Source organism: Nipponia nippon, unplaced genomic scaffold (genome assembly GCF_047370975.1).
Source record: "Nipponia nippon isolate SJK-2023a ecotype South Korea unplaced genomic scaffold, ASM4737097v1 scaffold_1, whole genome shotgun sequence".
In the NCBI taxonomy this organism is placed as follows: domain Eukaryota; kingdom Metazoa; phylum Chordata; class Aves; order Pelecaniformes; family Threskiornithidae; genus Nipponia; species Nipponia nippon.
The window spans coordinates 115,422,371-115,680,338 of NW_028262290.1; the positions used below are offsets into that span (position 1 = coordinate 115,422,371).

Below are 257,968 nucleotides of genomic sequence, written 5' to 3' on the forward strand. Positions count from 1 at the left end.
TCTGAATTTGACCTCAGTTTTTCTTGTAAGACCATGCTTTGGTAAAGATATAACCTTTTACAGGTAGAATTCTGGGGGCTTGTAAAGAGAATTTAAGCTAAGAGTGTTACATCTATAAGTGGTGAGCAGACAAGATGGGAATCATTCCTACACATATTTTTTTAATAACAATGTATTTTTCATTTTAAAAAAAGGTTTTGTTTGAGTTGTTGAATGAAAGAGAGCATGACTGTAGGAACCAATGCACTTTTCCCTCATTTTTGAAGACATGATGGAAGTTCAAGGGCAGTGTAAGCTCAGGCAGGATGTGCTCAATGTCAGGTTTTGAGATTGCAAATTTTGAAGCGAATTTAAAGCAACAAGGACAAATATAAAGCTTTTACATAAGCATTTCAAAACCACACTTTTTTTCTGCTGATTTTTTTTTAAATAAATAATCCATTCTAGAAACTCTGGTTTTGTTCAGTCAATAATAAATCAAAGAAACAGCAGCTAAAAAATTACTGCATAGCCTGAAGTCAGATGCAACAGAATTACTCTGTACCTTTAGGAAAACTGGAAAGCCAAATGCCAGTGGATTTTTCCCTGTCTCCAAAAGAAAACTGTATCATCTATCAGTGAACAGGAATCCAGCTCCGACCACGACTGTAAACCACACGGCAGAGGAAGAGACAGAGACAAAGATAAATAATTACAATGCCGTTAAAGGCTTCATGAACTAAACCCAATATGGCAAAACTCTACTCAGCATTCAACAGACAAGTGTTTCTGTTCCTGGCACATGGATGTGATGTACTGTGGAAAGATGTAGCCTTCGGTACCAAGCTGCGACTTGAATCCTGTGCTGCCTTCCACTTCAGGAAAAGCATCAGGTGTTAGTGAAGTCCGTCACAGTAATTCAGTCAGAAACTAACAGATGAGAAACAAAACCATTCCTCTACACCAGAAACCTGTGATCACCAACAGCAATGATGACTTTATATGATTGACATGGATGTTAACTAACCTCTCAATCATCGCTTTTCCAGGTGATATCACTGTGGAGATTGCTTACTCAGACTGACTGACATGGAAAACTACTCATCACCTTTTGCAAAGTGAAAAATTTAGCAGATAATCATCCCTCTGAAGAGCTTTGCAGAGTTGTTTAAGCACCTGCCAAATGCCTCCCAAACACCTTACTCTGTATTCCCAAAGCTGGTCTTAGTTTAGGTGTCAATTTGCTGCAATCAGTATGTGCAGAGCAAGCACTACAGACATGGGGATTTATTTGAAAATTTGTTTTTCTTATCTGGACTATCCATTAACACTGTCCAACAGTTGACATTGCAATGAATACTTTGAATTGAAATCTGGAAGACGCATCCACACTTGCTTTCACATAAAAAAATCTGTATTCTGTTCCAGACCTTTTGCTGACTTGCTGTGATTATTGTCATATAGCTTAAACTGATCTTTCTTCCACATTTATTGAATTATTTGTTAATATTATTTGCTACTGTTTATCTTTTAAGAAGGAACCTGTGTGCTGTGTATATAAAATGTTTTTGATGGGAGGTGGTGGCTGATACTTAGATCTGGAGAAAAATGGCTCTCAGAAATTATTTTGTTTTGCTGAATGGCCAGCAGTACCTCCCATTGCAGTACAGAGAAAACCGTTTAGTAAGATGTGCACTAACAACACCACCTCAAGCCCCGCAAAAAAAAAAAAAGCGACAAAGAACTAGGTTTAGGTACAGAACTAAAAGAAATCAGGAGAACTACTGCAAAATATTCTAATTCTGGATAAATGTAGCAAGCACATCAATCAAATGTGCTTCCAAGTATTCCTATTACCATTTGCTCGTCACATTTTTTGGAAAATGGTTCCAGAAGATAGAAGCCTATTTATTAGCCAAAAATTTAAATGTTGTAACAGTTGTCTAGGGAGTGGTAGGCCAAATCAAGATAGAAAGCTGAAGCAGCTCAGAGGCTGAGCAATCTTGGAACCAAACAAGACAAAGACGTACTGTAAGATGTGAAAAATATGGCATGATATATGGAAGGGCTCCCTTATTTTCTACTTAGTCAAATCCCCAAATTACATCATACTTTTTTCACGAGAATTGTTTTCTAAACCTAAGCGTAGAGCACATGAAAATTCAAGGAGAGTAAGGGATCTTCAAGCATGACACGCGAATCCTTCCCATGGCTTGGCTGCTGTTTATGACAGCCGTCCTTTTTTAGGCTATGTTGACCAGTCCAGATCAGATGTTGTTCATCTTCAACATCATGTCACAAAGTCCCGATGGGAACATTTGTTATCTTGGCTACAGAGAGATGATAAACAGTACTGAGGTCCTGGACATAAATGGTAAAGTATAGACTATTACAGCTGTATTGCAGAGATCATGGGATGTAGTAATAGATCCCTGTTCTTAGTGGAGGCTGGTGGTATTTGATAGTGGGTAGGAAAAACTGACACAGGCTATGCTGGAAGCCAGTTTCCAGCCTTGGGTAAAGATCCTACTGTAACAGGCTCAAAACAGGGCAGGCAAAGCCCATCCCAAGGAGCCTCCGCTGACTCATAGGTGTTAGTGGTGTCAAACTTAACTGGGATCAAGGAACAGTTGCAGACATGCGGTGAATCATTCTTCCAGTTTTATTCTAGGCGAAAACTCCCCGCTCCCCCAGCCATATTATTAAAGCATAAAACATTTCAAAAACTGCTTCAAACCAACTTCAAGACAACAAAATGTTTCCTCCCTTGACCCTTCTCTTCCCAGTTAGTGAGAGAAATTTGTATCTTTCTATCGTTCTGTCTCATTCTGTCTCTTTCTATTCATTTCCATCTATTATTACATGTAAGGACTTAACCTTCAGATACCTGTTGAGAAATGTAGCATATCCAAGCAAGGCATTAAAAGTGTTCCTCAGAGTTATATTTATTTCTTTTGAACAGTACATTTGCATTGGTTGAGAGAGGGGAGTTATTTTAACTGAGATTGCAACAACAGATTTGTTGTCTGATAGTGTTACCGCTATCCAAATAATTAGTAGCAGGCTATCTGTAGATGGTTTTACATGTTAATATAAAAGGATGTTTTTGTAATCCTTCCATTATCTAGAATGTGGTTGTTAAAAAGCCTGGAGATTTTGCCAAAAAAATGAAGAACAACTATTTAGGCAACTAATTTCCTATTGAGCTCAGCATGAAGTTAGGAAACTAAATACATTTTAGGACCTCAGACACCTGGCTGACTCAGGCTCCTCTTGGCTTCCCAAATCTACCATGACAGATTAGGTGAGTGATCTCTGGTTTAGCATCCCATTTGTAAAAAAGACAATATTCTTTGCAAAGATTTTTTTTTTTATTTTAAGATAAAATTTTTTAAAAGTATGTCTTTCATACATAGAGAGCTCCCCAGAGGACATGTATTGCAGCAGTTCAAAAAGTTACACGGAATAGAAGTGTGCCAGATGTGCCTGGAAGACTACACACTTCTCTGATCATCACGTTTCCGGTTTTTGCTGGTCTGACACTTGGTCTAATCACTGTCAAACTTCAAGCTGATGAAATAATTTTCATTATGCCTTGATGTTACGAGAATAAAGTTGACAGCAATTGTCATGTAGTATGTGAAAATGTTCTCAAGTTCCAAGCATTGAGTGAGGGCTGTCAAGGTGTTATTACTGTCAGCAGCATTGTAAGCTGGGGCAAATGGACAACCAGAATTATTCACATCACCTCATATTTCTGATCACAGAAACCTGTGAAATAAGGTTTCTTTCCATTAGCAGTTGTAAATTCATTAAATTCAGTCCTGGCACTACAGCGAACACTGTTTTCTGCTTTCACTGCTCTAAAAGGAAGCAGGGGGAAAAGAAGAGATCACCACAGTAAGGTTTAGGAGATACAGTGTGTTAAGGAGCTGAAAGGCAGACTTGTCAGCCTCACTCTGTTAATCATCAAATAGATGGAAAATTTCAACAGTTGAATGCAGAAGGTGCAGATCATTACAAGAACTGTTATTCAGACAACAAAAACTTGCTTGATTTTGCTAGTGTAAGAAGTGAAGGAGTTTTTCCATCATCTATGCACTTCCTTAACTTGAAAATGAAGCACTTCCTCTAAGAGACCTCTGAATTTCTTCCTGCATGGGCTTACTAAACATCCAGATGTTACCACCTCAGTGGCTGATATTTGACCTCCTTCTCTTAATGGTTTCCCACTTGACATTTCCCCTGTCTTGTGTACCATCTGGTTGCAATGAAAGCATTCCAGGGGTTTGCATGCCTTCTCAGCTCAGAAATCTTACGTAAAAACCTGCTTATGCAGCTCTATAAACCTGTTAGATCTTTAGTATCTTGACCACTTCAGCAATACTGCTGGATTTTGTTCACTGATTTTGCTGAGACTGAAACTAGTACCAGGTAGGAAATCTCTTTCATCCATGTTATAGCAGCCTGCTGTGGTATAATGGACTAGGAAGACCCCGAGACAATATAATTCTGCGATTAACCTCCACCCCTCCATGTTGCTGTATCTTTGTGCAACTTTTGATGACACTCATATTGGGTTCTGTCTTTTCAGGACTTTTCATAGGCATTATGGAAGTTAAACTTCAGAGTTACTCCTTGTAAAACCTTGATAAGTAAATGTTCATAGTAAATTTTCAACAAAGGTCTCGTGTATCAAGCCATCAAAATAGTATAAAAAATAACAAGTATTTGTAGCACCAGAGTACTTTTAACCAAAAGCTATTAGACATGTTATTCTTCACATCATCTCCCCGCAGTTTTTAGACACTGCCTTTTATCCCAAGCCATTATCAAAAGCTGTTTCACCATAAGCACTGCCACTGTTACGTGCTTGTGCACATTTGCTTTTTTGAGAGACAGTGTTTCACTATGTGTCAAGTATCACATAAGCATGGCCCAGAAGATGTATTACTGGGGCTTACTCATTAAAATGTCCCCCTCTCAGTCCTTTCACACCATGAGAGAGCCCTGTCTAACAAAACCTTTGGGAACAGCAGCTCTCCACTTCTGAAAGTGGTGCCAGGACCAGCTCTATCTATGGGTACCTGGATCAGTTGACTACATGATCCATAGGGCTGGGGTTTTTTTCCTATATTTTTTTTCCCATATTTTTTTTCGCATAACCCCCAGACTGATGCAGTTGTTAGGAGGGGCATGAATGATACCTGAAAGGAGCTCCAGCACACTGAGCATATCCAATGTGGTGGTAATGCTTGATGACAGCCTCTGAAGTTACCTAAGGACCTGATTTCCAGATAGCTCAGGGCCCTTTTGGCATGAATACCTTACTTAGCATGTACTCTGAGACATAAACCAATGCAAACTAAACTCCCTATCTCCTTTTTACCGCTTCTCTCTTTATTTTAAGGTCAAATGCTGCAACCTAAGACATGTGGGATAAATGCTTTCCTGGTTATGTTGCAGTGGTGACAAGAGAGAGACTAAACCAGACACTAATGAAGAAACTTTTTATTGCCACCATTGGATGGTAAGCATTAAACCTTTGCTTTCTGGCAATTGCTTTCAAGTGGTATCGTGCAACGCCATCTCCCCACAGCACAGCTGCCCAGAGTTTCCAGGCAGGCATGAAAAAGAGCTGTGAGGCTGTAGTTTCTTTCAAGTGGTACAGGCGCTTCATTTCTAAAATAGCTTTGAGCCCTCATCCATATTTCCCAGTGTTGTTTTACCAGGTCAGTGATTTCCAGCTCGCAGGGCTGGATAGTACCTTGGCAGTGTGTCTAATCCATCTCTGCTGCCCCACAGCTGGGTCAGCTCTATCTGCATCATTCCTGATCAGCATTTAACCAGTCTGCTCCTAGCAGCCTCCAAAGCTGAAGACCTCACTGCCTCCTCTGATTGTTTATCCCATGCTTTGCTTCCCATGCTCCTAGGAGTGTCCTAGCTGATGTTTAGCCCACAGTCATTTCTTACCCTATGGATACTGAAAAATTATTGTTCCCTTCACCATTGCAGCAGCCTTCCATGATTTAGAAACCTGTGATGTCCCTGCTTAGCCATCCCTTCTTCAGGAGAAGCACAAGTAAATTAAATCTTTCTTCAAAGACTGAGTTTTCTAGGCTTCTGCTCTTTGTCATTACTCTTCCCTGGACTCTTCCCAAGTAGTTATGTCCTTCTTAATGTGCAGTCCCCCCAGCTAGACAGAGAGCTTCAGCTGCAGCTGTGCTGTAACACAATGGTTGGATTTTTCCATCCGTGTGTCTTATAGGTCATCCTCTTGTTTATGCAGCCCAGTTTTTGCTTTTCTTGTAGCTACACAACTTTGTTGACTCACATTCAGCTCGTAGTCCCTTTCCTACTGACGTGCTGCCTAGCCAGTTGTTACTCTCGGTGTCTGCACACCCCACACTTGTCCCTGTTGAAAAGTGTTTTGTTTCATTTTGTTTCCATAATATATTTCCAATTTGGAAAGATTTCTTTGAGTTCTAACCTTGCCCCCCTTCCCAGCTTGGTGTCATTTGCAAATTTAATACAATACTTTATCATCAAGTCACTCATGAAAATGTTGCATAGTATCAGACTCAGATTAAGCCCCATTTGAAGATGATATGGTTTTCTAGAAGCTTTGCCCCCCTGCAATATCCATTTCATCTTGACCGTGCTTCCCTAGCTTATTTATGTGTGTTGTACGAAACGTGGTTAGAATATACGACATCTACTGCTTTTGCTTTGCCCACAAAGTCTGTGACAGAAGGAAATTAAATCGGCTTGACAGACAACTAAAAGCAGAGAAAGGTAACTAATAGCTGTGGTGAACAGTAACCAGTTAGACCTTAGAAGGACTAACTGGACTGGTGTTTCAGACTGGAAATAAATTGAAGTCCGAACATCGTCAGTCCCTGACAGTAAGTAGCGTATCACCGATTTTTAGCTCAGCGGCTGCAGAAGACCACCCTCAGTGGGACATCAGCCAGACATAAAGGAGTTTTTGTTGAACACTCACACAGAAATACAGGGAGGTTATTGCAGCTCATCTTAAAGTCAGCCAGGGCTGGCAGTGAAAGAGGAGAGGGTAAGTGCTCTGGCAGTCACATTTTTAACATTTGTGGATTTTATACATGTGCATGAGCCAAAATGAAACCACCTGATGTGTCTTAGATGCTGGTAGCTGTTGTGGCACAAACAGGTCATGAAACCCGAAACCTCAAAATCCAACTCTTGTTTACCAATAGCAGATAAAGACAACACATCTGTTTTTGAAAGGTTTTGTTGTTGGGATTTTTTGTAAAAAACAAAGAACCCAGAAACATGACATATCTTCAAACATTTGGTTATAACTGATGCTTAATTGGACAAGGAAAATGTTCCCAGGGCTTCATTAACCACAAGCCAAATTAAAACATAGACAGGCTGCATTCTTTGTTTTGATGGGGTACTCTGCATTTGAAGCTATAAGTGTTTCCTCACTCACTCACATTACCGAAGTCCATTATAACACTTCTCCAGAATACAGGAAAATGAATTAATTTTGCCATATATGAATAAGCAGCTTTCTTAAACTCACCTTTCCTATGGATCAAGGGAGCACTAGGATGTCTTGGAGCACCAAGGCCAGGTCCTTTTATTACCACACTTCCCTTTCACAAGCACAGGGTTGCTCCATCTTAAAAATAATCATGTTGAGCCCTGCTGCTCCTATGAATAGGGTGTTGCAAGATCTCCCTACTCTAATAGTTAGACACCTTCTACTTTCCAGCTTGAATTTATTCATGCCTACTTTATACTCTTTTGCTGTATTTTATCACAGAGCACTAGCTCAGTTGTGGAGGCCCATATTACTTGCTTCTTTTGGTGCATGCCTCTCTTCTCCTGCATCCACTTTGGCCCTACCAGGAACTGATATTCAGTGAAGTAAACCAATGGGGAAAGCCACAAGGGTTGGGCTGGGAGCTTGCAAGTACTGGACGTAACATTAACTGAGCAATGTCTGAGTCAGTGAAGCAAAGCATTCACCCTAGCACTGATTATCTTTCCCATCAGTGTCAGCCACTTAAGCTCTCTCCCAGAAATTCATCCAGCTTGGTTAAAATTTCTGGGAAGGGAAGGTTTCCTCCGTTGCCTGTCCAAGTCCACAGTTCTAAGAGTGGAAAACATATGGACAAGTCACTTTCAGCAGATGGATAATAGAAGTTGTCTTTATTTCTGGCTCTGTGAAATCTTTTATTCTCCCACACAGGGTTCACATGTGCTATGCTACTATCATGACCGTGGTGTGTCAGCACCCTCCTATGCCCTTCCCATGTTAAATACAACTCCTTAGGTCAATAGGGAAAATCTGTAGGTCTCCACTAGCCCTCCATAAGACACCTTTCCCCAGGACAGTGAACAGTAACAATGATATGAGACCAGGGGAAAGCATGACCCAAAGGTAGGGGAAGTCTTTGAATGTTTGTGCTCTAACGCTGCCCAAGCGTTCAGTTGTACAGCACCGTCTAGCTTGGCTCCTCAGGCCAAACCAATCTGACAGGGTCACCTGGTGTGGGACCTCAGTGTAGTCTCCTGGGGTGCAGGAGCAAGTTACCAAGAAGAGATCATCACCTTGGAGACTTTCAAGACTCAAGTGGACACAGCCTTGTGTAACATGGTCTGAACTCAGCTCTGACCCTTCTTGGACCTGAGACCTCCTGAGGTCCCTTCCTGCCTGAGGGACTCTGTGAGTCCACATGCACAGAAGACACAGATGGGGGATCTAATCCATGACCAGCTCACTGGCTAACATCCTTCATATATGTAAATTGCCAAGTGTCAGCCACTGACAAGCCTTGCAACTGAGAGCCGGAGAGAGAAGGAAGGTAAATAATCCAACACTGGAAATACAGAAAGCAAGATGAAACAGCCATGGTTACTTCAAAGTAGGCACCAGGCATTGGAAAACTTAATCATGCTGAAGAGCTGTGTGAAATAAGTTGGCCTCTGCCTTCAATTATAGAAAATATGCCTTCAGAGCCTCCCACTGAGATTCTGGCAGGCATCGTTCCTGGACATCATCTATTGGAAAATGATTGATTCCTCTTTGACACAGTATCAGAGCATCTTTGGAATTTAAGTTTCCTTATGTTTGGCAAGCACTTTGAATTATTAAGAAATGGAAACATCAGAATGCAAGGTTCAGTACTCAGTTTTATGACTACATTGCCCAAGTGACAGATCTGTGCAAGATTACAGACCTGTTAATGCTGGTTATTTTTAAGCCTAGAAAAGCATTTTTTTCTAACTTGCATTACTATTGTTCTCTGCCAAATTACTCAACAGAATGATTCTAGATTCCAGGACTTCTCCAAAAGTTCTTTGCACTCATAATTTTGCAGGCAGAAAAGTTCAAAAATTACTAAATATCACAGAGAAACAAGTAAAACCAGCGTTGCCATTGCTAACCTCACACGCTACATGGTCAGTTCTGAAGCTGATAATTTATGTAACCATTTTGACATGGCGGCATTTAAAATAAATTACTCCAGAATTATTCCTTCATTGTATTCAATCTTGTAATCAGAAAGCTAAGCCTAACAGGGTGCATGTGTAGTGGCCCTTGCTTAAACATGCAGCATACTAGTAAAAGGCAATGCACGTCACTACAACACAGTGCGTTTGCAACACCCCTTCAGTTTGTTCCAAAACTCTCATGCTAATGCCTCTTTCAAGCAGAATGGGTGATCTTTTGTTCTGTTTTGGTTTCACACAATTCACCTGGCTAAGTTCACAAGGCATAAATGTTTAATGAGGCTAGACTATTTCTCTCAAACAAAATTCAAATAAAAAATCAGAAAGATCCAGAAAATGCGTTCCCTTCCCAAATTAAACATCACACCATTGTATGTCTTTGCTGTCTCCAGTAAAGGCTGTATACTATAATATTATGGAGCTTTTAAGCCTCTCACATTCCTGTGAATGCATAAAGACTGTATATTCATTTCTGACTGCAATAAGTTACCTCAATTTGTTGTATAGAGGGTATTGAAATATTTGGTTCAAAGTTCTTGTTTGGAGGGAAATGATCTCTATATTTCCATTCTCTCTCAGTCTTCATTTGACAGGTCTCAGTTCCTGTTCTTCCTCTTCCAAATGCCACTTGCATCCCTCCATCCTAGCTCAGTCCTAGCTCAGAAAACAGCTGTTTTCTGCTCAGTTGCTCAGTTGCCATGCTAGAGCATCATGCATCACGCAGGGGACAGGGAGTCTCTTTTAAGGAGGATCTGGGAGCACATGGTTGCAGAGACTGAAGGACATTTTCCATTTTGAGGTATTGGCCAAGGAGACCCAATATTGGCAGACCTTTCCCAAGTATCCAGTCTGGGCATGCCTCTCGAAGCACCTCAATGCTGTAACTAGGTCAGACTCAGCCTTCACATCTCAGCTGCTCTACATCGTGCTGGTGGAGAAAGGACTGAGCATGAAATCCAGCAGCAGGCCAAGGGTACAAACGGTGGCATTGTATGTCTTTTGCTAGCCTTGTTGAAGCTTTTTTGAATATTTGATTCTGGGAAAACTTGAACACCTTCAAAAGGTGTTGTCCTGTGAAAAGCAATGGTTTTGTTACAGTTTCCTTCACCAGCCCTCAGTCCTTAAAGACACTTCACTGTCAGTCTGCGGCAAATTAGGCTTCCTCAATTACTCCTCCACTGAAAACCTGCCAGAAGTCTGTTTCTGTATTTCCCTTACTCAGGCCAAACACTATATTGCCCCAACCTCGACGTCTCCAAGTAGTTAACTCCACCAGTCACTGCTGGATTTTACCCCAGGCCTTTTCCAGTCTAAGTCCCATGCCCTCCTCCTGGGCCAGCACTTGGAGACCCTTCAAAATATCTTGTTTTCCCGAGTTGTTTCCCACAAACCACACGCTGGCTTCATCGAATGCTGGAGGGCACAGAGCTGTCTCGCAGTAACCTTCTGACGCCTCAGCCTCACAGGATCACCATCGCTGCCTGCAGCCAAAAGACTATGAAGCTGCTCAAGCACAGAGGGTAAGTCCTGGGACAATTTAGCTCTGCCACATCTGTGTGTTTAGCTTGGTTGACTTCTCTGATGTGTACATGCTTTCCAGAGCATGAACATACCTTTCCGGAGCTTTATTTAGGAAGACACCTATTGACCCTGGTTGTCTTTTCTCTGGGTACACTGGCCAGTTCTAATTAGCAGCAAGCCAACAGTAACGGGCTCTTTGCCCAACTGCAGTTGCCGCATGGCCACTGCCATTGCATCTTGTCTTTTCACTACAGCTGGGTTCATATTTTGAAAGCCCTGTTTTTCCTTCTTCGGGCATTAATTGCACAATCAAGTTAATCTCTCGTACCACTTCTTTAGCTATAAAAAGCATGTCTACAAATTTCAGAAGTGCAATTGGAGATGGGGCACATTTTCCCACTAGGGAAAATTCCAGTAGGGTTTACTTATATACCCAAAGTAGCTTCAGAATTTTTTAGAGAACTTTACTTATAAGGTAGAAAACTCATTCACAACTTGGCAGGACATGTATCTCAAGAAAGTGTTTAAAGGGAGTTGATAGTGTTGCTGTAGATTTGTTATTGGCAGCTGGAGAATGAAGAAAAGTTTCAGTCATAAATAGCTTCCAGGCAGAAATATTGCCACTTTTACAAGTAAAACCAGATTCAACATAAAAATCATACCTTATCACTTATTCAGACAGTCTGATTTATAGGGACTACTGTGCTTGGTGCTAGTCATTCTGATTGCATCCTTGCACTTCTTCATATGTTGCTAACACTATCTCACTTTGTGGCAATAAAATCTTGGGGTGTAACACTTTTATTAGGCTTTCCCTCACTTATTGGGTGAAAGTTGATTATAACTAGTCACTCAAAGTCACATTCTCTATCATGGAGGGCTACTTAATAGAAATGTGTTTAAATAAATCAGCTATTGACTTTGACAGTACTGCACATTACCTTTCCTTACTATGTATCTACATATCAGATGAGAAATACACAAAATAGAAACATAATTAATAACACTTTGTCATGATCCTTCCTTCCTTGGGTAAAAACTTCCAGGGATAATACAGTGTCTTGGAAGGACTAAGTGGGCTGATCCTGCCTCAGCATAAGATTTTACGTACAGTACTAGTTGCCAGACAGTATAGATTGCCAGAGTGTAATCGATTTATGGAAATCTTATTTTTTCCCACCTCTTCTTCCAAGAAGGTGGAGTACCCCTCTGTACACAAGCTGGATTTCAACCCGGCTGTATTCCCAGTAGTCTGGGCCTCATTCTTGTCATGTGCTGCCGAAGAAGAAACGATCGTGTATTTACTTTGTCTGGGAAGGCAGAAACTATTAAGCACAGGGCCTGGAAGAGATAGGATGTTTTGGAATTTCTAGAAAAGGACGGTGGTTTGATTTGCATAGTTTTGCTGCTGACTGGTGGCACGAAATTCGGACAGCATCTGTTTTATTGCATCACCATTACTGGACATCACGTGATATGATAAGACTGACCCACCCTGGAATGACTAATCCAGTGGGATGCTTGAAAAGGTTTTTTTCTTTTTTACAACCCTCAATTAGAGAAACCACATTTTCCAGGGAAAAAACAGTAACTTTTAAGCGTGTGTGAATGTGTATGCTTGTTGTCCTTTTTGTTTTTAGGTTTTTTTTGTTTTCAACAAAGAAGGCTCTCCTGCCCACTAAAGAATTTGGTCAGAGAGGCTTTTTGTTTTTAAACCTTTAGTGAATCAACATGAATCATCTAATTTTAACCAGCTTCTTTATAGTTTGAAGCAAAAAGTAAGACTTACTCCCTAGGCGAGGCAAAAATGGATTTCCTGGCTCATGCAGCTTGTCGCCCCATTTGTTGTGAGATATACAACCGCGTTACTTTCCCCGCTTTCAGCTATGCCTATTGGAACTGCAGCTACACCATTTCCCAAGAATATGCTTGGTGCGTCAGCTAACCTTTAAATATTAAAAATGGAGAGTGGCTTTGCAAACTTATGCCAAAAGGGAAAGGTGTAAGGAAACCGCAGTCTGGAACACGAGAACTTGACGTTCCTCATGCTGAGGTCCCTCTGCATCTTTCAGCACTGAGGCTATGGGTGGTTTCTAGAAATAATATTGTGTTTGCAGCTGTGCACTGCTAGAAAATCGTTTTCAGACCTACCTGTTTATGATAAAGCCTCAAGCAATAAGCAACTGTGTTTTTCTCTTCTCCTGCTGAAATTGACATGCCTAATCCCTCAGGAAGGGCTATGTCACATTTTGCCCCTCTATCGCCCTGCCAGATATATGTTCTACTAACCTCAGTAGGGCTTAACTATAACATGCAGCAGATTGAGTGTGGGACACCCACCATTCATTTGAGATGTTCAGTTGTGCTTAGATCTCTTCAGAGAGAGTTGTAAGAGTTTTAGAGTAAAAGGCACCATGCACCACAGTTGAGGTGGGGGTCATCCATCCCCTGTGTAAATTTATCTTGGAGCAGATCGGAAAGGCATCCTACTAGCCACCACAGTGCAATAATAACTGTCCTTCCAGCCTGGGTGTGTAGGCTAAGTAGAGCCTTTGGTAGAGCAGGCAAACAGTTTCTGACCCAGGTCTTGGACTGCTGAGTTTGGGGGAGATTACTGTCTACCAAGCAGCCTACGGAAAACTCCCAACCTTCCGCAGAGATTGAGAGGTCAGACATCAGATGTGGCAGGATCCATGGTGTCTGGCCATATCCATAAATAAGCGTTGGGCTTTACAAACCACCTTCATACGTGGCACATATAGTTGGGGGTTTTTTTATTATTGTTTCTTTGTCTTCAACAAGGTTTGAATCTACCCGAAACTGGGGGGTGGGGGAGAGGGACTCCTTCATTTGCAGCATCTATCCACTATCACTGAAAGAACACATCTCCGTCATAATTATTTGCCTCTCGTAAGAGCTTCAAGACTTTTCCTGCACATTTTGGAAGAAGGAGGAGTTTTTAGCAGTAGCATGGTGATGGACTCTGTGCTAGCAACCTGCTCAGCCTTGCTCTGCTTGAACGTACTGCGATGACAGAACAGGCCATTGAGGTCTACTATTTTTCACTGAACAAAGTGAATAAATGGTCATCTTCCAGCTCTAAATTTATCTAAAAATCTTTCTAGCCATGCTTTTAGGAAGTGCTCTCAGATGTGAAAACAGCAATCTCACAGATAGCTTCATCCTTTCTATAATTTCCTAACCTGGTTCATGCACTCTTTCTTGACACTTGTAGGGTGGGACAACATATTTTTTGCAGACCTCTTATGGTACCCATATTATTTTAAAGGAGTACGAAAGACCTCCCACCTCTCTGAAACCCTCTCTCTCTAGGGACCTCTGGAGGGGAAGGCTGCAGCTAAGGCTGCTGCCATCACCTCTAGGGCTGCCAAAATACAAACAAGCTCCTTCGGGCAAATGCTGGGTGAAAAAAAAACTGTGAAATGCAAGAGAACGGTTGGGAAAGCACAGCTAGGGCCTCCAGGGCTTACATTCCCGTCAGGTACATGCTCTAAAACAGTGGAGAGGGGTTGTGGTTTGTAGCTTGTAGTCAACTGGTGGATTTGAGCTGCCTTCAGGGCCCCCACAGGCTGTCAAAAGAAAACAAATGGTTGCTGCTGCGGCTGCAGCCCAGGGAATCCCTTGGGCCGCTGGTCACAGTCTTCACGCCCCGAGCTTCAAACTCCCAGTAACAAAACAAAACACTGCAAGGAGCTTCATGAGACATCAACTCAGAGCCCAGAGAGCTGAAGGGAGACAGGTCCTATAAAAGCATCCTAATATGTTATGGGAAGGATCCCAGCCTGCTGTAAAGGTAACAGTCTGTCCGCAAAAACCACTGGTATTTTAGGGAGTTTTCCTGCTCGCTACAACAGCTCTTTTTGGATCCACACAGCCAGGGCTGACAGGGAGCAGAGCAAGTGCTGGTCACCCTTCTCCACCTCCCACTCCAGCTGCGCCTTCTTCCCAAGGTGCACCTTCTGACACAACAGGGCTCGCATCAAGTTGGGGATTTTAAGAAAGCAGTCATAAATATGTCCCAAGCCTTTGCTGATTTATTAAAAAGGACTGACCTCTAGGCAAATGGCCAAAGACTACCCCCAAAACAACCTGCAGACAAAGCCCAGGTTATTTAGCACAATCTTTACCCTTCCCTCTTCCCTTTCTTCCCTAGAAACCATGACATAGCTGAGAGCATAGCTGGAAGGTTATAGAGAATTCAAGGAGCACTATGTAACCCTTCTTCTTGCTGCCTAAACCTGCAAAATGGTCTAACTTCAGAAACTTTGGAGGATGAATCAAGGTTTTAGGACAACTCAAAGACCATGCCGTGCCTTAGCACTCTGCCTGGATGCGCCGAGCAGGTGAACTCCTGCTTCCAGGGCTACCTACAGGACACGTGGCTGCTGCCCTCTCCCTCTGCTCCTGCTGACACTGTTGCTCTTCAGGTCTCAGCGAGGCTTGCAGGGAGTGCCTCGGGCTGAACAATCAGGGACTATTTGGTCCCTATTAGCAGCTCAGACAGCAGTTCCCCATCTCCTCTCAGGGCAGGACAACATAGATTGCATCTTAGGAGCTGCTCACAAACTTATCAACTACAGCTTTTGGCCTTCCTATTCTTTAGGACACCAAAGTAGATTAAAAAAGAGGTTTGAAAAACAACTTCTCTATGTTCTTGTAAAAATCTGACACCCGTTTGGAGATACTGATAGTGTTTTTATGCTGGATTTTCAGTTTGTGCTTTACCACAAATTTCCTATGGCTGTAAAGGCAAATACAACCATGTAATTATCATGGTTTTCATCGTTCAGTGGCATTAACTGGCTGGTTACAGTGGCTTTTATATCCCAGTTCCTAGCCACATTCTGACATTCACTCATAAATTTGGTCCCTGAGTCAGATCCATAGTTGATGTCTTATCGCGGTAGATTAATGTTTCCTCTAGCTGTTCTGTACCTTGCCAATTCTGTGCCTGCTCACAGTTACTGCATACATACCCAAAAAAAACAAAAGCAAAACTTAGGATAAGCACAGAGAAAACTCAGCATGGATACTGGTGAATGACTGATTTAAAAGAAATATGTGCTTTGATTAAGAATTTTACTAGATGAGCTTTTAAGGTGTTGGATAAAGTACAACAAAATAACCATTTTGCAGGGAAATCACAGGAAGCCAGTGGGACAGTTTGTTAAAGATCCACACATTTATTTCTTAGCAGAGGTGGTCTGGCCATGGAGGTGGTAGTGGAGCTCCATAGGTCTGCCTCCTCAGTGGATGGCAATGGACAAGGGGGAAGGCAAAACCTTCCTTGCGCTCTTGAGCATCTACACATAAATAAATAGTTTTATAGACTAAAACATGAAAGCACTACCTGGCTTGATCAAGAGAAACACGAACCAGTGGCATAGTGTAAGGGTCTTCATATGTTCTGGGATAAGACACATCCTGCCTTATCCTCCAAACTTTGACATAGTGCTACAGGGTGATTCATACTAACTAGAGTAAAAATGCCAGGTAATATATGACTACCAGGTGGGTGATCTTTCCTTTTCCCTCCCCATCCCTGCCTTTCTTCCCTCCCAGGTCCAAGAGGTTAGCTGATTAGGGACCTGTAGCATCAAGTATATCATTTCAACTACTACTACAAGAAGTTAAAAGACTTACAGATGGCGGTGTAAGCCAGCAACTCTTATTCAATTTCTCAGGCTCATTATTTGCAATGAACAATAACTCAGCACCAGGGTCACACAGCTCCTTTTGTCCATAAATCTGCTTAAACTCAGACATTGGAAGCCTTGCCCTGCACTTGAATGTCTTTAATTTTTTTTTTAATATGTGAAAGTGGTACCTCTGAGGTCCAGTGTGAGGACTATTGAAATATTAATAAAAAACAGAATCACAAAAGGATATTGCAAGTACCAAAGGCACCCATGAGCAACCCCTGTTGTTTTTAAACTCTCCTTTCTGCCAAAGCATTATGCAACACTAGAAAGCTGTATAGTCTAACTTTGACTCAGGTCCGGCAGGTGGAAGAGTTATTAAAAGAAAGGCTGCAGTGCCTGGAGGTTTCATTTTCTTGTACAAACATAAGGGTACATTGGAGCATGTGGTGTTGATGATACTGTGGGGACAAAGCACAAACTGCTTGGGCCATTAAAAACCCACATCCCAGACTATGCCACATGGCAGCACAGAAGAAAAACCAAGCATTTCTTGCTAACACAAACCAATTAAATTATTTTTAGCTTCTACAAAAACAAAAAACATAGCAAAAAAGCAGCCACACTGGTCACTAAGACAATAAGCATTTCTAAGATTAGTCTAAAAATTCTCTAAATACATGCACCCCCTCCCCTCCCGTAAGGAAAATCATAGTAACCATTAGGGTGTCTGCGTTTATGACTAAAGCCCATAAAACAAAGATTTAGATTAAAGGTTGAAGTTTTTACTTTTCATTCTGCTGTGCGAAAGGAGTGGGTTTGCTCTTCTTTGCTCCCAATACAATGACCTATATGGCCATTTTCTGTGACTGTATATTTAGCAGAGTGAGCTAATGGATCCTCAGATTTCCCTATCCCCATGTTTTTTTCACCAGACAAAGTAAATTGGGATATTAAGTCTTCTTCAGTCTTTGCACATTGTTGTTAGCTTCGCAAGAGCAATTCCTGTAGCTCAGACGGTTGCCCAAGGTGTGCATTGCTCTCCCCTTTTCTCTGCCTTTACCATGAAGTGGTTTTGCCTTCAGAGTTTCATTGAAAAACATTATGCAAGGAAAAAAGTAGAGAGTAATAAAAAATGGATATGCTTTATTTTCTTGGGAAACAAGTTAATGTGTGTGTCTCTGCGTCTTTGTATGTCTGCATATAGATCTGCATACATACAAATATATATGTGTGTGTATGCGTGTGTGTGTTTGCGTATGCATATCTAAGGGTCCTGCATGTGGACAGCAAGGCCAAAATGTAAGAACAGGAGACTAGAAAAACATTCTTTCATAATCTGTGAGTATGCTTAAAAGCAGCCCTGAGGTTTTTGGGTGGATTGCAAAGCACTGTGCAGGCTCATACAGTGAAAATATCCACTAAAGGTGCCATGATGATACTCATTGAAGAATCATAACTTGTGGAAGACCCTATGGATGATTATCATATGAATCCCAGAAACAACAGAAGAAAAAATAGTGGGACTTAGATACTGTGTATTGGTGTTCTTTGGAAATTTCCCCTAGTATAGCAAAAAGGTGAAATTGCTATTCCTCTTAACTAACATGCAGTGACATGAGCTGTTACTTTTATTACCTGAAATTAAGCTTAACAATGATTGTTGTAAATTTTGCAAAAAAAGTATATAGATATATATTTTTAAACTCTTTGCATGTAGCACCAGCATGTAATTTTCAGAACAGCCTGTTTAAGCAACCTCTCCTTGCCTTGCAGAGGTCTGGCTGATGGCCTGGGGCAAGAGCATCTCCCCTGTGAGAGCCCAGGGTGGCTGGTGGCTGCCTCCATCTGAGCCCTGGCTGACTCACAGGGAAGCCTTGAGAGAGCTAATGCAAAGGGACTGGTGGGCAGCCCTACATAGATCTAATTCATGTCCCTTGATACCATATTTTGAGATATTTCATTTAAAAACCATTGAGTTTCTAAAGGTGGGGAAAGTTGGACATTTACTACCCTGCGGGGAAAATAGGCAACTCCACTGTACATGACATGCCTGGAGTGAACGGCCATCCTAATTAGAGGCTAAAGCCATAGACTAGCAAAATGTTGGGCAAAGAGGGTTTTTTAAGAAAGGAAAAGACTCCTTTTAGGAAGCCATCATTTTTTATGTGGCAAGGACTCTTTGTGGATCCTGCATGCCACTGCACCCTCTTTAAAGAAATCAGTTACTGAAATAATCTGCTATGAGGTCCACCCCAGCCAGCATGGCTAGAGGAAATGAGTAGAGGAGGGCGGAGGCACTGGAACAGGCTGCCCAGGGAAGTCTCCATCCCTGGAGGTATTTAAAAGACGGGTAGACGTGGTGCTTAGGGACATGGTTTAGTGGTAGACTTGGCAGTGATAGGTTAATGGTTGGACCTGATGATCTTAAAGGTCTTTTCCAACCTTAACAATTCTATGATTCTATGAAAGCTTAGCAGCAGCAAGTCTCAATGGCCTGTGGTCACCTTCTTGCCCCACGACAGTACCCTAGAGTTAAAAAAATAGTATTTTACAGCCACATGTCCTCTACAACCAATCTTCACTGTGTGGGATGACAGATGGGGCAGGACGTATCCTGCTGGGTGACAATCACTGGGTGGGTCAGTTGCCACCAAGAGCTTTACTGGGGGAAATGTGTGCAGCCAGGCATTACTGTTGGGGCATTCATTGGTGCTGCTCTGGTGGCTTTGGAATGGCTTGTGTTTTGCTTCTCATGCTCCTTTCCATGTTTCCATGTTGCTTGCCATTAACACAGCCCTGCATCATCATGGCGGGGCTTCGCTCAGCAGCCTCTGCTCCTCCAGCTCTATTTTGGCACTGAGGAAAATAAAGCAGTGCCCTCCCTGATGCCAGCCCCTCCAGTTTCCTGCTGCTAGCACAGTAGCACTGCCTGACACAGTCCATCACCTTTGGTGATCTCCCTCCACGTAGGCTGGATAAGCATCCAGCATCAGCATCCTAAGCTGATGCATCTCAGCAAGGCAAGGGGAATACAGTTTCTCTCCATTTTCTACACCGAGAACTTGATATGAGTTATTCCTGTGGTCATCAGAGAGAAACCCAAGTTTAAATCCATGTCCATCCATGCATTGTGCTGATTGATCTTTTAACTTCTGCTGGTTACAGGCTATGAATCCTGATTTTTCTATTCTTTCTCCTTCCTGGTTGTCAGTTCCTTTCCTTATCAGTGGTAGTATGCTTCAAATCTGAATCTTGTATTTGACATCCCTGATGCTTTGCAGTAGCAGTACTTATTTTTTTCCAATTACAGGGTTTTAGTTATTATGAGAACACTTTGAATAAAGGAAGTGCCTTCTGGCAGCAAAGAAAACATGGCAAATTCACTGCGTGACATAAACACCGTATATCATGCCACTGATTACAAGACTACCCAAGCAAGTTCTTGAACAACGTTTTAAAATTCCTTGTTAGCAAAGCTGTTTTGTCAGATCATTGGCAAAGGATGGTCAAAGATGGCAAAGCCCAATAGCCAGTGCACTGAACATACCTCGTGAAGACACATAATACAGTTTTTTTTTTAAAAAAGTTAATCATAATTAACCAGTTGCTTTAATATTTTTATTTTTTCAGGATTTTTATTTTAGCTGTGCTTACCTACAGAATTTTACTTCATCGGGTTGTAAGTCTCCCTTCAGTTTATGCCAAAATTCTGTTTAAAATCCTGGCCTGACAATTCATGTTGCTGACTCCAGGGAAAATGGAGCTGCCTGTTTTAATTAAATTGTTTTATGGTCTGGGTTAACAATTATTTCTGAAGACCAGCAATTTCACGAATTTTATCTGCCTTTTGCTTAAAATTTAATGATGACTCTGCTGTCTGTCTTCCCACCTCATCCTTCAACACCCTGCTCTCCCAGTGAGTCATTTCAGAAAATTCCCCTGCAACTGTCTGGTGTACTGATTTATGTCTAAGGGAGCAGCTGCCTGGGCTACTGCTGTCTATCAAACAAACATAGCACATATTTTAATGGGTCAACTGCACAGGTATCATCTATAAACCCATTAAAGACCTTTGTTATTTCTGCATTTCATTATACAAAAATTTCTGTTGTACAAGGTTTAACGTATCACAATGATTCTTAATGGTTTTGTAATGTTAAACAACTCTTTTATATTAATCCCATAATACTGCATTTCGTTGCTGGCATATATTTTTGTAGAAAAAAGATACTAAAAAAATTCATTATATGCCATTTAACAAGAAAATGGCTATGTAATTCTTAGTTACATTTAATTTTTTACATTTTATAAAACTAAAAGTATTAATGCATTTTATGCATGACAATTTTTAATAAGCTAAGGAAAAGCTTGTATTGCACACTCTATTGTATATACAGGCCATACCAACCATGTGAGTACATAGTCTCCCTTTGTGACCAAAAGTCCTCTCAGAAATATTTTTTGGCCACAAGTAATATAAAGTTTCAAAGCCCACTTTGACCACTGGAAAACAAATACATTTATTTTATGCCTAATCATTGTAACAAGACCCTGTGTCCGCACTCTGACATTTTGTTCTGGTTTCCTCCACAGCAAATGATGGGATGAAGCACAGTTAATCTAGAAAGGGTTAAAGCTTACAAGTGGCTGGTTAATTAGACTTCATGGAAGTTATAAGCATATAGTTCCGATATGTAACCCCAAAACCCTTATTTAAAAACCTAAAGGAAAAATCCTGTTGCTCTCACTGCAACATTTCCCATGTTTATAGTTCCTGACTTTACCACATGTTTGCATACATTTGTGAATTACATTCTCCTGAATGAAAGGATTTGAGGTTCTTTAGTATATGCCTTTTAAAAAAGACAAAAAATAGATTTACATTTAAAATATTTTCATATACAAAACTGATTAAGTCCTGTTCCTGCCAGGACAAATCTCAAAAGAGTACAAACAAGCATCAGGTGTGACAGTAGTCCTTACCCTATGGGTTTCTTGAGCAAAGAGGAAAACTCAGTTTCCTTGCCTAAACCACGACAATGTAAGACATTCAAAGAGAGCAAACAAATTGTGGAGGCAACGGAAAACTTCAGGCCCTTTGGGCTGGAGGGCATAGCAAGCTAGATCTGGAGAGCTGGCCTAAAAGCTTCAGCAGTGAAAGGGTTGGGCAGGATTTAGAGACAAATGTGAAACTCCACATCAGAATTCAGATCTCGCATATCTGAGTCCTGCCAAAATTTATTTAGTCATCTGAAGCACAGAAGACCCTGAAAAAAACTGATATGGTTTGATCAACTTCTGTCAAATGGATGGGTGCCAGGAGAACTTCCTAGAGACAACTATGCTGTCAAAATATTGACAAATCTGAACCAGGGTGTTTCTAAAGGCTAGTCAGATGTGGCTGCTAGAAATAACTAATTCAGATTCTTCAGCCCCAGAGATGTAACAAGAAGAAGAAGACTTGGAAGGATTGAAGTCCTCATTATTCATCACCAATGGGCACTCTTTGATCCAGCTGCTTATGTTAGGGACAAACATTCTGGAATTGGACCTGGAGGGTCAAAATAAACTCACTGAGCCTGAAACCGGTCACAGGCTTGCTCCATTCAATCAATGATCATCCTGTGAAACCCATGATGCAACCTTACAACAGTCAGGGACAACAGGTGCTACAGACCTTGGCTGTAGCCCTGGGGTGCCTCAACTGTGCTTGTGAACATAAAACCACACCATTCAATCCAGATTCACCAAACCTTCACCAGATTCACTGAGCTGTAGATATAATTTCCATCTGGAATTCAATACATTATAGAATCATAGAATTATAGAATGTTTGGGGATGGAAGGGACCTCTAAAGGTCATCTAGTCCAACCCACCTGCAATGGGCAGGGACATCTTCAACTCGATCATGTTGCTCAGAGCACCATCCAGCCTAGCCTTGAATGCTTCCAAGGCTGGGGCATCTACCACCTCTCTGGGCAACCCGTTCCAGTGTTTCACCACCCTCATCGTGAAAAATTTTTTCCTTGTGTTTCGTCTAAATCTACCCTCCTTTAGTTTAAAACCATTGCCCCTTTTCTTGTCGCAGCATGCCTTGCTAAAAAGACCATCCCCATCTTTCTTGTAGGCTCCCTTTAACTATTGAAAGGCTGCAATAAGGTCTCCCCGCAGCCTTCTGTTCTCCAGGCTGAACAACCCCAGCTCTTTCAGCCTTTCCTTATAGGAGAGGTGTTCCATCCCTCTGATCATTTTCGTGGCCCTAATCAACCAAACCTTTGCAAGTGAGAAACAGCAAATAATCTGACAGGTGTCATTTACAGGTGTCATTTCCGTAAATGTTATCCTTCAGCGCAAATGAACACCATTTTTCTTTCAGTTACTTAAACGGGTCTCTGTAATAGTGTTGGTGCTTAAAGAACAATTGAATTTCCTGTTGATAAATAAGGGTAATCACTAAGAGAGGTTCAATTTCCCAACAAATTCTTTCCAAACTCAAATGCGTCAACAGACCTTGCTAAATATATTTGCCCAGTGCTCATAAAATAGAAACAAAACAAGTACTGCATTCAGTGACAATCACTTGGTGTACATCTCATGTGGAATATGTACTGCTCATGGGTTTGTGCTTTTTTGTCTAGTGTGGTTCAGCTATGTGTGTCAGTAGGTCTATGATTCCATGATTCTATGATTCTAACAACTAACACCACTTCTAAAAGCCACTACTTGGTGCCTGCCAAACCCTCCATGTGACTGTGTACCTATCCGCTGTCTTCTCAGACTGTCACTGACCATACAGACATGGTCACTATGCCATTGCTACCCAGTACTCCACAGCCACTTGATCACCAGCTTATTCATCTGCAGATCCATGTTCTTTGCCTGACCTCCCACCCGTTCAGACTTCTACTGTAGCACAACTCCAGCTCAGGCAACAGGCAACATTGAGGACCGTCAGTACTAGAGCTTTGTGGAGATAAAGTTTGGTTTCCAGCCTTCTTTTCTAGGCATTTCTTTTTTAGCAGTCACAGTCACATCAAGAAATATCTGTTTCAACCCTCTCAGCACCCACAGATTTCACCATGTCCCTAAATTCTACTAACCACCCTGATGGATGTGCCAGAAGGACAAATAAATGAAGATTAGGACATGCATTAGGAAATTCCACTAGCAAGTTCCCAGGCTGTCACAATAAGAAGAAAGGCCTTATTTTGGTTGCTACATTCTTCAGAAAACAGTTTTATCACCATCCGTTTCAGCAATAAGCAGCTCAAACCAACAGCAATTTATTAATAACGCTCTGTGCCCTTTATTTCTTCAGAGAGACTGGTAGTAGCAGCCTCTAGTCCTCATCTGTCCCACGAGGCTTCTCGAACAAGCAGAGAGAGGGGACGTCTGCTTTTCTTCTCAGCCCCCACATGAGCAAATAAAGCTCTCCTCTTCATTCCCTTCCCTCCACATCTGATATTTATTCACAGTTCAATGGGGTAGAGTGAACTCAGCAGCCCAAGGGCCATTTGCTGGGCCTGGATGCTCCTCGTGCGCTCTCTGGGGATGACATGTCACCCTCCACTCTACGTGATGCTGGACTTAATGCTGTGATTAGCATGACTGGCAAAAGATGACGGCTGCTGGCATTTCTTTGGTAACTAATGCATTGATAACAGTTTACTCCTCTATGATGATAGTCTAACTACCTGCAGTTGGGCTTAACTTCACTTTCCAATGTTTTTTTAGTTTTGCTGTGGGTGCTGAGGCTTCTGTAAGCATAACATAAATGCAGCTGGAAGCGTATCTGCCCCTTGAACTCCTCGCTTGCTCTTCCCAGAAGGTCTGTCTTATTATTTCTGTTCAAGGATACATGAAGTTGACTGCATGCCTAGATTTGCACCTGGTGTCTAAAAAGAAAAATAACAATTTGCTTCAACAGTATATTTGGAGATGACAGAGGACAAGAAGAAACTGAGGCTGAGAAACTGAGCCATTGTCACAGAACTGAGCATCCAGACACATCCTACCCATAGCTTGAAGATGTTAGTCCTGGGCCTAAGAGCAAGGGCCAGAGAATGCAACTTTTTCGTTGTATACACATCCTTGTAAAAACAAACTGTGATAGACGAGAATGTGATTTTTTTCAAGATCCTGACAGCTTCTAATTATATTTTACGATTGCTTTGCTTGTAGAGTCCTCCAGACAGGTGGAGCAATGTTCGTCCTCCATAGACTAAAGGAAGAGTTTTGCCAACTTGCCACTCCTACTCTGAAAATTTCTTGAGGGTATGGAGATAGTTTCTTGGCACCACAGCTCTGCAGGAGCTTCAGCAGTGCGTGGGAACATTAAGGTTCTTTAAGACTTTAGGCATACCCAAGAGGAAAAAATGATCTCTCTCTTCAGAAGTGCACAAATGCCCTTAATCATGAAAAAACCACACAGCTACAAGGCCCTCCACTCTCCCTTCTTCTGTGATGGAAACTTAGCAGTAGCTTATGGATAGCATCCAAACAAACAAACAGACAAATAGTTTCTCCAGAGTTGTCAGCTGAGTGTCTCTACTTTTGACTCTTTCACCACTTGCTCACAAGGTTAATTTCCAGCTGATGAGGCTATAGCACTTTAGAGATTGTATCAATCCTCAGCCTGCTGTACAGTTTTTGTCAGTGGGGTTAGCAATGCTTGCAAAATTCAGTGCCTAACATGCAATAGCTGTTCCAGAAAGAGGTCTACTGCTTCCCCTTAAGGATGACATCTTTGGTTGTAGGCCAAGTGCCTTACACTCCTACTGCCTAAACCATGACTTGGAGCCCTGGTCCTCTGGGAGATTTTTTTCATCTGCAACTTGAACCACTACATCTCACCTGCATATTAGTATTATAAGCACTTCTATTCTGAAAAGCAGCTGAAGAAAAGGTCTGGTGTGCCTCATCTCTCGAATAACCAAGTCAGCATGAGGAAAGCATGTACTTAACTGGTCCACAGCCGAAGACTTACTGCAATGAGAGTGTTTTGTATAGTGTCAGCATCTTGGCAAGCTAATAACTAACCTGTAATAACTATCCTGTTCTTACCACAGGATGTGCAGCCTCCTAATTTTTGCGGGATAGATGATCAGTTTTCTCAGGATGGGTATTTCCGTGGACTGGATCCTGTTTTGCTGAAGTATGCCTGTGTGAAGAAAAACTCAGTCCTTTCCCAGGCTTGAGATCTGCATTGAACAGGAAGACAATGTTCACTCTTCTGAGACTAACGACCAAGTGAATTTTTCTTTCCTCAGACTATTATTTAGCCAAGACTATCGGTCTGAATCTTCAGTCACTCTCAGTCCTAGCATTACTTTGGATGACTCTTCAGGGAAATCAGTGTTCATATTACTTTAAACATAGCTTTATAGTGGAATTGCATATTTCAAATATTATCTATGTATTGTGGCCACTATATATTGTGGATGTATTTCTATAAATGCACCCTAAAATAACCCAGAGGAAGAACAGATGGAAAAGATTTTTAAAGCCTTCATAACAAATCCCAAGCAATTTCCAGAAACTGTGTCAGTTAGCATAACAATAATTGCACCCACAGTTCTTCCTTCTCGAAAGATTTGATATTGTATGTATAGGACTTCATAGTCCTGTATTGCATTTCTAGAGCTTTTGAAGTCTCATTTAAAGTTTGGAAAGTGAAGCTATTGGAAACTTGGCTATTCCCTTGTATTTGATGGCCAACCAAAACACTGGCTATGTCTTGTCAGATGTAAATGATAGGATAGTATGTTGTGATGTGTGTATTTTAGAGACCAAATCCTTGTTTGTAGAGGTTTTATGTTGACATGGGAATCATGCGCCACTTCATCAGTAATTTCACTCTCAAACCAGTGTAATTATAATAAAATACAATAGAGTAGAACCAAGCCACAACTGAAACATCAGCTTTCTATCCCATCCCATCACTTGTGAATGAGATGTGAAAAGTTCAGGCTTACCGTAACTCTGTGCTAGTGCCCAATACACAGGATTTTGATCAATAAAAACAAACATTTTCAAGTCCTTATTGCTTTTTCTTTTAGGTTGTAGGCAGAACAGTCTATAAAAACACTGCCATAATTCTACCAACACATGGCTTGCTTAGCTTTGTCTGCTTTGTTAGTAGCTATTTCTAATACATCAGTAGAACATACTTTTCTGACTTGGCCATCTCTTTTAAAGCTTCCTTTCCTGATTGTCTTTTTGTATGGCATCTGCCTCATGAAACATGCTTAGCTGAATTCCTCTTTACTAAGGTACCTATTAAATAGAAAAGTTTCTTAAACATTTCTGTTTACCCATACTGTAATTTTTTCTCCACTGATTTGCTTCTTTGCTATCTGTACTTCTGGCAACCTTGCCATCCTTAAACAGTCCCTCAGCTGTATTTGTTAACCTTGTGAACATAGGGCACAGATAACAAATTTGCTGTAATACTGTCATTTTTATTATCAGAATGATCCCAACAATAATCTCTGGGAGATCTGCATACAGGTCAAAAGTCAATCAGCCAGTTATGAACTGATCCTGAGGTATTGGTTTAGTATCTCGCTCTTGCAGTAGCAGCAGTCCTTGGAGACTCATCTTGTTTTCTGTACTTTGTACCTCACCTGCACTTTTGTAGTTACCATTCTCCTCTTCCAAGTGTGTTGCCACACACCTGATGCAGTCTGATCCCCTTCAAAAAGCAACAGCATTACTGTGTTCATGCCATGAGCTGTTCTTACTGACTTTCAGAATTAACCAAGATAATTCAAAACATAAGGGAACTAGTTCACACTTCACCACTGGCTCAAGATATTAAAATGTTTCTCTAATTAGCTGTAAATGTATCGTAAGTTATGTCTTCAAAAATTCGGAAGAAGAAAGGTTCTGGTTGCATTTATGGCTTAGGTCACAGGAACATTAAGCAACTAAGGCCCTGATACATCCCCGCATTTTAGTGTTTGTTACTGTTTGCTTCATTTGAGATCACTTTTTAAAGGCAAACACTAGCTTTTAACCAGAGCAGAACTGCTCCCATTCCCTACACCATGCTAAAAAAAGGCTTAGATCCCAAACGCTGGGAGGAAAACAAACAAACCAGCCCTAGTTCTTCACAGAGGCTCAGGCAGATAATACTTTTAAAATAAACATTTGTCTGAGAAAGACTTTCTCCTTTGGAAGTTGAGATCTTCCCTTTGAAGGCTGTAACCTGGTGCTTGGCCCGCGGCTTCTGGCTGCAGCCTTGAGCTCTTTGCCACCTTCTGAATGGGAGCACATCTACAGATATTAATGAAAACATCTACTGATAGATGTGTATGTACATCTCTGCACCTCTCCACTAACAGGTCCTTATGTAACCTCACTATAAAAATCTGTAAGTTATTTAACGTTGCAGTATCATTTATTGCAAATAAATTACAGCTTCAGCATAAAATGGAATAAAATCTGGTCTCTGTATTTACTATTTGTATATGGACTGTTGTCTATTAATTCGCCTAACCCCCTTTTTGCATTAGTCTCCTTGACCTGCCCTTCTGCCTCTGCCTTTCAGTCTCTGTCCCAGACCTGTGTAAAGCATGGCCTATTAACTATGCAACCTTCATATGCAGCCTTCAAATTGAATATTTTATTTGGTACCAGAGTAAGTTAATTAATCTGCTCCTCATCTGATGCTTCACTTGCTAAATTGTCCTTCCAGGAAAAATCCACCTTTGAGAGTTCCTGTTCCAGCCCCCCTGAAATCTAGCTACCATCCTCAAGCATAGTAACTTTGTCTGCACCTTTAACAGCTCCATAGAGTGGCTTTTAAATCCTGTATCCCTGAAGAAGGTCCTAGGAGTGTTCCCTGCCAATGCCGTGATTAACAAAACAGAGGTGCAGATGGTTTCCAAAACTTCCCAAGGTCTGAAATGAGCCAGCGATGAATGACCCTCCGCATCCCTTTGCCAACCAATGCATCCACAGAACCCTGAAGGCTTGTGGGTAACACGCCTGGGTGCCCACCATGCTTACAGTCAGCATCTGCTGGCACGTGTGGTCAGGCAGCAGGTTTTGGCGGAGCTGCTGCCCACTGTGGGAAAGGCTTAAGCTGTCAATGCCGTTGTGCAGTAACAGGTGCCAGCTCGGAGCTGAATAACCACCCATTAATTGCGTGCATGTTTCTCTCCCTCGAAGGCGATGACAGAAAGAGAACAAGACAATATTTCCCAGCAAGGAAGCAACAATGTGTAACTGTGAACGCACTTGGGAAATGTGTGATAATTGCAGCATGGTCATAACGTAAACAGGAGGAAAGAAGTCAACGGAGCCAGGAGGAAGGGATCTTTTCCATCAGCCCTCGCTCTGGAAGCGACGCACCCACCACATCTCCCCTGGCTGCCTGGCGTGCGGCAAGACGTAACAAGATGCTTCAAGAGAAGTTTGATGAGGTATTCCTGAGCAAACAAGGCTTGTGTGAATGAAGTCACAACCCTGGCAACAACACCAATCGTTAATAAGGTGCAAGTTCAAAATCAAAGCCTGTCCCCACAGGGGACACAGTTTTGTGGGCTCTGTGCCACCAGATAACGATTCAAGAGTTTCTTCTGTGTGCTGGAAAGGGAATTGGCTGTGTTACCTAAATGAACTACCAGTTAAAAAATCAAATTCAGCTCCCACAGAGTTGGTGACAGAGGTTGCAGCCCACAGCTGCCTGCACTGCTCTGCGCTCTCTACCTCACAGGTGGGGTTTCCCACCATAAGAAGGGACGATTTTAGGCTTCCGTATCACAGACTGAGAAACACGAGCATTTCTTTCCCCATTTCTGTAGTGCAGGGCAGAGTTCAATACAGCATTAGAACAGCAGCCTCTCTCCCTTTGTAAGCAGTTATTGCAACTGAAATAATGAGCTTTAACATAAAGTCTCTCAAACTATCAATACTTTATGCTTACAGTCTCTGAACTCAAAGTAGTTTCTTTTAGGAATTTTATTCATCAGGTTTAAGAATTCTTAATTAAAAATACAAATTATTATCAACATTTGCTTAATCTCTAAAAAAGCTTCATTTTCTAAAGCTAAGGTTAGATTTTTGAAGCTGATGATTTGGTGACCTCTTCTTTAACTGGTATTCTCCTATGTATATACTGTCTATATAAATGGTGTTCTCTCACTTGTATTACTATCAATATGTACCAGCATAAGATGATAAAAAAGACATCACTATAAAAATCTGTATGATTTTAAAGTTGCAGAACCATTTATTGCAAATAAATTACAGCTGAATGCAACCTCAGCTTAAAAGGGAATAAAATGTGGCCTCTACTCTTACATATGAAGTATCTTTCTCTAATACATATGTGAAGAAAGATAATACTCTCGGTGCCTGCTGAACTATTTTCTTTATCCAAATTAATCTACATGGGTACAAATTATCATGAAATGCAATATGTATCTACCTTTCACTAACTAAAGAATTCTTCAATGTCTGTAATGCACATGAACTTGACCTATTGCACCCAGCCCTGTTTTCTGAAAGTTGCAGTCCACTGCGATACAGGTGACGAAAATGCCTTCTCTGATAAAAAGATGGCTGCACAAAACAAGGAGTTTCCCCCGCAGCGGGTTATTTCCTGGAAAGAAGGAAACACTCCTGGACACAAAACTGGAAATAATGTTTCTTGTTCTTTTTTAAAGCCTCTACAAGAGGTAGCTCCAATACAGCTGTAGTGGGTGAGATGCTATTTTTTAAACTTGCATAGATTTCTTTTTCCTTCTCTCTATAGTGCAATGGTTTGAGATTGCTAGACTGAACTCTAAGAATGAGAATAGTGCAGTGTTTTATCTTGGCTGACAACCAACTGAACGCTGACAAGATATTTCACGCATCTGAAGGCCTTCTGTCAGCATATGCTGTTCTTGTGCATCTTCATCTCACCTCCAACACCCAGCTTCTACATTTTTCAGGGCCAAATGAATTTCCGGCTTTCATCCTTTCCAGGATATTTTTTGCTTGATGAAAGAAGCTGGTTTTTTTCTTGCAAGTTAGTGTTTATTGCCGTGCTGAGCCAACAGATGACTTTTATGGTCCCTTCCAGCCGTGGACGAGAGAAATGTTACCGCGCAGGGAGATAAAACGCCTCGGCCGGCTAAGCCCGGCTTTTCGGAGACGGCGCCGATTGCCGCCGCGCAGGGCTCAGCCGAAAACACCCCGAGCCGTTCCTCGGCTTTGCTTGCAGGAGCAGCAAGTGCAGCATGCCGGTTGCCCAGAAGAGGGGGCTGGCTTCCCGCCCCCAAAAAGCGCTTCGGGCGCCTTTCCCCGGGGCGAGCCCGCCGGCCAGCCCGCCCCCCCCGGCCACCGCCCGGGCACCCGCCCGAGGCCGAGCTCCGGGCTCAGGGAGGCCAGCTCCCAGGCTCCCGCCGCCCCGTCCCTCACCCAGCCTCTGGTCTCTGGTCCGCACTCGCTAGAAACGGGCTGATGGCCAAAAAAGGAAAAAAAAAAAAAAAAAAAAGCATCTCTCCTCTCTCTCCTGAGTTTGTTGGGAGGACAATTGCAAAGGACCGGGGTCCCGCTTGTACCCGTCCAGGCTGAGGGACCATTACATTTCTAAGCAGCCTGAAAGATCCTTACTGCGCGCCTTGAGCGTGGCTCTGATAGGCTTTATATCTCCCTCAAGCCAAAAGGGGCTTTGCAAGGGTCTCATCTGAAGAAGCAGGGGCCACGCCAGCAGAGGTCCTGAACAGTAGCTTCAAAAAGAGCCTCTCAGGTTCGAGCGACTCGTAACTAGATTCAACTGAAAATGCACCCAATACATTGCATGAGGTCCGTGTATATTGCTTTGGAAAACAAACCCAAACTGCATGGGAATTTCACAAGAAACTGCAGTTGTGGGAACAGTAAAAGAGACGGAAAGGAGCACATTGACATCTTTCAGATAGGAGCGAGTTAAAAGAACAGAATACACAAGCTTTGTTAAATTTGATTACAGAAAATTAAAAGGTGGATTCTGCAGTTTATTCTGCTGGGTTTGTGTATATTATTTTGGGAGAAAGGACTGCAGGTATTTTAAAATCTAATATCCACTTACATGGTCGTGTGCTAAAGCATGGAGGAAAAAAATAAAGTACAAGGTTTATTCATTTGAATTTTTCAGAGTTCCTTGCCACTTGCACAATTCTCCTTGTCTCATTTTTTATTTGCATGATTTAGTACTTTTTCATCCACTTAGAATTCCCCGCAAATGTTTTGTTCAGAAAAATATTTGTCATTCAGACAGGAACCATGTATTTGATGTTAGCAGTGTTCCTATTAAAACATCCATAAAGCAAAACAGAGAGGAGGAAGAGGGGGGAGGAAGCAAGGGCTAGAGGGACCTTCTCACTCTACGGCCATTTAAGGTGAAAAAACTGGACAGCAGCTATTTCAGCACCCCTTTCAAATGGTCTTGGGCAGCTTTTGTCAAAACACCCTTTTAAGTAACCCTTTTGCTGAAGCAACATATCAGCATTTTCAATGTTTCTAGAACTGACGGTACTTTAAATATACATTATTTCCTTAGATTTCAGTGTATTTATGTTCAGGAAATGTTATTGGACATAACTGGGGGCAAAGGACTTTGCAAACATGCAAATTATCCAGGAAGCAGTTACTCTCTTGTTAGTACTACATTTTTAACACCTAAGTCTAAAATCTGAGAAGTGTTGGCTGTCTACTGAGATGATGATAGTCAAAATGATAATACCGTAACTGTAAATTTGTTTATTGAAGGTTGCAACTGCACTTAATTCTGTTGGTCTGCTGTCTCAGACTTTGCAGAATAAGCATTATAAATACTTCTCGGGTAAAGTTCAGTTTGGTGAAAAACCCTGTCTTGCTTGCAGGGCAGTTTCTGTACAGTAATCTGGACATATTTCCTTTTTTAGCAGAATAAAATGTATCAAAGGGTCACACAAAATCTCTGGCCTAGGGTGGTGGGGTTTTTGTTTTTCTAATTTGTACTTCTCATTTTTCACTTAAATGTTTTAGTTTCAATAAGTCTGGTCACAAGAATGACAAAAATAATGCCTTCCTTTTAAAGCTTCATGAAACTACCAGATGTTTATTTGGTCCTACAAGAACATGCACATATTCCTGAGGTTAACATCAGTAGATACATTTCTATGCATAAAGGAACTTGTTATGGTAGAAACCATGGACAGTTAAACCCAGAAATACATACAACCAGATAAAAGAGAATAAAGCAGATTGAGAGTCCAGTGTATATATAGTAGTTTATGCACAAAATGATAGCTAAATTGGGGTAATTATTGATGTATATAAGGATTGCATATAGAAGGTTTTTGATAAAGATAACAAGATAGTTTTAGGTACAGGTAGAGGGTTTATCATCAGTTTCTAGGGAAAGAAACTGTAAAAAACTCCATTAAATGTTTGAAACTGCTCATTTTTGCTCTCATTAAACTCAGAAGCTCTAGCTGTGGGTGAAAGCACTTTTCCTGGGGCAGAGGAACTCGATATAAAAGAAAAAGGAAGTACAATCTGAAAAAGCCATATATAGAAACAGGGCGTCTATAGATGGAACAGAGAGGAATTGAGGGAAAATTAATAGAAAATAATAATACGCATTAGAAAGATAAGGCAGTAGAAGTGGAAAAGACAAAGAGTTTGCAGAGAGATAGGACCGATGAGTGTGCATGGCCAAAAAATTGAGAAATTGGCTGTGAAATGGCCCGGCAGCGTTCTGTGTGCTCAAAGCACTTTCCAAAAGCGAACAGAAATTCAAAGGGGTCTTTTGTTTAAAACGGAAGTATAAGCATTCCTTTCTTCCTCCCAAGTGAATAAGCTCTTATCTTTAAGATAGGATTTGTCTTGCTTTGATGATGGGCAAAAGCTCAGCGAAGAACATTTCTGTCACTGAGCTGACTAGCAAACTGCTGTGGGTTTCAGCCAAATAAAGCTCCCATTAACATCAGAGAGAGTGGGATTTGGGGGGTTGTTTCTTTTCCAGGGAAGGAGAGGTTCTCTTTAGAGCACAGGGTTATAAAATTTGATTCATGCACATGTTAGAAATTTGGGTGCTTTTAGCATTTGAGAAAACAAGTGTAGGTGGGAGATATCTAATTTCAGGGCATGCAAAAGGTGCCCGCAAAAGTGGCACGTCAGCCTTTTAATACGGTATTGTTATGAAACATGCTGAACAGCGCTGCTCAGCTACTGCGCTGAATATGAAGCAGCAATTACTGCTTGCACTAATACCATCACGTCATCCTGACAAAAGATCTAAAAAAGAATGTGTTTTGTTTCAATGCCTGACAAATGGTTGGAGTTTGGCTCTCGGTTTCGCTTAGTCATTTTCTTGCCACAGGGTGAGCTTACAATTCCTACACTGGGTGGTGCATTCACTTAATTTGAACCACATCATGGAAGAAAGCATTAACATCAGCTTTAACACTGAAGTGTAATAGATAAGTTATGTGAGAACCCTAACTCTATACTCGCTTCATAATTTCTTAGTCAAGAGATTTTTTTCTTCCTGCTCTATTATAGAGATACTTAATCACGTCCTACCCGTGTTACCTATTTGCTTCAGTTTTCTTGAAGCAGAGATAGACATTAAGAGCTTACCAGCTAGAGAAGCAGAGGTGTTAACTCCCAGCTAGCCAGGGATGTCTTTGGTGGTGGGTTTGCAGCTTGAGGTTTGAGAACCAGTCATGCACAGGAATATGAACGTCCCATCACATCCTTAAATGTATTTAAGCAGATCGGTTCCTTTGATTTCAAAAGAGATTTGGGGGTGTAATGGCTTCGTAAATCTTAGAGTCTGTCTTTAGACACTATGTTTAACTGTAGGATTATTTGTCTATGTTCTGTTGCAGGAATCAACCGACTCATTTTGGCTGTTTACCGAGAAATACTTGAGACTCTTACATCAGAAAGTGGTTCATCTTACATCCATCTACTTGATGTAATGAGGCATATCAGAGATAACTGTTGCAGTGCCCAGGCTTCACCTTAGAGCATTATCTGCCGTGAGAACAATTAACTGATGTCCCAAAGCCAGCGTGGACAGCAAAGAGCAGTGCCCTGCTTTAGCTGAGACACCCTGCCTTTAGACCTGCTAATTGCCCTGGGTGAGAGATCACACTGAAAAGGAGACCCATATTCCAGATCTAGCACAGGCTAAGAAGCTCTATACCACAACCCATGGCAAAGCCAAGGGACAAGAGGGCCATCTTGCTCCTTCCCAAATTCCCCTCCACCATTGCAGCAGACTGACACATTCTCTTTCTGAAGAGCAGCATTAGGAAGAGCTCAGGTGTATTTGCGTCCATTTGGTATCCCTCTTGCCCTACCCTTGCCACAGCTTAAGGCTGAGGAATCTTTAGATAGCAATTTACATCCAGTGGCTTTAATTAGATTTCACCTATTATCTGTCAAGAAGCGACAGCACTTTTGAGTATGAATTAGGATTCCTTTAGCGCTCAGAGAAGTACTGAAACCTAATGGTCTTTCCCTAGAAAGAAAGAATATAAAGCTGAGAATGAGCATGTTAAGAACATGCAAAAATATGAACGTGTCCTGGTTGCCAGCTACTTATTCCACCAAGGAAGCTATGATTGCTACACACTTTTTACAGTGGGAGCAGACCTAAAGACTGAAAATAGGAACTTATGTAGAGGCAGAGGAAAACTGAATGAGGAAGGCTTTAGGATGTAAATTATGAGTCCTGACCCTGTGCTTCTCTTTCCATTTCTCTTGCTCCAGAAGATTACAGACACTCTTTCCTTAATGCCCTGTAATAGGCACACGTGAACAGGGTCCAAGGTGACAATTTAAGTGGAATGTTGTCTGAGACCTACATGCAACCTGCTCCACTCCTTTGGAAGGTGGAGCAGGCGCTCCATTGCCTGCACACAAAACTCAGTTGCTCACGTTCAGACTTCAGCACCAGGACAGAGAGACATGCCTCTGTTCCTAAACCACTACTGAAGAAACTGCAGAGTCCTTCCTTACATGATCTAACATTGTCTGTCCTTCCCTACACTCAGATCCACGGAAGGTTAGGAAAATACCTCTGCACAGCCTGGAAAAACTTGCCCATTAGCCCACGCTTAGCTCATTTTTTCCAAGTCTACGCTGCTAAATGTTCTCTGTTGGTCTCAGTGCTACTTTACATTACTTCTACATTTTCAGGAATTTAGGTTTGTTTTTTTTTGCTATTCTTGTAATACTACAAAATAGAACAGCCATTCTGGAGCTACAATCTAATCACCTTCTACTTAGTCCTTTCCTTACAGCCAGATCTCCTTTTTACCATTAACCAGCCAGCTGCCTGGTCCTGTGAATATGTATGGCTATCAGGTCCGAGTCTCAGCTGGTTATAACTGTTATGTTTCTTCATTGGTTTATACCAATTTATTCCGTCAGGAATGTGCAGGAATATTGAGAGTTCTGCTTTACTTGTGATGCTAATGGTTACACGCAGCCTGCATAAGCTTTAGCTAGCTGAAAGCTAGCCTCTGTATTTTGAGCTTGGCTGTATTTTCAAGATGTAACACTGGGCTTTTTTATAGTTTGATAACCACTCCTAAGGCCTGAATAACAGTGGTTTTTCACGTGTTTTCACAAATTATGCCCCTAATCTGTTCAGCTAAATGTCAACCACACTTTATTTCAAGATAAATTTATTTCAATGTATGCAGTGACAGAAGGCTGCTGCTTTTGTTTTGCAATGTGTTAAACAACTTGTATCAAAACTATTTGGAGGCAGGTAATTCAAATACAGGTTGTCACTGAGATTCAAAAGCCTTTCTCTTTGCATTTGTATGAAAAGTAACAATAAATCCAAAATATAGCTACCTGCCTGAAAACTTGAGGTGATCTTACAAGAACTCTGAAAAAACCCAAAGATAATCAAAGTAAACTAACACGGGTTAAAAGCATAAAAGTGATTGCACGTTTACAGACTTTGATTAAGAAAAAATGATTAGCAAAAAAAAGATCTTGTAAGATTTTCCTCACAGCTAAAGGAATTCCTCTCCCTTCCCATTAACGAGAGGCAGTAGCGGGCAGGGCATTTTATTGCAAGTTCTGGGTTTGCAGAACAAGGGTGAAGCGATTCACCTCAGCTATCATTCACCGCAATCTTTTTTATTATATGAAACGCTTAGGGGACTTGTTTTCAGCTGTGTTCTGACCCCAGGTTGAACACCCCAGCAGTCAGCACCACCTCGCTGCAGCTCCCCGAAGACGCGTGGGGTCTCGCGGAGCCAGGCAGGGTGGGGTGGGCGACCACTGGCTTTTTTCCTAGACCTCTCCTTTAGTCCTTCTTCCCCCGTTTCCCTGCTGTAACGCGAGAGCCGTGACGAATTTCATTTCGCTCTTCCTTTTTCTGTATAACTGGATATGTGCAGCAGAGCACATTCTCTCTGTACGTTTTTTTGTTAGAAGAGATGTATCAGGGATCTGGCCTGCGACACTGAACTGCAGACAAACCTTACGACGTATATAAGCATTTGACAAGCTTTGGGCTTCAGTAAGGACAGAAACCACGCTTCCCCAAAGGGAAGGACGGTTTTCTTAAGCGGCTGGTTCGTTGAGTTTCAGTCGTATTTTCAGAACGATGCCAACCATGGTTGGATTTTCTGGCGCTACCCTCTGCAAATACAAGGACTCTGCTACGAGAGGACGCAGGACTTCGAGCGGCGTTCAGGCCAGCGTCAGCCAGTCAGTCCCACTGCTCCTTTCGATCGCTTCGTTACAACTCGGGGGTGCTCACACTGACAGCGAAGCAGCCCCCACGGCGGGGCGCACGGCCGCGCCTGGGCCACCCGCGCTCCGCCCGGCCTCCGCCCCCGGTGCCGTTTGTTCCCCCCCCGCCCCCCCCGAGCCCTCGCACCGCGCCCGGGCCGGGTCGCGGCGCAGGCCCCGCCGACAGCCGACAGCGCGGGCGGCGGGGCGGCGCGGGGACCCCGGGGGCGGCGCGGGCCTCCCTCGCGCTTAATTAAGGTCAAACGGAGCCGCCACCGCCCCACCGGGGGGTGAAGGGCTGAGCCGCCCCCGGGACAGGCTCCGCCCCCGGCCCCGCCCCCTTCCGCGCCGGGCCCCGCCCCGGCAGTCCCCGGGGCCTGCGGCGGTGCCTGGCCGCGGCGCGGGCTCGCTCCCTCGGGCCGGAGCGGCGCCCCCAGGGTAAGGGTCGGCGCCGCCCCTCGCTCGGCAGCGGGGAGCGAGGGGAAGGGGCGAGGGGAGGGGAAGCGGCCGGAGGGACGCCGGGCGCGGTGCTGGCGAAGGGGCGGCCTGGCCGCGCCTCCGGCGGGAACCGGCGCCCCGGCGAGGAGGCCGCGGCTGAGGGGAGCGGCGCGAGGGCGGCCCAGGCGGGCGGGGCAGCGCGCGGCGCCGCCGCCACCGTTGCGACCCTGCTCCTCCCTTCCCCTCCCGTCCCCTCGCTCCCGCGCCGGTGCCGCCGCTCTCCCTCGGGGGGGGGAAGGGGGGCTGGGGGGCGGCCCGCTCCCTCAGGACGGCTTTGTGCCCCCCGGTACGGCGCCCACTGGGGCGGGGGGGAGAGAAACGGCGCTTGGCGGGGGCGGGGAGAGGAGGAGGAGGAGGAGGAAGAAGAAGAAGGAGGAGGAGGAGGTCACGTGGCGGGAGGCGGCGGGGCGGGGCGGGGGTCCCCTCTCCGGGAAGGGGCTGCCTGCGGGGGCTCCGGGGATGCTCAGCGGCGGAGCCCGGCACCGCTCCTTCCGCTGGCGGAGCTGCAGGCCGGACGGAGGAGGGTTGCTTCTCCCATCTTCCTGAGGTGCTGCTCCGGCAAATACATCTTCTCGGAGGTACAGTGACCTGTCTGTCCTGCTGATAACGCTGTGAACAAACCGGGGCGCGCAAAGCTCTGGTTTCCATCACGGGGAAATGTTACGCTGAGGTTTAATTTTAGCGTCCGATTGAATTTAGGCAACTTTGGAGAAGCACTGCCCGATTTCAGCATCCGAATTAAGAGTGGGTCATTCATTCTTGAAATGTAACGTTTTGCATGTATCTTAAGGGTTACGCTGGTACGTCTGCAGAGGGAACCGGTTAAGCTTACAGCAGTTTGATCTCCACTGGCCGTTAAAGTTACTCATTGATGAAGTGCTAGCTTTTGAGTCAGTTCCCAGTTTCGTGGTGATCAGGTGTAAGGAGATACAGTGATTGACTTTACCATGGAAATTATTCACCACAAATATTAAACTTGAAGAAAGAGGTTTGGCTTTGTTTTTTTTAAATCATGTTAGTGTGCTTAGAGGTATAAGGCCATCACAGTATTTCTGCATAGTGTTGCCAGTACATGTTATTATGTGTGTTTGTCATCTTGGCTTTCATAATGTGATGTTAGTTTGTGTTGAGCATTAACTGCTATGAGAGCTGTTATTTTGTTCTGGAAATCCTAGTGTTTTGGGGGATTGTAAGTCAATCCAACATTGCGAGAAAGCTCATTTCTATTTATAAGCCAATAGGGTTGTTATTATTTTTAGTAGATGTTTTTCATCGGCTTTGCAGTTTTCAGTAGGCCAGATGCAGAGTGATTGGGGTTTTGTTTGTTTGTTGATAGTGTTCAGGGCCAGATACTTTGGGTAAAATGCACCAGTGGTCCTCTTGTTATGACACAGATCCTTAACTTTAAGTATTTTTCTGTTATTTGCATGTTAGACTTCTTCAGGATGAATGTTGTTCTTTATAGACTTGGTATGTCAAGAAAGAAATATATGACCTTTTTAATGATGCTGAAATTTGTGAATTACTAAACTCTTAGTTCAGATGGATTAGGCATTCTTTTTGGTGCATTTGGGACAGAATGTGGTTTTCTTGATGTGATGCATTCTAATTTTCATAAATTCTCAAGTATTTAGCCATGAGTTTTTCAAAATGAGTTTAACACAATGGTTCTAGGCCTTCATTCACACGGAAGAATTTATTTAGACTTTACCATTTTAAACTTTGTTGGACCATCCTAGTTAAACATATGTTTTAATAACTGTATTTGTTGAAATATTTTACAGGGCCAAGCCTAATTTCTAGTAAGCAGGATTAATGGATTTCATGAATTAAGTGAGCAAGCACAATATTATCAGTGCTTTTGCAGAAGAGGTTGGTGACGTGGTAATGGTAAATCACACTTGTGACAGCAGAAGCTGTGATTTTGCATGGTTAGCCAGCAGCATCCAGCAACTTAGCTGAGTCACTTTAAAGGATCACAGATGTGTTGCTTGTTAAATGTTCTCTAATTTAACTGTATCCACTAAAAATGTGTTCTTAATTTGAAATCCTTAGTGATTGCGTTAAAAGACAGCTTGTATATCACCTCTCTGCCTTGCTGTGTTAAATTCAGCTAGGAGTAAGATTAAAAATGAAAGGTTGAAAAAAAATAATCTTAGTAAAGAACCAAATGTATATCTTGTAATGACATGCTTTTCATGTTAAGATCAGCTACTCGGTCATCAGCTGAAGCCCTCAAACAGCATCACAGTTAATTTCTATCTAGCACTGACAGAAAAACTAGATGAATTATGTAGAGGTGTGTTAGAATAAACATTTTATGCTGAAGGTTCAGATGTAGATCTTTGCTAGAATTTGCTGCTGCTTGGACTGGGTAATTATTTCCTTACAATGTCCTTTAAGCCTTCTAAGGAGAAAAATGGAGGCAATGAAGTAAAACCTGATACTTCCTTTTGTTTTGAAGCATCTTCAAGAGCTATAAGATAGGAGTTAAGAGTGAAAAATCTTACAAAAGTTTATCTTGTATTCTAAAATGGATGTCAGTTTCTTAAAATACTGTATTTCTTAAGAGCTCTGAAGAATTTCCAGGGCTTGAGTTTGCCTGGAGAAAACTTTCACAACATTTTGTTGAATAGTTTTTGAGGGGGTGACGGAATCCTGAGTGTTTCCCACTAATACATAAAATGACTGACATATTTCAGGAAGAGTCCCGCAATTCTGTGCTAGCAAAAGAAGAGCTTTTCTTGTCCAAGTAGTATCTGGCTAGCAGCCCTGGGCCATATGTTTGTTGTTGAATTGGAGTGAACAAACAAGAAAAAAAAATGTGTATGAGTATGCTATGTAATAAACCAGTATTGTGCTTGATCTTCGAGGGAATCAGCAAGATGTCTGGTCTCTTTAAAGAACTGTATTTTGTATTTAGAGAAATGCTGACATGATAAAATAGATATGCTTTTGATACTTAAAAGGTTTATTTGGCTGACAGTTGTTTTAACTCTGGGAAACTGAATGGATTATAAACCCTTGTTGCTTAGTATTTAGTGCTTAGTGGACTAAAATTTGCAGTGAAATCTTTTTCTGTGACCTGCTCTTGGGTGGGCTACAAAGTCAGCTTCAGAGAGCAGGTAATAGATGTGAAGAAGAGTTAAGACCAGATTTGGTTGAAGTTTTTAATTCTTTTCTCCGTCTTTGTATCACTTCCCCTTTATGCCTACTTCTCCTGCCTCCCTGCCTTTGCAAGAAATCAGTGGCGGCTTTTTTCTTTTTTTTTTTTTTTGCATTTTTTATTGCATGCAGCTATTGCATGTTACTGGTGTGTGTACATATACATAAAACATACAAAAATACTGTATATATATGTGTTAATATAACTGCAGGGAGCTGATTGCATTTAACCTTAAAATCCTGACGTAGTTTCAGGTCTTTGGCAAGACTAGTCTAGAACATCTAAACCAAAAAAGAGGTGATGTTTCATTTTTAAGAAAACCATAACTTAGTTTTGGTAATTAATTAATTAAGTGAATACTATCAATTAGAATGTATTGGTCTCAAATGGCATGATGTGTCATCAGTTGTGTAACTGAGATAGTTGTTCTTTGTATGTTCTAAGGACATAACAGTGATAAAACGCACACACTTAAGTTTTGCAGTTTGCAGTGGTTAAATATCTTGAGTGCAGCTGAGATCTGAGGCACACCTTTGGAATGTGCTATGGTGCATCCTTTTGTATGTTAGTTTTTAGTATTTTTCCTAAAATAGAATATAGTTGCATACTTAAGATCACGCTCTTGAGTAAACAAAAGCTGAACTCCACACATTTTTTGTTCGGGCAAGTGTGTTGTCAAGTGTGTCATGAATTCAGCATGGAGTATATTTTCAAAGTCACTTTGGTTTAACTCTGAAGGACTCTTCTTTCCTACACAGTTTCCCGTGCCTGGTTTGAGCATACTCATGTGGAGGCACAAAGTCTTACTTGCTCATTTTAGAAGTAAAAAGTCTGGAATATGCTGTTACAAAGGAACCCGGAGAGGAAAGTGGCAGTGGAAATAAAAGTAAGGCAATGCCGACAGCAGATTTACAAGCTCTTTACTCTGCCATTTTCTCAGCTCTTGTAGAAGAAATGAAGTGATTGTGAAAGGACAGCAGCTTTCTGCAGGACACTGCTCAGTAGCAGGGCTTCTTCAGCTGCAGGGAAAAATTAGTCCAAGGTTGGAGCACTTTGATTTGACTTTCTTAATCTGTGAGTCTCACTCTTGGGATGGGGGAAGGTGATATTGCTGTTCCCTCAGATGTCCTACTGACCCAAAAGATTGACTTACTTTTTTCTTTCTCCTTTTACCTTGCAAACTGCGTCCTGCACTCTTCAGGACCTTCTTCCGGTGTTCTGAGAAAAATATTGTTCAGTACAAATGAAATGCGGAATGTGTGCAGCTGCCCTGTTACTTTTGTTAGGTCACCATAAGAGCATAGGAAATTGGGGAAACATATTTCTCAAGGAAACTTAAACAAAACCAAAAACAAACCTGGTGGATTATTTTTTTTTTACAGGGAGAAGTTATCTAAATATTTTTCAAATACAGTTCTTACTTAAGTAAATAGAATTACTTTAGAATTAAGCTGTGTAATCATTTTGTAGAAAATAAAACTTAAACCCCATGTGAAAGAAATAATAGGAAGTAGGCAAAACTAAATAACATTAATTCGCTAGCAAAAGCACAGATACTTGTGTTTCCATTCACTTTCTAACCAAGGCAAGTTTATTTGCTCTTCTTGCTTTGTTTTTGTCTGACATCTAGCCATCTGCTTTGTGATGTATCTTTCAAAATCTTGGTGATAAGTTATTTCAGGGCTCATCAGTATGAAACCAGGTGTGCATTATAAATACAAGAGTAATTTGTATGCCATACAAGCTGTATTCAAGTATATTTTGTGTATTTATCTTGCATGCTGGATAAGAAGTGCTCTTTTAGCCTGAGGGATAGGTAAGAGCTGCTACTTCAGGGTCAAGCAGAGCTACTCTAGTTCTGAACACTCAGATGAAGCCAAACTCTTTGTAAGGAGTTCTCTCCTGTATGCTGGTAAGTCTTGCCCTGCCCCTCCGATGGGAAGTCTTTACATCTGTTGCATATTTGTAACTTGTAATTCCTGCTGTGTTGCTTAATTGAAAATCTAGAGTATTGCCAAAAAGTTACACGCAGTATCTTGTGCTTATGTTCGGGGAATTTTGTGGGTGTGCATCAGATTAATCAAAATATGACTGAAAAATTCAAAGTCTCCAGTGCCTGTTGAATGCAACACTAAATGCTGCTTTTTTTTTTCAGTAAATAACTAGCTATGAACTCAGTCTAGAGGATAGACTGTAAGATAAGGTATATCTTTAACTGTGTAACTAGATGAAATCTCTGTTGGAGTGAACATTGGAGTAGGCATTGTGGAGCTGGCTTACCATATCCTACAGACAGAGTAGGAAGGTGTGCTTTAGTCATTTGCAAGAATTTCAGGAGAATAAAGCTGAAGAGGAGAGGAAGGGAGCCAGAGACGACAAATGAAATGTGAAGGAAATACAATCCTGTGCAAGTCAGAACAGCAAAGGACAGACTTTTTGGTTGAGGGAAAACTTTCTTTGGACTGAACAGTTATTGAAATTGCTATCTATGGTACCATTTTTTTAGCATTAGGCTTCTTCGGGTGGTATTTGGTACCTTCACGTTGGTTCATACTAGTTAGTCTTGCTATTCAGAGCCTGGGCCTCTTGGTGCAGTGTGCAGCCATGAGTTTTAAGTTGTGCCTGCTCCTCAGACACAGCCTACTTAATATTGATTTGAAGCAATTGTTTTTAATTCTGTAAATGGTGGTTCTATGTTTGGGCCTTCTGATAATATAATGTGACCTGAATGTTAACTAGAATGTCACGTGTCAATGGAAATGACATATCTTTCCTATTTTAGTCTTCTTCCCAAATGTTAACCACTGTTCTGTTAGCTTGTATTTGGTTATTTTGTAGTCCTCTATTATTCAGTAGATTTTAGTTTCGCATAGGCGTGTCCAGTACCATGGTGTTCCTATTTATATAGTTTAAAAATTTCTGTCTCCCTATTTTAAAACTAGAGATTATAAAAACAAAGTATTTTTGTGGACTTTGTGCTCTAACTGGAATAACTTCTGTAGAGAAAGGATACAGAGTAGTCTTAAAATTCCTAAATATGCTGTTAGTAGGAAAACAAATAAGTTGGGTCAATTTGGATAAGTACAGCATCAGATTTTTTTCATCTGATTCAAGATTCAGATGCTGTGTCTCTGATCTAATGTGTCAAGGAGTAAGCACGGTTATAAACTACATGATGCATCACTCATGAGGCAACTTCTCATGACTATGAAGGCTAATGCTATGTGTAGGGCAGGTGTCTTCAGGTGGTCATATACACCTCTGAGTACTGTTAGATATCAAAGTTATGCCAATAAGATTTCCTAACAAGTCTTAGCTAGTTTTCTGAAACTGAAAGTTCAGGAAAGGCTGGAATTGTCTTAAAATAATTGTGGGTTAATTTTTGCTATGGCAAGTCTATTTTTTTTTAATGGCTTCCTTTCATGCCTGAATTTTGGCCAACCAATACATGCAGCTGAGCTTGAGTCTTAAAGCCGCAGCTGATGGAGGTTGCTTGACAAGGGGCAGCTTGGGAGACTTGGGTTGAACCGTAGGAAAACTCTCTGTAGGAGTAAGTGCAGTACTAGCACATGTTACACAGAGAAACTGTTAGAGGTTTTCAAGACTGCTGTTGAGACCCTCAACTGATCAAGTATTAGCACTGGTCAAGTCCAGCGCTGGTCTTGCTTTCGGGCGGAGCTTGGACTAGATGACCTCCAAAGGTCCCTTCCAACCAACATTTCTGTGATTCTGTGGCTACACAAATTACTGAGTTTTCATTCTCCCCATTTTCTGTAACTGTGTGCCTGCTTCATGTCAGCCAGATTTTATATGAAAGTGTCTTTTTATTCTCCTTATGCTATTCATGTCAATGTGCAGGAGGTAGTGGACTGTTGTTGACCAATCTCTAGACTAACATTTTGTGGTTGTGAAATTCAAGGGCTTTATAATACTGGTTCTTGTTTAGCTAAAACCCAGATTTGCAGGATGGAAGTGCATCTGGAGATATTTGCATTTTCCAAATTCTGTACTTTCAAGATCAGGCTATGATATCAAGTAACTGAATCGGCTTTGAAATTAAGCTGGTGTATTTCCCCAAATGTATGGTCTGCTTATTTTTTTTTAAATATTCCCTCATGTTTACTAAGGAACATTTGTTTCAAACAGAACGTTACTTCAGACTAACTGAGAAGTATTTTTAAGGGCGTTGAAACCTTAAAATGCTCCTGAGGCAATGATGCGTTACAGCTAGAGACAGAATGAGTGCAGCTTGGAAAGGATTTAAGTGCCCTTCAGGAAAGGGAGCAATGACTATCAGGAGGTCACTAGTAATGTGCTCACTACCAGCGGATTTCATGAAAATTAGTTCTTTCCATTATATAAACAGAAGAGGGAGGGAGTGTGTCAGCAGTATGTTTTTGGTTCATTTATAGTAAAGAATGTTATAAAAAATGTGTCCAGGTAAGCTTTGGAGGCAGTCTCCAGCTCCTTGGGAATTTTTTTTTTTCCCTAATTTACAGTCAGCATTACCTCATTTTCAGAGAAGCTGGGTTTATCTGTGTTGGCTCTTAATCTGGGTTTATGCTGGGACTGTCAGAAAACGCATTGAGAGAATTCTGCTAATACCCTTGCAGGTTAATACAGGTTTATACCAGATTTTCTCAGTTTATTACACTTTGTATATGCGGTGTACCAAAGCAGTCTTTACAGTTAATTGTATGTTCTGTCCAAGGCGTTGATTAGAGCAATTTGTGTCTATGCCTAGGTAAAGAATGAATTTGGAGTTTGTGATGGTGGGAGAGCAAATGGGTATGACAGTTCCCAGACCCGGAGGTCTTTTATTGCTTCCAGAGAATGCGTTCAGTGAACTCGGGTCTGGCATGGTTTACTATGCTGACTGGGTAAATCCTGGAGTATCTGTGACAGGCCGTTCACTGTGTGGTGGATACTGCCCACGCTGGGTCGGGGGTGGGAGACTGCCCAGGGTCCTCCTCGCTTGAAAAGTTGCCGACTCAGAATTTGCTGACCTAAAGACCATTTCCCTGTAGGTATTATGTTGCCTGTTATGCTTATACATCGCTGTTTTTTATGTTACATGAATGTATGTTAAAATTATCTGAAATTGTCTTTAAGTATAACTTAAATATTTGAACATTAGGATTATAATACCAGTTACCGTATTAAGCTCTGGTCTTGTAAGGAATTTTGTTTTTACTGTGCCACATAGTGTGTTCCTACAGATGGACAGGTAGCGTAAGCAGTAGTGCAAGTCCTTTTATCAGAAAATAACTCCTTTGGTAAGGAGAGGGAGAGGTAAAGAGCTGGCGTGTTTTATTTACCTCTATATGAGGAAACTTTTTGGCAAGGAAGTGCTTTATTTTTTTTCCTTTGTTATGAATTAGTTCAGCATCAGCTTTCTCATCAGGAAAGGCTTTAATTTAGTACTGAAACCCTTGTGGTTTTCACAATACTTCAGCATCTTGGCCACTGCGTTGGCCATGTCATTGTATTTTACTCATTGAAAAGAAAAAAATATTTTTCAGATTTTTTTTTTTTTCTTTCAGCCTTCACAGAAAAGCTGTTAATGGTGGGAATTCTTGGGCAGTATTTAGTGGTGTCAGAGACACAGATGAAAAATACTCTGTTTTCAATAGGTTTCACCAGCAATTGTGAAACAATGTTACTTTGTGTGCATAGTTACTGTATGCAAATATGGTTTCGCTGATATTTTAAACTGAAACAGTGTTGCCTTTTCCTAAATTGCCTCCATGTGACACTTTCACTTTCGATTTTGCTGAGCTGTTAATAGCCCTTTGAGTAAGCCTTTTCTTTTTTTTTAAATCACTTCTATTATCTCTTCTCAGTTAAATTCTGCTGCGTGGTTTTTCCTTAGAAAGAAAAAAACTAACATAAGTTGTGCTGGTGCTCGTGTATGATACATTAACATAGTAAACACAAAAATAATTTTAAAACAAGGACAATAGACTGGAAGAATAGGGATAGTATAATGACAGAAAAGAGAAGTACCATTCTGATACTGCATCTCTGAGATATATGTAAAACAGATATGTGCCATCTACTTCTGTCAGTATGAGTGAAAATAATGGTGTTAATTGTAAATGTAACCTGAAAATCGTGGGCTAGCTCTCACCATGTATTACTAAAGTCTTCATTAGACTTTGAGGGCAGGGAAGGAGTGCAGTCCTAACCTTGCTAATTTTAATAAACTCCTTTACTTTTCACTTATTATGCTAGTTAATACTATTAATAAGAGTAAAATCTTTAGTTCACTAGGATAAAGTTTGGAATTTAATTCTCTGTTTGGAAGCCTGAGTTATGGCCATAACAATTAAGAGTTAAAAGAAAGAAAACAAAACACACACTTTTTAAAAAATTAACCAGATAAAAACTTTGCTTCTTTCCAGAGAAAAAGCCCTGTTGTCTATGACTTTTAGTAGGTCAGTATAGAAAGCTTACTTAGCTAAATATTTTAGCAGTAGGAGTTAAGGGAAAGTGAATGTATGCAGTTATTAAGAAAAGAAAAAAAGATAAAATCTTACTTCTCTTGAAGTGAGCAGGTACACAGTGCGCTGGGTGAAGAACTGGCTGAAGGGCAGGGCTGAAAGGGCTGTAGTGAACAGGACTACATCTGCTGGAGACCGGTCACCAGCAGTGTTCCTCAGGGCTCAATTCTAGGGCCAGTTCTGTTCAACTTTTTTATCAACAAACTGGAGGCAGGAGTTGAATGCACCGTTAGTGACTTTGCTGATGAAACCAAACTGGGAGGTGCTGTTGGCTGTCTCAAGGGACAAGAAGTCCTGCAGAGGGATCTGGATAGATTGGAGCACTGGGCAGTCATCAGTGGCATGACATTTAACCAGAGCAAATGCTGAATTCTGCACCTGGGGTGGAGTAAGGCCAGACACAAGTATAAATTGGGAAAGGAGTGGCTGGAGAGCAGCCCTGCAGGAAGGGGTCTGGGGTTGCTAGCCAACAGTAGGCTTAATATGAGACAGCAGTGTGCCCTGACAGCCAAGAGGGCAAACTGCATCCTGGGGTGCATCAAACACAGCGTAACCAGCCAGTCAAAAGAGGTGATTAGCCTGCTGTATGTAGTGCTGATGTGGCTTCAGCTTGAGTATGGTGTGCAGTTCGGGGCCCCATGATTTACAAAGGATGTTAAGGTACTTGAATGCATCCAGAGGTGGGCACCAAAGCTGGTGAAGGGGCTGGAAGGCATGTCCTCTGAGGAGCGGCTGAGGACACGGGGTTTGTCCAGTTTGGGGAGAAGGAGGCTGAGGGGTGACCTCATGGCTCTCTGCAGCTTCCTGAGGAGGGGACGGGGAGAGGGAGGTGCTGATCCCTTCTCCCTGGTACCCAGTGCCAGGATGCGTGGGAATGGCTCAAAGCTGCGTCCATCAGGGGAGGTTTGGACTTGACGTGAGAAAACATTTCTTTACTGAGAGGGTGGTAAAACCTGGACCAGGCTTCCTGGAGAGGTGGTCGATGCCCCATGCCTGACAGTGTTTCAGAGGTATTTATTTGGACAATGCCCTTAATACCATGCTTTAGCTTTTGGTCAGCTCTGAAGTGGTCAGGCAGTTGGACTAGATGGTCGTTGTAGGTCCCATCCAGCTGAACTATTCTATTCTATATTCTATTCTATTCTATTCCTCCTGCACTCATGATGAGTCGAGTAAGGATGAGACTGTTATTTGCCTAAAATGTCAGGGTTTTTTCAGCTCCAAAAACACTTTCAAGGACACATAACGCAGAGGATACAAGTGGAAACAGGATTTGATTTTATTTTTCTGACTCTGTTTCAGGGCAGATGTTCACAAGCATTAACACAATGCGCAAGTGTAGCCAGCTGGGAGCAGGCTGATGCAATCCTCAGTTTAGCTCGAAAATACATCACTTGAAGTCTGGCAAAGGCAAGTCAGAGAGCTACAGAAAGTCGCAAATCCCCTACATTTTGTGGAGAGCCATGTGCTATTGAGACTGCATGGGGAATACCGACGATTTCTGGCTCACCCACACGTCTCTTGTGACAAGGAGTTAATGGCACAGTTAGCATCCAGCACGGTTGTTGTGAACTCCACCTCTCCAGGCAAGTTTGCCCACAGAGCTTCTTGCAATATCATGAATTACGGGCTGTTTATCTTCCTGGTGAATGTCCTTCACCCAGGCGCTGCAGGGAATGAACGTGCCGGTCTGTAGACATCATTCCTTCATAGGACATACTTTGTTTTGACCACACATCCTTCCTGAAGCCTGCCATATAGAATAACCCAAACAATGGGACTGCCTGGAGCCGAAAGAAGGGGTGCCAGCTGAACCCAGCCTCCTTCAGATCAGAGGCAGACACTGGGTCAACCCACAGATAGTACAACAATCCTGAAAATATGTAACTGTTATTGAAAAAACAGCAATGCACTAGAAAATATTCACCTTTGCCAGAAACAAGAAAGCAGATAAGTGACCGATGCACAAAGAAGGCTCTTTCTAGAGCAATCTCAAAAGTTTTAAAAGTGTGATTTTCTCTTTTCTTTTTTTGGTAAAGAATCTTTTTCACATGAATTTGTATTTTGGCATTCAAAAAAAAACCAAACCCCAAACATTCCCACACCTAGTTTATAATTATCTTTTCTCTTTTGTTTCTAAATTATTTTTTTCTTTTGTCCTTTGAGAAGAAAGGACTAGAACCACTCTCATGTATCACTTAGGAAGCAACAACTCAAATAATATGGGAGCATGAATACAGGCCAAGCAGTCAGTGTTTCCTGAAGAGCGAGAACAAGGATCAGTACCAATCACGCACAAAGGAAGAGGAGGTGTGTGGTATTCCCAAAAGTATGACATGTAGCGATGACAAGCATACTTCTTGCCTTCCAAAACTTGCTCCGCTGTGCTTCTTGGCCAGCAATGCATGAAAAGCGCTCTCGTGCCTGCCCGGCCCTTGGATTGCACGCAGGGAGAGCTGAAAAGTGGCAGCTCTGGATGGTGCAGCGACCCTGGAGTCCTTCCAAGCCCAGGCTGTTTTGCACAAGCAAGAACCCCTGGGGAAATGGAGCCAAGGGAAGAGCAGAGCTCTGTCCCGCTCCAAACTGGCAACGGGCAAGAGAGCCAGCGAGAGCCAGGGCACGAGTGGTGCCTTGGAGGTGCAAGGGCAGCGGGACGAAAGAGCCCAGAGGAGCCCTGAGAAGGGGCTGTGCTCAATGCTACAGAGGACAAGAAGCAACCCCCGGGGGCCACCCTTGGGGCCCGCCTTGGGAGACTGCAAAGCTTCCTCCCCCCGGATGCGGGGCACGAGGGCCACCTTCGTGGAGCAGGAGCAGCAGGCACCTAGCCAAAGTGGCCCAAAGGAACCCCGGCAAGTGCCCGTGCTCAGTGCTGCAGAGAAAGGCAAAAAACCCCCGGGGACACTTGCTAGCCCGCCGTGGGGGAAAAAAAGCCTTCCTCCCCCCAGCTGCAGGGCACGAGAGGCCATCTTCGTGGTGCATGAGCAGCAGGCAGTAACCTAGCCAACAGGGAGCAGAGGAGCCCTGAGAAGTGGTCATGCTCAGTGCTGCAGAGGAAGGCAAAAAACCCCCGGGGAGCAGTGCCAATCTGTCCCGGGGGAAAATTCCTTCCTGACCCCAGCGCTGGCGATCGGCTATTCCCTGAGCATGTGAGCAAGACCTGCCTCCTCGTCCCACAGGCTGGTCACGCCTCCCAGGAGATGTCCAAGCCCTGTTCTCCCTCACCCTGGAGCCATCTCAGGGGCTTCCGAGAGCGGCCACATACCCCTGGCCTGATGGCCCTTTGGGGAAGAATCCTTCCCATGCCTGGCAGGACACCAGCGGGTGCTCCAAAGCCCTGGGACCCCTCGCAACATCTCTGCGTCCCATTTCTTACGGCTGCTGCCTCTGGCTGCGTAAGAGAAGAGGATGGTGAGCCCTGCAGTGCTTCTCCAGAAGGCATTCCCTTGGTCTTGCCACTGCTATCCAGCTGAAAAGGATTTCCATCCATCAAATGACCTTTGGAGGGGTCCCTGCCAGGAGCTGGCCTTGCAGCGGAGAACCTCCATCAGCCTCGTCCAGCCTCCCGTCTTCCTCCCTCAGCCCCCTCCAAGTAATTCCACTGGCTCCTCAAGGACTTCCTCTCGGATATCTTCGGGCTGCGCCCAGGCCAGCTATGGCAGTGGGACACGGGACAATGCTCCCTTTTATCCTGCCCCGGGGCATTGTGACTGCTGCGTTGCTGGGTGGTGGCCCTGTGACATGGGGGTGACGGGGCCTTCCATGCACAGCCCCGCCTGCTGCAGCCCTGCCCACCGTCCCTCCTTTGGGGTGCTGGCCAGGAGGCCCAGGGGGCTGTCCCTGCCCTTGGTGGCCTTGCACTGGGCAGAGCTGCTGGGCATCCCTGACGCCTCTTCTGCCACTCAGCTCCCAAGGACAAACCCGGTGCTGTTCCTCTTCTCTCAGGCCGTGGCAGAAACCAACCCTGCAGCCCAGAGGCCGCCCCTATCAGCTTTCCCCTCTCTGTGCCAGAGCTAATGGCCATGAGGCCATGCAGCGAGGAGGACCAGGGACACAAACCCTTTTCTGGGGGGATAACAGGGGAGGGTTTCAGCAGGCACAGCCTGGAGGAAAGCCAAAGTGTAGCCAGAGCCATAGGCTGGGGTGGATGGTGCCGCTAGACCGCCATGGAAATAAGACAGGCTTTGAAAAACAAGTGAGTGGAGGTGACACCGGTGTGGGGGAAAGGTTGGTCGTTTTCAGACCTAGAACATTTGGATCCATGCCCAAAGCACAGCCAGGCAAATGCCAACTCTTCCAAACAGCAAAAATAGCCATTGCTGCTGTCGCCGTCACAACCCCTTTGCCCACTGAAACCAAGCTGCCCAGCTGGCTGTGCATAAGCACAGCATACAAAATGTGCTTCAGCCATGAGGTAAAACTTCCACAGCTCATTTGTGACTTTCCACTTTCTGAGAGTTCTTTCTCTACCTCACTTTGTGGGAAGATGCCCAGACCTTATCTAAAACCCTGGCAAATCTCTCTTTCCTTTAGGATCTAGTGTTTTGAGCACTGAAAGAGTAAGGAAGGTACTGTCTTGTCATTTTGTACATTTGTGCCAAAACTCATATGTACATTCAGGGTGTTAAAAAACAAACAAACAAACAAACAAGGGGGGGTGTTTGCTTTTATACCCTAGACATTTATTTGGTTGTGGTGATGGCAGAGGTGGAAGAAAGGGTTTGGTTCCCTCTGCATGAAGTTTGCAGAGACATAAAGAGCATGCATGATTTCCTTGCCGTTCCTTACCAGTGCACCAAGTGACATGTGCCACTACACTGTTGTGTATGGTGAGGTCGTCTGTTTGGGATGAAGTCCTGAACTGTTTTCTGTTCTTTATCATATTTTTCCTTGCGCTTCAGTAGCTCTTCTCCTCCTTTGGCCTTCATCCTTGATATTGTTCTTGAAAGTGATGGCAGCCCTCTCGGCCTTTGTCTTGCTCCTTCTAGTCGTCGTCGTCGTCTTCTGTAGGTCCTCCATGCTCCTAATCAACTGCTTAGTCTTTGTCTGCCTTCATCCCAGATGGAATTTATCTTTCTTGAACCTGAGTAACGAGAAATGTCCATAGTGGTGTAGATGAGTGGTCACCAGGGCTTTGCACGATGCTTGCCTTTCCTATGGAAATACCTTGCCTGACACGCAAGACTGCATTTGCCTGTATCACATCCGTGGCTCAGAGTCACCCTGTGACCTGCTCATGCCTCCAGGAACATTTGCCTACTCCGATGTTTCTGGACTGTAGCAGAAACTCATGGTGCTCCAGCTGACATTGTGTTACCTCTTTCTACCTTGCAGTTCTTCATGCATGGTTTATTGATGTAGGGGCTCTCTCTTCTGTCAGAGCTTCAGCTGGTAGGGAGGATGGGGGCCGTAGAACTATACCATGAGAGAGGGCTTTTTCTGGTTCATGGATGCCGTGAACTCCAGAATAGGATGTGCCCAATGAATGTACCTTTTGGAAGGCAGGAAGCCTCCCTATCTTCAACAATGGTTTTCTGCAATCTAAATTCAAAAGACCTGACAGTGAACCTCACTGTTTCATCCATTTGGTGACATCAAAGCACGAAGGGTGGAGCCTGAGAGATGTGTCAATGAGACTTTCACCCATCAGTGGCCTGCTGGAGTCCAGCTCCACGCAGCCATGAGCAGCAGACCCAGCCCTCCACCAGCCAGCTGGGCAACAGATGGGCTGTGTGGGTGGGCTCTGAACATGAAGCTGGTGGTGTCAGTCCAGTCACTTTCAAAAGGGATGTCTGCCTGCTAGGGAAGAAAATAACCACAGCCAACATTAACTGAGATTCCCTTTTATTTATTTTTTTTTTAATTAATGAAAGAAACTATGGAAAACAAGCTTCTAGCATGGACTTTGTGAGAAATCATTTTGCAAAACTGGTGCAACGAGTGCAGCAAGCTGCCAGGCTGCGTCTGTTCAGTTAAGGAATCTCAGCATCTTGATGCAAGCTCAGTGTGACGAGACAGGCCCTCGCATGTGTCCAGAGGTGGATCTGATGGACCAGCAGGCAGAGCGAGGCTAGAGACAAGTTCCCTTGCCAGGAGTGTCCCCTGTCCAGAGGGCTTGGAGGCAGAAGAGAGTCTGCCAGTAGCAAGGATTTCAGACTATATGGAATTTTTAAGCTAAAACCTACGCTTTGAGTCACGCTTGAAAACCAACGGGTAGCCAGTGCGTTTTAAGACCACGCTTTCCTCTTTGCAAAGGGCCCCACAAGGCAAATGAATGCTGAACGAGCACATCCTGAAACAATTAGCTCTAGCTGTACTAATTGCCTTCCCGCACTGTGCTCTATCTAGCAACAATCCAGACTGGAAGTAACAATTTCCTATACAATTGGCACGGACTGCCACATCAAAAAAAAAAAAAAGAAAAGTCACCGCTTTTAGCCAGTGTAGACGGAAATTTTTTTGGAAGGGCAGGTGTTACTTGGCTTTTTTCTTTCTCTAACAATTTCTTGGCTTTTCATTTCTTTTTTAACTATGGCCATTGGTGGCCAGACCTGGGGTCTATATCTCATCCCAAATGTTTTCCTATGAACTGCTGTTACCCAGCAGGGCACTTCAGCGTGAGGGTTTTTAGTACAAAGCAAGTGCTGTTTACAGCACTCGAGTGCAGCGATTCTGCTCACACCAGAGTGTGGCCCAAAGTTCATTGTAGCACTTGAGACACCTGACCAAACACATGCCACATATGTCTTCCTCCTCTAAAGCCCTTTGACAGCCGTGCTTCAGGCAGCGGCTGTAGAAATAAAGGAGGAAGCTTTAAAGATGTATTGTGCTTGGCCGCCCTTGGCTGGTGCTTTTGGCTGGCTGGGACATGACTCGCCGTGGAGGCAATATCCAACATTTCCTTCTGCCCTTAACAAAGATCCTCCAGAGAGGGAGATTTCATTAGCGAGCAACACATCTGACATCATGCGAGCGCTGCTCTAATATAGACAATATTAGCCCCAATCTTTGAAGCGCAATAGCGCTTTGCTTCCTGTGGCTTAGTTTTTGCGATTGCCCGTTTCACAAGTCCAGCTCGGGTGGCTCGTGTGATGGGAAAGGCAGCAGGTGCACGGGAACATGTCCTGCTTTGCTTCGTTCTGGACTTCTCCTCCGTCTGGTTATTTCTCCTAATGTTTCCCATGGGGACCTTCTGTGCTTTTCATCCACATCTGTAAGAGTGAGACTGTTGGAACAAATAATCCTAAGGGCAATATCATTCTGGCAGCGTGAGCTAGCACAAGGTGGAAATTACATGGAAGGGAGTTAGGCGCTTTCCATGTCCAAATTCAGCAGCTCAGTTAAGAAAACTTTTCTTGGAAAGGAAAGAACAGGGTCATAAGCGCTGACTGTTGATTTCCACTGGCTAGAGATGATTTTGCGCTCAATCTGTCCACTTCAGCAGGAGGTGCAAATGTGCGGTACTTGCTTGAAGTGAGTCTGAAAGGTCAAATCCACCCAAAGCCTCCTTCCCAAGGAGGAGGTGGAGGCCCACCCAAAGCCTCCTTCCCTCCGCAGGGCAGCTGAAAGCCCTGCACTGGTTCCCGCGGGGCCATCGGGCGCTGAGTGAGCAGCGTCAGCGTGAGCAGACCCCACGGGTGCTCTGTCAGGCTGGTCAGGTCTTTCAGAGGTTTGTATTGCTTGAGAAGAAATGCTGATGTTTAGGAACCTTTAAAGTTGGATTTGGTCCCCCATGTCTTCTCTATAAACCCATAAGACAGGCTGAGAAGGGGCAGACAAAGATGGTTCTCTGTCATCTTCCTTTTTTTTTTTCTTTTCTTTTTCCTTCTTTAATTTGGGATGCGGTTGACTGGTTTCTGGGCTCCCACTCTGTTGGCATACTTTAATTTTGCCTCATGTCACTTCTTTTTTCACCTTGCTCTTCCGGTGCTCTTTTCCTCCCATTCTCACCTACATGGAACATGAACCTTAAACTTCTGAATGGCATTTCCAGTCTAGGATGTCCCAGCAGGCCAGAAACAGCGAAAAATGTCACCAGTTTGGGTAAGCTTTCTCCCATGATAAGGGACACTGGCTGTTGGTCATAGCCTGCTCTGTATTCAAGCAAGCACATTTGACTAAAAAAAAATCCAGGACAGATCCTGTGCTGGCATAAACCATCATCTTTCTTTGGAAATCTGCGGAGTACCGAGCGTACACACAAGTGAAGAAACCACATCCCTTTGACAGGACAAGGTTTGTAGGAAGAGGCAATATCTTTCACTAGCTCAATTGGCATGGTTGGAAAAAGTATCAAGCTTTAGGCAAGAGCCCCTCTTCAAGCCCACAAAAGAAGCAGCATCTTTCAAAGCTGAATGCCAGTTGAGAGTACTTAATTCAGAGTTCAGTCTTTCTGACAAGCTGCATTATTTATTATGTCAGTGACTTAAGAAAATCTTCTTAGGGTCAAATGTTGCTGATGCACTCTCATGAATTTGCTGTCCTGAGAAAGTTCACCTGTAAGTCAGAGAATTGATCAGCAAATAAACATACATTTTATTCTATGGGATGGAGATTCAGCTGGGTAAAAATGGTTTTACCAGTTAGGAATATAACATTGTCGCTGATCTCCTTTGCTGTCAGCATCTGGCGGCCTGCAGCTACCTAGGGCTAGGATACGTAATAACAACACAAACTCCAAAATTAGTTACCTCTCCTTTCATTTAGGATTTGCCACCTCTGCTGCGTAAAGCTGAACAGCATTTGTGGGCAGAAAGCAAAACACTGGCTCCATGTAGAGCCCCATGAGGGTCCTGTGGCAAGCACAGCTTCATCACCTTTTCTAGTGTGCAGAGCCATGTGGGCTTCACTTTGAGATCTTCTAAGAAATTATCAATGATTTCTAGCCCTGTTCTGTTCAAAGTTAGGGTCTTTTTCTGTCAAGGCTTCCTGGAGAGGTGGTCGATGCCCCTCGGTGTTTAAGAGGTATTTATTTGGACAATGCCTTAATACCATGCTTTAGCTTTTGGTCAGCCCTGAAGTGGTCAGGCAGTTGGACTAGATGATTGTGGTGGGTCCCTTCCAACTGAACTCTTCTGTTCTATTCTATTCTATAGAATTGTCAGTCTGATGGTACTAATGAAATTAATGGCAATTAGTACTATTTCTGTTTGGGGGAAGAGAGGACAGAGTAAAAGTTCTGAAGAACTGCTATTTACTTACTTTTCAAAATGTTCTTGTTTTCCTCAAAGAAGCAACATGAATCCTTGGGTATGGACTAGTCCTTACTAGAGGATGTTATGAGATAACCATGTTTCTGCTCAACTTTACTGTGTACTGTACTGAAATATGTCTTTGCATACTGAATAGTTAAATGACACACTTTGTTTTCAGTAGACAGGCATTTTAGATAACATGGATATTATCAAACTAACAGATAAATGTGATTTGTAGAATAAGGTTTAGTGGCTGGTACTTGAAACAGAGGTATAGAAGTAATTGCAAAGCAGTTTCTGACTGAAAATGTATATCAACATGGAATAGTCAGAGAGAAGCAGGTTCACCGGAATTCTTAGTGTGGAGTAAGTCTGTGTTCATGTCCCCACTGTAAAGCTTCCTAGTCCTTTCAGCACTATAACTGTAGAAGTGTGGTGTGTTTTGGGTTTTTTTTATTTTATTTTAGAAAAAGGTAGAAACCTGATGCGAGTTCAGTTTAACTTCAAAGTTTGTCCACTTGCCTAACGGTGTTTATAAATTATAATTTGTGCGTGACTCGGAGGAAGGGAGGGAGCACGTGTTACAGAGCTGAGGCTAGTCCTTACTGGGAAAAGTCTTTGCACAAATCCTGACACCTCTCACCCAAAGCTGGGTGAACAGGAGGGTGAGAATGAGAAGTAATGAAGATGCTCAGCTGTAAATCTGCTTGAAACAGTAGCGAGTGCAGTACAACATTTTCTGGTTTTATTTTTATTCCGGTTAATGATGAAACTGATGAGCTCAATCTCTTATTCCCACTTCTTAATTTCTCCGGTCATGTGTGCTCTGCTGAAACCTCTTTAAAGAAGTTTGGGCCCAGCAAAAGGCCTGTCAGCTTTCCTGGGCAATGACTTACGACTGAGAACCAGAAGACATATACCTTGGGTTGACTGTGGAAAGCCATGGGCAGGAGTGTCCTGGGGTTGACTGCCAGGCAGGAGCAGGATGGCAGTAGCCTGCCTGTGCTTGTGCTTGGCCTTGTGCTTGGTTTGGCCCACAGCCGGATTCCAGAATGAGATGGTGATTGATACTGGCTTGGTTGCCTCTGGTCACTTGTTCCCTTCAGGCAGAGACTCAGCTGGCAAGGTAGTTTCTGTCTCGGTGCGGGTCTGTTGCCATTCTCATGATGTTGCCCAAGAAAACCAGGCTTTGAACTACCTGAAGGCTGTATGTGTGACTTGACCTAGACATTGGCCATCCCTGGCTGGCCTGCTTCTTCCTCGGCTGTGATGTGTGTGCACTGGCAACTCCCTGCCCCGCCTTTCCTTTTTCCCTGTGTCCTTGTATCCTCATGTTTGCCTAGCAGCGTGTTACAGATCCCCTGTCTGCTTTTCCTGTTGTGCTTTGACTGACTGTGTTCTTGAAGACTTGGGAGCTGAAACGCTGTTGGAATAGAAGAGTGGGAAGGGTTTCTTTTTCTGTTTTGCGGTTTACTGAAAGACAGTCCACACAGGAAGAGACAAAGTTTTGGTCTTGAATTTCAAAAAGTTATTCCCTCTACATTACAGAAGCTTAGCTGATGTGATTTGTATTGCAGGATGTATAGCTTATTATTCTGAGTATTTTGCATAAAATGAAGTTTTCTGTGCATTTCCTTGAAACTTCTGTGACCTTCTTAGTCAACTCTTTCTAGAAGCTGTAATTGGAAAAAGGTTCTCATGGACTAATGTAGTGAATCGTACATCAAACTGCTCCAGTTTTATGGGAAATTTAAGCTGAAATTTTTTTTAAAAAGCCTTATAGTCAGAAGAGACTTATGGTAATTGCATTACCTTTAACCACTGGGTTGCAAACAGTTTTTTTCAATGAGACCCTGTTTGGCAATGTAAGTTGTCATAGCAGCTGAATTTATCTATAGAGCCAATAGCAGTGTACTTGCTTTATAGAATGATTACTACAGTATTCAGGGGTTTTAATGGACTTTTAATCTTTTGGTTGTGTCAGCTCTGGATGTGCTGGTAGCTAACACTGCTGTTTCTTCAGGAATTTTATGTGGAATTTCCTTTAAGTTGGCTTCTATTGATGGCATTTAAATCAGAATCAGAAATCTTAAAGATGCACAGCATCATGCTTTTTATTAATTTGCACTTAATGATCTCACTCTAACAACATGGAGAATGGAGCCTTTAAATCTAGACAGTGCTCCCTTATTCCAACTGGTCTAATTGAACATCAATTCTCTTGTTTTACAAATCCTCTGAGAGATGAAGAGAGCCTAGATATATCATATTTCAGAAACAATTTTTAAAGCCTACTTGCCAAATTCTTCTGGTCTTCAGTTTAGCAAAAAGAGAACTGACATGGCAAGATGAAATTACCTACTGAAATTCTGGGGTTTTGGTGACTAATGTGTTTTGGTTTTGTCTGTTTGTTTAGAAATTCTTCCTATATGAATCAGCCTTCTAGTGATGGTGAAACTGGAAGAAGACCACTCTAAGCAAACCCAGGATGAATCGGGTACCAGGTGATGCAGAAAATGCTCACAGTAGCAGTGTGGAATCCTGTCCTTCCTTGCGGGATGTCCACTCCATCAACCCAGCGCAGCTGATGGCAAGGATTGAGTCATATGAAGGCAGAGAGAAGAAAGGCATATCAGATGTCAGAAGGACTTTCTGCTTGTTTGTTACATTTGATCTCTTATTCATAACCTTGCTGTGGATAATAGAATTAAATGTGAGTTGTCTTTTCAGTACCCTTAGACTTTATTAATTTATTTATTCACTTAAGGAGTGGTTAATAAGTTGCTCTTTTCTATCCCAAATTATATGCTATTTGTATCTATTTTAAATTAAAGCAGCTTCTCTACTTTCAAGCTTTCATGACCATGGTATCTACTCAACTGCATCTACTTTTAGTCATTAGAATACATGGTTTATTATCTTCTTGTCATTAAACCGTTTGGTGTTCCTGTAGTCTATGAACCATGCTGAAGAAACCATTGGAAATCCAGTGAACTTTTCAGGCAGCAAGTAAACAAAAATGTTACTGTACCTCTTTGAATTTGGCAAGAAGTGTGAATTTTAACAGGATTTGAGAGTTTGCCTTCTGAGTAACTCAAAGTCAGTGATACTTCACTGAGGTGTTAGTCCCTGGAAGGACTTCCAATGGCCAAAACCTTTCTTTTGCTGTGATGTATTTTCTTTGAGACAAACTTAGTATGCTATACATTGTGTATGGTGGGGTGCATTTGAACAACATAAACTCCCACAGTTGCCATTTTAACTCCAGCATTTGTAATTTGGAAAATGAGGCAGTTATCCTGAAATTTCCAGAAAGCAATAGGATAGCTGATTTGTTATTATTGCATAAGTAGCATCCTAGTTCTTCAGCTGGGTGTTAAGCTATAATCTAAAGTATGCATTTAAGAAGGGACACACAGGAAAAACAGGAGGAATCCCTTTTCTAGACAAGAAAGATCTTGAGTGAACATTTTTTGTCAGCATTCCTTTACAAGATAAATAACTTTGGTTATTGATCTGACATTATGAAGTTTCAGGAGCTGCCTGTTCAAGTAGTTCATTGAGATAGTGAAAAAACACTTTCAGGTTTAATTTGAGAAAGCAGACTTTGCTTGGCTGAATGCTGTAATTTTGGGACTAGACTTCTCTTGTCTCTCTAGGTGGAATGACTGTTGTATCCAGTGCGTAAAGTTAGCTGGTCTCAGAAAAGCAGCATAGTGTTCTGATGCATTTCTTTTTTTAGGCCAGTTTCTCAACAGCTTGTTTGACTAAGAGGAGCAGAGTCTGGGTTTGTATCTCTTGTCGGGGATTCAGAGTACAGATTTTCATATTAGCGCTCTCAGAATATTTAAGACTCTGTATAGAAAATGCTACCAACTCATGGTGTTTCATTTTGAATGCTGCAGCATTAAGGGACCTCAAGATTCTGGCAGTTTTCTTTGTGAAAAGCTTTATTTTTAAGGAGAACATATTATGAACCAGCGTCCTATACTGCCAAATGTCAGCAAGAATGAAAAACAGTTTTTTGTCTTCGGAAGTCATAATATTAGAAGCCATCATTTGATATCTAGAATCCAACACATGGTTAGGTTTTTTTGTTCTGTTTTTTAAATTTAAGTTTTGTTCATTGGGAAGTCAAATAGCACTGCGTTAGGACTGTCCATCACTGGTACGTAAGTAATGGTACTTCAGAATTGCTGCCAGAGTTCCTGTAAGTATTGTTTTCCCTTTGTCACTGTTATCCAGTGTGCTTAGGCATAAATTATTTTTAAACACTTCAGGGAGCAGCTTTGTGGCAGTTTGAGCAACCCCTGAATCAAGGCTGTCATGGTTCTCTGCTCATCCTTACGTTAACATGGTGCTCATACAGCCACGCAGTGAACAGCTTGGAGGCGGGGAAGTTGGTCTTCCTTATATATGCTGGAAACAGATGATCACACCTGATGCAGTAGAGCAACCCAGGGGAAGCTATATGTAGAAATTTTTTTGCCAGGTAGCCATAGAGGGGAGGGAGAGAAGAAATAGAAGAAATTTGGTGTTGGGGTGAATAGTCTCAGGAAAATACTGTCCAGCAGTATAGTTGGGAAAAGTGTGGAAGTGTCTAGACTGCAGTGTTTTGAGATGGTGAGCCTATGTTGTTGGCCTGCTTTGGTACCGCCTTTCTCTAAAGGGCTAATAGTAGTCATACTCAATATTAAAGCCTTCTGTTGATGTACTTTTCCAGTGCTTTACATAACCATTTCATGCAGTGCTTAATTATTGAATTTAATATTAAAAACAATAGGATATGGGCACTAAGGTTTTTCGCTCCCAACTAAGGTATATACTCCTCACACTCTCTGACCCAGTACATCCTAAATGATTTCCTTACTAACCCAGTTTGAACAGAAAAGTGATGAATTCTTCCACTGGAAAGAAACACAGTGGCTAAGGAAGATGTAATTTTGAATCCCTTCAAGCAAATGAAAGAATTAAACTTGGGCGTTAGTTATTTGTGGGAGAATGGTCTAATAGTTGCAGCTTCTGTGGTTTTTTACAGTGAGTTTTTTTTGCTCAACCCTCTTAAAACAAATAGTATGTATGCTGATAAGGAAAAGATCTGGAGTACAAATTCAGTTAGTGTTTTGTTTCTTATTTGCTAACGTGACTAACTAGAGCTAGTTTCTGGGTGGCTTTTTGATCAGCTGTTTTGATCCTCCTTATGAGACACAAAATGCTCTGTGAATTTGTGTAACACGCCTTACATTTAATCATTTCTTCTTCCTTCGACAACTTGTTTGCTGTTGTTTTGGGACAGTCTGAAACTTAGCTTGCATAGGCCAGATGATAATCCTAAACATTTTCACTTTGAAAATTGTATATAATAATGAAAAACAAATAAGGACACTAATCTTGAAATTGACATTCTTAGCATATATGTCCTTAGCATGTATGTTCTTAGTTTAATGACCTTTTTGTACATCAGTGGAGAACTATTAATTTCACCCTTCAGATATTTGTGTGTTTTGGCTTCAGTAACTTCTGTTCTAAAGCTGTGTGTGTTGCTGTTTCTTTGTAGGTAAAAGGAGGCATTGAGACTACCTTAGAGAAAGAAGTCCTCCAATATGACTACTCTTCTTCATATTTTGATATATTTGTAAGTGTTCTTTAAAAAAAAAAAAAGAAAGAAGAAAAGCAGCAAAAGTATAGTTTTCCCACGTTCCTCCTCCTGCAGATGTTCCCTAGTTTGAGTCCTGGGAAAGGGTTGATCTTTCTTGATAATTTAAACCGGAAGGACTTGTGCCAAATTTCACCTGTCTAGGAGTTGCCCAGTCCTGCTTTGGCAGCAGGCTCATGGACCCTGTGGGTAGCAATGCTCAGGCACACTCAAATTGCATCTTCTGCTTTGAGAGGCATGGAAAAGCAGATGAAAAACTCAGTCAAGAATGTGAGACTGAGGTAACATAAAGATCATTCATTAAGAGGACAAGACCAATAGTCCTCCAACTGTAAAATTATTTTGTTTAAACTGACGTTTTTGTCCTTCCGCAGAAATAAGTCAGTTGCAGTGAGGAGAGACTTGTTCCCAGATTGGCCTGTATAGGTCAGGGTTTTTTCAGATTTGTGTATTTTAACTCAAACGTGTTTTTTTTTAACGTTGTACTAAAAACAGATGACATGAAGTATGATTGTCCATTACTATGTATAAGCACCTTAGGCACATGGGAGGAACTCTACTACATTAGGAAATTTCTCTGTGTTTCAGCAGCACTGTAGCTCTGGAGTTGCAATGCATTTTGCACTGCATAGACCGAGTTACTGATCTTGAAGTAAAAGCTGTTTCTTTACGGTTCTTCTAAAGGGCCCCATGTTTTTGCAAGATCATTAATTTGTTTGCCTGGCAGAGATGGGTTGGTTTGGTATCAGTCATTTTATATTGATGCCTATATCCAGAATCTCTCTTTGAAACTGGTGTAAAAATCCATCCCTGCTTCTGCATTGGACCATTTGCTTAGTCAAATGGAATGAGGTACCGAATACACAAATTTCATAAGCTAGCAAACTATGCTACTTCTCCCTTTCTCTCTCATTATTTTGCTAGCAGGTTCTCCATGATATACCTTATTGCAGAAAGCAAAAAATTTTATGTTCTGTAAATGTTGATGTTCTGGAAATTGTTTTGCCCTGTAGTTGAACCAAGGGTTAAAAACATGTAATGCAAACTAATAGACTTTTATTCCCTGGGCAGGAACTAGGTCAGTGAATTCTGCAAAATGATTTGTGGGCTTATACAGGATTTCTTCTGTTTCTGCTACACATCACTGAAATGTATATATTTGCATAAGATTAAATGGGTTCATTATAGCTCTGGCCATGTCTGTCCTTGATTTCTCTTCATTTTTAAGCATTTGTTTCACATTTTTTAGATTCTGAACACATCCTTTAAAAGAAGTTGAACGCAATCTAATATCAAAGAATAAACAGGGAAATTGAGGGTTAGGGTCCCTGATTCAGAAATCTTGTCTGCTATTGATTTCATTTTCTGGCCTAGAAATACCATAACTTACCTTTCTTTACTGCAGAATATTTGGAACGGCTTGCTATTGCAGGCATCTCCATAAAGAATAATGGATTGTTGCAACGTTAATATTTTAATAAATACTAAGAATTTAGTAAGTAGAAAATTGTTTTTAAAAATTCTTTCCATTTTCTGATTACATTTGTGAAGTCTTTACAGTTTTTAATGATATTCTTGTGCAGTAGCACACCACTAAGATCAGTGAGGTGGACAGTGATGCTCAAGGTATTTGCTGAATTAACTGCATCTAGATTTAACTGCTTAGATTCCAGTCAGGTAAAATGATCATGAACATACTTTGTGTAGCTTTCTTATGTTTCTAACTTATTTGTGGAATTGCACATGCTTGCATATTTGAGCCTATGCAGGCATGTGAGTGGTGCCATTTGCTTTACAAATGGGAAATTATGTTCTGTTTCTGTTTTATAAGCACACATTCAAATTTGTTTCTGAATAACAGAACTTAGATTGTCCTGTTTTAAGTTGTTCTGTAAGCAGTTAGTATTTTCAGTGAGCTGAGAATCTTGTGGTTCTTCTGTGTTCTGAATTAACCAACAAATATTTTTTTCCTTTCTCTATAGCTACTGGCAGTCTTTCGATTTAAGGTGTTAATACTTGCATATGCAATGTGCAGACTGCGCCATTGGTGGGCAATAGCTGTGAGTAGTAGCCAAGCATAATGGAGTTTCAACTAGAATGGATCCGACAGACAAAATTTTAGATGCCTCTTAACGCTTGTATGTTAGGAATCATCTTGATGCTATATATAAAAATTCGCTGTACAGTAACAGATTAAAAACTTCTGTTCTGGAATATTTTCAGCCTAAAGACAAGAATTCAATAGCACAGTGACTGTCGTCCTTATTAGGTATCATGTTAATACAAATTGAAGACTTATTTTGAATCCAGTATGGATGGCTAGTCGTAACTGTTTGTTACCTCTGATTTGTTAATTAATGTTTAAAATGTATTTTCATTTGAAATAGTGAACTGTATTCAAACAGAATTGGCATTATTGTACCAGAGATCCAGCTGTCCATTAACTCCCACATTCTTAGCTTTTCAGAGTTTTAGGTGCCACCCATTGAGCACTAGCACCTGTATTGCTTCGTGCTCCCGTACAAAATGTTGAATATGCATCCCTTCTTAGAAAGGAAGTTCTTGAGAACTGTAAGCAACCACAGTGGACTGGAGAAAATATCTTTAATGCAGCTGGACTGTGTGGATGAGAAAGAATGCAAAACTTCATGACAAATTCATACTTCCACCAGTCAATACTATAGATTGTAATACAATAGGCATATTGCTGGCTTAGTGGGTTGTAAATCTTAGACTTTTTTTCCCCTTACACTGTGGTAGGTGCAAGTAGAATGTATTTGTGTATAACTTTCTTCAAGTGAGTAACATGCAGTTTGTTTAGTAGTCTGAGATTACATGCCATAATTTTTTTGAAAGTGTGTTATTAGCATGGCAAAAACACATACATAATAGTAACTGCTGCTCTGATTGTGTTTAAGTGCACGTCTCTCAAAATCCCTTACTCTTAGTTGTGTAGCTTTAGAGTATTTCTTCCAATGACATCCTCCAACTTGATGCAGTTGTTTGTGAGGTGGTGAGAGTGAACCCATCATGGTAGTAAGCAATTAGATATATAAAGCTTCATTGAAGGTTTTGCAGAAGCCATTAATCTTAAAATCCTGCCTGTGCTTACCAGAAGCTAGTTAGGTAGTTCTTCTTATTTAAAGAATTGCTAGACCCAAATGCGCTAAAAGAGTTAGAAGCCTTGCTTAAGTGAACAGTACTTGTCCACTGCTTTTTTTTTTTTTCCAGACATTTTATGCAGCCTGCCATTTTTTAAATATGTCAGGGAGTATCAAGTCTTCAAAGTGATTCATTTTTCACAATATCAGTACGTGAATTAAAATATTAATTCAAATTTACTCCTGCAAAGATATTTTGTTATTTGAAATGGATCTTTTGATTTGGATGGTAGTGAAAAGCATTTGGAGCAATTGCTGTTTGCTTTTCCCCAAATACACAGATATTTTTTTAAGGGACTTGGTGAATAAAATACTGCATCTTCACTATACAGTGAGATTACAATTTATGTAACTCAGGCACTTTAGATGCTACACAGATGCTCTCTGCTGTGTGGAAATCAACATTTGAAGATGTCTGTATTAAAAGTTATCTTTATTAAGGAGGGTATTTTAATAGCACTTTAAGTTAATTATATCATACTTGTTATGTTGTATTAATCTAAGATCTTGCTGTTGTTGGTAAATATTTAAAGTTGCAACTGATTGATAATGGCAAAAATGAGAAAGTAAATCCATTTATTAGTCTTAACTGTTCTTACCCTGTCTCTTTCAGTTTACAACAGCAGTGACCAGTGCCTTTTTATTAGCAAAAGTTATTATTTCACAGGTATCTATTCTAATCAAATGTTTGTTTTACTTTGTTGTTTTCTTGAAAGCAAGATTCTTCAGAGTAATTTCTGTAATGTTGTGTGGTTTTGTTTCCTTCAAGCTGTTCTCACAGGGTGCTTTTGGCTACGTGCTGCCCATCATATCCTTCATACTTGCCTGGATTGAAACTTGGTTCTTGGACTTTAAAGTGTTACCACAAGAAGCTGAAGAAGAAAACAGTAAGCTTTTGATATTTCCCCTCAATTGCTGCAGTCGGCAACATTTGATCCCATGTTATCTGGCAGAAGAATGCTTCTTTCAGCTTCTCAAAATTTGAAGAGCTGTGGGAAAAACTGAATCATATGTCATAATTTTTCTTTTTTCTGGAAAGCAACATATGCCTTCAAATAAGTGAGTTTTTAGTTAATTTAGGGAGGCAAAGTTAAAAGTGACAAGGGCCAGATCAGCAATTTGTCCAGCACGTAGGAATGTATGTAATTTTGTATGCTTAAGACATGAAAATTTAACTGACTCGGGCTTATAAAATTTTATTTTCTGGGTAATGCATAGAATAAGTGTTTGGTTCCTCTTTTAGAAAGAGTAAACAGGATAACTAACTCAATGTCACTAATTCTTATTTTGAGGTGGAAAAGGGAAAGCAAAGAAGTATTGTGGAGAGTCTGCTTCATGCACAGACAGAAAGAGACCAGAGCAAGTAGGAATTTCAGCCTCTTCAAGATGAGGCAGTGGGTCATCTGACACTCAATGTATTCAGCTAAGCGGAGGAAACCCACTGATTTAGTTGAAAGAGAATATTGCTTGAGTGGTGAGGAAAAGAAAGCATAGATTTCTGCTACAGACGTTTTGTTAGTTTCAACAGCAGGAACAGTGAACCTGTTATTTGTGCATCATTACCTGAATACAGTCTGAAACTCTGTTGGAAGGGCATGTTTGCCTGTTAGGTAAAAACAAAAGCTTTACGTGGGCATAGATGCCTCAGTTTTTTTAGTGCTCTGAAATGCAGCCTTTCTACTGTGATCCCTTCCCTCTTCTTTTCTACCACTCCAAGAAAGAAGTTGGTTAAATGAGTACACTGGGTTTTTTCTAGAGAAAGGGAAACTTAGGGTAACTTTTTTTTTTTCCTCTTTTGAGGAGGGTGAGGAAATATAGCTGCATCACACTTTTATCTCAATGGATAAGAAATCTAACCAGTTCAGAGACTTTTGCATTTTTTTTGGTACCGAATATTCGTAGACAAAGAAAGTATTTCATACATACACACGTAAATACTTGATGATCAGATTCATAAAATTGAGATATTATTGCTAAATCCCTGTGGGATTCAATGGCACTTTTTTCTTCATTCCTACTGAGTTTGAAATAGATGGTATTTATTTAGAAATATATGCTTTTTAGTTGAACTCTGCGTATTTCCAAAAAAGATGAGGTTTCACTGGAAAATGCTGATTTTAAACAATTAAGTCAGACAAATGATAGGCATGTTTGGATTGTGTTGTGTGGTTGTACTTATATAGTGCCTTATTTGCTTTTAAATCTGAGGCAGATAACGAAAACAGATTTTAAGTTTTTGCTTTTTGACCAGGTATTTTTCTCTCCTATCTCTAGCGGGAGTGGAAGATGACTTTTTCCCCCTCATACTGTTTTGTTTTAAAAAGACCCAACCAACGAAAAAAAAGCCCACCACAGCAATTTTCTGCCTAATGCATCAGTGCTCATAATTTGAAGATGTTTTGTCTGTAACTTTTTAAAAAAAAAAAAAAAGAAAAAAGGGCAAAACTGTCTTTCCACTGAGGAAGATTTCCAGCTCTAAAAGTTTCCTTCTGTGAGCAGGATTTAAAGCTAAAATCCAACCAGTATGTGTTTTCTAGTATCTTGTGACTCATTGTTAAGTATGGAGACTGACCTTCCTCTTTTGGACAGAGTGGAAATATAAGTAAAATAGATGTCTTCTTTGGAGACTTCGAACTGGTTAATTAAGATAAATTGGCATGTAGAAATAATAGTTTGAGTTGGAAAGAGATTTTTTTAGTAACTGCTGGCTACGTCAGATAGCTCTCCTGATTCAATAAAAACATCAAGGTTTTCTTCCCCGCTTCCCCCCCTGCCATCAGTCTTCATGTGGCAGAGAGTAAAGGATGGAAGTTCAGTAACCTTATGTTGATCTAAAAATGCCGTCTTTGCCCTGTTATTATCAGAAGACCTGTTGATGGCAGTAAGGGTGAAATGAATTAGCTTCTCTCCCAACCCCCCCTTTTTTTATTTTCATCCTGTATTAAACGCACCAGAGTAGCCCCATGTAATTTCCAAATCAATGATTCCTGATTTTAGATGAAATTGAGCCAAAAGGAGTTGAAGGTTGGAGTAACTAGGCATGTTGCGACAGGTAGGTGAAAGCAGGCCGTTAATGAGGATTCTTATAGTGGCAAAGTGAGAAAATAATTTATTTGGTTATGCGTGGCGGCTCACTGATCATTAAAAATGTATTTCAGAGTTTTAGTTAGCCAGTGAATATTGATGAATTTACATGTGGCATCCTAATCATGCAATCACACGTAGTAGAAGGAAGGATTCCTTAACTCATGTGTACAGTACCTCTGTTTTGCTGGAGTGTGTCTCCTTAGCTGCTTGAAGTTATATAGAAGACATAAATGTTAAGTTAACGTCTGAGAGATTTATAGAAGTAACTTGTTAGGAATGCTAATATAATACATCACTCTAAGATTCTTCATCAATACTTGATCTTTAAGATGCTGTGTGATAGCATTGAGGATTTGTGGGTTTGTTTCTTTTTCCTTTTAGGATTTTTGATAGCACAGGATGCTTCTGAACGAGCAGCTCTTCTTCACCCAGGAGTCCTCTCTGATGGGCAGTTCTATTCTCCTCCTGAATCTGTAGCAGGTAGTTACATTCGCATAGTGAATGATTTTTCGTATTGACATTAAACTCCTGCATATTTCACCCCCTTCAGAGGGTAAGGTGGGGCAAGGGTGAAGGGAAAAAAATTTTTTTTCCTATTTAAATGAAAAGTGTACTTTACAATCCTAAAAAAAAAAGATTCTTATTTATTCAGTAATTCAGTTTAGTTACTACCTATCAGATGAATTACAATACATGTAGTTATTGGGACTTCTGACATGCCCTGAAGGTGTTAAAAACAAGGTAAGTCTGAAAGAAAATGGTACTGCAACTGAAAGGAGGCGGTTATTGTTTGTTTCTGCCATCGATGATCCTTATGGGTCCCTTTCAACTTGAGATATTCTGTGATCTCTTATCTGCTAGCAATAGTGTTTATGCAGCAATGCACTATTGAATCCAGCCTAAACTTGGAGCTTTACAGTATCTTAGGATAGACAGTGAACCTGAAACTGCTCTAAAGCAAACTGAAATTTCAGTCAGTCTCTTTTCCTATTTCATAACAAAAAGAAGCAGCCCTCTCTGTATAAAAAGGCTAGGTGTGTGGGTATATTAAACTGAGGGTGAGTGTTAATCAACATCTTAACTCTGCATATCATGTGCTTTGTTCTAGTTGAGGTATAAGCCAAGTAAGCCAAAAACTAAATGGAAATACTGCAAGATTTAAGAATGTGTTTGCAGGCGTTTCGAAGAAATGAGTAATTTCTTTATGGGTTGAGTGGATTTGAGTTATTTGAGGACACAGCGTGAACCCCCAAATCCTATGTCAGTCTTTTTACCCTGAAATGTAAATCTCTTCTGTAAAGCTGTGCTGTATTATGCAAATATTTAAAATATTAATATCTGCCAATTGCTACAGATATGTTTGCCTATCTTGCATTATAGAGTTATACACGTTGGTGATATTTTTCAGTTTAATGGCTGTCTCTATGGTTGCTGAACGTCTTGGCATAATGAATGACTTAGAGCTCCATCTAGGGATGACAAAGCATTAAGACAATATGTTGAGTATAACTAATGATTCAAAGGGAAAATGTATTTTAGTTAAAGCTGTGAGTCTATCTCGAGGAATAATGGTTGGGAGTATTATACTGGATTCAGCCTGGGATTTTTTTTTGGTGATAGAATATACAGCGTGAGAGGAAGTGTAAGTGGAGCCAGCGTGTTGTCCTTGGCAGTTTGGCTGGGTCAATGTTGCACGTGCAGTGAGCTATCATGCCTCAGCATGTGTGTGGTGACTACAGGTATATGACTGTGCCATTTCTTTCAGATTATCGAATGGCTGCTTGTCACCTGGGTTTCAGTAACAGCTCACGTGCCTTCTCCTAGTCTGCCCTAACTGCCAAGTAAATTTGTTTAAGCACCCTCAATGGGTATGAGGAGCAAAAGAAACGGTCAAATGAATATATTTGAACTAAAACACACGCACTGGTAGTCACAAAGTATTCTGAAACTGTTAGATGATGTACAGTAAAAATAGCTCACAATTAAAAATATTTTCTTCAAAATTCTGCATTTCTTTCAGATAAGACAAACGATGGATTATTCTAAGAGAGCAATTTTTGGTCAATTTGCCTTACATACTGATTGGAAAAATATTTAGAGATAAACTATTCCCTATGATCACGCAGAGAGGAATAAACCCCTCTGCTGACATGGCAACATGTCTAAAAACAAATCTTTGCTGTCAGGAGGTGACATTTAAAACAGGCTCTGTTGGAATTTTCAGCATATTTATCTTTTTATGTCTTCCTTGAAGATGCACATGTCCAGGACCATACCCTTTTCCATCCACTTCTTTATATCGGTTGACCCTTCATCTTCAACATTAGACTTGGTTGCCAAGTAATCATTCTGGAGGGAGTGAGTGGAAAATCATCCTGGAAAGAGTAAATTTCTACAGTTTCTGTACAATTTGAGCTTCAAAATGAAAGGCAGGTATGCTATTCCAAGAAAGGAAAGGACTTCAGAGTAGTTTGGCCAAAAAAACCACTTAAAACATCGTTGTTGTCTTTTTTTAGTTCTTTGTGAGAGGGAATGTGGGTCCATAGTTCAGCTTTAAATTGATAGCGGAAGTCCAAGTAAGTCTCCCAGGCATTTTATCAAAGACACTTCTTCACTCACCTTTTTTTTTTTCCTCCTGTGGGAGTCTCATTTAAACTGCCCGTGACATGTATGGTGAAATGCATGGGCTGATAAATTCCTCAGTCATCCCTGACAAGGGCTGACTGCCGCAAGGACTGACCGCCACCTCAGATGCGGGCAGAGACATCTGTGGCTTGGATTGGATCTCCAGAACGGCGGGTCAGCGCTGCTCACCCTGCTTGCTTGGTATCTTCTTGCTGTCCCTGAAACGACTGATCCATCAAGCCACCTTCCTGCGAAGCAGTGCCTCCAGCAGGAGCTGTCTCTGGGCACGTGGCCCCGTGACCAGCTAAGCTTTCTTTTTGGGGCCTTCCAGGGCTTTGTTTAAAGCCCTGGGCTTTAAACCAGAGGGCTGCGAGCAGGCAGGGGATGAGGAGAAGAGAACTGGGCAGGGAGAGGCAGAGGGAGCTGTCTGGTTTCTGGCTTAGAGTGAGACAATGTCTTGCCAGAACACTAGATACAGAAACTATTAACTTGTAAAGCAGTATTTCTGACTGCTTTGAAAGTGTCTTCTGAAGTTGTCTTCCAAAGGGCAGGATGTAGCAAGTGGGAAAATCTGCTTGTCAGTGGGCAGTTGCGGAGTTGATTGTTCCGAGTGTGTTGTAGTGAGAACTTGGAGCACTTGCTAACTGAATCCGTTGACAGGGTAGGTATTTCAAGAATGACCCCAGTGCTGGGTTTTGGGTTTGATAACTGTTAAAAAAAACCTTCAATATGAAATGTCTGAAAAGATAAGAAAACTAAAATAAAAAGTAAATATTTTTATGGGAAATAGTTGCTTTGAATTGCCTTCTGATAAGCCATTACAAGTGGTAGTCTGCTTTTTGCCTTTTTTTTGCTTTTTTTTTCTTTTTTCTTTTTTTTTCTTTTTTCTTTTTGTCTTTTTCTTTTTGTCTTTTTCTTTTTTCTTTTTCTTTTTCTTTTTTCTTTTTCTTCTTTTTTTCTTCTTTTTTTCTCCTTTTTTTCTCTTTTTCTCTTTTTCTCTTTTTCTCTTTTTCTCTTTTTCTCTTTTTCTCTTTTTCTCTTTTTCTCTTTTTCTTTTTCTTTTTTTCCTTCTTCTTCTGTCATTATCTAATTGCATTCTTGTCTTCCTTTTCAGGATCTGATGAAGACTCTGAGGAAAAACAAGACAGTGAAAAACCGGTTGTATAGCAAATATGAAAAAGCAGGTAAGTTCCTTTGCATAGAACCTGAATGTTCCTAAAAATATTTTTTTCTTCTTAGTTTCTTCCCAAATAATTTGAATGGTAGGTGAACTTAGGAGTTCGTCATCTTTGAACCCAGTCTGTCTGTCTTAGCAGCCTTCAAGCAGGAAATCCTGCCGGGCTCTTGAGAGCCTGTAGTTGGGGTCCTCTGTTGCTGAGCTCTGGTTAATCCGGGCCCAGGGGTCTGAGAGAGCCTTTCTGGAGTATAGTGTAAAAGGCTGCAGGCTCGGGATGGAACAGCTACAGGATTTATTTTTTGGCTGTCCTGGAAAGGACAATGGTGGACCAGATGTGTAGAAGCTCCTTTTTTTTGGAAGTGGGGAGAGAGATGTCTTTGGAGATGGCAATGCAAGAGTGCGAGGAAGAGATTCTTTTTGTTTACGCCTAAGACAAATATATTCATCTTGAAGACTGCATGGGCAAAACTACTTTGATATTTCCCCTCCTCAGTCTGTTTAATACTACAAATGGGTTACATCGGAGCAGCTGTGTCTTAAGGCTTTTGTAGTGTACTTTGGTTAAATGTGAGAGATGATTTCCTTATTTTGGAAATTACTTCATTGACTTTTGGAATTATCTTGCCCCATGCTTTCACTTCACCACACATGGCAAAGCTCAAGCTAGGGGAGGTATTAAACGTTCTCGAGAAGCTGAAGCTTCTGATTTGAAATCTTCTAGTGCTCGTCTGGAAGAGTAGATGACCTTTTCTTTTCAGCCTCCCTGTTTTCCCCGACTCACATCTTCATTCATCCTGACTTGTGTAATCTGTTACAGAAAGAAAATCTCTGAGGGAAGTTGTTGGGGTTTGGAAACTGGCAACAGAGTCTATGGCTGGCTTGCTGGTGGAGCTGCTGACAGGAGAATATATTCATTAGAAAGCAAAGGGAACGGTTCCCATGTACTGTAATACCTCACAAAGATGTACCTTGTTGACATATGTATATTAGGTTGCCTCCCAGGTGGTATGAAAATATTTGTTCATGATGTATTTTATTATTCAGTGATTCCTGAAGTTGGTCCTTCTAATGACTAGGTAATTACTGGAAAGTGTTGTCTTGTGTACCTAATCAAGAGACTGATAATATAATGAAGTAAAACTTCTCTGTGGTGGAAGTGTATTTAATGATTGTTGGGACTCACTAGGTAAAATAATTTTATGTTATTGCAAATTTGTCATTAGTTTTATGTTTACTTTTTTTAACTCCATGCATTTTCTTTTTTAATGGATATGTTCACTTTCTAAAATAAAAATGTTAAAACATGGGTAATGCATTATGATATTTTGTTGCTTTATCAACTGAAAATCCGCATGTACCACTCCTTTATTTCTTGTGGGGTAATGAGGATTCCAGTTTGCATAGGTTTTGTGCAAAATGCGTTATAGTGCTGTTTGGCTGCCTGTAGGGATGCAATGTTAGTGGTAGTGGAACGTAATTTCTTTGTTGCATGTATGATATCAAAAGGATGCAAGGAGCTTTTTGAAATAACTTAGTTCCCACGCCCGTACTGGTGGTGAATGTTCTCAGGTTCAAGGAGGAAACTGGAGTAAGTGAGCCTTTGCAAACACGAGTATTACCCCAGTAGGGAAAAGAAGGTAGTCAATCGTTCGATTTAGGCATGTAAGTATAAAATACCTATTTTCAGATACAGATCTTAAGTGTTAACTGACGCTTGATCAAAACAGTTTTAGGTAGTACCTAATTCCTACCTAAAGAGGAAGGTAAGTGTTGTTGCTTTCCTTATATAGCCATTAGATTTTATTAGCAACCTGCACAGCAAATATTAAGTACCAACGTATTCTTCACATGTTAACTCATGCATATGGACTCTGTTGCTTTGTAATATTTCCATCGCTGTGGAACAGAAGCACAGTTGGTAGAAGACAGGATGGGCTGTGGTCGATCTCTTCCAATCACAGCTTTTCCTTGAAGCAGTAGTGACTGTTTCAGTTTACAGGATTTTTCCACTAAAAGCACAAACCAAAAGCCGGTCCTCAAAGCATTAAACCATACATTGGCTTCCCCTTATTCAGTCTCAGCAAATCAATAAACTAGCAGCAGGGGCTTGTAAGCCACTGCAGCTGTCAAACTCACAGCCATGAACTTGGTGAGCGTCAGAAACTGCAGATGGATACCTATGTTCAACGCTGTTTAGGGCTGTGTGGATACAGGATTTCTTTTCTCTTTTCAACTTTGGGAATGAGACATCACAAGTGGGCTGGGAGATCATTTATTAAAAGTGGGCCTGAGTCGTGAACATGATCACTTGCTTAGTTGTTCTCTTGGAGTTGAGGCTACAGCACCGAATAAAGACCATTCTGGGAGCAGTACGAGGGGAAAGGAGAGGAAGAGATGGAGATAAAAGTGGGGCTATTGAAGTCTGCAAGAGCTACATTTAAGCAGATGTTTTGAGAATGCCTTCACAGCTATTTTATGTCACTTTAGTTGCTATCAAGCTTTAACAGTAAAATCATCACCTGCCTTTTTGCTCCAAATAACAGTTCTGTAAATAAGTGTATGACTAAAACATTAGGCAGTCTGTCTTCCTTCACGTTGAAGCTCAATATACATTGAAGGCAGTAAGTGGTTACACTGGCTTCAGCGTGCTATTTCTAAAATTCTCTTCTGTGACTGCTGGATGAAAAAAATAAGCCAGGATCAAGTCTAGCACTTATGTCACTTCAGAATATTGAAGATCTGTTTCAGCGGATGCAGGTAAGAATAAAGTATTAGAAGAAAAAAATAAATCAAAACCTGCCATTTAACAATGCTGGAATGTTCCTAACCAAATACTAAACTCAATGAGAAAAATGCATCTGGAATAGGAGGTCAAAAGTTCCATTAAACCTATGAACTTCATCTAGGTGCATGACTTGTATTTGAACACCTTCCTCAATCCGCAATATGGAATTCCTCTGGAAATCAAAGAAATGCAACCTGTCCTCAGTGCCTGCTTCCTCCTGCAGTTCAGTACTCAGAAAAATTAGGAAAGGGGAATTAATAGAAAACCATTAGCTGTAAAGCAGAACAAGCCATACGTGCTAGTGACAGAAAATCCTTGGGGGGGGGGGGGGGGGTATTTTGTTACACCAAACAGCTAACTATATGGCAAATGTAAGGTAAAGGTTTTGCAAGCCTCTCCTGACGCAGCGTGCTTTCTTGCTGTGGCGCGTGGTTCAGGTTCTCTGTGTATTGAGTTAAATGAGAGGCCCTGTTTTCATACGTGGGTAGTTTGCCAAGGAAATGCCTCCCTTTGGCACATCCAGAAACAGTTCTGGCTGCTGCCATGAGAGGTTGCATCTCCTGGAAATCTAAAATGCATCAGTTATGGTGTAGAAAGGAGTTCAAACACTCAATCCGAAATCACTCCCCTCAATCTGAACACTCAATCTGAAATCACTCCTCTCAAACCTACCTGTAAGACCTGCAAAGCTGGCTCAAAAACTCAGTTGTTCAATCCCGCCCTTCCCAAGGACGCGGGAAAGTTGTTCAATCCCGCCCATCTCCTCTCCTCGGGCAACCCCAAAGACCTCCCCAGAAGCACTTCCCACCAGCCTTTCCTAGAAAATGCTGCCTGCTTCTAACAGAAATGAGATTGTTCATGTGAAAGCCAGTAGTCATGGACTGATTACTTGGCGTGACAGCCTGACAGCAAGCTGAGTTACCTGGTACTTAGAACAGCTCTGAAGCGGTCAGCCTTATCCATGTACCCCAGACCGGGTTTGTCTCCAAGATGTCCTTCTGGGACAGTACACCAGCTCCTCGGGGACGGTTCCTCTGGCAGTAGCATCCTGCAAGCATACCCAGTAGGAAAAATACTGCAATACAACCCTTCTTCTTCCAACAAAGCCAGGGTGAAGCAGCCACCTCTCCCAGCTTGGGAAAGCTCTTGCTTCTGCCTTGCGGAAAAGCATGGGCTCTCCCTCCAGGGACTGAGAATTGCGTTTGAAGAACGATCGCTGCTCATTTTGGTGTCACCTAGAGAGGTCCCCTGGCAGCAGGGAGATGGTTTTTGAAATGAAGTAGCACAATTTAACCCTGCTATGTTTTAACAATTGGAAGGAAGGAGCTTGAGATGAATGACCTCGAATCTGGCTTACCGAGATTGGGGGCCAGCACGATACTGGCTGTCGTGGTAGATTTCTCAAAGTTCATTTCTTTTGGGTGACGCAAGTTGTGCTCAGAAAAACAAAATCATAGCAGAATCTGGAGTTGAGCGTGTTGAGCATTTAACTCTGCTAAACGAATGCATGTCAGGCCCGGAGAACTGTTTTTACGTGATTCTTCCGTTTTCCTGTGAGTCACGAGTAACTGAGCTGATCTGAGCAGCTCGGCAGGCAGGCAAGAAAGCAGCTCACCCCGAGCTGTTCTAGTTTTGAAAAGCTGAGTCTGTGAAGTGTTGCAAACACAGCAAATGTGGCTACGTGCTGTTCGTAATGTGTTGGGGTTTCTTTTTACTGGGCTTGAAAATGAGATTTGAAATGAGTTTTGTTTCAAGAAGCAGATCTGAATGAAGAAGCTAAAAGGAAAAAAAACCTTAGAACAGCAAGCTGTTGACCAAACTGATACCATTAGCTGGCTGTCATTTTGTAATCCATGACAGGCTTAGAAGTGTTTTCATTAATGATTTATTGCAATCTTAACTTCAACATACATTTTGCTAGAAAGGTTTCCTGCATTTTTTCCCCTTAGGAAGACAGTTAACCTCTATCTGGTTGCTTAAAGCTCTGAACTTTATAGATAAAAAAGTTGTTTCAGCCTTATTAGAAGTATTTTTCATTTTGTGCCAGAAACTTGGCACTATGTAATCAGGTTTCCATTAAATACCAAAAACGAGAAAAAATGAACAACTTAAAAGATACTTACGATTTTATTTAAGCATGTTTGTGCGTGTTTATAAACATTTCTCACATGCACATATGTCAGAGTCCAGTATTCTCTAACCACGTTCTTTCGGATGTTCCACAGAGGGAGCTTTTCATGTTTAGTATCAGATTTACTTATTTGATATATTAGGCATTACATGTGATTTGGCTTTAGAAGAGTGATAGAGCAGTATGCTGAAATCGCGAGACAAGCACACTATAGCAAGTGGCATCACAATACAAAGGTGATTCCCATTACCAGTCCCTATACATTCCACCACCATCGCCAGGAAGGAATACCTGGGTCGAGGCCAGCTCAAGCCAGCTGCTCACTTCAAATTTCATTTTGTTGGTTGCTCGGTGGTTGTACTCTGCGCAGGGTGAGCCACGTATCCACTTCCCCCGTGCTGGTCTGGCTGCCTCAGGAAGACACGACGCTCCCGTAGTTCTCTCATTGACGGTATTGCCATCAAAGCAGGGGATACAAGGAAGATGGTGCTTTCCAGAACAGTGTGGGTTTTGTCCACAGCCTGCTCTCCACGGACAGTGAATGCCATTAAAATCTTCCACTCCTTTCAAGCTGGCAGATCACAAGTGGGAAATGAGCAGCACCTGCAGTGGCAACCCTGAAATACCTGAAGTCACGCTACCCCTGCCTTACACTTTGCTTGAGGCCAGCAGGTGCCCATCTGAGAGGAATCACCCTTTTGGACCCATATCAGATGCTTTCCTGTTGCAAACCGCTGCCCTTCAGGCACATTTCTCAAAGCAAGGCAGGTTTCGGGACCTTTGCAATCCAGAGCATTAGTGCTTCTGCTTGCACCAGAGCTTCTTTCAAATGGAACAGGTATCTTTACAGTGCAAAACTGAAGCTTGCTTTCTTTTTTGGTTTGGATGCTAGATGCCTCTTGGACTTAGAAAAACGCTTTCCCTGTTGAGTAACAGCCTTGTATGTAGATCTCCCTAGGCCTACTCATTAAATTGGAGACAATTGTAGTTCAGTGATCACAGATCGCTGCTGTGCTGTTGACTCTTTGCATTCATTTTGTGTCTTTGTTCAGAAGAAACCATCAGGGGCTTACGAGTTGTTCTTACAGTGTATATTCTGAAGACGATGACTACTTGGGAGGTTTTGCGAGCACTCACATGTACAAAACATCTGCTAAAACCTCATTTGGCGTAGGGTGGTGAGCACATCTGCTCCTAGTTCACCTCCTCTAAACCACCTCATCGAAGCTGCAGAGCAGCACCAAGGGCCTCCTTGTGACAATTCAAGTTTGTGATGGTCTCAGGGAAGGTCAGGGTCAAACTAAAGCTCACGCCTTTTTTTTTTTTTTACTGCCTGCACAAGACTCATGCTTCCTCTGACACTGCAGCCTGGCCTCAGAGTGTCAGCTGCAACTCTTCTTCGAAAGGAATGCCACCTCTGTCTGCTCATTTGCCATCTGTCAGAGGGTTCCTGCTTCCATTTTCAGACGCCTTGATTAAAAGGGAAGGGATTTGCCTTATTTCAGCAAGGGGTCTAAAATATGACAAGACCAGCTCCTGCAGTAACAGATGATTTTAAGTGCTTTGCATGTACGTTCACAGTGCAGGTACTGTCACGCAACAATCATTTGTAAAACAAAAGGAGGTGGGTAACCTACATTGAAATTGCTTCTTGAAAGCAATGAAGTTAAGCTCTATCTCCTTTCACAATTACTTAACCCCATTAATTTTCTTCAGTAGAAGTTTTATTCTATTAGCATATCGCTTAGTAGTGAAACACAAAGCACAAGTAGAGATTTTATTTTAGGTTTAGACATAGCTAAAACAATTCTTTTTATTCTTCGATCAACAGAAGGAAAATAGACCATTTGCTATCATAGCAGTATGATATTAAATCCCCTCTTCTTCTTTCCTCCATCAAAATTCCAGCCTTACAACTGAATGGAGCATGAATGTTTTTTAGATATGCACCAGTCTATAAAAAAATACTTGCTCAACATCTCTCAAAAACTTTATATAGGTCAGGCAGGTTAGCAAGCTGCAAAATGTTGCCATCTTCTGCAAAGTGTTTAGGAGGTAAAAGATGAGTCCTAAATGCTTTGTAGAGTACATGTTCCACAGTCCATTTCCATGTTGTTGAAGCAGAGTCAGCATCTTCATTCTGAAATACAGGGAAAAAAAAAAAAAAAAAAGGACAAAATTAAACTGAAATTCTCTTTTACTAGAGGAGAGCACTCATTTAAGAAACTTTATTATGTAGGACTATAGTGATTGTGAAATTCTGCTAGTATTAGAGAAGTTGTTCATTCTATACAGTCAAGTTAATTTTAAGCTCTGGAAAGTCACTTGCAGAAGGGGCTAGCTTAACTGAATGATTAAGCAGATACTTAGATACAAGCAGACTATATTTTTAATTTATATGCATCCTTATTCTTCTACAGAAATTTATCATCATTCAGCAGGTTAAAAAAATACATCCCAAACTCAGAGGCCAAAGACTGTTGTAATATTAAGTACACTGCAATACCCAAAGTTAAAAGGTTCTCTTAATACATTTAATACTTCAGAAAATTTAAGCCACGTTCATTCAGAATCTTGCCGCACTGCTACTTGATTCACTTCACTGGAAGTAGAGTTGGGAGTAGAAGTCTGTAGTTGAAAAAGAAGAAGTTTCCCGTGTGGTGGTAGTTGTTTGTTCACACGAGCAGTTACATGTTCTTGTACCTGAGAGTTTGTCACGTTGGCTTCATCTATTATATATTGCTTTCTAATGGAATAGAACATAGCTAATTCTTTGCTTAGGCTTTCAAAACACTCCTTTTCTTCATCCCAGTTTACCTGTTACAAGAAAAAGTCATCATTTAATAGAATCTGGGTAGACAGAGAATCAGAGACTTGATATTCTTAATATGGAGAAGTCATAATAATGTCTTGGCCATTTTTGTGCTGATAAGGTAAAGGTATAGAACAAAAAAAAAAAAAAAGAAAAAGGTAGAAATGCAGGCTTTCAAATCAAAATATATTCCCATTCAATCAGTAGTTATGAATGCAGAGGCAAAGCACAACTGCTCGGTAACCACAGCAGAAGTGGCTGGAACATGTAACAGTACATTTAACGAACTCCAGCCTTTCCTTTGCAGCTTCTGATGAATTAATTTGTTTCACTTCGTTCTTTCCTAAATAGAGAAAGTCATTTGTGACTAAATAAACTCATTAAGAGAATATACCTCTGTGGCCAAGCGAAGGATAAACATAGGCAGTCCTTCCAGCGGCGGAACATAGTTGTCTATCAGAAGTGGTAACCCAATAAGGTTTCCTTCCTGCAAGGCAACGCTGCTGCTTCAGTAAAAAAAAAACACAACAACGTTCTTTCTTGCAGTAAATGCACCAAAACTGTTACTATTGTAAGAGTGATTCTTACCAAGCTTAGCAAGCCTTAGGGGTATCTGAAGTTACAAGATTTTAAAGCCTGATGCCAGGCAGACATTGCAGGAAGGGGGTTAGTGCTGGCGTTTAACTTCACGAGGCCTGAATTTAAGCCACTCAGCTCAGGAAGACCTGAATTCAGCCTCCTCCTCTACCTCTAGCCACTGACTACACAGATCCCGCTTCCCAGGAGAATATCGGAGCAAAGTGTCTGGGTTACATGACCCTTGATGAAGTCGTTCAGTTTTGTATAAAGAAGGGGTGCATTAGGCCACACACACACACACACACACACAAAAAAAAGACACATTGAGAGCAATGGTGATGCTGTAGCCCTGCCTAGCGAGAGAGCTGGTTAAGCTGCACACCTTGTTGGATAAGAAATCTGCATTCTAGTTATGGAAGCAATGACTAAATTATTTTATTTGGTAACTAATTAAATATAAACTTCTTTGTGTAGCGCCCTTCTAAAAGCGGCATAAGTCCTGAGCATTTTTAATGAAAGGGGTCAGCCACCTAAATCTTACTGGAGCTAGTTCTTAGTGATAGTTAAGAACTGCAAGCAAACTACTGCTGTTATCTGTTACCAAAACGCAGAATCACAGAATCGTTTAGGTTGGAAAAGACCTTTAAGATCATCAAGTCCAACTGTAAACCTAACACTGCCAAGTCCACCATTCATTTACTGTCAGAAGTACTAGCAGCGGTCACCTCATCAATTTCAAGAGAAAAATAATCTTTCAACATCTCAGTCTTCTTTTGCAGAAACTCCACAATGTACTCAGCAAGGCCTTCCTTTGGGCCGTCTTCTTCTGTCCAGCCACTTTCAGGATCCTCCAAAGCAAGCATCGAAAGCTCATATAAAGGAGCTGGCTCCTAAAAACGGAGAAGGCAAAGCCGTTGTGAATGATCAACATGTTCTATTGGAAATCTTCTTCCTCCTCATGTAAACTAATTGCAATATGTTGCTTCCAGCCTGCAGAGCAAACAGTTCTGCATATCGTAACCAGTCTAAAAAGTATAATTTCTTTCCGATATAATTCTGTGCAGTCCACAATCCAAAGTGCTGTGATATTTATAGGATAAATGCAATCAACACTGTATTTCTGATAGATTGTGTATTCAAATTAATTATTTGTCCCAATGTAACAAGCAACAGCAAAACTTGGTGAGTATCTAGAAGTGGCACTAATAAGCAGCAGCCAGGATGACAACTTACAGTAGTAGCTACAAAATTACTAACAGAGTTTTCTACATTCTATTCTTACTGTAAAAGAAACAAAAATATTGCTTTTGTAGCGGACAAAAACCAGCCTGTAAAACTATACATTTGTCTGAAAGGACAGGCTTATAGTCAATAAATTTAAAAAAAATCTTTTTATACAGGATATAATGTAAAATTATACTTACAGACAACCTTAAGACTCCAAAGTTTGCAAAGTCATAAATAAGTATCTGGTAGAAGAGTTCTTGGCTAAATTGAAGTACAAAAGTTAGTTATATGGACAGGATCATGTACCTCCAAGTTACCATAATTAAGAGGGGAAAGTAAGGGTCATCTTGGAAACATCAGCCATACATATCCATTCATATTAACAAAGATCTTAAACTAAACAGTTTAAGACTCACACACGCTATCTAGAAGTTTACAATTAAATCTGTCTCTTGGTTTCTGACATCATCAGCCACATTGGTGCAGAAATGTTACATACTCAAGCATGCAGCCGCTATTAGTCTATTCCCAGATACCTTCTATTTCAACCCTCTTTACTCCTTTGCTGCACTGCAAGAAGTGCACAGGAAATTGATAGACATGTCTATCTGCAGTCTATTCTCTTACCTGTTACAAAATTTACGTAAGGCCCTGTAAGGCTGCATATGCAAAAATACAAACTTCGTGTTACGATCGTGTCCTGCAGCTTCTCTGAACCCAACCGGATACATTTTACATCACTTTTCTGAAGTCTCTGCTTGCTCATCTTTATACGGCGTGCTGTAGACCGGTTGCTGCTGTAGACCGGTTGCTGCTGTAGACGATCATGAAGCAAAAAAATATCTTTTCCCTTCCCCCAGTCTGTGAGCACACAATGCAGTAGCCGGCATTTTAATTGCACGGATTCCCTGCAACTTTTCCCAAGCATGCCAGGCTTGTTTCCACTGTTCTGAACAGATTGCTTAACCTCTAGCCTCATGACTTTTTGGATAGGTAACGAGAAAATGATGCTGTTTTTCCTGTCATTTCCTTCCTTCTTATAATTAGCTTGGTAACTGGTATTTATTTCAAGTGCCAACAAGTCTAACGGCTTCTTTACCTGAGTTTTGTTGTATTGAGAAGATACAGTTTTGTCTGATATTGGGCCAGAGCCCACTGAGGACTGACACAGCCAACAAATGAGTGATTGTGTAGCATCTCCTGAAGATCTGAAACAATTGAGGGGTGGGGAAGACAAAAAACGGATATAATTTCATATCCGCAATCCTGCCCCGATTTATTTAGTTGAGTGGTTTGTGTCTTTTTAGCATTAAAGTCTCAGATTACTGTTCAGTCAATACTATACCCCTGCTTCTTATAGGCCTGTACTACCAGTTATCCACGTTCTGAAATACTAGTCATTTGTGTGCATACACATATGCTCATATATATTAAAGAACAGGTGAGAATAGCTATATAACAGTTAAACTACAAATGCAAATTAAAAAAACCAAATCTCTGATTGGCTTGAATAGCCTTTCAAAATTCGTTTCCAGCCACAGGAGATTAGTAAGGGAGCAGACACACTTCAAAGAAAACTGCAGATGTAGAACAACTTTGCAACAAAATCTAGTATTGTCAGACTAAGTTCTGAAACTCTGATAGAATAGGTCCATAATTTATTTATTTTTCTCTCCCAAAAGTAAGTAAGTTTCCAGCCTTCTCATTTATATATATTGTGGGGGGGGGGGGGGGGGGGCGGGGGAGAGGGAGGGGGAGGGATGAGAAGTCAGATTCCATAATAAGAGTTCATTTTAGGTATTCCACAAAAATATGTTAGTTGCAGTCCCTGGGAGCAGCTTCATTACAGGAGCTTGGCACTGCAGTCACAGCACGCGCAAAACACGACGCTACCCAAATTCCACTGTTACCTTTTCCAAAGGAATACGATATTGTGAGAAAAGTATTTCTTTCTTGCAAAACAGTCTCTTGTAGGTATTTCTTACACATGTGAAGACAAGACACATGGTAGAACTTGCACAGCTGCTTGAGCTTGTATTTTGAGACATTTTTGGACATTTTATGGCTCAAGGACAACTCTGATTTCAGTATTTAAACAATGACAATCAGATATGCAATTACCGGCTCAGAATTACCAGCTTAACGCAAAACTTTTTCTGGAGTACAAGTGAAGTGTAAGTACCTGCTTTCTAAAGATCAAGATTTTTAGTAGTTTGTAAATGTCTGCTGGTCTAGCCATTTTAGCTGTGGAGCGTCCCCAATTCTTACTACCAGAAAAATCAAAATAAATTCAACACCCCCCCCCCCCAAACACGAGATTCCCAACATTTAGACTAACTGAATAATACAGGTTATGTGACTCAGTATGACTCTGAAGGCAACCAAAAAAGCTAAGAGGGAAACAACCCTAGGAAGAATTTCAAATCTTTTACCTTTTTCTAAAAGAACTCTTACCAGAAGAGAGAATAATAGATGAAATGATGAGACTGGTGAAATAAGTGGGACAGATACAAATGAAAGTGAAAAGCAAAAGCAGTAAATAAAAACGATGATTATCAAGCCTGTCCCAGTCTACTTCACAATTATGCAACTGAGCAAAATTTTTGCAGTGACCATATCGTAGCTGCATTTCTGTTTGAAAAACTACAAAATAACTTAGCTTTTCAAGCTGTGATTTTATAGCGTTATTAGTGATGATGCAAGTTAAGGTTTGCAAAATATTCAGAATGCATAAAATGTCTATCAGCTAACAAGGTACATGAAAGTTTTTAGAACAGTCCTCCAGTGTGGCTCAGTACGACAGGTGCCTGTTCAAAGTTTGGCCCTTGACGTTTAACAAGTATTTTTGTTAAAAGCTCACTTAGCAGCACAGTGAGCTGACTGGGCCACCTATTAAATATCTTTTTCCTCAGCAGTTCAAACAATCATATTCAGTTAGTGGAATAACAATAATCTCGAGAAGCAAAAGGCTTGCTTACTTGCGTGTGCCTGGTTACTGATTTCCTCCTGGAGAGTCAATACACTGGTCAAGTTGATAATTCTTCTCCTAGGGGTGCAGGCAGCAGTCATGTCCCTTCTGGTGTCGTCTTTCTCCATTTCTATGTCCGCGTCTTCCCGTGGTCTCTTTCTGCAATACCGAAACAAAAGCAATTATCTTCAATTCTCCTGTCACTTAGGCAAAACACACCAACAGATGGGATGCCCAGCTCACACGCCGTATGTTAGCACAGGAAATGCAGAAAGTTTACCAAAGCTTCTCGCAAAGAAAGACTGTTTTATTTTACTTCCGAGGCATAATTGTTAGGAAAAGGTAGTTCATAAGAGAATCTATGACTCTCTAATACCAGTCACATCAGACATCTGTTAAGCACCAAGCAAACTGGGCTCTAAAGGACACATCAAAAAATGTTGATATTTCTAATGATTTTTTTCATGATCATTTTTCTGTAATACTGGGGTGGGGGAAATCCACGTTTCCTGAGAAGACTTTGACCTCTCATAACAGCTCCTGCAGGAGCTATAAAAAGATTACAGCACTTTTATCTTTACTAGGGTAATGTCTGCAAAATTCAGTGATTTAGTTTCTATCCCCCACGAAAGGAGGGCCTCCAAAGAGACACCGTTCAGTATGATCTCCCTACAGTTGATGTCATTATTTATACTGCTTCCTGCCTTTCAGCGTGCATGGAAATCCCATTCCAGTTACAAAATTTATCACAAGTGATGTAATTTACAGTTCACAGATGAAGTTTAATTTCTCAATAAAATGCCATGGAAAGTTATTCTAAGAAAATTTTTCCTTCGGAAAAAGCAGAAGTTCAAAGAAATCAGAAAAATCTTCAGTTTCAGTGCCAAGCCATGAAATAAATAGGTAGCCTTGCATGACCTCAGGAAAGACGAGACTTACCGAGGAGGCACGGTCTCAGGCGACAAATGTCCACTCTCACTCGCCCCCCCAGGCATCACCGTGTCCTCCTGAACATCAGCCATTTCAACTAGATCACCGACATCTTCCATTTCAGCATCCGGTGGCCTGACCGCACCCTCCGGAGGTCCTGCCTTAACCTCTGTCGTCACTTCAGTGGGGCCTGTACTTAGGGGGTTGTTCACCGGCTGAAGAAAAGCATCCAGTTTCTGCTCTCGGGAATCAGTGCGGACCATCTGATGCGCGTAAACTTTATCACTGGTTCCTTTGGTAGCTGCAGAAGAGTTTGCTGATGCTTTTACAACCTCACTGGAAGAACAGTCGGCGCCTGGAAGCAACGTCTTCATTCGGATATGGGGAAGTGAAGAGAAGAGATTCAACAACAACAAGAAAAAAAACCACAAGGATCAGCCACATTTCTCACAGCATCTTACTGCTCAGAGGCAAGTAACTTTCAAGCCCCACAAACGCAATGTCAACTGCTTCAACAGGCTGCCAACTTTGCACTTGCTAGACAAATAGCATAAATGTCATCATCTTGGCAGTTCATGAAATCATTAGTTAGCATTCCCTTATCTCAAAGGGAAAAATCTTTAATGTAAAAAAAGCACAAGGAAAGTTGTTTTTTTAAAAAGATTATAGTTATAATTTTAAACTCCGCTGTATATAGAGAGATATTAGAAAATCTTCTTTCTGATTTTTTTTTCCAGTTAGATTAAATCCAAGGTGTTATCAAATACATAGAACAAACAAGTTCCTCAAGTCACACATCCTCCACATAAACCAGGGCAGAATAAAAACGATTTACCACATGTGAAGACTAATATACTCATAAAATCAAAAAGACTGAACAGATACTTGACAGAGAAGTATTTAAAATGTTTTCATGCACTTTTTCTCCAGTCAGTTCGCTGCCACATTGTTAGCATGGGTATATTAAAGCAATTTCATCCCTGAAACACAGAGCAAAGATCTCAAGCTACCGGTGTAACACTGATGACTATCAATCACTGCATACCTTGTACTACTGAACAGAGTAAATGTATCCACAGTAGTTAAAATAGGGCAGAGCCCTGGTCACTTCAAACACATGTTCTCACCTGAGTGAAGTACATCCTTGAAGAATTAGAGCCCAATAATTTGCTCTCTACATGTTGTTGCACACGCTCTAGAATACTATCTTCATGAAGGAAATGGACCTCATGTTTTGTAGGGTGCACATTCACATCTACATTCTGGGGGGCTATTTCCAGGCTGGAAAACATTTTAAAAGAAGTTAACCTAAAGTTTCCCATGGGTGGCAGAGACAGCACAAATTGGTTCAGTACAAAATTTGTCAGACTTGGGGCCATCGCTCCATGCAGAGTAGCCAAAATATTCCCGAAATCTGAAGTTATACCAAACAAATCTGACTGTAGTGTATTAAAAAGTAACTACTCCGAAGAACTCTATTCCAAACTCACCAAAATCAGCTTACGTAGGTAAGCTTAAACCAATCTCTCCATTGTACTACTACAAAACAGTTTTTAGAAATATCTTTTACTTGCAGTGTCTCATGAGTTAATGCTTCTGATGCCCTGTCGTTTAGCAATAATCCCAAGCAGGAATTCAATTAAATGCTGCAATGCAAGATCTTTATTGTTAGAAAGCCCTGGATATCCATAAATTTCACTGGTAAATGGCAAGATTCAATTGGTTAGCAGTTACAAAGCCAGGTCTCCCATTCTTAATCATATTCTGCAGTTCTTAAAGGACAGTTTCAGTTCAATTTTAGCTATTACTTGATTTTTAAAAAAAATATATTTATTTCCTGTAAGCAGTATGCAATTCACTTCTTTTTGTTGCACTAGCATACCAAGAACAACTGATAAAAATAACAATACAAATATAAATCCCAGCAAGGAAAAATGTTAACGAGTTTGGAATAAGTTATCTGACTGGTCTTAAATGCTCTGCTGTACTCCTAGCGTAACTTGTTTTCCTAAGCGAAGAACATCCATAATGTCAAAGGACTTAAGCTGAAATTACAGACACTCACTGCTTCTGAAAATTTAGATTTCTTTAATGTGATTGATTTTTATAACATTAAAAGATACACAGTGAATTCTCTCCTGTCTGGCAATTAGTTACCTCAGTGCAATGCTTAACACTACTGTCAGGAACACAGCTGTCCTTCTAAACCTACTGACCCTAGCTATATCCTACAAGATCATATTAAAAGGCTGCTTCTTCCTATTACTTTACCTTAAGTATAGGAATGGATGTGTACTTTTTGGCAAATATGCAGCATACACAGTTTCTATGGCTTTCCGCAAAGCGGCTGACTCTACCAATCGATCTGAAACACAGAACAAAATGCTATTTTCAAAGTGCACCACTGAAATACACTGCACAGTGTCCAACTACTCCTTCAGGCCAATGTTTTCACGCTTCATGTCTTCAAAGGGCATCCATTATACCCATTTTTCCCCGAGACCTATTTATTCTTCATATAAAACCAGGAATAGGCAGTATCTTCTTAGTATTTTTTATATTTAGAAGTATTTTTTCCACAAATACTGAAATAACCAGACTACCTTTTCATTATTTCATACAGTCAATGTTTGTTGCATCCCATGCCAATGCTGCTACAGAATGGAGAGACCACTCTGTGTGAGTCGGCAGGACACAATCGTAACCTTGATACTCCGCAAGCTTAAGTTTCTTTAGGCCCAGTCTTAGCTGCTTTCCACTGTTTCGAGTGCAAAGCATGATGCACATTACAAATAGAAAAACACCTTAAGACCTACAATTAACTGTAATACTTACTCTTCAATGTTTTTAAGAATGCTTATACATTTTTCAGTTCTTCAGAAAGTTTTGTTCTTCTGATTATTATGCAAGCAACATATGACTGTACAACATGCTTTTTTTTTTTTTTTAAAACTTACGGTTTATGAAGAGTAAAAATATACATTTCTTCACAGAGTAGTTTGCATTCGTGATGTAGCCTTTCATTTTAAAGGCCAGACTTGCATCTTCACAACCCACTTCTATCAGTTCCCTATTGAAAGTTTGACAGAAACACACACAAAAAATGAATTTTTCTGTTGATGCAAACTTCAAACAGTGCTCATGAGTAGCAATATATTGTTCTATATTCTATTTATATCACAGTTAATGAAAACGTTAGAATTATTTGAGAGTTCAAACATTCATTGCCGAGTCACAAAAATTATTTAACCCGAACTGCATTGTTTCTTCTTTCTAAGTAAATGTAAAATAGTAATACAGTATGATTGCAGTCTGTAAAACTATCCACAGTATCTTTTTAATAGCCTAACATATCACAGTATCCGTAATATTATAGCCATCTATTGATAATTCTAATATGCATTTCACCATTTAAGTCATTGACAGAGACAGACAAGGACAATTCAAAATAGTCAGCAGCCAGGGAAGAACATTCTTGTTCTTGAACTACTCTGTCCACTTTTGCCAGTCTAATACTTATTGGTGGGCTGCTAAGAAGTCATAAAAATGTAAACTTTTTTTCTTGCTCATGCATACGGGTCCTAAACATTAACAGTTTTCATAACAGGTTTTTATAATTTTTCATGATTCATCAGTCAAGGAAATCCACTTTGGTAGTTGGTGAGCACAGCTCTCTAGCAAGGCATTATGCCAGCTTCTAAAGTTAACATAGAAAAGGCCTATGGGCTACTCATTTCCAATTCAACCTCAATATATACTGACTGCCATTTTTATTTGTGTTCATTTTTTAAGTCGAAATAACAAGCTAGACTAAACACCATCTTGAATTGGATAAAATAAAAGTTTCACTTCAAAACATCTGATCAAAACATTTAAGTTGAAATGGACAATTTATTCAGAACTGTACAAAGGGAAAACTGTATCAAATAAGCAGTAGCAATAGACAAAAAAATGTGTAACAAAGAAATACAAACAACACCGCAAACCTTATCACTAAACAGCCTCTCTATTTTGCTGTGTTTCATAAAGGTGTTTACATGTATTAAAAGTTACATTCCTTAGATGTGAAGTGTGATTTTTAGTAACTGAATCAAATCGACACCCAAGTATTCATGGGACAAATCCATTCCACAAGTCCATTCAATGAATTCTTCACAGCGGAATGTCTTATAAAGAGAGAATTTTTCCTAAAGTGCAGATACATTTTCAAAAGACAATTGGTTTTATTTGTTTTCAGCTTTTCTGCCTGGCTTACTCAGCCTCAGCTAGTGTAGCTTTTGTCAAAATATTAAACCATAAGATTTCAGAAAAATGAGTTTGAGGAGACTTCAAAATTTATCAGATAGCAGACTGTGGTAAGATTTTCATGGTGTAGGAAGAGCCTAGGAACATGTGGAGAACACAGGTACAGCTTGCTCTTTTTAAATGAGCACACAGAAAGTTACAAGCAGATGGTTCCCTTGTAGTACATTAAAGGAACAGCTTTGCAACTTCCCTCTTTCCTTTGATATACTTAAAAAAAAGTCACACATTCTGCAAGCCAAGGGAGAGCTCTGTTATTGCAACACTCCCTCTTCTCTGTAATTCACCTTGAAGGAAGCAGGAAAAGTTAGCAGAGCCCATGTTCTTCACAAGAGAAAGGGGAGGGAGACTTTCTAGTAAGCTTCATGTCAAAAGGAAACTTGACATCAACATACCTGCTAACAGCATTTCCAAAGATGGACCTAATGTTGTCCACCGTTGAGGCATTTGATAAGGTTCTAACATCTGACACGGTATCACCTTGCTAAGGAGAGCAGAAATGAGTATCAATCAATTCACAGTTCTGGCTGAAGTTTTAGAAATACACTGAACTTAACAATAACGTTTCTAACAAAAAGGCATGGGACATTAATACAAAACATTATAATGATGTTACTATTTACTTATTTGTGTTCAGAAAAGCAATAGATGGTAAATGGCACAGGATGACAAGATTTGCTAGAGCACATCAGACCCACTCAAGGCTAGTAACTCCATCTTTGAAAGCGAGGAACATAAGCAGTTCCGTAAATAATTATCAAGAATGCCGCAGAATGAAGGTACTCCATCCCATCCTCTTTCATACAGTTATTAGTAACCAGACTCTCAAAAGAAGCTGAAACAGCTCATAAAGCTACAAAAAAATAACATGTTGACCACACAGAAAACTCCAAACTCCTGACAAATACATTTGTCTTGTTTACTTTCAACTAATGTGTTTTCTATCCAAACTGCATCAACAAACACGTCAGCATTTCAGTACAAGGCAAGGCTCTATACACTACTCCCACTACAAAAGATGCAGTGCACATTTTCTGGCATTTTCATATATACACATTATATATATACACATACACACATATATACAGGCATGCAGTGAAGTTAAGGACTTTATTTACATACCTTTTTAGCTGAAAAGCTGATTCCCGAGTTATGGATGGCATACCTGAAAAATAGGTAAACATAAGACGGCAGTATGTGAAAGAAAAGGTTACTTTCCCTGAATGCTGAAAAGCAGCGAGTAACAGGGGCAATCTCATTTCCTGTTACACAGTAATGGGATTCGAGCCCAACTGAGCTTTTGTAGACTACACAGCTAAAAAAATAAATGTTTTCTATTTATAACTCATCTGTAACCATATGAAATTCAAGGATCAGTTAGCTTATTTCTCAAAAAAACCCTGATAAACTTCTAGAGAGCTCATTAGTTCAGTTTCATTGCATAGGTTTAACTAGAAGAACAGCCAAACCTCCTCAGTATAACGGAATCAAGTCTCACCTACGAGGGAGAAGGAACTGACAAATGGCTGGCTCGCCCTTCTAACCTCCCCTACCCAGATGGTTCAGCTGCCTGTGACACCAAGGTCAAGTTCTGATACGCTACAGCTGCGTAACGCTGGCTCAAACTCCTAGGGAAGTTGCTAAGCTGGGAGAAAGAACACACAGTAGAACCTTGCAAGACAAGAAACGTACAAATGCAGACAGGTTAGACCGTTGTGACCGGGACAGTTAGCAACTCAAAAATTCAAGAGGGAAAAAAAAAAACAAAATGAAAAGATATAAAATCCTAACGGAAAAACGCCCCAATGAGTTGGAAGCCCGTCACTCAGCAAGACTTCAGATCAGCCTGTTCCACAGAGCAGCGGGACCTGGCCCTCCACCTCGTGGCTGAAGTCTGCCTGGTCTGAAGACCCTTAAGTAGCTCATTCAGGGAGCAGGCTAACGCTTAGCATAAAGTCTTGCTACTCTTTGCTAGCTTTTGTTATTACTGAAAGCATAAAGCAGTTATTTTGGTTACATTGTGTAGATCCTGCTTGCAAAGTCTCTGCACATGGCAAAAGATACAACAAAGGGAGGCAGGAAGGGAACATCTGGTAGCTAAAGTGATTTTTTTTTTTTCTTTTTAACAACGTGAAATCGCCATTCAGCTTTTTCATATTCAGCCAAATCTCAATGCTCTTGCACAGTTTTTACTTGGCTTCTATTCAGTCCAAGTTCATTGAGAGTTCACTCATTCAAGTCTATCACCATTTGTTTGCTGGAATTCCTATTAATAATAGTCATAGACTGAATACACTGTTTCTACTCTGGATTTTCTGCATCAAACTGGACTGTTATCTGACACCATATACTAACAAATAGTTAAAAAAACCCTCAAAAACAACAACAACAAAGGACACCACACACACCCCACTCCCTCTGAAAAACCCCAGTACCCTCAATGGCAGTAGAAAAAATTAGAGCCTCCTATTTCAGTTTACCTGCCAACAACTTCTAGTATTTTTGCATATTCTTCATTTGGATTTTTTAAAGCTTTCCTCCTTGTATTTACATTGTAAAAAAGATCTTCAACCTACAGAGAAAAGAGATCACAGTTAAAAATTGTTTTAAAAATCTCCTCTCATTATATAATTCATCTAAATCCATCCTCTTAATAGCTACTACAAAATTTTCTGAAAACATTTTAGTTTATGAAGGATAAACATTCAATTTATTCCTTACCTGCTTAGGTTCACCTAACAAAATGCACCTCCAGAGAAATGTATGTTTTCAAGTATTTTGGTATATCAGTGTTTTTACCCATAACAACAATTCTACCACTCACTTTTCAGTGAGTTATATGCTTTCCATTGCAGATGACAATGGATTCCCTGGTTACACTGTGTTTTAATGAAATGCAAATAAATGTTAAAAGTTGCTGCAATCAAGGCTGTTAATGTCATTAAAACAGCATCTTAAATTGTTCATTTTCACCATTTATTTAAACAATACGCAAATTATTTCTCTGCTATAGTGAGAAAGGCAGAAATTTAAAGTTCAGATACATTATCCTAAACATTGACATGTGAAGCTTGCTGGGTGTATGTTCCCACTGCAAGACACACACCTGCAGACTCCCAGGCCAGACTTCCACTTTCCACCCTACACTGTCCAACACGCACGCTCCTTCCCATTCTGGGCTCCTTGTTCTTCATAATCCCGCTGCCAATCCTGATCCCAACCCACATTCAAAGCTTGGCAGATAAGAAAGATATGACTGAAAGACAAACAGTGGTTCTGCAGTTTCCCGTGCCAGCCCTCATCTTCCCACTCTGGCTCATACGATGTGGACCACTCCTCCATATTCTGAGCTTCTTGCTTCTTGTAGCCCTAACTGTCCATTGAGGCTTTCAGCAGTCCAGAAGGATTATGAAATATTTTTGACAGTATATGACTACGCTATCCTCAGAAGGGGAAAGAAAAAAAAAAAAAAAATCTTCTGAAGTTTACCTTGCTGTCTTTGGGGAACAAAACAAAAAAAACCCAACAAAACCACACAACAACATCATTTGGAAAATATTCTATAAGGTGATACTGTCATGTACCTTACAATGTAACACGTACCAATAAGCGGTGCAAGCATAACAACCAGGGAACAGAAGAGGGACAAGAGAGAACATGCACAAAACTTACGGTGATCTGAGTTCCTTGGTTTCCAGCACATGGTTTCGGAGGGGCTTTAATTTTTCCATCACTGTAAGTAGCTCTAGGCAGAAAATAAAAATAAATAGACAAGAGTTTACCCTACATTGGCTGCTGAAGTAGAATTCCTTTTAAGATTATCTTTTTTCCCCTATTTTTAAAAGATATGGTTTAGCTAAAAGCTTACCTTTACAATTTGGAATAATTTAAAAAAAAAAAAAATTACTCAAACTATGTTTTCTCACATTCTGAGTCTTTTTTGTAACTACCCTAGAAGTGCATACCCCACCCTCCTCCTTAATAAGAGCACTGAAAAGAGAATTAAATACATCTGTTCATTATTACATGCAGCAGAAGTCACTTGGATAATAGGTAGCATACCTGTACGCACACTTTGCATCAGCTGTTTTAGTTGTTACCGTAACGTGGGCAACATGACTGATGCTAGCCAACGCCTAGAGAAAGAGAAAGCATCTTTGTAAACCTTGCTCTGGAGACCACCGATTGCTGAGGGAGCGTCCACACTTCAAACAGCATCACTGAATTCTGATACACCACTTGCAGGTAATTATTAAAAGACCCTCACAAGAAAATTGCCGGTCAGTAAAGCTTTAACAAATTTTAGTACCTATAACACTGACTTCTACCCAGGACCTTCTTTTGGCTTTTCTAACGCTTCATTATCTCTGACAATGCAAGCAGCTAACCATGTTACACAGCTAAAAGAAATTTGCAAAGTTATTACAGTTGTACTCTTTTCTTCCTTTCATGTTAACAAAAGACAGCTGGAAGGTTTTAGCCATTACTTCCTCATCCCCGCCCTCCTGACTGTAGGTAATATTAAAAAGTTAGGTTACAATGGTTTTCCTGAGAAACTCAATGGATGTGTCTACACAGCCTGCTGAAACCAGCCTCAGGACCAGACTCCACTGGCTGTGCAGCTGATTCTGTTGCAAGTGCGTGAGGAGAGAACTCAAGCAGTCTATTCTCTGGAGCATGCAAGGATCTACGTATCTGAGCACAGGCAATACACTTTTATGTCTTGTTGTCCACCTGGAGAGGAAAGCAGAACTCACCCTGGACTGTTCTTTCTGACAAGTTTAGATACAGCCTATGGGAATCTGGAGAACTAGTATATCTGAGGGGTCAGAGATACTGAATTTGACTAATAGCAAAAGCAAAGGAAGACAAATGTACATTTCAAATATTTAAGTACTGTATTTAGACAAATGTCTGACATCAAAGATTCACCTTCCACTCAAATCTTTCACTGTCTTTTACCTGTAGCTTCCTGAAGCAACATTTGAGAAGACAGGCCTTATTTTACTTAAAAAAAAAAAAAAAATCTTACTCCAGAAAGCAAAAAGAATATATACGTCTCCCTAGGCACCTATTTGGTCTTGAAAGACAGAAACGTATTTTGAACTATACTCACACGGCAGACTCTCTCAGAAAATAGAAGCTTCTGTAAAGAGTATTGGCAATGAGATAGTATGTAAACCCCACTACAACAGGAAAACAACAAACCTTGATGAAGAGCTTACCTCGCCCCTAAAACCATATGTAGAAATACTAGCCAAGTCTTCAAATTTTTGCAGTTTACTCGTAGTAAATCTCTCGCATACAATATCCAGATCTTCTTTCTATGTGAGAGGGACGAGTAATAGTCATTTTCCGTTTCCAAGTTTTTTTCAAGATCAGAAACATTTATAAATTGAAATAAGTTTTAAAAGGTAGTATTAAACATCAGCATACAGCTGTCAGCTTTGTTTACTCACTCTGATACCGCAGCCGTTATCTTGGACCTGGATGAGCTTCAGACCACCTTCTTTCACTACTACCTGGATACTGGTAGATTTAGCATCCAAACTGCAGAAACCAAGAAAGCATTCTCGGGAACAGCAGCTCGAGAGCACAGAGGGCTGTACCACTTAAACTGAATTTCAAATCACTCTCATACAAGTGACAGCTTGTTTCTACTCTAGCCGTCGCTCATACCGGAATTTATTCTGTTTCAAGTAAATCTTTACTGTCCCCTTCCTTTTTTTCCTTCTAACAGCAGCGGTATGTTATTCTAAACCCCACGGCCTGGCAGCGGCGAGGGCAGCCGCCGCGCGCCCGAGGCCCCCAGCCCCCTCCCGCCTTACCAGTTCTCTATCATCTCCTTGATGGCGTTCGCCGGTCTCTGGATGACCTCGCCGGCCGCGATGCGGTTCACCACAGCTTCATCCAGCCGCCGGATCACGCCGGCCATCTGGGCCCTGACAGGAGCCCGGCCCGGGCAGCTGCCCCGCGGGAAGGGGCGCCCGAGGCGCGGAGGCCGGCGGCTCGGGCAGCCCCAGCAAACGGGTCTCTGAGGGGAGAGGGGGGCACTAAGGGGAACCCCTGGGTCAGCGGGGAGCGGGAGGGAAGCGGGGAGGGGAGGTCGGCGCGGAACGCCGCTCCGGCGGGGCTGAGGGGAGGGGACAGAAAGGGCCGCACGGCCCCGCTCCCGCCAAACCACCGCCCGCCTCCCTGAGCGGGCGGCTCTGCGATTGGGCGGCGCGAGTGCCCATCACACGGCCTCCTTCCTTCCCGCGGCGAAAACAAACACGGGGAGGGGCCGGGAGGCGGTGGGAGCCCCGCGGCCCCGCCGCGATTGGCTGAGCGGCCCGGGGGGCGGGCCGAGGGCAGGGCGTGCAGGGAGGGAGGGGCGCGCCACCTGGCGGCGGGAGGTCGCGCCGCGCGCGGGGTCGCGGCAGGCGTGACGCCGCGCATCTCCGACGTCGGCATCGCGCTGCGTGCTCGCGGCGCGCCCAGGGCGGGGCGGCCGTCAGCGCAGCGTGGGTTGCGTGCTCGGCGTGGTCGCAGCGCAGGTTGGGCTGGAAGCCCGCGCCGACGTACAAAGCCGGTAATGATTTGCGGCGCGGCTGAAACCTGGCAGCAGGCCCCGAGCTTTGGGGTCCCCCGGGCTTTGGCGAGGCTTGTCCCGCAGAGCTGTGGCTTTCGTGGCCAGTGCATGCCGCCCCCGCTGTCGTCCTGGGTCTGGTGGTTGGAGCGTGGCCAGCGTACAGGAGGCGGGAGGGCCTTTCCCTGCATTGCCGCTGGGGAAGCGACCACAGCCACCGTGCAGTGAAACTGTTGGTTTTTGCAGCGGTCCTGACCAGGGGATCATTGCACACAAAGGAGTTGGTGGACCACATAAGAGTTGAACTGCAGCAGACCCGGCGTGGCCTTTGGGCCTGCGTTGTGCTGCACAAATCCCTTGTCTGCAGGGCAACCTCAGCTCACCGCAACGGAGGAGCCTGCAGGCAGCTCCCCCTCTGTACCAGCAATTACACCACCTGCCTGGCCTTGCCCTTATCTGGAAACGTGGCAAGAAGTTCTCATGTGAACGTCCTTTCTGTTTGACAGTAGAAATGATGAATGGCCTTGCTTCCATGCCAGAAAATCCTACAATAGCTTGAACGACCAAAATGAGGTAACCCTTCAGCAGACGGGGTCTGCATGGCGTGCCGCACATGCGCTGGTGGCCCGTTCAATGCTGCACACCTCAAGGCTCCCAGCATCAAAAGGAACATCAGATTGTCTCTACTATTCTCTCTTTGTTTATAGTGTCATCGCCAATAAGCGATGGCACTGGGATCGTAACAGACCAGCACCTCCTAGTGCAAAACAGCTCTTCACAGCATTTCCCCGAGCACAGAAAGCACCGCTTCTCTCAGGCAAGCTGCAAATGGAGCTTCAGAGAAGCAAAAGCTTCTCCAGGAGGGCAGTGTCACTGCAGTGCCTTGTCAGGGAGGCGTAGTGGGTGGGTCACTGTGTAAAACACCACAGTATATTCATGTCATTTATAAGCTGCTTGTAGCTGCAATGCCAAGAAATGGAAATCATCCAGCTGAAGATGTTCTACTATTGGCACCTCTTCATCTAATATAATGTACCTTCAGCGACTTCTCATCCTCTTCATAAACGCCTGTCTTCATGTTTGGGATCATACATTAATTGCAAAATGTTGACAGCAATCAATAAAGCAGTTTTCACTTTGCAGAAGGAAAAAAAAAGAACATCTGAGAAGTACACCTTCACTTTAAACAAGAGGCTCATGGCCATGCCCATGGCCATGCTCTGGCCAAGGGCATGAAGAAGATACAGGCCCTGCAAGGAATGTGTAAAGCATGAAGCAAAACCGTTTTTTTGTAAGTGTTAAGGATTAAGTATGTGAAACGTGAATTGGCAGTACGTCACTATAAGGTGCTTTGCCTTGCAAGGACATTTTTGTCCTCAGCGCTGTCCAGGATGGTTGCTGTCAAGTGTTACTCTGTCTGATTCCTGTCCATACGGACAGGTGCCTGCAGTGCCCCCCAGGCACAAAAGATCTCCACAAAAGCCGCTTTTGAGGCTCCCCACTTGTCCTTGGCCAAACTACCTGGGCAGAGGCTGGCAAGTCCTGCCCTGCCACCTCCCTGGCCGTGCCTTCCTGAACCTTCCGGCTGCAGTGACAACCACCTGGGCCATGGTGCGCTTTTGCTTTGACTTTCAGGAAAAAGTTTGGCGCCTTGGTACGAGCCCCCGCTGTTAGCATGAGCAGGGTAGGTGCCAAAGGGTTAACAGGCACAGAGAGAAGGCGAGGGACTGTGCACCGACATGGACTGTGCACCAGCGTGGGGAGCATCAGGAGCATGGGGAGCACTGATCTTCAGAGCTGATGAATCTAGCTCTGCTCCAGGATCTAAACCTAGGGGAGGAATCTGGTTTCGGTGGCCTCGGGCAGCCTGCCACAAGGCTTAACCAGAGCATCTGGTAATGGGAGCAGGAAAGCAGAAGGCATCTGCTGGATCTCGGCACACAATCTGGGACAGAACACACTTACTCAAACTCCTCCTTGTCCGTGTTTTTTGCTGACAGCTATTTGCGCTGTCAGTATCTGCCCTACACCAGCCAGGAGGAAAATTTCCACCTTTTATTATTTATGCCTGTGTTATAGTTTGTATCATACAGCTGGAGTTCATTTTACTGGATGTTGCTTGCATGAAGCTTTAAAATCTTGCTTGGTCTGTGCCAAACTCCCGATTTCCATGTTGAAGCCGATGTGAGTAAGTCAATTTCTCTGTTTGGCTGCGTGTAGCCATCAAAAGACTTTTTCATATTTGCATGGCAGCTGCTGCAACTGGAGGTCAGCCCTGCCTGTTCCTACCCTAAAAGCTTTGCTCCAACACATTCAAGTTTAAACTGTTTTTTTGTGTGACAATCTGTTAAAGAAGGGAAACATCAGTCACAACTTAAATGCTAAAAATAATTCACCAGAGAAGCCTGGTAGAGACATATGTGTCATGGTAAAATGCTCCTTTGGTTTTTAGATTTTTTTTTTTTTACTAAGAAGACGAAGAATATATGAATTTGTTTTTATTAAAGAAAATTGAAAACAAATTATCTGGATTTCATTTTAAATAATTTAGGAAGATATAACCAGTGTATTTTGATGCCAGGGCTCCAATGTGGTGTCAGGGCAACAGAAGTGGTGAAGAATGAATGAAAAAAGCCTGTTGGAATCTTAATGCTTTCTAAGATCCCAAAGAGGAAAGCTGATATATTTAGCAATCAATGCTAAGAAATTTCAGAAGGCAAGAATTAGTTTCTTAGAAACACACGAAACTGAAACGGCCCCACAGTCACTAGAGAAATGTAGTGAGTTTTTCCCTTGGAGACATAGAGGACCATTTAATTAAAAAGAAAAAAATAATGCAGTGGAAGAACTGCAATCTTACCAAAAATCTTTCTCACTTCTGAGAAGAGGTGGCCCAAGTGCCAGTAAAAATATGGATTTTGAGTTCTTTGATTTTTATTACAAAATCTATTTTTTTTAAATACAAGGATCTGTCTAGTTTTGGGTCTGATAATCTACTATATTGTATACCATTTTCAAGTCTTACCCACTTACTATCTGCAGCATGTATTTACTATTCCAACTCAAATGTATTAAGAAGCCCAGAAAAGAGTTTTTAACTTCCTTGTAATTTGTTACTCACCCATTCAAAGTCAACATTGCTGTATTTGGATTGAGCAATTAAAAGAGAATATTAAGAAATAGTATATAAAATTTAAGAAAGAATTGGAACATGGGATTGTAGAATAGGGGAAACAAGTAAATCTTGGTTGGCACAACACTGTCTTCTCTGTTACAAAACAAGAATGCGAGACTACACCCTGTAACATGAGGCACGGCTACAAAAAGGCAAAGACGTGCTATGCTGGAGAAAGGACTGAAGAGTGCTGAAATCAATTTAAAAGGTTAAAATTAGAGATTTAGACTGCAGCTCAAGCAGAACAGGAGGTTAAAAGATGAGGATTGCTTGAGCAAAAAAAGCCCGATTATTTTGTTTGTTTTTAAAGAGAAGTGAGTTGAGCAGCATTCCAGGTAACAGGTTTTTTTCTACGCTAGTACTTTTATAAAATTCCTTGCAAGAAACAGCTTTTTTCATGGGTGATATTCCACTCTCTGGAAATGTCTTCTCATTTGCCCTTAAATAATTTTCCTTGATGTGCATATTAATGGGAAATGGTATCTTTCACCCTTCTTACAGTTTTTACTGCCAAACAGCAGCAAATTTTATGACAGTTTCTTAAAACTGTCTCCGGTTGGCTAGAAAGAGATAACTGAAAGAATGCAAACCAAATAACCTTGATTCACAGACCTGTGCTTCTTTTCAGCTTGTCTTGACAAGCACCCAAATTGTCCAGGCAGTTCTCTTAACCCTTACCATTGCTGAATACAGACCTACTCATCTTGCAATAAAAGTTCGTGCAGCTTTAGGATACAGAATAAAATATTAACACAAAATTTGTGTTACAATGGTTGGCTATATATCAATACCAAAAGCAATAGCACTGCCAGTACTGATATATTACTAAACCTATTTACAGAAAATGAGCTGCTCCAGGTTAATGCAGTGCCTATGTAAAAAAAAACAAAAACCAACCAAACAAAAAAAAACCCAAACAAAAACCCGCACCAAAAAAAAACACCCCAAGGCAGAAAAAAGCATCAGACTCATGCTCCAGTAAAATCAAATTATCAGAGATAGGATTTCAAGACTGTTGCTCACCTGACACAGGATCATTTATTAAGCTGCAGTAATTATAGTCTGAGTCAGTATTTCATGGTTCAGGGCTAGGTGAAAATGTGCTTCTACACGTGGAAGGCTTGCTCAAGACTACGTGTCGCATGCCTTTATACACAACCTCGGGCTTTTACATATTGCAAGAGGAGTTTTGCTAGAAAATGTTGCCCCAATTAAGATTTTTCACCCTAGCTTGTAGTGTATTTTAATGAGTTCTGAAGGAAAGCAGGTTCTGGAAGCTCATGATGAGAAAATAACTTTGAAGTCCATATGCTATGTATTTATATCCCCTCGTCATACCCTGCACGTGCAGTCCTGTCAGGTAAGGAATTATTATTAAGTCCACTTTATAGGACCCCGGAGCACCCAGATGAGCAGGATAATTTGTGCAAGGCCCTGTAGGACATGCCTGATAGAATTTGGAATCAGAGTTCATTCTTCTTGTCAGTATGTTAACCATAATATCACTTCTCTACCTAGAATATGGGCATTTATTTAGATGGACCTTAAAACATCCATGGTTGCCTTTCCTAGAAAAAAATAATTTACTCTGCTGTACAAGCTGAAGACTTATTACACTCCAAGTCGTACAGGTCAAATGGGACACACCATATATGTGGAGTTAAGCATTTGTTGTTAGCCTAATTTGACATTCTCACCAACATCCAACAAAGCATTCATGTTGGCCTAGTTGCAATGCTGCTACCGTTCGTAGTCCAGATTAATACAGGGAAGTCTCATTAGTACAGTTAAAATAGTTACACAGAAAAATCTTCCTAGTACCTACCCTCTTTCTCTGGTGTCATGCTCCCTCTGCCAGCATCCCTCTGGCTGCCCACACGGGCAGCCCCAGCCTGCCTCAGGCAGGGAGGCTGCGGAGGGAGGGCATCACCGACAGACCAGCGTCCCAGGTTCTTCCTTGGGAGGAGGAGGATGCTGGGGTGGAGGTCCTTTCCTCCTTGGTCCTGGGGACTGCCAGCTTTTACTCTTATATATTCTCTTAATGCATTCTGTGTATGTTAACTTGCTCTTCATTAGTTCTCAGTTGTTCAGTTATGTGTTCTTTCTTTTATATCTAAACTGGTTTAACAAGATTTTCCTCTTGTAATGACCACTGTGGTTCATCTTCATAGCCTGCGACCTCTTGTACCTCCCATTTTGTAGCAGGATAACACATAACGCAATCAAGAAAAAAATAACTACATGTTGTCACAATAAACTAAAGCTAACCTAAACCCAACCTGGCTGCTAGATAATCGCTATCACCACTGAAATAAGGCAAGATCAGCTTGGGCCAACATAACGCAGACAAGTGCTGAGGCCCTGCACTGTCAAGCTGGTGCAAATCCTTCAGCTTTTCACTTGTAATGGCAAAAATGGTATTTACTTGGCTGCAGACTAAGTCCTGATTCTTAGGGAGGGCACTGCTGCAGGCAAGGCATTCTGTAACTGTCCTTTGCAAACATACCAGAACGTTACTTATCTCTTCTTTTCATCTCTCATTAAAAACTGTCACAAGCAGAACGCTTATGTAAATTAATCACACGTTCGTACGGAGGCAGCATTTTCCATGTTCCTAAAAGAGTATAAAGGTGGAATTTATGAGACCAAATCTGTGCCAACTTTTTTTTTCCCCATTACAGTAACTCCATCATTCCACAGTGTTTAGATTTTTCCAAGCTACTGTACACGATTTTGCTGGTTTTGGCTGGGATAGAGTTAATTTTCTTCATAGTAGCTAGCATGGGGCTATGGTTTGGATTTGGGCTGAAAACAGTGCTGATAACCCTGCTGAGCAGGGCTTACACACAGTCAAGGCCTTTTCTGCTCCTCACAGCGCCCCACCAGCGAGGAGGCTGGGGGTGCACAAGAAGCTGGGAGGGGACACGGCTGGGACAGCTGACCCCAACTGACCAAAGGGGTATTCCACATCGTATGACGTCATGCTCAGCAATATAAAGCTGGGGGAAGAAAAAGGAAGGGGGGGACGTTCGGTGTGATGGCGCTTGTCTTCCCAAGTCACCGTTACGCGTGATGGAGCCCTGCTTTCCTGGGGATGGCCGAACACCTGCCTGCCGATGGGAAGTAGTGAATGAATTCCTTGTTTTGCTTTGTTTGCGTGCACAGCTTTTGCTTTAGCTATTAAACTGTCTTTATCTCAGCCCAGGAGTTTTCTCACTTTTACCATTCCAATTCTCTCCCCCATCCCACCGATGGAGAGTGTGTGAGCAGCTGTGTGGTGCTTAGTTGCTGGCTGGGGTTAAACCACAACAACGACGATGCCGGTTTTTCTGATATTCTACTTAGCTTTTCCTTTGAAACAAAATATCTCCTGGGCCAGTCAGGAAGTATGAAACAAAAGCCCTATTTTTTTCCTTCATTTTTGTAACTTATTTCCTGTGTGACTGTGTATTCTGCAGAACATAAGACTTATCTTTATAAAACATTTTGTGAGCTCTGGATGGTAACTTCTGTATGATGCAGTAATACTACTGCGTAACATTGTGTGTTTTCTGTCACTGCTTTTTTCCCTCTGGGATTTAGTATATTCTGAAAGATAAGTTCTTTTGGCATAGTCTCAGTTAGGGGAAGCTTAAGATGAACTTAAAAGTACTATATTAACTATATAGATTTATGATATATTAATGGAAATAAATTGAAGAATAAATATATTTTAAATTATATATAGGTGTCCTCATCTTGGCATATAAGAAAGAAATTTTTTACAGTGAGAAGAATCGATCACTGGAAAAACCTCCCCAGAGATGTGGTAGAGCCCCCATCACTGGAGGTTTCGAAGATGCGACTGGACAGGGTGCTAGATAATCTCATCTAGGCTCCCTTTCCCACCAAAGGTTGGACCAGATGATCTTTGGAGGCCCTTTCCAGCCTGGGCTCTTTTATGGTTCTGTGATTACAGGTGTTTTAACCTAATTTTTATTGTGATTACTAGAGAATGAAAAAGTCCCATTTTGATTTTGCTGTTTAACTTAAATAAGTTACAAGAATGGACAAGATACATATGCTGAAGTTTCAATTCTTTAGCCTTTTGTTTTGTAGATGCACTATCTCTTGAGGGACGTCTGAGTCTTGGGCCAAGAGCTCTCTAATGACCTCTACATTGCTGAACTTTCTAAGGTAAAATAAATGAAAAAAAGAATCAAAATGCTTAATTTCCATAAAGAAGTGCAACAGTGGATACACCATACTCTCCCACCTCCAGTCAGCAACCTGCATGCTCTAAAATTCAGAAGTCACATTTTAGTAAATATGTAACTATTCAGTTACTGAGCAGGGTCTGGGTAATTTTTACTACCGCTGTTCTCAGGGTATTTGATTTCTTTTCAATGGATATCAAGAGTAGCAAAAGCACCGTGGACTACAGTCAGCTGAGAACACATGCGGGGTTTTGGATGCACTGAGGTTTGCACCACCGCGGCGACTACGCTGACATCAGTAATTGAATAAAATGACCTAGAGTTTGCGTGTGGTTTACCCTCTCACTGTGCTGTACTTGGGAGGGGGGAAGAGAGAGGATGGAAGGGGAAATAATAAGAGGTAAAAAGAAGCTTTTATGTTAATGGAGGGCAAATGGGCTGCTGAAGCTCTGCAAAATTTTCACTTTTGAGTTTCACTTCCGCGGAGAGACTCCCAATGGCAAGTCCAAAGCAAATAGCTCCATAGCCGATCAGGGGGAGACCCCATGCTGCAATACGTGGCTGTTGTTTAGAGGAGCCACATAACCAGAAGAGCACAGTGACCTGCAGAATTGCATAAAATTTGCATCACATTCTGCGGTGACTTCTGGGGCTTTTAGACAATAATATCTGCAGTATGTAACTCAGAATTTGTTGCCTGCTTGTGCTACGGTTAAATAGGTTTGTAAGCCTGTGAGCGTTAAAAGTGCTATGGAAAACTTGGTGAGATATTTGAGTAAGTAGTATTCAGACATTAATTAAAGAGATCCCCACCACTTTTGAAGATAATCAGAGTATATCGCAGCTGTATTGTCTTCCTCTAGTAGTATGACAGTAGATGCATGAACAAGATGTGCCTTTTTGTAGGATAAGGCTCTTTACTTGACAAACTGAAGCAGACACAAAAGCAATCTGGTTTTCATCGCTTCCTTTTTTAACTTAACCTAGCGGACATTTAGTGGAGGGGATGTATGTGAGTGAGAGGGTTGGGTATAGTGCTTGGCAAGGGGTAAGTGATTCAGGAAGAGAAATCCTGCCAGCAACTCCAGAACCAGGCAAAGGTCTAGATACGGACTGAACAAGCAGTCCTGCAGCTGGGGAAACGTTCTGCACGGGTGGAACTGACACAGGGATGCGGTGGCTGGGTGCTCAGTTTTGTACAGGAGCAGCAATGCCAGCCACGCTGTACCCCTGGGATGGAGGGGATCACACTGGCTCAGTTGGAAGATCCTGGAGGATGGGTGGATGTAGGTGTCCTTTTTAGTAGTCACTGTCATGAGCTGGTTTTGGGAGGATGAATCGCATAAAGGGAGATGAGGAATTTGGAAAAGCTGTTCGCTCCTCTGCACCCATGATGGCGGTGCTCACTGTTGGCAGTAAAAACAAATACCTCCTGCGTAAAACTTGGCATGTGCTCATTACAAAAACAAAGACGGAAATTCCTGACAATCTCTTCTGCTGTGCAGCCACGAGTGTGCTGGTGCTGAGACCTGGGTGAGGACGTATTTGAGTTAGGTGTCTTGGTTAGCCTGTGCAGATTCTTGACTGGTTTCCTGATGCACAAACATCTCCTGGCCTTTGGGCATCTCCTCCTAGGAGCATTCCTCTTCCTCTCTTGTCACCAAGCCTGTCACCTCTGTTTCTCATGAAGTAAGGCTCAATGCCACTCTCTCTTGCTAAAATCCTGTCCAGTCCTTGATGTCGTGGATGGACATGTTCTTTGCTGATTCAGGCCTCACCTTCATGCTCCAAGGCAGGCAATGGCCCTTTGCTACTGTTATTGTTGTGATTGGCTTCATGCAATCTTAGCTATCCTGAGGGTTTTGTCATTCCCATATCCCACCATCCGTGGGCGGCTGCACCCCATTAGATGGTATGGAAGCACAGGGGTGTGGATCTGAAGTTATTGGCCTGAAATTGCCCAAAGTAGAACTGGGGCAAATTTATGGATTTACTTCAAAACAAAAGAGTACAAAACTATGTATCTTTGTTTTATTATTATTATTGGTTTCTCCCAGGATGACTCATCCTTGACGACAACCCCATGTTTTTGTTTGTTCTGTTGCTGCCAGCTGTTGGTTGCCCTTTCTCCAGATTCCTTCAGGCACTGCTGCTGGGGAGACTCACTGGTCCCAGCCTGTACCAGTGAGCCTCAGGGAGTGCCATTCCCAAAACCATCTTCTTCTCCATGCTCCACCTTTCTCTCTTTCCTCCTTTGCCCCTGCTCCCCCTTGTCAGCTATTTTGCCTCCAAAACAAACAGATTGAGATCACAGGTGCAGAAGAAGGAGCACGTTTCTTTACCCTGGTCACACCTATTGCTCTCCCTACCTGTTCTTGATCACTCACGTGGCTCAGTTTCTGGCTCTCTTAAGACTATTTGAACTGTTGTCACAGGAGTGACTACACTTCATGTGAACAGTCTTGAACTCATTGGGTTATTCCAAATTGTTTAGCAGCCATAAAAGGAGATGATAGTAAAGGAAGGTAACTATTTGTGTGGTACGAATTGAGTTTTATGCTGCTGCAGCTTTAATGCTGCTATCAATAGCCAGCTTAAAGTCTAGCTAAGAGACATCCCTACAGCAGTCTTTCCGTGCACAACAGGCCTTGTGGTGTAAAAGATTCTATTGCTTTCCTAACAAGATTCACAGTGCTTGCTGTCGCAGGACTCCAGTCCCAGCTCAGGACATACTTTGTGCCACAACTGTTTTAAGTGTATAAAGAATAACACCGGAAAATGGCTGTGGACTGTGCTGGTGGCAAACACAGGAGAAACAAAACCCCTTGTCTTGCAAAGAGCACCAATGATTGTGTGCGGATCGCTGCCAACTGCTTGTACAATCATACAGACCTCTTCTTGGACGGCTATAAAATGCCTTAATAGACATTCAGATGGCTTACAAGTATACTAGCCTATATATGATTGTCCTGGTTTCAGCTGGGATAGAGTTAATTTTCTTCTTAGTAGCCAGTATAGTGGTGTGTTTTGGGTTTAGGGTGAGAACAATGTCGACAACACATTGATGTTTTGGTTCTTGCTAAGTAGTGCTAAGTTGTTGCTAAGTAGTTGCTACGTAGTGCTGACACCAGTCAAGGACTTTTCAGCTTCCCCTGCTCTGCCAGGTGCAGAAGAAGCTGGGAGGGGGCACAGCCAGGACAGCTGGCCCAGACTGGCCAAAGGGCTATGCCATACCACATGACGTCCTGCTCAGTGTATGAACTGGGGGAAGAAGCAGCACGGGGTGGGGGGGACGTTCAGTGTAATGGCGTTTGTCTTCCGAAGTCACCGTTACGTGTGATGGAGCCCTGCTTTCCTGGCGATGGCCGAACACCTGCCTGCCGATGGGAAGGAGTGAACGAATTCCTTGCTTTGCTTTGTTTGCCTGTGCAGCTTTTGCTTTAGCTATTAAACGGTTCTATTTTATTTTACTTCAGGTATTTAACTGTTCTCATCTCAACCCACGAGTTTTCTCCCTTTTACCTTTCTGATTCTCTCCCCATCCCACCGGTGGGGGGGAGTGAGCGAGCGGCTGTGTGGTGCTTAGTTGGTAGCTGGGGTGAAACCACGACAATGATGCTGACACAGGCAAGGTTAAGCAGTCAGGCTTTAAGGAAAAGGAGTAACAAGAAAGGATAAAAGACGAGATAAATTAGACAGGAGAGATGTGAAGAGATTTTTCAACATTAGGGCAAGTAGAAGCAACATAATAAAATAGGCATGTATCTGCTGTTAGTTGTGTTACCCTTTATTTATTATGTGCTTAAGATTCCATTAAAAGTTCTTTTAAAGCTATTATTCTGAAGTACCTGATTTCTCTGAGACAAATTTCGTGACCTCAGAAATAAACTAGGGTAAACAGAAGTTCATCACCAGTATTACTACATCAGTTTGGAGATAAGCTGTTAGAGTCAAGCAAACATCCTGAAATAATCACCCTGATAGAAGCTGCAGCTCGGATACCTCCACGAAACCACACCTACACCACAAACTTTGGCCCTCATAGCTGTAATAGCTGGGGACATCATTTATGGCCAGTGTATTTTTGTTGACTAACTCTCTCGTGCGGGGCAGTTATGCCAGGAAAAACATGTATTTCCGTGTATGGTGTCAGGGAGCAGCAAGGGCCAGCTGCTCCCCAGGGGATGGGAAGACATGGGGATCCCCAGCGGACTGGCTGGGCAGGGGCTTCCTCAGCCAGGGTCCATCCCACCGCTCCCAGTGAGGGAGCTGGGCAGGCTGGGGGGCAGCCGGGTGCAGCCCCCAGCCCAGGGCATCGGGCAGCTCCACGGGGACGGGCTGAGGCCAGGCTGGGATGTCAGCCTGTGGGTGGGGGTCAGGATCAGGCCCAGCGAGGGGAACCAGGGTCAGACACAGCCCCGTGATTGCCGGGCCCATGGGCTGAGGGATGACCCAGGAGAGGCTGCTCAGGGCCCGTAAGGCCAATTGGTGTCCCCAGGGCCCTGACGCATGGTATAGTTTGCTTGGGTCCTTGAGGGAGAGAGAACAATGTTGATTTACCAGTTCAGGTTGTGTCAGTGTTGGGTGCATGTTGCCACTACAACAGATGCAGTGCCTTCAGTTGGGAGCTGAGTCTGCATCCCACCAGACGCAGGTCTCTGGTAGGACGTAGCAGTATCTGACCTGGGCTCAGTGCTCTGCTCTTGGGAGCCGGGAGATGCTGGCTGCTCAGGAAAGCAAAAGCTGTTGGTGGCATAGCTCCCTCAAGCTCAGCATGGCCGGGGGCGTGCAACACACGCTGCACCTCTCTTCCCTGGGTGTGTTACAAAGGGTGTTCTTCCCCTCAAAGTGAGGTTTTCCCATCATTGAAAAAGGAGCAGAGCTAAAGAGCATGATTTCTAGCATCAGCCTTGTGCCAAGGCCCATCCTTTCCGTGCAATGGATGCGCTTCCATCAGGAGCTCTGATGCACGGGTTCACGTGTGGAATGACAAGGAAGTGGAGGAATCTGTTACTCACTCTCCCATCCAAAAGAAATTTTTTCCCTTGGAAATGTACCCACACCGGTGCCTCTACAGTGCTGTTGACATTCTCGAGGGCAGAGAGGCCCTGCAGAGAGATCTGGACAAATTAGAGAGCTGGGCAATCACCAAGCATATGAAGTTGAACAAGGGCAAGTGCTGGATTTTGCACCTGGGACGTGGCAACCCTGGATGTACATACAGACTGGGGAAGGAGAGGCTGGAGAGCAGCCCCGCGGAGAGGGATCTGGGGGTTCTGGTAGACGGCAAGTTGAACATGAGCCAAGAGGGCCAGCCGTGTCCTGGGGTGCACCAAGCACTGCATTGCTAGCCGGTCGAGGGAGGTGATTGTCCCGCTCTACTCTGCACTGGTGTGGCCCCATCTTGCGTACAGTGTGCAGTTTTGGGCGCCACAGTACAAAAAGGGTACGAAGCTACTAGAGAGTGTCCAGAGGAGAGCCACAAAGATGGTGAAGGGTTTAGAGGGGAAGCTGTATGAGGAGTGGCTGAAGTCACTTGGTCTGTTCAGCCTGGAGAAGAGGAGACTGAGGGGAGACCTCATCGCGGTCTACAGCTTCCTCACGAGGGAAGGAGGAGGGGCAGGCGCTGATCTCTTCTCCCTGACAACCAACAATATAACCTGAGGGAACGGCAGGAAGATATGCCAGGGGAGGTTTAGGTTGGACGTTAGGAAAAGGTTCTTCACCCAGAGGGTGGTGGAGCGCTGGAACAGGCTCCTCCGGGAGGCAGCCATGGTGCCAAGCCTGACAACGTTCAAGAAGCGTTTGGACAACGCCCTCAGCCATATGGTGTGAATTTTGGGGTTGTCCTATGCAGGGACAGGAGTTGGACTCGATGATCCTTGTGAGTCCCTTCCAACTCAGGACATTCTATGGTTCTGTGATTCTATGATAGTCTACAGTTGCAACAGAAAGGGTATAGGAGCTAGGTAGAAAGGGCTTTACACATCATTTTATGCTGCCTTGCTGGACTTTATGAGCACCTCCTCCCAGTGCTCCTTCTTCCATGCACCCCGTATCAGTCAGTACGCCTAACTGCTTACCTTGCGGTAAGACATGCAGTACTGCCGCCCCAAGTGGGTCCACCCTTACCAGTTTCTATTCCTTCTCCACTCATTTAGAAGAAGGAAACGCAATAATTTGCAGTCAGTAATTCACTGGCAATGTTTGTGTGGCAATGTGTGTGTGGCAGGGGCACAGCTTTTGCAAGCATTTCGCTCTGCACGAGAAGGAAACGCCCTGGTGCACACTGACGAAAGGCTTACAAGATGCCAAGTTTCATTTTTACAGCCGAGTTAAAAAAAAAAAGCAAGTTTCGTTTTCTGTCTCATGACTGGTTTGACAAACACACCCGTGGCTTGCAAACAGATGCAGCTGTTTGTTGTGGTGGTGTTCAGGTCAGAGTCCCTTCCAAGCTAAAAAGCAGTGTTTTCCAATTTCTGCACCAGAATTGAGGTGGGTTGGTCCTGGGTTTCTCTGCACTGAAGTGAAACGCCCCTAAATAACAACGATAGCGAGTTCGGAGGTTACATGAAATGCCAGATACATTAGTCCCCACCAGCCACTCATTCCTCTTAACATTTATGTTCTGTTGGTGCACACAAACACTTTTGCCTGAATAAGAACTGCAAAATCCCACCCATGGCCTTTGATTCCTTTAAGTCACTGTAGGAAACAAGATTACACCGGGGAGCATGCAGTTTTCCCACCTCGTATCGATGCAGCTCCAAAACAACAATTGTGGCTGTACTTTTGACTGCTTTTTTTTTTTTTTTTTTTAAAGTGGCTTTGCCCCACTGTTTCGATGCGCTCCACTGGGAGCGAAGCGATAAAAACACCCACGCTAAGGTCAGCATTACTGCGCTCCTCCAGTCCCTAAACGGGTCGCAGGTTAATTTCGGGGAAAACTCAGCGCAGAAGACGGATGGTTAGCAGAAATTCATTTTTATGTGAGAAAGACGTGCAGACAGTAGTACTAGATGACAGAGGAAAACCCGATTAAAAGCGTGGTTCACAGAAAAGTGAATTATTGAACTATCCCTTGTGAAGTATTGATCCTTGGCTTATCGATCCACTTTTGCCAGTGTGAAAAGACAATGGGACATGAGGAATGAGGGAACGGTGACAATGGCAGGAGCCTTCGCTCCCTCGGCTTCCCTTAAACCGTGGAAGACCAAAGCAGGAGCTTTGTAGCAGTAGCTTTCGCAGTAGCAGTAGCAGGAGGTTGTCTTTGAGAAATCACCGGCGACAGCCTCAGGATGAAGGGCTGGCCGAGGCGGGGACGCACGCCGATTTCCCACGTATGCTGAAGACGCGCCGCTACGTCATTTTTAAAAAATGCCATTTGGGCTGCCGCTGCGGTGGGAGCCCGAAGCCACCTGGCAGGTTCCGGACTGTGCTGCCAGGGCAGGGCCACCCCGCTGCCCCCAGCCGCGGGTGGGGGGACGGGACGGGACGGGACGGGACGGGACCCCCCCCCACGCGAGGGCGGGGCGGTCTCGGTTTCGATTCCCCGCGCGCGCCCCCGGCTCCCCGCGAGGTGACGCGAGCGGCGGGGGCGGGGCGGGGGCAGCCCGAGGGGCGGGGCGGGGGCGGGCCGCGGGGCGCCCGTGTTTAGGGGCGGCGGCCGGCGCGCGCTCCGGGGGCCTTGGCGCGCGGCGGCGGCCGGGCAGGTAGGTGCACGCGCGTAGTGACCACCCCGCAGATAGCGCCCCGGTGTATGTGCGTGGGGCAGCGGGGGCACCGGCCGCCCGGTGCCCGCCCGTGCCGGGCGGGATTTTGGGGGGGGTGGCCCGTCTGATCGAGCGGGGGTCGGGGTGCCCACTCCGCACCGCACCGCCTCCTCCGCACGGCTCCGCATAGGCGTGCGTCGCGCGGTTCTTCATGCCCTGCACGGCTGCGTGCATGGCACGGCTCTGCGTGCGCCGCGGTGGGAGCCGTTGCCCCCTGGGGGTGGCTTTCCCACCTGGGCCGAGCTGAGGTGAGGTTCCCCGGGTGCTTCAGCGGGAGGTTCCCGCAGTTCGGGAGAGGGGTCGTGCTTCCCTGGTAAGGGGCGCGGGGTGGCGGGCAGCGAGGGTGGCTGTGCTGGTTGGGAAGCTCGCCAGGGAACGTGTGGGGCGGTCGAAAGAGAAGAAGGGAAGAAGAGTGCATTCCTGCTCCCGCCAGGCATCTGGGAGCGTGCGTTGGCCTGGTACAGCTGGCGCGGAGGAGCTGGGGGAGATGTGGTGATGTATCTGTGCTTGAAAAGAAGAAAGAGAACTTCTTTGGCACAGCCCTGAGCTGAGCATTGTTTGCAGTGGTTTTGGATCCTTTCCCTGAAAAGCAAAACTCTTGTACAAGGTCGTGGAGTGGTCACTTAACAAGACGGACTTTTTCATTTGAAAAGGAGTTTGGGCACAGTGTGCACTTCAGAAGAAAAAAAGCAATAGGATCTCTCATCAGTCTTTGTATTTTTTGCCCACTTTACAGAAAATGAACTTCAGGTCGATAGAGTGGGTTTATTGCAAATGGGAAGAGGCTTTGCTTTCCCATGAAAACGTGCAAAAAGGAGTCTTTCCTACCAGTCTTTTTACCAACATGCAGTTAAACTTGTCAGGCATTGGCTGTGAACTGCACAAGCTTGAAAACCTTGCTGTTAGGGGAATCTTGTTGGTTTTGTTTTGTTTTGTTTCTTCCCCCCATTCCAGATGCCATACCATCTTGAGCTAATCTATACAAAGGAAATATTGAGACTGTTTGTTGCCATTGCTTTCTCACTGGGTCAGCTCTGTTTGATGACAGGAATATTGCTAAGCTGAGCAAACAACTGCAGCAGTGTAAACACCTCCCTCTTGGACCGAGTTAGGTCTTGTATGGCTGAGCTAGACGAGGGGTTTCAAGATTGTTGTTGTTTCGGACAATAGGAAGCAGGGTTAACCGTTGACACTGTTTTGTGAGGTTTGGGGCTTTTTTTGTTTTGTAAAACAGTAATGACACTGTGTGGATAGAATATTGAACGTGGTTTTGCATCAGTTTTTCTGTATATAATGTGGGAGATGCAAGTCCTTTCTTAGTTTAGTAACAAAGTGCTGCTACCGGAAATCATAAGTATGTGTACGTATGCACAGAGTTTTGCTTGAAAATGCAACTCCACACTGGCCGTAACCGTATGTTCTCTTAGGTGTAACTTGTTACTGGTAGGCTACAAAGAGGGGAGAATCCTTTGAAACTGAAAGCAAAAAAAGCCTGTTTTGTTTCACTTAGCAAAACAGGATGTGCTGGGGAACAAGGCCAAACTGTCACCGGTGGAAGCTGTGAAGCAGTCTTCAACGAAAGCTAGTCCACATGTGCTTGGCATGAGTTCAGCTTGCAAGGAAAGGAGGAAGGATGTTCTGAGATGCCACCTTAAATCCAGGATGATGTGCCATAGTGTCCTGGTTTCAGCTGGGATAGAGTTAATTTTCTTCTTGGTAGCCAGTATGGGGCTGTGTTTTAGGTTTAGGATGAGAACAATGTTGATGATACACTGATGTTTTGGTTCTTGCTAAGTAGTGCTGAGTAGTTGCTAAGTGACGCTCACACTGGTCAAGGACTTTTCAGCTTCCCATGCTCTGCTGGGTGCAGAAGAAGCTGGGAGGGGGCACAGCCAGGACAGCTGACCCAGACTGGCCAAAGGGCTATGCCATACCACATGACGTCATGCTCAGTATGTGAGTGGGGGGAGTTGCAGGGGGGGCAACAATCGCTGCTTGGGGGACGTGCTGGGCATCGGTCGGCGGGTGGTGAGCAATATACGGTGTTTTGCTTGCTTTGTATTACTATTGTACTATTATTACTTGTTATTATTGTTATTATTGTTATTATTACTATTACTACTGTTCTGTTTTTATTTTACTTTAGTTATTAAACTGTTCTTATCTCAACCCACGAGTTTTCCCCTTTTGCCCTTCCGATTCTCTCCCCCATCCCACCGGTGGGGGAGTGGGCGAGCGGCTACATGGTGCTTAGTTGCTAGCTGGGGTGAAACCACAACACATGGCCTTGTGTGAGGACCTGTGTTGCCAAATTAATCAGCAATACGTTGAGGTCTTGCCTATAAACTGAGAGCGCTGTGATTTTTTTTCTCTTTCAGTAGTGTTCTTTTTCCTTGTAACTTTTCTAGGGGACTTCCCAAAATGGGGTGTAATTTCAATGACATGAAGGTACCTTAGGGACAGGCTGAGGACATCCCAAGTGGTCTGTAGGAGCCAGTCTGTCAGGTTTCTGTTGCCCTGTTTGTGGATGTAAAACCCTGGTTTCACAGGGAGCATTCACAGTATAAAGCAGGTACAGAGCTGGTGTCCTGCGGTGTGTGCACCCATCTTGTTTCGTGGAAAGTGTTGTCTTGTTCTTGGTGATGTGCTTTCGATTTCCATTTCCTTGCTTTGTTGCTTCCTAGCCTAGTACATTTCCTGTGTGCAAGTCAACCACAAATCCCTACTCTAGAGGATTTCTCTGTAACATTTTAGTAGCATCCTTGTCTTGAGGTTTCGCTTGGATTACTGTGAGTCAGCAGGGCTGTCCCAGTACTTCTGGCTGGGTTTGCATCCTGTTTCTGTGGTCTTGTTTGCTGGTCATGCATCTGAAGAGGAACTGAACTGCTAAGCAGTGTCAGCTACGTCAGTCTGGTATGTGGCTAGCTGGAGACGTCAGGCAGCTGGGCTTAGTTATTAGTAATAATTGCTTTATAACAGGTTGCATGAATGGAAACCACAGTGGTAATCTGGAGAAGGAGGACCTCAGGAGGTCATTCAGACCAGCCTTGCCCAGAGCAGGGTCCTAGGCCAGAGCTTGCATTTTCTTATGTTTGTATTCCACTTGCTCCCCTTGTTTCACCCAGACCTTGCACACATCTCTTCCTTATCTGTTTTGTACATAGCATTTGAGGTGTTAACAAGCCATTGAGACGTCTGTGCTAATCATACCCTGGGGTGCATTTGCCAAATGTTGGTAAAGATGTATGTCTTGTTTCTGTGCCCTACAATCGTCAGTTTACTACAGAGCGTGTTTCCAGGGAAAAACTTGTTATGAAATGAAGAGCAGCCTGGGATGTTCTGTCTCGTTTGGTGCACCAACAGCCATTTAATATCTTGTCCTGGTTTTGACTGGGATAGAATTAATTTTCTTCCTAGTAGCTGGTATAGTGGTGTGTTTTGCATTTAGTATGAGAATAATGTTGATAACGCACTGATATTTTAGTTGTTGCTAAGCAGTGTTTGTACTAAGTCAAGAACTTTTCAGCCTCCCATGCTCTACCGAGTGAGGAGGCTGGAGATGCACAAGAAGCTGGGAGGGGGCACAGCCAGGACAGCTGACCCAAACTGGCTGAAGGGATATTCCATACCATATGACGTCATGCTCAGCATATAAACTAGGGGAAAGCTGGCTGGGGGAGGCACTGCTCAGGGACTGGCTGGGCATCGGTAGGTTGGTGGTGAGCAATTGTTTTTCATTTGCATCACTTGTCTTTCTTGGGTTTTATTTCTCTTTTTGTTATTTTCCTTTTCATTACAATTTATTGTTATTGTTATTATTATATTTCAGTTATTAAGCTGTTCCTATCTCAACCCACAAGTGTTCTCACTTTTACTCTTGCAGTTCTCTCCCCCATCCCACTGAGAGGCGGGAGTGAGCAAGAGGCTGTGTGGTGCTTAGTTGTGGGCTGGGGTTAAACCACGACAGTCCTTTTTGGCACCCAGTGTGGGGCATGACTGGTTGAGATAATGACAAATCTGACCAGAGCACATTACAACAAATTTGTTATAAACATTCATTATATTAGTTTGATAGTCTCTGGTCACAATGTTGATTAATTTGCTCTCAGAGTTGTGCTTGTTCTCAGAGTTGTGTTACACCCTACTTGCAGTATACGTTCTCTGTTGTGCTGTTTATCACCTCTGGGAGCTTGGTCAAGGTTAAAATTTTGCTGAACTTTGTAACACTGGCTTATGATATGATAAAATGGCTGGTCGTGAGACTTATCTGGTATTTGTACTCAGCATTGCCATCATCTGTGTACTTCAGGAGCCATCTCTCAGAAACTATTAATAATAACTATTAATAATTACACTTTTTACCTCTCCTCAGAGAACCAATTTACGGAGGAGACACCTTCCTTCACCTTCCCCTTCTCCTCCAGGCTAGTTACAATAGCTCTTGAGAATATTGAATATCCTTGGGATGTTCAAACCAGCATGTTCCTGTTGCACCTACTCCTGAATGTGTTTCAGGTCTTGTTTAAAGCTAAACAACTATTTAAGAATACCACCCAGAGATCTACCCCAAGGCTGGACAGTTATGAGTGGCAGGGTGTGTGGGATAGTATGGGCAAGTACCTAAGACTGTGAGCACCTCCAGTGCTTTGGAACTTCACCCCTGAACAAGTGCAGAATCCTGAAAAACTAGTAAAGTATTTGGAAAAAAGTATGCTGTCACCCTGGCAACTCCAGAGAGACACAAATCACTGCAACATGGTGGGGCCTGGCCCATGCCTACCAAGCCCTGTTCAACACTATTCATTGCCCTCAAGGGGAAGAGGTCTCTGGATCTGATGACAAAGCGACAGGTGCTGTAGCTACTCCAACCCCGGTGACAGGCACTGCGGCTGAACCAGAGAACCAACCTGTGCTGCTATCAGTCACCCCCATACACAAGAAGAAATCTTGGAAGTGGAAGTCAGCTCGTTCAGTAAGGGATGAAGAAGCTCCTCCTAAGAGGGAGCAGGAGGAAGAAGCATACTGCCCCACCAGTGAGGAGGCAGACTACTCTAAAGCAGGGCCATCACAAGAACAGGAAGGGGAAGAGGAAGAATTCCTCGCTTCTCCCCAAGGAAGAACTCAACAGGAGGGTTCCTCTTCTTCCTTGGAGGGAGAGGAAGAACTCATAAATGAGATGGTAACCACCTGATCTCTATCCCCGAGTGAGCTGTGAGATAAGCAAAAGGATTTCAGCTGTTGTCCAGGCGAGCACATTGTCACCTGGGTGCTCCGATGCTGGGATAATGGGGCCTGTAGCCTGGAGTTGGAGGGTAGGGAAGCCAAGCAGCTGGGATCCATTTCTAGGGAAGGGAGCATTGACAAAGTGATTGGAAAAGGGGCACAAGTCCTCAGCCTCTGGAGGTGACTCCTGTCAGGCATGAAGGAAAGGTATCCCTTCAAGGAAGATGTTATATGTCACCCAGGCAAGTGGACCACCATGGAGAGAGGTATCCAGTACCTGAGGGAATTAGCTGTACTGGAGGTAATTTATGATGACCTGGACAACAAGCAGTTATCCAAAGTTGCCGATGAAGTCAGATGCATATGACCCATGTGGCAGAAGTTTGCATGGAGTGCCCCATTGTCGCATGCCAATTCATTGGCATAATGACCTGGAAAGACTGAGAGGGACAAACGGTGGATGAAATGGCTGGCCAACTCTGGCAATACAAAGAAAATCTCTCTTCCTCCCTCATCTTGGCTGTGGAGAAACTGGTCCAGCAACTCAAAGAGAATAGACCCTATTTCCCACCTGTATGGACCAGTATCTCAGCTATTAGGAGTAAGTGCTCCTCTGCTCAAGAGGGAGGATGTAGTGGGTACACACCACGGGCCACCCTGTGGTTTTACCTGCGTGACCACAGAGAGGACATGAGGAAGGAGGATGGAAAATCTACCTCGGCCCTAGAGGCATGGGTATGTGAGTTGCAAGGAAAAACAATCACAAAAGGGGGTTCTTCCAGGAAAACTGCTGCTCCGGTCTCCAGTGGGCAGTTCCCCAGAGAGAGTAGAAGGGCTGATCTTACTCCTGATCTTAATTAAGGGACTTCTGATTAGTATTTACAAGAAGTGAGTAGCAAATATTATGACCAGGACTAGAGAGGCCCTGCCTCCAGCCAGGTGGAGGAAAGGGACAACCAGGTTTACTGGACTGTGTGGATTCGATGGCCTGGCACATCAGACCCACAGTAGTATAAGGCTCTAGTAGACACTAGGGCACAGTGCACCCTAATATCATCAAGCTATAAAGGGGCAGAACTCATCTGTATTTCTGGAGTGACAGGGGGATCCTAACAGCTGACCGTATTGGAGGCTGAAGTGAGCCTAACGGAATGAATGGCAGAAGCGCCCCATTGTGACTGGCCCAGAGGCCCTGTGCATCCTTGGCATAGACTACCTCAGGAGAGGGTATTTCAAGGACCCAAAAGGGTACTGGTGGGCTTTTGGTATAGCTGCCTTGGAGACAGAGGAAATTAAACAGCTGTCTACCTTGTCCAGTCTCTTGGAGGACCCTTCTGTTGTGGGGTTGCTGAGGGTCGAAGAACAATAGGTGGTGATAGCCACCACAACAGTGCACCAGTGGCAATATTGCACCGAGACTCCCTGATTCCCATCCGTAAACTGATTCGTCGACTGGAGAGCCAAGGAGTGATCAGCAAGACTCACTCATCCTTTAACAGTCCCATATGGCCAGTGCGAAAGTGTAATGGAGAGTGGAGACTAACAGTAGACTGTCGGGGCCTGAATGAAGCCATGCCACCACTGAGCTCTGCTGTGCCGGACATGCTAGAACTTCAATATGAACTGGAGTCAAAGGCAGTCAAGTGGTATGCCACCATTGACATCGCTAATGAGTTCTTCTCAATCCCTTTGGCAGCAGAGTGCAGGCCACAGTTTGCTTTCCCTTGGAGGAGCATCCAATACACCTGGAATCAACTGCCCCGGGGTGGAAACGCAGCCCCACCATTTGCCATGGACTTATCCAGACTGTACTGGAACAGGGTGGGGCTCTGGAACACCTGCAATACACTGATGACATCATCGTATGGGGCAACACAGCGGAAGAAGTTTTTGAGAAAGGGAAGAAAATAGCACAAATCCTTCTGAAAGCCAGTTTTGCCATAAAAGAAAGTAAGTTCAAGGGACCTACACAGGAGATCCAGTTTTTAGGAATAAAATGGCAAGATGGAAGTCATCAGATTCCAGCCGATGTGATCAACAAGATAGCAGCTATGTCTCCACCAACTAGCAAAAAGGAAACAAAAGCTTTCTTAGGCATTGTGGGTTTTTGGAGACTGCATGTTCCAAATTACAGTCTGATTGTAAGCCTGCTCTATCAAGTGACTCGGAAGAAGAACGATTTCAAATGGGGCCCTGAGCAACGAGAAGCCTTTGAACAAATTAAACAGGAGATAATTCTTGCAGTAGCCCTTGGGCGAGTCTGGGCAAGACAAGATGTAAAAAATGTGCTCTACACAGCAGCTGGGGAGAATGGCCCTACCTGGAGCCTCTGGCAGAAAGTGCCAGGGGAGACTCGAGTTTGACCCCTAAGGGTTTTGGAGTCAGGGATACAGAGGATCCAAGGCCTGCTATAGACCAACTGAAAAAGAGATATTGGCAACATATAAGGGGTTTGAGGTGCTTTGGAAATGGTTGGTACTGAAGCACAGCTCCTTTTGGCACTGCTGCTGGTGCTGGGCTGGATGTTCAAAGGGAGAGTCCCCTCTACACATCATGCAACTGATCCTACGTGGAGTAAGTGGGTTGCACTGATCACATGATGGGCTTGAATAGGAAACCACAGTCACCCAGGAATCTTGGAAGTGATCATGGACTGGCCAGAAGGCAAAGATTTTGAAATATCACCAGAGGAAGAGGTGACGCGTGCTGAGGAGGCCCCACTGTATAATAAGCTGCCAGAAGATGAGAAGCAATATGCCCTGTTCACTGATGGGTCCTGCCGTATTGTAGGAAAACATCGAAGGTGGAAAGCTGCTGTGTGGTGTCCTACACGACAAGCCGCAGAAACTGCTGAAGGACAAGGTGAATCGAGTCGGTTTGCAGAGGTGAAAGCCATCCAGCTGGCTTTAGATATTGCTGAACGAAAAAAACGGTCAGTACTTTATACTGACTCGTGGATGGTGGCAAATGCCCTGTGGGGGTGGTTACAGCAATGGAAGCAGACTAACTGGCAGCGCAGAGGTAAACCCATCTGGGCTGCTGCATTGTGGCAAGATATTGCTGCCTGGGTAGAGAATCTGGTTTTAAAAGTATGTCATGTAGATGCTCACGTACCCAAGAGTTGGGCCACTGAAGAATATCAACCAGCAGGTGGATGAGGCTGCTAAGATTGAAGTGGCTCAGGTAGATCTGGACTGGCAACATAGGGGTGAATTATTTCTAGCTCGCTGGGCCCATGACACCTCAGGCCATTAAGGAAGAGATGCAACACATAGATGGGCTCGTGATCGAGGGGTGGACTTGACCATGGACACTACTGCACAGGTTATCCATGAATGTGAAACGTGATGCAATCAAACAAGCCAAGTGGTTAAAGCCTCTCTGGTGTGGAGGACAATGGCTGAAATATAAATGTGGGGAGGCCTGGCAGATTGATTATATCGCACTCCCACAAAACCACCAAGGCAAGCACTATGTGTTTACAATGGTGGAAGCAACAACTGGATGGCTGGAAACATATGCTGTGCCCCATGCCACCACCCAGAACGCTATGCTGGGCCTTGAAAAGCAAGTCCTATGGTGTTGTGGCACCCCAGAGAGAACTGAGTCAGACAACAGGACTCATTTCTGAAACAACCTCACAGACACCTGGGCCAAAGAACATGGCATTGAGTGGGTATATCACATCCCCTATCATGCACCAGCCTCTGGGAAAATCGAACGATACAATGGACTGTTAAAAGACTACACTGAGAGCAATGGGTGCTGGAACATTTAAACATTGGGATACACATTTAGCAAAAGCCACCTGGTTAGTCAACACTAGGGTATCTGCCCATCGAGCTGGCCCTGCCCAATCAAAACTTTTACGTACTGTAGAGGGGGATAAAATGCCTGTAGTGCACATAAAAGATAAGCTGGGGAAGACAGTCTGGGTTATTCCTGCCTCGGCCAAAGGCAAGCCCATTCATAGGATTGCTTTTGCTCAGGGACCTGGATGCACTTGATGGGTGATGCAGAAGGATGGGGAATTCGGATGTGTACTTCAAGGGTATTTGACTTTGGGTGAAAATAGCCAATGGACTGAATTGTATGATGTTAATTTTTATATAATATTGTATATCATCACTTCTATGATGGCTATATGCCATATCAAAGGTATTACGGTAAGAATCACTCAGATTAACGAAGAATGAACTTTGATGAAACCGAGCAAAGTGCAGCAGTGATGGAACCAGAACTGACTTCAGCATGCAACAATCCAACACCACACGCCATCTCTTCTGCCCTGAAAGACTATTATGAGAGATGAAACCCAAAGTCATAGACTAAATAAACCCAATGGACATTTTAGAGGGATGGCCCATAGACCAAGGGAATGATATCTGTGTGTATATATTAAAAGACAGGAAAAGCAGTAGTGATTAATTGAAATGTATTGGAAAGTATGGGACCTGGGGCATGACGTAGATGATATAGAATAAAGGGTGGATACTGTCCTGGTTTTGGCTGGGATAGAGTTAATTTTCTTCCTAGTAGCTGGTATAGTGGTGTGTTTGGACTTAGCATGAGAATAACATTGATAACACACTGATGTTTTAGTTGTTGCTAAGCAGTGTTTATACTAAGTCAAGGACTTTTCAGCTTCCCATGCTCTACCAAGTAAGAAGGCTGGAGATGCACAAGAAGCTGGGAGGGAGCACAGCCAGGACAACTGACCCAAACTGGCCAAAGGGCTATTCCATACCATATGATGTCATGCTCAGTATATAAACTGGGGGAAGTTGGCCAGGGGGCAGTGACCACTGCTGGGGGACTGGCTGGGCATCAGTCGGCGGGTGGTGGGCAATTGCATCACTTGTTTTTCCTGGGTTTTGCTTCTCTCTCTCTCTTCTGTTGTTTTCCTTTCCATACAATTTATTGTTAATAATAATATTGCTATTATTATATTTTATTTCAATTATTAAACTGTTCTTATCTCAACCCACAAGTTTTCTCACTTTTACCCTTCCGATTCTCTCCCCCCTCCCACTGAGGGGAGTGAGGGAGCAGCTGTGTGGTGCTTAGTTGCTGGCTGGGGTTAAATCACAACACCAGTTCGGACTGAAATAACCTGATAAAGTTTTCTCTCTATTCATTTACCTAGGAAATTGCTTTCTTTGTCCTTTTAGAAGCAAACACAGCTACAGAGATGCATGCTGTCTTCAGCTCTGGAGTACTGTGATGCATAGGACGTTGGCCAGCCATAGGGCCCAGAAGCAATAAAGAAATGTCATTTGGTCCAATTTGTGCTAAGTTCAAAGCAACATACACTGATAAGAAGCTATCGCTATGCTGCTCTGCTTGCCCTAATCTGTTTCAAATTTCCTCTAGAATCTCATTCTTCGTTTTCAACGTGGTGCTGGCTTTTACTGGGAGCAAAGGGTCTTTTGGCACTTCCAAGTTCTGGTACGAATCTGGCAAGGTGACTTGTTACAGAAATGTTTGTTTTTTTTTTTTTGTTTGTTTCATAGGGCAGAGCGAGAATCTATCTAATGATAGGCTATCCCTATCTATCTGAATCTATGCCTAACGATAGGGATGTCTAATGAGAAGCTATCTAAATGATAGGCTTTTCATTTGAGTTGACCAGCTTCTCCAAGATGAGACGACATATTTTACAAGGGCTGAACACATTCTTCATGAGATACTGGCTGAAGATTCGATTAAAATGTTCAGATAATCACAAATACCACTATGATTTTTTCCAGACTAAACAGATCGATGAGGATGACCATGTCTAAATCTCAACTTCTTTCCCCTCTTCTGCATGAGATTTCCTAATGTGTCTGCTTATGGCCTGGTCCATTATAACCTCTTCATCCTGATTGCAGAACTTGTATTTTTGTCTCTGCTGTTTCTCCAAGGCTTCTTCTGAAAGTACAGGCAATTTCAAGATTTTTTTGTTCACCATTTCAGCATTTGATGAAAAAGCAAAGCTCCTGAAAGAAGTACATTTTTTCCGCTTTTCACTGTCAGGGTTATGCTTATATGCATTCAAAGGAGGTTGTGTTCTGTAAATATGTCTTTGGTAGCTGTTGTTGTTATTGTCAGGAAAGCAAATAAAACTGGCTAGCAGGCAGAGCATTGCCTCTTCAAGTTATGGGCTGCTAGAGCCTTCTCATCCTATATTTTTCCTCTTTTCTTGGGCCTGCCCTGACATTCACATACATCTATACCAGGACATATTGAACGTGTCATTTGGAAGACCTATATGCAGTGTCCTTTTGCTGGGTGACTGCAGGACTGCCTGGACGGATGGTGCCAGTGGTGGGCACGTGGGTGGAGGGGTCCCTCTGATGTAGCAGGTCGGGGTGACACAGCAATTCCTTCTCGGTGGTGCCATGCTCTCGGAGCCAGCGTGCTTTTGTTGGGCAAGAGCTAATGAGAGCGCGAAGGTTTCCTGGTGAGAAAACATGAATTATTAGAAAGCTGATGAAATGTATTTCGTTGTCACTCAACCACAGTTTAGATGCGTTGTTGGGCTTTTTCTCTCCCTACCTGTTGCCACTGGTAATGTCTGCCTGTTAGGTTAAGGGAGAAGAAGGAAAGGTTCAGTCTAAAGGCACAGTCTTTAGAAGTCAGATTTCCTGGAAATAGGACGATGCTCATTTTTCACCACTATTTTAATTCAGATGCAGAGCTCCCCGTTTGTTGGTTCAAGTAGCTTTTGGCTCCTTCATTTGATGCTTGCGTTATGGAAAGCTACTGTGCCTCACGAATAAAAACGTTATTCTACCACTGAGTAATGCCATAGGGATGGAACCTCAAAGCTTAACTCTCAGTATCAACAATAATTAAAAGCATGGCTGTGTAGACCTTCCACTTTTCTCTGTGAATAAGCAGTGTCACACAGTTTCCCTTTTAAAATGTGTAAACCAGATGAAAACCAGATGCAGACAGAACAAATCAACTGCTTGAGTTCACTCTCAGATTTATAAAGTTTTTAGTATTGCCAACTTGAAATGTTCAGAAAGCACAAGCTGACCTCTTGAGACTGATAGCTGGCGTAAGGAACACAACATTTTTCAAGAATGACAAATGGGTTTTCTGGGCAGTCTCTGTTTGTGTTTTCAAGCTTATCTGCTGAAGTGAGAAGAATCAAAACTTAGCCTTGTAAACCCCCAAAACTGCCCTGCTTCTGAGGACAGTCTGACTGAAGCAGTTCAGTGGGACACCAACCTTCACAATAACGTAAGAGTTGGCAACATGTGAAGTAAATGGGAACTTTTCCCACTGGCAGCAGTAGGGGTTGGAGCCAATTGTTTCTGACTTAACTGTATAATCTTTTGTTTTAATTCTTTGAGTAGAAATTAATATGCTTCATTTTGCTGTCACAGTTGTGCAGGTGGCCTCAGGAGCCATAAAAAAGGGAACAGAGTAGACCATCTTGTCTGGTTTCTTTTGTTTGTTTCTTTGAAGGACAAGGTCTCAACAATGCACTGAGAAGGATGTCCCAGACCTTAGGGTGTCCCCACACATTTATGTGTTTCAGGGACTCCATAGCTTAGGAGAAATCCCTGTTTTATGAGGGGAACCTGTCTTACTCTACTGTGTCTGGCTGGGATGGAGTTAATTTTCTTCATAGTAGCTCCTATGGTGCTGTGTTTTAAATCTGTGACAAAAGCAATGCTGATAACACACTGGTGTTTTAGCTGTGGCTGAGCAGTGTTTGCACAGTGTCGGGGGCCTTCTCTTTTTCTCCCTCTGCCTCCCCAATGAATATATTGGGGGTGCACAAGAGGTTGGGAGGGGACACAACTGGGCAGATGACCCAAACTGACCAAAGGGATAGTCCATGCCATCTAACACCATGCTCAGCAATAAAAAGGGAGAGGAGGGGACTTAGGGAGATTAGCCATCCCTAGTTTGGGAACTGGCTAGGCATTGATCTGCATGTGGGAGGTGGTGAATGATTGCCTTTGCATCACTTGTTTTGTTTTCTTTCTCTCTTCTTCCACTTCTCTTTCGCTTATTGAACAGTTTTTATCTTGACCCTTAAAGTTTTCTTGCTTTTACTCTTCCTTTCCTCTTCCCCCATCCCACCGGGGTTAACCCACAGCACTCACCACGACAAAATCTTTCATTAGTTATGTTCAGATGCAGTTGTGACCTTTACCTGTGCCAGTTAAGCCAGAGACAGCATCTTCGTTTAATGCTCACCATGCTCAGTAGACTTTATATAATACGTCTTCAGTTAGTCCACTAGTTTTGAGTTAAAATTGTTTATACTTCAGGAAGATGTTAGGCAATAGCATGACATGCTGTGCTAGTCAGCACAGCAATTTTTTTGGATCATTAGCTTAGATGTCAGATTTGCATGCCTGTGTATCTATCTCTTGGGTCTGCAGACTTGGGTGTAGTTGCTAAAGCCTGCAGCAGACATCCCAGTTACTTAAAAGACCTACAGTTTGGAGTTTTGGCTGGGAAGCTCCAGTGCTGGAAAAGGATGGGAATTTGTGGTCTACTGGAAATCCTGCCACCTGGAGTGGTGAGGGGATGCCACCTCCTGATCTGAAACAGGGAGCTCAGTTCCAAAACTTCTCGGCACAGGACACGTTTGAAAGTCCTTTTAAAATGTATATTTTAATTGGGGGTCTTTTGCTGTATTGTGGGAAAAATAATCCTTTAAACGTCTTGTAAATACCTTTTATTTGTAATTGTACTTTAAGTAGATTCCAAGGAAAAGTAAGGTAAGTATAATTCTGGGTAAAAATTTTACCCTAAGTAGAAGCATAACCCTAGAAAAAAGAAAAAGCTTGAAATTCAACTATGATTTAGAAAACCACAGGTTCATGTGTATTCCTACATGAAGAAGCTCCTGTGTAGTTGAACTGTTTCAGTATTATTCTTGGTGAAAATAATTTCTCTAACCTTCTGATGCTAGAAAGTTGAAAGCTGAAAGAATTAAAAAAGTACAAGGTAGAACCATCTTTTAGCACTTGCTTTTTGTTCTTTGCACTGTTGCTCTATTTTTTTTCCTTTTCTTCACCTCAATAGTCCTCATACTGTGCAGTGTAAAAAATGTCTTGCTTACACTATGAGTAGACTTGATTCGCTGTCCGAGTAAGTAGTATTTTTAAAATATATACTGTATGCACATTGCTCAATGAAGTGGTGATTTAATTTGCCTAGGGTAAATGTCATAATTACTCCTCTAGCGTGACTGGTCATTGTACCTCCCTCATGTAGATGGGACCTATTTTTCTTCAGTTTAGTTTATAGCCAGGAATTTCATCTGTTCTTGGAATTCCCTGGAATTAGGGGAGGTGATGTTTGGATTGCAGACATCATCACAAGTGTTTATTTGTTTAATTAAACAAGACATAACTTCCGACAGGCCTTTTCCCAGCCAGCCTGAAGCACTCTGGATCTGAGCTTTGTGGTTGCACCTGGTTTTTCTGCTGTTGCCTCTTCGGGGTTGTGGGCTGCTGCTCCCCTGTCTGCTTAGTGCAGATGTCATCCTGCCGAGCGCCTCTTGCGCTTGGATAAATGAGGGAGGCGCAGTGCCATCCGTAGTGTGCCTCGTCATACCTCTGTGGTCACAATCCAGCGCAGTGCCATCCGTAGCGTGCCTCATCGTACCTCTGTGTTCACAATCCAGTACTGATTCTCAACGTTTCAGGTTCGTCATGAGGAGTACTATACACAAAATATGTCGGTAGCATTTCTCGGTTTGTCTGTAGGTTCATATACTTAAAAATATCCAGTTTGCCCTGTTGCGAAGAGATCTTGCAGATCATGTTAGCAGGTTGTGAAGCTACAGATTGTTACTGGTTTTGTTCCAGGCCTGCTAATACCTGGATAATAAGTAAATCTGTGCATTCCTTTTTGGTGAATTAATCTTATTTAATAGCACTGAGATTTGTGAGATTCATACAGGTTTTTGCAGGTAATGGAAATGGCTTTTAATCATAAAACCCATCTGTGAAGAATGATTCTATGCAAGGCTTTAGCATTGGATTTTTCTCTTGTCTGTGATTTTGATGTTCTGTTTCTCAACATACATGTAGCTGGTTTTCCTCTTGTGTTTGTTGCCTTTATCTAGCTACTTGACCATGTGATTAGTTTTATGTAATGAACCTGGACAAAAAAGTCATAAAGATAAATAAAAAGCAAGTAAATGAGTTTTGTGTTTAATTACTTTAGATGTATAGCTTCATGTATTTCTTAAGCATATGAACTCTGTTTGTTCTCTCAGATATTTCCGCCCACATTTAGTGTGTGTGCACACATTTAAATAATTTGGAATCTTAATTTAAAAAATATGGTTTAAGACTTGAGGAAAAAACTGAAAAAAATGCATACCAGTGGTAGATCTGGTTAGCTGAGGTTGATTAAAAAAGAGATGGGAAGTTCAGGCATCAGCAGCAAAGATGAGGCTATCACCTCAGTTATGTTTTACTATTCCAACTGCAGCAAACAAAAAAGATGTGCTCTTTTGTTCTCCTTTTCAAATATGCAAAAACTAAGGTCAAAATTTAAGTGGATTTTAGGGAAAGAAGTGTCTCATAAATCAATGCTTTTGACTGATTAATTTTTTTTTTTTCTCTTAATTAGCATGGATCCCATGGAATATGCACAGAGTATGAAACAAGCTGGGAACCAGGATTTTAAAAATGGAAATTACTCTTTGGCCATCAGAAAGTATGATCAAGCTCTACATATGCTCGGTTATTTAATGCAGTGGGTCCCGTAAGTATTCTTGAATTACAAGATGTAAACCATAAGACAAGTCTGAAATTCGTACAGTACTGCAATTAACTCAGAACTGTATTTCTTGCCCTGACGCCTGATTTGCTTGTATCTTTTGTCACACTCTTTAGTGTACCAGTTTTATAATTAAAGAGGAATTGTTGTTCCTGACATATATGTGGGAGATTAGTTAGTGACTGTAATCTGAATATGTTTATATAAGCATAAATTATAAATTAGTATAATTAAAGCTCAAATTAAGTTTCCATAAACCATGTTTGTTTCTGTTAAATTACTTCTGTTTCTCAGCTGACATGCTGTGGATTAATCTTGCTGTGATTCTGCCATATACTGGTCATGTCTATGGCCTGTTGTTGCATGGGTCATCTGATTATCTTTAAAATGATTCATGCAAATTACTTTGTTCTTGTTATTCTGTCTTTCTTAGTATTCTCAGATTTGTTAAAAAATAATTTTTCAGCAGAAGAGTTCTTTGGGTATTTCTTTCCAAATGTTAAGTAGTTGTTTTCTTCAGTTAACATCAGTTGCTGATGTTATTCATGATTAAATAGTTGAGTGTTATGTTAATTATTAAATATTGATTACTACTGTATATTAACACTGCTGTTAACCTACTTTAACACCAGCCATTGATTTATTTTGACTGTTAGCCATTTAGACTAAGTAGTAAAATCAGTCTGGAGCATATGCAGGTTGTAGGACGGAGCGAGGAGGGAGCTGAGCAGGCTGCCTCCAGCGCCGGCCCCTGGCAGGCAGTGGGGCTTTGTCATACTGCAGGGACCCGCTCCTGAGCGTCTCCTTTCCCCTTGCCATAGGTTGCCTCGTCAGGATTTGCTTGCATGCAAGACTGTGCTCCGAACGCATTCAGTATAGTTGAAACAACTTTCTTCAGTGTAAATTAGTAGCTAGGAATAAGATGAAGGATGCAGTTCTTTGGCATGTACTATTTGTTTAAGCGCAGGCAAGACAGGCTTTCCAGGCCCCCCAGTACCCCATGGGCTGTAGTCCTGTAATTTGTGTGCAGCCCTTTCCAGAAACTGTCTTGGATCCAGCAGATGCTTTATATACTTTAGTATATCCTGTTCTCTAAAATACATTTCTTTATTTCTTAGCTGATATAAATGTGGATAATTCTGTTGACTTCATCAACTGGTGATACAGTAAAACGTGTTTACGTTGTTTTTTCGTGACCAAAATGTGTTTAGCATTCTTTCCATCTAGCAGCCTCCATTCGTGTGTCTGTTTTCTCCCATTCTTGGCCACTGGCTTTCACTGAGCCATATCTAGGTGTGTCGAGATGGTCTAAACTCTTTCTAAATCCTTATACTACGTTAGTCCAGTGGGTTGGCTTTCTGCTTCAGAAGAGACCAGGATATCACTAAGGGTATCACTAAAGTATCATTTAGGATGTCACTAAGGGATTTTGTAGCTGATGTTCAAATAATCTTTATTTTCTACGACTCCATTTTTACCTCTAATTTTGTTAGGTGGGTGATATGTAGACTTTTTTCTTTTTTTCTTGTTGCTAACTCTAAAGTACCATGCATCCTTTTTCAAGCGAATAAACAGTTATGCTAAAAATGTATTTTTAGGTGTTCCAGAGACATAGCTGTGTTACACTGCAACAAATCAACTGCCTTGTACAATCTTGGTAAATGGAGAGAAGCAGTGTTTTCAGCCTACCAGAGCTTACACTGGGATCGGGAGTATGTTAAGGTACTCAGATGTTTAAGCTGGCAGCTTTTGCATGCCTTACTTTTTAAAACAAGTATCAATATCTGCTTTTTATTGTGTTTTGGTTTTGAGGTGTGATAAGCCAATATAGCATAAAACATAGCACAAAATTCCAGAATGCTCCAGAAAGCAAATATGGCATAAAATATCACATAAAATTCCAGAATCAGTGTCTGGCTCTGTTTGTGGGCATCAAAATTACTACTGTAATAGTACTTTTAATAAAATGAAGCAGCTCTCTTTTGCACCAGGAGATGCTGGTTCTTTCTCGGTCCCAACAACAGAGGCACCAACGCTTTCAAGAAAGATGACTATTTTATTGATATCCCAGACAAGGTGATAGCAAGTAATAAAATCTTACATGTCCTTGTGGTGCTGGAGACCTGGGGATGACGCAGCCCTGGCCAGGTCTCTGGTCAGGCCACGGCACGCTGCGCAGATCCGGTCTGTGGTGAGGTTCACCAGCTCTGTGTTCACTTGTGGTTTTACAGAGACTGGCTCACGGTACAGATTGATCAGTCACTGACAGCAGCCAGGTCTGGGATGGGGACTTAGCTTTGAAGGCTCGCTTGGGCAGTGTGCCCTAATATTCTTTACATGTTAATAAGCCTACAGTTCCTGGGTACAGTACGTGATGATCAAAGTCATATTGTATTTCCAGTGGACAGAACAATACACTACACATACGTTTGTGAGTAAGTACACATTGATTAAGTACACATTGACTCAAATACTCATCTGTTAAGAATAAGTAGCAGTTGTACAGTATTTATGATACGGAGGCATACACTTGGATTGGCTTTTATGTACAATAAATAGTCTTCTGGACTAACCACTATAGACTCCCAGAGACTTTAGTAGAAGGTATTTGATTTAGATACGGTAAAATTGCATGCAAATATCAATTTAACTTGCGCTGTATTGCAGCATACCAGTTATCTGGTTTGAACAAACTGATTCCACTGTGACTCTGAGCCAGTACAACCTAGTTCAGTGGTGAATATAAACATGTTCAGGTGCCATTGGCTGAAGAATATATGCATTGTGGTAAACACTGCAAAATGCAGTGACATGGGGACATAAAAATACATTCTGGACCTTGTGGGGAAAAAAAAAAAAAATCCTGTCCAGAGGAGGTTAAAATAAAGTTACAAACAGTATGTCTTTCATCCTGTAGTTATTTTCCAAGTTTTGTATTCCAGGATTTATCACAATTTCATAGTATCTGTGATGACATCAGCATGTTGTGGATTTCAAGGGATGTTTATTGCACTGTTTTTGGATCTGTGTGTAAGAAGCTGTAAAAATAATACTACATATCATGTATTAATTTTATAGCATAATTAGAGAATTTAGGAAAAAATGATAACATTTTGTTTTGTAGTAAAGATCTCTGAATATTTTCCCAACAATGGTCTTTTTTGTTCTCCTTTTTTTCTCAGGCTTATTATAGAGCTGGCCACTCATTGATCATGTTATCAGACTCTTCTGAGGCAATTTCTATGTTTCATAAAGGTTTGATTCTCCTGAATGCTTCTGCAGATCGAACTCAAATTGCTGATTTTGTAGCAGCAATCTTCATATGTGTCAACGGTAAACTCAAATTAAGAGCTTAATTTTTCTAAGAGCTTTTCGGTAGTGATTACAATACAAGTCCTTGGTAGAGTGTCCTTCGTGAGATCATTCATTTGGTCCTTAGTGCCACAGGTCTGTTTGAGGATTATGAATATGTTGAGTGGCTTAATCAAAAGGATGTGGTGAACTTGGTCCAGTTCGTATACAGCAGATGCCAGCAATCCCAAAACACTGTGCAGGGAGCATGTTGTCTCACAAGAACACCTCAGTTGTGGAATAGTTAGAAAAGATCGAAATTCAGAGTCAAGGAGACAAGGTTGGAGATTTGGAGCTCCAGACCTCTAAGGCTTTCGTGGTTTTTGTCCAAACCACGCTGCTGTTCTTTTAGCTAGGTAGATTTGAAAATAATTAGAAGATACTCAGCTTAAGCTTGAGTTTACAGTGCAGTGTATTCCAGTGTGGGGGACTTCCCTCAGCTAGTAATGGGCAGCAATGAAAAGAGGGAATGTGGCCTTTCTGTAGCATTGTGTGGGTTTGTTTGTTTGGGGTTTTTTTTTTTTTTTTTTTTGAGCAATGTCCACCCCATGTCTCTCTGCCCTCTCCTCAGTCTCTCCTCCTCTACTTGCTTTTTTGGCCGGTTCACAGGGGTTGTCTGATGTCGGGCATGCAGGTGTGCCAGAAGATTTTGGGTTGTGCCCCTGCTGCATTTACTTGAACTTGTAGCCCCGTGTTAAGGACCTTGATTAGCTTTAGCAGCATGCATAACTGGGCTCACCCACAAGTGGAAGAACCACCACAAGGTTCACAATGTCTTGGGGGTTGGAGGTGTTTCTTGAGGGCAGGGATTATTTTTTTTTCCCTTGTTTAATGAAGACTGGCCACTGATAACAAGGTGCCGTATCAGTTGGGTGGCCAGGGATATTTAAGCCCCCATTTGGCATTCTCCTGGGTATTAATCAGTGCTAAAATTGTCACTGTGCAATGAAGTAATTTAGTTAAGACCGCAACTTTAAAAGTGCTATGTATACTAAATAGTTTTCTCAATTGCTTATTCTTGCAGATGAACGAGTCTTTCCACAAACTTTTTTCCCTGCACATGATTATATTTTCAGTGCAAGGTTTGATGCACTGATTTGGCAAGCAGTGATAGAAAGGTTGGCCCAGAAAGGAAAATGGCGGGTAAGTCTGTCGCTGCATTACATACTGCTATGCGGTAGGCGCTCATGTCTTACCTCTTCAGGGTAAGCTCGTGTTACCTTTAAAATCCAAAACAATGGATATTTATTGCTCCCTGCTTTAAACGTCTTGATTTTTAAGACTTGAAAAATACTTCTAGTGAGAAATGATTTCTGAAATTCATTTCTCAAAGGGATACAATGAACTTGAAATCCCACTTGTCTCTTGCTGTTGTCTCTGTTATAATTACGGTGCCATCTGGTGTTGTTATTCTTGAAAGAAATTCTTGAAAGGAGAGGGGAAAAAACGCGTGTTTATTTGTGGTCCGTTTTACTTTTCCTTCTGTATGACAAGCTGGACTTTTGAAGCTGTCTGTGAAAGACCCACAAATAAAGGAGCATCTCAGTGGAAGTACATGGATATTAAAAAAAAAAAAATCCAGATCATTTAGAAAAATCACAAGGTGAATCACCTGAAATTATTTTAATCCTCTTTTCTATGGTGACTGTATAAAAAAATGATCATTGTCATGATTACTTGGGTGTTGGTGGCGAGGTGCTGGCAGTGGGGGCTGCAGGGGCCTCTGTGGGGAGAGGCTGGGGCTGCTCCGTGCCGGACATGGCCGGTTCCAGCGAAGCTACTGCAGGGCACAGCTGAGCCCCTCAGCCAGGAGGGTGGCCCCTTGGGGAAAGTGTGTATAAGAAAGGGCAAAACGCTGCCTGGCAGAGTGAGGGGAAAAAAGTGAGAAATGGCCCTGCGAGCACCAGGTTTGGAGAAGGAGAGGAAGGAGGGGGAGGAGGTGCTGCAGGCAAGGAGCAGGGATTCCCTTGCAGCCTGTGGAGAGACTCCTGACAGGAACCACAGCCCATGGAGGACCCACGCTGGAGCAGGGGAGAAGCATAAGGAGGAGGAAGTGACAGAGAGGGACTGCTATAGACTGACCGCAGCCCCACATTCCCCATCCAACCCCTCTGCTGTGGGCGGAGATATCTTTCACTAGAGCAGGTTGCTTAAAGGTCCATCCAACCTGGCCTTGAACACTTCAAATGGTGGGTCATCCACATCTTCTCTGGGCAACCTGTCCCAGTGTATCACCACCTGTGCCATAAAAAATTTCTCCCTTATGTCCAAATTAAACCTACCCTCTTTCAGGTTAAAACTGTTGCCCCCTGTCCTGTCACTACAGGCCTTCTTAAAAAGCCTCTTACAAGCCCCCTTTAAGTACTGAAAGGCTGCAATAAGGTCTCCCCGCAGCCTTCTCTTCGCCAGGCTGAACAGCCCCAACTCTGTCAGCCTTTCTTCACAGGAGAGGTGCTCCATCCCTCTGATCATTTTTGTGGCCCTCCTCTGGACCTGCTCCAACAGGTCCATGTCCTCCTGCGCTGGGGACCCCAGAGCTGGATGCAGTACTCCAGGTGCGGCCTCACCAGAGCGGAGTAGAGGGACAGAATCACCTCCCTTGACCTGCTGGCCACACTTCTTTTGGTGCAGCCCAGGATACGGTTGGCTTTATGGGCGAGAAGTGCACATTGCTGGCTTATATCCAATTTTTCATCCACCAGTACCCCCAAGTCCTTCTCCGCAGGGCTGTTCTCAATCCCTTCATCCCCCAGCTTGTATTGATACTGGGGATTGCCCTGACCCAGGTGCAGAAGCTTGCACTTGGCCTTGTTGAACTTCATGAGGTTTGTATGGGCCCGCTCTTCGAGCCTGTCAAGGTCCCTCTGGATGGCATCCCTTCCCTCAAGCGTATCAACTGCATCACTCAGCTTGGTGCCATCTGCAAACTGGCTGAGTGACTGAGTGCACCATGCAGTCTCACTGTTTATGTCGTTGATGAAGATACTAAATAGTACTGGTGCCAGTACGGACCTGTAAGGGACACCACTTGTTACTGGTTTCCACTTGGACACTGAGCCATTGACTGTAACTCTTTGGATGCAGCCATCCAGCCAATTCCTTATCCATCCAACAGTCCATCCATCAAACCCATGTCTCTCCAATTTAGAGCAAAGAATGGTGTGGGAGACTGTATCAAAGGCCTTGCAGAAGTCCAGGTAGATGACATCCATAGTTCTCCCTGTGTCCTTTGGTGAAGCTAGGTGGATTTTCAAAGAGCAAGGGAAAGTTTTTAGGGAAACTGAGAAAACGGAAAAAGATAGAGTATCCATTTCTTGCTTTCTGCTCAGGATGTTGGTGAAGCTGGGGAGTCTCATCCCCATGAATGTAAAGGTCCATTCCTAAAGCAAAGGGTCACTTCCAAGGTGTATTGGAGAGACTTTTAGGGCCTGACCTTTCTACGTAGTTTTTATTTCTGAGGAAACTTTAATCGGTCATAGCTTCCTGCAGTCCAACGTATATTACATTAATTCAGTTGATAAATGGAAAGGGAGATTCAATAATCTGTTATGATCTTAAAAAAAATCTGAAACGTTGTTAGCCCTCATTTGCTTTCCTACAAGATCTGATGAGGCGGTGAAAAACAAAGTTTCTAAGTGTGCTTATAAGATCACCAATATTTTTTTTTCCAGTCTTGTCTGTTGTTGTTGTCCAACAAGAAAGGGTTGCCTGCCAATCTCAGAGTCAGCCAGTTATCACTGAAGAATCTCTTTGAGGTAAAGCAGCATGCTTTTTTTTTTCCTTTCTTGTGTCTGTTTCTTTTATTCCTGTTCACTTTAGTGAGATATTTTCCATCTTGTGTGCAAGACTACAACAGGTCAACAAAAAATAAAATGGAAATAATACATGGACTTTGTATGATTATATTAAATCATCTATTTTGTCCCTTTTCATTTGAATGTTAAAAAATCCTTAATTTGCATAACTTTTGTGTGTAATTTAATGTTTCCTTTAATTTGATCAAAAGAAATCATCTTCCTCTCAAGTACAGCAAGCTATTCATGTCATGCTTCGAACCTGAGAATTTAATGCTGAAAAATGTCTGACATCAGTTAAGTTGGATATGTTTTCCAACCAGGACAATTTATGATATCCCTGGGACAGGGTATTATTATACTTTGCTAGCCTGTCTCTGGACTGCTTCATGGTGCCAGGTATGATTACAGGGAGTTAAGCTGGGTGCAGTGTTGGAATTTTCCCTTCCCTCAACACCCCAGATTTTTGGTAGGTTGCTTTATACCTAGTCAGCAACTGCTAAACTTTCTCCCTCAGGGCTTTGACACTTTCCAAATGACTTAGAGGATTTTGGTAAGATGGAAACATGTAGTCGTAGACCAAGTAGCCACAATTCCTAATGTCTTTCACTGAGATGATGGCACTTAAAGAGCTGGCTGATGTCATAGTGAGATCTCTCTCAATGATTTTTCAATGCTCTTGGGAATCTGGAGAGGTCCCAGTTGACTGGAAGTTGGCAAACGTCCCAGTCTTCAAGAAGGGCAACAGGGATGACCCCGGTAACTACAGGCCTGTCAGTCTCACCTCTATGCCTTGCAAAATTATGGAGAACATCATTATTCTGGGAATTATTGAGAAACACCTGAAAGACAATGCAGTCATTGGCCCCAGCCAGCACGGGTTCACGAGGGAAAAGTCCTGCTTAATAAACTCAGTTTCTTTCTAGGAGAAGGTTGTCCACCTAGTTGACCAAGGGAAGCCAGTCGATGTAATCTTTTTGGATTTCAGTAAAGCTTTCGATACTGTCTCTCACAGTATCCTCCTGAACAAAATGTCCAGCATACAGCTGGATAAACACATAATGTAATGGGTATGTAAATGGCTGACAGGTTGGGCTCAAAGGGTTATAGTAAAGGGGGTTACACCACTCACTAGCGGGGATTCATCTTAGGGCCAGTGCTCTTTAATATCTTCATAAATAACTTGGATGCAGGACTTGAAGGTTTGCTATCTACGTTTGCTGATGGCACAAAATTGGGAGGAGCTGCTGACACTCGAGGGCAGAGAGGCCCTGCAGAGAGATCTGGACAGATTAGAGAGCCAGGCAATCACCAAGCGATGAAGTTTAACAAGGGCAAGTGCCAGATTTTGCACCTGGGACGTGGCAACCCTGGATGTACATACAGACTGGGGAAGGAGAGGCTGGAGAGCAGCCCCGCGGAGAGAGATCTGGGGGTTCTGGTAGACGGCAAGTTGAACATGAGCCAACAGTGTGCCCTGGCAGCCAGGAGGGCCAACCGTGTCCTGGGGTGCACCAAGCACTGCATTGCTAGCCGGTCGAGGGAGGTGATTGTCCCGCTCTACTCTGCACTGGTGCGGCCGCATCTTGAGTATGGTGTGAAGTTTTGGGCGCCACAGTATAAAAAGGATACGAAGCTACTAGAGAGTGTCCAGAGGAGAGCCACAAAGATGGTGAAGGGTTTAGAGGGGAAGCTGTACGAGGAGTGGCTGAAGTCACTTGGTCTGTTCAGCCTGGAGAAGAGGAGACTGAGGGGAGACCTCGTCGCAGTCTACAGCTTCCTCACGAGGGGAAGAGGAGGGGCAGGCACTGATCTCTTCTCCCTGACAACCAACAATATAACCTGAGGGAACGGCAGGAAGATATGCCAGGGGAGGTTTAGGTTGGACGTTAGGAAAAGGTTCTTCACCCAGAGTGTGGTGGAGCGCTGGAACAGGCTCCTCCGGGAGGCAGCCATGGTGCCAAGCCTGACAACGTTCAAGAAGCGTTTGGACAATGCCCTCAGCCATATGGTGTGAATTTTGGGGTTGTCCTATGCAGGGACAGGAGTTGGACTCGATGATCCTTGTGGGTCCCTTCCAACTCATGACATTCTATGATTCTGTGATCTGCAGACAGGAGAATTTAATCTTTATGTTGCTCTTCTGAAACTTGCTCTTTTCTTTATCTTGTGATTCCTTATGTTCTGTACCATTTGAGAACCTCCAAAGCTTTCTATGCTGGCAGGATAAAATAAAATCTTCCAGCTGTCATAAACGGCCATGCTCATGCATACTTCGACTGCTGCTGGCTGTCTGTGCCTGCCTGGTGCATGTGCTGTGCCCTGCACACTGGTATACCCCAGCGGCTCTGCCCGCATGGCTGTGTGAGCTAGGTGGCCTTGTACGGCTCGCTGCCGCTTGCCCCGGCCTTTGTGCATGGGTATGGGGTGTGCAGCCATTGCTTATGGCCCCTTGGGAACCAGGCTGTAGCTGGAGGCCGACTGTGAGCCAGGAGCTGCTGGGAGTTCACCAGCTCTGCCACTCAGGAACAGCTGGTGTCCGTAGCAGTAACACACCGACTTTCTAAAGGCATCTCACAATGTATATATCTGTTATCACACAGTGGATGCCCAGCCTGTTTCAATTGCAGTTAAGTAAAGCACTTCTTATGGACCATTAAAAAAATCCTTCTCTGTATGCATTTTTTTATTGTTTTATTCTTCCATTTCTTTGTGTGTATAAGTTAATTAACTATAGTTCTGCTGTAGGTAACCTACTTTTAAAAGATATGGTTACACATTCATTGAGAAATTCCATTAGGCTTTATGCTGAAGTATACTAGATTCTTACAGCACTCTGGTTTTCCTGACGGAAGCTTTAGAAGATGTTAGCTGTAGCTACACAGTACATTTGCTTGGCATTTACTGGCTGGGATATTAACAGTTTAGGACATATTGATGGAATATGCCAGAATTTGCCATTTGAGTGCTACAGTGCTTGTGGTACTTTTGTCATAAAAATTTCAAGTTGGGGCTTTTTCCATAAATGTATCTCAGTTAGGTGCCTGATAGAGTGAGCAGGAGTAATTCTGAAAAAGAAGGGTAACGCAAAGGAAATAAATTGACATCTAATTATAGGCTTGTTTATAGTGACAGCAGAAGAATTAGTGGATGAATATATGCAAGCATGCCTTGGTTAGCTATCATTAGGCAGGTATGCTGTGTTAGTGCCAGCGAAGTAGCCCATATGGGCTACCCACCATCATCCCTCATGTGTTCGCTCAGTTTTTTGTGGGAAGGGAGGGTGGGTCAGGGTTCGGTCCTGAATCAGCCAGGCCCATGGCCAGGCAGCAGCAGGGCTGTGGTGCTAGAGCAGCATAGCCATGGTGGGGACAAGGCATGAGAGCCTCGGATTAAAGCAGCTCCCAAGCAAAGGTGCCCACTGCTGCTGCTGTGGTTTGCAGCTCTTAGCAGCACCCTGGCCTGGGGCACAGCAGCAAAGCAGTCCTGCAAGGGAAGAACGTGCTCCTCACACTGACAATAAAGCATGGCAATGCAGTAGAGGACATATGTAGGGTGTCTTAGCAAAAAGTCTTCCTTCCTAGGCAAGCAAATCAAAATGCGTCATTGAGAGAGGAGGATAAAAGTGGGTTGCCTTTGGAAAATAGTATGTCCTTCATTGCTGATTGGCCCCACCAGTCCTAGCTGTTCTAGTGGCTTTGCTGTACATGTGGAAGATTGAAAGAATCAAGATGAAAGATCCCTAAGCACTGCTTCTCTTTTGCAAAAATCAGAAAATGTGGCTTTCTGACAACTCAAACTTCCCCTGCTGCCACTACATACTCCCTGTAATGTGTTGTATTTTGATTTTGTAACTGCACAAACAGTAATTCTTGCCAGTCAAAATTTGGCATGAGGTGTTAGAAAAAGAGATTTATTTGTGGATGTTGGAAGCATGTGTGAAGACTGCTATTTAAAAAGATGACTGGCATAAATGGAGAAATTATGTCTGAATGCTGTTTCCGAGCACCCCGTCGTGTCCTGATCCTTCTGGCATATTGTCTCAATTTCCATCTGAGCTTCCTCTGCCCACCTCCAGAGTTCTCCATATTGCTGCACCCCTTGTAGACTGTGCTTCATGTTCACTAAGTCCTTGCTGGAACATCCTTTTTCAGTTCAGCCGCCTTCTGCTCAGGCTGTGTGCTTTCAATCTGTAAACTTCTCTGTAAATTCCATACTTTTATCAGGTCACCTTCTAGGAATTTATCTGGCCAAAAATCTGTCTCCTAAGGCTTAACACCTTTTCTTTGCGTGAGCAGTCATATTATCATTGTTGTCTTAATAATGCCAGATGCTTCCTGAGCAGGCAAAGCCCCGCTCTCCATCCACAGGGTTCCTGAGCTATAAAAGGACTGGTTACCTGAGTTCCCTAAACCCCCTTCCCCCAGTCTCTAACTCCCTTTTCTCAATTTCAAGTATTTCCCCAGCCTTTTCTTGCTTTGGGGTACCTGCCTGCATAAGCTGCCTCATCCAAGCTTAAATATCCAGTTACAGCTGTATTTGCACTGAGATACAGTAACATTTAATAGACAAGTGTAAGGCAGAAAGTTGCAGTCAATTACAGAGAAGAAATATAGAAATACGTATTATAAAATAGACTTCAGGTTCAGTGCTCTTCAGAGCAGGACAAGATCCTTTAAAGATTCATGAACATCTCACAGGAGAAAAGTATTTGTTTTGAGCTTCTACTGGAATTGTTACATATATAATAAATGTTTCATTTTACAGTGGATATGGCTTGATTGTTATTGTTCTGCTGATTCTTCTCATAAAAAACACGGAAATAGGATTAAAAAAGAAATGCCTTTTGTGTATGTAAAATAATGTGTTGTAATTGTTCTCTTTGTTATCAGACTTCTGAGTTGTATGGACATGGTGAGAAGATGCAAGAAGTGGCGGAGTTAGTCAAGTGGCTAATTTCCATTGGGGCGAAAGTTGAAACCATTGGAGTGTATCTGCTTCATGCTGTTATCAGACTGTGTATCAAAGCAAGTGAGTGACATCCGCAGCTAAAATAAAACAATGATGGCCTTCATCAGGGAACTGACAGCTAGAGCTTTTTAATTTATTTTTTTTTAAACTAATGAGATCAGATCATCTAGGTATAACCTTGCATGTGCCAGTAAGGCACTATTTTAAAAATGTTGTAAACAGTCTCTTTATTCATCTGTGCCTAATAGTGGTACAAACCTAATATGGTGGTTCTCTTTGGTGGTTTGAAGCAAAAGTGTGATTGATGTGGGTCTTTCAGAACCTGAATATGTCAGCTTTGACAAAAATACAGTATTTCTTCCTGCGACCTCAGTGTGGAGCAACAGTTTCTGTATGTGCTAATGAGTCGTGAGTCAGCCTCAGAGTTGCACATGCTGAGTGCAAGAATGAGAGTCAGCAAGAATGTAGCATCATGTCTCCCACAATGCAGCTGGCTCTTACCATGATTTCATTTACCTATTTTTTCCCTCTCCCACTCCTGGTGTTCAAGAAGAGGTTTCATAAGGATGCATCTTGATATTCCGTGGGGGAAAAAACCAGGATCTGTTTCTTCTGTATCTCTGTTTACCGTTTGTAACAAGTGGTGTTTTTTGATCGTTTCAGGAAAGAACCATCTCTTCAGGTGGTTACTGACTCAGAGGCCAGACTTGAAGGATAGGATCAACCAGCAAGACAGAGATGGATGCACCCTCCTGCATATTGTGGCATCTTCCAGTGAATATTCCCAGAAACGCAGTAAATACAATTCTTTTTTTTTTTTTGTGTGTGTGTGTGGTGTTTTGGTTTCATATGGAAAAATGAATAATGGAAGAAAATTTCAGACCTCAGTGTTTACTATTTCATGCTAAGGAAGAAAATGAGAAAGTCCTGTTATCTGAATGTAGACTTTGTAATGGTAACTAATATTTAAACATTTAAACAATTCCCTTTTAAATTTGTATACCTGATTTGTGACCACTTTCTTTGCTCTTTGATCTGACTGGTTATGATTTTCCCACAAGTATGCTGCAGTTTTTAGAATCATAGAAGTTACCTTTCAAAGTTCGATATGCCCTTAAAATCATATTAGACCACCTGGAGACGTATCCTGTTCTTTTAAATAGGTGAAGATTTAAAACCTAAGTAGCAGTGTACCTTGTCAGAGGAAGAAAATGAAATGCTTTCCTTCACATTTTCTGTGGGATTTCTTTTATGTTAACTTAGTGTGGCTTTTTTTCTTGTATTTTTTACTCTGCCCACTAGGTGGCAACAGGAAATAAGCAGCAATGCCAAGATAACACCAGACTTCTAGGTCATTAAATGCGATGATATTCTGGTGGTTCTCATTAACAGTATGAATGAAATGTGCACAACCTATATCTAAATAATTTTCATTTTCTGGAAAGGTGTAACACATCTTTTGCAGCAGTTCCATCTGTTGCTAAATGACTCTCACATTTCCAGAAGAGACTGTGTTTGTTTATTTAGTTAGTTAGTTAGTTATTTCAGTTTATTTACTTATAATTTATATAGTATATATTATATAGAGAGCCTATATTTTTATATGTATTTATTTATTTAAGTATATTTATATTTATATAGTACGTATATTATCTATAGAGTATATATTTGTATATATTTAATAAAAGTTTATTTATTTTTATATATAGTCTATATATTGTATATATGGTATATTTATAAGTATATATAAATATATATGTAAAAATAAACCCTTGCACCCACTTTTTAACAAAAAATAATCCCTAAAACAGCTTGAATGGTAAGGCTTAGACAAACAAAGCAGACATTTGTGTTAGCCTGCATCATTTTTTCTTCATCTAGGTTTTGCCTCTGGCACGTGCAGCAAGAGAGGCTGTGTGCTGTGGTGGTGTGCCTGGGGGAAGTGCGGTGGTCTAACACTTGCTCACCATCGCTCATTCTTCTGCATGACTTGGTGGTTTGGTGCTCCTGCGCTGTCCCAGCTGTTCTGAGAGCATGGCTTATTGGAAATGTGCCTCTTGGAGGCAAGAGGAGTACAGGCAGCTGCTTGCCGGGCTGTAAAGTTTCCTCTGGTAGTGCAGTGTGACATACAAAGAAGGGAGCATGTCATCTTCCAGAATATTAGATACTGTGTCAAGGCTTTAAATCACCATTATATTTATTGTGTTTATGTGTGATCTGTAATACGTCATATGTTGTGAAATGCTATAGAGGATAGTAGTTTCTGCTGAAAGCAATGGTACCTACCGTTAGTCAAACTAGACATCTTTGTTATAAGGCTTATTACCAAGGAAATCATGTGTTTTATGTTGCATAGGAAAGAAACTCAGTGCTTAGCTATGTATATTCATGCCTGAATATGTGAAATATTCCGATTTATTGAGTCACCTTCGGATTCAGATTTTTTTTTTTTTAAATTAAGATTATGCTAGATATTGTGCCAGGAAATTAAAAATCCAAAGGAAATAGAACAAAACCACTGAACAATGAGAATTATTCTTCGTCTAATGTTTATTCATGTAATGTTTTAGGCCAAACAGAAGATGTGATCATGCTCCTGAATTTTGGGGTTGATCCCACTGTTCCAGATGCACAGTCAAGATATGTCATAGATATCTTGAAAAAGAACAAAAACTTCAATGCTGTAAAAGTAGTCAGCAATCACCTTGAGAAACACGCTTCCTCTGAGGAACAGACAGGTACTACATGAACTGTGTGCTTCTCCTGTTTCAAAACTATATCCTTTAGATACAAAATTGTTTTATTTGTAATTGGTAATAGTAGGTGGGTTTTGTGTAACTTTTCCTATGAGTTGTCACCCTGATCTCCTATCAGTCAATAATGAACATTTTGTCCTTGCCTGAAGGTGACTGGTGTCCAACTGATAATCTTAGTATATCATGCAATAAGTAACTACTGCTCTGAGTTACTATAAGCCACTGTTTTTTTTTCTCACCCTTAACATGAGGCTCTCCTCACCATAGAAACTGCTTCTTTGTGATGCTTTTTCAGTTTTAACCTTTTACCTTCACTTTAGTTTTTGGAAAATAAAGTATTGGTGGCATATTTAAAATGTTTTTAATAACAAAAGATACTGACAAAAAAAATAACATTTTAGTAAGAGCTCTTTGTTCACAAAGTTTTAGCCATCTTTGATCTATGTCAGTGATATGCAGCTGAAACTCCTGTATTACTTGGAAAATTTTAACTTCTGCACATGTTAAGGGGAAAAAAGTAGCAGAGCAGACTACCAGACTAAAACTACAAGAGCCTCTCATAACCAAAGCAGGGGAACTAAAATTTAGTTACACTCTTGGAGTATGGGGAAACTTCAAAGAACATTTTAAAAATTATTAACGATATTTCTAGGCAGTTTGCAAAGGACCTGTTGTCATACAGAAAGACACAAATCTTAATTGTCCGAGTGCTAATATGAAATTTCATGAACTGGGGTGATCAATGCATTTTTATAATAGTCCGTCAGTTCTGAAAAGGATTCTGACTTGTCTGTTTTTTATAATTTTCCATTCTGGAAACTAATGTGTCAAGTGTGATTGCCCCAATAATGGGAATTTCCTCTTCCATGCCAATAAATGAGAAAACATACAAATTGTACAATACCACCTCAGTGTGACGGTATCGAGACTGGCTAACCCTTATATAGATTTTGTCTGCCATAACAAATGGAGCAAGCCTGAGCTGCCTGTACTGCAGTATGGTCGGAGAGATGCTAGTTGGGGCAGGAGATGGGGAGCTGTCTACCCTCAGGACTGGAGGTTCTCTGCAGGATGCACCTTCTTGGCAGCATGGCGCTACAGCTTGGTTGCTACTTACATCCTAGCTCTGAAAGGGACTGTAGTGGGCCACAGACATTTCCAGTAGAGGATCCAGTCGTAGGAGGCCATTCAGAGAAGCTCTTGTGAGTATCCACATGAGAACTGATGGATTGGCTGGTGAGGCAAGATGTTTCTGCAGGACTCTCAGGTTCAGAAACTCAGGAGCTAGATCCTGCAGCTGATCTTTTCAAGCCATGGTTTGGACTGCTGTTTAAAAGTAAGTCCCAAGCGTGGACATTGTTCATCTTGAAAGCATTTCTTCAGTACAGTCTTTCTGAGATGGCTTGGTGCCTGATCTGGTTGTTTTCCTTGGCACTAATCGACGGGAACTTTAAGGTAACACCTGTATTAGCATTATTACTGTGTTAGCCCAAAGCATAACCTTTTCAAACCAGCACTTCCTTTTGTCATGCAGATCTCAAAGCACAGATGGAGCAAAAGACTGCACAGGCAAATCAGACTTGGCAAAAAGCATATTTTTTAGGATACATCCCTGTTTTCATGTGTGTATTGTATATAAGTTTGCTGGAAAGCACTGGATTTCATTGCACTTCCGTCTTATGGCTCCTGGCAAGCAGATTCCCACAGTTCCTCTTTCTTTACTCTAGAGATCTCCTGCCCTGCTCTGGAGAAGGTCTTAGCCCAGTGGTTCTCAGTTATGAGGTTAACACTAATCCCCCTGTGGTGGTAGTCGCTTTGGTTGGTGTTCCATGTAGCTCAGTCTGTCTTTTGTGGTCAGTTGTTTGGGGTTTTTTTTGCCAATGCACAGCCCCAGAGAGTTTTCTAGGCTTAGTGCAAAATGAGAGTCTGGAGAATAAGCCACTGCTTTGCAGATAACAGTCTGAGATTAATCCTTGTTGCTAAAAAGATGACCAACCTTGTCTGTCTCTTTGTCCTAAGGGATAAAGGTACTGTTTTGTTTTGTTTTGTCTTTAATGTACTTGACTTTCTCAAAGATTTTAGGAAAGGCAGGCCAAGTTTTTCAGTTTTCATTTAAGGGCATTTATGAGGACATAATTTAAAATCTGCCGTTGCCCATTACCTAAGTATCTTTTAAACTTGTAGGTATGATTTTGGTGTGGTGGGTGTGTTTTTGTTTTTTTTTTTTCCTTTTAAGAGGACAAATTATTTTATGGCTGTATTTCTTAAATACCACTGAGGAATCGGACAAGCTCAGGACACCTGATTAAAACTATGCTGAAAACATTACTGGTTTTAGTCATCTACTCTAAGAATTCTGAACAATGATATCACTGCAAGGCAGCAGTGTCCTGCCTGCATGCAGAGCAACTTGAGAACTATTAAAATTTTCAGCTTGGTGTATTATGGCAAAGAGTGTATTCGATGAGAGTATCAAATATCCTTTGGGATATGAAGTCCATCACAGGACTGGCTTTGGCAGTAAGAGTTTCAGCCATCTGATTTTAATCTGATGGTACACATTTCTCAGAGCCCTGAGATGTAACATATTACAGTCCTGCCCTGAAAACATGCCAGCAAGGTACTGGATTTTCAATTTCTGTAATGTTTTGCAGGGAGGAATGAAAGCAAAGCCATAGCTGATACGGATTCTCTCCTGGATGTTCTTGAACAGTTTGTCCAGTTCTACAAGTCTGAAAATGGAGCACATCATAAAAATGTATTGAAGGAAGATGCAGTTAAGCGATTTCTGAAACTGCTGTCTTCTATGAAAGGTACAGCAAGTTCCCATTTCTCCCCTTCACAAAACGTAATCGCTGTGAAAAATGTGTTTGATGCTAACATAAAGTTTTTGCTCTCTTACCCTTCCTTCCCTTTCCTGTTTCTCCAACTGATATTACTGGAACAATGTGGTTTTACTTATTTTTACTGTTGCGTTTTGCACATAGAACCACCAGAATATGCACAAAATTTCAGTATGATGAATCAAAATGTTCAAACTTAACTTGGCTGTCAGCATCAGGACAGAAGGATGCAAGTGTTGCATTTTGCTGTTCTGTACTTTGAATTTAATGAGTTCATTACTCTGAAATTAGTTTACAGTGAAATTGATTTTATTATGTGTTTTGAGTGAGTTATGTTGTCTTGACTGTCTTGCAGAAATCCCTGAAGGAGTGGTTTGCAACATCTCCCATGCCTGTGCTAACAGCTTCATAAAACAGTTGCTGGAGAAGCAAATGTGGCATCAAGTTTTGCTGCTGCTAACAGGGAAAGCCAGTGGGGAAGAGCCATCAGGTGGAGGACTCTTCAAAAACTGCAGTCTTTCAGATGTTGACATCGGCAACGTTATCCAGCGGTGTGACAGATTGGAAGTGCAAGTGCACCTCATAAGATGCTTGATTGAACGAGGAGGTGAAAAACTGTGCAATTTCAATGTGTTATAATAGATTTGATATTTTGTTTGGCATGTTTGGAGCAACATAGTTTCAGAAATAGCAACACGTTTTTTGTGGCTCTGTATAAGTGCAGTAGCTTGCTGGAGTGCAGCGCATTGGCTGCATCTGCTGCATGCAACATGAGGATGCTAGTAAGGCTACATGGGATGGAAGATGTTTCTCAAATGAAATCTGGTTGTCAGGTTTGGTAAAAGGTAAAAGGCCAAAGATTATTGTTGCTCCTTTGCTTGTAGTTTCTTTGGTTTTTAATTTATCTGTCTTCAGCCACAATATTATCCTGATAGAAATTGTAAGCCACAGTCTTTGGGTTCAGTCTGTTGTTATGTTACAAGTAATTGACTACTTCAGTAATTTCAAAGGCATGACCAGACGTCTTTCGGTTTTTTGTAGCTAGTGTGGACATCATAATTTTTCTTGTTTGGCATGAGGTTTATTCCTAGGGTTACTCTAGCATTTTTAATTTCATCTTATAACTTGATGTTAGCTATAAATTATGGACACACAGTCCTGCTGTGGTCTTGTGAGTGCCAGAGGTGCAAGGAGGCTTCTTGTTTCGGTCAGTGACTGACTGACTTGAAGAAGATATGCTTTGGCCTTTCTGTCTTCCTATCACAACAACGGAAGATCAGAGGAGATTCTGAAGATTTTCTTAGTCAATAACTCTTTAACAACTACATGTAAAAAGCTGACAAAAAAAAAGTCACCTGCACAGCAATCAGCATGTACTTTCATCTGTTTAGAACTTTCTGTAGTTTGCAGATTTGGCGTATCAGATTTAACCCCTGATATTTTCATGTCCTTCACACCAGCTCCGCCAGATGGGATTGGAACCAACTCTGAAATACCACTGCAAATATGCCTCAAAAAGGATTATTTTGAACTGGTATATTTGCTGCTGACCAAAGGTGCAGATCCTCGAAATGTCTCCATTGCACAAGGAGATACGCCTTTGCATGCTGCAGTTTCCATCTGTTTAAATAATAGAGGTAAGGCTTTTGTGTGCCCAGGTCTAGGGGACACAAAGGGCTCTAGCAGACGTGCACCGTTCGTTTTCACAGCAACTGTTGAAAACATCCCTATTTCTTACCTGTCCGGCCCACTGCCCCTTCTGCTGCTGTTTACTGATGTGATAGCAGCAGATCAGGATGTTTGACCGTGTCTTATCCCCCAAAGTTTGCAGGCCAGAGGTTACGCACCAAACTTTTCTAAGAAGATGTGTTCTGGTTTGTGTTTGCAGTGGCTGGGAGTATGAGGAGAGTTAATGGCAACTCAGGTGACCAGGGGCAATCAAGCAGCTGTGATGTCTCTGTCGGTTACTGTTTTGTGAACATATACTTGTTTAATCAAGCCGATTTAGAAAGGAAGGCTCCTCTTTGAAACCCTGTAAAATGTGTGCTAGGTGGGAATGAAGTAAACGGGGAAGATCTAGGAAGAAGCAAAAGTACAGGCAGAGCAATGGCAGCAGACTTTGAAGGAAATCCTAGTGACATCTGAAATCTTGTTTCCCAGTTTTTGTTCAGTTGTCAATCAAGCAAAGTTTTGTTCAGAGGAGTGAGTGAGAGGACTGTAGGGCTTACATAAAAATGTAAGAAATTCAGATAAACTATCAAATTAAGCCCCAAAGATTTTAAATTAAGAAAAAATGCTTTTTTGAGTTGAAGGATTAAAATAATTAAAAATACTGAATTTATTGATCTTTAAAGCACACACATTTCATTTAATAGCTTTAGAGAGATTAAAAGCATAGTTGTTTACAACTGCCAGTTGTAAATTTTAAATCAAAATATTAAGAAGTTCAATGACAGTATCTTCTCTTAAGTATTTTTCACTGTGTAAGGTTTTTGAGGTGGAATTTCTTTATAATGATTTTGGTGTGTCACTATTTACAGTGAGGAAAGAAATGTTTCACATATATTATCTGGTTTAAATCACATATATTATCTGGATTAAATCCAGAAAGCTGTAGAATCTCTCTTCCGCCCCTGAGAGGTATTGGACTAATCTTACTGTGTAGGAAATTGCTCTAGGGACCTCAGATATCAGGAAATATTGGGATTTGCCACAGGTTATTTTAGTAAACCAAAGTTATCTGCAGCAGATTACTTCTGGGTGGCATATTAAAATGAACCAAATGACCCCAGAGCAGTACTCAGAGCTGCTGCTTGTCCAGATGACCAGAGTCACCAGCCTACCTTGGGTAGCAGTCAGGGCTGATGTTGGAAGATGAACTAATCTGTCTGCACCCAGAGGTTAAAAAAGGAATGAAATTGACTGATGCTACAGGAACAATTGCAGCACTAGGGATTTTTAAAGCTTTTCTGCCATTGCTTTGTTTTCCCTGGATATTAGAAAAGCTCAGTTTTGAACCATTTACAAACATGAAATGTAGATTTTTATATTTTTTTCTTTTGCAAGGAAATTGATTTTCATTTAATAGCTGCAGAAAAAAGTATTAAAAATTGCTGGCCTACAAAGCAGGATTGTAAGTGATTTTTTATTTTTTTTTATGTTCTCTTGCTTTAGATGGCACTGGTTTAAACATCCTGAACTATCTACTTGATCTCTTTGCTTCAAGACCTTCTGACTTTCAATATCTTAATCCAAACATACAAAACAAGGATGGAAATACAGTGATGCATGTTATTTTTCAGAGAGGATTTTCAAAACAGGCTAAGAGAATAATAGATTCATTGGCAAAATTTGATGTTAACTTTAATATAAAAAACAAATTAGGAAGAGATGTGAAGCATAGAATTAAAAAAAATGACCCACTGCTACTTGCCTGGAATAATGCTGCACTGGAGAAGAAGAAGTACCGGCAGGATATGGCAGGGCAGTTGGTTAAAACATCTAAGCCCATTGCAACCTCTGAGATTTCACAGCCAAAGAGTGCAGGGCGTTCTTCATCTGGGTCCTCATTAAAGGCACCACCTGACAACACAGCACATCATAAAGATTTAAAAACCCCGTGTTCTGTAAAGACAAAAAAAGATCAGATGTCGAAGCAGGAAACAGAAAGAATAAATAGCCCTTTAACACTGCAGGAAAGTCTAGTGCAGGCAATCGCAGCTTTAATTCAGCAATTGAAATTGGGTGACACCCTAAGAAAGGATCATCCTCTGGTACAAAAGCCATCTTCAGCTCAGACTAATTTGGAAGAGGGAAAAAGTGAGTCCTTGCAACCTTGTGGAAGCATAGCTTATCCCAAAGGAAAAGGGGATAATTGGGAGAAAAAGAAGGGATCAGAGGAATTTAGTATGGCTCTGCCTAATGGAGAGAAAGAAGAACCAGAGGAAGAGAATGGGAAGATTCTGGATATTGAGACATACGTGCAGGAGTTTGATAACATGACCTGGGAAATAGAGTGTACTCCTGAAATGCTGAAGATGTTGGGCAGCAAAGCTGTGCCTCATCATGTGAAAACTAAAACTATAATGACAATTAAGCAGCTTGGCAATGGGGAATGGACTAGAGGCCTTCAGAAGCCACTGAAACACTTGAAAGCTGATATCCAGCTGTATGAAGCCAAGTTGGGCAAAGGTGCAAGAATGCTGTGGGAACTTGCGATCGACTTTTCTCCTCGTTGCAGTGAGAGTGCGGAAAAGATTATGGAGACAGAACAGGGAAAAAGTCTTACAGAAAAATCAGGAAGAGTTTACACGGAAATAATCAGAATTTGGGCCATTGTTCTTGACCACTGCAAGCTGAACCGTGTCTTAGAAAATATATGTGTTTCCTACAATCGTGGTTTATCCTGCATCTTGAGGAAAAAGCTCAAGGGCATAAATGAAGGACATCAGAACCACCATGTGACAAAACAGAAGCGCATTCCACGTTGTTATGTTGAAGACCCAGATGCGGAAAAATCAAAAGAACGTACAGTAGCTGAGTATTTCCCTCCAGCCAGTGCAGCAGAATTGGAATACAATATAATGAAATTTCACAGCTTCAGTACTAACATGGCACTTAACATTATAAATGACGTACATTCTTCTGTTGAATACCCTTTCCGAGTTGGGGAGTTGGAATACGCAGTAATTGATCTCAATCCAAAGCCCATGGAACCAATCATTTTAATTGGGCGAAGTGGGACAGGGAAGACGACTTGCTGCTTGTATAGGCTTTGGAAGAAATTCTGTTCGTACTGGGAAAACGCGACCTCGGCAAATAGTCCTCTGCTGGAGAGGCAAACATGGCAGCAAAGACAGTGCAGTGAGGCTGAAAAAGCTAGGTTAGAGAAGGAAGAGGGTGAACTAAAACAAGACAGTGATGATTCGAGTGAGGAGCAGGTGAGCAATGAGCAAGACCGGGACAGCGAGGATGAAAATGTTCTTGCGGGCACAGATGGTGCAGAAATGAATTCATGTGATGACCATGAAGAAGACCAAAAGCATCACGCAGAAGCACTGAACGTGCTGGAGCACCTGCACCAGATCTTTGTGACAAAAAATCCTGTCTTGTGCCAAGAAGTTCAGAAGAATTTCATTGAACTTAGCAAGTCTTCCAAGGTAACCAGTCACTTCAAGCCTCTGGAGCCAAATGTTCACAAGCTACAAGATGTTAAAGATGAAAATTTTCCACTGTTCGTCACCTCCAAGCAGTTGTTGCTGTTGCTGGATGCATCCATGCCTGACCCATTTTTTCCGAGAAATGAAGACGGAAGCCTTAAAAGAACCATTCTTGGTTGGAGTCCTCAGGAAGACTTGGTGGTACCAAATTGGCAAGACGAGGATGAAGAAGGTAATGTTGAAGCAGAACATGGTGATGACGAAGGAGCTGCAGATGCATACTCTAGGGAAAGTGATCCTCGGACTTTTGTGACTTACAATGTGTTTGCAAATGAAATATGGCCAAAAATGATAAAAGGTAAAAGCTTGTACAATCCAGCACTGGTTTGGAAAGAAATAAAATCATTTCTGAAAGGCTCTTTTGAGGCACTGAGTTGCTCTGGCGGTATACTTACTGAGGAACAGTACAAAAAGCTAGGCCGAAAGAGATCACCAAACTTCACAGAAGACAGGAGTGAAATCTATCACCTCTTTTGTCTTTATCAGCAGATACGATCGCAGAGAGGTTACTTCGATGAAGAAGATCTGCTGTATAATTTATCTCAAAGACTTTCAAAGCTTAGGGAGATGCCATGGTCCATCCATGAGTTTTATGGTGATGAGATACAGGATTTCACCCAAGCTGAGCTAGCACTGTTAATGAAATGCATCAATGACCCTAATGCCATGTTTCTAACTGGTGACACTGCCCAGAGCATAATGAAGGGAGTTGCTTTTCGTTTTAGTGATCTGAGGTCACTATTTCATTACGCAAGCAAGAACTCCATGAACAAGAAGCAGCGTGTTAGAAAACCAAAAAGGATTTATCAATTGTACCAGAACTACAGGTCCCATTCAGGTAGAGTAACAAATTTATTTATGATCTGAGCCTGTGCTCTTCAGATGTCACTAATGATTTAAGTTTTCTACTGGGCAATTCAAAGCATCTTTAAGCGGCCTGTTTTTTTAAGAGATCAGATGTCAGCTTTTTCTGACATGTGAATTCTGTATTTTGACATCTCAACTGGAAAACCAAGAATGAATGTTCTTTAAATTATCGTTTTTTGAACACTCATGTTTACTGCATGCTTTGACTGTATTTGTTTGAAGGAAAACATAAAAATAGTCATACCCATTTCTATTGTCCCATCCCCAAATTGCTAGACTTTGCAGCATTGGTGTACTACTTCTGCTTTTCTTGTTTGTTTCTCATTTATGACCTTCATTTTGTGAGGACGCTGCTAAGCCTTTGTAGCATGCTTTCTGATCTCTACAGGCCCAAGAATGAGATCCACTCAAAATGGCAGAAACATAAAGTGGACCTTACAGCTTCTCTCTTCTCTAACGAGTGTTTTTGTCATGATATTTCTTGATTTCAAAATTCTAACAAAATCTTTTAAAACTGTGTTTGCGAGAGAGTATGAGACAGTCAGACTGAAGTTTAAAATCTGTATGCTGCTTGTTACAGGTATTCTCCGTTTAGCATCTGGAGTGGTTGATTTGCTTCAGCATTATTTCCCAGAATCTTTTGATCGGCTTCCTAAGGACTGCGGTCTCTTTGATGGACCAAAACCTACAGTCTTGGAGTCCTGCAGTGTTAGTGACCTAGCAATTCTGCTGAGGGGCAACAAAAGGAAAACACAACCCATTGAATTTGGAGCACATCAGGTTTGCTTTTCTTAGGTATACAGCTTTTTGCAGATTCTTCCAGCTCTGTTGCTAAATCATCATTTTATATGGACTGCCCACAACTTTCTTTTTTAAGCCCTTGTATCTCACTGATAAATTATTCTTTTTAAACTTAGAAACCTTTATTGTGTTGGTTTCTGTTTCTTAATACACGTCTGGCTCTTTCTGTTCTTTTTCCATCAGGTATTTCCTGTCCTGTTCCTTTCTAACTCCAAATTTTTTTACACCAGATCTATGACTGTCTTCTCATACCACGCATTTGTCAGTCTTCTAGTGCCAGCTTTATGACCTCTTTTGCGGGGTGTACTGGAATGTCTGTGTTAAATGCTGTCTGGTTTTGAGAAAGCTCTTGCATTATCGTGACATTTGTGTGCTATCTCTATGAGGCTGTTACCTATTTTGCTTCCTAATATATTCTTTTCATTAATGTATTTTATGACAGGTGGTATTAGTGGCAAATGAAACTGCAAAGGAGAAGATACCCGAGGAACTCAGTTTAGCACTTGTACTAACAGTTTATGAAGCAAAGGGGTTGGAATTTGATGATGTACTCCTTTACAACTTTTTCACAGACTCAGAGGTATTTAATTCTTATCCATTTCTGCATTTTTTGTTAATGTCTTGATTTTACAAGTGGTCTAATTGGCTTTACAGCTGGGGAAGGATTCATTGTTTTCTCTGAAGGTGATTGGTTTCGTCACAGTAGAAAAGAGAGCTCATAGGTTTATGAATTAATGCCTCTTCCCTTAGTGCTGCATCTTCCTTCAGACTGGCTCTTGCAATGTAAGGGAGAGCCTTGGGGTTCACACAACAGTGCGCGCACACACGCACATTTCTGCTACATGCCGAGACTACGGCGCTAGCTTACAGCGTGTCCCTACCAGCTGCTCCGTGTTCAGGTTGGAGCAGTTGCTGGAGGGACATTCCATCACCCTCGCATACCCTTTATCTTATAGTGGGATTCTGGGTTCCAAAAAAACACTTTAGACCCCCTGCTTTGCATCACCACTCTGTTCACAGTGTGATTTTTTGGGTTTGCTAGCTTATAGCTGAAATCTTTTGTCAGCTGCAGACAAAATGAAACAATGATTTTTTTTTTTTTTAATTAAAAACTTAGTAAAACAATTATGTTTAGAATCAAATAGTGTGTGTATGTGTCTGGGGGGAGGGGAGGGGGTGTGCTGTGTAGCCATCCACAGCTTAGATCCAGAAAACTCATTCTGGTCTAGCTCAGGAGTTGTCAGGAAACAGGATGATCTCTATAGTGGAGACCATCACCCATAGAATGGCCTTGGCTGAAGAAGGCTTTTTTTCCTGGAGGTGTTTTGTTTTGTATTTTTTATGTACTTCCTTTTCCCCCTTTGTGGTTCTCCAGGGAGCTCAGACCCTGCCCCTGCAGGGTTTCCTGAATCTCCAGACCTGGCAGGGGTGTGGTTCTTGAGGCTCCTCGCAAAGAGCTGTCGAGCGCAGAAGCTTTGCTGTTGTTGCGGAGCATCACCGAGGTCCCTGCCCCCTGCCCCAGCCAGGCAGTAGGCAGCATCCTTACTGAACATGCCTAAAGAGACTTGAGAATGGCCATGACTGAGTTGCTCTGCAATTAAACATTCAGTGTGAACATCTCTGTTGCAGATGCCCTCTGCCTCTAGCCCTCAAAACACTGTCTCAGATGTGGCTTTCAGCAGATGAAAACCACAGATGTATAAAGGAAAACAGGGCAGCTTACTAGTGACTCTTCATAGAGGCTAGTAGACATCATGTGGTGAGGGCAGAAGGAAGGAACTTGAGGTGAATGACCTTGAATCTTCCTCACTGAGATTTGGGGACAGTATTATAGAGGCTATCATGATAGATTTCTTGAAGTTGATATGGTTTTGGTGATGCGAGTTGTGCTGAGAAAAACAATGAACTAATAGCAGAATCTGGAGTTGAGTGTGTTGAGCATTTTAACTCAGACAGACTAATGTACGTCAGGCCTAGAGAACTGCTCCCGTCTAATTCTTCCATGTTCCTGCAAGTCATGAGTAATTGAGTTGATTTGAGCAGTTAAACAAGCAGGCAAGAAAGAAGCTCACCCTGAGGTTTTCTAGTTTTGAAAAGCTGAATTTCTGAACTGTTGTAAACACAGCAAATACGGCTATGTACTGTTTATAATTTGTTGGGTTTGCTTTTTATTGGCCTTGAAAATGAGATTTGAAATGAGTCTCCTGTTTCATGAAGCAGGTTTGAATGAAGACTCAAAAAAGGAAAAACCCCAAACCCCAAAACCCCAGCAAGCTGTTGACCAAATTGATACCACTGTTACCATCAACCATTTTGTTTTGTCCATGGCCATACCTGCCCCTTCCCTCCCTCCTCCCCCTGTCATGCTTTACGTAAGCAGTGATGACTTGCATGCCAAAGATGATGTGCCGAATGGCCCTCTTCTTAATCCTCTGCCCTTTCCTGCCAAGGCAAATAATCTGGGCCCTGTTCAGAGAACTGCCTCTTCAGTGCACCAGCCAAACAACAGCAGGCATTTGCCTCTGCTTGTATGGATCCTGCTTGCTCCAAGTCTCCTTGGTGCTACAAGGAAGACGTTTGGTGAGTTGTAGGCCAACTGGCCTACAACTCACTGAGCTTGGCGGCTGCCCATCCTGACCTACAGACGCGGATCTATCCAACATGTCTTAGCAGATTTTACCATGACAGTTTGCAGCTCATGAGCGTTATCCCACCACCATTTACCGTTCACGCTGCCCTGGGCTGGCAGGGAGCTGCCTGGTCCAGCAGACAGCGCACCCCCACAGTGAGTCTGCCTGTTGCGGTATTGGGGTTTGTAGGAGAATCCTCGGCACAAGGACTAAACCTTAAGCCTCCTTCATAGTGAGGGTAACCTGATTTGCTTCTTTTCCCCATAGATGGGTTATCCATTGTAGGGGTGTATCTCCAGGTTTAGCTGAAAATTTGTAGTCTACCCAGGGAGATTTTCATGTTTAATATCAAATTTACTTATTTACATTAGGTGTTGCATGTGATCTAGACTTAGATGAGTAATACAGCAGTATTCTGAAATCACAAGACAAGCATAACGTAACAATGGCAATATACAGCAAAATCACAATACAAACGTGATTCCCATTAGCAGTGCCTATGTGCTCCACCGTCATGATGCTGTGCATCCGCAGTCCCTGGGAAGTAATATGTAGCTTGAAGCCAGCTCAAGCCAGTTGCACTCTTCCAGGTTTGTTTTGTTTGTTGCTCAGTTTTTACACACTCTGGGCCGAGCCACGTGTTCACTTCTCCCATGTTGGTCTGGCTGGCTCAGGGGGACATTACTTTCTACTAGCTATTTCAGGGAAAGTTGTTTATTCACCCTGATGACTGCCTGGTACAGCTGTGTTATCTCAAACAAAGGTTACCCTCCAATACCACTTGTGTTGAGATGAAGTTCAGCTTTCTTGATGAAAATTTGTCGTCATTCTTTACATTCTTCCCTGAGATACTATTTTTTTTTTCCTCTCATCTCCTTTGAGCCTTCTTCAGTTGTGGGTGTGTGTTGGTCGGTCACAGCACATGACCTTATTTGCATATGTGGGCAGTAGTGATTGCTGCATACAAGTAACCTCATTCTCTTGACATTTTAGGCCAGCAAAGAATGGAAGATCATTTCTTCTTATACTCCTGGTTCGGATGTGCAAGTAGGAAGCAAATTGCTAATCGAAATGCCTTTAGAGGATGCTACTGGTACACAGAAAAGAACTTTTAATTTAGAAATGTACAAGGTGAGTTTTTTCTAACACTGGGAATAGAAAGAATAAACTAAATTCTTAAATCTTAGAAGTAGGGAAATTTGTTCAAGAAATACTTTCACCCCGTAGTTCCATGTTTATCAAGGTTGCTTTATCTTTTTGGTGGTTGTTCACATTTGTATAATATAATCTTGATTTTGAAAGGTAAGAGGTTTTCTGCAAATGTAATTTGATAAGAAAAATAAAAACTACATGTAATAGACTTTTAGGTATATTTGCAGAACAGCTGTGGTTAAAGCAAATAGCAAATCAGCTTGGTAGTATTTGTTATTACTTTAGTCTGGTTTCAGATCGGTGTCACTACCTTCAAATTAAGGAAACTTCTTAGAACCTAGTGAGTCAGATATTTTCAGGATTGTATGGTAAAAAAACAGTAATTATGTGCAATTGATTAGAAGGAAAATGGACTGTCACACCTGCAGCTGCTAGATTTGCTGTAGCTGTAGTTGCATGCAAATTAGCTGGACAATGGCCTATGTATTTGAAAAATCACATATTTAATATTTAGACTTGCTTACTTAAAGATACTTTCTTATTTGTTATTCGTTCTGTATATATTCACTGTTTTCTTATAACTGCAAAGTATTTTTCTTTCTAACAATTTAGCTCATCTGGCATTTCATTTATTTTGTTTTATTTTATTTTGGTGTGTTGCCCTTTTTTTTTTTTTATCTTTGTTTGTTCTGCTTCAGATGCTGAATGGAGAACTAAAGCAATTGTATACTGCCATTACAAGAGCCAGGGTCAATCTTTGGATCTTTGATGAAGACAGTGATAAACGGGCTCCAGCTTTTAAGTATTTCATTGAAAGAGAATTTGTTCAGGTTGTCAAAGCAAATGAAAAGAAAGGTAAAGTTATCCTAAAACTTTCTTAAAGGACTGTCAGACAGGACAGCCTATTCATGCCTTCTTGCTTTTAGGCTGTGTAATAAAGAAGGTTAAATTCCTTGGTCCCTCTAACAGTATGCATTGATAACCGCCCTTGCAAATTTCCACTGCTTTCGGTGGGTCTTATTTCTTCTGGCTCTAAAGATCGGTTGTATATGTTAATACATAACTTCATTGCTAATTCATTAGTATAATTTTTCCTGCACAGTAATGAAGGCTGTTCGTGGAAAACCATCCCAGCTAAAAGATTTATCAAATGAAAGAATTTGGTTTCTGTAAAGACAATGGATTTACTCAAAGTTTTGTCCAAAAACTAAGCATGATTTTTAAAGGTCCTTCAAAACCAAACCCAACTTGTTGATTTTCAGTGCTGATTGAGAGGGATAAAATATATTTAACTCATAGTTACCATTACTGGTGTGAGCACAAATCATCAAGAGTTTGGAACATTATGAGATGTTAATGCTTAGTTTTGGTACATGATAAGTGGTTTCTGTTCTTTATCCATTCTGACATAATATAATTACCCCTGACCTTCTAGACTTAGACGACAGCATGTTTGCTAAAACTTCAACTCCAGAAGAATGGATTGCACAGGGAGACTACTATGCTAAACATCAGTTCTGGGAGGTAGGAGCATATGTTTATCTGAAATAAAGATTCTTGCCTATTCTGAAACCTTTCTTTTTTTCTTTGTGTCTATAAAATTATCTGTAAGCCTTCAGTTGCTCTGTAGCAGTGTATCTTTGTGGTTTGTAGTTGTGTAGGTGTCTACAGACTACTTGTAAATGACTTGCCAGAAGTAGGGAGAGCAAGCCTATTGTCTGTAATCTTAAATTCACTATGCAAAAATTTGCAGTCTAGTGAGGGGAAAAACATTTTAATGTGCACAAATGAAGGATGGTTGGAAAAAACAATTATTAGCAACAACTGGAATTGACTGGAATTTGTGAATCTAAACCACGTGCTTGACAATATCATTACACATTACTGTAGGAAAATGAAAACATTTCTTGGAAGTATATTGATTTGAGTGGTGATCTCAGAGCCCTTTTATGTTTTTTTTGGACAGTAATTAGGGACAGATACAAAAAACACATTAAGGAACAGCATGTAAGAACCAAGGGAGCACTAAGAACACCGCAGAAAGAGTAGCAAAATGATGGTTTCATTCCCTTACAGAAATTTTACAGCCTTTTTTTCCTAAATTATAGTTGATACAATCCAGATACAGGATGACAGTTAATGGAATGGAAGCAAAACCCAGCCAGGACAACACCACCAATGAATTATTCTACAAGGAATTAAGGGATATCTCTAGACCAACTGCCCTTGTCCTTATGGGTGATTTTAACTTTCCTGTGGGTGAGCAATTAGCTGACGGCTTGGGCTCAGAGAGTTATAGTAAATGGGGGTTACATCAGGCTGGCAGCCAGTCACCAGCAGGGTCCCCCAGGACTCAATGTTAGGGCCAGTGCTCTTTAATGTTTTTATGAATGATCTGGATGCAGGAATCAAATGTACATTAACTTAAGTTTGCTGATGATACTAAACTAGAAGGAGCTGTGGATTCCCTCGAGGGTAGAGAGGCCTTACAGAGAGATCTGGATAGACTAGAGATCTCAGCAATCATCAACCCTATGAAATTTAACAAGAGCAAGTGCTGGATTCTGCACCTGGGACGGGTTCATCCTGGTTATATGTACAAATTGGGGGATGAGAGGCTGGAGATCAGCCCTGTGGAAAGAGATCTTGGGTTTGGGTTCATGGCAGGTTGAATATGAATCAACAGTGAGCCCTGGCAGCCAAAAGGGCCAACCATGTCCCGGGCTGCATCAAGCACAGCTTAGCGAGCCAGTCGAGGGAGGTGATTGTCGCACTCTACACTGCACCGGTGTGGCCCCACCTCGAGTACTGTGTGCAGTTTTGGGTGCCTCAATATAAGAAGGACATAAAACTATTAGAGTGTGTCCAGAGGAGGGCGACCAAGATCGTGAAGGGTCTCAAGGGCAAGACTTACGAGGAGTGGCTGAGGTCACTTGGCTTGTTCAGCTTGGAGAAGAGAAGGCTGAGGGGTGACCTCATTGCAGTCTACAATTTTCTCAAGGGGGGCGGTGGAGGTGCTGATCTCCTCTCTCTGATGACCAGTGATAAGACACGAGGAAATAGAATGAAGCTGCGTCAGGGGAAGTTCAGATTGGACATTAGGAAAAGGTTATTTACTGAGAGGGTGGTTGGTCACTGGAACAGGCTCCCCAGGCTCACAGCACTAAGCCTGTCAGAGTTCCAGGAGCATCTGAACGATGCTTTGGTCATAGGGTTTAGTTCTAGGTAGTCCTGTGAGGAGCAGCGTGTTGGACTCGATGATCCTTATGGATCTCTTTCAACTTGAGATAATCTATGAATCTATGGAATATAATTTTGGATACTTTGGCAGAAGGAAGGCTTCCATTTTTTTGCTGATAGAAACATATAATTTGTTTGTATGGTAAATAGATATTTATAGGAAGGCAAAAAATAAAATAATCAGCTGCCACTATACAGTCTTTATCTCCCCTTGAAAAAAAAGGCAATTTCCTAAATGGGCAGAAAAGTGTTTAGACAAAAAACATACAGCTGAGAAAATTTCATCTTGAAATCTGAAGTGTATTAGCTATATTATCTGCTATTCTGTTTTCTTTATAACCCTGATCTTTGCTTATCATTGCTACATTAAGAAGAAATTATCTGGTGAATTTGGCAGTTCTAAGAGTGGCTTGCAATGTGCAATTTCCAAACAGAAGCAAATACTAAATTAATGGATAGAATAAAGAAATAATGCTATTGCAGAATAAGTGAGGTGATAATGAAGCAAACCTTGCTAGGAGCATGGTAACTCCCGATGCTTCTCTTTAGCTTACCACAGAAAGGGCCTGGTATGGTAAAAGCATGAAGAAATGTTCCATGTTTCTCAATTTAACTTTGCACACATTGGTTTTCCTAACTTTTATTAACAGAATTTATGTGGCAGATGCCTGGTGACTTACCAATTAATGGTTTAGGCCATCATTCAAATTGCACGTGCTATTTGTTCTATCAGCTTACCAGGAATTTTGCTTCCACTACTTCCATGTAAAACATCATAATTAAAATTCTAATTGTGCTAGTAACATGTGGACTGACTTTAAAGCTTTTCTTTTTTTCCTGAAAACATACTGCAATGTTTTACCTTTTCCTTCTTCCAGGCACCCTGCCAGTCTTTCTGTTTTCCATTACAGTGACTGTAAAATTAAGTATTGCTTTTATATGATAAGCCATGGGCTGGATGTACATGTGTGAATGCTGTGTATGATTTCACCCCAGGTGGCAGCCAAATGTTACCAAAAGGGAGGAGCAGCTGAGAAGTCAAAACTGGCCCTGGCACACGATGCTGTTCTCAAAGTGCGCTCAAAGAAAAGCAGCCCCAGGTAAGTGTAAATGTAGATGAGCGAGTGTCATTCTGTGGTGCCAGACCTCCTGGCTGTGTGCAGGGGGAGATTCCCACCACAGTTGTGGGACTGGACGGAGACACTGGAGAACCATGTGGGCGAGGTGTCTTCACATCTTTGTCTGTGGGTGGCAAAAGAGGTTTAAGAAATTGGAAGGTCTAGCACAGCTCCAACAGGATCTGGGGCACTGCTGCCTTTGGGCAGTAGTGAAAGCAGTTGTACCTCATAGGCTGTCCAAACCAAATGTGGCCATTGAAAGGGCTTACTGGTTATGTGAGAGAAAAGCAACAGGATTTGCATTACCTCAAGAGGCTTTATATTCTTAGACATAGATAGAAGAGCATATGCCATCAGCAGTGCTCAACTTCATTTAATCCCACTGCATATTCACTTAACAAAGAAGGAGGAATGGTGTTGTACATTGGGGAAGAAAAGCTGCTAATAAAATGTGAGCTTTGAGGTAAAATTAGCGGTAGAGTCAATGTAAACTAAAAAAGCGGAACTTAGGTCTGAACCAAAGGACAGTTTTAAAGGGACAGATTTTGAGATGAATCATTTAGTTCATGCTGTCAACTGGGCAAAATAGCTCAAGAGTTTGACAGGGGAGAAAATTTGCAGATTCCTGAACAGGCTGAAAAACTGTTTGGGACTTGTCTCAAATAAGACAGGAAAAAAATTCATGGGGAGGACTCTAGACCTAAGTGAATTAATTCCTGTTCATGCTGGGGAGGCTGAAAACTAGCAGTGATAACAGAGGGGGTAAGGAACGACCAGAGCAGAAGAAGCTAGCGCTGAAGGGAGAAGGGGGAAGGTCTGGAGAAATGTTATGGCTGGAGTTAATCAAGGTTTTACTTTTTTTAATTACCTGTTTTATATTAGTGGCCTTGGCTAGAAGTATAAGGATACTCATAAAATTTCATAATCATAGAGAATTTGTTGATGGGACTGAAAAAACTTTTTTTCAGTTGGCTGTAAGCTGGCGTGCTTGTCAACTGGATAAAACTTGAGGAGAAATTGCGTATATTAGCATATGTTAAGCTGACAAAACATATGTAATAATGAAGCTGTGAAAGTGGCATATTTTTTTTGTAGCAGTGATATTAATGCTGGTGTACAAAGCATAAGTAAGATTCCTATGTGCTCTATAATATGAAATTCTCTGTACAGTTCTGATCCTCCAGGCTCAAGAATGATGAATTCAGACTAGGTCTGGGAACAAACAGACATGCTGTGATGATACCAGAAAGGCTGGGCTTGTTTCGTTATACAGCACAAAGGCTGAGAACAAATTTGATTATTGTCTTTAATGGCATTGGGGCTAGGCAGCAGAAAGGAAGAAGGAGAAAGTTAAGCTGGAAAAGAGAAGCAGCACAAAACCACACTAGTATACTTAGTTTGAGAATTGGGGAAAAAAAAAATTACTGCCAGATCAGTGAGATTCTGGACCAGACTTCTGGACAGAACAGTGTCAGCCCAAAATATAACTAATTGTAAGGTAATACCTCGGTGTTGGTTGGATTCAGTGACAGATCATGTGATCCTAAACTTAATTTGGATGTAAGTGGTAATTTTCTCTTACTTTCTACAGGGAAAAACAGATGGAATATATGACATTGGCTAAAACTTACTTGGAATGTGGAGAACCAAAACTGTCACTAAAATGTCTGTTTCAATCAAAGGAGTTCCGGCTTTGTGCAGAACTGTGTAAAAAGTTAGGAAAGGTATTAAATCCTCTAAACTATCCTCTCCTTACACTTTCCTTTTCCTACAGTTTTTTTCCCCCTCATATTACTCATAAGGTGACAGTATTTTTCTGTAACATGGTAGTAACTGAACTAAAACAACTCTTTAAGCTGGGCTGTTCAAGAGGAAGCATTTGTCACAGAATAGCCAGAAGAGGAATGAAGAGGACAATGATGCAATTATGCAGTCTAGGTTTATTTCTTTGGCTTTCCTCAAATGTCACCATCAGTCATTTCTGCTTTGCAGTCGAAAGTTAATTCATGACTGATTTAATGAAACTTAAGCTGTTCTTCATTCAATACTCTGATGATATTGAAACTTCATTGATTAAAGCCATCTAAATGGAACCTTGAAACTTGCAAGGATTAAGTAATGTACTAACAATAATTTTCCAGGTGTATGACGATATTTCACATATTTTATTTGCAGTGCATTTCCACTAAAAGAATGTAAAGTAATTGTTCCCAAATATTTAAATTTTAAGATACAAGCTTAGGGTTCCCACACTGCATCCATAACTGTTTTAATTTATTCCTGTTGATTCTGAGAAATTTGCAAGATTTGCCAGTCAACAGAAGTGTGTGTGGTGTTCTTTAATAACAGGCAGAGCTGGGTGAATAAAAAGTATAAAGAAATCCTGTATAATATCTTTAATTTTACATTCTAGTTTTTCGGACACAAACATTTCGAAGGCTTTTTAAAAATCTGTTCAGTTTTAATGATGGTTACTTTAATAGGTATTTGATTACATTCAGATACTTTAATAACATTTTAGTAAAGTGTGCTTCTCTATGAGACACCTACATGATGGAATTACTACATTTATTCTATTCATGTAGTTTTGACTGTGTAGAGCACTTCAGTTTCATTACTGACTTCTGCATTGCAGATGAAAGATGCTGCAGTTTACTATCAGAAAAGCCAGTGCTACAAAGAAGCATCTGAATGTTATGAACAAATTGAGGAGTTTGATCTGGCAATTAAAATGTATTGTCAGGAAGAACTCTATGAAGAAGCAGCAAAGGCAGTTGAAAGGTATGTCTTCCACGAGGGTATTGGAATATAATTATCTTTCCCATTTCCAAATTCGACATAATACAACTGGCTCACCATAAAATTTTCACAAGCATTTTGGCTGATGACTTTGTTTTATATGAAGTTAAATTAACTTTGTCAGAATTCTCTCTTGAGTAATGATAACATGGTGAAAGCATTCTACTGCATTCACAGCTGGAGCAGTGAGTAGCTTCATTTTCCTGGGAATTTTTTCTAGTCTGTATTACTAGTCATGCAAGTTCTCCTTCAGCCAGTCCTCTGAACTAGATTCTTATGGTAAATACGACAAAAACATTTAATAGAAGTATTTAATACTTCTCTTTTAAGAGTGAAATAGTAATGGATTTAGCCTCTTAGTCACTGACTTCTGTAGGAGTATAACCATTAGATGTGTGGTATATAATGCAGCAGTCGTTGTGGCAAATAATAAACTATTTGTCTCTCAAAATTTCTAACTTAGAGAAAAGAATAGTAATTTAAATGACCAATGTTTACTGCCTCTCTGACAGATTCTTGGTCCCAGTCTCTGAGATGAACTTTTCCATACCATCTCCCCTGTGCTGGCTCAGGGCAGTTAAGATCTGCCTCACACTGTGCTTGATAAACTGATTTTATTAGTATCTTTTTGACAGAACTTTGCATCTGGGACCATCCCTGTGACCTCATTAGCACATTCTTGCATAAACAGTTCATTTATTGGCCACACGTTTCATTACACCTGAATTGATTGATGACTTTTAAAGAATATATACACCAATTAGAATTCTAGCAAGGCCTACAGTTACACACCTTCACTGAAATACTTTGTGATGTACCTTTAGTAATGGCAACTGTTTTTTGAAGGACTAAGGTTGTTTAATATGTAGAGATAGTTTGATCAAAAAATTCAAGCATTAAAGTCACCTTACCAACTAATGATTTTTTAAAATCAGCCTCCCCAAATCATTCATGCAAATTCATAAGCATAGGTACAAAAATCTGCACTCCCACGTTTATCATGAAAAAGATGATAATGAAAGGCTAATGATAATTTACTTACCCATCAGGAAAAAATTACTCATTCTCAGCATGCAGGAGAAAATACTTTTGCCAGACTGGCTTAGAGGATATCTTAATAATTTCACATCAGCCAATAGTAATTAATAACTGAGTGGTTTAAAGTGCATGTTTTGAAAGATGCAACCAGGTGCTTTGCTCAGGCACTCAATAAGCAGCAAAGTATATGTAGATACATACGACAGAATTGAAAGAGTTCTCTAAACTGAGCAGTTTATGTAAATTTTACAGAATATTATCTATATTAGCCTGTGGAGAATTCATTGAAGTTCTGATTTATTTCATTCTGGCTTCTTTTCATGTAAACAACCATTCTATATTGAGGCTTAAATAGAAGATTATCACTGGCAAAGTGTGATTAAAATAATTTGTACAGTGATTTGACAGCATGGAGAAAAATTCACTAATGCTGTAAACCTTGTGATCTTGTTTGTACCAGAAGTTTTAATGATCTTGCTTCAGACAGCCTTATGTTGTAACTAAATTCTTTCTGTAGATCTTTTAAGATGATATGATTGTTTTTCGCATAATAGACATATCACTTGAAATAGTTGGCCTTTTTGAAGGAAGGGCTTCTGGGGGCAGCTATTTGTTTAATGTTTTGGAGGCTTTTTAAAAATGCAGTATTTTTTTTGTCTAGGTTAGTCATCTATGGCAGTAATTGATGTACCTATTCTTTCAGATATGAAGAGATGTTAAATACAAAAGGACAAATGGTTTCCAAACTCTCATGTACAGCAAATCAGTTGTATTTGGAAGCAGCTGCAAAGTACCTGCGTATGAACAGAACTGAGGAAATGATGCGAGTCCTCTCAAAACTTGATACAGAGGATCAGCTTGAGTTTCTGAAGTCCCGTGGATGCTTGCGCCAAACAGCAGACTTATTGAAAAGGGAAGGTCGAGAGGAAGAAGCTGCAAAGTTAATGAAACAACACGGGTTTGCTCTGGAAGCAGCCAACCTCACAGCTATAAAAGAGTTTCGTGCATCGTGTTTGCTTGCTGCAGCACGTGCTGGTGTGACTCGCTGTTCAGAATCAGACCTGGCGGGCATGGAGGTCATCCTAAGAGAAGCCCTTGAACTTTGTGAACAAACTCAGCAGAAGTCTGGCATTGCTGAGGCTGTGTTTTTGCAGGGAGTTCTGAAGGGGGACTTTGCAAAGCTGAGCACAGCATACGGTCAGTTCCTATCTCTGAATCATTCTGCTGGTGCAGTTGAAGCCCTCTTTGCATTATCTCGCTGCAGCACTCCTAGCCAGAACATCCTCTTTATGGCAACGCACGGCTTAATGGCTCTTCTGAGTCTGGTTAAAGGTTTGAAGAAAGCAGCCACCAATGCGGAGAAAGATATGGTGAAGTCATGCTTTGCCTATTTTGGGATTGTCCCAACAGGTGACAGTTGCCAGGTGTCTCCAAATGAAGCTGAACCCATTCTCAAGTTTTTGTCAGACAAGCTAAGTCTAAAAGAGAGGAAGACAAAAGGTGATTTCTCAGTAAGCACAGAGGAGGTAAAATCAGCTTTGAAGCAGCACTTGTTAAGCAGGTTGTGCTCTATAACCCATGAGTTACTGAACAAGCATTACCCTGATATTTGTATGAAGTTCATTGTTGGCTTGAACTGTGAAGATAAAACATGTGAGGATTACCATAAGCCTTTGTTGCGCCATGAAGCAAAGAAAATATTTCAGTGTAAAATGCATCTGGTGGCAATAAACGGACTGCTGTTGGAAGCCACACGCACTTTCCCTGAAGAGCTACTGAATCAGTGCAAAAGCTTTGATGACATTCTGACTGCTGACAAATATGCATCGTGTAAAGCCCTCCTGGAAGTGTTTTTTCCTAATCATTTTCATTTGAGAATACTGTCTGAGAACCCAAAGGCATGCAAAGAAATACTGGAATTCAGTAACATTATTTCCAAACCCTGTAGAGCGGTGTTGAAGGAATACATCACATTTAAGTTTAAAAATGAAGACGCTGCAGCCAGAAGAGAATCAACTGACTTGTGGCTAAGTGCCATGCAAGTTTTCGTCTTATCTTCGGGATATCCTGAAGAATTTGAGAAACTTCTTTTTAAGGAAGAGGATGATTATAACAGAGAGCTAAACTTTGCTTTGTCAAAGGCAGAAAACTCCCCAAAGAGTAAAGGCCGAGGAGGAAAGGCCAAAGGAATAGCAGGCAGACATGGTATGTTGCTACCTGACAAAAATGCTGAAAATGCAGGGAGAACGCACTTGTGCTTCATTCGACTTCTTGAAAATTCACTTGAGCAATTCTATGTTCATAAGAACCCGGAAAACTGTAAAAGTTTTTTTTTCCGTTTTATGAATGTCCTGGTCAAGAAATGCACAAGGTACTTGATTCCAAGCATAGGAAATACGGTCATGTTGCTGGAATTCCAGTATATTCTCTGTTGTGCTGTCCTGATGCGTCTCTCCAAGAACATTACTCTCTGCTTTCCAAAGAGTTACATTGCTCTGATTCATTACTGGGAGTTTTTGTTCAGAAGCAAGGACCATAACAAAGAACTTAGAGACACATTTTCTATTATACAGGAGTATAGACCAAAGGACGCATATGCAGCGGTACAGAATTTCAGATTTCATCTCCATTATCTAGCAGAAGTTTTGTGTGGAGTTTACGGAAAGTTCAATGTCCTTCTGGATGCTTTCGAGGATCCTGATTGCATAACTTCAGGGGAGGCTGAGCGGACTGTAGTGCTGTGCTTAGTGATGTTACTGAATGCTGACCAGGTGCAGAATTCTAAATATAGATCCCTCTTATGCCACCACTTTCCTGAAATCAAGGCGATGCTGAAATCAATGAGAAAAGACTCTCCCTCTAAAGTGCCTGAAAGATTGCTGAGGGTTGTGGAACAAGTGAGCGATGCTACACATGTAAGAGAAATCGCTGTAAGCCTGCAAGAGCTTCTGACAGAGCGAGATGCAGAGTACTTGGTTGACTGCCGATGGAAGTGGGACTCCGTGTACACTCAGGGGCATCCACCCATACGGGGCATCCTGTATGAACCCATAAACCTTGAAAGGTTTATGACCTCTTTGGATAAGACAGAATACGCTGATGAGCTAGAAAAGGAACTTGAAAGGGTTCATTGCTTAGAGGACCAAAAGGATCCCCTGGAAGTCATTGCGCTCAGCAAGCAACAGAAGCAAGAACAGAAAGCATCTGCTCAACGCCAGCTGCATCGTGTCTTTCAGTTTGTTTCTCTGTGTGTGAAGTGGAAAAGGAAGGCCTGCTCCAAAGCTGAGCCTCTTGCAATGGAAGGAGAGGAATTTTTATCGGACATCTTCAAAAAAGCAGATATTGATCAAACCCAGTGTGACCTCTGTGGAGTCAGATTTATCCAGAGCTCTGAAAACTATTTCAGCCAGTCAGAAAACATGGAGGCAGACACTTCTGAACCTGTGACACCAACAGAGAGCAGTGGGGAAGAAAAGTTGCATGCAGAAGGAAGTGCAGTGGCCAGTGCAGCTTACATAGAGCACAGAAACACAGATGAACACAGAAATAATAATGCTGACTACAAGTACTATGCCGACTTTTTCAGAACAAAGATAGATCCAATAATATATGATGGACGGGAAGTAGTGAAGGCCATTACGGAAAAGACTTACACCCAACGCCATTTAGCATATAAAGAAGGTTCCAACTTATGCCAGGGAAAAATCAAAGAGAATATTAAGAAGATTTCAGATGCAGTGGAGGAAATCTATGAGAGAAAAGCCTGGGCTAAAGGTAGGACCTTTCCAGTTTTCTTTTAAACAATTTAATATGTCATTTGTGGCCAAACTTCTAAACCTGACAAAGCTCCATTTGAAAATCTTAAATGTGGTCAAGAGAAAAGTATTTCCAGGTATTTCAGGTAGCTGATGAAAAGAGGAACTGAGACAGCTGAAAATATAAAAAAATATATTCTCACCTCTTCCAAACACAAAGTAATACATCAGACAGTACAGGTAAAGTGACTAGTGGTGAATTTTAGTAAAGTGAATTTTAACTACATGATCAGATGTGCTATGTTCTCTGAATTTATACAGTCTGACAGCAGCCTGTTACATTAGACCAGGTAACCTTTACTGATTTTTCTACTATTTCCTACTTATTTAGTTCTGCCAGCCATAGTAATTTGGATATGCAGGGGTAGAGTGTTATAAGTACTTGGAGTCTTCGGTTAAGGATATCTCTGATTAGGCTGCCCTTGAACTTGTAATTTTGCTAGCGCTGAACAAAAGTGGATACTTAACTACAAATCTGTGGGATGTCAGGCACTCAAAGGCAACCCTGGTATTATAAAGTCCAGTAAATTATAGTACTTAAGAGATACATATTTCGATACTTGATCCCCCCCCCCCCCCCCATATGCTTAAAGCATTATTCTGTGCTAATTTTTGCAATCAAAATTGAATCACTGAATCAGTGGCCTAGGAACAAAATTGTTTGGGGTACTTGCTCTGGGAAAGTGACATCTTAAATCAAAACATTGTTACTGGCTTTAGTTGCAGAAATCCACCAACCCTGTCAAGTTGTCACTTTGCCGGTGATGTCTGACAGTAATGAAAAACTGTAATATTTGATATGTTCATCAGCTCTGATCAGTGAAATACATTAAATTTGTAACTAAAAGTTAGGTTGTGGTCTTTATGTGTAAGCTTTATCTTTACTCCTAATGGAAAGTGTTTACATATGGATGAAGTCCATAAAGTTTTGCTTATTATTTAGTTGGCTTTCTGCTCAATGAACCACAATAGTGATGAATATGATATATGTAGAAGGCTTAATTAGGTAATAGTTGATTTTGTTATGACAATTGCTTGATGAATGTTACCTTGTTCTTCCACTCAGTAAAAATATATTTACAGAAATTATTTGCCTTTGAGATTACTTCTCCCTCACTTTATAACAAGCATTTTTCAAGTCCTTAATGGTGCAATTAAGCAAGGGCTGCAGCATCTCGGGTCCATGTTTGACTTGTATAATTTCAGAGGGATAATGAAAGCTAGGAACTTTAATACCCAAAAACAGATAAACCAGAATGTTTTCAGGAGTGTCAGGTATACCTTAAAAGGGACAGCACAAGGATGGAGAGCTTTTCCTCTGATAGTGCTAGTAATGCTGATTGGAATGGGGCATATGTACAGCATCTTCATCCCCAGTAACGAATTTGCCTGCACATGAGATCACTGGTGACTGGAGACTTCTTGCTTTGCAGCATCATCATACAGCACAGCTCTGTGTAACTTCGTTTTGTGCTTGGCTTTTAGCTGATGTCCATCTCTCAGCTAGTGTTCTTACAGAATGTTAATTGTGCTCCATTTCAGCTGAAGAAATAATAACCGAGCATGCCAACAAATTGATTGCCACCATTGATGAAGCTAGTAAGTGGCTGAAGAAAATGGACTCTGATAGAATAAAAGAAGAAGGTATGTTTTAAAATTACACAGGTTTCTGTGCTCCCTAGAGGACACTGTTCGGTAATGGCCTCTTAGCATCACTTTAGTCTCCAAGTGAGCAGTGTTGTGGATATTCGCTTACCCTCTAGGCAACAAGAAACAGGCACCTCCACAGAGGCACTCTGGAAAACATTAGTTAACCAGTCTTTCCTCAGTGGCTCTTTAAAACAGAGCATGAACCTCGTGGCTAGTTACAGCGTGGCCAGAATGGAGCAAGCCTCCTCCCCTGGCCCTCAGCGTATCCCAGCCTTCATAAAGTATGTGTGTGTTTGTGCACACAGGCACACGCAGATGCGCACGTAACTATGGTTCAAGTGCAGTCTTCAGGATATAAACTTGGGCAGGGAAGACAGAAGAGAAGCTATTTTCATCTTCACCAATAAGATAGTGCTGTTTCTTAACTCTGTTGCAGCAGTGCATTTATAGGCAGTGTGGATCCAAGTTCTTGGAAACCAGCTTCCTAGCAAAACTAATCCTTAGCTTGCTTTTAAGAGTTCTGTGGAAAAATACTATATGCGGTTGGTTTTATTTTGTTTTCACTTCCATTTCACTTGGTTTCACACCAAAAGTAACATACATTGATACAGTCTGTTGCATCACAGACCTCTGAGGACAAGTTTAAGACTTCATCATGCCTACCTGTATGTTTAGGTTTAAGCACGTATTTAGGTGGTGGGATTGCAACAATTGCACAAAAAGGCAGCAATGAAGTGATCATGCTTACAAATTGCACTATATGTAAAGCATTAAAGTAGCTCTATTTTAGAAAATTTGATTGTGATAAAGCCTTGTGGTACACCTTCCTGTTCCAAGAAAGATGTAGTTCATAAGACTACATGGGAGTGCTCCCATGGTCTCACAAGCAACATTATAGTCTGTCTTTTAAGTCAGTAAGGAAAAGTATTGTCTGCTGGAACTGAACCTTGAGAGAGGAGAGACATACTTCTTAAAGAAAGTCAAAAGTGGTAACAATAGAAACAGATTCTCAGTCTAAAAATTAATTACTAGGGCAGCAAGTGGCTTAGCAGTCTCTGCTTCCTAGCAGAGCTCTTAAGCACATTGTCATGTTAAGCCCAATACTTCTTAAACATGGTTATACACATATGAAGGTATATTGCTGACATATAAAATAGCAATGACATAGCTTGTCATACTATTAAGAGGACGGGGTGTTGGGGTTTTCCATTCTGCATTAATTTCTTTTTTTTAATATAGGTTTTGTGCATGATAGAGACTTGGAAAATGAAGTGGAAGACGAAAGCACAGCTTTTGAAGAGCTTGTCTATAAAAAACCCACAAGAAAAAAAGGAAGACGTGGGAGATGGTAATTAGAAAAAATATGCAGGTGGCTATTCTATCCTCTTAACAATCTAATTCTGGAATAAAAAAATTGTTAAAAAGAAAAATAGAGGGATGGGGTCAGAAATGGGAAGAGTGTGAAGAAGAAGAGCAACTTATGCTATTGTTTTTTTGTCACTTGTATTGTGTCAGAATAATTAGCTATGTGGTGATGATGTAATTGTTAAAACCTATGACAAGGCAGATTTCTTTTCAAGCCTATGTGGTAGCTTGAAAGTAACAAAAAGCCAAAGAAACAAACAAGTCGGAAAAAATAACAATGTTTCTGCCTTATCTCAGGGGTGTTTTTCCACTCAGTCATCTTTTTCTTCTTCCCTGTTAATTTACATCATCGTTCTTCTGAGCTGGAATCCTCAGAAAAATAGAAGGATAGTTTCTCTGATTTTTAAGAGGTTTTAATCGGTGTTTTTAGGTTACCATTGTAAACCTGTTGTGTTCTGACTCCTGTTATGTTTGGAAATTTTTGAGTCTTCAGATGAGGTACTTAAGACTGTCTCTCTTTTCTATTTTTATAGACCAAAACAGTAATTTCTAAACACATTCGTATTTTTGACAGTGTACATACTTCTAATTAGAGAGGTATGAAAGTTATGAATTGTCTTCCTGTTTGATCAAGTTTTGATATAAACTGTTGCCTGTTGTCGCGGATAGAGTGAGAGTGCACTTCACTCGTAAGAGAGAAGCAACCATATACTTTATTGCTATAAAACAGTGAGTTAACAAAGTTCAATGGTAAAGGTGACAGTGGGTTAACAAGATCGAATGGCAAGGTGCACTTGATTATTTACTGCATAAAGGACAGGGTCAGACAAAACTGTCAGGGAGACCCTCCCATTGAGTCATGAGGTTCAGAGAGAACCCCCTTGCTTTCTAAACTCCTTCTCAGAGAGGAGTCTGGGTGCAGCTGCATCCAATCCTAGTCCTAGACTTGGTCAACAGTTTATGTCTAAAGGCTTATATATGCACAATCAGTCCTTTATATCACTTAGCTAAGATTTCATGCTGTTAGTCACTTACCGAGGATCTGTTCGGGCAAGGAGTCTCTCAACTTCGAGGACTAACCTTGAGAGGCATCCCTGCTCAAGGGGAGATCCTGGTGTGCAGCCCACTGCCGTGCAGGAGAGCTCAACGGGCCGTGGGCTGTCCACTATTTATGGAGTAAGATGATTGACTTACAGTCATATTTGCATACCAGCAATACGTCTGGGTCACTAGGCCAGACAGCCCTTGGCTACTGTGTTGCCATCCATCTGCAAAGTCCAGCATAAGCTGGATGTAGCCATCGTGACCCCCACTGGTGGTTATTGCTATACGCCACACCTGTACATATTGAAATATAGATAATCTTTCTTTAAAAGAGTATTCAACATTTTAAGTGTTTTGTAAGTTTTAATTGATAGAAGTCTTTTTGTAATGTATAATAATGCTTTTATAAAACCTGTAAGATTTTAAAAATGACTTGTTCTTGTCTTATTTTTTGAATGCTTTCTGAAAGCCATATGTGACTGACTGCATGAGTGAGATTTGCAGCTTGGGTCCAGAGTATCAGTTCATACAGATGCTGTTTTACTTCTGGGATTTCAATGTCTCCAATGTACTGTAGTCTCCTTTAGCAACATTTTAAATTAATACATTTGCATGTTAAACATCATTAGTTAGAGTATTATTTAGTTGTTGAAATATTTCATCTTGAAAAGGGAGCCACTTTGTATACATAACAAATTGTTTCAGTAATTACCTTTTGCCAAAAACTTAGTAACTTGTTATTGTGCTCAATGTCGTGGAAGTGGGACATTTTACATGGGTAAAACTGAAATGCTACTGTAGAATGGAGCAACGTGGGCAGCAGTAATAGTTATCTATCGCATTGTAATTGCTGTTGTCTGCCAGAAGACTCTTTACTAAGTGCTTCTTCTTAAAGAAGCCTTGTTGCTTAAGCAAGTGTCTAGAAGACAGTTTAAAAACATACATTGGTGAAAGGTAATGCTAGTCGCACTGTATAGAACTCAAGAAGAAAGTTGGATCATTAATGTAACATATTTAGCTTTGTGTTTTATAATGTATAGATGTGTATTTTGCATTTGAAATTACTCCAAGAAACTTTCCTGATTAGTTTCTCAGCTTGAGTATTTACATTTGTGGCAGTAAATGCTACCTAAGCTTTTTAAGGACAATTATAATTTAAAAATCCTTGCTGGCCACAGTTTAAAGATCTAGTGATCATACTTTTTCTTTTTCTTTATGGGAAAAATGAAGCTTTAAAAACATTATTGCAAAACACTAAGCAAAGAGAACACAAAGAAGGAGAAGGAAGAACAGAAGTTATATTGCATCAAGAACTTCATCTAGGGTACATTTCCTTGGTGCAGGGGCCTATCATCCTTGGTATGGTTCAATACAAACCACTGGTCATTCTGTGACTTTGAATCAGCACTCCCAGATGGAACTTATTTCAATAGCATGTGAAATACTGACTCCTAGCCAAAATTAAGGGCAATTCAAATTTCAGGGCTCATGGTTTCAGAGCTATATTAGGCCAAGATTTCAGTAATGTTCAAGCGGAGATGGGAAATCTAGTTGAATCTCCAGTCCAATACCAGTGCTTAAAGGTTTTTTTCACCTATGATGGTATGCATAAATAAACATAAACCTTTCTTTTCCATGGCAGTCTCTTCAGATAATAATGATCTGTGTGCCATAATCCTATTTGAATGTTTAATTAGCAAAAAGCGTTGTCCAGATACACCCTTGGGGTTTCTTTTTTGTTTATTTAAAAATCTTTCTCACTGCTGGTGGAAGCTCCAGTGTTCTGGGACCATCTAATGCCTTTGACTCAAAGGGCTTAAGAGCCATGACAGGTGCCTTGGTACGTGCGAGATGCATATTGCACTGAGACCCCTGGGGCTGAGTAGTGGATGCAGGCTGTCAAGCTAATCCACTCGCTTCTGCCTGTCTGAGCCATGCTGAGTTGAAAAGAATTTAGAACAGGCTTCAAAAGCACAGAAACTGGTGACTTAAAATCGCTCTCCCTGGTGATACAAAAATGACACCTAAATGAAAAAGAAGAACAAACTATTTACTGTAGTTGGAAGACAGGGGTATGGTCTAAAAGATGACAATTCTCCAAATTCCAAACTCCTGAAGAAAAAAAAAATCCTTGCTTGCTTGAACCTCATTAATACAAAGGACTGTGTGGTAAGTGATGGGTACTTTCCACCTTTCCCTTTATTCCTCTTAAAAGCATTGTTTCATAATATTGCCCACAGTTTTATTCCACAACACTTGCCTAACAATTAGCTGTTACAAACTCTGACTCAGCAAAACATTTAAACACTTGCTGGTTTTTAAGTGTTTGCTTTCATTCCTAAAGGGAAGCCTTTTGCCTTTATGCTCACTGAAAACGTAGGAGGGAAGAAATTGTCTTATCTCAGTGTAAATAAAATAAAAGGTTTTCCTGCCAGCAATCCGCATGACGTCGTTTGCTGAAAACCGATGATGAAGCACCCTTCCTTATATGAAAGGGGACCAGAGCCATTGCTGCTGACTTTCTACCTTTGTTGTTGGAGCATTCAGTTTTCATGAAAACCTTCACACCTGCACTTACTAAAGTGTCTCCTGGTCTTGCTCTGTATTAGATTTATGGCACATCTGTCGTTCAGGCTTTCAGTTAGCCTGTAACTCAGAAATGTATTTTTCGTGGTTTAATCCCAGCTAGCAACAAAGCACCACACAGCTGCTCACGCACTTCCCCCCGGTTGGATGGGAGAGAGAATCGGAAGAGTAAAAGTGAGAAAACTCGTGGGTTGAGATAAAGACAGTTTAATAGGTAAAGCAAAAGCTGTGCATGCACACAAAGCAAAGCAAGGCATTCATTCACTCCTTCCCATCAGCAGGCAGGTGTTCAGCCATCCCCAGGAAAGCAGGGCTCCATCACGCGTAGCGGTTACGTGGGAAGACGAATGCCATCGCTCTGAATGTGTGTCCCCCCCTTCCTTCTTCTTCCCCCAGCTTTATATGCTGAGCATGACGTCATACGGTGTGGAATACCCCTTTGGTCAGTTGGGGTCAGCTGTCCTGGCTGTGTCCCCTCCCAGCTTCCTGTGCACCCCCAGCCTCCTCGCTGGTGGGGCGCTGTGAGGAGCAGAAAAGGCCTTGACTCTGTGTAAGCCCTCCTCAGCAGTAACTAAAACATCCCTGTGTTATCAGCACTGTTTTCAGCCCAGATCCAAACCACAGCTCCATACTAGCTACTGTGAAGAAAATTAACTCTCTTTCAGCCGAAACCAGGACAGTATTAGCAAAGTACGAGGCAACACCCGTACTCTTTACTTGTTTATCTTGGTGTAATAGATGTCAGAAATTTTGAGTGTCTTCCCTGATGCCCACTTCTAAGAGCTGGTGTGGCGGGGAGTGGAAGAGTTTACATATTTTATTTTGTAGCTTTCATTACTACATTCATATGCCAAGATTTCTGACTGTACATATACTCAAATAAAGTCAATGTGAAACAGTTAAGAGTCAGATACTTAAACACCAAAGCAGTTGACTTTTCAGATTAATAGCCGTTACAAACAAATAGTCTGTGAGAATCAGAGCATTTATTTCAGTTTTCTGATGTGGACTTCTGATGCTGCTTTCAGCCTGTGATCTGGATGAGCATGGTATGTGTACGTGCATAGGTGGTGTGTATTCATGTTGTCATCTTTGCTGTGTTGATCCAGCCTTGTTGCAAGAGGATGGGTTGCAGCGTCTTTGAAGTCTGTTACAATCATCTGTGGTGCTTGATCTGTGGAAATAGTCTTTGGAAAGAAATTGGTGGAAGACTTACCTACCTACAGCCCATCTTCCGTTTAGTCTGCACACAAAGTTTCATCGTTTAAATAAAGATGCAATCGCCAGTGATTTATATAATATTAAAAATACTTTCATTGGGTTTCTGATCAACTGGTTTCTAAATTGTCCTGTGTATACCAGTGCTGAAATTTGAGCAAACAATTGACAGAATTAGGTTTACCTCTAAGACATCCTGCAGGAAAATAAATAGTGATGCAAGAAAGTAGTTTTAATTAAATCTTGTAGAAGTAAATTGTAATTCCCTTTTGTGAAGGGGTGAGTAGGTCTCCACTGAAGCTACATCACACCAGTTCAGTGCTGTATGCCTCCCTGCGAACTACTCATTGTGACATTTGCTTGTCTTGTGCTAGACATACTTTATGAAATCATGGGATGAGATTTTTACCTTTGAGCAACCAGGGATAGAACTTTTGAGCTGTTTAAAAGTTGGCTGCTTCCCTAGAAATGGACGGATTAGAGCAAACCTTTTTAAGGAGATTTGCTGCTGACTCGCCTTGTCAGCTTAGATATGCTGAGCTTTGAGTTACTGCAGTGTTAGTGATGTCCCAGTGAAAGTCGCTATCTATGTAGTTTGGAGCACTCTACATGCACTATACAGCCGTTCTCTCAGGAAGTTCACATTTCTAGTAGTCTTGGACAGGGTCCCCAAAAAGAGAAGAGCCCTTGAACATGGAGCTGCCTAAAAGGACCCTGAAGCAGAAGTGGGTGAGGTGCCTGTTTCCTATGGAGAAAGCTGGGTACCTCAGTGTGGTATATGGAGCAAAAGTGCACTGAGCTGAGAGGTACTGGTGATCTGAAACGGTGTTTGTCTGCAAAAGACATACAGAAAGGTGAGTTTCAGACCCTCTGTATCTTTGGAGCTTAGACTGGGGGAGTCCTGGAGTAGGAAAGCGTGTGAAGTGTGCAGCCTGGAAACCTTCAGTAGTCTCTCTGTCAAAAGAACAGATCAGAGTTCTTTATTTTCACCAGGAGACAGCCAGAAAAAGGTTTACGTGGAGGAGGAGGTGATGATGAGTATTTATGTAACAGCCAGGTGGCTGGCGTACTTCTCCAGGCTGCTGAGACACCCAGGTTTCAAACTCCCAGGAGGGTGCTCTGAGCCATGTGCTGATTTGCCTAGAGGAGCATTCACTGCAGCTGCTGCTGAAGGTGACTTAATTAGGGGTTTTTTGGGCCAGAGAGAGGGTGGAAGAGGGACCCATTCAGGAAGGGAAGACATGCATTGCAGTTGCAGGTGTCAGCACTAGTAGTCCTACATTTGAAAAAAGCAACCAGCCCTTGGAAGGGGACCTGTAGCTCCAGTGTTAGTGGTGCTTGGTCACCAGGGCAGGGTTGAGCCCCCTTTCTCTGATAAGTGACAGCTGAATTCATTGCACAATGAAATGGCTTCAGCGGGAGAGGTGGAAATGCCAGCAGCCCGGTAGCCAGGCTTGTCCTCTGCTAAGCTGTAGGAGATGTGGAGTTAAACCTGGATCTCCTGTTCCCTGGGAGAATGCTCTGATTCAGAGGCTAGTCAAAGGGACCATTCTATGTTTTACGGGGATGCCCATGGTGTGCAGGAACCTTGGGGAGTACTTTACTGGACTGAGGTCCAGTAAGGATGCATTTTCTGGATCCTGGTTGGACTTACAGGTAGGTAACATGCTGAGCTGCTCAGCCTTGTCAAAATGTGGTAGTTCTGGGTGTATAATGGAGCTATTGGGTCAGACCAAGGGTGGTGCAGCTGGATATCTTGGTTTTGGTATTGGCCAATTGCTAATGCCATCCATTTTCTTCTGAAGCCCCTTTCCTTCCCTCAGTCAGTCTGCTCCTTTACAGGGTCAGGTTCAAAGTGACGTTACCTTCAAGGCAAAGAATGCTGTTTCACAGCCCATCCCCGTGGTGATGAGGCTACTCCTGCCCTTATGTCCATTAAATGCTGATATTAATATTGCTCACATAACTCCATCAATTTTTAGAGTTGGCAGATTTTAGGACAACCGGTGCTTTGCAATCTTACATGATAATTTTTCACTTAAAAGGGATGGAGTAAGTTAGCAGTGCTGTTGTATTTATTTGAACCGTGATTATCAGGCAGATAAGAAGCATTTAAATACTTTGTTTTAACAAATCATGCAGAACCACATTTTCCACAGTTCCTAGATAAAACATGGTCAAGTTTCCTTAAAGATGCACTTTGAGCAGTTAACAAGGAACTCTTGGCTGGAGACCTGCATGAAGAACAGAGGCATCAAGCTGAAGTAAATAAGTAATGAAAAAAACCTGTCAGCTTCCAAGTTACTCTGCTTGTCTCTGTGAGTAACATGCCTGGGCAACTCTCCCTTTTTCTTGACTTTGAATGTGTCTGCTGTTTAATCTGATGCTGTTCAGACAAGATTAAACACCAGCTAATAGGAAGGAATTTCCCAATGTTACATTCACAGTTTCTCACCACTCTTTAGTTTGGTTGGAGGAGTCATTGATGTTTAAAAAAGGAATAAACTTGTAGTACAACGAACTGTACCTGTGAGCTGGGGTATTTATAGCTCTGTGCTCTGCATCAGTCTTGTTGTAGGGGGGAAGAAAAGACTTAGTTGTTGTGTGGAATGTTTTTTTGTGTTGGGAATTAAAACTAGATAGCTGCTTGTTACTGAACTGTGAATATGGGTGTGGAGAGAGGAGGATTTTGCCTATTTCCACCACCAGCCCTAAGGACATAAGTCCTTCTTCATCCCCTCACCTTGCCCATTTTGTATTGTCTGGTTCAGAAATAGCTCGCTCTGCCTATTTTTCCTGGAGGATCTTTTTAAAGCTCTTGTGGCTTGTGAGTCATCAAGATAAAGATGTTGAATCTTCAGTAAGTAGTGTTTTGGGGACCTAGCTTAGACAACCCCCTTTGGCCAGAAGGACCTGTAAGTCTCTTGAGCAGCTGTCAGGATTGACTCAAGCTTGTCCAAGGCTGAAACCACCACTTGGGACTGGCCACCATTCCCCAACCAGAAAACATTCCCTTCTAGGTGTAACAAGCTTTCAATATAGAACCATAGAATCATAGAATGCTTTGGGATGGAAGGGCCCTTTAAAGGTCATCTAGTCCAACCGCTCTGCAACGGGCAGGGACATCTTCGACTCGATCAGGTTGCTCAGAGCCCCATCCAACCTGGCCTTGAATGTTTCCAAGGATGGGGCATCTACCACCTCTCTGGGTAACCCATTCCAGTGTTTCACCACCCACATCATGAAAAATTTTTTCCTTGTGTTTAGTCTAAATCTACCCTCCTTTAGTTTAAAACCATTACCCCTTGCCCTGTCACAGCAGGCCTGCTAAAAAGACCATCCCCATCTTTCTTGTAGGCCCCCTTTAAGTACTGAAAGGCTGCAATAAGGTCTCCCTGCAGCCTTCTGTTCTCCAGGCTGAACAACCCCAGCTCTTTCAGCCTTTCCTTATAGGAGAGGTGCTCCATCCCTCTGATCATTTTTGTTGCCCTCCTCTGGACCCGCTCCAACAGGTCCATGTCCTTCCTGTGCTGAATACATATGAACTGTATTCTGGAGTATTCATCACATATGAACTGTAATCACCTGGTAATATAGCATGGGCCTTTAATTGGTAACAGTGATGCATCTGCTTTTCTGGTTGAAGCCTTCTGATAGGAATTGCTAGAGCACAGTCTGAAGAAGTTGCATCCTTATAGAAGAAAGGACATAATCTTTCCTGGTTCAAAGCTGTAGTATGGACCTCCATCTCCATATTTCTGCTAACCAAAATTGGGGTGAGAGAGAAGAGAAAATGCTGCTCCTTGTCTGACACTCATCTTCCAGCCATCCCCATTTTGCACTCATTCTGCAAAGATTACTGAAAAATTAGCTGAAAATGTGGGATAAAATTACCTATCTACCTAAATCAATTGATAGACAGACCATTATACATACTTGGCAAAGATATTTCCTTTGACCAATCAAATTCAAAGATGTCCCAAACTGTACAAACCTTTCTTTTTATGAAAGCTGCAATATTCAGAATAAGAATGAAGTTGGGAAGTTTTACCTCAATGATAAATGAGGCAATATCTCTGTTTTTCATCTAATTACTCTCATGCTTTCTCTTTAAACAGTATCTCAAGCCCAGTCCCTGAGATCTGGACTAGAATACTGTCTGAAGACAGGTTTTTATATTCCCTTTGGTTACACGTGCTGGACAATCTTGTATTCATGACCACAAGCTTTCCCCACTCCTCATAGTGCCAGTTCCACGGATGTAGAAGTGTAGCACACGGGCTTAATACCAAAGGATTATATTGTGTGTTTAATGAATTTTGATGCTTTTTATATATGTCTGTTTCCTGAATCTTTTAGATTGTCTTCAGCCAAACCTAATTTTCCCCCCTAGCCAGGGGTGCTTGACTTAGAATCATAGAATCATAGAATCATTTAGGTTGGAAAAAGACCTTTAAGATCATCAAGTCCAACCGTTAACCTAGCACTGCCAAGTCCACCACTAAACCATGTCCCTAAGCACCACATCTACCCATCTTTTAAATACCTCCAGGGATGGGGACTCAACCACTTCCCTGGGCAGCCTGTTCCAGTGCCCTTTCGGTGAAGAAATTTTTCCTAGTATCCAATCTAAACCTCCCCTTGAGGCCGTTTCCTCTCGTCCTATCGCTTGTTACTTGGCAGAAGAGACCGACCCCCACCTCGCTACAACCTCCTTTCAGGTAGTTGTAGAGAGCGATAAGGTCTCCCCTCAGCCTCCTCTTCTCCAGACTAAACAACCCCAGCTCCCTCAGCCGCTCCTCATAAGACTTGTGCTCCAGACCCTTCACCAGCTTCGTTGCCCTTCTTTGGACATGCTCCAGCACCTTGATGTCCTTCTTGTAGTGAGGGGCCCAAAACTGAACACAGTACTTGAGATGCGGCCTCACCAGTACCAAGTACAGGGGCACTAGCACCTCCCTAGTCCTGCTGGTCACACTATTCCTGATACAAGCCAGGATGCCATTGGCCTTCCTGGCCACCTGAGCACACTGCTGGCTCATGTTCAGGTGGCTGTCGACCAACACCCCCAGGTCCTTTTCTGCCAGGCAGCTCTCCAGCCACTCCTCCCCCAGCCTGTAGCATTGCATGGGGTTGTTGTGACCCAAGTGCAGGACCCAGCACTGAGCCTTGTTGAACCTCGTTCAGTTGGCCTCAGCCCATCAATCCAGCCTGTCCACATCCCTCTGTGGAGCCTTCCTACCCTCCAGTAGATCACTCCTGCATAACTTGAAGTTGTCTGCAAACTTACTGAGGGTGCACTCGATCCCCTCATCCAGATCATTGATAAAGATGTTAAACAGAACTGGCCCCAATACTGAGCCCTGGGGAACACCACTTGTGAGCAGCTGCCAACTGGATTTAACTCCATTCATCACAACTCTGTGGGCCCAGCCATCCAGGCAGTTTTTAACCCAGCAAAGAGTACGTCTGTCCAAGCCATGAGCAGCCAATATCTCCAGGAGAATGCTTTGGGAAATGGTGTCAAAGGCTTTACTAAAGTCCAGGTAGACAACATCCACAGCCTTTCCCTCATCCACTAATCAGGTCACCTTGTCATAGGAGATCAGGTTGGTCAAGCAGGACCTGCCATTCATAAAGCCATGCTGACTGGGCCTGATCCCCTGATTGTCCTGTACATGCCAAGTGATGGCACTCAGGATGATCTGCTCCATGACCTTTCTTGGCACCGAGGTCAGGCTGACAGGCCTGTAGTTCCCCGGATCCTCCTTCCGGCCCTTCTTGTAGATGGGCATCACATTTGCTAACTTCCAGTCAACTGGGACCTCCCCAGTTAGCCAGGACTGCTAACAGATGATGGAAAGTGGCTTGGTGAGCACTTCCACCAGCTCCCTCAGTACCCTTGGGTGGATCCCATCCAGCCCCATAGACTTGTGCGTGTCTAAGTGGTGTAGCAGGTTGCTAACCATTTCCCCTTGGATTATGGGGGCTTCATTCTTCTCCCTGTCTTCCAGCTCAGGGGGCTGCGTACCCCGAGAACAACTGGTCTTACCATTAAAGACTGAGGCAAAGAAGGCATTAAGTACCTCAGCCTTTTCCTCATCCTTTGTCACTATGTTTCCCCCTGCATCCAATAAAGGATGGAGATTCTCCTTAGCCCTCCTTTTGTTGCTAATGTATTTATAGAAACATTTTTTATTGTCTTTTATGGCAGTAGCCAGATTAAGTTCTAGTTGGGCTTTGGCCCTTCTAATTTTCTCCCTGCACAACCTCACGACGTCCTTGTAGTCCTCCTGAGTGGCCTGCTCCTTCTTCCAAAGTTCATAAACTCTCCTTTTTTTTTTCTGAGTTCCAGCCAAAGCTCTCTGTTCAGCCAGGCTCGTCTTTCAGCACATGGGGACAGCCTGGTCCTGCGCCTTTAACATTTCCTTCTTGAAGAATGTCGAGCCTTCCTGGACTCTTTTGCCCTTCAGGACTGCCTCCCAAGGGCCTCTGTCAACCAGGCTCCTTAACAGGCCAAAGTCTGCCCTCCAGAAGTCCAAGGTGGCAGTTCTGCTAACCTCCCTCCTTGGTTCTCCAAGAATCAAAAATTCTATCATTTTGTGACTGCTGTGCCCAAGACAGCCTCCAACCATCACATCAGCCACCAGTCCTTCTCTGTTCACAAACAACAGGTCCAGCAAGGTGCCTTCCCTAGATTGGCTCCCTCACCAGCTGTGCCAGAAGGTTATCTTCCACACACTCCAGGAACCTCCTAGACTGTTTCCTCTCCGCTATATTGTATTTCCAGCAGACATCTAGTAAGTTGAAGTCCCTCATGAGAACAAGGGCTAGCGATCATCAGACTTCTCCCAGCTGCTTATAGAATATTTCATCTACCTCTTCACCTGGTTCGGTGGTCTATAACAGACCCCTCCCATGATATCTGCCTTGCTGGCCTTCCCCCTGATTCTTACCCATAAACGCTCGACCCTTTCATCACCACTGTCAAGCTCTAGACAGTCAAAACACTCCCTAACATACAGGGCTACCCCACTACCTCTCCTTCCTTGCCTATCCCTTCTGAAGGGTTTATAGCCATCCACTGCAGCGCTCCAGTTGTGCAAGTCATCCCACCATGGTTCTGTGATGGCAACTATGTCATAGTTTTCCTGCTGCACAGTGGCTTCCAGGTCCTCCTGTTTGTTGCCCATGCTGCACACATTGGTGTAGACGCACTTCAGTTGGGCTATTGATCCCGCCACCTTTTCTGGGGAAAAGCCCCTATTCCTATGTGACCATTCTCAGGTGCTTCCGTGGTTTCTAAACACATCCATAACCTTGTATCTTTGCTGCTGCATGGATCTTCATCCCCTACCTCCACTGAGATGGCAGAGTGAAGGACCTTGCTAGCACACCATCCCTCAGACAGTGGCATGCCGCCCCCAAGCTTATCTCTAGCGAGCCTGGTTTTACCACTTTCCCCCCTTCAAATCTAGTTTAAAGCCCTTTCAATGAGTCCTGCTAACTCCTGTGCAAAGATTCTTTCCCTCCTTTGAGACAGGTGTACCCTGTCTGTCGCCAGCAGGCCTGGTGTCGTGTAGACCAATCCATGATCAAAAAAACCAAAATTCTGCTGGTGACACCAGGCTTGGAGCCAGGTATTGATTAGCTGGCTCTTCCTGTGTCTTTCCTCACCATTCCCTGCAACTGGAAGCATAGAGGAGAACACTACTTGTGCTCCTGATCCCTTAACCAGTCATTCCAAGGCCTTGAAGTCTTTCTTGATTGCCCTCGGACTACTTGTTGCAACTTCATCGCTACCTACCTGAAAAATCAATAATGGATAATAATCCAAGGGCTGTACCAGGGTAGGAAGCTTTCTCTCCACATCTTTAACCTGGGCTCCAGGGAGGCAGCAGACTTCCCGAAGAAGTGAGTCTGGTCTGCATGTTGGGCCTTCTGTTCCTCTCAGAAGAGTCTCCTATGACAATGACCCATCTTTTTTTCATTATCAAGCAGTTTTGATGCAGGGCGTAGGCCAACTTACCCTCGGTGACACCTCCAAGCTAGATGAACCATCGTCCTCATCATTGTTTGGTTCCACTTGCAGAGCCTCATACCTGTTATGCAAGGGTACCTGGGGAGGTGGGGTAGTCACAGAGGAGACGTGTCTGCTGTGCCATTGCCCCCTATCCCTTAAGTCACTGTGTTCAGCCAGGCAGAGAGGATAGGGAATCCTCCGTATCATGCATCCTTACTGCTTTCTTTTAAAGAAACAGAAAATCTAAAGTGAGCACTTCCTTCCAGGAGCCAGGTATTAAAGAGAAATACCAATTGGTCATGAGACTCAGGATTAAACCTCAAAATTTGGAAATACTGAGGCATATGACTGAATGGGACTGTTTGTGACAGGGAAAAGAGAAAGAAAAATAGTCTTTATTGTCAGATATAGAATCATAGAATGGTTTGGGTTGGAAAGGACCTTAAAGATCACCTGGTTCCAGCTCCCCTGCCATGGGCAGGGACACCTTTCACTAGATCAGGTTGCTCAAAGCCCCATCCAAACTGGCCTTGAACATTTCCAGGGAGGGGGCATCCACAACTTCTCTGGGCAACCTGCTCCAGTGCCTCACCATCCCCACAGTAAAGAACTTCTTCCTTATATCTAATCTAAATCTACCCTCTTTCAGTTTAAAGCCATTACCCCTTGTCCTATCACTATGCTCCCTTGTAAAAAGTCCATCTCCAGCTTTCTTGTAGGCCTCCTTCAGGTACTGGAAGGCTGCTATAAAGTCTCACCGGAGCCTTCTCTTCTCCAGGCTGAACAACCCCAACTCTCTCAGCCTGTCCTCATAGGAGAGGTGCTCCAGCCCTCTGATCATCCTCATGGCCCTCCTCTGGACTCGCTCCAACAGGTCCATGTCCTTCTTATGTTGGGGGCCCCAGAGCTGAACACAGTACTCCAGGTGGGGCCTCATGAGAGCAGAGCAGAGGGGGAGAATCACCTCCCTCAACCTGCTGGTCACACTTCTTTTGATGCAGCCCAGGGTATGGTTGGCTTTCTGGGCTGCAAGCACACGTAGCTGGGTCAAGTTGAATTTTTCATCAATGAACACCCCCAAGTCCTTCTCCTCAGGGCTGCTCCCTATCCATTCTCTGCCCAGCTTATATTTGTGCTTGGGATTGCCCCGACTCACGTACAGGACCTTGCACTTGGCCTTGTTTAACTTCATGAGGTTTGCATGGGCCCACCTCTCCAGCCTGTCAGGGTCCCTCTGGATGGCATCCCTACCCTCCAGCGTGTCGACCACACTACACAGTCATCAGCAAACTTGCTGAGGGTGCAACTCAATCCCACTGTCCACATCGCCGACAAAGATGTTAAACAGTGCCAGTCCCAATATCAAGCCCTAAGGAATGCCACTCGTCACTGATCTCCACTTGGACACCAACTGCAAGTCTTTGAGTGTGACCATCCAGCCAATTCCTTATCCACTGAGTGGTCCATCCGTCGAATCCGTGTCTCTCCAATTTAGAGACAAGGGTATCCTCTGTTCCTTTCTGTTCCTAAGAGGTAGGGCGGAGATGATCAGCAGTGAACACCATGTGGGATTTTATAGCAGCTTTTTAGTCAGCACCTAATAAAATGTGCTGTAGAAGCCTCTTCTTACACAGGGTGTTAGCTAAGAAGCGATGTCATATTTCAAAATGAAGCACTTGGGCAGTGGGTGTGTGTGGAGGAGAGAGTGGGATCATGCTGTAAAAAGTGCTCACATTTTTAGCCAGACAGCACTTCTGCAGCAAATAAAATCTCTCCCTCCAACAGATGGAGGAGAGGTGAGTGGGAGGGAAGTTTGGAAGCGCACTTTGTCATTTCTGTTCGCTCACTGCTTCGGCTGCAAGGGAGGGATGCATGAAATACCAGTCGATAAAAGGGTGGATAAAAAAGTGCAGCAGCATCAAGGAGGTAGAGGCAAATCTGCATAATTATGGAGCAGCTTCCATCTGGGGCTGTCAAAATGCTTTACAAACATTAGGCAACTGAGCTTTATGATATCCCAATGGACATATATCGATCATTCCTATTTAGAGATGGGAAAATTCGGGAATAGAGAGTATGTGACAAGCTTTAGGTGCACAAGAATATTGATTTGTAGGGCTGGACCTCATGCTACTAGCATCTTCTGCTCCCGATCCCTATATGTGTTGTTCAGACTCAGACTAGCTGCCTGAGATTTACATGGACAGTTCTGTATGTGCCTGACACAGCCTTCCCCTGGAATACACTGTCATTTACTTTCCTTGATCAGACTTAATTTACCTGTCACTTTCATTAGAACTGATCACTTTAAAACTCTCCTGAAAAACGAATTTTCTCATCTGAGAATGGCAGGGAGCGAATCACTAAGTGAGAGTATCTGTACTGTTTCCACCTGCAAAATCTTAGGTTTTCCCCCTCAACAGTTGTTTTAAATGAGAAAAAAAAAAGCATCTCTGATAATTTATGGCAATATAAATCAATTAGCTTTCCACATTTCCTCAAAAAAGGACGGCTGTTTTAAAGAAAGGTCAAAATCATGGTTACATGAAGATATGTATCTGGGTGAAATGTTTAAACATGAGGTCAGAGAGATCTCTAAGTTCTGCTGTCCATGAGCTGGAAGTAACTATGTGAGTATACTTGCACCCAGCATAAACCCTTCCAGACACATTTTAATCTTATTTATACTTGGGGGAAAGTGGAGTAAATTGATAAAAATCAGATGAATTTCACTGGTATAAAAGGAAAACAGGCAAAACCAGAGTCAGATTCTGTAAGTCTTAGTGCAGGGCAGTCAGGTCTGAGTACAAGCTGAGGTGGACCTTCTGAACCGCTCTGACCTGTTAATCCAGTCAGAAATCAAAAAAGGACACTTCTCTTGGCAGTCCGACTGGACGTTGATAGTATTGAACTGCTGGTGAAGGCTACAGGGCAATGAACCTCTTGCTTGCTTTCTCAGGTTCTAGAAAGTGTTTATTTCCGTGGCTAGGGGAGTGTGTCTCTGTGCATATGAGGATTTGTTAAGCTAAGCTTCTGAAGCGTCAGACTGTTTTAATTTGTGAGGCGATTCTGCCACTCTCACACAAGGGCCTGGTGTTCTGGCTGCTTGATTAGGTGTCCAAACCGTGGATCCAGCTCCTGGGTTTATGCTTTTTAACTGTGATATCTCAGACCAATCAGTCCTATTTGTTCCTGCCTTGCTAAACTGGGGTAGCAAACTACATTCTGCACATGTCTGGCGTTCATCATCTTACTATTGTTATAATTGCAAACAATTTGTGTCTTCAATGCTGACTCATAAAGCAAGGTATTTCACTGAAGCTGAAAGGGAAATGACCCTACATCTTTTCCAGCTTATTTGTCCCCTCATTTTTTTGTCCCTCTTTGGGGATCTCTGTCCTACTTTCTGTCACACATATTAGTCTTGGCTGATTGATAAGAAGAGATAAAGAACCTTGAGCAAAAACAGTTTCATAAACAAAGATAAAGAATTCTTTTTCTTCATTTATAAGAAAAATATCTTCAGCAGAATGAAAGAGCATTAACTGACCCATTTCCAGACTAACTTAGGAGTAGATTAACAAAGAAACTAAAATGTAAGTTTGAGGGTTTCTTTTTCTGCCTTGGTGTGAAAAGACAGAATAAACCAATGGTGGCTTCAAAGAAGACATGCAACTGGGCCCATTGTCATGCATATTTTCTACTAAAATGTGTTTACAGCTTATGACGTGAATATTGCCATGAAAATGTATATTGCAGATTAGATTTATTTATTAAATTCTTGTAAATTACACCTAGAAAAAGTCTGTATTTGTTGTCAGTCACAAAAGTCCAGTCAATGAAATAGCTGAAATCACCTCTAGTGATTTTGTGCGTAGAATTAGCTGGCATAGTAAATTATATATAGATACTCTTACTTTTTGCTGCATGAAAAACTAAATTCAGTGCAAGGACCATTAGAACGTGACAAGTTGATTGGGAGTAGAAATCTGGATAAAGAAAATTAACAACCTAATGACACAACCTAGTAGAGGAGGAGTTAACCTCCTCCGCTTCTAGATATCTTGAAGGACAGATGGCCAGGAAGACTTCCTTATTCAAATAGTTTTAACTTCAAATATAATTCAGTAAATGTTTTGTTATTATTCATGGTATTCCATATAATTATATTTAATTGATTAAAGCATATCAATTTTTTGCCTTTTATATGTAATTGAAATTTCCATCCAAATTAGCTCAACTCAAATCGTGAATAGAAAGGAATCCCCTTAGATCTAAGACGCATTATCTGCCTTTTTCTAATAGAATACAGTCTAAAAATTAAGTTACCTAATTATATGTTCTTCTAGTTATCAAAGAAAAAGTACCAGATTTAGTAAAAACACCTCACTTACTTGCAAAACAGCATGTCTTAATAATTGCTGAAAGTGAGAATCAATCTTCAGAAAAATAACTAAGTATAAAAAATGTGAGATAAGAATAAAGCCACATTTTGAATCAGGATGTGTTCTTTGCTGAACTAAATAATGTTAAAATTAGCTTTTTCAGCCTTACCCATATGTTACCTTTCTATTTGAGCTCTTGTAGGTTTTGTGTGCATTTGATGATAGCTGTGTTTCTGAATATAATTTTTTTAGGTTTTCTTTCTGGCATCAGCTGAGTAATGAACAATTAATGGGTGACCTCAAAAGATGTGGTGACGTCAAACATGCATCTTTCTCTCCCTCTTTTCTATTTAGTGAAAGCATGCTAAAGCCAATGTGTCCAGTGAATGTGTTAGGCACTCAAATACTAGGTGCTTGGTTCCACAATGAAATATGAAATCCTCTGTTCAGAAATACATGCAGTTCATGTAGAGAATGACACTCTTCAGGATGCAATCCCGTGCAGCTATTACACTGATTTGTGAGATCAGGTAAAACATACAGCTGCCTCAAGCTAGGCATGTGGAAATAACGGAGAGAAGGATGAACCTCTGTCTGAGGTACCCTGGTGTCCACATGGCATCCATCTCTCTAAAGCGTCTCCTGAAGCTCCGTCTTGAAGACAACACAGAAATGGTGGGAGCATTTGGGCACAAAACAGGAGCACAGTCAGCCTTTTCCTCACCCAGGGTATTCAGACCACCATCTCCCACCTTGAGACCATGACACAAAGCGAAGCTGGAGGCAAGGCTCCCTCTTGAACCTGGCCCTTTCATGCAAACAATCATTAAGAGACTTACTAGGTGAGAAAGTGAGCGGATACAGGGACCAAGACCTTGCAGCCTGGCGCAGGGATCATTTGGTTATGAAGCCTTTACACCTCTCAATGGTTCTGCATTGTACACTAAACAGCTTCTGGATAAAATGAAGGTGCTGACAGCATTTAGAGGTGGCTAAGGGGAAGGGGAGATGCTCAAGAATGTGATTTTGATTTGGTGAACTTAAGTCTTGCTTCCGTGACTTTTCGTTCTTTCTTAAATCTAGCTCTTGGTCACTCCTCTGAGAGTTTAAGAGTAAAAGAACTGGCACTGCTTTGTTTCTCAGCACATGGATACTAATTGTTTCCCTTTGGATTTATGCCATGCCATTTAAAAAAAATATGCAGTGAATAAACAAGGCTGTAAGTCATGTGCAATCATCCCCAACCTACTGGAGTTATCAACAGCACCCACACATTGACTTCATAACCCAGAGATTCAGCTTTCCTCTAAAGACTCACCTCCAAAAGTGGCCATAGAAAAACACAGGCTCAGACAGACTCTATTCTGAAAGAATTCTGATTGAAAACTTTCAGTATTTACCACAGTGTGATTCCTCTAAATTGTCCTCCTTTGGAGTGCTCACTGAACACTCAAAACTGCTAAGCCGGTAATCTTGCTTCCAGGTATTTTCTATGCCCTTGCAATATAGGTGTATGTACTACTGTAACACAGAAATTTGATTCAAACATTTATTTTTTTTAAATGTCTAAAATAAATGAATTCCCATTCCTGCCTTAAAACAAACAAACAAACAAAAAAAAAACCACCAACAAAAACAACCAAAAAGTTTAAAACATAAAGCAATAATTTGTTCGCATGGTGCTGCTCTTTACCATATCAACTTGCTGGAGAGGAAATTTTTGTTACAGTCTTGATTTTCAAGTGCAGTTCACACTCACCACAGGGCATGAACCACTGAATAGAGTGAAATAATGGGTGTCGCCTCCTTAAATCTTCCAGTGGAAAGGGCAGGGGAACAGCTAGCCTGCACTCTTTGCAGAACATAATGTTGAAGACAGTTCTGCACAGACTGAATTAATTTCCTTAGCTCTGATTCTTGGGAATTTGTCATGCACTGGACAGTATTGACATATGACCAACGCAAGTATTGGCACATGTATGACTTATGTATTTAATACATTCAATATTTAAAAATGTCTGAAACTCCAGATAGCCTCAATCAATTACTCCAAGTGGGTAGAATTTATACAGGGAACACCTGTTTTCTCTTTAAAGAGTCTCTAGGTTTGTTCCTAAAATGAGCAAAGTTACCATAAAAGCATCTCATTTGGTTGGTTTCAGCAAACAGACTAAGAGTTTTTACATCTTTAGTTAAGGCTGACTTGCTCTTTTATTCACCTTTGATGGCAAAACTCAACAGATTATTCTAATTACTCCCTGATACAAGATGGCGTTTTGAATCACACCTTCAGTTTCACACAAAGGTCTAAGGTATGCCACATTTCAGCACCAGCTTCACGTAAGGGAAACTCATTCTTGGAGTGCGTTCGACAGTCGTATGGTGATCTTCAGCCCAGGCACAGGAGGAGAAAGCACGGGTTAAAAATTCTGATCAAGTTTTCATTGTAAACTTTGCTCCTTTCTTTACAAAAACCGTCAGACAGCTGCTGTATTTGTATCTTGTTAAGTAAATAAAAGACATAGCTGGTGAGATGCAGGGTTTTTCATTCAGATTAGTTTGCAGATACTATCCACAGGGCTTTACTGATGATGTGAATAAGTTGCCTGGGTAGCAAAATATCGTCCCCAGGCTCCCAGGCTATGAGCAAATACTCCATCACAGGCCTGTTCCTAACAAGTGTAGAGGGATTAGAAACCGTTTGCTTACTTGGAACTGTTTCACTCCTGCTTCCTTATTTGAGAGAGATTCATGGATCATTTAAGGGAGGGAAAAGTGGTGTTTTCAGGGGACATTTTTAAAGTGAACTTAAATTTTTGGGTGACATAGCATGTTTTCCAGGCAAACTACTGCTTGGCTAGATGAAGTGACACAGGCAGCTGGCCCCCACTGTTTTGTGGTGCCTTTGCGTGAAGTAAGTGCCACATGGGGTTTTGTGAAGTGATCTGCAGTGGATTTAAGATGGCGTTGAAGAGGCTGTCTGAATTCTCTCAGAGGAAAGGAAATTGCCACCTGCTTTTCTTTTGTCACCTTTTCACCATTGAAATGTCAAGCCTAGTTTTCCTTGGTTTAGATGGAGACTGTGAGGAACACTGTTGAATGAGAAAAGTATAAATAAAAGGTTGTAGCCATCTGTAGCCATAACAATAATTGTCTGTAAATTTAATACTTCATCCATGTCTTCTGCCTGAGGAGACTGAAAAAGCATTCATGTCAATGCACTATTCCTCATTACTCAGCATGTACAGAAAAATTTCATCCCTTTCGGCAGGAGCAAAATTTGTCTAGTCTTAGGTCTCTGAGTTCAAAGCAGTTTAAAAGCTTAGCCTAGCTGTTTAGGAATGAAATTTGAGTGGCGGCCTGCTAGAAAGGTATTCTTCTTCTCTTGCAGAATGGTTAATTTAACCCTGTAACAGATCATCTCTGTGACAGTGCACCTACATTAACCACTTAAGTTTGAGCCTCCTGTGAAAACAAGACGTTAAAAAACAGCATTGGATAGAGCACTAGACAATAAGCTGGGTCCACAAATCTGGGCCAGGGAAGGAGGGACAGAAAACTTCTTATCCAGAAGATCTTACGCCAAGTTCTGTTCTAACAAGATGTCTCTGAGATAGGGGCAGCTCTGATCTGACTGAGCTGGGAGAGGGGACGTGGGATTGTGCCCATACCATTTGATGTGTAACGTATGTAGGCAGGAGCAGGGAAAGGAGATTGTTTCCCTCTCCCTCTCAAGGAGCTTATTACTGTGTCTGAAGGACACATGGCAGAGGAAAGGCTATACTAGGCACAGTCCTCTTGGCTGAGTAGCTATGGTTTGGGAGGCCCCTCAGCTTTTTCTCCACTTTCTTTCACCGCACCACGAGGAGAAGGGTAAAACCAGAAAAAAAATGGCTTGCTGCCATGCAGCTGTGTGCTAAAACACCATCTCCATCAAAATCCTAATAAAGCACTTAACTGCCTGCTCTTGCCTTTTACATCTTTCTCCTTTACTTGGGTATGTGTAGATTGGCAGCTATATAGAAGCACTTTCAGTACTTCAGCTTCCCCTGTGTTCTCTGGGGTTGAGCAAAGTTCATTAGGGCCAGTGTAAAACCACATGATTCCTCATGATTTTTCACCTTGTCCAGTTATGTGCATCTTTTGCACTCTTGTTTTGCAAGACTAAGTCAGAAAAGCAATGAAATTCATGCATAAAGAGCTCAAAAGCTTGTGAATAATGTAATACTGCATATTGGCACAGGAAGCAAAGGAAAGTCCTATCAAAAAAAAGGTGGCAAGACTTTTAAAGTGCTTCTCTGAAGAGTCAAAATTAATGCCGTGTGCTCATTTTACTGTGTTCTTCTAAAACTGACAGAGTGTCTGTGCTGTGGTGTGGCCCCTATCTTAAAATCAGTGAGATTTAAGCAAGTTGTTATGTGAGCAGTGGGACTAAGCAATCCTGGTTTCCTATGAATTGTCCTTTGCCTCCAGTCTTTCATCTCCCCCTCTTATGCTTTCCTCCAGTTTGAATAATGTCAGCTCTCCACCATGTGCTGTTGATGCAGCAGCTGTCAATGCTTGCCCTGAGAAACAGGGCCAGGGCTAACGTGAAGCTACCCATGGATGATTACCCGTGTTCGACTGCCATTTGGTCAGCAGTTACATATCTGAAGAGCAGCTACATCCTACTTGCTTTGCTTTGCCCTCATGAGGGAAAAAAATTTGGCTTGTTGTGTGCTAGCCAGCTTTAAGTTTTCACAAAATGTATACAAGACAGCTATATTTCAAATGTCTACCTCTTGTCAATTTTGGTAGAAATTAGCTAGCGGTTTCAAAATTATTGGGTGAGGAGAAAGTGCCAAATAAAACAGGCGGAGGAAACCACAGCATCAGGTCCTTCTTCCTTGGGAAGTCAGGCTTGAAACAGTTAATGCTAGTCTTGCGTATTTGTCTGTGTGCTGGTTTTGGCTGAGAGAGAGTTAATTTTCTTCATAGTAGCTAGCATGGGGCTATGGTTTGGATTTGGGCTGAAAACAGTGCTGATAACCCAGGGATGTTTTAGTTACTGCTGAGGAGGGCTTACACAGAGTCAAGGCCTTTTCTGCTCCTCACAGCGCCCCACCAGCGAGGTGGCTGGGGGTGCACAAGAAGCTGGGAGGGGACACGGCTGGGACAGCTGACCCCAACTGACCAAAGGGGTATTCCACACCATATGGAGTCATGCTCAGCATATAAAGCTGGGGGAAGAAGAAGGAAGGGGGGGGGACACATTCAGAGTGATGGCGTTTGTCTTCCCAAGTAACTGTTATGTGTGATGGAGCCCTGCTTTGCTGGGGATGGCTGAACACCTGCCTGCCGATGGGAAGGAGTGAATGAATTCCTTGTTTTGTTTTGCTTGTGTGTGTGTGTGGCTTTTGTTTTAAGTATTAAACTGTCTTTACCTCAGCCCAGGAGTTTTCTCACTTTTACCCTTCCGATTCTCTCCCCCATCCAACCCGGGGGGAGAGTGAGTGAGCAGCTGTGTGGTGCTTAGCTGCTGGCTGGGGTTAAATCACGACAACCATGACAATACAACCTGTAAGGCTGATATTTTCAAGATACTCTTTCTCAATCAGAAGGGCTGAACATTTTTTATGGTAATACAAATTCTCATATAACTGTGGCTGAGGCTTAAAAAAATCATTGTTATATTGTGAGATTAATTTAAAAAAAAAGTTGCCAGAACAGGTTCTCCTGTTTTGGTTCTGTTGCTGATTTGGTGTCTCGTCCATCAAAGTCCAGTATAAATAGCTAATTCTAACCAGGGCTCCCAAAAGTTATGGAGTGGCACCAGTCGTCCTAAGCATGCAGAAAAGCAACAGCTGGTGACTGTTTTTACACATCATCTTCCTCTAAATGTTAGAGGGTGCTTTGCAATGTAATGTTATTATTTATACTTCAGTAATACCAAGAGGTCCTAGCTGAAAATGGAGCCTGAAGGTACTATTTTTTCTGTCTACATGCTGTAGGAGATAATCCTGTCCCCAGTTCCCCTCTATGCCTTTCCCCCAAAATATCATAGCTAATTAGGCAAAGAGTGGAAGAGGAAAGACAGGCGCCACAAAATGAGGCGACTTGCGCCTGGCTCCAGCGCAGATCAGTGTCTGAGCTGAGAATAGAGCTCAGTGTCCTGCCTCCCCATTGGAATCTCTTTCCTGGACTCCCCTGCCGCATTGCAAGGTCCCAAATGAAATGTTGCATTTTTAATATGGTGTTATGAAACTCAAAGTTTTAAGGAAACATAATAAATACTTAATAAATATAGAAAACTGTGCAAAACACTTGACATACACTGTATCTTGGGATATGGCTGAGCAGTATTCATTCACTTTTATGTAAGGTTGTTAAAATCTTTGTTGAGACAAGGGAAACAAGGGGGAGCAAAAATTTATTTCAAGGATTCTGCTTCATCACATGCTTTTCAGGCACTCATGAATTGTCACGCAGCTGTGACCTCTCATAAGAATTATATTCTTATTAAGTATATTTGTGTTTACATTGTCTTTAGCATGAATGCATGAACGCTCCATGCATTTACCATGCACAGGCTTGTCTTGTTTCTCGGTCTTGTCAAAGTGATACAATTTTTTTCCCCACCACATTTTCCTTTAATATACTTTTCTGTCTTGTAGGACTTTTCTTTCTTTGTTACTGACTTGGATCACAAATGGTCTTTGTTTCCCTTTTCTTCTGAACTAAATAGCTAAATGCAGGTTCCTGTGAATATGAAAGGGGTTATGAGTCATACAAGCAAAAATACGTTAACTTCTCCTTGTGTGTTGTAACCCATTAGAAACATTTATTCCATGTAGTTTAACCTTGTCCTTTTTTCCTATTATAACTGACAAACCACGATTAATTAAAGTGTAATTTTGGACCCAGCTCATCAGACTGTTAGACCTGTTTGTCACAATGCATTCGTATAATTCCAGGTGCAAAGATATGCCACTGTACATCATCGCCTCTCAGTATTACTGTACTATGACGATAATGGATTGAATAACTGGATTGCAAGGCAATCTTCTGGGGGTTAGGGTACTACACGTGAAGAAAAGTTACATGCTCTGAATTCTCCTCCCTATTGGGTACAAAGCAACAGATTACCTCCTGTTGCAGGGGCTTCGTATTTCTGTATAGAGGTCTGGCTCTTTTCAGCTCTCATGAGGATACGGTAAGAGCAGGCTGGTCCCATAGCCCGTCTTCCCAGATGGTTTGTCCCGCCTAACGCGATTGCCAAGGAGTCCCACTCAGGTCTGTGTCCATGAGATCACCGCCTGTGTAGGCTTACCCCATGAATTCTCCGTGGGAAGTGGTGGTGAAATGCTGAATCCCTGCGTGCCTGAGTTCCGTCCATATCACATGTGCTTCTTGTGGAGAGACTGAAAAGGCTACCAGGAACTCCGCCGTGGTCAGCACTGCAAAAGCATGGGGAAGCAACAAGTTCTGTCTTGGGGAAGAAAGTGAAAAGTGATATTGCAAGCAAGCAGAAAGCAATGGTGATAGTTCCCTGTTTGTTGTCTGAATTTTAACAGCAGTGGAATGCATGCAAGAGTGAGGAGGACAATATAGATTCCTTAACCACCTTTCCTAAGAATCATAAGCATTATTAGTTAGACTGGACCTTGTGCAAGAGACAGTTTTCAAGTGTTCTTAATGAAGGCACAGCAGATGGGATGTTTCTTATGATGATGCAAAAGCCCACATTTTGTATTATTTAGGAGGTTTCTCAGATCAAATTCGTGCTTTTCCCACCAACCATAAGCCAGGGCATTGTTTATGTGACAAGTCCTTATTTCAAAAGATAATCTTTAATTTAAGTGAGAATTAATTTAAGAAATATCTACGGCCATATTACACAGATGACTGCCTGCAGTGTCTCGGTTAAGTCCCTCCCTTTTGCATGTATGAACAGGACAGGCTGTGGCCACATTTCCCAAAGATGCAGAGAGGCTGGGGAATTTGAGTCCAGTCCACCTACTCCTGGAAACAGAAATACTTCCCTGTTCCAGGCTTTTCATTCAATACTGAAGTGAGTAATTGGATTTATTCATCAAGCCCAGCTGCTGAGCATGGGGAGAGAAACATATATTGCCCATCAAGTTACCTGAAGAGGTGCCCAGAAAATCAGCAGTGCCTCTCTTGCCTTGTCAGAAGCAGCTGCTTTTCTCTGGTGGCACTCAGAAGTCACACATGTTCATCAGTACTGACCTGTGTTAGATTAAATGACCTTGAGGTAAAAGACGGTGTCAGACTGACACTGTTTTTTCTGGTTTACTGATCTGTTTCTCCCTTCCATCTTTATTTTTCTGGTAGTATTCCATTTCTACAATAAGAATATAGACATGATTAGGAAGTAGAGACTGGCTGCTTCCAAACACTATGAATTGTGGAATTTAAAAATGTATCTGTACAAACACTGTCTCACGCTGTTTGCAGCTAAATTCTCTGTTGCCTGAGCCGTTAGTGGCAATGAAAATTGTGTCTCCCATAAGCTAAGATTCCTCTTCACTTTAAACGAGGGCATGAAATAAGCTGCTATGTAGCAAGTAGAGGTATTCATAGCAGGGAGAATGTTCAAAACTTCTGAGCAAGGAAGAGAGAGTATTTTTAAAGCTATGTTGTCAACCAGGGAATTTGGCTTCTTCAAAATCCATGAGCTTATGTGTGTACGTAGGTGTCTAAATACATAGGGTACTTTCAAGAAATGCATCCAGCATCAAATATTGTAATAATAATGGTAAATATTGAGGCACAGAAAGTCAGGCAGTTTGGGTTCTGTTTCTATTTCTATTGCTATGACTTGCTATATGACCCTCATTGACTCTCTTTGTGCCTCAATCTTCTCACTTCTAATATTCATTTAAGGTAATAAAATAAAATTTATGCATTTTAACTGGTTTTCTTCAGCTCTAGGCTTTGATCAGGTCACCTATTAATGAAGTCCCTTCGTGCCTTACATCACTGTGTGAGATTTCACTGAATGTTGATGAGCTTTGAGATACTCGAACGAAAGGCATTAGTATATAAAATGTCTCCCTGGAGGAGTGTCTTAATGACAAACATGCCATTCTGTGAGTCTTCTAGAAGGCAAGGGTCATAATCCTGTATGTATTAGTTTAGCACAGGTAAAGCACAAATCTGGAGTGTCAGGGGATGTCAGGCGGTCACAGTTGAGTTGATACCAATGAGTGTCTCTTAAAATAATACATTAACAGTTTCTAAAACAAATCATTGAGAATTATCCCACATCATCAAAACCTTGCCATTTATAATACACCTATTATCAATGCCCTTTTCCATTGCAGCTTGTAATTATCTGAATTTGACACTGATTAAGTATATTCATGACTTAGAAACTGAAATAAGGCAGTATATTAGAGGAAGATAACACAACTTACTTTGGTGAAACTACCGTGCTTTTTTTCTAAATATACCCTTTAAATAAAAAGTTAATTCTGGAAAGAAGTACAGAATTATGTTCATTATCATTATTCTTGGTTAGGTAATAAGAAGTTGCCAAAGTCTGGTTTTTGCTTTGAGTATCTGCTGCTCTGCTGATTGAGGCTGAGAAAGTTTGGGATCCTGATCTTTTTTCTTGATCTTGTGAATTTGTCCGGTGCTGTTGTTGCGTATATGACTAATATCACTGTTCTGGCAAAACGCTACATTGTCTTGGTTCCACTCAGGTATTAAGACTTGGTTTCTAATGGGAGTTATTTTCTTCTTTACATTTAGCATACGTCTAAGGAGTAGCATGGATGTAAATTCTTTGATTTTTTTTTTTTTTTAAATTTATTTTTGAGGGTGGAGGGTAAAACCTGTATTCTTCACATATAGTTTGGCATTTGTTTTTTGTGGTTTGAATAATGCCTGTCATTTTTGTTATTTTACTGATGGCTTTTGATTTCTTCTTGACAAGACCTGGAAAATTGCTTCTGGAGTTGTAACAGCAGCTGACTGTGAGCTACTATCACCTTTATTCAGATTAATTCCTTCATCTTTTGCCCCTTGTATTTCATGTACTCAAGGCATAGAACATGAGATAGAAATGTGGTTTGGAGAGAACTCAGTCGTATTTTTAGTCCTCTGTAAAGGTCAGGGTTTTTGTTTTTATTTTTACGTTAAATGCATTGGGTTTCTCTTTTTAAAGGGAGCCATATTAACTGCTGCCTTATTTACAATATAGATATTTTTGCAAATATGAAATCATCCCTGTTAGTTCTGCCAGCAGCAGCAGTGTCAGGATGCCTGTCACATATGTCTGTATTTCAAGCTCTGTGTCAGCGAGAGCTACTCTACGCCACATGATGTGACAAAGTGTAACGTGCCCAAAGCAGCCATCCGCTCCTGGGTGTTTGGAATATCCCAGCGCCATGGGGTATTCAGATTCATCTGAAAAGGATACGCACGCTTCTTGATAGACTAAGGACAGATTACATCATAGCGCTGGGCTTCGAGACTTCAAACCTAATTTGCCTTCTCAAGGACTATTAGCAAGCTGGAAAGCCACTGTGTATGACTGACTTTCACATATAAATGACAAGCTAACGCTTTTATTATTGAAACCACATTATGAAACTGCTACTTTTATGCTGATTTCTTCAATATTCTAGGTTAGATTTCTGGACATTAGGAAGACAGCTCTCATCAGACTTTGTGAATAAACTGATTAAGCTTAAAGTAGCTGTGTTTTTCTTGTCAATAGGCAATCATAATGTCTTTTAACTTAAGTAAAACAAATAGAGGCAAATAAACATATATAGTTCAGTTGTTCCTCTGCTCTTGCTACTTTTTCCTCACTTGATATAGTAAGTGTGTCCAGGTGATTTATCATTTCCAAAACAATGTGTTGTGATATTGGAAGGGATGATCGTATCTGGGGTACAACTTAATAGATCCACCGTGAAAAAGTGTGGATTTTATTTTAATTATATTTTCCTAAGAACATGATGAGAAACACACAAAACACAATCTCTAAGCATGATCATCTGGAGAGAATAATTCCTCATAAGGATCAGTAGGATCTTTTGTTTTACAGATCTCCTTTAATTTAAGTACGGCCCTTGAAACAGAGCAGGTGCCACCAGAATCCTGGGTCTCAAGGGAGGGGAAAAGGGAGACAAAGAGTAGGTCATTCGTAAGACAGAAGGAAATCGCCGAGTTTAGGACAAGGTCAAAAGAAAGCAGGATTTCTTCCTAAAAGAACACCCATTTCCAAGGGTGTGCCAACATACCCGTTGTCAGTCATAGGCATACGTAGATACCATGTATGACCTGGGTGTGCAACACAGAGAGACATGTATTTGACAACTTTCTGCTAATTAGTCATTAGCCTGTAATTTCAGTCTGTGAAATTAAGCATTCTTACAGGTTAAAAGGCTACTATTGAGAAGCTGCAGATGGTTTAGTAGAGGAATGGGATGATTGAGATCACCGCCTGGTTAAAAAGTGGATTAAAGGGAAATCAGCTTCACTGACTGTTAAAGAGAGAGGTGGCAAACTTCCAGAGGTAAGTAGGAATGAGGTGTCTTCAGAAGTCTGTATTCACTCTTCATCTGTTTTTCATTCTACAATAAGAGATGTGAGTACTACCGATGAGTGTTGACTTTTGAGTCATGTTACATTCTTATTTCGGAAATCAACTACAGGGAGTAATACCAGATAATTAGGTTTGATCCTTAGCTCTTCTAAGGATTTTGCATCTATAGACAGCAAATCCCTTTAACTGGTGTCATTATCCACATTTTACAGGTGGAAAAGGTCACACACAGAAATGTGGAATAACCTGACGGAGGAGTCCCAGAGCCAGGAACTGAACACAGTCCCTGAATTCTTGAGACAGTGTTAAGTCATCGAGATGCCAAGAACTGCAGAAATTAGTTGTAGCATTGTTTAAAGAACCGTGTGAAAGACAGGGAATAGCAGAAGACACCTCCCATTGACTTTAGTGAAGCCAAGATTTCACATGGGCACTGAGGAGTGTGATGGAAGAGGCAGCCTGTTATGCCACACAGGCTGCACATGTAAAAAATGACTGAAAGGCAACATTTTAGTTATGCTCCACCAGGCAGTTCTAATCCTGAAGACCTATTATTTGAAAATAACTTCGATACTCAGGGCAAACAGATAATGATGACTGTAGGATTACAAGCTCTAGACAATGGGGTAAGGCAAAAATAAAAAACTAAATATGGAATTACAGAGTATTTGAGATGTTAAACAAACTGGAAGATGTTGAACGGAAGTGGAATTATGCTAAATTTTTAGATAGCAGCTTGCTAACTTGTTATTGTAATGCATTGCAGGTTTTGACAACCTGGGTTTTGACTAGTTTACATGACAGTTTTTGTCTACGCTTTTATTTTACATGGCTTCATTCATCATTCATCTCTGTGTCAAAAAGACGGAAAAGATGTTTGAGCTTTCTGTCCATGACATTACACTCAACTCTTAAAAAGCACAGTGAAACATATTTCAGGATAAATATTGATCAAGATCTACATTTACAAAGGTGTTTGTGTCAGATTGTATTGCCTCAAAAATGATGAAATACCGTGGGAGTAAAATCATAGAAGAAAACTTAGTTAAACGGGTCAGCGGGACAAAACTGTCAGTAAATGACAGAAACCCGAGTATAAGGTGTATGCATTTAACATGTTCTGCTTTGTTCTGTTCGTACAATCTGAGGCCAGAATGATGGAGCACTAAGTCTTTTAGTCTGACCTACTAGATATCCCTAGCCACTAAATTTTATCCAATTATACCTATGGTAAGTCCAACTACTTCTGTTGAGACACAGTGTATTTTGCACAGAGACGTCTTGTTTTATCAGAAGATTTCCAGAGAAGAAGAAAACACAACTTCCCTCTGTAATTTGTCCCAATGATTACTCAATCCCATTGATAAAATTTCTAATTTGAATTTGTCCAACTTCAGTTTCTAGATGCCGACTCTCCATTCTTCTTTTCCTCTAGAAGACTAAAGGGCCTTTTAATTCCTAGTATTTTCCCCTATGAAGGTATGTACATGCTGTTATCAAACTGCATCTCCTTCTTAGTATGGCAAGCGGTCTGACTTCTTTTTCTACAATCCTTAAAACAGTTTTGCGGCTCGTCACTTCCCTCTCACATATTTTTCAAACGTGCGCCTACGGCTACATGTGCCAGACACGTAGCCAGCATCCCATGGGCAGCCTGGATGCTGCAGCACGGGGAGATGAAATTAACTCTTTGCTCCTCCTCACCTTCAGGTGTTCAAGGCCAGGTTGGATGGGGCTTTCAGCAACCTGGACTAGTGGAAGGTGTCCCTGCCCATGGCAGGGGGGTTGGAACCAGACGATCCTTAAGGTCCCGTCCAACCCAAAGCGTTCTATGATTCTCATACATTACAAAGACGACGGGCAACCCGTTGTTCGTGCGTCCAACGTACGCTTTATTGGCATCGCTTAGCGCTTGTCTTTTTTAATCCAAGCCACGTTAAATGACTTACCACGTCTACTTGGCATGTCAGGGGCTACAACAAAAGCGTCCGCACTCGTGAGCGGCCTTGCTGCTGCGCCTGGCGTCCCACCACGCGAGGCACCGCGGCGGGGACGCGTGAAGGCCCGCCACGCAACAAGCTCCCGTGCCGGGCGGGTGGGCGTCCGGCTGAGGGGGAAACGGGGAATTCTCGGTGCCCGGGGCCGAGTGCGACGCCGGCGCCGGGCGCTGACAGGAGCGGGGCCCGGGGAAAGGCGGGAAGCCGTTGTGGCGCCGGGAGAGGCGGGAGCGGAGCGGGCCGGGGGCGCGCGGCCGCCTGAGGAGATGGCGGCGGGGAGGCGCCGTCCCGTGGGGCTGCCCCGGGAGGGCGGGCCGCTCCCCGCCGCCTGCGCCGGGGAGGGGTGTGGAGGTGTGACCGCTGGTGTGACCGTTACGCGGCGCCGCCTCCCCGCCGCCTCCCCTCCCTCTCCCTGGCCTCGCAGCCGGGAGGCGGCGCGCAGGGACCGCGCCGGCGGCGGGGCGCGGAGCGGGCAGCCCCCGGCCCGAACCCGACCGAGCCTCCGCGCCATGCCGGCCGCCGCGCCGCCCCCGCTCCACTCCGCGGCGGGCTCCTGCTGCCCCTACGGCCACTGCGCGGGTGAGTGTCCCCTTCCCTCGACCCCTGCGCCGCCCCGTCCCTGGATCCCCTGCCCGGCAGGTCGCCAGCTCGGGGGGTCCTTTTGGGAGGAGGGGGGCGTGAGGCGGCTCCGGCGGCGGCGAAACTTCAGCCCGGGTCCTTGCGCGTCTGTGGGGTTGCGGTGAGAGCTTTCGGTGGCGTTTGGGCTTGAAATGGGGGCTGGAGAAGGACGGAGGAAGGAGCGGTTCCCGCTTGGCGGTGGGATTGAGGCGAGGTCTTTGGGAGGGAAGGAAAGCTTTTTTAAAAAGGGGATCCCCGAAGGTGCGAAATTGGGGTGGTTATTCCTCCATGCTTATCGCCCGGGTTGTGCAGCCTCCAATTACTTTTCATTTTGATTAAAGAGAAACCCACCCCAGCCGGCTTTGTATCGTAGTGGAAACTAACGAAGTGGATGCGTGGCACGGCTTTTGGGAAGCGGAACGAGAGGTGCTGCTACAGGGAGAGCCAGTCTCTGCTGCATCCCCCAGGGGTGCGCGGGTCAGGCTATCCATCCTCCCCTTTCCCAGGCTGAGAGACCACCTCCGCAGCTGTGCGAGATGGCAGAGCAAGCTTTGAAGTCTGAAGGTGAAGTCGGTGTTTACTATTCCGAAAGGCACACACAGTGTCATCAGAACTGCAATAAAAATCGAAGATAAGAAGTAACTTGCGCTCTTAATAGTCGGTGTGAGTAGAGGTTCACTTGGAATGAATGCCCGTGGGCTGCTCAGAGAGCACTGATGCTCTGCAAAAAAGTAAATAGCACACGATGTAAAGATTTTAAGCTGTTGCACAGCTGTGTGTTAAAACACGCTTAAGGGCTGCGAATTTTCCCTCAGCTGGGAAATTGCTACAGCTGGAGCTATGTGGGTTACAGGTGCGGGCTCAAAGCGTGGGGAGGGCTGTTGTGTCGGGTGTGGATGCTGTGACATGTGGTAACCAAGCCCCTCTGGGGAAGAATGCCGGTTGTGCCCTCGTGTCCCTTGACTTCTGTAGTTATATCGGTTATGTTTGCTCCTCTTTAATAACAGAACAGATGTTTATAGGAGAACTATTCCATAACTTTCCACTGTGCGGCATTATTTTCTGCCTTCCTCAGGGGACATTCAGTAGACAGTGTCAGCAGGACCGGACGGGCTGCTGGTTTGAGCTAATGGAACAGTTTTCAGGTTGTGAGACACTGCGTTTGGAAACAACCCCGTAAACTGAAACTTTTGCTACGCTGTGTACTGAAATGTTTCATTTAAAAACAAAACAAAACAAACAAACAGACCCCTCATAACAGTATAACAAAATTCTGGTTTCTTCCTCTGAGCATTTAGACCGCAACTACATTGTGTGAGGGGATAACCTAAGAGTTTATCACCAAACCCGATAGTTCACCATGCATGCTTTTGCTACTAGCTTTACATAGAAATGAAAATGTACGTATATGCACGTTAACATGCAAGTTTGTCTTCCCACCTCCTTGTCTCCTTTTTCTTTAGCCCCCCTTTTTCCTCTTGATGCTTGTGTTTTTTCTATGGTCTAAATGCAGTTTTGACTCTTTGAAATGTTGAGAACGAGCACAGAATCTCAAAACAGTCAGCAAGTGAAACCAAGCTTACGAAACATATTACAGCTACTTTATGTAGTAGAAATGCAGTTATTACAGCAACTCTGTCATGCTCTTCTCAAGAGGTGGCTGTATTTTATATCTCGGGAAGCCATCCTGCGGCTCTCTGGATAAAACTGATCCTGCAGAGTTAGAGTCTCTTTCTTGTAGTGTAATGGGTGTGGACCTTCTGAAATGGCATGACTCTTTCCATGAAAGTTTTTGTAGGATGTTAGGACATATCAGCTGAGAGCTAGCTTCTGGTAAATCTCCATCTGTGGTTCATTAACTTTTGAATTGGTTAATTGGACTTAAACTGTCAGCAAAGATAAGATAACTTGGTTTTAATTCAAGGCATTGGCAGCTGTTCAAGCCTCTGAATTTGAGCTGTGCTAAAGTTACCTTGTCTTTATTGTTTTTTTTAATACTCAAGTTAATTACCTTGGGCATGCTAACCTGAGTTTTGAATGTATCTTTATCTGGTAGTGTCACTATATGCTTTGTATCTGTCTGCGCTGCTGCTTTTTCTAGTCATGTTCTGCAGAGCTTCACAATTTTGGCATCTGCAGGACTTTTAGCATGTGGTGACTAAGGGAAGTTGTGTGGGAGTCACTTCCCCATTTCTAAGATTACTTAGCTTTGTTTTCTGCAGAAACATCTATAGTTTTTGCTGAAATCAGGGGAGCTGGTGGTCCTTCCTTCTTTTCCAACAGCTCTAGGGTAAATTGACTTGGTTTTTGTCACTGCTTTTCCTCTTTTTCTTGGACTTGATGATTCCTAAACATTTAACAACATTTGAAATCAGTGTTATATAGATTTTCTTGTAAATAAAATTAACATCAGAACATTATGGTGACTTTAGCAGTCTCAGTTAGATCTGATCCAGATCTCAGTGAAGGTAATGTGAATATTTTAATTAGCTTCTGTGCGACTTGGATCAGAGCTGAAAATGTAGTAGTTGAAAGAGGTGAATGTGATGCTTCTTAACAGTATACTATTTTCCAGGTTTTTCTTATTTTCAGGGTACGGGGTCTGTCCTTTTGGAGTGTTCACTAGATACTGGAAACAATGAGAAAAGGAAGGGAAGCTACTGCCTCAGTTGGTTCTAACGTAAATTTGTAGTTTTAGTAATGCAAGTTGTTCATCTTACCTAGCAGTAGTTTGCCTTCACTGCAAATGAAAGTCAGGCACATTTACCATCTTCCCTCTGTTGCTAGTATGGTTTACTCAGTCTAATTATTGTAAGAATGCAAAACAATTATTTATGTCATGTATTCTTAGAAGAAGCTCTCGGTAATCATTCTGCAAACACTATCTCCCACTCAATCAGTATTGCTAGCCTCCTCATATACTACAATTTTTTAGTTTTGTTGTCACCCTAAATAATGTAGTTAATGGAAATGCTGAGAAATGTCTGGTGGCATGAAAATCCTGATCTTTCTGCTTGTCATCATATTTTTAAGTCTAATTAGCACTGGCTTAGAGTTTTCCTGAGAAACCTGTTTTCTTTTATAAGCCCTGCAAAACAATTTCTTTTGCAGCGTTGACTTTAATATATGAGTTTCTTCTGAAAAAGTCGTTCTGTAATAATAGGGTTGGGAATTCTACATGCAAGTTAACCTCTCCTAAATGTGCTAAATTTCCAAACTTTTGGGTAATTGCCCCTTTTGCAAACCAGATGGAGAATCAGACTCTGGCTGGGTCTTTCCTTTAGTTATGCAACAAGGTTATTGGTAATAAAGGATCTAGAAGCCTAATTAAACCCTCAGTGACACCTCTGCAAGCTCTCTTTATTTTCACTGGGTTTGCTCAGTTGCAACTGATTAGTCATCAAGTTGAGATTTAGGAAGCAATGCAAATAAAATCTCCCACAAGAAGAAACAGAATCTGGCTCCTTTGACTGAGGCAACGTTGGCTAACAGGATTAAAAAGCAGTGAAAGCTTACTTTGTGATGAAACATGAATAATTAATTTTAAATATATGGTAGTTCAGGAGTGAAGAGCATCAACATGAAAGTGCAAGTCCCTGTACGCTGAGCTTTGAGAAACACACGGAAGGCTTTGCCAGATGGATCCTGGCAAATATCGCCGTTGTGTAAGATGTTTTGTGTTTCTCTCTGTCAGTTCTGTCCCTCTCCTGAAAGATTCTTGATGGAAGGTCCTGGACTGCGGAGCTCACTTCCCTGGTTACTGGGGCAGACCCTAAAGCTGTCAAACTGCAGAAAGCAGCCATGGCTGTTCCCAATAAAATACTCAGCCTGTCATCTTTGAAAGAAATTAAATAAATGAGCAGTTTCATAATATTCTTTTTTTGGTTTTATGCAGGGTAACAACTTAAACTGAGCCTCACACCTCCAAAGGCACTGATTCATTTCACGTGCAGTCTTACGTTTCACTTAGTCTTTACAGATTATGCATCTGTGTACTTCTTTAAAGGGCTTTCTTTATGCTCGCTTTTTAATTTGCTACCCTTAAAATGTCAGAAAGAAGATAATGAAAGTGGGGTTCTGCTCTCAAAAAAAGCAAAAATGATGGCACTTGTGACTCAGTACCAGACTACATGAAGTCTTTACCTTCATCTGCTGCTCTGGGGGTGATTCAGCTCAGTTTAATACTAACACATGGCAATAGCCATCTGTGTTTGCTGTAAATATTTTATTTTTTAATTACAAATGGCTTGATTTAGAAAATCTTAAACTGTACAGTGGGGTGGCTGTGGGCCTGCAGGGGAAGGAGGTGCCTGGGAAGGTAATTTTTGCCCAACCACTGTTGCCAGGTCAGAAAAGGGAGCGTAACACTGAGAGAGCAAACCAGGCCGCCCTGCAGCAGTCTGGCCGCTGCTGCCCCATCCTGGGGGGAGCTGGACAGGAGAGGGCCAGGGCAGGCTGCAAAGGGGCTCCGAACATTTAGTGAAGGAGAAGGGGGGGGGGAAAAAGAGGCAAAGAAAACCCTGAGTTTATCTTCTTTGAGGAGAAAGAAGGAAAGGTAGCTGCTAAATGTCATTTATCCCTCGTGGTTCTCATACAGTAAATATGGTCACATGTTGCTGCATGCTGAGCCTCCTACATGCATTTCACTGCAGGATGGCACCCACACTGGGGCTGGGGGTGACACAGAGGCACCATCCATCCTCAGAATGGAAAAATCCAGAGCTCATCTAGCCATAGTGAGGCATCCAATGTGGGCATCCCTCAGGCTCCCTCTCTTAGCTGAAGTCCAGCTGACTGCAAGGTTTTCCACCCAGGCTGTCCCTTCAGACAATCCTTCCCATCTTAGGAACTCCTTTGCTACAACATCTCCCTGCTTTTTAGCTACTCTGGTACTCTTTGCCCTCTGGGATCTCCCACAAACTCAGAGGTCTATGTCCCAAAACTGGCAGTGAACAGGGAGTGAGAGAAATGGACGGGGAGAATGCAGTAGCGTCCCCTCTTCTTTCTTTCTAGAGTGAAAGACTGGGGAAGAATGAGAATGGGTATTTATTGGACTGAAAGAATTGGAAATCTCTAGTTTCCAGTTTGAATGACATAATGGATGTTTATTCCTAAAATAAAAAGCACATATGTTGAAGATATGGTGTATAATGCAAAATTTTGAAGTCTTCTTGCCTGCCCTTGTGAGGACAGGGAGTGGGTACAAAGGTGTGCGTCTCCCATACTCTTGCGCTCTAGGAGTAGCCACTAAGGATGTTTTCTTTCCTTGCAGCTGACACTTTGGCACTCACTTAATGGGACCAGACATATTTGGCCGGGAGAAACTTTAGTTCTGTTGGTGACATGTGGGATGGAAGGAACCCAACTTGACACACAGTGGAGTTTGCAGGGCTGACAGTTAAAGGAAAAATAATATTGCATGCAAATTTAAGCATGCTTGATGTGAAATTGTGAAAGATAATGAACTTGGAATCCCATCATACTAATTTTATAGGATCTTTTAGGGCTAAAACTGTCTATGTATGAGAGAGATTATTCTGGTTTTTTTTTTTCTTTTTTGTAGATGAGCCCGAATTAGTTTTTCTTCAGTGAACTTAAAATACTGCCTGAGCTGCTGAGTGATTTTAGTTTTCTACAAATTGGGTTAGACTGGGTCAGCGATTGATCTCTGTTACGCTAGTGCAAACTGAACATGGATGTGCTGGCATGAGTATGACTGGATGTGCCCATTAAGGTAGCAGAAATGATGTTATAGAAATTAAATTGATGCCCCCTTTTCTTTTTTTTTCATTCTGACAGTATTAGAACTGTTCTTGAAAGATTCCAGCTGATAAATGGTATTTGTAATATTGAGCATGGTTTTGTTTTCCTTCTGCACCAGTAGTTAATGCAGATAAGAATTCGTGCAAATACCATAATGGATTAATTTTTTGATGTAATTGGATAAAATACACTTTGGTCTTCTAAAAATACTGAGATTGTGCTTATTTTATTTGGTTTAGTAAACCATGGTTATAATACTGTATGATTTACAGTAAGATTTTATTGCACAGTATATTTCATAACTTCCTTACCATCAAATATATTCTGAACACTTACAATTTGTTCAAGGCATTTGTTCAATGTACTAAAAAAATGTATTTCTACGAGGCCAGGTACTTATAATCTAATATTATTCAGGTTACAAAGTCAAGCCTTTATGACTATTGATTAGCAGCGCTGTCCCCCCAACCCCTGTTCCTGTGCATTAAGATATAAACATTAATTACACTATCAGATGCTGCTTTTTTCCCCCCAGGGTCTCTGGCTCCATCAGTGCATATGATGGACAAAGCTTATCTAATGAGCATCTACTTACTGTTTACCCTGGCTGTTCATGCCTTTCACTGCATGCTTTTTGAACCCTGCTGTTAATACAGGCTTATTAACTTGTGGGCTTTTCTGTCATGGTTATTGCTACAGCAACAAACATGGATTAGCATCTCTGTGACACCTGTAAAGAGAGTACATGGCTGCATTCAGTGGGAGTCAAGGTGCAAAAAATAAAGTCAGGAGTACTTTAATTTGGGGAAGAATGTAACTTGAGATGCCCAGATCCTGAATTTTGGTATGACTTAGCATTATCTATGTGTTGTGTTATATTACCTTGTGTCTGAAGTACCTCTTCCAGTATATTCTCTTGCAGCTGTAAGCACTGAGCAGGTTTGCGGATCAGGTCTCAGGATATTGTTTTGGCCACCAGAATGTAATCCTCTCTGAGAAATCTAGATTAAGTCGATTGCTTTGAAACTCTATGCAGTTGGTTGAGAGAAAATCCAGTTCTTCAGGGCTGCACTGCCTTACGCAGAGAAACTGAAACACAGAATTCCTCTTCTGGTATTCTTTCACTACACACTTTCAGCTCTTCTAATTACAGAGGTTAAGGTCTCTATGGACAACAGATTTTTTTTTTTATGGCACAGTCCTAATTCCAGTTTATCTGTAAAAGAGGATTTGCTGTACCCTGGAGTAGACATAGGAAAAAATGTATGCACTTCTAAACTATCTTGTATGCAAGGAGGAAGTGAATTCAAGTCATGCTGGCAACTTTAATTTTGTCCTATCTTAATGATGACCTTGGTAATGTTAATGTAGTCACCTGTTTGTGTGCATGTAGTTTTACCTGTTCTTTAAAAAAAAAGAAAATCAAGGTGAACTAATGGGGTAAGTGACAACAAAAGCGGGTAGATGTCCTTTATGAAGAACTGCAGAGGAGCAGACCATGTGAGGACAGTTCTGTTGCTTGCTCCCAATCCCATCTCTTTGCTGAAGTTCAGCATCCAGCCTGACTTCCCGATGCACTCTTATTCTCACCCTCACATTTTACTGCTTCTCTGTTACAGTCTCCATCTGCTTCCATTGTGTCAGCAAAGTTCATAGAAATTGCTATTAGCCAGTATCAAAGTTTATAGGAATTGCTGTCAGATAGTGTCTAACTATGGCCCTATTTGCTCCATTTCCTGCAATCTGTCTCAGTCCCTCTTATAACTTCTTTTCTCTTATCCTTCCAGTCAAATTCTTCACTGGGTTTCCTTTTTCAGTTTCAGTGTCTGGCCCTGCTACACACTGACTGGCTTCTGGGTGGTGATACCAGAAGAGCAATGCCCCTTCCAGTTCCCTCTCCTATTCCCAGCCCTCCTCTTCTATCCCTGCAAGTTCCAGCTCCCTCTCCCAGCTCCTACTGCATTGTCTCTCCTTGGCATTTCCCCCATCAACTTCCATTTTTAATCCCTTTGCCATACCCTGTTTTATAAGAAATTTCTAATCCTGTCTCTTTGCTGGGCCAATTTGTCTTCCATAACACGTGGGAGGACAGAGTGCTCCCCTTCTCCCTAGTCCTGTTTGTCTGTCTCTGTGCATGTTTGTCTATAGTCTTAGTTTCCTTTGGTAGCAAAATCCCTGTGCTCCATGTTTTCTTCCAGTCTCCCTTCTGAGAAGCCATGCCCAGTCTCCTTGTTTTCCCTTATTGACTCTGTCTCCATGTGAGAAGCCCAGCCACCTTTACTCAATCCCAAACTTTTGATTCAACTGTTCAACTTCCACTTTTCCTTATTAACATTACTGTCTCGGCCTGATAGCTGGTGGGGTTTTTGAAAGCAGCCAGACACTTAGCTCCCACCAAAATGGCTTGCATAATACCTCTGAATGCCTCATTTTCAGGTGTTTCTTTCCTTCATGATCTGCTCTGTCTGCTTTTGTCTGAATTAAACAGCTTCTACACAGAGGAACACTATGGGACTGCCAAGAAGATGGAGGGACAAACTGTATTCTCAGTTCTGGTGCTTGACCCTCCTCTAGCAGTTACCGAAGTAGCTATTACAGGGGAAAAGACATTTTTGAAGCTTGGCTTGGAGCCTGCTGGGGTCCTCAAGGTCCACCATACCTCTGAGCTGTGTGAGCCCTTGGAGCTTGCTCAGGCGGGAACTAGCAGGGGCTGTCCTGCTACATTTGATGCTGTCTCAATCCAGTCCTTGTAAAATTTGACTTTCTTTTTCTACTCAGGATTTTATCTGGACAAAACTGACACAGTGTGGCTGCCTTTTGTTGTTGCTGAAATAACCACAAGTCCTGACTCAAGCAAAATCTCTGCCCTAAAATGCTATAAAACATGGCAGGGTGGCAAGGATGAGCGGGAGGAAAGGAAAGAGAGGGTGCTACAGCTACGGCTCTTTAAAGAAAAATTCACCAGTAGTGTTTTCCAACAGTAAGGCTGTAAATAATGCCCATGTAAAATTTACTTGCTGTAAAAGGATGCCTGTGATCATATTTTGTTTCCGTGTAACTAATTTAGTACATTGAGACTTGTCATACTACTACTTCAGTCTTGAGCACTAACAGTGTGCACGAGCCCTGAAAGTTGCAACATTTAATAATTTACAGCAAGAAGAGGAGATCAAGATGGCGTACTTCTAGAGGACTCAGATTGCATCCTGGAGCCGACTGTGGATGCACATTGGTAACCTTTGTGAACTACACATTTGGCTGCTCTGAGTTAAAGGCCAGAGACATTCTTCACTCTCAAGTACTTTAAGATACTTGTTGATACTTTGACATGAATTAAATGTTTTGGGTTCCAATTAAGATTAATTTTTTCCCCTATGGTCTTTGTTTTGCATGCCCTCAGCAGGAATTGCTGGGGCTTAAGGATAAAACAGACATTTTTAGTGCTGTTCTTTCCCTTCCTGTTTGAAACAGTATTTTGTTTATGGTATATTGGGACCAATATATCAAAACTGCTCCCAGGTACACAGTTTCTGTATGTTCAGCTTCACTTGCGTGAAGAATGCTGCTAATGTTTTGGGGAGATTTCACGGTTGCTTCTGTAAGTGCAGGCTTTCATATTGATCCAAGGCCCTCTAAAGAAATTGCAGGGCTTAAATAACACCATCTTATTCACAGAAAGCAATGCCATAACTAGATCCTATTTCAGCGTTGCCTTCTGTTTTAAATTGTTTTGTAATACTACTTGTAAAAATTTAATTCCACGGCAACCTGTGACTTGATAGCAGAATTAGCTGCTGGGTAAACCATTCAGTTAATTACTGAAACTGTGATCTCAAGCGGGAGAGCCAAGAAGGAATGCAAGATGAGTGGAAATATTTTAATTAATGAACAAAAACTTATAGGCTGGTCAAGGGAAGAAATAAGTTTTGAAGGACAAATGGCAGCAACACATTTTTAATTGCAAGAATAGGTGATGTCTGGCAAACCCCATTGTTCTGCTGTTGTAGGGGGTGTTGCCAGGCAATTCCTTAAGATATAGATTGGTTGAAACTCTGTATACATGCCTTATTCAGAGCTCAAGTCTTCTGAATTAACTTTATTTTACTCCAGGTCCAGAGTATGAACCAAAACCCTACAAAGAAAGGTCTTCTAGAGGAATTTTTGTGGTTTCCCCCCTATGCCTTCCGCCCTCTCAGTGGGATTGACTGTGACAACCACAAATGGTGTCTGAATTGCCTTTTAAAAATGAACGACAGAAGCTGTGCTCCCTGCAGCAACCATTTTTCTCTCCAGGGAGCACTTGTGCTCTGGTCACTAGGTGCTAAACTTCTTGTTCCTGCTACCTGTTCAAGCCCCCAGATCCCTGTTTGCCCCATCCTTCCTGCTTCTCTGGGATTTGGTGTGATCGTTTACCCCATAAGACCATCGTGTCTTCATCATCTGCAGCTCTGTATCGCTCTGTGAGTCCCAGTTTTCTTTTCTCTGTGCCCATGTGCGCAGCTTAGGTGGCACACGTGGTGCCCTTGCCCAGCCCTGCTGCCTTACCCCTGCCCTTCCACAGCAACAGTCCTCAGCAGCCTCCTCGGCCATGCTGCTCCCCGACAGTTTTCTGCCTTTTTAATCTTTTGCATCATCCTATATATTGATTCTTGGTGATACACAAGCATATATAGGTAGATGCATATATGGATAAAAATAGAGAGATGCATGCATGCATCCATCCATCCATATTAACATTTATAAGAAATATGCATATTTGATAACTATTAGCTCTCAGTAAGACAGTAAAAGAAAAAACACATTTTATTCTGTGATGTATAATTTGCCAGTACTCAGACTCATTGAAGTGTATTTCTGATCCCACCTCCTTCTTCCTCCCTCTCCCACTTGTATATAAATATAGAAGCAAGGTTTTGAAGCAATATAAATTGTAACTATAGGATATGTGTGTGACCTTTGAAGGCTTTCTAGAAATGCTTGTTACTGCTTTAAGTGTGTGCACTTTCCTGACAGATTGAGGCTTGCTTAATGTGTATCAGTTAAAGTAAATATAGCATAACTGGAAAATAACAGAAATTATGACTGAAATAGTTGTAACAGGCAGTTGAAATTGATTTTTTTAATTTTATTTAATATATGGATTAGTCATTGTGACCACCGCTTTGACAAAATTTGACTGTTCCCCTTTTCTCAGAAAACATTAGGAGATGCCATTATGCATTGATTTAAGCATTCATATAACTTCCTTTTTCATCTTAGAAAAATATGCAATATTAATTCCTAAAATGATTATATGTTAACTTGTGGCTTGTCTCAAACTGTTTTTGGCTAGGAATTAAGCCTGTATAAAAAGCACAAAAACACATTCCTGGGTTGTTCTTAATAATTACATAAAACTGCTCTTATTCCATTAGCTATAGAATTATAAAATCAACTTGGTTTCTGTTTAAAGCTTAGCTGATTTAGTGAAGAAAGGAAACATAATTGATGTTTGGATAATTGAAACAATCAACAGGGCAGGCAGGCACTTAAAATGAATCGTTTATAGAAAAGTGTAATAATAGCAGCATAGCTGGGAGAAACATAATCTGTGGGAAAAGTCATTATTAGTGCAGCATTGTTGTTATGTTGTACCAAGGTTATAAGCAGTAAAAATGTCACACGCTGTTCCCATAAGCAAGGTAATGCTTTGATGATAGTGGGTATGCAAGAATCTGGAAATGTTGATTAAATTCAGAGCTTCAACAGTTCCTGGTAACCAACATGTTCTGGGGTTGATTTAGATTTCAGAGAACTATTATTACATCTGAATTTTTTTTTTCCCCATTCACAGTAGGCTTTATTCTGGGTGGAATGTAAATATCTGATTGCTGAAAAATCACTAGCACATATGTAGTCATCTTTTGATAACAAGAGATCGAGCAGAATGAAGACAGAAATAACTTGTACAACCACCAAGCATTAGTCACACGTAGCTCTTATATAATGCTTACGTCTTCAATCAGCATGCTGGCAGCTGGGCTTCTTTTTAATATTTATTTGGAGAAGTAGTATCTGTCTCATTTGACGGAGGAAGAAAATGAAGCCAAGAGTTAAGGGACGTGCTGGGGGGCACGCAGCATTTAGGTGGTGAGAGTATTACAACTAAGAAGTGTCCATCATCGTACATCAAACAAAGCCAACAGCAGAGTGGAGGTCTGTAGCAGTGTGCTTTCCCCAGTCAACCCCTGGCATTTTGGATCCGCTATTTTTGAGGCAGAGCGAGTGAATGCTGCAGCACTTGTAGTTTTCCCTTTTGTTTGTTATTGTAGGTGAGGAGGCGTATTTCCTCTTCACTCTATTATGCCTTGATGGAAAGGACAAATAAAAACACATAGCTTGAAATACTGAAAATGGCTTTTAGGCAGTTGAAAACCAAAATGTAGTAGGTTTAAGCTTGCCAGAACTTTTGAACATGCGCCTGTTAACCCTAGCACCAAAAGGAATGCTCGCATGTGCAGATTTTCCTTTGTGGATTTGCCTACCGCACTGTGACTGTTTAATGTATGAAAATGGGTGGGATTTCCTGGGAGGTAAGCCATTTGTGTATGGGAATTTCCTTGTAATGGTTCAGTAATCATTCTGGCTGCTTTCTTTTGGCTTGATCCTGTTAGTTCGTACATATTGAATGTTTGTTCCCAACTGAACCACAAGACTATTAAATGCAGTTGGAAGCACTCTGTGATCTCATTCTGAAAGTTTATTTCCTGAGGCTGAAAAGAATTGCATTGTAATCAAGTTTTAATCTTAATAAGTGTAAGAAATCAGAGTACTTTAAGGGGGCATTTTTATTCTTAGCTTATTGTTGTGTTTATAGACAGTGAATTATGTTATAGCTTGGCTTGTCCATAACCACACGTTATGTTTTCAGTTCTTCCTTTTCAGAATGACATGTAATGAATGGTGCTGTTTTCTTTGGTTGGTGTTCTAAGATGAAATATCGGAGGGAAAATTGTTAATGTCCCTAGAGGATATTCAGGACTTTGCATGATGTTACATAATTTTTAGAATAAAAAAGTCAAACCAAAATACTTGAAAACTAGGACTCCAATTATCAAACAAAATTAAGATGGCCTTTCTTTAAGGGAAAAAATTAAATTACATTCCTATTGAACGTACTATAAAATTGCTGTAAAATTATAGCCAAAGTAAAACTTTTTAAAAAGAATCTCATTGACTTAATTTGTTGTAGAAGTCTAGAAACTAAATGAACGGTCCAGGGAAAATGAAGAGAAGATAATTATTTAGAAGAATATAAGGTTGCACACACATAGCCATCTGGTAGCAATTTTAAAGCAGAAGTAATTAATTTCTTTTACTTCATGCAATGTAACTGTGGAACTTGTTGCCACAGGGTTTACAGAGGCCCAAATGGTAATTGGGTTCTGAAAGGAATTGAGTGAGTTCATGGTAGGTAGATTCATAGGAGGATGCTAGACAGTCTGGATGCAATCCTGGCACAAGTAACCCCATTTTTTGAGGATTTCTGGAAGATGGGACGATTTAGGAGAAGGATCTATTTGTTTCCAATAATTTTTTTTTTAATGTATTTCTCTGTCACAAGGTGCATTTACATTTTCTCACAAACTTGAAAATGTTTGTAGTTGCATGTATGTGGAGTTACTCCTTAGTGGCAGCTTAAGTTCTTTATAAGCATTGAATGCATGTACCCTTACTCTCTGAGGTCACGTACACTGATATGTAGAAAACCATTATGCAGAAAGATCTGACGATGCAAAATTAATAATACGCCTACTCTTTGTTTGCTTTAGGACACCAAGGCTTGTTTGACCATTCATCACATAATGCAAGCTCAAAAGTAAAAGAAAGGAAACTACAAGGGACTTGTCCTCCTGTTGGTCGTGGAAACTGTGGAAAACCATGTTTGAGTGAAAGCAGTCATAGGTCCCCATTTTTTAATCCCCGTAATGGTTTTCACACGATACATTCAGAGCACAGTCCTGTGAAGCCAAGGATTATTACAGTGGTGAAACCTGGCGGACGCACACTCAGAAGGATAACCTTGCTTCTCAACAGGAGATCAGTTCAGACCTTTGAACAGCTGATGGCTGACATTTCAGAAGCTCTGGGATTTCCACGCTGGAAGAATGACCGTGTGAGAAAGCTTTACAATCTGAGAGGCAGAGAAATCCGAAGTGTTTCTGACTTCTTCAGGGAAGGTGATGCTTTCATAGCTATGGGGAGGGAGCCCCTTACTTTGAAGAGCCTAGAAGTGGTATTACAAGAACTTTACCCTGAAAATCCTTATGCTGCCAGTCCTGCCATTCAGCAGAATGAGGAGCAGTCCCAAAAACTGAAGAGTAGGCTGTATGACAAGGCTTCGAAAGTGGACAGTGGCTTTGATGAGACAGAAATTACCAAGAACTGCAGCGATGGCATTTCTCCCAAACTGGTAGCTGGACGTGAAGGAAAAAGTCAAGCCAAGACAAAGCAAGAAGAAAAAATGAGAACCAAAAAAAAGTGGAGTAGACAGAGCTGGGGTGGTGAACAAGGAGCGAAGCCTTCTAGAAAAACCCGGGAAAGCGAGAGGTACCTTAACCATGAGAAGAGTCTTGAGGAGGGATTAGAAGGGAGTTTAGAGGAGGTGGTGAGGTGCGAGAAGTGTGAACAGGAAAGGCAGGCCAGACAAAAGTTACAAAGGGAAAGGCAGGCTGAGGCCTCATTTGAGAACAGAGACCTGAACACAGGCGCATGTCAGAGGTACCATGTAGAAAGAAATGTAAAAATCAGGAATTGCCGAAAATCTTCAGAAACTTGTCTGGAAGGTGAAGAAGTTGGTTGGAAAGATAATGGCTGTAGGAGGATGTGGAAGCCTCTACATAGGAATGTTAATGAAGGGCTGGAGAAGCAAAAAAGGAGCATTGAGAAGGAAAGGGATGTGGAGAAACATGAAAACCATGGGAAGGAATTAGTAAAAATCAAGAAGAATGCTGTAGAAGGGCTGCAGCTAACTCGTGAAGCAAAGGAAGAGAATGGAAGTAGCTGCATAATGAACCAAAGTGGTTGGCTAAAGAAAGACACTCCGAGGGATGCTGAGAAACCATCTAAAGCTCATAGGGAGGGCAGAGAGGGACAAAGGGCTAAAGAGGAGGGTGCCAGAAGAGAGGGAAATATCACGCGTAGAGAGAGTGACATGACGCGACGAGAAAAAACAGGGGAGCGCAGAGTGAATAAAGAAGAAAACAAGGCTCAGGGATTGGAAAACACAAGCCGGAGGCATGCCATTAAAAACAGAACTGATGTGGAAAAACAGTATGAGATTGGCAGAACTATTGGGGATGGGAACTTTGCAGTGGTGAAGGAATGTCGCCACTGTGACTCCAATCAGATCTATGCCATGAAAATTGTTGATAAATCCAAGCTGAAGGGGAAAGAGGACATGATGGAAAGTGAAATTCTGATCATTAGGAGTCTTTCTCATCCCAATATAGTAAGCTTAATTGAAGTGTATGAGACAGAAGCTGAGATCTACCTAATCCTGGAGTATGTCCCAGGAGGGGACTTATTTGATGCAATCATAGAAAGTGTGAAGTTCACAGAGCATGATGCTGCTGTCATGATCACTGACCTGTGCGAAGCACTGGTTTATATTCACAGCAAGAATATTGTCCACAGGGACCTCAAACCAGAGAATCTTTTGGTAAGTATTGGCAAACATATTGCATGTGTGCAGGAGCTGAATTTATTTTCCTTTTAGTTATGGATCTTTGAATATTTTAAAGCAAATAGAAAGAAAAATGGGTTCAATTTTGAAGTGAAATTACCATTACAGTTTATTTCATATAGATCTGCTATGCATTGCAGGTAGCAGTGCTTGCAGATAGAAATTCAAATAAAAATGACCTGGCTTTCAGGGGTAGTAAGCATTTGTATTTTTCTGGAAATCAGGCCTATTACTTAGCATCTGACTTTTAGGTATGCTAGGATGAATTTTTTTGCATGAAGCATGCACTGAAACATAAGGCATCTTCCTTGCAGACCAAAATTTATTAAAATTGCTAATTGAGCTTATTTATTTGGTGGACTTCTTGTTCACTGCAGTCACACATCCTGCAGACCGCTGTGCTAGTCCTCTACTGTAGTGATTTCTCTCTTGTGACAATTTATTTTCTTAGGAGCAGAAGTACGATGCGGTTGAAATAATCTGACAGTAAAACATGAGCATTTTGGTGAAACGCAGCACTAAAGTCAGCTCAAATACCAACTTCATGCTAAAGAGAAAAGTTGTTTTTTCAATCACGTTTCTGAGGCTACATTCTTATCATCCAGCACTGAAGTAAATAGAGTACTCACGTGTGTGAACGTGCATAGAAATGTTTGCAGTATTGACACTTGACAAGACGCCCATTGTAGAACAGTAACAGTAAGCAACTCTCCCTTGCTAATTGTGTGTTACGCCTTTGTACTAGGGTTCCTAATTTCCTGATAGATAGATACCAAATATTTGCCAGTCTCTAACAAATCGGATTTGATCTGCTGGTGGAAGATCATAGCTAGCCAGAAAAAAAGGTAATAGATGATTTAGTCCGATGTGCCATTCAGTTCTTCAAGGGAATTAATCTGGGGAAGAAATCAGTGTGAATTTCTGGAGAAAAGCAGCAGTGTAGCCTGTAAGACATGCAGAGGTTGAACAAGGCTGGGCCTGAAAGGTTTGGTCCCAAACCTTTTGACTAACCAATAGCATCTATACTAGGCCCTGCTACGCATCTTGCTTAATCTGATGAAAATCCTTGGTATGTGGTCTGTGTGTAAATAAAAGACGGTGAGTGCAAGTGGCTGGTTTGCAGGAAGAAGTATGCATCTGGGCCCTGCCTTCATGCCTTGTTTTGCCATTAGAACAAAACCTCACGTAGAACTGCAGGGCTTTCTTCCAGAAGCTGATTTTTCCATTATGAACCAGGCTCTGCTCCTTCCTATTTGCTGAATGTACGCTAGTGCATGTGAAATGCCCGAGACCAGATGCTTCGTTTCCCTCTATAATATGTAATCATCACAGCGATGCAGGTAAGCAAAGAGGCATGATACAGGTCCGTTCTGGTTGCTTTCACATTTAGTTCACAGCACTGCAAAGCAGAGATTGCTGGGCAGTGGCAAAGTTTTGTAGCACTGAAATAATCATGTTGCCCATTCTGACAGTCAGAAAATATTTTTCAAGGACAGACTGGCCCCCAGCCTATAGGTAATTTGTCATATGAGAGCAGTGTTACCCAAACACTATGTGAAAGAAAATTGTACCTGTTTCAGTTTCACCTTGCTGCTAACTGGCCGTGAACACCTGCATTAATATCATTTACATAAAGCATCCTTTTGAAAAGTTAGTCTGTTCAACGCACCAAATGAGTTTATAACCTCTTGATAGTGTTGGATAGCTCATGTGCTATCTAAGAAGCATCCCTATAAATACAGGGCATTTGAGCAAGTTTCTGGCTTTTCTGACTTTTTCATGTGTTACCTCTGACTCTTCAGAGTGACTGGAGCAGTAGCAGCAGAGCAGGAAGGAGAGCTGCCACTAATCTTAACATCAGTCAGTGCTGAACAATAAAGAACAGTATTGAAGCAAATTTCATGGGTTCATCTGCTGCTGGTGGGTCAGGGGCTGGGGGCAGCCTTCTGGAGAGGAAGCACAGTGCTGGAAGTGCTGGCATCCTGCAGGGATGTCCTTGGTTGTAGGATGCCTCTTGCTTCAGATTCCTACACTGCAGATGTTTAAGTCTGAATTATACTCCCTAGACTTTCTTTGTACACAGAGAACAGAAGTAAGTATGTACTTTTAGGCTGTTTACTTGTTTGTCCTACTTTGGCGTCTTCTTTTGGTCAGGCGAATCCTGTCCTTTCTTAGCTGTTTTTCCGTACTTCCTAACCCTTTCCAGCAAACAGGGAATGGAAGAGAAAAGATCCTTAGTCTGTTTTACTAAGGAAATGTGTTTGTCTACTGTAAACCTGCTTTGTGTGAGAATCTAACCCTGCCCCTAGTGGCTTTTGAACCTACTGGCTAATTTCCATCAGAGCTGACAGAGAAGGAGCAAACTGGGAAAAAAATATTTCCATAAGTTTAATGAAAATAAGCAGCTGGGGAAAGGAGGGAAACCGTTTCTGTCCCTACAGAGGAAAAGGTGGAAATACACTTTGATGTCTAGTGACTTGCAAAACTATTGACACAGGAGAGAGCTGGAAACCTGGTTTAATTATTAGTTCACTGCACTACTGTTCCTCTTGTGGAACTGTCCTCCACTTATAAACTTCTGTAACAGTCCACCATCATCCTTTTTTGTTTTCCCCCTCCCTCTTTCACTACCGCACCTGCCCACAATGATCAGACTCCTTGCAGTATAGCTGTGAGGCAGAAGGGTGGTGACTTGCGCTACAAAACCCAAATCTGTTTGACAGCTGATGTGAAGACAGCTGCTCTGACTCCCTCCCATCTGCTAACAGAACCAGCTCATTTAGGACTAGGTGTTCAGCAAGAAAACCTTTGCTACCAAGGATGAGCAATGTGGTGTATTTGGTCCCACAAAAGAAGCCAGTCACTTCTTTAATGCTACTTGGAGGGGCAGAATTTGCTGGCAAGGTTTTTTAGCTAAGTGACTGTTTAGTTCTGCAGGTGCTGGCTTTTCTTGACTTGTGGGTGAGAAATTAATTTCAAAATGTAGTGGTGTTTTTTCAGGTTATAGCTGTAAAAGACCCGAAGCCACATCCTTGACCCCTTTTTTGTGTGTGTATTTGTGATTGTAAACTCATCTCTTTGTACACTTCCCAAACATACTAATGTGGTAACTGTTTAACGTTCAGCTTTATAAATAATATAAGTGTTATAGCTTTTTATGTGTTTGAGTTTTTTTCCCCCCTCTTTTTCTCTCTCTCAAGTTTTTATATATGTATGAAAACTTCAAGTAAAGCCTTTCTGTCCTTTAATTTTGCTTTTGTGACACTATTTACATACACACAAAGCACTGTCAGAGGTTTCTGAGTGCATTTGAGTTAAAATCCTGTTTAACCAGTTACCTGTTGGGCTTTTAGTATGATAAACCTACATAGGGAATTTTCTGTAAGATTTTTCGTAGAGATTCTTCTAGCTAGCTAGCAGCAAGGGATGTCTGAAACTCAAATGTGTAAGCAATGCTTTTTCTTTAGCTCTATCTATTTCTAATATACAAAATATCCCATGGGCTCACTTGCTTTCATGATGCCTATATGAAGAATCTGTGCTACCGTATATATGTGCATACAGAGAAATATTAGTGCTATAAATCATCTTCTTAAACACCCTGATGGATTTCACAAGGTAGATATGAAAACAAACAAGCATGAAGAGTTGGGAGTTGTCAACAGACAGGAGAAAAGGAAAAGATCAATTCATCCCTTCTTTGAAGATGAACTTGACTTTGTATTAGTGTATTATAATCTTCTGGGTGTATGGCTGGGATAGCTAGAAATCCTCAGACAATATTCTAATATCCTGCTATGGCATGCGCATTTGAGAGAGCAGTGAGCAATTCTGACTGCCTTTAGTCCGAGACTACCAGATACTGGCTTCCCTTGCAGTTGAAGGACACAATTAGTTGTATGGCCTAAACTGGCTGTCTATAGAAAGTGTACTGAATACTCATCTTCCTTATCTCCATTAACTGCATAAGCCGGTAAGACAAGGCAGCACTTTTAAATGGACTTTTGGAATCATTCTTTGTAGTCTCGAATGCAGAAACAGCAATGGCTGTCTTTTAGGTGTCACAGTAAGGCTAGTATGTTCATCTAATGTAACCATTTTTGCTTTGTTCTCAACATTTCACAGAGCACATACTGTAGATGCCAGAGGCTAGATTTCTCTTGAGCAGGTTGTACATTTCTGTGATACTGCTATGAGTAAGTAGTCTGGCCTCGGGAAGGAATAAAAGCAACCTGAGAAGCTTTTGTTTCTACAGTGAAGCATATTTGCATGCTCAAGGCGATGCGAGGTGACAGAAAGGTAGACTGGAGAGTACAGAGTTGGGGATGAAGGGAATGCTCAGTCTGCCTAAGCTGACTTTGAGTTGTTCTGAGCATAGTGTTAGTGAAGATGCTGACAAGGTCTGGGCTGAGGTTTTCAGGTGTGCTGACAGGTTACATGCTGTCTTTGAAATGATTGTCACAAAGCTGTGAAAATACACCCACGGTGCATGCTGTTCCTACCTGTTCGGTTGTTAAGTAAAATGAAAGCTCCGTGATTTTGTCCTGGAAAAACAGATGGTGCGGTGTTGCCACCTTGTGCTGTGATGAGAGATTAGGAGTCTGGCATCCTGATAAAAGAAAAAGTACAACAGTGTATTTTACAAAGCAAGACATTTCCTGCCGATTTTGGGATTGGGATTAAGACCAGTGTGTTCTCCACCCTCCCCACCCCCCTGGTGGTTTCTAAAAATCTATGTAAACAGTTCAGTATTATTTGTCTTAGTACAGTAGCATGCAGGCTATTAGTTGAAATTCCGTGTGACATAATTTTCTTATATAATTTTAAAAGCTTTATTTATACAGTAGGAAAATATATGCATGCTCATGTTTTCATAGCACATATAAAATTGAGCATATCAATTGTGAGTTTTTGTAAATTCTACCACTATGACCCCTATGGTTAGAATATAAGTCTTGTGGATAGATGCTGCTCTAGAAAGTAACTGTTACCTTTGTAATTTATTTTTTATTTTTGTCAGCTGTTGTGTCCACAGTGCATCATGGCAAAAAGTCATGATGAAGTTGACTAATGTAACAGAGAAAATGGCTATGGCATTTTAGCTTTCCCCTGCAGAAGTTTTGACTGAATGGTTGTAGTAAACTTTATTTTCAGTTTCATACTGAAAAATAGTTTTTCTTAGAAAACCAGGAAAAAAACCCAAAATGTTTTGCTTAATCAAAACTAGAAGAGGGCTTATATTTTCTATAAAGAAGATAAAAGGGATTAGTAGGCTATAATGTATCATTTTGTAATGTAATATTTTTTCTTAAAAAAAAAAAGAAAAAAACCTTTTTGCTTAATCAAAATTGGATGAGTGCTTACAGTTTCTATAAAGATGGTTAACGGGGATTAGTCATCTGTAATGTAGGAGAGCAAATTTTGTCCCATGTGTGCCCTTAGTTGTCTTGTAATAGAGACCATCTTGAATTTTTGGCTTTCTCAAGCACTCTCTGATGGCAAAGTATGAGGTGTTAAAGCATGGAGTATACCTGTTGCATTATACTCCAGTTTGTCCATTCAAAACCAGAGCCTAGATTTCCTTGGCTTTCTTGTAGGCATTTTAGCTGCTGATCTGTTCCCCATAGTTCCAGTGACAGACCATTTTTTATTTAAAGCAAATTCATGACATTTTTACCTCTTAAAGAATATTTGAATATCAGTCACCAGTATTAAGAATACTGATGTGTTTAATTGTGCTGTTACATTCTTTGTGACTTGGCCTTTCAATATAGGATCATAGAATAGTTTGGGTTGGAAGGGACCTTTAAAAGGCAGCTAGTCCAACCCCACATTGCAATGAGCAGGGACATCTTCAACTAGATCAGGTGGCTCAAAGCCCTGTCCCACACCTGACCTTGAATGTTTCCAGAGATAGGGCAACTACCATCTCTCTGGGCAACTTGTTTCAGTGTTTCACCACCCTTGTCATAAAAAATTTCTTGTTCTATTGCTACAGGCTCTACTAAAAAGTCTGTCCCTATCTTTCTTATAAGCCCCCATTAAGTACTGAAAGGCCACAATAAGGTCTCCCTGGAGCCTTCTCTTCTCCAGGCTGAACAACCCCAACTCTGTCAGCCTTTCCTCATAAGAGAGGTGCTCCATCTCTCTTCTGGACGTGCTCCAACAGGTCCACATCTTTCCTGTGCTGAGGGCTCCAGAGCTGGACACAGTAGTCCAGGTGGGGTTTCACCAGAGCAGAGTAGAGGGGCAGAATCACCCCTCTCAACCTGCTGGCCACATTTCTTTTGATGCAGCCCAGGATACGTTTGCCTTTCTGGGCTGTGAGCACACATTGCCAGCTCATGTCCAGTTTTTCATCCACCAGTACCCCCAAGTCCTCCTTCGCAGGGCTGCTCTCAATCCCTTCATCCCCCAGCCTGTATTGATACTGGGGATTGCCCTGACTCAGGTGGAGGAGCTTGCACTTGGCCTTATTGAACCTTGTGAGGTTCACATGGGCCCACTTCTTGAGCTTGTCTGGGTCCCTCTGAATGGCATCCTTTCCCTCAGGCATGTCAACTGCACCACTCAGCTTGGTGTCATCTGCAAACTTGCTGAGGGTGCACTCGATCCCACCGTCTGTCATTGACATATTTTGTTTCTTAAAATAATGTTTCATTAACTGCATTACAAATTAATGCTAAAGACCCATGCTTACAAAATTAGAATGGGAAAAAAGTGTTTTGATTACTTTCCAAGAGATGGAAACTGCTGAAAAGAAGCATTTAGGAGGACATTCTGCATGGATCCATTTCTCCAACTATTACTATGTGATGACTGTGACTCATTTATTTTTAGGGCAGCAGGTAGAGTAGCCGAGTAATTTGCAAAGAAAGTAAAGCTTTTGATTGTTTGTTTTATTTTTTTTTTTTATTGTTAGACTGGTATGATGGAGATATGCTTTTCAAGTGACACTGTAAAGTCAGTAGCTTACCTGGGAATATCGCATTTAAGCATAAAGATGCCCACAACATTCTTCTTTGCTTTCACAGGGGAAAAGAAGAGTTTACTTTCCCAAGAGGAAATAATAACATTTAATTGACTCTTGGTTATTTTTTGTCTTCCTCCTTTTCATTTCTTGGAAATTACAGTGTGCCAGAGTTTGTAGAGCAAAGTTTTCTTTTTCCATTATTGCTTGTCCTCTTAAATATAGGCACCCTCTTAATATATGGGGGGAAAACCACTTTCTGAATAGTTTATCAAAATACTGTTTCCATTTCATGTTGCTTTACTTGAAGGCACTATTACTAGAACTTCTTCCTGTTTATTATTAACTACTTCCTTTATCTTTTGCTGTCTTAAAATGCATCTGGACTAAATATATGTATTTTCTGTTGAGTATAGGTTCAGCATAATGCAGATAAATCTACTACACTGAAACTAGCAGATTTTGGCCTTGCAAAGCAGGTTACGAAACCCATATTTACTGTGTGCGGAACACCAACGTATGTTGCCCCTGAAATACTTGCTGAGAAGGGTGAGTGTATATATTTATAATTTCTTATAAATCATACAATTACTCTGAACTTTCTAATCATGGAAATATTCCAGAATGTTTCAACCTACTGATACGTCTTTGCAAGGTAGGAGGTTGGCTTGCAGTGTAATCTGTGAAAGAGAGAGGAAAGGAAACCTTTTAGCTTTTGACAAACACAAGCATGACATCAGTCATGTTTGCATTATTTATGTCTATGGTAATATAAAACTGATTTCCAAGCAGACAAGCCATAAAATATCATAGATGGTAATTGCTGAAGTGGGGAAATGAGCAAAAGTTCATGTTGCAACTTGAGGGTAATCAACCCTATTTCATGACTGTAACCCAAACAACTTTCCAAGGCCCCTAACGATGCAAAGACATTGTGAACATGTATGTTAAACTTATGTAACAAGCCAAAACATGTTTTGCATCAGAAGAAATTTTGGAGATTTTCTATCCAAAAAGATTCAGACCTGAAAAGGAGTCAGTTTTGTTGATGACTCAAGCAAAGCTATTTCTGGTTTTTGTTCTGTGGAGCTGGGTTGCACATCTCCAGTTATATCCAATTTCAATGGAAACTTGGCACTCTCTTAGTGCTTTTTTGAAGGGAATCTGAGGAGGACTATTTTAGAAATATATGCTGTGTTTTCTCAATTAGTCTCTAATTGACACTGGCCTTGTGAGACAGTGTTTGTGAAACATGTTGAAGAAGAGAGGCACTTTGTGAGAGCTGTAGTTATTAACAGGCAGAACAGCTCAGCTTGTAAGCGTGGTGTACCAGCCACTTATTCTTCTGTTGACCTCATATTTTTGAGAAACTGAGCAGAGCTTCTGTGTTTCTTGGAAAATAGAATGAAAAAGAAACAGTTCCCTACCAGCTGTGAGTTTTCTTTCTAAAACAGAACTCATGATTTGTCTTTTCTTCCTTAGGCTATGGGCTCGAAGTAGATATGTGGGCAGCTGGTGTGATCCTTTACATTCTGCTCTGCGGTTTTCCCCCTTTTCGCAGTCAGGAACGTGATCAAGAAGAGCTGTTTCAGATCATACAGCTGGGTCACTACGAGTTCCTTTCCCCATACTGGGACAATATTTCTGCAGGTAAGATTCAGCACGTACAGCAGATCTGAGAAGTGACAGACTTCTTCCCTGGATTGGGAAGATCTCCCTTTTGTTCAGGACAGTGAGCTCAATGAACTTGGGGGTGTCTTGCAGGTCTCTTGTGTGTGATTCTGTGTTTGCTTTAAATGTGAATTTAGTCCTCTGGTATTATCGATGGCTGTGAATCTGAATTGATTTAATGGATTGCTCCCTTTCTGAGGCAAGAGCAAGGGTTTTCCTCACCTTGCTTATATGAATTGGCTCTGTAGAAAAAGGTACCAAAATAATCTCCAGCGTTATGTTAGATTGTAAAGATGTACGCAAAAAATCTCAAAAGCTGAGAATGAAATCTTTGCTCTGCAGAACGCAGTGTGGATTTTCTATTGAGATCAATTGGGTCTGCACATAGTAGTTTTTTCCTTCTCACAGGCCAGTGCAGTGTCTTTTGTGCACTTTTCAAAATCAGAAACCCTAAAACCCCTGTCTCCCTATACAGTCTTTTAAAGAACATGCTCAACAGCATTCTATGACTTTTATGCTCCTTGAAGGATGAGATACCCAATGCTAATTCCTGTGAATCTGAACACCTAGCATGATGCTTTCAGCATGCTTTCAAGATTAAATTCTCTTCACTTCCTCCTCTCTTTCTGAAGGGGAGAATGAAGTCAGGAAAAGATATACTGGAGATTTAACGTCTCCTGTCACTAGTTCCAAATCCCGTTGTTAGAATATCTCCTGGTGATAGTCACAAAAGTCATTATGGTAAAACTAATAAAAATAAGAAGGACGTTTTGTGTAGGTATAACCATCAGTGTCATCACATCACTGTTCTTTTCTACTCTCTCCTTTTCTTTCTTTCATAATAGCAGCAAAAGACCTCATAACCAGGCTGTTGATAGTGGATCCCCAGAAGCGCTACACAGCACGACAAGTACTTCAGCACCCTTGGATCAGAACAGCTGGAAAAACTAACAGCAGAAATTTGCAGAGGGAAGTGACAATAAATATTGAGCGTCATTTCCGGGCCCAGCGCCGAAAGGAAGTTGCAGATGAGGACACATGAAATCTCTTCAAGCTCATTTAGTCTTCTTTTTATTGATTAACAGATTATTTGTGTTTTGTTTTCTAAATGAATTGGGCCTTTAGTGTATAGCCGTTGCTGGCCATCGCCATGCCTTTTTTTTGATTCTGAGATTCTGAAGGACAGACATCAAATTTGCATCCACTTCCCTCTGATGTTACTTAGGAGTCTCTCTGTTGACAGCATTGAGGACTAGATATATCCTGGAGGGTATCTATTATTTTTCTTTTAATACCGATTTGGGCTTTTACATTACAAAATGTATATCTTTTAGATGACAAGTATTCGCTTCTGTGGCTGACACTAGTGATGACTGTGAAATGCTTTCTCTTGTCTCTTTTTCTATGATACCTTCCAGGAGTTTTGTGTTTATAATGTTTTCAAAATAGGTGTCTACGTACACATCCTGCACTAATTGTCTAAACTGTCTTTTCACCAATTCTTGCTAGCAGTGGAGAAGGTGAAGGAATAAAAAAAACCCAAATATATTCTTTAGCTGTAGGATATGTTAAATGAGCAGCAAGATACTATTTATTAAGTTGTGAGGGAAGAAAAATTCTTATAAACTAAATCAAGTATTTTATGATGATTTTATGATATCTCCCTTGGCAACATCTTTCATTGGATGTTCTCATGGACAGGGCAATAGACTGTACAATGTTTCTGTTTAAACTATGGTAGTGCTGTGTAGTGTGGTAGTTTTGTTTGTTTATGAGAAGAAGTGGGAAGATATCACGACTGATACCTTTTCAAGACTGTACTAATAGCTTTCAAAGTGCTTTTCTTCCTTCTCTGGCAAGTAGGAAGTTAAGCGGTTCTAAGGGAACTTTGGTTCTTTTCCCAAAGGTGTATTTATGGAATGATAACCCAAGTGTTTTTTCATAGTGATTTTTTTCTTAGGAGCCATCCACGTGCATCTGTGACTCTTCTATGCTGATGGAGAGGAGAAAGATGGGAAGCTGCTTTTGTGACTTAAGTTAACCCTTACCTTCATGGTTCCTCTTCATCAACACGCTTCACAGCTGAATTACTTTGATACACTTTTCAGTGTAGTTTAGCAGTTGTTTGGGTTTTTTCCCTGTTGCCTTCCCTGGGGTCTCTTTCTCCTTGCTCCCATAAGAATGGGCAATGAGATGAAATTACATTAAAATTCAACTCTGGGAAAAACAACAAGTTGTTGGCTATGGAAAGGTCTTCCAGGGGAAGTGTCAGATGCTTCACTGCATATGTTTTTTATAATTTGATTGGATGCAGTTTTACAGAAATCCTGGGGGGAAAAAATACAGTCCTGAGAAGGGCCGTGACCTAGAACAGCTTTTGAATCTCAGAATTTTTGGTTAACTAATCACATCCAAAAAGTACTTGAGTTGCCTGTTTTATAATGCTTTGTCCATGAGTTCCATGTGCTAGCAAATGATACTGACGTTAAAATATCAGTGGTATTGGCATTGAATCCATAGCTTGTAGAAATGAATGAGGGTATTTTATAATTGCAGTGCTGCTGCTCTGCCTATGTATTTCATAATGAGAAATGTCAGAAGCATTTCAGAATCAGCAGAACATCTTCATAACTATATGAACCAGAATATTATTTTTGGTGAGTGCTACTATTTTGTGTGAACTTTCTGAATTACCAAAAAGTGTGGGGTGCTGTCATCATGTTTCTGTTTCAACTTGTGACAGTTTTGCTGCAAGAATGATGTATAAAAATAGAGACAACTTGGCTCTTAAATGAGAATTGCACTTTCAATTGAACTGGCTTATTTTTAATACGTATTGGAATAAGACTTGCTGTGGATTTCAAGAATTTGTGAAACAAACGAGTCAAATCTTTACTGTATGCCCAAGTAGTATGTATATGATATGTCACACCTCTGCTTTAGAGGCCCTGACTCAGGAAGACCTTCCCTTTTGCCTGAAAACAAGAATGGATTTAAGTGCTTTCCTGAGTTAAGGCTATGTATAACCTCATATTCTAAATTCATTACGTGGTCTTTGAGTACTAGTAATAAGTTCTCCTCTGTTAATTTAAGTCTGTTTTGGATACGAAGCTGTGGAAAAACAGCTTCTGACTTGCAATATTATATATTGTAATTATCTTATTTTTAATATAGTCATTTAGGAATAAAGTTTGAAGTGACAAAAAGAATGCTTTATCAGCAATGAATCTGACAGTTTGGAGATTGTGTTACGAGTTGCCTTTTTCACCTTTAAGAACCTGTCTACAGCCTTATTCATAGTGCAGAAGATAAAGAATTTGCTTGTAATGAATATAAAAGTAATTATTTTTTTCAAAGATTTTGTTTTTCTCTAAAGTTTTCTGGTTCCCAGACAGACTAAACATGGACTGTGCTGCGTGCTGTCACCGCATTGCGTCTGTAAGTACAGACACTGCTGTGGCAGCGCTGAGGGACTGGTTTGTTGGTGTTGCTAATAGACATGTGGCATTAGGCCCTCCTCCTTCAGGTTGGAGGCTGAAAAAGCTTCCAGGTGCTTCTCAGGGTTTTTTGCCTCTTTCTTTCTCTTCTACTTAGATATTCCTTCTTTTCTCCCATTGCTTCCCGTGTTCTTGCTCTGCCTCTGTGCTGCTCTAAGGAGTCCAGGTCCCCAGTCATTACGGTTTAAGTTGCTTGAAGCGACGAGAACACATGATTTTGGTGAGCCCAGCCTCAAGCATTGCTTGCAAATGTTGAAAGTTTGTAGGATTAGAGAGGACTTAGACAAAAAACCTGGTGAAAAATCCCTTATTGGTCTCAAAGATTTCCAGTGTCCCCTCATCTACTGTTTTTTCTCAAGCTTTTCTCTTCCCCACTGCATGACATTCCAACGCAGACCTGATCTTTACGCCCTATAAGACATTTTCTAATACGTGAACCAAATTCACAGTCTAGGGGTGAGGATTTTTGCTGTTCTTACTTGCTTTCCTGAGATTTTTCCAATTATTATTGTCTCCTTGGGTTCTGGAGTCATCTTCCCCTTATGCTTGCATTTCTTGATTGGTTCCTTTGTCTACAGAAAATCTGAGGAAGCTCAAAGCTGGCGAAGATTCAAGTCTCACAGAGAACAAGTTCTTGCTGATTCATTAGGAAGAAGAAATATCCCTCCTTGCCCTTCACTAAGTCTTTGTGATTTAGACCCTCATATAGCCTTGTACTCTTCTGCAAGTAGAACTAGTTATAAAGTCCCTAGGTCTTTAGATATTAACAATGAAGAAAGTCACCAAGAAAAACAAACAAAAAAACCCCAAAAAGCTAAGTGCAAAGTACGAATTCATATTGCAGACCTCAACAGAAAAATCCACTTACAGAGGATTTGCTAGGTCTAAGGCAACAGAAGGGAAGAACCTGTTTGTTTCCTGAAAGCTTTTGCAAATCAGCTGAGAAGGAATCCTTTCATGCCTCTTAAAGGTGTTGGTTGATTCCTGTCTCACAACCAGAGATCCTGACCAAGTTCTAGTTATTCCAGGGTTATTTCATTACTAACCATTCCAAAATTTTTCTCTTTTTAGGAACCAGAGACCCTGACTCTCCGTTATCTTTAACGATAGACTTGGCTATTCTCTAGTTGCTTACAGTTTTTAAGCACACTCTCATATTTTCATGACCTAACTGTAAGACTGCTCAGAATTTCAGGCACCAAGATCCAAACATATAGAATTGGGTCATCAATATTTCATTTCCTAGTGACACATATGCCTCATAGTCAGAGTAGCTTTTTTTTTTTTTTTTTTTTTAATTGCTGGGTCAGTGCTTAAAATCACAGTCAAGGCTTTCAATCACAGTAGTGACAAAAGTGGTCACTGCAGGATAGTTGGGGTCTGTGTAAGGATGTGCTACTCCCAGAGATCAGCTAAGAGTCCTATGAAGCATTTTGAGCGGATTGAAAGCCAGTGTTACTAGCTTTGTGCGTCATAAACTTTCCTTGACTGTGTTAGGAGTTTCTGAATATTAATTCCAGGCTTTTAGTGGCTGCCTGTGACTGACAAAACTAAGTAGTAAGTCTCTCCAGTCATACACTTTGCATTGTCTAAAGAGAAACTGGTCCCTGGATGTCCCCTCCATTTCTCCACCAAGGTCAACTTTTTCACTTTCACATATGCTATTACATTTCATTGATCCTAGACCTCACCTACCTATTTTCTATTGCCTATCATCTGGCTGCTCTCATCCACCTATCTTCTCCCCTCAGATGACTCATTACTGAAAGATGGTGAAATCTTCACATATTAATATGTTTTTTTTCAGGGCATGCTGGCCGCATATGAAGGAATTATCAGAAATGGGAAACAGGAATCTGGCCAGTGCAGGAAATGAGCAAAAATTTTTGAAAGTATTTAGGCATCTGAAAGTGTGCAAAAGATACTAGCATTTCACATTGCGTAGTGCTTAACTGCCTTAAAATGAACAATGAGAATTTGGTCCCTGCCTGTACTTTAGTGACCTAATATTTAAAAACGTGTGCCCAAGAGATGAAAACTTAGCAGTACAGCAGAGATCCTATTTCCTCTGAGACACAGACACTCTAATTTCTCTTACTCAGGGACCCCTCTTCTTCATCTAAGATTTGTTTAGCTACTCTGTGGAATAGCCGAACTCAGAAACCATTAAATCTGCCATCTCAGTATACTGTTCTGACTGGCATGATAGGTGCATCTGTTGTATCTCAGTTATTATAATTTTTGGCTGTAGGGTAAAAGAGGGGTAGCGGAATGTTATCGTCTGAGCTTGGTTCTTTTGGGTTATGGTCCTACTGTGAAAGTGAAACTTCTGGAGTTTACTGCTTGCTTTTCTGCAAGTATCTGGATTTGGGGCAGTATTCAGTCTGCTTGAGAATATAGTAAATTTGCTGTGCTTATAAACTGATCTTCCCAAAGACAAATAAGTGTCAGTCTGAAATCTTCCTCCTGTCATTTCTCCTGTTGCTGAGATTTCTTTTGATTTAAGCAATGTATGGAAGATGCTGTTTATGATGCTGGGCATGCGTTTCTCTGTCCTCTCTAAGTCCACCAATGCAACTCTTTACTGTTGACATTCTTGCTTCTGAAAGGAATATGGGCACTTTAACTGGGCTAACAGTGTATATTGGCACTGTTTGTTCTACAGTATGGTTTATTTGCAACTGGGTTGAAGGTGTTATTTTCTAAATTAAAATACATTTTAGACTTCAGCAGAAAAGTGGTTGTTCCCACTGCTGATAAAGGCAAAATATACAGTGGATGTTATATTTCGATATTCTTTCAAAAAAATTGGGAAACAATTGCTTGGCCAAGTACTTTGAGTTGTGTTTTTTGTTTGTTTGTTTGTTTGTTTGTTTGTTTTCCCTGACAGTTTATCTATTTGGGAAATGCTTGTTTTAAAAGGTTTGCAATTTCATTAAGTATTGTGTGTACCTTCATTTACACTTAGAAGGACCCATTCTAATGCTGCAGTCCTTTGAATACTCATAGGTGTGTTTTTCTTTGCTGCTGTATGTAATCCCATTAAAATCGACGCAATTCTTTGCAAAACTGGAGCTGAGATTCATTCTAACACTGTTTTTGTCCCTGTACTGCATTAATCATGTCTGCTATGGTGTTAGAGCAATCATGACAAGCAGAGCTAGTTTCACTGAAGCTTAATGCATACAGAACTGAATTCTCCCATCATTAATTCTTATTCTGTAAAATTCAAGTTTATTTAGAAAAAGATTTGCTTTGTTTGTGGAAACAGGCATTCTAGTTGAAATTGAGTTGATTGCAAAAGTGGCTTTTTCAAAGGACACAGTTTCTTTGTAGCTTGTGTATATTTCAGTTCTGTTATTAAAAATGGTATGTTACTGCAGGCCTGCAGTATCAGCTGAAGCAGTGGAAGTAAAAATGCATCTAATATATTGATGGTGTTTTCGAAGAAACTACCTTCTCTGGATGTGCGCACGTGTGATAAAGTGGCTGCCAGTGAGAATCAGTACAGGCTCTCATTTGTTGCATGTTGGTACTTAGAGACCACAGCCTCCCCACTACTCTTAGAATAACTGTGGGCTGTTATGAATGACTGACTTTTATGATAATCACACACATTTATTGCGGTGCATTTTAATGGTATGTCTAGGTGGCTAATTAAAACTGATGTAATGCTTTGCTGTTAGGAATGGGGTTCAGCTATGTTTCCCGTGTCACTAGTAGCTGAAGTCAGAGTCCGGCAATATTTTGGGTTTTTTTAATGGGCCATTAAAGTTGTCACTGCTATGTGCTATTTCTTTGGAAAAGAAGAGATGACCTTTTGTATCATCCAGTTTGCTGACTCACTCTGTTACCTCGTGTTATAACACAGCTGTTGTATTCCTGCAGAATTCTATCTTTTGAAATGAGAGCTGTTTTGATAATGTAACAATTGGAAAAACAGAAAAAGTGAAGCTAATAACCTTAAACTGTCGCTGGAAATATATTTTGTTTTCTGAATTGAGAAACCAAAATGAAGAGCTGGAATCATCTAAAAAATTAGAGAAATGCAAGATTATTCCTGTAGTAAGTGTTCCAGCACTTCAAGCAGTAAGAATATTTGACCTAGTGAGAACACCAAGCCATGCAGTACGTTGCTAGGGTCAAGCAGGTGCTGCAACAGTCAACTTCTGAAAGTGTTTGAGATTGCTATATTGGATAAAGGGTGCAGGACTGAATGAGGGGTGCTCCTTCTAATCACTGGAAAAATGTGACTCATCATAAAGAAAAGGTTATTCTTGTGTTGTCCTTGCTGGGTTAGTAAAGCTTTCTAGATTTCAGTGACCACCATTGTATTGTAAGAAGGCATTTCTCATGAAGGATTTCAGCATAAAACGTTTTAAGTAATGTTTAACATCAAGGATTTCAGCAATGAAGCCAGTTTTTCTAGAAAATGGAAATGCATGATCGTTAACTGTTATAGTCAGTTGTCAAGCAAACCTTACTGCTGGATTTTCAAAAAGAGTGCCATTTTGTGATCCTAAGTGTTTGCAACTACCCAGCTTGCAATGTTGACAGTTTTAATGACGTTGTGATGCTTCAGCATATAAATTTATTATTTAACAGGCTCAGAAGAAACCTGTGTGCCTACTGTAAGGACAGAACTAAATGGGTCGAATATATTTTATTCACTCCAGCTTGGCTGGAAACATACTGGCCACAACAGTGTTCACATAGTGACTGATGGTGAAACGTATTATTGACCAGTATCTCAAATGGAAGTGTAATGTTGTGTCCTTCGAAATGTGAGCATGTTGGCTGTTTGGCTAAAGGCCAGCACGTGTCCTGGTGGGGTATTATTTCTATGTACTTTAAACAAAGAAAGAGACACACCATGTAAAGTAGCCCCTCACCATTTGAAAGAAAAAAGATTATGAAAGAAAAAAGTGGAAGAAAAAAACAAGAGGAGGAAAAGCTGAAAAAAATGTAACTTTTTCCAAAATGTTTTATTTTCTTAAGTAAATCAATGCTGTGGACAAGTCTAACAAAGCTTTACGAGTGAAATAAAAAAAATGTCTTTTCCCTTGCTGGTGTGTAACATTCCCGTGATGGTTCCCCAGTTATTTCTGTGTGTCTGGGGATAACTGATTCCAAGCAGACACTACAGCAACCACTAGCTTTATCCCACCTGGATCGTAATTCCCTAACAACAGGACAGGAGGAGAATCCCTTAAAAGAAATAAAACCAAAACTGCTCCACCATGTAAATAACTCTGAGCAGTTATTCAGCCACACAAGAATTTTACAGAAGTTTATTTTTAAAAGCTTTCATAACTCACACAGTTAATGTTCAAGGGACAAATAGTCAGAGCTGGATGCTCGAATGTAACAGTAATAAACCTTTCCTGACAGATGAAGCCTCACAGAAATTAATGGCAAATGACTGCTAAGGTTGTAAAATTAGAATATTCCAAAACCTGTGTTGAGGTACGCAGTTCACCTGGGGAAAGGCTGCAGGAGATGTGAGGAGATGTGAACAAAGATACGCAGATAAGACCCTTAATGACCAGGAAAATGAGTCAATTCTCTAATTGACAAAACAGACCACTGAATGTGGCGGTCACTGAAAATGATCCTATATTTCTTTTACGATGAAATATTTCTTTTATTTATTTTAAGCTCTGAGGGTGGGATCTTAAAAGCCACCAGCAAGTGATTATCACTTCCTATGAAATGGTACGATTTATGCTTTTGCAGTAATTAGCTTTGAAAATCCCACCCTCCATTTAAAATATTTTCCGCTGGTTGTTAATCCAGTTTTTAAGGAAAACAGAAACAGATTTCTATGACATTAAACTTGGCTCCTATGTACTTGCCATCAGCAAAGTTTCCTTCATAAACATCTTCCAAAATGTATATTTTGAAAAGATCTGCCGGTGTTTCTGAGAGCGTTCCTGTGTGTTTCAATGGGTTTGAGCTGGCGTAGACCGAGGGAGACTTTTGCCCCTTAGTGGCACGTAACTATTGCTTGAGGCTTTTCAGGTTAGCAGCTTTCGTGGGGGGTGCACGTCTGTTTTAATGATACAAATGTTGTGTTCTGTGCCGGCTCTTCTGCAGTGTTAGTTCTCGGAGCTATCTGCCAGCGTTACTACTTCTCCATGTAGCAGAAAAAAGAATACATTATTCAAAAGGTGCTATCAAAAATAGTGTCATCAGATCACTGTTTTAATGAATCAGTGATGGGACTGCTATGAATTGTACCAACAACTAATCAGCCTTTACCAGGATACTTTGGATGAACTCTTGGACAGATCCTGTATGAGGAGGGGTTCTGGGAAGAGAATAGACAAAGAATTCAGCAGCTTCATTCTGGCAAGGTAAATCACCAGGAACCCAGATTTGCTGTCGTTCAATTTGTTTTCAACGTCAAACGGACTGATAGAGGAAGGGTAAGGGTGGGACAGCTTTGTTTTTTAAGTGGAAGCCTCCTTCTTGGCAGGCTACGATGGATTGGATTCTGGGGAATTTGTTTTTTTTAATGCCAGTCCAAACCATATTTTGTGAGTCCCAACCTAGAAGCTTTTTCAGTTCACATATGCATATGCATTTGAAATTTTGAATAGGACAGTTCTGTGTGGGCTGAAAAAAGCGTTCTTTATTTTCATTGGTATATTAGCTGTTATACTTAGTTATTTTACTTGTTTTCAGGTGTGGTCTTTTTTGGTGAGAAATACAACTTGCAAATCAGGATCTATATTTAACGCCATATAACCGCAGATATTTAGGTTTTCAAGGTGACACTTTATATATGTTTCTTTGGAAAGAGATGTTTTGCATTGCTGTGGTGTGTGGATGTTTCTTGTTAACATGACACTTTCCTGCATCTGTGTTAGCTAGTAATCGTAACAGTGATGCTTCTGGGGATCCTCAGAGGCCTTAATGAACTTCAGCTCTTGTTTATATATTAGGTGTTAGTGCCTTGATGCTTCAGTGAATGGCTTTGCAATAGGCCTTTCTGTAAATGCACAGCAACCTGAATTCCTTCCTGGGAGGAATGCTGGAGCACGGGTTGCAGGACAGCTGGGATCCAGGATTCACTCCTGCCCTACCAGCCGGACTGATCCTGGGCTGCCTCTGGCGTGGGGAAAAGGGCTGGTGTGAAGGTCTGGAGGTCAGGCGCTGCTGCCATCCTGCTGAGGAGCAAGAGACGCCTCAACAGCAGCGACATTTAGTTAGAGCAAAGCTCTGCCTGACATCAGTCTGTCCTCTCACTCCTGCAGCTGTGGTCCCCAGCGGCCTTGGGTCGGGGTCCCCTTCTGTCCTTGAAATCCTTCCCTCTTGTCTTTGCCGTGTCCATCTTTGAAGCCTCCACTACTAGGAATGGTGAGAATAGCACTTAGTGCTTGTACAGTGCTTCATGTGTTCAAAGCTCTTCACAAACATTAACTAATTAACCCTCAGCAAGTCCTTGTGAGGCAGGTATTTATTCCAGCTGAGTGTTTGCATTCACAATTAAGAATATGCTAGACATAATCCTGCTGTCAGTCAGCCTAATTGACTTAAATGTCTAATTGGGTAGATTCCCCCAAGTAAATTCAGTTTAAAAAAGGTTAGCCTGGGGAGGGGAATTATGCAGTGGAGAAAAACAGAGTGCAAGAGGAAATCCTCAGTCAGGGAAAGGCAAGGGCAGCTGTCGGTGGTGGTTTTAAAAGCAGCCAGGGAGACAGGAGCTATTTTGTCATTGCTGCAAGGTATTTTCAGAGAGGCTTAAATTAACCTGGAGTTTAAAAGTCAGTCTTTGTAACTGGGTTTCTTTTAACAGGAGAAATGCAAAGAGAAAACCCCTAGTAGTAGCAAGGAGTAGTAGTAATAGCAAGGAGAGCAACAAGGCACTGAGGGTGGCTGCTCTGTGCATAAGCACGGGTTCAGACTCTCTCATCGGGACTTCTGTTTTGCTAGAGAACGACAGCTTCCCTTCACATCTTGCAGGAGACCAGCATGTAACCTGCTTGAGGCTGACATGCACCAACATAAACATTTCTTACTGTGGTGTTGAATGGGAGTTAGTATCTAAAGTGCCAGTAGATGGTACTCAAAAGATGAAATGTCTTCTGTCTGGGACACGTGAGTTTAAGGGCAGTTGGAGACTGAACAATAAATGGCAATTTTTAGTTATAACCACATATACTAATGCACATTGTAAGCATTATGTGTATGATGGATACAGTGAACAGATACAATTATTACTCACTTTTCCTAGCCAGCCAGGTACAGTGGTGAGCTCAAGTCAGAAGACTTCTTTACTGAACAGATCCAGCAGACTCGGTGCAAGGCGTCTGGGACTCGTGTGCTCAGCTCCCTCCTTTGCACTTCCCGCAGCCCAGGCCGTACACCGTACACTCACGCAATGCAGCAGCACGAGCTGTGAGCCCGCGTGCCGCAGGTCCGGGCTGTCTACTATGGGGCTGTGGAGAAGGGGAAAAAAGTCACAAATGGGAGACCTGAGGCAGCAAGTGTTACCAAGGGAAAACCCCAGGCTCAAAGGGGTAGCTAAGAGCTTGCTTATCTGCTGTGGTCTGCCTTAGACATTTTCTGTGACTCTCCAGGGGACTAGAAGGCATTTCAGGAGGTCACCACTCCGTCTTCTTCCAAGGTAAGATGCCTGTGGCATTCCTGATGGACACTGGCTAGCCTGTTCTTTAAAAGCTTGAAGAAAAAGATCTTGTATGCTTTTCAGGCAATCTGTAAGTATTTTGCTCTTCTTACTGTCAGAAAGCGTTTCCTAATTTCTCTCTTGCCAAGCGAGTCTCTCTTGCCAAAACCTTAGCTCATTGCTTCTGCTCATGGCCAGAATGGATTTAGGAGAATGGGTTATTCCTTTCTCCTTCTGCACCTGAAGGTTGTTCCCTTCAGTCACCTCTCTAGAGATGTGACGGGGCTGACTCATGCCCTCAGCTAGAAAATACCTGGGAGATGGGTAAAAGTTTTGACATTGTCAGGTCTGTTCTCCAGTAGGCTTACTGTCATTTTCTCAGGTATTAACAATGGCTTGAGCTGATCAAGCCTACAGTGGGATTGATATCTACGCTTAAGTGCATGTTTTGTCTTCCCTCACTGCCTACACCTCATTTCAGTGCTGTGCATAAGCTACAAGCACTTTCCAGGTTAGGTCTTGCCTCCCCCTTTGCACCAGTCTCATTCCTGTATCTGTGGCTGCAGCACGTACTAGCCTTTATAGCTTGGGACATTGCTGCTGGAGAAATACTTTTGAGAATTGAGCTCTAGTGGCACTTTATATGAAGATTTTAAGTACTTTACTTAGATCGGTACTATGAGCTTTAAGAAAAAGGAGGTCTACAAAGACTATTTGAAATACCTTCTGTGTGGCAGCATCCAGAGACCCTCCAGGGTGGACTCTTGTGCTAGGGGAGGCACAAGCAGGGTGTAAACAGCAGCTTACAAACAAACAAACAAAAAAATCCAATGCCTTTCTTCAAAATTTCACTACTGAAAGCAATCCTTGTGGAAATTCACAGGGAAAGTGAGCAGCAAGTAATATTTTTGCAGTTGCTGCAGCGAAACCATCTTGCCTGCATCCTTCGCTGGGATCCGCAAACTTGGCTCTGAAAAATAGATGTGGTTGTAGATTCAAGCTGACAAGTATTACAGCATGAAATGTATTTCAGGGGGGAAAAATGACAATATGAAAAAGTATGTTTAGGAAATGATACAGCTTAGGAAACTGTATTAACCTGTTGAAAATGTTGCTTTACATATTGTGACATCAGGAAATGTTTATGTCAAAGTAAAATCCAATAATGTTACTGTGTTTTAAAAGCAAATGCTGCTTTTGTGATCACCCATTTCTTATGAACAACAGAATGGTGGTTTAAAACAAAAACACCTGAATAAATTCGCCAAAGAGCTTTAGGCATGAGACAGATAATTTTGGGTTCTTCCTTATTTTTTTTGTATTCTGACGAAATTTCTATGATGATGTTTTCAAATATCTGCTAACACCTGGAAAAAGCATACTCGGGTAATATTACTCTAAGTTTTGAATTGGTGTGGGCTTATCTTTTCAGTGTCGCCCTAGAAAATTGGGCTTTTGCAATTTTTGGAAACTAAAGCTTGACACGACATTTTGTTCTACAACATGTGCGTGCATGTGCATGTTGACTCGAATGATTGTACGTGTTTGCACTTATTTTTTCCAGTGATGCTGACTTGTCCCAGAAACTATATTGCTCACAGTACAAAACACTTGAGAGGATTTTTCTATTAACTAAAATGATAAAGGTTTACAGCGCTGCAGTGTCTTGAAGTGTCTCTTGAAGTGAAGAGCCTTTTAGGTAATTCTAGCTTTACTAAAGCACTTTTGATATTTTAGCAAAAAAACACCTCTCATGATGTGGTTGTATTTAGGAGAAGTGACATCCAGAAGATAAACAGGACAAGTACATGCTGGATGTATTTATCACACATTTGTAGTACTTGTCACAGCTAGGGCTGCATGACCTGCCAGTGGTCTGCTTACAGATGATAGAAACCATTCTTTCTAAAGTCATAAGGAAAATGAAAGTGGAAAGGACAAGCAAGGAAAGAGAAACGAAAGAGGAGAAAAAGAGAGGTGAAGGACTGCATAAGCTGACTGAATGCTATTGCCACGGTTCCCATGACCTGGTGAGCTAAAGGTGCGCCGGGTGGCATGAACTTGCACGTCAGCCAGTGCTGCGCTGCCAGGCTGAGCTTACAGGCATTTGGTGTAGGCTGCTCACTCCCAAATTAGCCCTGCCCGACCCTTTCCTCCTTCATGCCCATACTGTTGTGAGGTTTTTTTGTTTGTTAGTACTTCAGGTAACTGGTGAGTTCACATGCCTGCTTGATAAGGTCTCCTGTGCCAGGCAAGAGCATGGCTTTCTTGCACCCGTTTCAATTTTCCCTCAGATCCATTCAGGTCTTATAAAAACTCCTCAGAGCAGTATACTAAAAGCACTGGAGCTTTCTCATTCTTTGCACATGGGTCTCGTGGCATAGCTACTGGGAATTATTTGTTAGATGGACACGCTCTTTTTTCATTTTAATAGAAGCGTGCATTTTCTTTTTCTTCCTGAAGATTTCCATTAACAGCCAATATCACTAGTATATATTATTTCCCACAGGGCTGTCTCCCTTGCCAGGACTGAATTATTTAATGTATTCTTGCTTCAGGCAGCTGGAGGGTACACAAAGAAACCCCACCGCACTCAGGAACATCTTCTCTGGTGAGCGTGCCCCAGGGAACCCAGTGAGTGCACAACTCCAGCCAAAGCCTGGGAGCCACATGCAAAAAACTACTGATGAGCATGTGTTAAATGCTCAGTTTTAGGCCTCAAGAGCTTCAAAGCTTCAGAGAAACATGCAGTAAGCCTGTGAAACACCCTGTGTGGAAGGGAACTGATAGTGGAGGGAGGGTAGAAATGGGGAGGCAGGTGCCCATCACTGCCCAGGCCAGTGGTACCGGACCTGCCTTGGCTTGCTGATGGCCCGGAGAGCTGTGCATGGAGCAGGGGCACGCTGCTGTGTGATGCAGCACCTTTGGGATGGCGGTACTTGCCCCCCATGAGCAGCAGGGCTGCCCTCCTGGGAGGTGAGGTGCCGGAGGAGGAGGAGGCAAGTGACTGCCATGACTGGGACCGGAGCTTGCTCTCTCAAAGCCTCTGCAGCCCTGCACTTTCAGCTGGTCCCAGCAAAACCCACCCAGCGACTCTTCCCTCTCCCACAAGAAGTCTTTAATACAGGATTTTGGTCATTTCTCATTTGCTGGCTGGGTTTCATGCAGTAAACGCACAGGGGTTTTGCCCAGCTTATCCATACAGCTCTTTGCAAAACCCTAGGCTTCTGATTTTCCCTTCCCCTTCATATATTTTCGTTTTATTAGTGGTTCTGAGGGAGAGCGCTGCGGCCGGGGAGGCCACCGGGGGGTGCTCTTGGCACAGAAATGGCGGGACTCGGGCGCTGCAGGGTGCTGCTCTCTGCACGGGAATTAGCTCCACATAAAGGTTGTGGTTTGGCTGCAGCATTAATTTGCAAATGAACTTTGACACGAACAGCTGTTTCTCTCCAGGATGCGCAAAAGGCCCCTGACTTTGAAATGAGTCCAGAGAAAGCTGTTTAAATATAGACATCTTCTTCCAGTGCCTCCAGAGGGGAAAAAAACCCCCGGTTTTAAAACGGGGATCTTCTTGACACCCCTTCATCAGGGATGATGATGCCCCTGCTCGTGCGTGAGAGAGGCCTGGGTGTCTGGGTGCACCAGCGTAGCTTTCGGGACATGCGCCACAGCTGAAAGCGGGCAGCGCATGTGGAAATTTGATATTTTTGTTCTGAATCTCCCTAGAGAAAAATACTGAGGAGATATCTTCCCTCCGCCTGCCTCCCTGGGAAGTCTCTCTCACGTTGCTGGTCCAAAAGGCCTGCCTTGGGAGAGCTTGCCCATCACCCGTCCCAGTAGGGAGGTCCCAGCAGGGATGTCGCAGCCCTCCCAGCAGTGTGTGTCAGCTCCCAGTTAGACCCCTCCACTGCCCCTGCGGGAACAGGGCACCTTGCATGTGGTTGCAAAGGCAGTCTTCTCTCCTTCTCCCGCAGATATCCCTCGCGGCGTTCCCTGTTGGGAAATACTTCGCCCTGTTTTTCCTGGCATGGTTCCACAAACAGTGCCTGTAGCAAACACCCTTTGGCAAAAAACACCTTATTTTTATACAATTTGAAGGCTTGGCCATTTTGTCCACTGTTTTGCCCTTGCCTCCTGTTCAGCTTGTCTGTTTGGGAGTTAAACACCAAGATTTGTGCCTATTGCCAAGACGAGCAGAAGAGTTATCAGAGAGTTGCCATCTGGCGCCGTCAGATACCAAGGAGGATCCAGACAGAGGTGAACAGGGGATGGTCTTTTAAGTTGTGTCTCTGAGTGATAAATAGATTGAGGGTGAATGGAGATGCTGGAGATAAAATGTGTTATGTTGTTCTGTATCTTACTAAGCTCTGTGGGCTGTTTTCTCTCCTCTGAGTCACAGTCGAGCAGCTTTGGCCCTGTGCTGCTGGAGCTCGGACTCCGTGGTCCTGGACCAGCATTTTACAAGCAGCTGAAGCTGCTGGGGTAGGCTGGAGGCAGCTGAAAAGAGGTTTTTATCCCCAGACAGGGTCTCAGAGGAGGACTTGGGTTCTCAGCAACCTCTCTTTCCCCAGCTTTTTTTTCCCAAAGTCTTCCTTCCTCTAGGAGCAAATGCTCCATTTTTATTGCACTCTGCCTCTTCAAGTTCCTGCTCTCAGCTTGTCCCCACACTCTCCAGCACTGGTGTGAGAAGATGAGGCACCTGGCAGAGAAAAGGCCTTTGACGTTCTGGTGAGCAATTCTCTCCCCGCCACAGGAGAAGGCAGCCCAGTACGTGATCACTAGCTTTCATTTCGGGCATGGTGCAGGTGCTGTGATGGTGCTGGCCTTTCCACATTACTGCCTGGGAGCAGCTGTTCCAATATCGAAAACATTGACCACCGATGCTACTGTTTTAGTGGGTTATATATTAAAAATGAACAGACACTGGAACGAAACACTGGAGTGTTTGTGCGCAGAGTCATCCTTTAATGGCTCATCACTGCTCTTAACTGATGATCAGCCGGTGTCTGACAGCAAATTTATTTCTTCCTTTATTTTCAGGCTGTACTCGGGGAGTCTCAGCTATTCCCTTGCAATGGCCAGAAAAAGAATTGCAGCCACCTCTGGTTCCTGGAGACAGCAATTCTTTGGGCCATGCCAGGTATTCTGCTGGGGTTGTTTTTAGCCCAAGTTTTGAGACTAGATTTGTCAAGTCATGGATTTAAGCCATCCCACAGCTGCTGCCATCCATGGCAGCGCTGAGGCACTGATTGCAGGTCCCTGTCCCACACTGACTGCAGGGGGTGCGCACTGAAGCTGGAGTTTGAGCCTGTGGAAGAAAGTACCATCAATGAGCTTGGTGGAGTGCATGTGCTTTGCAAGGCTTGTTGAATTAGACTTGCACTGTATAAAAAGCTTTCTGACAAGGAAGGCTGTGATGACATTGAAGCTGTTCTTAGAATAGGGTCAGGGTACACGAGCTCTTTGAGCACCGATATGCAGACAACTCGCCTGATGCTGTTGTAACATCCTGTTTACTAAGGGTGCGTGTGTATGGATCCCTCGTGGAAGCCAGAGTTACAGATACACTTGCACTCTACATTGAGCACTTTTACTGTTAGTGTGTAATACACCCAGCTCTGCAACCAACCAAATGGAGCCAAAGCTCTGTAAGGTGCAAAAGGACTTTTCACTTTAGAGAAAATAAGTTTCCATGCATTGTCTTTGGCTTTTTTGGTGTATGTTGCTTGTTGCAATAGTTTTGTTTTCTGCCACTGGCTCCGACTTGCTTATATTCTTACAGTCTTCCTTCTATAAGAGCCCAAAAATATAAAAGATAAACTTTCTAGTGCTTGTAAAGCACTTTGAAAACATATGTGTTTTCAGACATATGATGTTCAACATCAAGCCTGTTGAAATAAATGGAAATTTTTATTTGAGCACAAAATTAACTTATGGTAGAAGCCATTGGTCAGGGTCCAAACCCTTCTGGGTCTCCCAGTGATGTGGAGACTCTGTGCATCCCTGTCAGCTGCAGGACCTGGACGTGTTCTTCCCGCCACGATGCCGCTGGCTGAGATGAAATCAATGGGGAAGAGGGGACGGGTATGTTCACTGAAGAGCCCATTAGTATGGAAAGACGGAAAAGAAAGGAACACACCAAGAAGGTGGTGTGGTGTGTGGGCTTGCAGTACATCGTTCTTTCACAAGAGGTCTCCCTGTCTTCTTCCAAAGCTCCGGCAAGCTGAATTTGGTAATGAAAAGTCCAGCGATGAAGGAGTCCCTCTGTAGATATTTTGTTTAGTGGTTTGGATAATTAAAATGGTGCCAGACTAAGATGGGATATGTTTTGTACATCCCTCTGATCTTTTTTCATAGGCAATCCCTTTTAGCGACATACATCGTTAGAGTTTTTAGATTTTAAAACCAAATGGAATTAAAGTTATCATGCTTGGACAGGAAATAGGTTATCTGATCTAGCAGACAGTCTGTTTCTTCTAGTAGGTCAAGACTTTCCAGTTCATGAGATTGAATGTACTGTTCAGTCGCAACTGAAAAAATTAATTTTAAATGTTTGTCTTATTCCCAGAAACTTGAACTACCAAAATGACAGTGCTGCTGGCTCCACGGCAGCTGAAACTAGTTCAGGTTTTAAACAGTTCTGCATATACTGCTTGCTCTTTTTGTGCGTCCCTGCCTCGTGCTCTGCTACTAGTTGTAGCATGTGCCTGAAAGTGGGACCCAAGATACTGCACCAGCAGTATCTCTGGTGGAGACTCTGCGTGAGACTGTTGTGGAAGCAAGGAAGTCAGAGGCAGGGATTTGTGACCTGAGCTGGACCATGAACCATAAGGCTTGATGAACTCCTCATGGGTAGTCCTGGTTCTTGTGAAAACACTCATCGGAAAAATAAGATGTAAGCAAGGGGAGACAAAATTCTATGAACGTAATGAGTAGAATGGAGGTTAATTTTTTTTTAAATTTCTATTCTGAGCTGTAGGTGGAAGTTGGAGCCCTTCTTTTGCTGGCAGCGCCTGAAGGACGGAGTTCTGCAGGCATCTGGCCCTTGGGGTGACCTGCTTCACCAGCTGGAGGTGGGCACTGAGCTGGCAGGAGGGTTTGCTCTTGGCTAGCACCGCTTTGTCTTCCCTGGTATGAGTCCTACAGCATCTTGTCTGTCTGCTTGGTACAGCTATCTGGTTTTTGGTAAAAGGCATGAGATTTAGCTCTTGAGGATTCTGAACAGGCGGTTGGCTGAGAAATCCTTTAGTGGGGATTAAAAGCTGCCTCTGGAGGTGGAAGCCTACACGTGCGCCAGTAAGGGATACATCAGTGTAGTACTGGCATAAGTAAAAGGACATTCCGGCACTGAAAAGAACCATAATGGCACTGTTAGTGGTCTGGAAACTAAATGGGCTGATTTGAGTTGTTGGTAAGTAGTTTGCTTTAAAAGAGATTTCCTGTCTAGAACATTCTTTTAACAAGAAGTGATGTTCTGCTGATGCTCTTGAAAGAGTAGCGGGAGCTGTTCACATGCATATCTTAAGGAAAAAAGGTACATATGAAATATAATCTGCTTTGCATGCCTTGAGGTGAAAGTGGCCAGAACCCTATGAAACCATGAAGAAAATATCTGTATTTCTGCTACAGGCATTTGCTACCTGGTCTGACTGTTCAGGCCAAGAGAATGATGAGGGTGAACTTCCTAGACCTGCTGTGCAGATTTTATTTAAAAGTAGGTTACTGCAGCGCCTGAAAGTTCATTAGCAACTGCCAGGCATCAGGCACATCCCTGTGACAGGGCTGAGGCTGCAGTGACAACGGAAGGAAATGGCCTCAAGTGGCTCCAGGGGAGGTTTAGATTGGATATTAGGAAAAACTTCTTCACTGAAAGGGTGGTCAGGCACTGGCACAGGCTGCTTAGGGAAGTGGTTGAGTCTCCATCCCTGGAGGTATTAAAAGACATGTAGATGTGGTGCTTAGGGCCATGGTTTAGTGGTGGACTTGGCAGAGCTAGGTTAACGATTGGATGTGATGATCCTAAAGGTCTTTTTCAACCTAAATGATTCTATGATTCTATGACAAGGGGCAGGGGTTTGATTTTTGTATAAAAAAATGGGAATTTGTTGAGCATCTGTGTGCATACATCATCTGTGAGCAGGTAGGTGGTCTGCTCCTTTTCTTTACCACTGAAAGGTGGATTTGATAGCATGTTTTATATACCACATGCAGCACTGAGTTGCTTACAAGGAATAATTTTTGGAGGGAAGCCTTTTGGAGAGACACTTTTTTTACGCAAGTGCAGCCAAGACTGAGGAGCTGTAGGGATTGTACAGTTTTCGTTAACCTAATAAAGAGTCTTGGGAATAAACAAATTTTGCTGCAGTCCATTGCCTGGAGCCCGATTACATCCTTGGAGAACACGGAGAAGCTTCAGAAGGCAAACCAGAGACTCCTCTGCTTCCTCAACGTCTTTCCCTGTCCCTGTGCTACAGGCACTGCTTTGAGCCAAGTTTCTCCTGCAGTTTGTTTTCTACCTAGAAAAAGACCCCAGATCTTCCCAGATCTTACTGACTCCCTTCATATTTCAAATCCTGGTTGATACTCAGTTGATACACTGGTCTATGTGTACAAATTTCTCTCCTCCTGGGCTTTTTTTTTAAAGTTAGCTTTATAAATCCCCTGGAAAAAAAAAACAGTGGGTGTAAGAAACTTACTGAAGGAAAAAAATCTTAACTCATAATTATGAGGGTAGAGATCATCCATACCCACAAGTTCACAAGAATAAAAGCTTCAGGACTGGGTCCTGTAATCTGTATATATAAAGCTATTGTGGGGAAAAAAAATAAAGGCTGCCAAGTAGTCTCTATTAGAGAATCAGCTGATTGCATAAGTTCAGAAAAGGCCTGGCTTATAGCTGTCTTTATTATCCAGGCACATTTGGGTTTGGGACTGCATCTGTCTTGCCTTGAATGGAGCATAAATGGCAATATGGTTCTGCTTGAAGCTACAGAAACCTCTAAGGTTTATGTGGGCTTTAAATGTTGAGCTCTGAGTTTATCTGTTCCCATTTGAAAAGGCACCTGAGTTTAAATATCTAATCTGACTTCTTTCAGCTCTTAAAAAAATAATAAAACAAAATGGGTTTGAAAGAGAATCAAGTACAACATTTAAAAAAAAATCGTCTGGGTTGTTTCTGGTTTTGCTCTGTCTGACTTGCTGGATAAGTACTTAAGCTCTGCTGGGGTTGATTCGTAAGATAAAGTTGTAATGAATTATCCCATATATATATATATGATTATCCTTTATGAGATGGAATGTCACACCTGCCAAAGTGTTAAACATAAAATATTTTTATATGGCATCTGTTATCTCAAAGCACTCTGTGAAGCACTGAAACGGTGCTCTAAACTTCCAGATGATGGGGACCATTACTGCTGGGTGATGTTTTCAGAGCCAAGTGAAGGATTTGGGATTTGGACCCATAAGTCTGATCCTCCTCTTATGTTCTCCCCTGCAGTCAGGAAAATTTCTGGTGTGTCGCGGGGAAAAACTGCTTGACTCGCATGGTTAAATCAAATCAGGATCAAAGCACTTTGTTGGTTCCTTATGGGCATCTAATAAACTGGCAGTCGGTGAACTGTCAGCAGTTCAGCATCAATATTAGCTATACAACAGATAAACCATGGGACTAGGTACTTACAAGATGTTAATGCCTATAAATGCCTAAATTCCTTCTTATAACTAACCCTCTGGCAGTGCTGGGCTGAGATTTGCCTGCTGCTGTTACCACTTTTCTCCCCACTGCTGCAAATTTTCATGCGTCTTTCACACTTGTTTCCAAGCTGATGCTTTTGCTCAAGTCTCTTGGGAATTCCCTGCCCGTTTCTGTTTAATCCATCTGATCGTTGTCTTAGGCAAACTTTGCCATTGTTAATTTTCCTTTTGGCAAGGTGACTTTTCGGACAGGCACCGTCTCAGCACAGATGTCTCAGATCTTTATCTGCAAGCACTCTTGACTCCTGCATGCCTCTCACATCATCCCTTGTTATCCAGGTGCAGGCACCCCCATGTTGCTGTGATTTCTGCTTCTTCCTAGAATTGGAAGTGAAAAAAAAAATCTGTTGATGGAGTATTTTAAAGCACTTGAGTGGCTTAGACAAACCAAATTGCATCACTTTGTGAAGCTGGGACTCAGGTTTCTAAGGTGCTATTGAAAAACCTGCACATTGTGGTTTTTCTAAGGACCCTTGCATCAAAGAGCACCTTGAGTGAAAAATGCTGTGAGGTCTTCAGTGTACATGCAGAGTGTGCAGTTTCGGGTTTTATAGTATCAGCTGGAGGACCATCCATCCATCCTACACATGGGATCCTAGAGCATCCTACAGCGGGGTGTAAAGCGGTACGTTCCCTTCAGAAGACAAACAGCTCAGCCTGGCCAGAGTGCTGCCTCTGCTGCTGCTGGTTTGGGGGTTAGCAGAGCAATGTAGCGTCCGTGCATGTTGTCCTGTGGCTGGAGCTGGGGAAGGAGCTGTCTCGTTGCAAGCAACTGCTCATGGAAACCGCTCACATTTTGGGTGGCAGAACAACTGCTCGTGGACACAGGGAGCCTTGGCCCACATCCCAGCAGGGTTCGATTCCTTGTGCTGGTGCCCAGTTAGTGGGTCAACTGTCTTTGCACCGACTCTGGTGCAGCAAGGAGCTGTGAGTTAGATGGCTTCCTTACAAAACCTCATGCTCAGGCACACAGGCGTTACTGAACCCTGAAGAACAATCAGGTCCCCAGGCAGCAACACTGTTCTTACAATTTCTCTCTCCTGGTGTATTTTCAAGAGAGAAGTTAGTGTTTACGAATTGTCTGTGCAGGTGTGCATGTTTGCATTTTCATTTCTAAACAGAGTACAGGAGGCCCTTCCTGCTCTGGGGTGAGGAAGTCCTGCCAGAAAAAGCACCGAGCTTTTCAACTTCATGGGAATATGGAAGCAAACAAAATGAGGAACATAAAAACCCATTTTCCTTTCAAATTCAGATGGCAGGGAATGAGTACATCTGATCCGTGTCGGCTTGCCACACAGGATTGTTTTCTGAGGGTATCTGTGGGTCCTTTCATGGAAGTTTAATGTTTCTGCTCTAGAGAAATCATAAAAGATACCCATTAAACAGACGCAGTATTGACAAAGCTATTCAGACATCACTTCAATAAATATCAGGCTGTTCTTAAGGGAGTATATATTCCATGAATAAATATGCCTCAAACTCTTTAGTTCCTGTGGTGCAGGTCAGTCCTTCTAAGTTATCTATTTTTCTTGGAGCTGCTTAGATTTTTGTGTGTGCTTGAGCGAATCTTTCATTGAATTCAATGCCTGAGATGATGATAAGCTTTCTTAATATCTTTACAAAGAAACCTAATTAAAATCATCCAGCTACTGCAGTCCAGAGCACTGTACACTAAGGATATATTTAGTCTGCAAAGAACTGTTCTGGCAGTCCTTGGAAGTTTTGTAGGTGTGATAAGGCCTTTCCTAATGATGGTTTCTCATAATGCCTGTTCAGAGCTCGGAGGGAAGCTGCAGGGAATGAGAAACCTCCCTGATTTCAATGTTTCATCGTCCTGTCTTGGACCTGTGGCCTGTCCCGTGACGGCAGCTCCTAGTGCTTTGTCCTCCACCATTTTTTTCCATTGCAGAGGGGAATGCACAGCTCCACTTCTTTCTTAGGTACCATGACAGCTGAGATACTAGTGAATGGCAAAGGGGTTGTTTTCCTTCAGCCCTAGCACCGTAGCTATGCAGAATCCTCCTCCATTTCCTCCTCTCCTCCCGTGTATCTCTCTCATGGGGTTCGCGTTGCATGATCTGCTTGTGCAGCCTCTGGGCTGAGCATTTTAATCACAATGCTGCAGGCAGGGGTGTCACATACTGTTAACAATGCTTCTTGGGAAATACAAATAACTTGCTGGTTAACACTTTTTTCCTAGCAAAACCCCATGAAAAGTGTACATGGATGTGGAGGAGGAATACTGATACGTGTAAAATACAGAATAAAGCCAAAAAGCAGACAATCTATTTTCTCTAGATTAAGTAGGTGAGAACGTGTATGTCCGCCTCAAACCCGAACTGAGCCTAACCACGGTGTTTGGCAGAGTGATTGAGCAGTTCAGCCTTTTTGCTGCTAAGTTGCTCTGCAACCCCCAGCCTAAGGTAATAGTAATTAAGGGCCTAATCTAAAAGCCGATGGAAATCAATGAACGTTTTCTGTGACTAACAGAGAGGTCCTTCCAGAAGACTGTATCTGCTTGTTCACTTGTCAGTAGCCCAGACGAAATAGGGTGTGTGTTTGCATGGGCTGCTGTGGGATGGAGACCTTATCTCTGGGGTGTCTGGTATCTTCCTTGACCACAACAAGAGCCATCTCTGCCCATCTTTCTGCTTTCAGGACCTAAACAAACTTGCCTTCTGACTTTGCCCCTTTAATGCAGGCTGGGGCATTTTGCAGAGCGGTAATAATGTGCTTTCCCTGCGGCTGAAGTCAGGATGTGCTTTCAGCCCTGACTCAGTGTATCCTTCTGGGGCTCTTAGAGGATTTTAAGCTGACCTGCCTAGAAAGGAAATGCTCTCATTATAGCTGTGCTGTAAGTGGGTCTGAGAGCAGGCTGAAGTGGATTATTTGCTGGCTGTAGTTCCAGTTCAAAGCATGCACTCTGTGAGTAGGAAGAGTCGGACAAGGGGTTAGGCTAATCCTGTATCTGGTGAGGTTTAGTCACTTCTTCGACCAGTTTTTCCCCTCATTGGGACTATTTTGCAGGTGTGTGAAAGCAGTAGGATCCCCTTTTCTCACCAGGACAGAGGTGAGCAGAGCCCAAAGTCCTCAGTAAAGGGAATAGCAGAGCCCGAGATAAAACCCAGGAGTCAGACCTGCAGGACTGGATAGGCAGTCCTGCTGTGGGAGGCTCCCGTAAATCTGCCCCATCTCTGTCCCTAGGAAGTTCAGCCATCACTAACACATCATGAGCACTTCTGTCTTCAGGGAGGCCAGTTTGCTGTCCATTGACAGAGCAATTTAACTATTGGGGAAATCTGTATTAGATGGATAGACTATTTGATCTGTTAAAATGAGTGCTTGCAGCATATACAATGGCTTGAATTTTGACCTTGCTATAAAATACAAATTGTTGTAATGTGTGTCATGTTCTAGAGTATATCTGAGCTGGGAATGCTCCTTCACGATTACTTCTTCTGGCATACAGGGATTTTCAATGTATTCTTTTCATGGCAGTCGATACCCTATTAAGGTGATGACAAACCTTAGTGACTGTAATTTAGCACTGAGTCTGAAGTGAGGTAACCAATTTGCCTACCTAATGATATAATCGATAGGCACAGAAATGGTGCAAGGGCAAGTCTGTGTTTTTCTGCTTGCTTCTGGCAAGGAAAGCAGCAATGTAGCTTAGTGAATTATGTGAACTGCCTGTTGCGTGACTTCAGAGTCATTAAAGATTAAAAAAAAAAAAATCACATCTCTTTTGGGAAAGTTGCCGAAGCGTTTTGGAGGGCAGAGCAATGTCTCTAATCAATTGTCATTGGCAAAATACTGTGTTGCATTTCTTATGATATTCTTGTAAGACAGGTACTTTTTTTCCCCTACCAGTTCTGTTGTCAATGAGAGACCAGCAGGAAGCTCTTACCTGGGTTTCTCAACGTTGAGAATCTTCTATGTAGTAGCTAAGCCAACAATCAAGGCTTTTATTGCGTTTCAGGGATGTTCCTGTTCATTTGAAAGCATTAGCAGTGTTGTTCACAAGGAACTACAGAAAAGATACAAAAAGCCTTTTAATCCCTTTCTCTGCTAAATTGGCAGGAGCAAATCATGCTTCCTGCCAGTCCAACCCAGACTAGTCATACCCATCGTCATTTGGGAGGACCTTGCTTTCCTCAGGTACAAGTGTTAGTACTGCTAGTGATGTTCTTTAGTCTCATCATTTTATCAAACCAGTCTTGCCAATTAATTAGTGCCTTCTCTCTCCCTCGGTGCCATGTCTATGCCCAGGGAAGTGGGTAAGCTTGGAGTACCTGCAGTTCCCACGATACCGCACCATGATAGCTGCAGTCCCTCTGACCCATGCAGTCAGAGTCAGACTTTCGCGTTTGTCCTTGTCCGAATTAAGTCAATGGAGAGGCATATGAGCTTTGGAGGATGCCAGCAAACGCCCAGGCTTTTGACACCGAGTTCCCCTCTTCTCCCATATATGACAGCGGTGCCTGGGAGCACAAGGTGCCAGTAGAACTTTCTGCCTTAATTTTTTTGTAACATGCCTGGGAGAGAAGTGAAATGCTAGCACCTTGTGTGAAGGAGCTAGTTAATGATCATATATCAAAGGCAGCCCTTAACTTTCCTTGTCACACGTCGCTGACATTTCCAGCCCCTTCCACTGGCAGAGAGCATCGGAGCACCATCCTCGTTAACCACAGTGATGCCTGGCCTGCCGTGCTCTTCCCTGGTGTCACGGCTCTACAAGCCAGGCTTGCTCAGACACCTGTGGTTTAGTACCTAAGGGAGCATGCCAGCTCAGGCAGACAAGGCTAGTCCCATGTGTCATCTCTGCAGCGTCCCGAGAGCGTGTGCAGGCTTAGCGAGAAGGCAGCCACTCCTCTGCAGGAAGGCTGTGCTTTTCCAGCCAGCTTGGACCTCCTCTGAGGGTGGAGGTGTTCTGAAAACTTACAACGTATTTGGGTGTCCATTCAGAAGAGCACTGAAATCTCTTCTGAAACTGGTGAGGCTTAAGCACAGTCTAACTTTAATGGTGTGTTCATGGCACTTTATTTGACAAGCATGCATTACTGAATGGTGCCATTTTCTGCTTTTATATTAACCGGCTATGATAATTTCAGGGGTATGGAACAGCAAAAAGGAAGCATTTTTCATTTGAAAAATTCTTACTGTCAGCAAAGGGAGTGACTCGTGCAATTTTTCACTTTGAGCAGATTCTTTGCTGTTCAACACAGGCAGTTTACAGTAATTGCATTGGTTTGCATTGCTATTCATCCAATTACAAGTGGACTGCTAAAATTTGGAATGGTTACTTGCAGACTCATCAGATCACATTCTAAAAAGTTAAACTCTCCTAGGGGGACAAAAAAAAGAAAGAAACAAATGAGTAGGTGAGGAAAAAAAAAAAACAAGTAGGGTGAGTCTACTGGGCTTTAACAGTGCAGTTGCCTCATTTCAGATTTGGGATAAATTAGGCTGAGAAATATTGTGTATTATCATATAGCTATGTTGTAAAGAGCCTATATTTTCAGTAACAGTCTTTCACAGTAAAGGTGTTATCATTGAAGATTATGACATTAACTTTGCAAGACAGGAAGGTCTCATTCCTTGTGAGGTTTCGATGAGGGATGCAACCTCTATGTATTTGGAAATTGCACTGTGCCCCATTCAAGTGTGGGTTGAACTTCTTGTTCTATAATGCTATTTTTTTTTTTTTGCACCCAGTACTGATTTCTATTTATTGATCTCATCTGAAATGAGTTTAGAGTTTTTTCATAAGTGTATCTGTCTTTCAGTTTTTTTCTTAAACTGAGTTTTGTGAAACTGCATATATTTTAGGGTTTTTTTTCCCTTTTTTTTCCTAAGAAGTCAGAATCCAGCTTCTGCGGTAGGGCCTCTACCTTGCACAGAGATGAAAAACTATGAAAGATCCAGGGGTGGGCCTGCACTGGAAACTGTGATCTACTCTTTAAAAATGTGGTGGTACAAACTACAGATCACTACATCTCAGGACAATTTAATGCAAAGGTAGTGCCACCCCGTAAGTGCAGAGAGGTGAAAGATGTTTAACTGAATTTCCCCATCCCCGTGGCTGCAGGGAGGTGAAGGCAGCTTGGCTGCCTGATGTGGCCATGCACAGGAGGTGGTTGGTGTCTGGTTTTCGAGCCCTTGGCGGCGGCTCCTGAAGCAGCAGGGTAAGGCCAGCATGTCGCACTGCCCGACGTACCGAATCCACCTTCTCTGTGTGAGAATGGTTCTGATGTGTTGGTGCAAAGCCAGGCTGTGCTGTGAAGACCTACACTGAGTGCTTGCACTGTTTTGAAACATCTGCTGAGCAAACTTAAACCGGCTTAAGCAAGTACAGCTGTTTATCCTGGGAGTTACAACAATGCAATTAGCCTGATCTGAACTGCATTTGAGCACATTGGTGCAGGCTCTCCGTGGCAGGTCATGCTTGAGTTTCTCTGTCTTTTGTCTCAGTTCAAAGCAGAAACATGCTGGTGAAACACTGCTCTTGCCTATCTTCTCCAGGGTCGTCGCAAGAACTCAGTTAACTTTTTGGAGATACGGGTTACATTTGCCTTCCTCCAACCAGAGTGGAACACTGGCCATAGCATCAACTGTGCTGGCACTCCTGACTTCCTAAAGCCACCAGGTACGTGACCAGCAGATCTTCCTGAGATAATTACCAAGTTAGACTCTATCTGGCTGAAAGTTAACAGCAGGGAAAGGATGATGTCAAAAACATGTGAGTATTAGCCAGAAGAAGCAGTACTGCTTTAGTATCAGATCTTCACGAAAGAAGCAGTGAAGGTACTTGGAAAGATTTCCTGCTTTGTCCCTTCCAGACTAACTTAGGGGTCTTCACAATGAATGGACCAAAATATGTGTCTGGGGGGCAAGCAGTCACCTGCAGCCTCCTTTCCCTCTCTTTCTAATCTTTGTGGTTCCCTGTTAGCTGTTGTGCTAGTCTTCACTCCCGTCTGGCTAAACTTGGTTGAGCCTGCAGCTATTTTTATAACACTCCCTTGAGGTACCCAGTCGGAAGCTGCCTGTTTGTCTCGTGTTAATGGCAGCCAGGCCCAATTATATGCATGTGGGGGATAAGTTGTTTCCTCTTACTCATAATGAATCCTGACCTTTCCCAGGATCTGGCTTGTCTGTTTATTCAATAACACGCTACCCATCACACTAAGGAGAGAAATGGAAAAATCCTCAAACTTGCCCAATGGCAACCATCTGTCTTCTGTTTAAGCAGCTAAGGATGATAAAGCACATGTGTGAAGCAAGCAGATATGACTGTCCAAGTGGGCAGGTTTGATCCTTTGGCAGAAGGAGCACTTTAGCTGCAGTATTTGATCGGAGCATGCAAAGCGAGCTCCCACACTCAGCCTGGAGAAGCAGCACTGGGCATGCGGTATAACAGTGCTTTTGTTCTGGTCACACTGGTTTACCTCTCTAGGGACCAGTCTCGGAGAAGACCCCAGCCTTGTGGGGAGCACATCTAGGTGCAGGGGCTCCTAGAGCCAGCTGGTACAGTATGGTTGTGGGTGGGGATGTGCATTCGCCTTTGTGTCTTGGGGCTGTGGCGATGGCAGGGGAACTGGATTTCTGCATAATGGTTTTGGAAGAGGAGAAGTGTCATGGAAATTCAAAACTTGTGCTCTTGGGTAGGATGTGAGTGCATAAATCACACAGGGTCTTTTGAAAATTTTACCCTACAGCTTTTGGCTGTGGTAGTTTTAAGCCCAATTTTTCTCTTGTTGTTTTAATCCTCATGTGTGTGTGTGTGAAGATGAGGCAGCTGCCAGCTGCTAAATTACTGGAACAAAGGCAAGTTTTCTAAAGCATTTTATATAACACTTGTTCCCTTTCATTTGATGAATGATTCATTAATGTCTCTGTTTGAGACAATTATTACGAAGGCTATAACCTTTTTCATTATTTGAACATAACACAAAACGTTACAAAGAAAAACTCTGGAAGGACCTAATTCATGCCTAGCAAAAGAGGTGCTGTTCTCAGCAAGTTGTCTACGCGTGCGTTAAACAGCAAAATCATATTTACCTCATGGGCTGCAGAGCAACAAAGTCTTCCTAAATGTTTGTTTAAGAAGCTGATGCATTTCTGTTGATGCTTAGAAAAAATCTCCAGTCATTGCTTCCTTGCTGGTGTTTGTCCAGCCCTGGGTTTTCCTTGGCTGCTCCTGGCTGTGCTAGGCACAAATCTGAACAAACCGATGCAGTTAAACTACTGGGGCAGGTCGGAGGGCTGGTCCAATGTCTGACCATCAGAGTCCGTGTTTAGTTTCTGTAGGTTCTCCCTACCTTGCTCTACAGCCCCAGGAATAAAAGTTTACCCTGTGGAAGGCAATGATGGCATGTTAGCCCAAAAACCATGAGTGGGAAGGGACTGGCACAGCCCTGTGGTCTGTGACGGGGAGTGAAAAGGGACTGACCACACACAAAAGAAGAGAGAAGGGGGAAAAAAAATGGGTCAAGCAAGAAGAGTAAAGTAGCTCTTATAATCAAGTGTGCTGAGCCCTTTTCCACCACCCTTGGTGCAGCATGGTGCACCCAAAGGTCTTGAGGTACAAGATCAGTTCAGTGGTGCTACCCATGGCCCAAACGCAGCATGACCCTCTAAAGGAGGATGGTTCACTCTGCTTGTAATATCTGAGCTCAGCAAGAAAATAATCTCTGCTCTGCTAAATCTGAGCTAGACCTCTTTATTTTTAGTCTTTGCTTTGTCTGATGGCTTCTGTGCCTTCACAGGAATCGCAGGGGGAGCACAGACACTTGCTTCAAACACAGTGTTCCCTCTGGTGTCCTGGATATTTCCTGACAGTTCAGTTTTAATTTTACTGTGTATATTAATGGTTAGAAATGTTTTGAAACATTAGTGTCCTAGCCAGTTGGAAAAATGTGAGATGACGGCATCACCGTTCAAAACCTTAATTGAGAATAGTGCTTTCTAATCTGCTGCACAATTTCATTAATCTGAAATTTTTCCTCTTGCTTTCCAATGAGTTTCTTAGTATCAGTTCTGATTCACAGATTAGAAGGCCAGAAGGGCCATTAGATTGTCTAAAATAAGCCCAATTTCAATGAAACATTCCTTGAAAATATTATTTTTGAGTACTGAAGCCTCAGGATGGCAACATCATTTTTCCCAACCCAGAATTTTTTTATCAACATTTCTAACCTTTTATTGTTCATTTTGTGCAATTGAATTTTCCAGATTTCTCCCAG

The 257,968-nt window shown here is 42.1% G+C and overlaps 4 protein-coding genes across 23 annotated transcripts; 3 read left to right on the forward strand and 1 right to left on the reverse strand.

The window, feature by feature from the left end:
* Window positions 1–37,739: 37,739 nt before the first annotated feature.
* STARD3NL (STARD3 N-terminal like) lies at window positions 37,740–72,463 on the forward strand. 7 transcript variants are annotated; one of them, XM_087767948.1, is made up of 9 exons: window positions 37,741–37,830; window positions 48,862–51,751; window positions 59,167–59,463; window positions 62,308–62,385; window positions 64,389–64,466; window positions 66,181–66,234; window positions 66,337–66,454; window positions 69,036–69,134; window positions 72,394–72,463. In XM_087767948.1, the coding sequence occupies exons 3-9, from the start codon at window positions 59,239–59,241 to the stop codon at window positions 72,444–72,446; spliced, it is 705 nt and encodes a 234-aa protein (XP_087624074.1). In that variant the 5' UTR covers window positions 37,741–37,830; window positions 48,862–51,751; window positions 59,167–59,238; the 3' UTR covers window positions 72,447–72,463. The 7 variants fall into 7 exon arrangements, with proteins under 7 accessions (XP_087624048.1, XP_087624084.1, XP_087624090.1 ...); XM_087767922.1 differs by lacking the exon at window positions 48,862–51,751 and having other exon boundaries at window positions 37,740–37,830; XM_087767930.1 differs by lacking the exons at window positions 37,741–37,830; window positions 48,862–51,751 and adding an exon at window positions 38,314–38,468.
* Window positions 72,464–76,169: 3,706 nt separating this feature from the next.
* MLH1 (mutL homolog 1) lies at window positions 76,170–96,378 on the reverse strand. Of its 12 annotated transcripts, XR_015707023.1 has the most exons (21): window positions 96,019–96,378; window positions 95,650–95,740; window positions 95,416–95,514; window positions 94,253–94,326; window positions 93,863–93,935; window positions 92,671–92,762; window positions 91,313–91,355; window positions 90,586–90,674; window positions 88,846–88,958; window positions 88,160–88,253; window positions 87,016–87,169; window positions 85,898–86,256; window positions 84,969–85,117; window positions 83,090–83,198; window positions 82,188–82,251; window positions 81,489–81,653; window positions 80,579–80,671; window positions 80,076–80,189; window positions 77,365–79,512; window positions 76,599–77,017; window positions 76,170–76,289 (listed from the first exon to the last, which is right to left on the reverse strand). XR_015707023.1 is itself a non-coding variant. In XM_009464438.2 (19 exons), exons 1-19 carry the CDS (start codon window positions 96,123–96,125, stop codon window positions 79,345–79,347), a joined length of 2,250 nt encoding a protein of 749 aa, XP_009462713.2. In that variant the 5' UTR covers window positions 96,126–96,273; the 3' UTR covers window positions 77,352–79,344. The 12 variants fall into 12 exon arrangements, 6 of the variants coding, with proteins under 6 accessions (XP_009462713.2, XP_087624121.1, XP_087624165.1 ...); XR_015707014.1 differs by lacking the exon at window positions 80,076–80,189 and having other exon boundaries at window positions 96,019–96,273; XR_015707024.1 differs by lacking the exon at window positions 95,650–95,740 and having other exon boundaries at window positions 96,019–96,046.
* A 15,392-nt stretch (window positions 96,379–111,770) lies between these two features.
* On the forward strand, window positions 111,771–172,773 carry TRANK1 (tetratricopeptide repeat and ankyrin repeat containing 1). 3 transcript variants are annotated; one of them, XM_087768058.1, is made up of 24 exons: window positions 111,771–111,841; window positions 127,724–127,858; window positions 129,472–129,595; window positions 131,056–131,206; window positions 132,249–132,367; window positions 134,896–134,979; window positions 139,911–140,049; window positions 140,653–140,784; window positions 142,560–142,727; window positions 145,400–145,558; window positions 145,944–146,195; window positions 147,049–147,225; window positions 148,763–151,645; window positions 152,255–152,454; window positions 152,918–153,055; window positions 156,099–156,236; window positions 156,956–157,112; window positions 157,693–157,781; window positions 160,494–160,597; window positions 162,207–162,339; window positions 163,251–163,396; window positions 165,156–168,226; window positions 169,810–169,911; window positions 171,157–172,773. In XM_087768058.1, the coding sequence occupies exons 2-24, from the start codon at window positions 127,725–127,727 to the stop codon at window positions 171,267–171,269; spliced, it is 8,913 nt and encodes a 2,970-aa protein (XP_087624184.1). In that variant the 5' UTR covers window positions 111,771–111,841; window position 127,724; the 3' UTR covers window positions 171,270–172,773. The 3 variants fall into 3 exon arrangements, with proteins under 3 accessions (XP_087624184.1, XP_087624191.1, XP_087624185.1); XM_087768059.1 differs by lacking the exon at window positions 111,771–111,841 and adding an exon at window positions 111,999–112,149; XM_087768065.1 differs by lacking the exon at window positions 134,896–134,979.
* A 29,783-nt stretch (window positions 172,774–202,556) lies between these two features.
* On the forward strand, window positions 202,557–233,412 carry DCLK3 (doublecortin like kinase 3). Its single transcript, XM_087768077.1, has 5 exons — window positions 202,557–202,674; window positions 216,288–218,176; window positions 225,587–225,719; window positions 226,653–226,820; window positions 227,687–233,412. Exons 1-5 carry the CDS (start codon window positions 202,605–202,607, stop codon window positions 227,881–227,883), a joined length of 2,457 nt encoding a protein of 818 aa, XP_087624203.1. The 5' UTR covers window positions 202,557–202,604; the 3' UTR covers window positions 227,884–233,412.
* The last annotated feature ends 24,556 nt before the right edge of the window (window positions 233,413–257,968 follow it).

Coding starts and splice junctions, on each gene's coding strand:
- DCLK3 (XM_087768077.1), top strand. CDS start 202,605: ATGCCGGCCGCCGCGCCGCCCCCGCTCCACTCCGCGGCGGGCTCCTGC. Junction 202,675..216,287: donor CCCCTACGGCCACTGCGCGG/GTGAGTGTCCCC, acceptor TGTTTGCTTTAG/GACACCAAGGCTTGTTTGAC. Junction 218,177..225,586: donor TCAAACCAGAGAATCTTTTG/GTAAGTATTGGC, acceptor TGTTGAGTATAG/GTTCAGCATAATGCAGATAA.
- STARD3NL (XM_087767922.1), top strand. CDS start 59,239: ATGAATCGGGTACCAGGTGATGCAGAAAATGCTCACAGTAGCAGTGTG. Junction 66,455..69,035: donor AGAAGCTGAAGAAGAAAACA/GTAAGCTTTTGA, acceptor TTTTCCTTTTAG/GATTTTTGATAGCACAGGAT. Junction 69,135..72,393: donor TCCTCCTGAATCTGTAGCAG/GTAGTTACATTC, acceptor CTTCCTTTTCAG/GATCTGATGAAGACTCTGAG.
- TRANK1 (XM_087768058.1), top strand. CDS start 127,725: ATGGATCCCATGGAATATGCACAGAGTATGAAACAAGCTGGGAACCAG. Junction 160,598..162,206: donor TCAAAGAAAAGCAGCCCCAG/GTAAGTGTAAAT, acceptor TACTTTCTACAG/GGAAAAACAGATGGAATATA. Junction 163,397..165,155: donor GCAGCAAAGGCAGTTGAAAG/GTATGTCTTCCA, acceptor CTATTCTTTCAG/ATATGAAGAGATGTTAAATA.
- MLH1 (XM_009464438.2), bottom strand. CDS start 96,125: ATGGCCGGCGTGATCCGGCGGCTGGATGAAGCTGTGGTGAACCGCATC. Junction 95,515..95,649: donor ATAACGGCTGCGGTATCAGA/GTGAGTAAACAA, acceptor CCTCTCACATAG/AAAGAAGATCTGGATATTGT. Junction 90,675..91,312: donor TCAGCTTTTCAGCTAAAAAG/GTATGTAAATAA, acceptor TGCTCTCCTTAG/CAAGGTGATACCGTGTCAGA.